This window comes from Dothidotthia symphoricarpi (genome assembly GCF_010015815.1).
Source record: "Dothidotthia symphoricarpi CBS 119687 unplaced genomic scaffold P153scaffold_4, whole genome shotgun sequence".
Classification (NCBI taxonomy): domain Eukaryota; kingdom Fungi; phylum Ascomycota; class Dothideomycetes; order Pleosporales; family Dothidotthiaceae; genus Dothidotthia; species Dothidotthia symphoricarpi.
This window is the reverse complement of record NW_022985011.1, coordinates 105333-358755: the sequence shown is the minus strand read 5'-3', so window position 1 is coordinate 358755 and position 253423 is coordinate 105333. Positions and strand designations below refer to the sequence as shown.

The window sequence follows — 253423 nt, the reverse complement described above, 5'->3', positions numbered from 1 at the left end:
AATTCGACGGATCCGAACAGTCCGTTTTATGACCCGGACCTGGGGGGAGCGCGGGTGTATGGGCTGGATGAGGGAGCCGAAACGCAGAGGTTGATGGATGTGGCGGTTGGTGTGCACAGGGCGTTTGCGGAGAGCGAGGCGTTTGGGTTTGGGAGGATGGTTAGGGGCGAGCGCGTGAGAGGGCTGATGAAGAATGTAGGGAGGGGGTTGTGAGTGGTCATGGATGCTTTGATGTGACATATGTTGACTTGCGGCATCATGGATGGTTGTCTTTTTTTACATTTGTCTCTGATATCCTTGCTATATTAGACGTGTAGCCACTTCTACCATTTTTGGCAACGCGAAAAATACCTACCAAAATTCAGTCTAGAACCATCAAAATCATGGCAACAAGATGTCATAGCAAAACGAGATCAAGCAAACAAGAACAGAAAACACATCTCAACACATTATTCATCCAACTAGAGACTATGATACACGAAAGTCCACGTACACACAACTCCACGAAAACGCCACAAACCCCAATTTTACGACACATCAACCCGTTCTCCAATAACCTATTCTTCCTCCTCATCTTCCTCCTCACTATCCTCCTCCATACCCTCCGCAGCAACAACCTTGAAGCTCGGCGCCTGATCAACGCCCAGATAACTATCGCTAACCAGCGAAAGCGTAAGCTCATGCTCGCCAGGCCTCTCGAGTGTAAACTCCAACACCGTCTCCAATTTCCGCGCAATAGTAACCTTCTTGATGGCCAGTAGCGTGTGCTCCTTCTGGTCGCCTACGACCAGCCACCAGCTCTCCGTCTTTTCGCTCGGGTAAAACGGCGCGTGGACCTCTGTCTTGAGCTCCTCATCCTCGTCGATGTTGCGAGTGACACGGACCTTGATCTGCGCGGGGGAGTTGGACGCAATATTCTCTGGGTCGACGAGCTCATGCTCAAGCTCGATGTTGGGGTAGTAGTTGTTTGTGAAGTTTGCAATGTCTGCGAGTTGGCGTTGGTCGACGTCGAGCGCAGCGATGAGCTTCTTGTAGTCTGGGTTTTCGTCTTCGTCCATGGCGTTGATGAAGTCGTCGACGTCGTTGATGCCGAATTTCTGACTCGCTTTGATGGTGTCGGCATCGAAGTGCGGGATCTGCTTGAGTGCTGAGTCCTTTTGCCACATCGCTTGGACGACCATCTGGGAAAGCTCCATGGCGGACATGGCGTTAAGGTGCGCCTCCGAAGAGAGGACGTCGACACTCGCACTAAGGATGTTGAGGACCTTGCGGATAACAATTTCTTGGTCTTTGGCGAGATCGATGGGTAGCTGCATGCGGGAGAAGTGGGCTTGAAGCAAAATGAAGGCCTTAAAGTGGGGAGTTTCGAAGTTCGCGTCTTGCATCTTGAAGGGGACGCGGTCGTAGATGCGCGACAGGATGTGGTTCTCGTGTCGACGGATCTGGATATCTTCGAACTCTGTGGCAGCTGTGATAATCTCCAGTACACCCTTCAGGCTGGTTCGGCCATTGAGCGACATCATGAGTGTTTGCATCGTGATGAAGGAAATGTTGTAGTATGCTGCAATCATGCATGGGTTGAGAGGCGTGATGGCGTCCTCTTCTTCATCGTGCTCAATGAGATTGGCGTCCGACAGCTCCTTCAGTGTCTGCTCTACAAGCTCAGACAAATGTGCGCTGAGACCTTCATGTGATGTGTCGTGAAGGTTGTAGTAGCTAGGGTTGGCAAGGAGACGACGGTAGAAGTAGGTGTAGGTAGACCAGTCGACAGCTTCCTGCGTAGACTCGATCGTCTTCGCGCTGATCTCTGCAACGAAGGCATCATGCAGGTAGTCGTGAAGGTAGCTTTCGATTGGCAGCGCTTCGTTCAAGAACTTCTTGTAGAAGTCACGCTTGACCGCAGGCAACATAAGAACACCCTTCGCCGACTTGTCTTGTCCCACCCTACCTGCCTTGCCGAACATCTGTAGGATTTCGCTGGCCGGGTAATCGACGTAACGGTGTTCACGACCCTCGAAGAACTGTGTACCCTGAACGATGACCAGATGAGCACTGCTGTCGATCTCCCAGCAAGCATCACGAGACACTATCAACACTTGAATAGCGCCAACCTTGAACAGATGCTGAACAGCTTTCTTGTCGAATGGGTTCAAGGCCTCGTGGAAGTATCCAATACCGTGTGAGAGTGATTCAGAAAGCGCGCGCTCATTGACTTTCTCAAGGATAGGCTGAATCTCATCTAGTGATGCGTTGAGGAAACGATCGTCGTCATCGTCGGCAACACAAGCAGCATACAGGTCAACAGCAGACGAACGAGCTTGCTTTCTGCTTGGCACAAAGATCATCGCTGGCTTATCGGGCGAAGTCTGGGTGATGGCAGAGTAAGTAGGCCTAGCCATTGCCATCATCATTGAGGGGAAATGAGGAATGCTGAATGCCTGGATTTTCAATTCCAGCGGTACTGCGCGAACACCAGGGCTGAAGTTGTAGATGGTGTGCTTGCTCGCGCCAATCCATTCGCCGATGTCTCGTGCGTTCGAGAGGGAAACGCTGAGACCGACAATACGCAATTTGGATTCGAGTTGAGCTGCCATAGCCTGCATACGAGAGACAACAATCTCGTAGACATGACCACCGGCACCGCCGAGCATGTGCAGCTCATCAGCAACCAGCAGCGCTACAGATTGAACGTTCTTTCGTCGTTGCCATTGACGGGAGAGAGAGTCCCACTGGGATGGTGTAGCAAGAATAAGGTCGCCCTTCTCGAGCAATCGCAGATCTGCCGTGGTCTCGCCAGTGAGCTTGACAACATCTTTGCCTCCACCAAGGCCAGACAAGCGCGCATTCCAGTTCTTGAACTGGTTGTTTACGAGTTCCTGGAAGGGAGCCAAGTATACAATCCGACCTTCGTTGCCGCTAGACCAGTGTCGTAGAATGGCAAACTCGGCACACAAGGTCTTGCCAATACCTGCCGAAGCACCAACAAAGACGTTGTCGTCCGTAGTGTAGAGAGAGTTGAACACCTGAGTCTGTACCTTGTTGAAGCGGTTGATATCTTCATACAAGTTCATGTATTCCTTCTTCTTTAAGGCAGAGACAGGCAATGACTGGAGGTCCAAAACAGGGGTGTGAGCTGGGAACTTGGCTGGCAGGATGAGCTTCTGGAAAGAAACGGCTAGCTTAGTCTCAGACGCCATCCATCGGTCGGAGAGGACAGTAATGAAATAGTTCGGTGGCATTGGCTCGTCGATAGGCACAGTCAACTCGACCAGATGCTCGTTCATATCCCCCTCAGCATAATCCTTACGAAGGATAAACTGGTCATGGAACAAAATCTGCTCGCCATCGCAGTCTTCAACAAGAATCCAGAATGCCTCAGAAGCACCATGCACTGAAGAGTCCCAGACAAAGTTCGGCCTGATTGTGAGCTCCATCTTGAGAAGAGACCTCGTAATTGGTCTAGGAGTTGCCTCAATCTCAAGACGTGGGAACTTCTCAACAAGCTGGCAAACAGTCCTGCCCGCCTTTGGCATACCCAGAAGTTCACCCATGCTGGGTGGGTCGAGACCGAAGTAGCTGGACCAAGGCACATCAATTCGTTCAGCCTTCTGCAGGACATCTCTAGGGCATAGAGGGAACTGTCGAAGTGGTGTCATGGTCGGCCACATTCGCTTCTCCGCCATCTTGCACATGTCGAGAGCTAACTTTGCGACCTGAGACCAGCCCTTCTTCAGACAAATCTCGAAGATCGCACGCAGAATACGTCCAGCAGACTGAGTGACATACACCAGATCGGCCATGAGCGCCAGGCCATCCAATTTGAGTCGAGAGATGTAGGCTTGGAGGAGGACATTGATCTTGGCTTGAGCTTCTTCGACGCCCTCTTTGACAGGTATTGGTACGCGACCGAGAAGTTTCGCGAGTTCCAGCTTCTCATCTTGTCGCACAGGAATGTACTTGAACTCCTCGCTGAGGGCGAAGACTCGGAACAGCTCGATAGCAGTGATACCGGGCTGGATATGCATGTTGTAGGTCTTCATAGAGTTGTGGGTGATGTAGTAGTGAGATGCCACTCTGCCCAGTTCCGTTGGCTGTAAAGATCCCGTCTTCTTGTCGTATTTAATAAGACTGCATTTTTCCAGTTCGTGTGCTGCCGCGTGAATAAGGTCTACACGTCTCTGTTCCAAGACCGTGTCGTTTTCGTACTCAGGACCAACTCGGTAGAGCCCTGGGGAACGAAGCATGCGCACGTACAGATAACTGTACCCGAGCCAGTCAACACCTTCGTCTCTGGTGCGGACATTGCCCAAAACAATCTCGGCATTGAGATTGTCTGAAAGTTTGCTGATAAACTGAGACTCGATAGGTAGCTGTTGATTCAAGAGAGACAAGTAGTACTGAATCTCGGCCTGAGTGGTAATGATGATACCTTCTCCGTAAGTATCGTACTGGGGTCGACCAGCTCGACCAAGCATCTGCAGGACATCTTGCGGACTAAGTTCGACCCAGCTACCCTTTTCAGGAGAATATACCTGGGTGCCCTTGATGATGACGGTATGCGCCGGCAAGTTGACACCCCACGCGAGTGTTGCTGTGCAGACCAGGACTTGAATCGAGCCATCGGCGAAGAGATCTTCTACCGAAGAACGGTCCGCTCGTGACATACCAGCATGATGGATACCGAAACCATATGGCATGAGATCCTTGAGATCAGCATTCTGAACAGACTCGGCTTCCTCCCTCAAAATTTCGCGACTGGCAGCATCCGATCGCAAGATTTTGCCTATTGACTCTTCTTCAAGAGCCTTGTCACGAATGTATTTCGCCGTCTTTGCCGTCTCCTTTCGCGAATGTACGAAGATCAACATCTGGTTACGATGTTCGCCGACCTGTTCGAGGACTTTCGTATAGCAGACATCGTTCATCGTCTTGAGCTGCTTGATGGCCTTCTTGTCTGACACACCAATGAACTCTTGCTTCAGCGGACACGGTCGGAAAGTCGCATCGAAGTGGAAAAGACCCTTGTCAGGGTCTATGCGGAGGAAGCTTGCCACATCGCGGTAGTTAGGTAGTGTGGCACTCAGACCTACGATACGGACTTGGTCGCCAGTCTGCTCGCTGCGTCGAAGCGTCCTGCTCACGATGCTCTCAATGACAGGGCCACGGTCGTCGTGCAGAAGATGGATTTCGTCGATACAAATGAGGCGAACGAGGTTGATGTAGCTGGTGTCCGTAGCCTTGCGGGTGATGACATCGTACTTCTCGGGAGTGGTGACAATGATCTGTGTTTCCATGATTTGCTGCTTGGTGAGTTGGCGATCACCCGTGAGCTCAGCAACCTTGATTCCGTAGGGTTCGAGACGCTTGCCAAAGTTACCGACCTGCTCGGCTACCAGGGCCTTCAATGGAGCGATATAGATGATCTTGAAGTCATCGAGGGCAATCTCTCCAGTCCGCGCGTCTCGATGCTTTCCAATCTCGCGAAGCATGGCCAACATGGCAACGTTGGTTTTACCGGAACCAGTAGGAGCACAAATGAGCATGTTGCCGTCGTCGTTGAACGCTGTGGGGAAGCACTTCGTCTGGACACGGTTGAGTGCTTTTGAGTTGCCGAAACCTGCTCGCGCCCAGTCGGGTAGCTCAGAGGTAGGCATATTTGGCGGTTCATTCGCATCGCGTTTCGCTTTCGGTGCGGGCACATGAATCTCTTCGTAGCCCTTGAATTGGCGACGTGTGGACCCCTGCGGCAGCTTGACACTTGGGTTTGTCATGAGATGGTTGCCCTGGTCAAAGACGATGTTCTCGAGGTTGACCATCCGACTAGATGGCTGCAGTCCACCGACCACGCCGTCGGGCCTTGGAGCGTCAGACATGTCAACGTCTTTCGAGTCTGGGAGGTTGATGTTCTCCAGGTTGAACTTCATTTTTCCAGATCCAGAGCCTTCCTCAGCCTTGACACCTGTCTCTCTTGCGCGCAGCTCTTGCAGAATCTGTTGCTGACCTGCAGCCCTCATTTCCCGCTCGACAGCCGTCCGCTCATCGTTGTCTTCGGCTGCCCGTCTCCATCTCGTGACCCAGACAACTCTGTCACGGTTGAGGACGAGTTTCGCGACGAGCTCGTGATGTTCATAGTCGAAGAGTTCCATAAGGTCGTTCTCAATCTCACGCAGGGGCTTCTCTTCGCCGTCTTCCGAGATCCCTGCGAGCATGTTCAAGGCATCCTGTGTCTTCTCCTGTTGTGTGTGCGCATCTTCATAGACCTGTCCTATCTGCCGTTGCAACCAGTAGGCGTCGATTTCATGTGCGGGTATGAGTTGGTCGGCGCCGTCCTTGCGGTCTGCTGAGACAGTTGTGTCGCCCTGGATGATCATTTCCTCCGTGTCTGCAATACCTCCGTCTGCGGCGTCATCTCCTCCTATTTGCTCCACGGCCGTTTCTTCCTCGTCCTCTTCGTCAGAAGTATCGGCGTCGCGCACCTCGAAGGTCTGGGCGCCTTCTTCATCGTCCTCCTCCTCGTCGAATACCACAGCTACACCCTGATTGTCGCCATTCTCAGCACCATCAGCGTCCGCCATGCCTTCGTCGCCCTCATCGTCGTCGTCCTGCGCGTCGAAGTCGGTGATCTTCTTGCCCAGGTTGACCAGCTCGTTGAACTCTTTCGCACCCATTGAGCTGCCCAGAAGGTCGTCGACCTCCTTCTTCTTGTCAAAGTCCTTCAGGCCGTCGTCCTTTAGGTATTCGAGCACCGCATCGGCGGCACTTCGGGTGGTCGCCACGGGCACGTCCCCGAGAGCCTTGCTCACGATGGTCGTGATGAGCTCGAAGGTGGCGCGCGTTGCAGGCGTCCTTGGCCTGTACCGCAGACCCTCGATGTTGAAGTCGACGGCGGCGGTGGCCCCAAAGGCGCTGGTGCCGTCGTCCCGCTTCCGCTTGCGCTGCTCCCGCTCCAACACATCGCCGCCCTCAGTCAGGCTCCCCCGCTCGAACCCGAGTCCCTTGGGCTTCTTCTGCTGTGTGGGCGCATCGTCTCGCGCTGTCCGCCCTCCCATGTCGCGGATGTTTATGCGGCCTGCCAGCGACTCGGGATCGCCAGTGTGCTCGTCCGGGCGGCGCGTCGTAAACCGACGATCCGCCTGCAGGACCAAATTGGACATGGCCGCATATTTGAACTGCGCGAGGTTGTTCTCCTTGTTCGCCATGATTGCGGTTGATGTCGCGTTGTCGTGCGCCGCGCGCGATTATGTCGAGGCGAAAGGCACGGCTCCCGCTACAGTTCGAAATATGAGCGAACGAATGTGAACTGAATGAATTTTGCGTGTAATTAGGGGGGAAGTGTCGAGGGGCAAGTAAGGATTGGGCTGCGGACGCGGCCTGCAGACAGTGAAGGAGATGGACACTGGTCGCCGCACTCGAACTTTTAGAAGCTTTGACGATCCGTGCAGGCAGCTATGGCACGTGATCTCGAACCACCACTTGAAAATCTCGTGGATCAACTTGAAATAAATTCTTGCTATCTACAGTGTATGCTTCATCTGGTTGAACAGAATGCGGATCTTGGGCTCCATCCGCACCTCGACCCAATACCCGCGCAGCACCTGGTTTCTCAGCAGCCCTTCCAAGTAATGCCAGGCCTTTGCAACCTCTGAGGTCCAGTCCTCGCCCATCCTCACCCGTCTGCTATCATCACCATACAGTGGCTCAACTGGCGAGCCACTCTCCTGCCCAGGCTTCAGCAACTTTACTCCCCCAAACCCGTACACAACGTGGGCTACTTCCCAACTCCCTATAACCGTTTCCGGGCTCTCCGCGAGGACATAGTCAAATTTGGTCCAGAACATTGGATCCAGGAGGGCCGACGGGTCTTCAGTCTTGTCATACACCCAGGTCCTCTTCTGAATAGTAGACTGTGCTTCTAACACATCAAGCACTGTTTGCGATCCCCTGTGGCTCTCGAGGAAACGTGTAACACCTGTCTGACATGCGAGGTTGCCAAAATGGACGTTGAATTGCTGGTTTGATGGGTGGTAGAACCCATGATGGAGCACACCAAGTGCCTCGCCTCCGGGGTAGTTCAAACTAGAGATGGCAAGGATTGCGGTGGAGGCGGCAAAAGAGACCAAGACTGATCCTACAAGGGCAAGACTGAGAACAGCGTAGACGAGCGACTTCCCTCTTCTAGTCCAGATCCAGGATGCTCCAGCCGCGGCGATACCTGTAAAGCCAGGAATCACATAGATGATGAAGCGCCATTCCTTGTGTGGAAGGAAGCTGTACAGTCCAATGAAGGTCAGCATAGGGACGAGCAGATCTAGGCTTCGTCTTCGAGTTGCTACATTGAGAAGAGCAACTGGTATACAGAGTAGATATGTTGCCGGGTTCAGAAGTAGTCGCGGCAGTGCGTTCAGGAAGTAGTAATGCCATGGTGACACACCCCAGTCCGCCGAATGTCCTAGAACGGTGTTGTAATAGAACCCAGTCCATTCAGGCCATAGTGGAAAAGACTGCCAGAAGAAGGAGTCCAGTGGTACGGTACAAAGCAACCCGATGACCACACCTCCAAGTCCTGCTGGAATGATGATCCTTGTAATGGAGATTCCCCGCGTCAGAAATAGGTAAGTTGTAATGGTGCCGACTAGAATAGCAAGCTCAGAGCGAAAAACGATGCCGGCAATGGTTAGTAGATATAGACCCAAACGGTACCCTTTCCGGTCATTCCAGGGAAGCGCATACGCGTTGAGGAGACTCCGTAACGCAAGATTACCTCCTCACAGTCAACATTTGATGAGTTTCCTTACACAATCTCTTCTACTTACTGAAGATAAAAGCAAACATATTTGGCAGCGTTCGTGATGCGTAGTAAATGACATGAAACTGGCTCGCCTGGAACAGAGCATACCAAATGCCCGCACTCGTCCCGAAGGCCGTCTGTACGCTTCTGCCAAAGGCAATGAGGGCCGCTGCGTTGAGTAGACCAAGCACACCTCGAACTAGTTTTACATCATTAGTACCAAACTCGGATTCCTTCATCTTCGTGCTACCTACCTAGTAGCTGCAATTGAGCAGTGGAACTGAACAGGCCAACCCAAGGTCTCGACAGTCCACTCAAAACCAAGGCTCCAGCAAACGTTCTCGGCACGCTTCCAGGAAACGAGACATGATCATAGTTTGCGGTAAGAAATTGATCATAGTTCTCTGTCGGAATGCCGTGGATCAAGATATCGTGAATTGCCTGAATATTGAACGATTCCTCGACTTTCGTGTACGGCGAGACGAAAAGATGGACGAGAATGAATGTTGGGATGAGGAGGTAGAAAGGCCACGCAAGGAAAGGCATAGCTTTTACAGTTTCAACGGACTTTGGAGCCCTAAACCACTGAGATGGTGGGATGACGGTGTTGTCGACGATGAAACAACAGTTGAGAGAAGTCCCCGTGTGGAGCTCCCATACGTCAGTCAGCCAATCACGTGTCCTCTGCTCCGACCCATCTGCCATCTCAACCCCATCACCCTTCCCTCCCAAATCACATCTCTGCAACATGGAGATTTCGGAATTAGCCGTCCCCTTCGTTTACGCTTTGATACTTTTCCTCGGCTACCCGTCACAATGGATGTTGATGTACCTCGAGCCTGGACCCTTGAGCAAGAACGAGCTCATCATCTCCAATGTACTCCTAGTGTTGATCTTCATCACATACACGAAATCGGTTTTCGTAGATCCTGGCACTATACCAAAAGACTGGGCTAAAGAGGAAGAGAATGGGAAGCAGAGTAAGAGCGGAGAGGGTGTTGGAAAGAGTAAGAAATGGTGTCGGAGATGCGATGCTGCGAAGCCTCCGAGGGCGCATCATTGTAAAGAGTGCAAAAGGTGTGATGGGTTTTCTTCCTATCCATTATATTTGGGCTTTGTTGAATCTCATGCTGATGAAGATGTACAGATGCATCCCAAAAATGGATCACCATTGTCCCTGGACCGCCAATTGCGTTTCCCACACTACTTTTCCGCATTTCCTACGCTTTCTCTTATACACCACTCTTGGTCTTTCGCTACTCGAATACTTCCTCTTCGTCCGAATTTCATACGTTTGGAGCGCCCGGGATCTACCCTCTTATCTGGGTCCCAATATATTCCAAGTTGCGCACCTTTTTGTCACCTTGATGGCAAATTCCATCACGTTATTTGCAATCGCCGTCCTGCTGATCAGGAATATATGGGCTCTAGCCGTCAACACAACGACAATTGAGGGTTGGGAGATCGAACGACACCGCACCCTTGTACGCCGCGCCCGGCATTTCGGGGGGTTTCTGGAGGGACCAGATGGCGCGCAAGTGTACATCAAGAAACAAGAATTTCCCTACGACGTCGGTATACTAAGTAACATAGTACAAGGCATGGGGACTGCAAACGTAAGCTCGTTTCCTCAGCTCCTTTGCTATATTTCTCCTACGAATGTTGTTAATAGCCATAAATCTAACCAAAGCAGCCGATTATGTGGTTGAACCCTCTCTGCCCCACACCTACCATCTCATCCGCCCTCTCCTTCCCAGTAAACGGGTTTGAAGACGCATCTACTACCTGGCCGCCCCCAGATCCTGACCGCTCCTACCGCCGCCACGCTACAGCAGTCAATGCCGACGCGTTCACGTACCAGGACTCCAGTCTCTCAGCTGCTGACACCGTCGCGGCTTTCAAAGCACGGCAAGCAGACGACGTAGTGAGGAGACGAAAACCTTTCGTGGAACGCATAGAAGCAACGCTATCTAGGGAGAAGAGCAATGATGTAGACGAGTACTACGGCGTTGATGAATACGCGGACGATAGCGAAGTCGAAGATGAAGTGAGGAAGAAGTACGTCGACGGCGAAGGCGAGGAAGGATGGCGCAATTCCGAGGGTGAGCGATTGAAAGATTTCGGTGTCGACGAGGATGTGGAGTTTTACGATGAGCAGGAGGATGAGATTCCGCTCAGCGAGTTGATTGCTAGGAGGAAACTGGCATCAACGTCCACGCCAGCGTATGGCTATTCATAGTGCAAAGCGAGTGGTTGTATGGGGAACAACTCAAACGTCTCGAGGACGCAAGATTGCTGGAGAATTCAAAATTCGGGATACCTATGTCTGTTGTCGTGGCTAGATCTTCAGAACAACTTGCAATTGCTCAGGCGGAAACGGCTACCGATTGATGCGCATGGAATGGAGTCGTCTTACAGCATCGCTCCGACAGCCCATTCTCGACGTCATTCCACCGCACAATCCGATGACAAGCCGTTTTGATGCACAACAAGGGGGATGGTGATCGCACTGACAGTGGACAAAAGTACACATTGAAATTAGACAGGATAGTAAAGGCAGAGTTGTCAAAAGCAGCAATGTAGACGACGAAAATATACATATAGCAATACAATCCAAGTCTATACTATCAAAAGCCATAGTACCTACGTACGTTCATATCCAACCAAGTATCATCAACACTCAAGGTTGTACGTTGGGGAGGGGGGCTGTGCGGCTCTCCACCCCCCTCATGCAAGGGGAGCACCGAAACGCTCATAGCATGCACGCATTCTAAAAACACTGCCCCCCACCATCAAAAATGGGGCTGAATAAACGTTCCAGCATTCCGTTTCCAATCACTCATGACCTCCAAGCAATACCCAAGCCAGAAATGTCGTACTAGAATGTCGTACTAGAATGTCGTACTGCTTGGGGACGTTTTACAACCCTGCCTGACCAACTATTGACCAAGGGCCCATGCCGGTTAGTTAGTCTAAGCCACGCGACCTATTCTTCTTTGTTGGGGACTTGGGTATGCGGAAATACACTGCCGCGATGCTGTATTCGGTGCTGGAAACCGCATGCCTGGGCTGCTGCCATGGGGACAAAGAAACATGTGCGTGTGTATGTGTACTTCATCACGTCTACCTCTCTCCGGCGAGCCACCGAGTCGTTTATACTTGGGACTTTGCAACAAATTTTCATGGTCGATAGTCAAGATGGAGTGCAAGGCGGAAGACTACTATGATATACCCTACGAACTTCTCCCGACGCCAAACTTTGCAGGTCGACCGACGAGCGAAATTAGTGATATCGGCGGAGTGTTGGACGGGTTTTGGACGTTCCCGAGCAGCGAATCTTCGTCTTCTGGTGGCGATGACGATTCAGGTTTGACTCCGACGGCACAAAGCCCAGCGAAGTCGTTGCCGTTACGGATCCATGTGGAGCAAGAAGCGGCAGAAAAACTGGGTATCAAAGCCATATCACCCTCGAGCAATCGCGTACAACGGCATACAAGATACTGGAGCGATCTGGGACCGACGAGCGAGATCCCCCGGCCAGGAAAGAAGGCAGCCACGGCTCCACCAGGTGCACCATGTCTGCTGGACTTTGCAGCGCAACCACCGCGACGAGCCCTCAGTGCGGGACTAGGCCGATCAAAAACTGTCAGGAGGAGGACCACACATCGGCAGAGCGATGTGGAGAGTTTCTTGGTGGCCAATGGTGCTCTTGAGGGAATGAAGTCCGAACCACAGAAGCCATTGCCCCAACCGCCACACACAAGCGAGTGTGAGACCACTGCTCAGATGTGGAGTACCTTACAACCGTTGAGCTCAATCTCTGAAAAAGACAGGGTGCGAAAAGCGCTCAGACGTAAGAAGTTAACGATGTTGGATACGAGTTTTGTGGATTTCCAAGCGAGGAGATATTTCGAGTCGCCAATCTCGATGACGAATACACCGCGAGAGCTGTATGGTGTGTCTGCGCCGGGTTTCCCAGGCATACCTCCTTGTCCGCGGTCTAGTGGAAGTTTGTCGATACAAAGTTTACCACAGACGTCGTTGCACCCTAAGCAACCTGATACACTACATCCCGAAACGTTACAATGCAATGACGATGTAGTCGGCGCATATACAGGGGAGCAGAGCAGACTCTATCTACCTGGCCCTGTCGTTCTTGAGAAGCACTCTATGTTGCTTCGGAAGGATTCTGTCGCAACGATGGACGTGTTTGACAGCGGTCCGGAGCCCAAAGCGAAACGCTTCTCCGACTTGATGACAGCCGATGGGATCGTGACGTTTTTTGCGGACTTGGGGGTGATTGACGAAACATCAGACGATTCCCTGGACAAATACTGGGTAGACGAAGAAAGTAAACAGCGATCGTCTGCATGGTCCAAATGTACCAGCATCGTGAGCATCATGGAGCCAGTGCTTCGAAGTCCCTTGAGTCCTCCGAGTCCTCCAAGTCCTCGGAGTGCTCAAAGCGGTTGTGAGATGACAGGTCTCACGCGCATACCCTCCAGGTTCTCTTTCTCATCGGCATCGTCCAGCGCTTCGCTGCCCCGTGCTGGGACGCCAATAGGCAAGCGCCTAAAGTGGATAAGGTTGTTGACGCCGGGTATTCCTGGCTCAGCCTTTCTCAAAAGCGCTGGAAGCTAGGCAGGATAGACGAGATTGTTGTGATAGACTGGGAAATATCTTGGGTGAAACTCGGAGAAACGAGAGCTTCGTAAGACGTCATTTCCATAGTAGAGGTCCGACCAGAGCCGGAAATTACCATTTTAGGCAATCTGCGATACACCAGAAGTTGTTCGACTGTGATGTGACTCCTCCGGTGGAAAGCAATTGGACGTGTGCGATATTGTAACGGCAGGAGGGCGTTGTTCGATTGCGATCGTGGTCTAGAACACGTTGATCTCTTGCCTGCTTTCTGCCTTGCGGAGAGCCACTGGGGATGAATGACGAAAAACAAGTGGACGCCAACACCGTGCCGCTGACAGCAAATTGTGCCAGATCCAGGAGGGTGCAGAAACTTGTTGCCCTCTGTCGAGGTGTGAGCTGACGATAGGGTCGATCGTTGCCAAGAATAGTGAGCTAGACGCATGCACTTCCGAACAAAAGTGAGGCAGCGAATCACAGCCACACGCGCCACGCGCCATCCAATCAAATATCGGACGAAAGACAACGATCAACAACGTGGATTGCCCTGTTCACCTCGTCTTGGCCCCCTTGCCCTGTCGCTCAACGCGGGCCGCAGTCGTCAGAGGTCCTCCGAAACGCCAGCGCATCGTCCATCATCAAAAGCCAGACTCTCCCCATCTTGACCCGCCCCTTTCTCACCTATTGCTTGCCTTGACATTCCAAACGTCTTCCATTCGTCTTCTTCCCCACACTCTTGACAATCCTGACAATCCTGACAATCATCCACATATCATTGTAAGATCTCCCTACCACAACAGGCAGATCTCTCGACCATCGTTGCTAATCACCATCATCGTGCAGTTAGCCACCTTGAGCATCACTATTCTTACTCTCAAACCACACAATACCATGGATATGGCTTTACCCTATGGTGATAATGCCTATCCCTACACGCTCGAACAGGCCCAGCAGGACCTCTGGAGTGGCAATGTTCATCTCTCCGGGGAGCAACAAGACTTCAGCTTCCAGGCCGCATCTGCAACCGACAATGCATACAACAACGCACAAGCTTCGTTGGCATGCCAAATACCACGGTCAATGCCCTACAACGCGTCGAGTTTAACGCAGTTCCCAGTATGGACTCCAAGTTTGGTACGCGTCTATCCGTTCTAACTCTAGCTAGATGTCCAACATCGGTACCATGGATCGCACCCGTTCCGCCCCCACTATGGGAGTCTCCGCCTCAACCGCTTCTTGGGATGACAGCAACCTCCAGCGATCAGCGACGTCGTTCCCTGCCTGGCAACAGGAGCCTGTAACCGACTACGCTCTCTTCTCGGGATCCTCGATGCGGAGAATGTCGAACCTCCAGCCCATCGCCGACGTCACAGCCTTCCCTACTGGCAGCATGGTTGAGTACAGTCCTGCTGAATACATCGACAACTGCATCGAGCAGAGAAGCTCACCTCTCCTTCCCCTTGCCCTTCCCCAGCAGTCACAACAGCTTCAAGTTCAACTGACACCCGGATGGGGCACATCTTCGGATGGCTCCATCTCCCCCAGCACACCGTCAACTGCTCTGACGACGCCTGTTACTCAGACAAGTAACCCTATGAGTCGTCAGGGTAGTTACACCCCCAATTTCTCAGCTGTTTCCATGTTACGTGCTCAGTCTTCATCTTCAATGTTACCTATCCTCTCTGAGGATAGCTCTCTTTCTTTTCCTTGCGAGTCAGAAACCATCAGCGCCTGCGTTGATGGTTCTTCTTTCTTTCCTTTCACTGGCCCTGCCAGTGAAATTTTCCTTTCCACTGTACCATCTGTTTCTGCAAGTGCGCAAGGACTTGCCTCTTCTCAGAACGAGCTGTACCTGGCGGAGGATATGCGGAGGTCAGCTTCGACAACATCGAGCGAGGGCAACGCGAGCGACGTTTCAGTACCGTCCTCGAGTTGCTCCCGCCAATCGCAACGCGAACGAGAGATCAACGCGCAAGCAGCCTCTCGCAAGATTGCCCCAAAGGCAATCCCAAGTAACAACGACGAGACCACGTTCGCGTCATCCAATGCTCAGATGGCGCGGATACAGTCCTCGGACGGATCGTCCAAGACTGTCGGTATCCTCACTAAGACGGCGTACGTCCGACCCAGCCATCCCAAAATCAAGTGCGTGTATTGCGACGAACGGCCCAACGGCTTTCGCGGAACGCATGAGCTCGACCGCCACATTGCGCGCGCCCATAGCTCTAGACGCAAGGGCTACATCTGTGTCGACTTCTCCTCGGACAAGAAGTTCCTTGCCAACTGTAAACACTGCCGCGGCAAGAAGGTATACGGCGCGTACTACAACGCAGCCGCGCACTTGCGCCGTGCGCACTTCCACCCCCGCAAGCGCGGAAGGAAGGGCAAGAACGACGAGAAGCGCGGGGGCATCGGTGGCGGAGACCACCCCCCCATGGAATACCTCAAGCAAAACTGGATCAAAGAGGTGGAAGTCGACAACAAGCGCACCCCTCAATCGCCCGAGAGCGCATCAGACAGCGCTCCCGAGCCCTCCTCTTATGACATGCACTCGTACGCTTCGTCGTCGTCGCAGCAGCAGCAACAACAAGCGCCCGACGTGATGGAGATTCAACCCCCCATCAACCAGCCGTACATCGACTTCGGCCTAGACTTAAATGCGAGTGAAATGATGTACGACGCCAATGCGTTCGCCGCCTACGAGCTGAACGACGCCAACAACTTTCAATTCGACGCTTCGTATATGCCGCAATGAAGGCATATATATTCATTCCTTTCGTTTCTTATCTTGTATACTCGTCGGTTAGGGAATGGGGTTTCGATGATCGTGACCACCAACCATGCTTGGTTGAGGTAGGACCGCATCGTGGTGTTTTTGTGCTTTTTTGGCTTTATTGGTTTGGCGTTGGGTTTGGCGGACGTGTCCTATGGGCAGGCAGTCAAGGCGTTTCTTACCGTACATCATCGTCGTCATCATCATGTATCATCGCTTTTACTTCTGCGACGCACCGTCACTGTGATGGGGTATGCTTTTCCTTGCATCGACACTAGATGTAGTCATCCTTGTCTACGTACAACGTTAGTATATGCATTATGAATATTACTATCCATTGTTTACTTTCTTGCTCTTGCTGGTTTCATGTGATCATTCCTTCGCGTCATTACATCTACCCTTGCCTAGCTTGTTCATCAGTTACATGGACTACGCTCACCATCACCGCGGTCTGCCTTGTATGTAAAGGCTTGGTCCATCGAGCCAGTTTGGCACAACATAGGACAAGACGCTCTCCCCTTTTTCTCTCTTCTCTTTTCTTTTTCTGTGCTTGGTTTGTTCTATAGTGGAGCATGGCATGGCACGGTATGGTACACTGGTGGGTGGGATACATACACACACATACAGGTATAGATATACAGACAGCTTGTGAGTTGGTACGTGAGTGAGCGCCGTGTCGATGTGATATGATATAGCTTTGCACATACGTACACGGAGAAGACAAGTCTAGGCAATTCAGTTCAGTCCGGGCACCGAGTGGGAAGAGAATGAGTGAGTGGCAGACTGCAGCAGATAGAAGCCATCAACAAGCATCCTTGTTCTTCCCTGCGATTTATCAACTTCATCCATTCTTATTTTGCGGATCGTCTCACAGCTGCCGAGTATACACATGTATATGTGTGTATTTGCGTGATTCAACCAAGTATGTATACATCCTCCTCCACCTCACAGCTTGTAGGATCCTACTTAGAGTAGCCATCATCCTGCGCATTACCAATAAGATGCGCAGGACCACCCTGCTGTCCCAACGCCCCACCATCCTGCGCATCACTCCTCGACTGCTTAACCGCCTCTCTAGCCTCCGCCTGCTCAGCCTTCTTCCTGTAAAACATTAGCACCTATCACCACACCCCCCCATACCCAGTCATAAAGACCACTCACCTATCCAAATCACTAGCCAAATCCGGCTCAGCACCACCCCCGCCCATCCCCTTCCCCCCCTTCGCAACCGCGTCCGCCACCCGTCCCTCCCCGGGGGCAGCCATCTGCTCGCCGTCGAGCTCGTTGTGGCGGCCTACATCTTCGTGCGTCTTGCCCTTTGCCTCCTCGCCTGCGGGCGCGCCGTGGATGCCGCCGCCGGGCGCTTTGGAGTTTGCCTCGCCTTGCGCGTCGCTGGCTTGCTTGGTGGGGACGCGCTTGTCGACTATGGCGCTGTTGTCGCTGGCGTTGAACTCGGATTCGGATTTTTCCGTGGGGTCTTTGCTCGCGGGGTTGCCGGGCGTGGTGTAGGCTTGGTTGAGGGTGGGTTGGGAGGGGCCTTGGGGGTCGAGGCCGGACATTGTGGGTGGTGGTTGGGGTGTTTTGGTGGTGGGGTTGTGTGGGTAAGGGATGGTCGAGGCGATTGGGTTGTGTAGTGGTTGGAAGAGGGCGAGGGAAAGTCGTGAGATGTGTGGAGTTGAGTTTCCTCGTCGGCGTGCTATGGGATATTTCGATGGGATGACGTAGGTGGGGTATGGCCGTCATGTTTATTCGACTTGCCCCACCTTTGCTCTCTCATCATGTGAGAACGCGACTAGCTAGTCCTGACGATGTGGAATGTAGATGGACAAGATAGGTGACGACGTGGAGTGAGTAAAAGACAAAAGCAACCTGCCTCGTGTATTCAAGTATCTCATAAGCCGGGTGCTTCCCTACACTCAGCTAGATACCGAAAAGCCTGGAATTGATTCGTTGATTGATAGTAAAAATGCTAGATTCGTTGGCCTTGAAGTTGGACCGCGACGCCTAAAAATGACCACGACCATGACCAGAACGCCTTCGCTATGCTTTGACAAATGCACACTGGGTATTACTCCGTCTCCATGACTATGTCTTCTGTAGATTCTTTCGTTTTGACGTGGTTCGTCGCGTCGTTCTCTCGTTTTGATTCGGCGGCTTTGGCTGCTTGTTCGCGTGTTTTGCGACACCATTCTTCAATCGAGTCTGGGCCGCCTCCTTCGATCTTGATCGTTTTGGGCTCTGCGGGGACACCGAGCACAGTTCCCTGGAAGCGAGACTCGACGCCGGTCTTGCTGTGCTTCTTCATCAGGGCTGGACGAGTGTTAGTGCGTGGTTTCGAGACATGGTGCGAAAGACGTACTGTTCAGGTAGTCCTCCATCTCCAGCTGGTCGAGCTGCTCGGTGGGGTTTATGGCCACAGGCTTGTATGTGCCTGCGATGCGCCTGATGTCCTTGTTCTGCTCGCCCTCGACCCAGGCGATGAATTCGTTGACATCAGCCGTGTCCTCGGCGTCGCGTCGCTTCTCCTCGTCTGCGCGCGCGCCTGTTTCTGCATTGTAGTCTTCCAGCGGCTTGCGCAGTATCTCCTTCCACAGCTCTTCTCCGGCCGTCATGGTGGGCACAAGCAGGCCGCAGTCCTGCATGGCCATGCGCACGTCGGTCACGTCGGGGGTGAGGTCGTTGTGGTTGGAAAAGGCATTGTAGGCGGTGCGCTCGGCCAGCAGAGACAGGTAGCGGGCAGTCAGATCGACGACGGTGTCGACGGCCGAGGGCTTGCCATAGTGGAAGCCCGTCGCGCGCAGGATGTGGAGGACGGCCGGGCGCAGGAGGTTGAGGAACAGGTCGTGCTGGGACATGGCGGTGCGGTCGTATGCTGGGCTGGCTGCAGAGGCCCGGTGGTTGTCGCGTGGTCAGGGTGAGCGCAGACAGCGCATCGTCGAGTGGAGTGAGAGAAGCCAGCCGTCGAGGAAGCGACAGAAAGCAGTTGAGGAGCTCGGGGCGCGTTCACCACGGAACGCCAAGGCCGCTCACTCATTCGCAGCTTCCCTTACTCACGCCAGCTCTCTCACATCGCCCGCGCAGCTCGACGGATGCAGCGCCTGGAGGCGCATACCCAGCACCGTCCACCGCCAACCGCCGTCTGTTTCCCTGCCACCGTCTATCCTCACCCGTCGCGTGCACAATGAAGATCAAGCTCAAAGCCCCCGGCGCCGCCGTCGACGCGCCTGCCCAGTCCCCGCCGAACGACGCCCCCAGGCTGCCTGGCCTGAAGCTGAAGCTGAAGCCCTCGGGGCCGTCGCCAGTCGACTCGGCCGAGAGCCAGAACGGCGATGCGCTCAAGCAGAAGCGCAAATACATCAAGAAGCCCAGGCTCGACGACGGCGGGAACGCACCGCCCGCAGCCAAACTCGGCCCGAAGAAGAGGGCGCGTGAGGATGGCGAGGAAGGCGACCCGCCAGCAAAGCGCAAGCCGAAGCCCACGGCAAAGAGCCTGGCCATGGTGGACGAGGACGAGGACGAGGACGACGTCGTTGAGCCCAAGCAGCCAGCCCCGCGACTGCCCCCTGTGCGTACCCAGTCCATCAAGCTGTCCATCAAGCCCAAAACACCCCAGAGATCGGGCACCGCACTGCTCAAGGTCAAGGGCGCGGGGAGAAAGCCCGTCAGGCCGTTCGGCGTGGGGTACGACAGCGAGGCCGAAGACGCAGAGGACGACCCAGCCATCGAGTCGCAGTTCGTTCTGCGCATGCTGCCAGGCCCGGACTGCGATGTGCTGCGCAAGTCCATCGAGGAGAAGACGATCGGCAAGAGCATGACACAGGGCGGCCCAGGCGTCTACTTCCGCTTCTTCGACCGCGAGGGCCGCCGCGCCATGGTCACCATACAGGGTCGCAGCTACGCGGCTTCCATGGTCGAGCTGCCCAGCGTCATTGAGTCGATGAAGAGCTGGAACAAAAAGGACTGGGTCAAGACAGCAGACGTGTGCCAGATGCTTCTGGTTCTGGGCCCAGTCCAGAGCGAGGACGAAGCGAAAAAGTACCCTCGTCCATCCTACGTCGACCCAGATTCCCACCGCTTTCCTCACGGCCTGACGCCGCCCATGCGCTGGGCTCGCAAGCGACGCTTCAGACCCCGCAAATCCTATCTCGATGTGGAACGAGCTGAGACGCAGATGAACGAACTGCTAGCAGCTGACGAGAATGCCGAGTCTTCGAAATATGATCTCGTTGATAGTGACCACGAGTCGAGTGAAGCAGAGTCCAGCGAAGAAGACGAGGAAGACGAGGAGATGGCAAACGCTTCACAGATAGCACAGACGCCTGTCGAAGAAGTCGACGCCGTCGATCTCGAGCAGATGTTCATGGAAGATGACGACATGGAGATACAAGGCAATCCCGAGGACTTGAATGCTCTGTTCGGTGGCAGCGACAACAATGCCTTGTTTGGTGATGGCGGTAGTGTTACTATCAACGTCGGGACAGCAGCCACCGCCCACGATGTCGCCATGCACGCTCTCAGTCACAACAGCAACATTGTAATTGAGACAGATACTGCAGCATCTACCCCAGCAGCAGCTACATCCGCAGAGGACGACGACGACGATGACGATGCCGACTCAGAGGATGACGAAGTCGACGAAGCTGCAGCAGCTGAAGAAGCACGTAAAGAGCAGCTGCGAGCCGAGATTGTCGAGTTGGACAGGGCCATCCAGCAGAGCATTGAAGCACGCGACCGGCAGAACAACCACATCTTCAAGAAGCGTATGCAGATCACCATCGACAAGCAGGTAGTGGATCGCGACATCAAGCGCAAGCAGCTGGGTGAGGATCCCGACGATTAGGCATTACGTCTTCCATGTGTTTTCCTCGGGCTTGAGAGACACGCATATCCTGTCTGCGCGATTTCAGGAGTCAGTCTACTATCATAATGGAGTTCTTGCATTGCGTGGAGTTTAGGCTATGGACATCGGAAACTGAGGGGACCAGCAACTGGTGTTTTGGTAGGCGTTACTTTCTAGTCGAGTTATTCTATCAATCATAGTCTTGTAGATGTACAGTCTTCCCAAGGTTCTGTCCACATGTTTTTCGGCTGTCTACATGTTATAATGGGTATCGAGTCTTGCTCCTAGCAGCCTGGCATAGTGAATGATATCGGCAGCCCAACTTTCACCACTGTACCTTGTTGTGTCCCAATCACGTGTCGACGCGCACGGTTGATAATCAATAGGATTCTTTGTGTCCCCGCGATCTTGACTACGCTCATTTTTCCACTTGCGCGCTGCACCAACAAAGGTCGCCTCCTTCAGACAAAACTAACCCTGACTCACTAGACGAGTAGTTCTTAGATTCCGGCTCAAAACTACCCCAAACATGGCGCCACCGGGTCCACCGCCTTACACACTGGAGCAGATCAACACGATGACTTCGCCCGAAGAGCGACTACGAGCCCGCGCAGAGTTGTCCAGTATGTGGAAGAGGAGGTCTAACACAAGGAAGATGTTGACGACGTACACTCAGGCTACATTGCACGCATGAAGAAGGAGCAGGAGTTGCGACTGGCCGGCGAGACACAATCGAATACTTACTCTGGCCACGGTCCTGCCTTTGGATTCAATGCCTCCCAGCGTCCTGTTGTTGTTTCCAAGCGTGGCGGGGCCAACTACAGTGGCGGCGGGCACTCTTACCATCCGTATCAACGTGCGCCGCCTCCACACGTCGCCCAGAAGTTCAAGAACAGATCCGTCACCTTCAACAAACCCGATCCTTCTGCTGTACCTTCCAAAGAAGGAGAACCGTCCAGGCTCGTTCCTGGAGCCGTGGCCAACACTCACTTACAACAGAGCAGCCAGCAGCAGACCGAGACCAAAACCCTCTGCCCGGCTCTCACATCTACAGGTATCCTCGACGCAACACCGAAACCAACAGTCCCCCTCCCTCATACATGTCTAACGCTTGTGTAGGCGTGTGCTCTCGTCATGGATGCCGACACCTCCACGATCCGAACAAACAAGCTCTCTGCAAGCGGTGGCTTTACAAGGGCAGTTGTCCAAAGGGGAACTTTTGCGCGCTGTCCCATGAACCCTCACCACACAACATGCCAACATGTCTCCATTTTCAAGACGGACACTGCAACAACGATGACTGCCGCTTTGCTCACATTCGTATCAATCCAGCTGCTTCGGTTTGCGAGGCTTTTGGGCGTCTGGGCTATTGCGAGAAAGGCGACCAGTGCGCCAACTTTCATGCATATGAGTGTCCTGATTTCTCAAACAAAGGCGTCTGCCGTTTTGGAGACAAGTGCCAGTTGCGCCACGTTCACCGTGCCGCTCGGATGAGGAAAACTAGTCGCCGCTCCTCTGAAGGCCCATCTTCTCCGTCGGATGATGCCGAAAAGGATGTGGTTGACATTCCAGAAACTGAGGAATGGTTCCTGAACTCCAAGAATAGTGCCTCGCACACCCCCCATCAGTTTACTCAACAGATGGACTTTGTTCCACTTGACGCTGACGAATAAGTACCACCTCGGTGCTGCGTATGTATGTTCTCCTACCCCAGTCTTCGTCGTGCTCTGTACCTAATCATCGGCTGGCGTTCAAGTTCCGGTTTTCACAGTGTTACAACCTGGTAGGTCCTTTGTTTGTTCTGCAAGAATGTGTCTTGACTGCAAAAGGTTTCGGAGTTCACGGCAGGGTCATGGTGCGTATTGGGATCTTTTTGGTGATACCCTTTTGATGCTCTCCTGTCAAAACTTTCTCTCCATATTTTGTCCTGTGAAGCATTGCTGGTACATACAGCTCTTGAGCTTAGAAAGAACACACAAGCATGTACCAAAGAATGAAAAGAATAATTATGAATACGAGCTTCTCCTTGAATAAATGTGATGATCACGCTACCCGACAAGTACATCTTGGGCACGCGCAGTTGTCAGTTCTCAGCTTTGCTAATTCCGACGGCGCGGTGGGCTGGGGCTGAGGCAGAGTTGAGGCTGTGTGCCCTGGACCTTGTCTCTTGTGCCTCTCACTGGCACGATCTACAAACCGCGCCAGGGTAGCTATTCTTGATGCATCCAGACACCTTTGCTGAGTGTGTTCGAAGATATAAGACGACGCTCAGAATTCAATAGCACAAGCAGCGCAGCAATTAATCGTGCTGTGTGTGTAGTAGAGTTGTCGCGACGTTTCCTCAGCCACAAGTCCCCCTGGACACACACGCGCGCGCAACGCGACGCCCAATTGCCCAAGATGCCCAACTTCTCGCACCTGTTGAAAAAGAAGGATAAGATTAGGGATGAGGGCGCCGTGCCCACTTCTCCAAGGGGCGCCACGCTGGCTCCTCCTGCCCCCGAATTCACTTTCCTCCGCACCACGACCTCGACACAGGAGGCTATCGAGCCCCCCAGCTTCCCCGGCGACCCCACGCGCGAGGCGCCCCCTCTCCTCTCCCCAGAGCCACAAGGCGTGTTTGGCAGGTTCAGGCGACATAGCAATGCATCCACTCACTCGCACTCGGGCGCAGACGATGGGAAGCAGAAGAAGGCGGAGCGCATACACTTTGGTCGCACCAGATCGAGCACCTCGGTCAACGTGCCGGATAATCTGCCAGAGGTTGGGGGCGACGGGGTTGCAAGGACGCTCGAAGATGAGGAAAAGTGGGAAAAGAGGGCTACGGCTTTGGTTACGGGCGGTGCTTTGAATCAAGGGACGAGTGCGCCGCCGACTCCTGGGCTTGAGATTACGAATCCGATGTCTACAGCAGGGAGGAGACCTAGTAGCAGTGCTCCTGCGGATGAGGTATGTGGACTGTAGGGGAAGAGTTGGATAGGTGCTGAAGTGTGAATAGGAGAACATCCAGGAGGCTATTCGACTGCACGAAAAAGGGAGTAAGTTTGTCTACTGGGTGAGTTTGGGGATGAGGCTGATCGTTGCCATCAGATCTCGAGGCTTCTACGGCATTGTTTGGAAGACTAGCAGATCCCAACGGTGCAAACAACGCTCTGGCACAAGTCCTCTACGGCCTCGCATTGCGGTAATGCTTCCCGTCCCCCCAACACCACCACCCCCTCCTCGATTCATACCTTCGCCGTTTGCCACGTCCAACACATCATCACTAACATGTATGCCAGACACGCCTGGGGATGCGAGCCCCACCAAGAACAAGCCGTGCACTACCTTTCGCTGGCAGCCTCCAACAGCGCCGAGGTTGAGAAGCTGGCCCTTGGAGCCGGCATGAAGAAAGGCGGCGCGGCGAAAGGCGAGCTCGTCCTAGCCATGTATGAGTTGGCAAACTGCTTTAGAAACGGCTGGGGTATCAAGAAAGATCCCGCTGCCGCGAAGCAGTATTACGAAACTGCTGCTAATTTAGGAGACACGGATGCCATGAACGAGGTCGCTTGGTGCTATCTCGAGGGCTTCGGCACGAAGAAGGACAAGGTACGTCAGCCGTGTACTTTCTTTCTTGCTTTTCTTTTGCTGTCCAGTGAACGTGTGCGCGCACCTCCGTTATTTTGCAAACTCATCGGTAGGGGAGAGGGAGAGAGAGCCCTGGTAATAAGCATTTCATGCAATGGTTACGCAAACGGTGAACTCGGGAGGTTCGAGACCGACGACCTATCATGCGGAATGCGTTCTGAGACAAGGAATACCCCCTCTACCGCCTCATTGTTTGGGCAGCATTTTTCTCTCACGTACGGGTTCGGCTGCTGATGCGGGATGCTTACGCCTCGCAGTTCAAAGCGGCGCAGTTCTTGCGCCTCGCAGAGTCAAAGGGTAATAAGACGCTAGGCAACACTTGGTAAGTCTACCGATTTCCCTTCCATCTTGCATTCCATCTTTTGCCAGTATGGAGATCCTCTCGATTTCCGTGGGATACAAGTGCAACGCACACGCACACACGCACGAAGCTTGCTTTCACGTTTAACGAAATTATCCGCGCCATGCCCATGCCATGCCATATGCCCATCGCATCCCTCGGCACATGATTCCACAATACACACACACCAAAGCAAGGCAAACACCGAACCAAACCAAACCAAGCTCAGAAGAGTCGTCCGACAAACGAGAAGAAAAAACTTCTGCTCCTCTCAGCCAACCAGTTTTTCGACGCGCATACGCCAAGCGCGATCGATTGGCTCTCCGCGCTCGGTTTTGAATGTTGGTCGCTTACCCGGGTGCGGCCCTCGCCCTCACCCGCAGCAGGACTCGTCACGTTTTCCTGCGCGTTCCCCCCCCCTCCCCCCCACCGCACCATGCTTTCTCTCTCTCGCTCGCTCGTTCTCGTGCAGCTGGCCTAATCTGGCGCTGGGCCGGATCGTGTTTGGACTTGCGGTCATGCCGTCCCGTTGCGCCGGGATTTTCATTAGCTCCTTCCACGCACACCATACACATTCCCCCCCCTCCATCCCCCCAAGCCGGTTTACAGGCGTACACGTGGCGCGCTGTTGCTGGTCTCTGTTTCGGAGACGCGATAGTAGCGTGCGAGTGAGGTTGTTTACCGATGACGGAGCTGAAGTGTCAGATGGGCTGATTGATTGCTTGCTTGCTTGATTGTGTGAAGGAGGGGGGAGGGGTGGAGGGGGGGGAGCCGTTGTTTGGACGCGCTCAGATTCAACCGGCTACGGCGCCGATTGCAAGTGCATGAGAACGTTCCCCAACTCGCCAAACGCAGAAGCCGACAGCATTGCGTCCCGTGGGAGGGGTTTTTTTTTGAAACCGCATCTGGGATCTTCCCTATCTCTCCCGGACTGGACTGGACTGAACTGGACTGGACTGAACTGGACTGGACTGGATTGACTGGATATCCACCCCACACCCTCTCTTTCCATTGTAAAATCCCGTCGCGTGCTGACTTTTACCGCGTGGTAGGATCTGGAAAGACAAATATAACCCGAAATAGCCACACACTAGCCTACACCCACACGACACGATCTAACCTATCCCCATGCTTATCCCAGACGGGGTGTGGCTCGTTGTTGCTTGGCTGCAGCGAACTAACGCGAGCGCGGCATGCCTTACACAGTAGGTACACGGGAACGAGATGGTGTATTGTATTGTATTGCGTATGTGTAGTGTAGTGTAGTGTAGTGTAGTGTGTTTACTTTTTTCCCTTCACGGAGAGTTTCTTTCGCGCGGATGGCTTGAGCCCTTACCCCCCTCGTCGTCATCATCGTTGTCAGCGTCATACATTCCCCTCTGCCCACCCCCACCACTATCCTGGCTATTATCACTACGTACGTTGCTTTCCTAGTATGTCTGTGTTCGCCAGTGAGGTGGAAATGTACGCGCCGCTGAGGCTTGGACCGACATGGCGCCGTCTGTCTGTCTATACGTGTGCACATGGGGGCATTACCTAGCAAGAACAAGCCACTCTTCCCCCCGATAGGCGGCGGATCTCGGATCGAGGCTGTCATGTTTTCTTTCTTTCTCGCTGAACGCTATGGATGGATGGCTGGGTGGTACGACAGCAGTGCTCTGGGATTAGTTTGGTTCGGTTGGGAAATGGGGTGTGGTAGCACAACAACGGACGCATTAACCCCATTTAATTCCCTACCCTGGGTAATCTATGCGTCTTTTTCGTTTTATGCGCCCAATTACAAGGCCCCGTGTGCAGGATTAAAAGTACCCGTGCAGATGGGCATGCGTTTTGCATGTTCAGCCACAAGGTGTGGTTTTCCGGTGGGTTGGCCGGTCGGTTACTTCGGATCGCGATGGGGTGCTTGTTGCGTATCTTGTTCTCTTTGATGTCTTGTCGTGCGGTGTAGTGTGGTGTCTGGTCTGTCCTGTAATGCCATGTCATGTCATGTTGATGCTTCTACTACTGCTTCCCCACTGCACACTCTTCACAAACACACCCTATCACGCACACACATACAAGCATGGACAGATGGAGATCAATAAGCACAGCCAGCCAGATAGTAAGACGCGATAAACTGTTTCACAACGCCGGTCCGTCCGTCGACTTGCGCATGCAGCATGCAGGCAAGACATGTGCATGCTATCCACTCCACACCAGCCAGCCAGTCCAGTCCAGCGAACCGGGGTTAGGGCTGAGGCCATCCGCTCCACCACGGCAGGTAGGTATGATGTGACATGATCAGATATGGTATGATGTGATGACCTGGCGAGTAGGGGTCCTGCCAGGCCGGCGCAGGGTAGTCGGCGCCGACAAGGTCGCTAGCTAGTTGCCAGTCCTACGAGGGAGTGAGGTGGTGATTGTTGAGGAGCTGGAGGTGTGGATTCGCATGTCAAATACAAACACCAACACCAGCATCGTGCGCATATGCATGGCATGGCATGACAGGACATAGCATGGCATGCTGTGCATCGATGTATGTACTTTACCCACCTAACCCACCATGTCAGCTATTTTTCAACATGCCGACTCGTCGGATGGGCTATGCATGGCGTGTAGCGAGTCGGCACGAGGCATTGTGGCGTCGCGCGTGGGGATTGCGAGTCCGAGGGCGATCGTGTCGCGTCGCGTCGCGTCGGAAGGAACGAAACGGTTGGTATGCGAGGTACGCGATGGGCGATGGGCGAGCGATCCGCAGTGCAGTGCCGTGCAGTTGCAGCAGGGTCAAGATGAGATGCAGAGAAGGGTGGCGTGAGCGGGTAGGACAAAGGGACTATTTCGGCGGGAATAATCATGGGAATTGGAATAGCAGGTGCAACGGGAAGCGGGATAAGCGCTGGCAGGTAAATGGATAGATGGGTTTGATAGATAGATAGAAACTACTACTACTGAGAAAACGCAAGCTTAGATACAAAACCGGCTATCCAAGAAAGCCGGGGACGGTAACCAAAAAAACGGTGGGGGAATCATTAAATGCAAAGTCGTGAGAAACGTGAATGTAACAAAACGTGAATAATCGTGATCGTAAGAGGGGAAGCCTCAAGAACTCGTAAGTCTTTCTGAATAGAACTCGCTCGCTCACCAAGAGCAAATCAATGTACTCATCCTAAGAAGATAAAACATGATCCAAATTTGCGCGTCATCTCGTTGCCGTCATTTACAGTTTCGTCGTAGCAAGGTTTACATGTCCTTCATCATCGTCGTGTGTAAAAGACAAAAGAAATCCAACGCTCGCTCGCTGTAAATACAGAAGGAAACAAAAGCGGATATCCATCCTGATGTGCTCGCTGGGATAACATCTCCAAAACAAAGGAAACAAGTGAAAGCAGATAAAGTGTACCTCGGGACAAACAATATCTTCCAAAGCGAAATCCAAACCGCCATATAATGCTCATCGACGTTGCCGTCCGAAAAGTGTAGAAGATGGCAAATCTCGAGCCAGAGCGATGAAAGAAAAACAATGATGGATGCATTGCTCGTGACGAGCGTGCAAGGGAAACGCGTGAATAACGTGATTCCAACCCATGATGCAAATTGTCCCTAGAGGTGCCCCGGCAGTGGGGTAGAAGTGAAGCGCTATGCTGAAGAACAATCGATGCAACTTAAAAGCGACGGGCAGTTAACAAAAGAAATTGGTTTTGGTGATGAAGATCAGAGTTCGGTCTTAAGACCGTCAGATGTAGTGGGTCGTGACATGGCGGCAGATTCCTCGACGATACGCTTGAACTCGTGGACGACCTCAGGTGCGATCTTGTCCCAGAGCAGGCTTCGTGTGTAGATCTCGGCAGCCGAGTCGCCCTTGTTCTGCTCACGCATGGCAGCGAGAGTCTCGGCAAGATTGCGACGGTGCGAAGGTTGTTGTTGAGAGCCAGGTGACAGTGGGTCGGTGAGGTCATCACTTGTCATGCTGTATCGTCCACGAGTGAAGTCAAGAGAAGTCATGCTGTTGTACTGTGCAGGTGTGATGGAGAACAACTGCTCGTGCTCCTGTTCCTTTGTTGGTCCAGTGAGTTGAGAGTGCAGTTGGTCGAAGTGTGATCCAGAGATGCCAGCGAGTTCAGAGCCAGAGAGGGTGGTCTTGGGCCAAGCGATGCCAGATGGAGTGGGCTCCATGCCGGTTACGTGGCTGGCGATGACACCCTGCTCAGTGAAAGCAGACGAGACACCAGCATCCTTGAGGATGCTGTCGAGCACCGTAGCGGATGCAGCACGGACCTCATCAGGCATGCGAGGAATAGGTGGGGCGGCAGAGCCAGACTTGCTTGCGACGAACGCACCGCAGAGAAGCAGCATAAGCAGGAGACCAGAAGCGACAGGCTTGTCCTCTTCCTTTGCACGGGGAACGACGGCGACGGTCTGTTCTTGGGGAGTCTGCTCGTCAGAGGCAAAGTCGTTGACGAAGATGTAGTTGTCCCAGTCGTTGTGACCCATGTTGAGGTTGTCCATCTCAGACGCGAAGTCAGTGTAGGTGGAGCTGGGGGCGACGGCCATTCCGTTGCCAGTGGCGTTCTCGAGCCTCTCGGTGAGGACAGACACCTTCTTGCGAAGGTCACCCGTCTCCAGAGTGTGGTTGCGGACGAGCTCTTCCTTGTCGAACTGCAACTGGTTGATCATGTGGTGCATGTCCATGGACTCACGGTGCCAGTTCTCCTTCTCGATGACGAGGGAGTCGTATTCGATCCGGATCTGGCCAAACTCCTCTTGCATGGCACACATCTTCTCGATCCAGATTTTCTTTTCTTCCTCAAGCTCCTCGGTATGTTTCTTTTTGCGTTGGCGGGAATCGAGACTGCGGTGAGGTTAGCACGTGAAGACGGGAAGGACAAACCAAAAGGCAGATTGGACCAAACGATGAACGCCAGACCAAGAACCAAATGGGATTACGTACGCGGCCTGTCTGTTGCGGAGGAGCCGTTTTTGTTGCTTGAGCTCCTTCAGCTCGTCGTCGTTGGTGGAGCTGGCGATGAGCTGGTCGATGTTGAACAGGTTGCGTTCGGCGGGGATGTCGAAGCGGGCGTTCTTCTTCCTGATGCCACCGTCCCGGCGAGGGGAGAAGGAGCGGGGAGGGGTGTTGGGCCTCATACGCTTGGGTCCAGGGCGTTGGTCCATCTCTTGTTGGTTGAAGGCCATCCAATCCGAGTGTGACTGTGGCGACATGGGCTGCTCTGGGGCAGTGAAGACGGCACTTGGTCGGACGTTTGTGTTCATGGGGAGTCCATGGTACTGCATCTGCTGGGGCTCTGGCACAAAGGATGCTGCACCAAAGTCACCAGGACCAAAGGGGTTCAGAGGCTTGGGGGCCGTGGGCGTCCTGGATCCGGATGTGTCCATGGGCCATGACTGCTGGCCGTATGTGGCGGCCTGGTTGGGTGGTAGACGGGCGAAGGGGTTGTTGCTCTGCTCGGTGAAGAAGGGGTTGTTGCCGTTTGTGTTGACGACGGAACTGGTGGCGGTCCTGTCGACGAACTGGCCCTGGGAGAAGTCCTCCCAGATGGATGTGTCGGGCGAGAAGATGCCCTGGGTGCTGGTGGTGGGCGACATCAGGACGGGCGTGTCCAGGATGTTGGCGTCGAGGGTGTGGTTGTCGTCGAAGGAGAAGATGGAGGGTTTCCGGTCAAGATGGCTCAGTGTGGACGAGGGCCTGTGGAAATCCATGTGGCTTGTGTTGGACGAGAAGTCCATCTTGTAGCGAAGTGACGGTGTGGGAGCGGGACTAGCGGTGTGGCTCGGTAATCTCTACTCTTTCCGATCCCAGCGGGAAAACAGCTTAGCTACACAGATGGAGCGTTAAGAATGGGCCAAAAACAACAGAGAGTCGAAGTGCGTCCCAACGAGGAGCGGGTGCAAAGTGCTATGAGGCTACGCAGCGGCGGCGTAGAGGGAGTGCAGGGAGGTGGTGGTGCTGAGGTGGGGAGGGCTAGCAAGTAGATATGGCTGGGGCCAGAATCAGAGTCAATCAAGGTTATGGCGAGGGGGTCGCCGCTGCACCGTGGGATTGGACGCCCCAGAGGTCGGGTAGACGTGCATCACAGCAGCACGCTTCCCAGCAATGATAGGCCCTGGCGCACTGTCAAGCCAGCCATGCGCCATTCACTCCTCCACACTACTCTTCACCCACTGCCACTGCCACTACTGGCCTGCCCACTCCCACTGCCCACTATCCACGATCCACTGCCCACTGCCCACTACCCACTGTTTGCCCTGCGAGCCGTCTGCCGTTTGTGGCCCAGCGCCTTTGTCACGGCTCGCGCGCGCTGCACTTCACAGCCAGGTCACTCTCGCCTGCGCTGCACTCGCCTGCACTCACGCGCCGTGAGGGCACTCTGGTACGACAGCCGGCCGGTGCTCCCGTGCCGCCATAGGCCCTATCGACACGCTCTCCGTGACTGGCCTAGATCCATGCGCGGCCCGGCCCTTTCTAGCCAGCTTCTGCCGCCATGGAGTCGTGATTCGTCTTTGCCCGTGCTTGGCCGGCCGCGGTGAAAAACTCTGCTCGAAACAGTAACGAGGCATGGATTCAGTCATCCGCGATGAGCGACGGCTCGTGATTGCTTCCATGGGCAGGCTGGGTAATCATGAGCACGAAACGCACCTGCTGAGTACGGCGGGCCGCCTGCCTCCGACCTCACTTCACCCTCAACACAACACAACACCATTCACAGCCTGCTGCGGGCAATAGCCTGGCAATAGCCGCGTTGCAAGTCCCGTCAGCCGACTCCCATCCAACTTTCCCACTTTCCGCACCCCCAAGGCGAGTCTTTTTGCTGTTCTCACCATGGTGTCATCTGTCCAACTTCCGGCTCCTCTTAGGCGAGCACGAGTCATTTCACCGCTCAACCTCGCGCATCGAGCTTCCTGGTCTATTTTGGACACTTGATAGTCATTTCTGTGTCTCTGTGTGCTCTCTTGTTATCGTGAGGAGCGAGCCTGGTGTAAGGTACCAAGCCGCCGTCGCTCCATCTAGCCGGTGCATGCCTGTTGCAGCGATCAAAGGCAAACACCGCAGCCACCGTGCTGCCGTTTTGTGCTACGCTCGCCCATCCGACAGCATTACCGATACGATGGGATTCTCCTATGCGTCATTGGTCGTCTTTTGCATATTTCAAAACTCTTAGCTTGTTTATTTTTCCTCCCGTCTGCAGCAAGATCGGAGGTTTGTGTCAGGTCTCGCTTGACTGCCGTAGCCGTCAAAGCAAAGTGACAAAGCGTCAACCTCTCCAACCGCCAGCTCCACGCTCGTATCATGTCTCTGTTTGTGGTCGCTACCCGCGATTGTGCAACACATACTGCCGCGACCTAAGACCATGCACCCCAGACCGAAAAAGCCTCCAGATCGCGTATCACAAAATTGCGCACTGTTGCTTTTCCGCAAGTCATGCTTAGTCTGCATCCGAATTCGATCGACCGTTACATGTTGATCTTCCTTCTGCTTCGGCAGGCGCGTACACATACGCGTAACTCCATCATGGTCCGAGCCAAAGAAAAGAGTTGAGCAAATCACAACAACCACCATGGATGCATAGCAACAAGCCTGAGAATGGCTCGATTCCACTCAACACAACAACCGCTCCTGCCTCCGAAACGCAGGGCTTTTTTCTGACCGGAAATCTCCCCATCAATAGCATTGCATTGCTGAGGATTCCAGCCCAACTTGTAAGGCGCAGAAACTTCTTCAGCCTCTTAGATGCTGTCGGTCGATGCAGTCGACACACGCGCCATCTGTGGCTGGATGGACTACCTTCCCTAGAATCGTGAGGCTGTAGCGGTGAATGATCGTGGCCCACTATCCGACATCCGCGTCTACCTACCCAAGTATTCTCACTACTATACCCTTGTCTCCACTACGTCTTGCCTATTCCAGTCGCAGCCTCGCATCGTGACGGCTGTGAAAAAGATTTGACGACTGGGCTTTTACTTGGGGTGTGAGTCACATCGGCAACTCTTGCTCGTTGATTCTAGGTATCCAATTCCAACGTCTAGTTTCGTATCCAGCCTTGCGTACCAAAAAAACCAAGAACTACGACAAAAGAAACCACAGCAAAAAAGAAACATCCAAGTAGTCAAAAACTTGACTATAAAATGTAGAAAATTAAACGGTAGGGCTGAAAGAATTTCAACCACCTATGACATGACGTACATTCTACCATTCCACCAGCCTTCCATTTACCTTCTTCTTCTTCAATCAATCAATCAATCAACCCACTTTCCTGTCCTCTCGTTCCCTCCCCTCCCCCCCATCAGAATCGAAATCAAGACCAAGACCAAGACCAAGTCCAAGATCAAGATCAAGATCACGCACAAAGTGGGTAAAACACCAAGACCCCACACCACACCACACCGCACCACACAAGCGGTGAGTCCCAAACCGCAAAATCAGCACTCCCGTTCCCGTAACTCGAAACACCACCCCATCCCATTACCATCCCATCCCATCCCATACTATACCATACCATTCCATACCATTCCATACCATTCCGTCACCACATCTCTCCATCCCATCCCCGATCCCCCAAAAGCGGTGAACAAGGCGAAACACGGCCGGACACGCATTCCTAAACGCTCTAGCTATGCATGTATGCGTGTATGCATGTATGCGGGTTGGCTTGATCCTTCCTTCCTTCGATTCTTCCCTGATCGTCGTATGGCATGGAATGAGACGGGATGGGATGGGATGGGATAGGGTTGTATGTAGGGAAGGGAAGGAGGTGTGTTTGATCATCCTTCCATCCTTCCTTCCTGCTGCTGCTGTGGTGGATGGATGGGGAAGTTAGGCCGTTGGGGGTGTGTTTCGGCGCTGCGTGTGGGTGGGTATGTATGTGTGTGTGAGGCACGGCGGTATGGTATGGTATGGTATGGTGCGACGAGGCAGGGCAAGTTTGATGGGCGCAGGGAAGGGAGTGGGTACCTATGTGCATGTACATGTGCATGTGCATGTGAAGGTTAGGGACGTAGTGTGGATAGAAACTTGCATGTTGAGTGATGAGTGAAGATTGTTGAGTGAGTGCGAGGTGAAGGCGCGGTAAACGCAAACGCAAATGCAAACGCGGGTAGGTGTATGTGAAGTGTTAGAATCGAAGCTGGTGATGCGTTGCCGTGAAAAGTCCATTCAGTGCAGTCGTTCGAATTTTTCAGTCACAGACGCAGACGCAGACAAACGCACAAAGCAGACAAAGAAGGAAGGAAAGGAGGTAGGTAAGCGAAGCATACTGGTCCCCATACATTGGAGGCCAAGTGCATGTGAAGTATGAACATTGATGAGGGACCGTAAAGGAAAAGTCAATTCAAACACGGTGGTGTCACTCGATTCTTTTCTTCACAGACACAGACGAGCGAATAAAGCAGGCAAAGAAGGTAGGTAGGTGAAGTATACCGGTCTCCACGACAAGAAGGTTATGCAATGGGTATTCTCTTGCGGATCTATGGACCAGATGGATGCGTTGTGTACGTCGTCCGTGTTGTGTTATGTGCGGTGGGAGTTAAGTTTAGTTTAGGGGGGAGAGTACGGATTTTCCATGTACACTCATACACGCTCCCTTGCACGGCGAAGGCGAAGGCCAACCTCTGTCCACCCCCCTATTTGACACCCTAAATTCCACCCCATCCCAACCCATCTCCTCCAAAGAAGAAGAAAACGAAGAACCGCCCACCCCTCATATCCCCTCACCATCCTCCCTAGCCCACAACTTCACCGTACGATCCTTCCCCCCGCTAACAATCCACGCCGCATCACTCGTCACATCCGTACTAAACACCGGCCCAGAATGACCCTGCAACGTCTTACAATGCGCCCAGTCATCCGCAGAGAAGATCTGAACATTCCTATCGAACCCACACGACACCACAAACGAGGAGGATTTCTTCGGTATCAGGTCCCCCTCCGCAGTCTCCTGTAGGGGAACACCACTCGTCGGCCCATCGGTGCCTTTAAACCAGCGCAAGTCCGTGACGCCGCCGGTGTTTGCGGCGATGGAGTTAGTTTCGCGCATGGCGCGCACGTCCCAGCACTTCATGAAGCCGTCGCCGGAGCCCGAGAGCAGGCGGTGGCCGTCGGCGGCCCAGTCCAGGCCGTAGATGGGCTTGATGTGGCTTTCGAGCATGTAGATGACGCGGCCTGTGCGGACGTCCCAGACGCGACCTATGCTGTCGAGGCCGGCGCTTGCGACGAGGGAGCCGTCCGTGTTGAAGGCTACGGTGTAGACTTCCTTGGAGTGGCCCTCCTGCATGAGGAGCTCTTGGCCTGTGGCGACGTCCCAGAGGCGCCAGGTTGTGTCGTCTGAGGCGGAGGCGAGGTAGCGGCCTGAGGGGTGGAAGGCGAGGCGGCAGACGCGGTCGGTGTGGCCTTCGAGGGTTCGTAGTGGCTTGTCGTCGTCGAGAGACCATAGTTGGACTTTTCCTCCTGCGCCGCCTGAGGCGAAGTTTACGCTTGAGGAGGAGACGTTGCTGCCTGGTAGGGTGGAGCCGGGCATCCAGTCTATACCTGTAGCGCGCTCTGTGTGACCACCGCGATATGTCTTTTTTGGCTCGAGGGTGGGGATTTCCAGCAGCGCAACCTTCCCCCCCCATGTACCGTATGCGACGTACTGTCCATTTGGTGATACCCTGACGACGCTCACGGGGCGATCTGCCGTTTGCGACCCGTACAGTTCGAAGCCTTTCAGACGGTCCTTTATTTTGTTGCGGAACTCGACGTGTGTCTTGAGCGGTATTGTGGCTTCGCGGCGCTGGTAGGCGACTCGCTCCTTTGCGCGCGGGAGCGAGTACTTGGCCATGTCGCGTCGGGCGTCCAGCAAGGCGTGTATGCCCTGCGAATAGAACTCCTCCTGCTCGTCTCCCGGCGCCTCGCCTGCCTCCTGCATTTCGACATCGGGCAGGTCCTCGCCGGCTTCTGCAGCGTTCGCGAGCAGTGCTCGAAGTCGGTCGCGTCGCTCGGCGGGCCCCTCACCAAAGAGGGTGACGGGCTCCTTCAGCGAGCGCAGTCGCAGCTTGACGTCGCGGTTGGCCGTGGGCACAATCAGCTGGGCGGCGCGTCGTTTGCGGTCAAACTCTGCGTAGACATCCGAGGCCTTCTCGTCGCCTCCGCCGGGCATGGCGTGGTCGCGGTCGAGCGGGACATTGGCGAAATCAATGCCGTCCATGGCATCGTCCTAGACAGGCAAATCAGCTTGAGCAGGCAGCTTCGGGAGCTACACAGGCCCGTTGTTAGACAGTGTCTCGACGTGCAGCAGGAGCCTCGGGGACTTACTGCGCCATGCTCCTCCTCGACGTAGGCCTGTCGCGCCGGGTGCATGCTCATGTTGGCTGGGTTGGTTGATCCCGCGACGGCGCAGGGATTGCTCTGGGAGTGTTGATCTGGAGAAGAAGTTCCCAAGATGCGTCCGTAGGGCTGCTAGCGTGGATTATGTCATATTTCCATGCATGAAACGCGTTCGCGCATGGCCTCTGGCTTGGACGGCCGAGGGAGACGAGATGGCCAGATCATCCCCTCCGAGACCCCTCCAAGGTGCGTGACGACCGTCTGATAGTGTATAGCACCGCAATGCTCGCGATAGTTGTAAGTACACAGCCAGAGCTAGCCGCATCGGCGTGACGCGGGCCAATGCATGAATCTCATCCCTACCACAGTAGTCGACCAAAAGTCATTTTCCACCTCTCTCCCGTCGCAAAGGTAGTGCACCGCCGCCCGTCTCCTTCACCTGCTGACTCCCCTCCTGCAGGCCTGGGCTGCGGCCATGTCACTTGCCATCACCAGCATGGGAGGGCTGGGTCGGCTTCAACCCACCTCAGGTCGCGCCGGGCTCTTCCTCTTTGCCCTGTCTGCATCCTCTCTAGTCGCCCCCGCGCACGCTTCACGAACCGCCGGCTTCCACTCGCTCCGCGCCCCAACATGTCCACTGCACAGAGACACTTCGCCGGCGCCGCTAGGCCTCCGATCCTTCCACGCGACCTCGCACAGTGCGAGCACCACGCCGCACTTCTCGTACCATGTCGCCGCCTCGTACTCCGCCAAGCAGGATCGCTTCAACGCAGACGCCAATCTGTTCACGCGGCCGCTGTACGACCCCGCCAAGAGCAAGACGACCGATCTGAAGACATGCAAGCAATCTATAGACCAGCGAAAGCGAGTACGAAGCGGGCAGGACGCCCTGTTTTTCAGCCAGGTCGGGAACACAGAGGCCACGACATTCGGCGTCGCAGATGGCGTAGGGGGGTGGGTCGAGTCTGGCTTGGACCCCGCCGACTTCTCCCACGGCCTCTGCGAGTACATGGCTTGTTTTGCGCGATCGTGGCCGCACGGATCCAATGCAACGTCGTTACACCCGAGAGACCTGCTTCAGGTAGCGTACGACCAGGTCACCGATGACGAGACCATCGAAGGCGGGGGCAGCACGGCATGTTTGGCTGTAGCCGAGCCCGATGGGAACGTCGAGGTAGCCAATCTGGGCGACTCGGGATTCATGCATCTGGGCTTGAACGCCGTACGACATTTCACGCAGCCCCAGACGCACGCCTTCAACACGCCCTACCAGCTCTCCAAAACACCCCAACGCATGCTCGTTCAGATGGCTATATTTGGAGGCTCCGCCAGCCTTTCCGACATGCCCAAGGAGTCCAGTGTAACGCACCACCGAGTGCGCCATGGTGACGTCCTTGTCTTTGCAACCGACGGCGTGTGGGATAATCTGAGTCCACAAGACGCGCTCGGCATCGTAAGTCGACAGATGGTGGATCTTGGTGCGTGGGTGGAGAAGGACGGCACGATCGAAGTCGGTCAGGATCTGGCAAAGCTCGTACAGTCTGGTTCAGGTCGCAGGGCCGACAGCTCGTCTCTCCAAGCCAAGGTCGCCACTGCCATCGCAAAGCAGGCCAAGGTCACGGGGCTTAATACTCGCCGCGATGGACCGTTTGCCAGAGAGGTGCAGAAGCACTACCCTGGAGAGAACTGGCATGGCGGCAAGCCAGACGACATTGCCGCTGTGGTTGCTATCGTGCTTGAGGGGTCAGCTTAGGGGCGCTGTCCGTGACGGGTTGTTTGGCTGCATGGACGGGGCGTTTGGAGAGGGATATTTCTGCAGATCGGACGGCGTACTTGCATAGACGTGGTGATCGAACGCTTGGTTAGAAGTTTTCGCATATCCTGATCTTACTGCCCTATGAATGGACATTTTTGGGGCTTTAGTTGGTAGAATTTGAAGATACGTTATGCATTTATGATATCAATATTCAGACAGCAATTAACGCATTCATATTTCCACATCAATCGATGAGTATGTATATGTATGGTTAGCTTCGACAAAACTCGCACGTCGTATTCATTTGATATCCTAAACCAGTAATTGACAACGCTCTTCCCTGAGGTTGATCGGATGTCGGGGATTTCTTTGTTGTCCATGCTCAGCCGTTGCCATGGCGACGGCGGACGCGAGAAACCAGGGATTGGCGGCACGACTCCAGAACCTCGACCACGACCAACATCCCTACAGCGAACAGCCGCCCACCCTCCGGGCCTTATGTATGCGCAACTAACACTACAGTCGACATTCGCTAGCCCGCCAGCCTTCCCACCGACGATATAGCGACGCGCCCACTCCTCGCGACGCAATGGCTACCGCATCTCCCACGCCCATGGGCGGCTCCTCGTACGGGCGCATGCGTTCGCACTCGATGCTCCGACCGCGACGCGACTCGCCGCTGTCGGTGCTGGGCCAGTCGCAGGGCTTCTCGGCCGACGCGCCCATGATGCAAAACATCAACATCGGCGACAGCTCTGATGATGAGATCCCCCAGCCCATGAAGCTCAGCGCCCTCACCACCGCCCTGCTCGCACAGAACGACAACGACGTCTACTCGCCTGAGAAACGCAAGCCCAAGCTCAAGATATCGCGCAGTGGCTCAGGCTCAAACACACCTGTGCAGGACACGGTTACGCCTGCGCCTAGCCTGCGCATCAAGAGGGTGCCGCTGAGGGGCGCCCCTATGCGCAGGTTCCGCAGGACGCCGCAGAGCGATGAGGAGCATCCGCCCAGCCAGGACCAGGAGAACATGCCTGCGTCCGTCGTCAAGGTGGATCCGCTGAAGGTCACGGGGTCCGTCATGAAAGTGGCAGAGGACCGCCATGTGCGCTCCCCGCCGCAGACCCAGTCGCCTATCCAGAGGCAGCAGCAGCACCAGGAGAGGCCAATGCCCCTGCAGGCAATGGACGCGAACACACCGCGCAGACCAGCACCGCCGCCGCCGCCAAAAATGTCTGTGCTTGAGACTGCCACTGCTGCTGCTGGCGCCGCCACGACAAAAACAAGAGAACGCAAGAAGAGGAGCACTCTGGCGGTGAACGGGAAACACTACTCGCAGATGGACAGGATAGGGAGAGGAGGCAGCTCCGCCGTGTACCGCGTCATGGCTGAAAATTTCAAACTACTCGCACTGAAGCGGGTGAAGCTCGAGGACGCAGATGAAGCCGCCGTCCGAGGATACAAGGGCGAGATCGACCTCCTACAGAAGCTGAAAGATGTAGACCGAGTAGTCCGTCTCTACGACTGGGAAGTAGACGAGCAACGGCAAGTCCTCAGCGTAGTAAGTCCCCATCATTTCCCCCCTCCCATCTCCCACACCCACACAAGCCTAACAACCCCCCAGCTCATGGAAATCGGCGAATCAGACCTCGCGCGCATAATCCGCATGAAACTCGACCCAGCCGACATCTCCGGAAAACTCGACCTCTCCTTCACGCGCTACTACTGGAAAGAAATGCTCGAATGCGTCGCCGCCGTCCACGCCCACGAGATCGTGCACTCGGACCTCAAACCCGCAAACTTCCTCCTCGTCTCCGGCCGCCTCAAGCTCATCGACTTCGGCATCGCAAACGCTATCGAGGTAGATCATACCGTGAACGTGCACCGCGACGCGCACATCGGAACCCCGAATTACATGTCCCCCGAGTCTCTGGAGGATTCGTCTGGTGCGGGCGCGCAGGGCTTGCTGTCGAATGGTAACGGGGTGAAGGACATGGCGCTGGGGAAACCGTCGGATGTTTGGAGTCTGGGGTGTATTCTGTATCAGATGGTTTATGGGCGTCCGCCGTTTGCGCATATTCCGAATCAAATGGCGCGCGTACTGGCGATTGTGAATCGCGACTACGCTATTTCGTTCCCCGACCTCGGCGTCGGCGATGTGCGTGTACCCCCCGGCTTGAAAACTACGCTCCGTCACTGTTTGGAGCGCGATGCTAGGCGCAGACCCACGGTTGCGCAGCTGTTGGATGAGAGGGATGCGTTTTTGTATCCTGATGGCGGGGAGGATTTAAGGATACCGCAGGAACTGTTGGGTCAGATTATTCAGCGCGTTGCGGATCGGTTTCGCGATGGGAGTAAACCTGTTCCCACCGATGAGGAGATTAGACAGTATCCGGCGAGCTTTTATGAGAAGATTAGGCAGCTTTTGGAGAGCGATTGAATGGGGTTTTTTCTTTTGTAAGGTTTGGGTTGAGGGTTTTTTTGACGGGTTGATGAGGGTACGATGGTAATGACTGGCGTCTTTTTTTTGCGATGGTGTTTCGTGGGAAAATTGCGGAGTTTTCTTTTTCTTTTTTTGGATTGTTTGCAGAGTACCCCCTTTTTGCGCTTCAGCGATTGCTTGGTTACTGTAGTATGGCGCTTCTTCTTCTTTCTCTTTTCTCTTTTCGTTGGATGGCGGTTTATGCGGATATGACGGCGTTTTTTGTTGTTGGTATATATCCATCCCTTCCTATCCCATTCGATTCGCCGTTCTGGCTGGAATAAAAATTCTCTTGCTGCTTGAGTTATCGGGTTATATATGTTGGGTGATTTGTGGTGGAGAGAAGTGAAGTGTTCTATGCACTGTGATTTTTTACCTGTGTGGAGAAGTGTGCTGATGTGTTGTGTCGTTGCCTTACTTTGCCATGCCTTGTCTTGTCTTGCATGATGAGGAATCAGTGCGTGTTTTGCAATGTTGGGATGGAGGGTGGAGGGTGTTGGAGGGGGGGTTCACGGTGGGATGAGATGGGTTGTTATGGGAAGAAGGGGTTGGAGAGTGGTTCCTCCTGTTGTGCTGGGTATGTACTAGAGAAGGGGGTGAGAGTCTGGCGTGGTGGGGTTTCAGAGTGGAGCTATTTGGGCGAGATATCTTATGGACTGGTGTTGGGCATGGTTGAGCCGTGTTGTATGGATAAGGTGGGCTTTTGGTACTGATTGGTACTGCGTGTGAAAGAAAGGTGTTGGCTGGGTTGGGATATTGCATGTGTTGGTTTCCATATCAGCTGCTTTTGTGTTTTGCGTCTGTTGATTCATATGTTGAGCGTGCATGAGTTGGGATGGAAAGTAAAATGGTGGATGGGGCGAGATTGGAGATTGTATTCATAGACGTTTATGGTGGTTTCGAGCACTATTCAGCATTGTGGTATGCGACGAATTACCTGCGAGTGTTCTCGTTGATTTTGGGAATAATGATATCGACTCTCTGATTAGTTGTACAGCTTCGTCTTATAGCTTATTTGCCGTTCCGCATGATTCAAAGTCTTCCTCTACTCCTTCTTGAACGCGCCGCTAAAGTCCCAGTTGTTCAGGTGTCCTGATCCAACCTGTCCACACAGTTAGCCTTGAACTCTCAGAACAAGTACCATGTATTTACGTACACAGAGATAAGTGGCAAAGCTCAACCATCCCAGGTATGGGGCGAGCAGCCATCCACAGGCAGGATCGACCTGTCCCCAGGTGTAGGCGAGATAGCTTACGACACCACCGAGAGCGAGAATGTCAGCCGTTGCAGCCTTGGGGCGGCCCATGCCGAAGTAGAGAGGCGTCCAGATGAGGTTCAGAGCGAGCTGGATAGTGTAGAGGGTTGCTCCTTGCTGGGTGGTGTTAGATCAGGTGACACATGATACGTTGAGAATAGTTGGTACCTTTGTCAGAGCAACGGTTTCAGGGTTCAGAGAAGACGTGCCAATTGTCCAGGCACGGTACGCGGCGTAGCCCATTGTGGCGTAGAGAGTTGTCCATGCTGGTCCAAACACCCAGCCCGGTGGGTGGTAAGGTGGTTGCTTCAACTTGCTGTATGTGCTTTTCGTCATGCTTGCTGATGGAGTGTTAGCAGACATATTGCATGTTTTTTGTTGGACATGCGGCTCACGGCTGATGGAAAACCCAATTGCTGTACCACAGGCCACAGGCAGCAGGATGGAGACGGCGGGATTCTCAAAGATGAAGGTGGGAAGGGTCAGGGTGGGGATGTAGGTCGTCATGGCTGCGGCAGATGGTGTCAACGGGTACCTGCGTCAGAGCACGTAGAGATGGAAGAATCAACGGCAAAGCCAATCGAACGAAGCAGACATGTGCTGGAGTTGTGCATCTCACGATGCCCTGCCCTACGTAATCGCGTGCCCTCCAATCACGTCCCAGCATCCGACGAGTGCGCGTTCGGCGAGTCGATCCACTTGCCGCGACTCCGTTCACTCCGTTGCAGGTCGCGCTAGGAAGCACTGACCTCGTTTCACTGCACGGTAGAGGTCGGGGTTTGTGCCAGCCGCCGTGAGCCTCACCCTTCTCCCTCTCACCAGCTGGTGTCTGCCACCAGGAATACATTCCAGCACATCGTGAGTGCAGCCGCTTTTTCCACTTCTACAAGCCCCTTGTTCGTGCCCCCCATCCTCTTGTACAGCTATCTTCATAGCTCCAGCAGCTTTGTTCGCGCAGCCCAGCGCCGCGCCTTGCTTCAGCTACCTCTCCACGCTTCCCTTCTCGCGGCGCTGCTCGACTGCGATCAATCGCATCGGGCGCTGTCGTCGCCTTGTCTACTTCTTCTTGACCCGCACCCTCCTGCCTCCTCGTCGCTTTTGCTACTTGTTGTTTATTTGTCGTCTGTCTAACCGAAGCCATCATGGCAAACAGTTACCCGCGTCGATTACCTGTCGACTCCAACACGTCGCGTCCACCAGACAGGATTGCGCCTTGTAGCAAGCACCCTCGCTGCCACCCTGCGTCGATGAGCGGTTCATTGCGCCCTCTCCGACCCTGTTGAAACGCGCCGGCCTTGGCTCTCTGACCGTGCCATCCTACACCGTAAACAAGGGACTGTTCATCACCTCCGTTCGCGATAATGGACTCCTACACGTAGGTTCTGCTGTGTTGCGCGACACAGGACTATGCTGACAGCTTGCAGTGCCCGCGAGGAATCGAGGCCACCTGCGGATTCGTACAGACGGCGCTCGCCAGGTAAGATACATCATCTTTCCTCCATCACTCGAGATCGCTTTACCATGTTGCGCCTCTTCATATTAGCACCGTCTGTCTCTGGCTCGAGCGTTCGCACTCGTCCTTCGCTCGTCTTACTCTAGCGCAACCCAACTGACCGTGTCTTCCTAGCCTCTGGAGACCGTAGACCTCGACGACGCTCGCGATCACCCCAGAACATCGACAGATACCAGCCCGACCGAGCTCGCGATTACGACCACCCGCGTCGCGATGGGAACCGGAGACGCTCCTCTCCTCCACCCGTCCAGGGTGGCATCGATCGTTACGTACCCGGTCAGGACAACTTCACACCGACTTTCACAACCAACCCAGTCCCCAACCCTATGAACCTCGAATACCAAGTCGGCTTCAACTACTTCGCCGAGTGGTGGCGCGTCGAACAGACTATGAAGGAGGAGAAGGAGCGCGCAAAGAACGGCGCCAGGAAGCCTGTGCTCCGGGGAGAGCGCGAAGCTCGCGAGGAACGAGGCAAGGAGCGTGAGCTCATCCAAACCGCATACGACGAGTACAAGGAGAAGCTTCAGGTGCAAATGGCCAAGACCTTTGTTGACAAGCACAAGGGCGAAGAATGGTTCAAGGAGCGCTACGATCCGGACTACTATGTGGCTTTCAAAGACAAACTGAGGGAATACCGTCATGGAAGCTATGCCGACTGGGAGCGACAGTTGGATGAAGGATACTTTGACGAGTTCACCCTCGAAGGTATCTACAAGAATGATTCCAACGGTGCTGGTGGCATTGTGGAGAAGGAAGAGGGTGAAACTACAGCTGCTAACGAGGTTTTGGGTGTAGGGGATCTTCTACCCTGCAAAGGCGGCGAGCTACGTGACGAAGCTACTTTCCAACCCACGCTCCTCATCAAGACTATTGCGCCCACTGTCAACCGCGTAAAGGTTGAGGAGTTCTGCCAGGAGCACCTAGGCGAAGGACCTGGTGGATTCAAGTGGCTCAGCATGAGTGATCCCAATCCACTCAAGAAGTGCCATCGTATCGGCTGGGTCATCCTGCACCCCAGCGATGATCAGCCCATGGTCGTTGACGATCGCGGTGACGCGCGTGATGATGATGATGATGATGCTGAAGATGGCGCAGTCGACGAGAAACCCCAGATTGGCCTCCAAGGCACCGCCCAGAAAGCTCTCGAGTCTATCAACGGCAAGACTGTCAATGACGAGGTCCGCGGCAACTTCACATGCCACGTTGGCGTTCATGAGCCACCCGCGGCCCCCCGGAAGAAAGCGCTGTGGGATCTCTTCTCTACTCCTGAGAGGATTGAGCGTGACTTGGAGCTGGCTGAGCGATTGGTCAGGAAGATGGACAACGAAATGAAAGACGGTCACGAAATCGACTTCGCAGAGGTTGATGGTGTTGGCAAGATTGAGCAGCGAGTCGAGGACCTTCGCTCGAAGGGTTGGCTTCAACCTCCCGCAAACGCGCCAGCTCCCCCCAAGAAAGAGAAGGATCCTGAAGACCTGGAGGAAGGCGAAGACGAAACCATGGAGGACGATGAAGGTGCATACGATGATGAGGTCGATGACGAAGAGCTGCTGGCCAAGAAGAAGAAGCTCGATCTGCTGATTGAGTACTTGCGACGTGTCTACAACTTCTGCTTCTTCTGTGTGTTTGAGAGCGACTCGGTTCACGAGTTGATTCGCAAGTGTGCAGGCGGGCATCTTCGCCGTCCTCGTGCTAGTTTGACGACCGCTGCAAAAACGACAGCTAGGGCTACAGCCTCTGGCCAACCTTTCCCCTACAGGAAGCAGGAGTCATCAGGCGATGGCGAGAACATTGAAGAGGGCGTTGTAGAGGAGAAGAAGCCTCTGAGGTTGAGTGGCAAGACCCAGCAGCAACTTCAGCGAGCATACAACTGGGTGAAGACTTATGAAGAGAAGATACTGCAGCTGCTCGAGCCTGAGAATGTCGACGTCAGGAAGCTTGGCGGTAAGCCCTTGGAAGAGGCTATGGAAGACGAGCTTGCCAAGTTCGTCAAACAAGAAGACGAGTCCAAGTGGCGCTGCAAAGTCCCGGAGTGCACGAAGTTATTCAAGGGACAGCATTTCTGGCGCAAGCACATTGAGAAGCGTCATCCGGAATGGCTCGAGAAGTTGGAGAAAGACGTGAGTATCATTATGTGCAATCTACTATGTACCTTGCTAATCCCGATGTAGCTCCGACTTGTCAACAGCTACGTTGTTGATCCTGCGCACATTGCCCCGTCGCGAAGTGATGCCAATAGTAATGGCCACTTCCCCATGGGCAATCACATCCAGGCCACTGGCACACCGCGAGGCTTCAACCTGGCCAACATGAACATGACCATCAATGGGATGCAGAGTGGTATGAATGCTCAGGCTCTCTTCAATCCTGCTATGGCAGGCAACTGGGACCCAACCCTCGGCAACGATGACCGTCACCAATCCGGAGCAGCTCGACGAGGTGGTCACCGTTTTAACAACAGAGCTGCTGGACCCTACGATAGACCACCTCGTGACGGTCGCAGTCGTCCCAACGGTGGTGTTGGACGCTTGACACCTCCGCCACGAGGTGGCCGGCCTGGCGTCCAGCGCTTCGGTGATGGCGGGCCAGGTCCTGTCCAGTCTACCCAAGGCCGTTCCATCAAGAGCTACGAGGATTTGGATGCTGTGGGCGGTGGCAGCAGCGGAGAGCTCAACTACTGAGCGCAGCTACTGGGTGTTGGTTGCTCAGATATATATCTGGGGTGTTAAGTAGCATTTGATTTAGTACTGAAGCTGGCGTTAGGATGGGTGGTTATTAATTTGCTTCATCACGGATCGTCACTCACTGCCTTGGCAATGTGTCCGGGAGGATCCCAAGGCTAAGTGGGTTGGCGTTCTTGTCAATTTTACTCATACTTCGGCTCATCAGTTTCTGTGTTTGTAGTGTGCATATTTTCTCAAAACTAGGTCCTCTCCCAGAATACAAAATTAAAATGAACTATTTGCCTTTTGTGGAATTGTTATCTTGTCCTGTGTTCAAGTATTGGTAAGCTCTCTGAAGAGCAACTCACATCATGAATTCCAATTATACTCGAGTCGGAATCCGGAAAAAGGTAAATACTGGTGTTAAATGTTGGCCTTGGCTGTTGGTCAGAACGCATTCTGACCAACAGCCAAGGCCTAGGTGAATATTAGTCAATATGCTTGCCAAGAAGTAAAGCCTAGTCGAAGTATCAAAACTTCAGAACATAGACTGTTCGCGTTTCGTAACAGCTTTTTTGTCATCCTCAAAGAGTGTTCCGAGTGGTGAGCACGAGCCATGCCTCAACCTGTAGGGTGCGGTTGCGGTTCTTTTCGCCGTAACCCCAGCACAGGGCTGAGAACAAAGCAAAATTATGGTACCAGCTACATCTGCAGCCAAGTGGCTGAGTCTGCCGCGTGTTCCTTCTTTGCCTGCTCTTGTTCGTGGAGCTGTGGTGGAGCGCAGATACGCTTGCTGACTGCGCTATTGAGTGACGCAACCGAACTCAACTGACGCAACAAGCCACACTTTGCTCCACGCGCTGCGCCTGCTTTATGGCTGACAGGCGTCAAGTATCCCGTTTAAGGAGACGACAAGGGACTTCGCCTTTTTCCATTTGTATTCAACCATCTTCAACCTCAACGTCTTGATCCTTTTTTTGGGTGTGGGGTCGCAGTAGAACCTCAGCACGTCCTCCCACCGTCATACTATACGCGTTCAACGCTATTTGCGGTCCGAAGGGTGGGAGCATTAATCGATATAACCCACATCCTGCGTCTTCCGGATCGCGGCTTCTAGCTTTACCCCTCCCTCACATTATTTTATCATGCAACCGAATCGGTATCCTCCCTACCAGCCCAAGGGTTCTGGGATGCCTGCGACCATGGACAACCAGCCCTCAGTTGTCAACTTCGGCGAGCCATATGCCTCGAGCGCGGGGCGACCGTCCACAGCACGACAAGATACGACTTATTCCAAATACTCCATGATGTCGATGCCGCCCGAGGGTTCCATTCTGACGGGGAAACAAGAGCATTGTGAGCGGGGCAGCAATACCCAGTGCCCAGCACGGTACTAACCAGCGGGACAGATCTGAAGCGCGAACTCATCTCCCAGCAGACCAACTTTGAGATCGCCGAGCTCTCGACTCCCACGGCTCTGAAGCGCTTCGGCGCACCCTTCCACTCAGATGCGGGCGAGGTTGCGCCAGAGGACTCAGAGCTCCCCCTCCTCCGCTACATATTCGTACACCATGTTCGGAACTTTCCCTTCCTGGACAAGGCCAAGGAGAAGGAGTTTTGGCAGGATAAGCTGCAAGTGGTATGTTGGTGACATCAAGTTGCTTGGGGTCCGCGGCTGACTCGGGCTGGCACAGTTCCTCGAATCCTTCGCGAGCAAAGATATTTCTTCCTCGGAAGATCGCCTCGAAGAAACAAAGAGAAAGAAACTGGCGCAAAAGGCAGAGAAGCTGGTCGAGCTCATGATGGTTTCAGGCATCCCTACCGCGTCGGGCTATGAGGAGAGGATACGCTTCGCGGAAATGGAGATAGTGGACACAAAGGCAAACGAAGATGGTCTTACCATGAATGCGCCTAGTGGGCATTTTATCAATGGCTGGGATGTCAACGTTGCGGGCGTCAGGACTACGTCAGTGAAGAAGCACCTCCGTTACCACACACATGCGGTAAGTACAATGTATGAGAGATATGTCAATATATGCTAATCGGTATATGTGTAGGAATACCTCATCCGAGTCAAGCAAAGCGGTGGTCGAGATTTCTACGTTGGGCGACGGTACGCGGACTTCGTCCAGCTGCACAAGCGAATACGTTTGGAGCTGCCGGGCAAGGTGCTACCTCCACTTCCTCGCAAGAACACGAAAGACTCGCTACTTTCATCGAGTAAAGCCGACGATGACGATGTCAGCTCCATCTCGTCGGGGTCTACACAAGGTCCGCCAGCGGCACCGCCGGAACCACATGAGACCAGCGGAGGTGGAGGTATACGGAACTACCTCTTTGGCGGCGGCCACAAGAGAAATGCCTCGCAACCTTCCTTAGCACGGTCGCGCTCTCCCAGAGCGTCGGGAGAGCATCATGCATATCACCCACCAGCACGAACGCTCTACCGTGAAGAGCAACGTGTGTCTCTGCGAGCCTTCCTTCGATCGTTCTTAAATAACGAAAGAATCGCGCGGTCAAATGCAATGACCACTTTCCTAACGGGGAATCATGTCGATGTAAACGAAGAGGAGTCGGAAGATATCGAGAGACGAGAATACATGGACGCGAAGCGCATAGAAGAACAGAGAAAATTCTACGAAGTGGCGCGGCAACGAGCGGCAGAGCTTGACATACACATGGAAAAGTTCCGAAGAGAGATTGTGGAAAGTAACGGCCTATCATCCCTTTTCCAGGAGATCAGGGTCAAGCGAACCATTGCAGAGCTCAAGCCCGAGTACCAGAGGTTCTGCGAGTGGCTACGCATAGAAGTAGCAGCTACCATCTACCATCTCTTCCTCGCCGAGGACAACTCGCCAGAACTCTTTGCGCAAGCCAAGCGTATACATTCGCTGGTGCCGTATGGTATGCTCAAGAACGTTATCAGGATTGCCAATCCTGCTGCTGTCATGAGCGGAGTACTGGATCTTTTCCTCGCTCAGCCTTTTGGTTCTCGGTCGCTGCTTCAGCGGATCTTTGGCATGGCCATCAATGACGGTGTCAATTCTGTACAAAAGACCATCGACACGCTTGGAACAACGAAAATCCAGGACGACGTTCTCTGTGCCAAAATCAAGGCCTTTGTCCAGGCAGATGAGAACGTAAAAAACTTGATACGGCGGGAAGCGAGAGACGAAAATATGGATGTGGTCATCACAATATTGCGCTCCGAGTATTTCGCGCCCCAACTCGACAGTAAACGAGTGGAGAAAGTGTTCAATGCTTACGTTGCCTGGAACAACGCTGTCGAAAATGTGAGACCAAGTCGCTTGAGCAGAAATTCCAGCAGTCGCAGCAACGTCAATGCACAGACTAATGCCTTTGCTCAGATTGATAAAGAACTACGGCAAGGTGCCGAGCTCTTCGCACATCTGAAGCAGTACCTTAAGCTCTGTCTGAGACAACGGGACAAGCAGATGATGCTTCAGATCATCGAGGAGGTAAGCACACAATTATTCTGTACTATGGGATAGCGATAACTGACTATATGCCAGCCTACAACCCTCCAGCTCTTCAGAGATCTCTTCACCATCTTCTACGAGCCTCTTGTCCGTGTCTACAAATCGGCAAGTGTCTACAACAGTATCACCGACTTCGCCATGTTCGTTGATGACACCATCAAAGTAGTCGAAGCCTGCCAACGGCAAGAGGTCTCGGCAGATCCCAACCAAACAGTGCAAGCCTTCATTGACCTGTGTGCTCGCCATGAAGACAACCTCTACAAATTTGTTCATGAAGTACATACCCACGACAATGGGCTCTTTGACCAGCTCATGGGCTGGCTCGAGGGTATCCTTGAGTTCTTGCGCCATGGACCCCGGAATGGTAGTAAGCTGGATATGAACGCGCTGTTCCAAGGCGGTATGGACTCGAACATAGTAGACAGAAATAAGGCGATTAGAGAAATCAACAGCTTAATCAGATGGCAAGCGGCGAGGAAGAGGTGGCACCAGGACAAAACAAGGCAGAAGATGGCGAGTGCCGGGGATGAGCCTGATACGATACCTAACGGGATGGCTGGATTCAAGTCGAGTGACTTTGGGCTTAATGCGGTATGTCTATCATTCATTCATCCTCGACCATACAAACGCTAATATTATGTCAGCTTGATCTTCAAGACCTTGAACTCGATGACGACGGCTCTGACTCGACAGACTCGGAAGAGTACGATGACGACGATCTTGACCCTATCGAAGCAGAACGCAAGAGCCGGGCCCGTGCTGCAGAGAAGCTGCGAAGGAAGGCCGGCGAGCCGATCAAACCGCCGGTCGTGGAGTTACAGAAACTGGCGCCTGGGTTCGTGACTATGCTGAGGAGTGTTCTTGCAGAGTAGGATGAAAATAAGGTCATAGTTTGGGGGTGTGAACGCTGGGGTTGTAGGATTGGGTGAAGTAGACGTATAGAGGCTCTTCAGCCGGCTTATTGATATCGAATACATAATTATTTCCACTTCATCAATTCGCATTCTTCATCAAACTGCCTGAGATGGATTCGCAGATGTGGTGACCCTGTGGGCGTTCGAGGACCTATTTCCGTATGCAGCCTTAACCCCCATGCGGGCTAGCGTCCTGCAACGGCCCATGCTGGAGGTCCGATCGCATAGCTGTCCTTTATGCAAGGCCGAGATTCGAGCGTCGTAACGCAACGTCGACGCGCCTGTCTTCTCTTCCCCGAGACTGGATTCCCTTTTTCTTTCTTGTGTGCAATGATCGTACGGATTTCACAGACTTAGTCATTCTTTTGGAGCCAGTGAAAGAGTAGGAATTACATTCCAGCAAGAGACAGACCCTGGATTGCCGGTCACAAGTTCTCGACCACACACTTGCTACGCACACCGACGACTCCCCACTTCAACCCCTCGAACCCCTCTCACCAACTCAACTACCCAGCAGCGGTAGATCGCCAACATGCCTGCGAAATCCCGCTTCACGCGCTTGGACGCGTTCACAAAGACGGTCGAAGATGCGCGCATCCGCACCACATCCGGCGGCATTGTCACGCTTGTCAGCTTGGTGGTGATTCTATGGTTGACATGGGGCGAGTGGCAAGATTACCGGAGAGTGACGGTGCGGCCGGAGCTGGTGGTGGACAAGGGGAGAGGCGAGCGCATGGAGATTAGCTTGAACGTGACGTTCCCGCGGCTGCCCTGCGAGCTGCTCACGCTCGATGTCATGGATGTGTCGGGAGAGTTGCAGATGGGCGTCTCGCATGGAGTTAACAAGGTGCGACTGACCGCCGAGGCTGAGGGGAGCAAGATGATCGATGTCAAGGCGCTGGATCTGTGAGTACATCCGCATGTCAATTGCTGGGCGGAAGAGGACAATGAGTGCTGACGCATGTTCAAGACACGGTGATGAAGCCTCGCATCTCGCCCCCGATTACTGCGGCCAATGCTACGGCGCACCCGCCCCCACCAACGCTATCAGATCCGGCTGCTGCAACACCTGCGACGAAGTCCGCGACGCATACGCATCGATCTCATGGTCCTTTGGCCGCGGCGAGGGTGTCGAGCAGTGCGAGCGTGAGCATTACGCCGAGAAGCTCGACTCCCAGCGCCAGGAAGGATGCCGTCTTGAGGGCAGCATCCGCGTCAACAAGGTGGTTGGAAACTTCCACATTGCGCCTGGAAAATCCTTCTCGAACGGCAACCTACACGTGCACGACTTGGAGAACTACTTCAAGGACGAGTACGCGCATACCTTCACCCACACCATTCACGACCTACGCTTTGGGCCCCAATTGAGCGAAGCTGTCGTTCAGGATATGCAGAAGAAACACCTCGTTACTGGCCCTGGTGGATGGACAAGCCACCATATCAACCCCCTCGACAACACGAGCCAGCACACCGATGAGAAGGCGTTCAACTACATGTACTTCGTCAAGGTCGTGTCGACGGCTTATCTGCCGCTCGGCTGGGAAAAGGAAGCCGCGCGGCCCAGTAAGCAAGACGAGGTCCTCGGCGGTACCATCGACGGCAGCTACAAGGGCAGCATCGAGACACACCAGTACTCCGTCACGAGCCACAAGAGGAGTCTCGCAGGCGGCACGGATGAGTCGGAGGGACACAAGGAACGTGTCCACGCGCGTGGTGGTATCCCCGGCGTCTTCTTCTCCTACGTAAGTCCATCCCCAACCCGTCCTACCTCGTACGATTCAGAAACTAACACCCATCCCAGGACATCTCACCCATGAAGGTCATCAACCGTGAAACACGCGACAAATCCTTCTCTGGCTTCCTCGTCGGCCTGTGCGCCGTCATTGGCGGCACGCTGACGGTCGCTGCGGCTGTTGATCGCGCGCTGTACGAGGGCGTCAACCAGATCAAGAAGATCCACTCGAACTAGATGGGTGTTTCGGATGGTTTGGTTAGGCAAATTTACCGAAGATGCGGAGTCGCGCTGTGCTGCATTGCTGGGGTTTCGCATGGGGAATTGGAGTCTGGGCGTATCTGTGGGTTGGTGATCTAGGGATGGGATGGGATGGGAGGGGGATTTAGGACTTTTCTTAGGGGGGGTGTAGGTATTGTGCTGGGGTTTTTGGAAGAGGGGCGTGTGTATGTGCTATATCGAGGTGAGGTAGAGGGAAATGAAATTTATCAAGTTTAAAACTGTTGTGCTTATTATTGCTTGTCTTTGCAAGGGAATTTTCCTTCTGGATCATGAACTATCGGGCGAGTCAAGTTTAAATGTCAATACTAGGCTTCTGTTTGCATTGCTGCCTAGATGCCCGGAACGGGAGCCTTCCAGCAGTAAATATTAAAGTCTGCTTTTTGAGTGACACGTAAACAAGAACAAAAATTAGTGCATTGAATTGAGCCACTCATGTCCGCATAGTTTGAAAGAGTGGTTACAGATGGAGTACTTTGGCTGCAGTCCAATTCCAGCGTCCACCAGCCAATCAGCGCCCATAGGAGAAAGTGGGCGCGCACGGACGTCCACGATTAGTACTCATGCTTATATAAAAAGAGTAGATCCCTACAAAGCTTGACTCTGGTTCACATGACAACTTCAATCCACATCACATACCCCTTCGTTTTCGAAACACCTTGACCCACTTACCGAATAACGCTGAAAACATCCGCCAAGGCACCTCCACACATTCAACTCCGACATCACATTTGCAAAGACACTCTCTACACCGCTCGAACAATCACTCAGTCAACTAAACTCGGAACCCCCAGCCCCGAAACACCACAATGTCCGCCCCAAGAGGCAATCGAGGCCGGGGCCGAGGGCGCGGCCGCGGCCGAGGAGGAGGAGGACGCGGCGACCAACCCGCAGCAGCCTCCCCCCCAACCGAAGACCGCACAGCAGCAACAAACAACACAGTCCAACTCCTCAAAGACTTCCTAACCCGGCGCTACGACGCACCCAACAAGCTCCTAAACCTCTCCCACATCGCCACCGACGACGAGATCCGCAAATCAGGCATGTTCGACCGCGAATCCACACAGCTGAAGTTCTTCCCCGCGCTCATGATCATCTGCGCCGACCTGCTGCCCACGCGTGAGGAGAAAGAGGCTGCTATCCACAGCGTTACGTTGGCGGGGAATAATCTGCCGTCTATTCGTGTGATAAGAGATCTGGCTGCTACGCTGCCGCATATTAGGAATCTGGATTTGACGGGGAATGCGTTTGAGAGTGTGGGCGTGCTGAAGCCGTGGAAGGGGCGGTTTAGGCAGCTGGAGCAGTTGCTGGTTGATCCGTTTGCGGGCGAGGCGTGGGAGGAGGAGCTGGTGTCGTGGTTTCCTAAGTTGGGTGTGCTGAATGGGAGGGTGGTGCGTGGTGGTGCGGACGCAATGAATGCAGGTGTGGATGGAAATGCTGCGTTGCCGCCTGTGATGCAGGCGCCGGCGCAAGGGATGGGGCAACCGGTGACGGATGAGCAGAGGCAAAAGGAGGAAATGGTTGCGTATGTGCAGCAGGCGACAAATCTCAAGCGGGATTATGCCGTGCAGTGCTTGGAGGCGGGCGGTTGGGATCTGAATAAGGCGGGTGAGCTGTTCACGCAGTCGCGGGAAACTCTACCACCCGACGCGTTCAACTAGGACTGGCGCGCCATGGAGAAGCTGATGGAAGTATGCTCGGGATGAGATTTGACACTTTTGCGGCATCTACCTACTCCAGGCACAGGCGTTGGGTCACACACGGGGTTGGGTTGTCTGATTTGATGATTTCCATGCGGCGGTAGTACATATACCCATTCACGAACGAGCACATTAAGCTTGAAGTTCAGAAATACGAGTTCTTGATTTCTCAAGTTACCATATATACAAAAAATAGAGATGCTCATTACATGTGTATGTGCTCATAGTAACCATTACAAACGCCAGACATAAAATTCCCCTCAGTCCCCTCTAGGACATGCAGCCGTAGCTATCAATGACTCTTGCGCGACGAATTCGCCAACGCGCTCTCCAATGCAGAAGTAATATCGATGTGGAACAGCGGTCTGTTCAGGCCCTGCACCACGGCAATACCTCTGGCCTTGACACTTGCGCCCTCGTACGCCTTGCTCGTTTCAAGGTTCTTATTGAAAGAGCCCGCATCCGACGAGCTAGAAGAATGGTGCGCCTCGATGTCGTTGCTTCTCGCTTGAGAGAGGTCTTTGCGCTGGGCTCGTGCCTGTGCTTCTGCAGCAGAGGAGTTTGCGCCGGCGAGTTCGGCAACGGAGAAGATGGGCTTCCAGCGTGTCGGGTTGTTTGCATCGTGCTCAGGGGTGTAGTAGCCGAAGCCGGAGGCGGCGAGAGCGCGCTTGGTCCAGCGGTTGCTGACGTGGGCAAAGTGCCAGTCGACGGTGTCGGGAGCGGCGTACTTGTCGAGTTGATTGCGGACATCGATAAGATTCTGGATCGATGTAATGTCGATATTGTTTACGGCAGAGAAATCGAGGATGATGGCTTTCAGGGTAGGGCGATTGTCGTGTTCTTCCTTCTGGCCGCTTCGTGGGCCGGGATCATTCCATGGTCGATCACCGGGTCTGCCGTAGGCAGCTGGGTTTGTGCGACGTGTCTTCCTGAAGACAGTCTCCGTCAATTGATCCAGATAGTGATTGGCGTTGGGGTAGTTGAAAGCCTCGCTGAATCGGTAAATGAAGATGCCAGGATAGGGATCTTCGAGTTCGATTGAAGGGTTTGTACCATCGTTATGATCGATAGGCAAGAAGATGTTGCGAACGGACTTCTCGCCTTCAGTAGGGCTCTTGCGAGTTGCAACCTCCTCCTTGCTGTTGTTTGATCGGTCGAGCAAATGGTCACCAACGACGGAGTGAATCTTGGCTTTCCCGAGGAACTTACCATCAGCCTTGAACAGACGGAAGAGGTACAGTACAAAGGAGCAAACGACTGTGGTGTAAATGCCATTTTCGATGGTGGAGAACACGGTAACCAGCACACCCGCGAAGAATATTGGGACTTCTATGGGAGACACTCTCCAGAACTGATAAACAACGTTTGGTGGTGTGATCAAGTCACCCACTGCGTGAATAATGACAGCTGCGAGGGAGGCGTTCGGAATGTAGAAGAACATGGCTGGGAGCGCATAGATGGCGAGCAAGACAATGATGCCAGTAATGACACCTGCGAAAGGAGTACGGACACCGGCTTTCGATTTGATGGCAGTACGCGAGAAAGAACCAGTTGCAGGATAAGCTCCGAGGAACGGGCCAATACAGTTGGTCACACCGATAGCTACCAACTCTTGCGAAGGATTGATGATGTAGTTATTGACTCTACCGAAGGATTTGGCGATGGAGATGTGCTCAATGAGGAGGACGATAACAGTCGAAGGTAATTCGGACGCGAAAGCCGAGATAATGTCCGTAGTGATGTGAGGAACCCGAGCATGTTTGAAACCTCTGGGGACAACCCCCAGAACGGAAACCTTAGGCTTCGATCTGTGGTTACGGTTCACCAAGTAGCTGATGAGAATGTACAATAGCAGAACAAAGGCCGTTCGCAAGGTGCTCAAGAAGAAGAACAACTTGGACTTCTTGGGAAACCTTCTCGCGCAGAAGCTGCAAATATATCGAATGAAGTATAGGAGGAACAAAGCGGTCAAGCCAAAAGCTGCGTTGAGGTTCGACCGTCCAAGGTGCTTGAGAATATTGATGAACACCCTGTAGGTTGGATCGCGTGTGGAGAAACCAGTGATCCCCATCATGGTTGGAATTTGCCCAACAGCGATACTCAGTGCGGATCCGGTCATGAAGGCCGAGATGGCAGCAAGTGAGATGACATCGACGATGAATCCGAGCCTTGTCAGACCCATGAAGACAACGATTGAGCCAGCGACGATGGCCAATGAGGATGCAATGACATCTCTGGAAACTACGCCTTTACCGAGTTTCGCTTCTGCGCTCAACACAACGTTGCCGGTGACAGTAGACAAGACGGCAACCGGGCCGATAGTGATATCCTTGGAAGTCGCGAAGAACCAGTAGATGAGGACTCCCATGAAAGAGGAATAGAGTCCGAATTCAGGGCTGAGGTTGGCCAACTTGGCGTAAGCCATACTCTGAGGGATAACGACACAGCCGACAGTGATACCTAGAAAGTCAGCAAGATCTTTATGGTGTGAGATGTATACATACCAGCAACCAAATCTCCAGTTAACCATTGCACGTTGTATCGTGTGATCCACTGGAGAAACGGAAACAGCGAGGAAAAGTAGCGGGCGATATCTCGCCCATTGGGAGCGTACTCGCGAAGCCATTCGAGGGTAGTTGGCTCATGCTCGACATACGTATCCGCAGAGTCGATGGAGAACAAACTTTCTCCTCGCGTTACACGGTCAGATCCAGTTTCGTTTCGGTAGTTGAGGTCGATCCCTAAAACTTTCGCGAGGCCGTGACCGATCTTGGTCGATGTGGACGCCATATTGTTGTGTTCGATGGTGAAGTACAACGGTTATTGGCAAGTTCGCCCACAAGGAGGGGGTGTTTCAACACCAACAAGACGCAGCGTGTTTAGGTTTTCGCCCAGTTCGATAAGATGTGACAAGACTGAACAAGCTCCGCAAAATGTTTACCAAGAACAAGGGACAGGAGCCTGGGGGCTTATGTACCACTACCAAAGCGGGGCGAGTATGCAGGAGACCCGTGCGGCAGATCCGATCCTCTGCTGCAACAATGAGATTTTGCAGCTCTGTGAATGACGGAGAAACCTCCGAGACCCTTGAAGACCCAGACTAGAGAACTGGTCTCCGAGAAGGGAACTCGATCTTCAGGAAGTTGTGTCTAGGCCGAGATGATTTCAGTTTGAAATGGTGGGAGCGGTAATGGGCGTCGTCGTGTGGTGCAGAAGACGTGCTGAATATGGAAAGGTCTAATGCTTGCACGACGCCTCAAAATTGCTCGAACTGGCGGTGGAATTGCGTGACTGAAGCTGTTTAACCGAGACGAACCAGAGGGATTGTAATTCGAAAAGAAAAAAACAACGCGAAGTCTGGGCTTCTGTCAAGGCTCATGAAGAGTAGACAAGTAAAGCATCTTTCCGGAACCACGGACACTTGTGACTAGGTTTTGACAAGTGACATAATCGTGGATACGCATACCGGTCAACGGTTTTTTTTGACCTGGGCAGCGATCTGGGTGACGATGTTCGCCGTGTCGGGGTCCGTTTAATGGGAGATAGTTTAGAGCTTGCAGGGGTCCCGGCTGTGGCGACAGGGATGTCTGCATGCAGGATGTGATGGTCGGTCGTGGTTCGGCCTAGCATCCAATAGTAGATGACGAACTCTCAATTGCGTGCTCCCAGGGCAAGATGTCGTTTTGCTTGGTTGCGGATACCTTGGAACGCCCTAGGCACATTCGCGATTCGATCGCAATGTTGCCACCACAGGCAAAGCATCCGCGCTCTGGGCACACAATATCGATCGAAATCTTGCAATGCCGCGGAGTCCAATCGCAATGCAGCTGTGCTCACACGTTCAGGAAAGCGTAGATGATGCAACGCTCCGACCAGATGGTGTTACCGTGACCCCACGTGTGGGGCCCAACAGAACTCGCCATTTTTTTCTGGAGCCGCTTTTGGCGAGGAGGTTGGGGAATCCAGACGATGGTATGACATCTCGACCCTCTTTGGAAGACTGCATGAGTGTTGCGGGTTGAGTTAAGCTTCGGGCAAGAGCACTGCAAGGAAGATCCTTGGCGCTCCGGACCAGAGTCTAATTGGTCGGTCTATAGTACCATATATATAAAATGGAGTGAGTAAATTACACTGCTGTTTACACTGTTTTGGTATGTCCGCTAGACATTGACACGAGAGATCATAAGCTACCTAGCAGGCTTAGACGAAATCTAGAATTGCCCAAATGCACAAGAGGAACATAGATACTGCTTGGGCTGAAAGACAATATTGCGTTTGTTCAAGAACAGAATTTACCTTTTGCAATATACATCAAGAAGACGAAAATCAGTTCGAATGATGGTGTCCGTTCTGACTTGTCTATCCTGCCAGCAAAATCAATTGCCAGTCTTTGTCTTCACACCAGTAATAGTACAACTGAAGCAAGGTTTCGCAGGACAAATACAAACTGATAGAGACTTGAGGCTAAAGAGTAACTCCTACAATACACAAGGATGTATGTATTCTAATCGTGGTAACGAAGGAGCGATAATGAAGTTAAAGTAGGGGTACCCGCTGCAACCTAAAGTGAGAGAACCCGCAGTGCACTTAACCTGGCTCAGAGTACCAGTAATAGTTCGTCGTCTTCCACGTGGCTGGGACAGCCCAGTATCTGGTAGCTATGCAGATACAGGAACGATGATTGGTATTGGTCACTATTACAGGCCAATCAAAAGCGAGGACTCTCGAGGCTGGACGACCTGGATGAGATAGTACTTCAAATGTATCACTAAGTAACTGAAGATCTCTGGTCTTATATTCAAAAGTAACAAATTGAAGACTTGACTGCTTGAGGTAATACGAAAGATATTTAGTTCGCTTACTAAATTTCGAGGCTGATATTCTGTGGTGTATGAGGTTTACTTTCCTGTCTGCTCGTTGAACTCGTCCAGGATGTGCTCTTGGAATTGGCGATGGAACGATCTCGTATGGAAGACCCAGTTTCCGGTATGATGGAAAATCGGAAATATACTACATGCGATGTAATCCCTGATGATGTTAGACCCAAAGAGCGCTCACGACGGGTGCACTAATATCCCCGCATCCGTATTACTCACACGCCATATGACTCACTCTGCGCAGCGGTCACAAAGTGGCCTATACATTCCGATGTTGAGAGATTCTACAAGCATTCGGACCATCCATGTACTGTGGCGTATATGTTTTTGTAAGCAGTCTTTTTGACGATGACGTCCGATGCGCTCACTGCGGGGTCTCGGTACATCAACGCGTATCTCGACACAACTCGAGACAAAATAGTTATCTGGCCAACACCGGCAACTATGTCGCTCAACCATCCTCCAATTACAATAACATGTGTACCGTAAGCGTTGAATGGGCACGCGAGTGACTTCCCAACATGCAATTGAAGGCCTGCAGCCTACGGGTTTAAGCTGTCATAACTACCGGTAATCGGATGTAGGTCTGCAGGTGATACTGAGTCTCTTTGGCTGACCCTTCCTCTCATCTCCCATCCACCTCTTCTCTCCATATACCCGTAGATAGCGTTGAGATCACGTCTGTCTTCTGGAAGCAGGTGTTTCAATCGGCTCCATCAATCTATTTGCGCGCCGCCCACCATGCCACCATCTATCCTATCTCGCCTCTCCAGCTTCCTCGGGATCACATCTTTAAACGCCGTCGGGAAAGATGCATACATCATCATCACACTGCGCTCCCTACGCATGTTCACTGCCGGTATCCCGTCTTTGGTCCTCGCGCTCTTCTTCGCCTCGCTCGACTTTCCAGACTCGCGCATCGGAGTCTTCATGACTTTGACTCTGCTTGGCGATGTCCTTCTATCGCTACTGCTTACGCTTGTTGCGGACAAACTTGGACGACGTCGGATCTTGTTCGGCGGGAGCGTGATGATGGCCTTCTCGGGAGTTGTGTTCGCCTTGTCGGAGAGTTTTTGGGTCCTTCTTGTTGCAGCGGTGATTGGCATTATCAGTGTCACCGGTGCGGATTGTGGGCCATTCAGAGCAGTCGAAGAGAGCATTTTGAGCGGGTTGACCGACGACAAGACCAGGAGTGATGTTCTCACGTGGTATGTTACAGCAACAACCATGGCGGGTGCAGTGGGCGCTGAAGTGGCAGGGAGAATGGTACACGCGCTGGAGAAGAGTAGTGGGAATGTTACCAAAGCGTATCATGCGCTGTTTTGGGCATATGCTGCGTTCGGTATCATCGGGAGCATATTGTGCCTCGGATTGAGCAAGAGATGCGAAGCTGCTGGCGAGAAGCACTCGGAGATGGTCGAAAGAGGACGAGGTGGAGGAAGCGGCGAAGAAGAAGAGGTCCTGCTGGAACCTATGACACCAAGCACTACCGACAGCTTCGACCAGGACCAGGAGCGCGAACGTAGGCAGGCGGACATCCGGGTCCAGCCGCAAAAGAAGCAAAGCTACTTCAGCCAGATTTCCCAATCCACCCGCTCCATCATGTTCAAACTCTGGATTCTCTTAGCTATTGATTCGCTCGCAGACGGAATGACTCCTTACTCGCTGATGAACTACTATGTCGACCAAAAGTTCCATCTGTCAAAATCTACTCTTGGCGATATAACTTCTGCATCGCAATTCCTGTGCGCCGTCAGCGCTGTCTTCGCAGGTCCGCTTGCAAAGCGCATCGGACTTATCAACACGATGGTCTTCACTCACCTCCCGTCATCAATCGCCAGCATGTTCATTCCCTTACCGAGTAGCGTGGGTTGGACAGTGGGCATACTCCTGTTCCGTGCGGCGCTCAACAGCATGGACCAAGCTCCTCGTACCGCTTTCATCGCTGCAGTCGTGAAGCCTGAGGAGCGGACAGGCGTAATGGGCATTACAAGCATGGTGCGTACACTAGCGATGAGCGTTGGTCCTTCGATTACCGGCGTGTTGTCTGGCAATGGCGTGTTTTGGATCGCGTTCTTGGCGACAGGAATGTGCAGAATAATCTACGACTTGGGACTATGGGTTTTGTTCGTCAACGTCAACGTCAACAAGGACGTTCCAAAAGAAGATGATGTAGACAGTGTGGACGATGAGGCTTGGAATGGGTTGCTGAGCGATTCTGAGAGTGAAGAGAGTGAAGAGAGTAGCGAAGGGAGAAAGAGTAAGGATCTTGACCGAGGTGAAGCAAGAGTATGAGCCATATAGATTCGTGAATATCACGAACTCTGAAAGTTGAGTTATACTGAGGTCCAGAGCTTTTAGTAAAGTCTGAAATCAACAGCGACTTCCAAACAATCTTTCTACAGGTGTTCGTCGTGGTCCGGAACTTTACTTATGTAGGTATTGCTCGGACACCAGCGCATGTTTCCCTCAATCTGAACGATTCACAACGTTGTCTTGGAGAAAAACCTCAAGATCCTTTCCCGCTCGTTTCTCAACGATTGTTTTGATGTGAGCGTATGCTGTCTCTTCTGTTTCCACCCCCATCCATGAAGCTACAACTGTGACCCGCTTGAGGCCTTGGAAGTTTTCAAGGGCAGCATCTACCGAGTCTAGAAGGCATTCAAAATGACATGCATCTATAACGACATGCTGGATGAGGTTGCGCTGGGAAGCACCAAGAATATTCGCGAATGTGACGGACTTGGGTTCAGGATCGTTATCCAAGGTGAACTTGTTGAGAAAGAAGACCATGGGCGCAGATTCGGATCGCGTTTGGCGACACACCTCAGTCAGACCAAGAAGTTCGCATGCGGGCTGGACATTGTCGGGACAGAGTACTGCCGTGGCTTTGGGCACCGATACGTCAGGTTGATCAAGGATGAAGCGATTTCCTCCAAGAACATAACCGTATATGTAGTTTCTGATTTCGCCGGGAAGCTGTAGGAAGGCCGACTCCTGTTCGTTCCGACTACTGCTGTGGCAAGTGTAAGCTCAAGGAAACATCTCGTAGTAAAGACTCCATGGACTCACATAGCGTCCGCCTGCTGTTGTGACGATTCCTTCAACTTGCTATGCACCTCGACGCTAGTGTCCTGCATCTTGATGTGTAGTTGCGAAGAGATTTTGTATATGCGCTTAGTGTTGTTACGATGGTATGCTGTGATCGTGTACTACGAACAGACTAGTCAGTCCTGCTCAACAATATAGGCCCCAAATACAATACTATAAATCTGCTCGCGGAGGCTGGATTGACACCAATGATGACGAGATGTTGACCACACGGTAGATGCGGTTGCCGTTGAGTAATAGCGGTGATTGAGAGCGAGGGTCTATATGCTGTGTGTTTTTGTTTGCGAGATTAGGGACCTTACTGCTGTGTAAAGCTGTGACGTCACGCGAAGCGTAGGTGAAGGGAAAGGGAAAGCGCGACAAGGCTCCTGAAAAGTTTAAGTTGAGCAAGACCTACGTCAGGCAGACGGCGAGAATAGAGACTCATAACAATAAATGCAAGGACAACGGTTTGAATTGGAAATAAAGAAAACAAGCCGTCCTTGACTAAATCTACAAGACTGAACTCCACCCATGCACTACTGCTTTCGACTTTTACGCAACATCTACAAACGCCCTCTTCCTCCTAGTCTTACTCTCTTCATCCAACCTATCCACATCCTCCAACCTCACCAACTTCGCATCGTCAACTCTCTCACCCACAAACCGCAGTGCTGCAACGTTGAATCCGATCAGGTCCTTGTTGCCCGTCAACGATGTTCTCAGGTCGGCGCGCATACTTTCCAGCACAGTCTTTAACTCCCTGCTCGAAACGATCTGCTTCTGGTGCGTCTTCAACATGAAGAAGAGGACACGGCAGGTGAGATTTATGTTCCACTGTTTCTGCACCCAGATAGATATGAATGTGAACAACGCAGGCAAGGATGAAAAAGGCAGGACCAAAAGCGCATCGTGAAGTTGTGCAGCGGGGATCTTGGACAACGTATTGAGGACGTGACGTTCAGCGGAGATGTTGCCAAGAGCTAGGTAAAGGGGGTTACGTTGCGGAGGAGCAATCTTCGGGTTTGCTTTCCGCTGAACTTCCCACTCGCGGACGACCTCCAGGTCGTCGACACCTAGGTCGAGGGCTTCTTGGATACGTTCTCCTGCTGTGAGAGTGCTAATTGTCTGCTTGGAAGCGTCTACCGCCTCAGCGCGTTCGCCGTTGAGGGGCTCCTCATCTTCCAAGGATGTTGCCAGAGTTTTCTCGTAGAGGTCTTCAAGTTCACGCTCACGCTCTTCTTCGAGGAAGATAGGCTCATCGGACTTGGTCCAGATTCGTATACTCTTGTCGTGGCTGGCTGAGACTATAAAGTCACCTGTACGCGCCACGGTCATTGCCCAGATCTCGCCATGGTGACCTTTGAACTTCTGGATCTGCTCGAATTTGTCACCGTCCCACGTCTTAATTGTCTTGTCTTTGCTAGCGCTGAAGAAGATATGCTTCTCATCACCATCGACAGGATGCGGGATGAAGGCTATCTGCATGATGCTGTCTTCGTGCCCAAAGAGAGCTTTGTGACAGTCACCAAAATCGAGACCCCAAATGCGTACGTTCTTGTCGGCGGAACATGTTGCGATCAGCTTGCTGTCGCTTGATATCGACATGTTTAGTACTGGTAGCTTGTGTCCGTATAGATTGAGGAAGAGTTTTAGTGAGTCGACAAAGAAGACTTTGACGGTGTTGTCGAGAGTAGAGACGGCAAGTAGCCTTGAGTCTGGCGAGAATTCAACACTAAGAACGTCGTCGTTGAGTTTTAGGATGCGAGACTGAACAAGCTTGAGTCGAGGCATTGTCCGCTTCGTTCCAGGTATCTCTTCCTGGACGATCTCAAAATTCCAAAATTTGACTGACTTGTCTGCGCTACCTGTAATGAGTGACTTGCCGTCAGGATGAACCTGCATAGTCCATACTGCTCCCTCATGTGCTGATATCTTGTCAAGCAATGACGAAGCAGCTATATCATACAGCTCGATATCGCCCTCTTTTGTTCCTACAACAACGATCTTGTCTCCTGGTAGGAACGCGCAGCAAAGTGCATACCCACATTCCAACGTTCGCAGGCAATTTTGGGTCTTTACATTCCAGATTTTGAGGCCTCCGCTTGATGCTGACGCCAGCATCCGATCGTCGGAGCTAAGAGCTAGTGCGCGGATATCATTCCTGTGGCCTGAAAGCTCCACGGAGAGTGTCCGACTGTAGTCAGGTGCTTCGTCTGTCTTCGTTTTGCTTTTCTGTGGGATCTCGTAGACGTCGATGAGATTGTTGTTCGTGCCAATCAGTAACTGCAGTTTCTTGCTTCCTCTGGTGTGCATCCATGAGACAGACCTGACCTTTCCTGCTGTCCGGACCGTGACGTATGGTACGATGACTTCGCCAATTTCAGCATCCGCAATGTTCACCTTCTCTTCTGCGTTGGCTTCATCCTGTTCCTCGCTGTTTGCCTCGTTCTTGGCCTTCTCTCGCTTTCTCTTCCTCTTTCTGACCAGACTTTTCCTTACTTCTTCCTCGGTCCGTATCCGCCAAATCTCCACAGCTTTTTCTGCACCGTGGACTGCAATGTAATCCGACTTCGCGTAGAAAGAGATACCCTGAGTCCTGTCCTTGCCTTGCCGGTAGAGTATACCTCTTGTGGTAAGGTAGCTCTGCTCTGTTCGTTCACCGATGGACGAACCTGCTTGTCGAAGGCCAATTAAATCGATAGCCCACACTTTGAGTTCTCCATCGTTGCCCGCAGTCATGCATCCGCTGCCATCCGGTGATACGCCCAATGCCCAACATTCTCCATTCGTTTGCGCAACGTGCGTTTCGATGCAGTGTTGTGTGCTCACATCCCAAATCTTGATCAGGGCGTCTTTACTGGTGGAGAGAAGAAATGCTTGATCTGTGTCCATATCGACCTCTTCGCCATTTACGTCTTCCTCTTGAGTCGCATTGCCAGGATGAAGGAAGCGCAGGCCAGTGATTTGTCCCTTGTGTCCTCTGAGTTTGTACAAGCCGACTTCCGAAACCAGGTCCCATATAACGATGTCTGTGTCTTTTGATCCACTTGCTAACCGCACTCCAGTCTGGTCGAAAGCTAGTGTCGTGACGGCAGATTTGTGGCCATTGAAACTTATGATGGCGGTCGATGTTCGCGCATCCCAGATGCGGATGCTACCGTCTGCGTAGCCAACGGCAAAAACATCCTGATCTACTTCGCTTCGGCATATGACTGTGACTTCTTCGGTGCAGGTGGAGTCGCGCCACCTGCTCAGAAGCTCGCCTTTCTTCACATCCCAACATAGAACTTCTTCGTTTGCGGCGGCGTATGCGCGTCCAGCTCCAGCAGCTCGGGTCGATCCAGGCTGGGTGGCGCCTTCCGATGTCCAGACGATGTTCGAGGTGGCAGTCGCGACCACGCCAAAGGCATCGGTCTGTTCGAATTTGCTGTCCTGACATCAGCAAGAGCTCTGCTTCATTGGTGCTTGGAGCTTACCTGTATTGCCTAACCATCTTGCGCCGCGAGAATGGGTATCAAAGATGGAAGAAAAATGCAGATGTGGTATTCTCAAGCAACAATCACACCATAGCAATGTTCTCTGGACGTGTGGAAGTGTGCGCCGCCATTGATGGAGGACTGGTGAACTCTGCGCGGCAAGATCTCGAAACTTTTTTGGGCAGTCGCGACCAACCCCACAGCGCACAGACCCACTGCCAACATCACTCCCGACTTCCCTCCGCAGCAGTCAACAGCTGTCTCATACCACGCCACTTTCACTGGCAGAAACTAAACCGCCGCCATGCTCCTACTCGACTACCAGAATGTCTTAATTGAGTCTCTGCTCAGGGACCGTTTCAATGGGTGCGCATTACCCCGCTGCCGCCCGCCCACCAGCAGCCAGGTAGCTGACAGGTCACAGAGGAGCTCCAGCAAACATCGACCAGGTTGTGTCCGACTTTGATGGCGTCACATTCCACATCTCGACACCCGAGAGCAAAACAAAGATACTAGTCTCTCTGCACATCAAGTGTTACCACGAATTGGTGCAGTACGGTGCACAGGCGATACTGGAGCGCGAGTATGGACCGTACATTGTGGAGCCTGAGTCTGGGTACGATTTCTCGGTGCTGGTAGATCTGGAAAACCTCCCAGAAGATCAGGGTACAGTCAGCTGTAATGCAGCCTGTGAGAGGATGCTAACGACTGCACAGAGGGCAAAGATGACCTGGTCCGACGTATATCCCTCCTCAAGCGTAACGCCATGGCTGCACCCTTCGAGCAAGCCTTTGACGAGTTCCAGCAACTGCAGGAAGAAGCCTCTAAGTACACCTCAGAGTCGGCGCCCCAGGGTATGAAGGAAGGTGGTGAAGTGCGTGCAATCCACTACCGGGAGGAGGAAGCGATATACGTCAAGGCCAGCTACGACCGCGTCACAGTCATTTTCTCCACCATCTTCCGAGAGGAGACGGACAGAATATTCGGCAAGGTTTTCCTTCAGGTAACCCTCATCAGTGCCCCGTTGCGAGGTAGAATACTAAATCTGCTTGCAGGAATTCGTGGACGCCAGACGGAGAGCTATCCAGAACGCACCACAAGTCCTCTTCCGAAACGACCCGCCTCTAGAGCTGCAGGGTGTTCCAGGAGTCGACACATCTGGCTCTGCTGACATTGGCTACATTACATTTGGTATGATCTTCAAAGTTCTTTCTTCCACACTTACTGACAGACGTAGTTCTCTTTCCGCGTCATTTGGCAAACCAACGACGGGCAGATGTCATCTCTCACATCCAGACCTTCCGCGACTACTTCCACTACCACATTAAAGCATCCAAGGCATACATCCACTCAAGGATGCGTAAGCGCACAGCTGATTTCCTGCAAGGTACGTTGATGGACAAACCCAACATGGTTTTTCGGATGCTAACGATAGTGTAGTCCTTCGCCGCGCGAGACCTGAGGCTGAAGAGAAGGAGCGTAAGACGGCCAGTGGCCGAACATTCAGGGTCCAGGCATAAGATGCATAATCTTGGAAATGCGCTCATCAGAATATAAATCACCTTGCACTCACAAGAGGAGAGGCTGTAAAGCTTGGTTGAAGTGTGAAGATATGTAGCTTGAATGTACCGGAGACCAAGTGACTTGTGAATTGAGAAATACACTTGGCCGAGATACCTACTCCACCCCGCATGGCTTGAATTCGTGACGGTGCACGGACCCACAGTCGCGACTTCCAGTTTGGACGCGTTCCCCAAGATGCCTCTTCTACTCCACTTTCCGCCAACCAACCCATTCGACTACCCCCACGTCAATTTCACACTCGAAACTCACATCACCATGGCTGAAGGTTCAAGACCCAAGTTCGACAACCTCCCGGGCATTGACACGGCTCCCGATGTCTACGAGACGCCCGACCTTGCCGAGGACGTCTCGACAATCCAAGCTTCGACAGCTGTGTCCGAGTCAGACGGTGACGACTCAGACCACGAGCGCGATGGAGTTCACCACCAAAGATTCCAGACCGCCCAAGCCCGCAGTCGCTTCCAGCCTTCGCGAATAGATGCCCATGGCGTAGACTTCTCGGACAATGTCGCACAGCGCCAGTCATACCGCACGTCCACAAGAGGCCAGCGACGGCGAGGCGAAATAATAGGAGACGACAGCGACGAGGAAAAAGAAAGCTTTTCGAGAAAGCTCTTGAGGGTGAAGAGAGAATTGCTAGAGCTGGAAAATGAGTATGAGAGCAGGATGCAGTCGGGGGATAAGACGAAGATTGAGGAGCGGGATGCGAAGGAGGCAATGGAGTTTATATCAGACAAAGTTGACATCATATATGCTATGCGACGCGGCGGCGTACGGGGCGTAGAACCACAACTTGACCGCACAATACAGAAGTTCAACAACTACGAGCCATTTGGGCCGAGCCCTAGGCTTACCAAGGCTATCGCAAACCAACCGCCGTTGCCAGGATCACAGGTCCAGAGGAATCAGTTGGAGTGGGTGTTGAATCAGGCAGCAGAGTTTGATAAGAGGATAACACAACTGGAGAACAATCTGGGGCTGAACGGGAATACTATGCCGGAGATGAGTGACAAGGCGACATTTCCTGTTTTCACAACGTTACAAAAACTGGAATTGCAACTAGGGCTTATTGGAGATGCTTCAACAAACAACATGGACGTGGCTACACAACAGATCAAGAAACTCATTGCAGAGGCTGAACAGCTCAAAGAAATACGGCAAGACGCTTCACGCAGCGACTCGAGCTATTCTGACGATAAGTCGGTTGCGAACCCAGAACAAGAGGCCAAGATCAATGCTCTCTACGGCACACTGCCCTCAATCGACAAGCTCGCGCCTATCCTACCAATCGTTCTGGAGCGCCTCCGCACACTGCGTCTCGTACATACAAGTGCCTGGCAAGCAGACGAGGTCTTGTCTGAATTGGAGCGCCGGCAGTCACAGCAAGAAGATGAGATCAAGAAGTGGGAGCGACAACTGGAGATTGTAGATGGAGAGATGAAGGCTTGCGAGAAGACCATGCACAAGAATATGAAAGTTGTGGGCGATGATGTCAAAATGTTGGAAGATAAGCTAGAGAAGTTGCTTGCGGAAGGTCGGGAGGATTGAGGCCGGGAAGGCAATTAGTAGCCTCTTCATAGAGATGAGGTGATGTGTGCATAACTACGATCATACAAGGTCGAGGACTCAGGCGAGATGTTGGACATGCAGCCTTTGCTTGCTCAAACAAGTAGGCAAACTATGCAGATCTGGGGGACTGGTGCAGTTGAAGCTGAACACGATGCCATGATCCGCTGCACATATACCCTTCCAGTACTAGACTATGATAAAGCATTTCAAATGATAGCAAGTGACCAGTCCTGCGCAACGTCTCTTCTCGCCATAAAGCCAATATGTGTAATCGCTAGGCGATCGTTCTCCGAGGAGCTCGAGTAGCTTTAAACTTCAAGCCATGAACGCACCCTCCCAGAGTGAACGTGAGGGAAGTATCCTTCCGACCAACCGGAGCAGTCCCTCTTCCGTGTAAGCGATGTGGCGCAATTGATTCCTTGATTCGTAAACATCTTGGGAATCTGACAATCGAAGTCTATCAAGTTCGGTTCGTAGCCTAGAACAGCAAGTATCCACGGGGTGTGACCAGATGGCAGCGATGACGGACGTAGTTCGATGGTGGTGTGAGGCATGGTAAGTGGCGTCAAAGCTTTGGCCGGCATACAAAATATTTCTGGGCAAGCTCTTGAATAACTGCACAGAGCCAGCGCCGTCAAACCACCCCAATCTCTTCCGGTTTTTATCCATTATGCCTAAGCGCAAGAGCGACGCGCCTGCGACTGGCAAGGCGAAAAAAAGAGCCATCCCCGACGACGAGGCGCAAAACAACTTCCGCAAAGGCCTTTTTGATAGCAAGGTGCTCGAGGGCTACACAAATTACTACGCTGAATCGCAGCCGTACGTGCACAAAAATATTTAAGCATTGGTTTTTGTATCTAACTTGCCCCCAGATATCAGCATGCTGTCATCCAGAACCTCGTCAACGACACCCTCCTTCGCAATGTCCGCAACGAGATCCGCGAGCACATTTCCTTCACGCCCAAGGAAACAGACATTTACAAGATCCACCAGTCTGGCGACTTGGCGAATCTTGATGGTCTCGACGACAAGGCACTGAAGAGGCTGCCCTCGCTTCTCACGCTGCGCGACTCGCTCTACTCGTCTGCCTTTCGCAAATACTTGTCTTCGATCACGGGGTCGGGGCCGCTGAGTGGGAAGAAGACGGATATGGCAGTCAATGTGTACACGCCGGGATGTCATTTGCTATGCCACGACGACGTCATTGGGAGTAGACGCGTCAGCTGGATTCTGTACTTGTTGTATCCCGACACGCCCTGGAAGCCAGAGTGGGGAGGTGCTCTGCGACTGTATCCCACCGAGCATTTGAAGACGCCGGAAGGCGACCAGGTCAAAGTCCCGCAGCCAGAATTTTCGCTCACAATACCGCCAGCGTGGAACCAGCTGTCGTTTTTCACTGTGCAGCCTGGAGAGAGCTTCCATGATGTCGAAGAAGTGTACAAGAGAGGTGTGGGGGAGATGGAGGAGGATGATGCAGGGCGCGTCCGCATGGCTATTAGTGGCTGGTTCCATATCCCTCAGGAAGGCGAGGACGGCTTCGAAGAGGGGCTCGAGGAGAAGCTGGCAGAAAAAAGCTCCCTGGCGCAACTGCAGGGAGGAAAAGCCGACATCTTCGACGAGCCACAAGCCCAATGGGTCGACAACCCAGACTGGGAAGAGCAGGCGAAGCAAGAAGAAGACGAAGAGCTGACCGAGAACGAAATCGACTTCCTAATCAAGTACATGAACCCAAACTACCTCACGCCCGACACCGTCGAGGAGCTATCCAAGATGTTCTCCGACGAATCCTCCCTCCGCCTCGCCGAATTCCTCTCCGCGAAATTCTCCGCCCGTCTACGCACATACCTCGAATCAAAGGACCACGAGCCCACCCCCAGCCTCCCCGCAAACCCCTACGTCGAGTCCAAAGTCGGTGTCGCCCGCCCACCCCACAAGCACCGCTATCTCTACCGCCAAGCCGTGCAGCCCATCCCGCGAGCCCTGTACCCGGAGAACGACGGCATGACACCTTACGACGACCTCGTCGATATCCTCTTCCCCCACCCCGCGTTCATGAAGTGGATCTCCCTCGTCACCGGCATCACGCTGACAAAGAGCAATATCTTCGCGCGCCGCTTCCGCCGTGGCCTGGACTACACGCTCGCGACTGCGTACGAGGAGGAAGACCCACAGCTAGAAGTCTGTCTCGGCATCACGCCGTCGAAGGGCTGGGGCGACGAGGACGAAGAAGCAGAGGAAGATGCCGAAGCCGAAACAGAGCAGAACGGCAGTAGCAGCAAGAAGCAAAAGAACACCAAGTCCAAAGACAAAGGTAAAGGCAAGGCCAAAGCACCCGTCGCAGCCCCTACACCCGCCCCCGAAGAAGAAGTCGGCGGCTACGAAATGTACATGGCCGGCGAAGACGACGAAGGCGAAGCCGTCGTCTCTACATCCGCACCCAGCACAGCGACAGGCGCGGGCCAGCGCCGCAAAGCGAAAGCCGACCCGGCCATCTACAAGTCTGCGGCTGATGACGAGGACGACGGTATCCTGTTCAGTCAGCCTGCTGCGTGGAATAATCTGGCTATTGTGCTGAGGGATCGCGGCGTGTTGCGGTTTACTAAGTATGTTAGTAAGAGTGCGAGGGGGGATCGGTGGGATGTTTGTGCGGAGTATGGGGTGGAGTTTGGGGAGGATGAGGAGGATGAGGAGGATGAGTGAGGATGGGGATGGGGATGAGCAAAACTTGATTAGTATGTGAGGATGTGATATGATATAAGATGATATGAACCTACGGATGGATGCTATGTTTGACCAACACCCACCGCTCCGTAGTATAATGCATTACTCAGGACAAAACAAAACAATTCCGAGCCCACACTCCCCAAGAAAAAAACACCACATATCCCTTGGCGCTCAAGCCGTGTTCCAAGATCCCTCGAGACGAAGGAACCACAAATAATCTGCCAGACCCGCAGAGCCTCCACACTCCCAACTCGAATCATCCCCATGTTCCCACGTCATAGCACGACATGGGGTTACGACAGGTACCCGCACGGGGAATGAACGTTGGGCGTCGATCAATCAATCAATCGATGACGAAAGCCGCGAGCAAGGACATGGACCATGCGTGTGTATTGTGTTGTAATTGCGTCTACCGCGACGAGAGTGTGAATCTAAAGAAACCCCAACCAGTATATCATCCATCCATCCCTTTGTACAGCCCTATGCCAGGCAGAATCCATAAAACATAAGAAAACACGCGTTCATGCATATGATGCGCGATGTGATGTGCAAATCCAACTTCAGGCGTCCCCCAACAAACATACAGTTACAATTGCGCGGCTCAAACCTCGGGCTGCTTTCCTTGCCCGACGCTGCCCAAGCGCTTCCGCAGCGACGATCCCGTGTTCCTGCCCGTCGTGTTTCGTCGCCCAACGCCCGATGCTTCCGCCTCGAAGCTCTCGACTGGGATTGCGCCTGGCGCGTCACGACCGTTGCTGTGGCGGCGGCGCGAGGCCATCTCGATGCCGGAGTCGCCGGTCTTCTTGTGGCCTTTCAGTTGCTTCTCGATGGTGTATGAGGGCTCGCCCTTGCCCTTGAGGTCATCTGGGTGGTAGTCCTACGCGCTGTTAGAAACTGCAAATCAAGCAAGGCTGAAGTTCGTAGACGTACCACTCCGGGCCATCGTTTATAGGCGTCGACGCCAGGCTCTCGCTGCAGGTCGGTGCCTTCTTTGTAGTGGAGAACTCGGCCGAATTGGTCGGGTATGCCAGACGGAACGGTAGCGACGCCTTCTAAAGGACGGTGCCTTCTCACTGCATCAGTAATGTTTTCTCTCGGAGTAGCCCTCAAAGCCTCTCGGTTCGAATCTCGAACAGCGGCAATGGGGCTATACTTCTTGCTAGTGTTGCGGGAGATGTTGGCCGCATCATAAGGACCCTCATGGTGGTAACTGGGGATGCCCAGCCCGGACATGTCGAGCCGGTCGATGATATCGGCGCCTGCGAAGTTCTTTTTCCTGAGGTGGTGAGCACGGTTCGCAGTTCTGGTGTCTTTACGAATCGTGTCAAGAGGCCTGTGGGATGTGTCGCCGGGGAAACGTTCGCTCAGCGAGCCTCCGCGGGAGCGTGCGGCTGTGGGGAGTGGGCTGGAGGGTGTAGAGTGAGTCGATCGTCGTGGCCGACCCTCGTTCAAGGCTCCAAAGGTTTCGGTGCGGTAGCTGGGAAACTGCTGGCGCCCGGGGCTGGCCGAGTTTGGCGGGGAAGGGTAATCATGCCTCCTCCTGCCAGGGCTGCTCAGCTCTTGCTCAGCGATAAAAGGATTCTTCACCTCAGACGAGGCCCTCGAGCGACGGTAGGGGTTTGTCTCCACCGAGCTGCCCGTGTGTTGTGGCTGGACGTGGACGGTAGATTGCGCCTTGGAGGTGCCGGTAGATTGTTGTCGAATATGAGTTGGTACCTGCTGCTTGACAAGGGGAGCAGGTCCAGGCGGAGTAATTGGTTCTTGCGGAGCAAACGTCGAGCGGAAATGTGTGTTGAGTCCCGTCTCGTCGCTTGGGTCTGGCTCGATCAGAGGAGCTATGAGGGCATGGTGTGCCTGAGAAGTCAGCATCAAGTAGGAATAATCACTTTCTAACGACAGCTTCCAATGGACGAAGTCGAGTGACTTCGAACCAAACCCCGAACATTCCAGACGCAAGGCCATGTCAAGCATGTCCCTGTCGTACGGAACCGCAGACGGTACTCACGAAACCGCGTGAGCACCATGGAGACAAGAAACCCAAAAACCACATACCTGATCAAGACTGGCCATAATGAATGATTCGATCAGAGTAATTCCTCAGCAGAAAAAAGCGTCGCTATAAATCCTCAATGGGTTAAACACAAAAGCCCTTAGATGGAAACAAAGTCAGGTGGTTTGGTTTGGTTTGGTTTGGATTGGACTGGCAAGGCTCTGCGGGAGAAGAGAAAGCAGGTGACTGTCCAGATAAAGGGCCTGGCCTAGGACCAGGACCAGGGCCACGCAACACGGAAGCCATGCATGACGTTTTCCTCCCCATTCGCACGGCTGGGTCGCTGCTGCTGGCCCTGCCCTGCCCCCGTACATCGCACTTGCGCTGACTCTGCCAATCGCAGCATACGTCATGCGAGTGGCCGGGTGCGCTAGGAAAGCCCCCCAGCTCCAAGTCGAAAGTGGAGTCCCTGGGCGCAGCGAATAGAATCGGGCCGCGAATAAGCTGAGTTGGAGCTGAGCTGAGCTGAGCATGCCCGATCGCCAGGGCACGACGCCCAAAAATAATGTCCCTGGTACAGTATTCTGATTCAGACTCCGAGGACGCCGGCGATAAGGAATTATGTCTGCCTACGCCTACGACTGCGACTGCGCCTACGGCAGCCAAGCGCAAACGCGCCGCTAGTATCGACCTCCCTCCGCTTCCCGCAGCCTTCCACGACCTCTACGCGGTCGGCGCACGTGTCGGCACCACCGACGACCCCAGTCTACACGGCGGCCGTAAGCGGGCCATTCCTCACATCGAGGGCAATTGGCCAAGCCATGTATATATAGAGTGTACGCACATCCCATCACATCACATGACCTCCCACCCCCCAACCCATTCACCCCAACTCAACTAACACCACCCCCCTAGGGCAACCCACCCCCCACGAATCCACAGCCCTCCTCTCCCTCCTAACCCACATCCGCACCCTCCTCGTCCAACACTCCCCCAACAACCCCCCAAATCTAACCCCCCTCCTCCACACCCCCCTCTCCACCCCCCTCCCCCTCCACATCTCCCTCTCCCGCACCCTGCACCTAAAAACGCCAACCCGCACCCCTTTCCTCGCCTCCCTAACCGCGCATATAACCAGCGCCCGCGTGCCCCCCTTCCGCCTCGCCTTCCACAGCTTGAAATGGGTCCCGAACGCCCTGCGCAATCGCTGGTTCCTCGTCCTGCGCCTCGCGCGCCCGGAGGGGGATGCGCTGAATAGGCTGCTGGGGGCGTGTAATGCGGCGGTGGGGGGGAGTGGGTTTTCCGGGCTGTATGAGGGGGGGGAGGGGGATGGGCCGCAGGACGCTGGTTCTGGGGGTGACGGCTCGGAGGGGCAAGACGGGGCTGGGAAGACGGATTATTCGGACTTTTTCCATGTGAGTATTGCGTGGAATCTGGAAGAGCCGCGGCCGGAGTGGATTGCGCTTGTTGAAAGTGTGGATTTTAGGACGCTGGTGAGGGACCCGGAGGCGAGGGTTGAGGCTGTTAAGGTGAGGATTGGGAATGTGGTGCATTGTATTGGACTTGATGCGCGGGGGGGTGGGGTGGGAAGGGGAAGGGGACGGGGTCGTGGACGGGGACGGGGAGGGTTGGGATTGAGGTGATGGTCTCGGAGTGCTTCTTATGAGACAGGTCGTTCGTGTCTGCGAATCATCTTATTTGTATGCCGTGCAGATAAATCGACTGCTTGAATGGAGCTCTTGGACAGCCAGGTTGAAGAGTGACGGGATGTTTGGTACGGAAAGGAAAATATCACATCAATTACCAAGAAGAACGATTTAAGAACAAAAACAGAAACCATACGCGAACCATGTACATTGAACTAACGACAAACAAGTACATGTTCCAACCCCACCAAGGATAGGGCAGAACAAAGAGACAAAAACAACCCAATGAGGTATCATACACGCATTCCAACCATAATCAAGACATACCCAGCCCAATCAAACCAAACCATATCATGCCATCCATCCATCCAAAACACACAACCGAAATTTTTGCAATCTTAACCCACACAATCTCTTCTGTCTAGTAATGACTTTCACCACTACGCTCTCCGTTCCTCGCATCAGTAGTGCCATACGTCCTCTTAGAGCGGCCCGTAATGTCCTGCCAAGTAGCGTTGAACCTACGGCCCGTGCTTGCCAGCAGACCCTCCTCCTCTTCCTCCTCCAAGTCGCGATCAAGCTGTTCCTGGTCCAATTTGGGTGTCTTGAACAGGGTAGTGACGAACACGACAATGTACACGCCCAAGAAGGCGAATTGCGCCCAGAAGAGCACGACACCGAAGAAGGGGAAGTTGATGGTGATGCGGTTGATGAAAGTACTGAGAACACTGGGGGTGCAGACATCCTTAGCGGCAGGGTTCTTGGCGAGTTCAGTGCAAGATCTGACGGCGTCCTTGTGCTCGGAGCAATCGGGCACGGCGCCTAGCTCGTTGACAGGAAGGTCGCAGTATGTTTGAGGACCCCAAGTGGCGTATTGGGGAGCTACAACCATGGCGACGGAGTAGTTGATTGCAAGGACGATGAGGGTGAGGAGGACGGTAGCCATGAGGAGGGCCTGGGGAGAGGATTTGCCCTTGCGGATCTTCCAGATGGTGATCCAGAGGAAGCGGATACCGGCGGTCGCAATGCCAACAACAGAGGCGGAGAAGAGGAAGATGACAAGGAGCAAGAACAGGATGTAGTCGATTGGGAAAACCTTGGAAGACCTGACGAGGACCCAGTTCAATGGTTGGAAGATGTTAATGTGGCCGAGAATGTAGCCGCAGTGAGCTCCGCAGATGGAGTTCTTGGCCTTGTCAATGGCGGTGATGAGCATGCTGGCGAAGATGACCAAGGCGAAAACCATCAGGAGGAGCCCGCCGATGAGCTTGAGCGGGCGGAAGATGGCCTCGATCTTAATCCAGGTCTTGACGACCCAATGGCGGTCCTCTCCGCTGGACTCGGCGACAAGACGTTCGCGGCGGATGAGGGTGCGTTCTTCCCGGTTGAGAGCCTCGAGTTCACGCCTGTCCCTAGCATCGAGTCCACCCTCTCGGCCCTCGCTGCGGCCTTCAAGCTGCCTCTGGCGCTCGCGGTTGTGCTCGAGCTGCGACGCGGTGTTGGCGGCTAGCGTGGGGGCCGAGATGGAGGGCGCAGACTTGATCATGGCGACCGGGAGCAGGGCCATTCCCGCGCCCGTGTAGAGGACGAACAGGACGGTCCCGATGGTGATGAGGAGGCCAAGGCAGAAGGAGAGAGCTCGTTCGCCATCTGGTGGAGTCAGCAGGGGTTTTGGGTGTGGGCAGTGGGCAATACGTACGGTTCTCTGCCAAGAGATGCTTGAAGAAGTCGAGGTCGAGGCGCTTGTCGTCCTTGGCCTGCTTCGCGAAGGGGACGAAGAAGCCAGTCAGGAAGATGGCGATGACGAAGAAGAGGAAGGCGAGGGTCCACTTCAGGGCGCCCCCGAAGCGCTGTCCGGCCGACTGCTCTCCGTGCTCGGCCGCGTCCTCGTCGTACTCCTCGTGCCAGAAGTAGGTAAAGGGCACGACGAGCAGGCAGAGGACGGCATCGAGCGTGTAGAGGGCGTAGTAGATGGCCGTCAGGCTGTGCACGATGGCGTCGACCTTTGCGGGCGTGGCCCAGTCCTTCTTGCAGCCCAGGCTGGAGCGCGACGTCGACGAGACGAGGGCGACGTCGACGGGGATGAGCAGCACCGTCGCGAGCAGCGAGAGGGTGGTGAAGATGCACACGATGGTGACCGAGGCGGAGCGGTCGCGCGGCGTCTGGTACATGTAGACGAAGACGGCGGCGATGACAAAGAGCACGGCGATGGCGACGGCGTAGGCGACCCAGATCAGGCTGGTTTGGATGAGCGCCATGGTGGGCGATGCCGTGGACGTGGATGTCGTCTGGCGAGGATTAGACGGTGGTGCGCGACGCTGTGACAATCGCTTACCCTTTACACTCGATGTCTTCTGGCGAGGAGCGAGCGGGGAGATGTTGTGCAGCTGCCTTGGAAGGTTCGCATGACGTTCTTCTTGCGCTGATCGACGGATGTGCAGGGGTAGCTACAGATGCGCTAGCGAGCTTTCAGACGCGTAGCTGTTTCAACGCGACACGCAGCAGCGCCGCGACACTGCCCGACACTGCCCTCCCACTCCCGGCTGACGCAGCACCGCAATGAGCAGCGGCCGAGTCGACGCAGCCCAGTAATCCCAGACGATGCAGTGCTACACGGAAATAGCCCCGCCGACGGCCGTCAGCCATGCCCTCTGCCTGCCCTTTGTGTCGCCGCGCGCCAACAACCTCGTCGTGGCCAAGAACTCGCTGCTCCAGGTCTTCGAGCTCAAGTCGACCATAACCGAGGTGACGCCGGGCGGCGGCAACGAGGCGGAGAATGCGGCAGCCAACCTCGACACCGAGGCGGCCGACGTGCCCCTGCAGCGCACTGAGAACACGGCCAAGCTGGTGCTGGTCGCCGAGTTCCCGCTCGCCGGCACCGTCATCTCGCTGGCGCGGGTCAAGGCGCTCAACACCAGGTCGAAGGCGGAGGCGCTGCTGGTGGCGTTTCGGGACGCGAAGCTGAGCTTGGTGGAGTGGGATCCGGAGACGTACAAGCTGCATACAATATCAATACACTACTATGAGAACCCAGACTTGCCCGGCCTTGCTCCCTGGTCTGCTGACCTGAAAGACAGCCACAGCTTCCTGACGGCCGACCCCACCAGCCGATGCGCCGCCCTCAAGTTTGGCTCCCACAACCTCGCCATCCTGCCCTTCCGCCAGCGTGACCACGTCGACGACGAGTACGACTCGGATATTGAGGGTGCGAAGGATGGCAAGACCGTGGCTGGCAACGGTGCAGACGGCGAGCATGCACACAAGACGGCCTACGCCTCCTCGTTTGTGCTGCCCCTCACCAACCTCGACCCGACCCTCACCCACCCCGTCCACCTCGCCTTTCTGCACGAGTACCGCGAGCCCACTTTTGGCATCATCGCCGCCTCCCAAGCTACTGCCCCCTCGCTGCTCGCCCACCGAAAAGACATCCTCACCTATACCGTCTTCACCCTAGATCTCGAACAGAAGGCCTCCACCACGCTGCTGTCGGTGCCAGGGCTGCCATACGACATCTCGCGCGTCGTCCCACTGCCCCATCCCATTGGAGGGGCTTTGTTGATCGGGGGCAACGAGCTCGTGCACATCGACCAGGCTGGAAAGACCAATGGCGTGGCAGTCAACGAGTTTGCCAAGGCATGCTCCTCGTTCCCCCTCAGCGACCAGTCAGACCTGGCTTTACATCTTGAGGGTTGCAATGTCGAGCTCCTCTCTCAAGACACGGGCGACGTTCTCATTGTCCTCAATGACGGGCGACTCCTCATTCTCACATTCACCTTGGACGGCCGATCGGTATCCGGCATGACCATCCAGACGGTCGCCACAGACCACGGAGGCTACGTCTTCAAAGCCCGCGCTTCGTGCACCAGCAGTCTCGGACGGAACAGGTTGTTCGTTGGAAGTGAAGATGGCGAGTCGGTTCTCATCGGCTGGACTAGCACATCCAACGTACTGCGGCGGAAGCAGGCCAATGTCGATGTCTCCGACGATGAAGATCTCGACGACGACGATGTAGTTGACGACATGGATGACGATCTATACAATGACACCGGACCAGCCGTCAAGAAGATCACCTCTGCCGCCGCAGAACCCACAGCCCCTGGCAGCTACACCTTCAGAATACACGACGTCTTACCAAGCATTGCACCCATAAGAGACGCCATTCTACACCCAGGCAAGGACACCGAATCTCTAAACCGGGGCGACATAATGCTTTCCACTGGGCGGGGAGCTGCGGGGGCTGTCACTGCCCTGAGTCGTGAACTGCACCCCACACACCTGGCACAAAAGGAGCTATCCAACGCAAGAGGACTTTGGGCTGTTCATGCCAGGAAGCAAGGTATGGAAGGTATCGTCACGGAAGTTGGTCAAGATGAAGAAGCCAATCTTGCCTCTGACGCTGACTACGATCAATACTTGGTGGTCTGCAAAACAGGCCAAGATGGTAGCGAAAGCACAGTCGTGTACGAAGTCAAGGGTAATGAGCTGTCTGAGACAGACAAGGGTGATTTTGAACGTGAAGAAGGCTCGACGCTCAGCGTAGGTGTCTTGGCTGGAGGCACAAAGGTTGTTCAAATCATGCGCACCGAGATCCGAACATACGATTCTGAACTTAATATGGATCAGATCATAACCATGGAAGATGAGGAGGGCGAGTCAGAGCTCCGCATCATCAACGCCAGCTTTGCTGACCCATACTTGCTGGTCTTGCGAGACGACTCCAGTGTCAAGATCTTTAAAGCGAGTAATGATGGCGAAGTAGAAGACGTCGAAGCCAGCGGGCTGTCCTCGACAAAATGGCTCTCTGCGTCACTCTTCAAGTCTGCGACTTTCACAGAAGTCTTTGCGTTCCTCTTGACGCCCGAGGGCGGCCTTCATGTCTTCGCAATGTCCCAGCTAGAGAAACCTAGCTATGTTGCTGAGGGTCTGGGCTTTCTCCCACCTTTGCTATCAGTCGACTATGTACCAAGAAGAAGCACAGCGAAAGCAGCCATTACCGAGATCCTGGCCGCTGACATTGGCGATGTCACCACAAAGTCACCGCATCTAGTTGTAAGTCCTCGTCACTTTTGGTCAACGTGCTCACGTGCTAACTTGCACCTAGATTCGCACCTCGACAGACGACCTCGTCATCTACAAAGCCTTCCACGCACCGTCTCGCTCAACTTCAGATCTTTGGACCAAGAACTTGAAATGGGTCAAGTTGTCGCAGCAACACGTCCCAAGGTATATGGAAGACGCGAATATGGGAACGGAAGACGCTGGCCTTGAGAGCACCCTGGTAGCACTGGACAATATCTGCGGCTACAGCACCGTCTTTCAACAAGGAACATCGCCAGCTTTTATCTTCAAAGAGTCATCAAGTGCACCGCGTGTGATCGGGTTAAGTGGCAGGCCGGTGAAAGGACTTACACGATTCCATACGTCAACTTGCCAACGCGGCTTTGCCTACTTGGACACCACAGACACTCTTCGCATATCTCAGCTGCCCGTTCAGACACATTACGGGCATCTGGGTTGGGCAGCTCGACGGATGCCAATGGACGCCGAAATTCATGCTTTCGCCTATCATTCAAACGGCCTGTATGTGGTGGGCACAGGGCAATCAGAAGAGTACACTCTGAACCCGGAAGAGACGTTCCATTACGATCTGCCCAAAGAAGACATGACGTTCAAGCCGCATGTCGAGCGAGGTGTCGTCAAACTGGTGGACGAGAAGACTTGGACTATCGTCGACACACATGTCTTGGACCCGCAGGAAGTCGTCCTGTGCATAAAGACGTTCAACCTCGAAGTCTCAGAGACTACTCACCAACGTAAAGACCTCATCGCAGTCGGCACCTCGGTCGTGCACGGTGAGGATCTAGCGACAAAAGGCTGCATACGCATTTTTGAGGTCATCACCGTCGTCCCAGAGCCGGATCGTCCTGAAACGGGTAAGCGGCTGAAACTTGTCGTGAAAGACGAGGTGAAAGGCGCAGTATCCGCCATCTCTGAGATCGGAACGCAGGGCTTCATGATCATGGCGCAGGGTCAGAAGTCCATGGTGCGAGGTTTGAAAGAGGATGGTACACTATTGCCAGTTGCATTCATGGACATGCAATGCTACGTCACCACACTCAAGAACCTGCCCAACACAGGCATGATGCTGATGGGCGATGCGTTTAAGGGTGTATGGTTCACCGGATATACGGTTAGTAGATATTTGGAGAGCAGACGAGTGCACTACTAACAAACACTACAGGAAGAGCCTTACAAAATGATGCTCTTCGGCCGCAGCAAACACAACCTCGAATGCATAGCCGCCGACTTCCTCCCTTTTGAGCAGCAACTCCACATCATCGTCGCCGACGCGGACATGAACATCCAAGTCCTGCAATTCGACCCCGAGAGTACGTTTCCATCCCTCTTCTCAACCTACACATGTACACAAACTAACAACGAACACCCCAGACCCAAAAAGTATGGCCGGCACCCGCCTCCTCCACAAATCATCCTTCCACACCGGCCACTTCCCCGCAACAATGCACCTCCTACCCTCCTCGCTCCAACCCCCAAACTCCCCCACATCAACCACCCCCCTCTACCAAATCCTCACAACCTCCCAATCAGGCACCCTTGCCCTCCTCACTCCCCTCTCAGAACCATCCTACCGCCGCCTCTCCTCCCTTACAGACTTCCTCGCTACGAACCTCGACAACGCGTGTGCGCTCAACCCCAAGATGTGGCGCGTCGGCCAGGGCGCAGATGGAGGGTGGGATACGGGGGTTGCGGGGCGGAGCGTGCTGGATGGTGATTTGCTGATGCGGTGGGGTGAGCTTGGGGAGCAGAGACGGCGCGAGGGGCTGGGGAAGGTTGGCGGGGATGAGTGGGGGGTTTGGGGGGATCGAGAGGTTTTGGGGGGGTGGGGCGTGTTTGGGAGGAGGGCGTAGATGTTGTGGGTTGTAGGAGTGTAGAAGAATGAATCGTTATGCTGTTTCCTTCCTTTTTTGACATGCATGGCAATCAATCTAGGTAACGAGTGGGGTTTGTTCTGCACATGGAGTTGATATTCCAGAGATTGTCTTGACCTCACATCGCTATACATACATACTCGGACCCCTCCCCGTCCAAAACACGCACTCTCCACTACCCATCAATCCACATCACTTCCCCCCAATCTAAACATCATCCACAACCCGCCACCCCCTCCCCATCAACCCATTACTTTCCCCCGCCCCCTCATCCCCCAGTTTCCTCGCCCCCTCCCCCCCCACAACCGGCACCCTAACCTCAAACCTCTTCCCCTCAGGCGCATCCTCCCCCGCAATCCTATACGGAAACGCCACCCACTCCGGCAGCAGCCCCAGTTGCATTAGTACAGTCCCCTGATCCCAGCTAATATGCTCATGGCAAAGTCTGTCCCCGCGCATCGCCACTACGGACGTGAATGGGATTTCTAACCGCCTCCCGGTGGGCGGTATGCTAGGGAGGAGCCAGGGGACTTCGGTGGTGTGGGTTAGGCTGAAGATGAATTCGTCGATTACGCGGTCTGGGCCGACGGAGCGGGAGATTAGGGTGAGGGTTGTGGACGGGGGGTTGCTGAAGATGAAGTGGTGGGTGTAGAATGAGGTTAGGGGGGCGTGGCCTATCCCTCCACTGGTACATTTCCATCTACGCGTCAGCTTTGCCCACACACATCAACTACCCGAACATAAAGTAAAAAGGGAAGGAACAACATACGTCATAGTCGGAACATGATTAACATACGGCTCCGCAACCATCGTCCCCATCGTCCGCCCCACATCCCGCTCCGCAAACTCAAACCGACAGTGCTCCTCCCACACAGCTTCGAGGTCGAAATACGGACCCCCCAGCGCGCGCTTGAGGAAGGCTAGACTGCGTGCATGTGCGATACCCGCGCTGAGCTTGTGGTATGCTGGGTCGGCGGGGAGTGTCCAGGGGGAGTCTGGGGGCGCGTCGGGGTAGCGGTGTGTGGTTGTTGGGCTGGGGGTTTTGGTTGGAGTTTGGGGGCGGGAGGGGCAGGGGGATGTGGAGATGGGGGGTTCGGTACAAGGTTGTCGGTCTTGGGGCGGGGGGCCGGCGGCGTGGAGGAGTTGTGGGGGCAGGGTGGAGGAGGGGGTTAGTGTTGTGAAGGGGGTGGGGGTGTGGGAGACTATGGCGCGGACTTTGGGGTGGAGGAGCGTTGCTGAGGCGATGTAGAAGGGGATTCGCGTTAGGTATGCTAAGGGGGGAGGGTGTTAGCTTGTGGTTCATATATCATGCCTTTCTCCCAACTCCTCATTATCCCAACTTATCCAACAGACTAGGAAATCACATACAAACCACGCCCACGCCCCCCTTCTCACCTATATCCACACACTCCCCACAACTCCCCAGTACATCAATAGCCCTCTGCAGCGGAAACTCGCCCCCATCCTCCGTCTTCCCCGGCACAAGGATCTGCACGACGCAAAACCCCTCCTCGGCCCATTTCTGCAGCGGCGGCGGGTCGAGGTGTCTCTCGCTCTTCTCGATGTGCGCGTAGTAGTCCAGGATGAGGATTAGACCTGGGCCGTGGCCGCGGCGGGTGAGGGGGGGTTGGAGGGTGAGGGAGGGGGATATGGAGATGGGGGGTGGGTAGTGGGGCGTTGGAGGGGCGGGGGTGTTGGTGTCGGTGGAGGGATTGGGGTTGGGGGGTTTGGAGGACATGGCGTTGTGGTTGACTGTTTAGAGGAGGGGATTGCAAGACGGGATGGGCAAGGCGGCAAAGCGAGGAGGTAGGCGAGGAAGGCGATGTGGGGTAAATAGAGGAATTGATAGCAGCGTTACGTTACTAGATGTTTATCTCCTTTCGTCCTAGAATGTAGTAAGTATGAGCTGGGGAATGATCACACATAAAGCTTGTCAAGTACCGGGGTGTGATGTTCAACGGATTGTGGAGACGCTATGCCATGTATGTAGGTGTGGGGCTGCTGCAACAGGTGACCTTATTTATGGACATGAAAATGAAGCGGATGTTGACGTATGCGGCAGGATAGGCGTTGAGAAGCCGTGCTTGAAAGTTGTGTCTTGTCATGTGAACACGACCACATGCGGGATTACCAGGGTGTGTGAGGTGAGGTGAGGGGTTGTCTATGCGGGCGTTGAGCTCCAGAAGACATGTTGAACACGACATTCGTAGTTTGTGAAGATGTTTAACGCTTGGCTATAAGGACACTAGGTTGGGATCTGTGAGAATCAGTTCAAAGCAATTGAATTTTCGATTGTTGCACTCGCCCATTTGCAAGAGTCGGGGGTCTGAGAAGCCATAGACTGAACATCACCACCCTTTTCGAACACCACGTCAACGCCAGAAATCCAGGCACTGTTGACATACTCAATATAGGCATGAGAACTATCTATAGAACGACCGCTCATGTACACACTGACTCAATCCGTCAAGAAACCACATATTGAAAACCCACTATCCCCTCCTCTCAAACAGCATCATACGGCGGCGGCGGATCTTCAGACAATTCGTGATATGGTGGAGGAGGCGATGGCGTGCGCCGTCTCAGAGCCAAAGCTATCATGGATTCGCTCACGGTAATGTTGAAGATAGGGTCCTCCCTTTCATGCCTGTCTTCCTAAGAAAAGCGTCCGATTGGAGTTAGATACGAGTACGTAGGCCGGCGAATTCTTGGGCGATTGATAACACTCTCACCCCTGGCTGAAGTTGAAATGTAAAGGACGGGTCCAGTTCGAGTTTGAGAAGTCGGGTCGCTGTGAGAGGACGATGTGAACGCGTTGGTATCCGGCTGAAGCTGAGAGGTTGTAGATGAGTCGATTGATTCGTTGATCGAAGGGCGTATTTCCTGAGCTCCAGATGCCTCCGTTATGAGCTCGTTAGAAGCCCGCATAAACTGAGGGTCAGATTCAGAGGAATCCATTGCATCTGCCCGTGTCTATACTGGCAGTACACTGCTTCCGTCGTCCAAGGCAGGGAGGGAGTTAGGCTTTGGGCCGGCGTCGTCGGTAGAAGCTTGCGAATTCGATGGTTGGTTCTGAGCCCCGATGTCGTCAAGCTCAACTGGAGGCTGATGCGAGTCCGTACGGGTGTGACTCGAGTTGGTATGGATGGGGCCTGTACCGGTATGACTTGAGTTGGTATGGATGGGGCCTGTTCCTGTAGGGGCAGGGGTTGTGTCGGCCGGTGTGGGATCTGAGCTGGTACGGGCACTATCACCGTCTCGACGCGCCTGATGTAGTGCCATGCGCTCAGAAATCTTGGCAGGGACCTCAACAAAAAGGAATGTGAACAGCCAAATAATACAGTCCCTCACATCGAGGATGATGCTGCGACAGTAATCCACAAACCCGAGAAGCACAACGAGAAGATAGATGAAGATGATGCGAATGATGGCGATAACCGTCTGCATCGCACAGTTATAAAGACGAGAAAAGAGGTAGCCTGGAAGAGACAAAAGTGGCGACGACTGGCGTAAGCGATTGAGGAGAGAGTAGCCGGAAGGTTGCGGTGATGACGAGTATCATACAGATGCAAGCGAATGGTGGAGATAGAAAATGATAATGGGTATCGTATTGCAAGCAATGGAAGCGAATTGTGATAGCTGTCGCCGTAATGGTATGTACGACTGTAGTATGAAGAGATACGAAGGTTAAGCAGTAGAAGTGCTTCGTCGTACTCGCACTTTCGCAGCTTCCACCCGTCCTTTAGCAGCAGCTTGTGGTTGATGGCTAGAAGAGGAAGGTTTGAGCTGCTTAAGGACCTGAACTGCAACTGCGATGGCGTCTTCGGGAAGACCTGATACGAGTCAGCACGTGTAGACGGAAAGAAGACCCGACTATGGGCCAGTATCAACTTACCCGCAACTCTCGCAACCTTCAGGGCATGGCTCTCCCGATTTACTCCCTTCCTTAATCGATGTACATACGAAAACTTGCCGTCTGGGTCCTCACGCACATCATTACAATAGCATCCCAGCTTCTCGAAGTCCTGCGTCATGTCGGTCAGTGTGTGGAAGTGAGTCGCAAACAATGTTCGACACTGATTGACGTGATACAGATGATGTAGACAGGCATAGCCCACTGCGATGCCATCTTCGGGTGTTGTTCCTCTGCCCACTTCATCCATGATGACGAAAGAACGAGGCGTGGCTTCCTTGAGGATTTGCGCTGTCTCGAGCATCTCCACCATGAACGTAGATTGGTCTTGGTAGAGATTATCTGCCGAACCCACTCGACTGAAGACTTTGTCTACCAGCCCGATTTCTGCATATTCAGCTGGGACAAAAGAACCAGTTTGCGCGAGGATCGAGATGAGTGCGTTCTGTCGGAGATAGGTACTTTTGCCCGCCATGTTTGGGCCGGTGATCAGCCATATGCGTTCCTCGTCGCCAAGAAGACAGTCGTTTGGTGCAAACTGTCGTCCTTGGTCGTTGAGACCGGCCTCCACAACTGGATGGCGACCGCCAACAATCTTGTGTGAAGATTCGGAGCTGAGGATAGGTCGTATGAAGTTCTTTTCGATGGCAAGGTTAGCAAAGGCGCATGCAACATCCAACTCATCTAGTATGGCAGCATTCCGGCGCAGTTTCACCAGATTCCGAACGACGCCTTCACGTAGTTCACCCAACACACGTTGCTCTTCATTGCGGATACGAAATCGGGTCTCGTCCATTTGCGCCCCTAGCTGCGTCCATTCAGGAACTTGGAAAGAGCGGGTAGATCTGCTACTACTCAAACTCTTCGGATAGAGAGCCGTCACACGGGAAACGTCTTTCCCCTTTACAAAGGCAATGTGCGCGAGATTGGGTGTCCACTTGAGCGTTAGTGCTTCAGCGTTTGTTTGTTGGCGCAGCTGCGTTTCCAGTTTCGCTTTCTTCGATTCCATGGAGTCCAACGACTTGTGCAACTTCACTAAAAGCGCGCTAGCCTTTCGTTTCATGATGTACACATCCGCTCGCCCGTCCGTTGCTCTCTTGACACTTGGAGCAATCATATGGGGTTTCGGTTGAACTCGCTTCGGCAAGTCTTTGAGATCTTCTTCTCCAGCTTCGCGTCCTAGTACGTCTTGGGCCAAGTCGGACATTTCCTCCGCCTCTTCCTCTTCGATGCGATGGTACTCGGAGAGTCCTTCTTCGTCAATGGCATCCTGGATGCGTTTTGCCAGCTCTATTGGGAGCTCCAGATCGAAACGATGCTCTAGCGCGGGCAAACACTGCTTTCTTCGACTCTCTGACGCATCGTTTGCGGGATCGGAAGGAATGGCGTTCCTCAATGTTGTATGCTCACGAAGGTTGTTGACGATTCCAGAGGTAGTGACAATCGTTTTGGAGAGTTCCATGAGGTCATCCGCATCTCCGCGACCATAGGTGAATTTTGTCACCAGGCGAAGCGCATCGAAGGTTTGCTCGAGAAGTGAAATTATGTCTTGCCGGAGTTGCGGATACTCAATCATCTCCTCGACTAGATCTAGTCTATCATTTATTGTCGACAACGACATGGAAGGGGCAGCTGAACAAATTAGTCATGACTTCAAAGATCGCAAGTGCTATTTGCCTACATAAACGTTGAGTGAGCAAGCGGGTTCCGCTGTTGGTAACCGTCTTCTTCAAGGAGTGTAGCAAACTACCTTCGTAAATACCGTCGCGAATAGTAGTCCTAATCTCGAGCGCCCTTAGACTGTTCTTATCGATACTCATGTGGTTGTCAGCCTGGTGCCTCACAGGAGCTTGCAGTCGGGTCCGGGAACCAAGCAACTGATGCTTGACGTAGTGCAATAGGGAGCCACCAGCAGCCACTTCGCTTGGCGAGAAGTTGGCCGTGTCAAAGTCATCGACCGCATCCTCCAGCATCGATGTCCACTCCTCCAGGATGAGTGGATTGTGAGACGGTTCCTGGAAAGTGATGACATGTCCATCTTCTTGCAAAATCGAGACCAAACGCGAGTGTTTTTCTTCCTGGAAAACGCTATCGAGAACTATCTCCCTTGGCCTAATACGAGCCACTGCCGAGGGTAGGGATGCAATATCCGTGGACTGAGTGAGAAAGTCTCCACTTGACAAGTCCATCCAAGCCAGCCCAATTTCGGTACGAGGTAGGTTGAGGACTGAAGATACACTCGAGCTGCCTGGGCTCTCCTTCAACGCATTCTCTTTCTTGAGTGCCTCTGGGTCGACGTGAATGCTGAGTAGGTAGTTGTTCTCCCAAGGATCCATGAAGTGTTCGTCGATGAGCGTACCTGGCGTGATGACACGGGAAACTTTCCGAGTATATTGAGCGTCACCCTTGGCTCTCTCCGGCGCATCGTTAGGGAATTCGTCACTGATGGCGACGTGTTTGTTGAGGTCCTGGACTAAGATCTTGAGGTAACGGTCTAGTTGATACGCAGGGAACCCGGCCTGAAGCTATTCAATACAATAAAAGATGAGTAACAATAAGGACTACTGACCATTGATACTCTGGGCTTCTTGCTCGCCTTGCTTGTCTTCCTACTGGTCTTCTTTATGTTAAGAAGTGGAGCATACTCATCTGCATGTTCGAAGTATAGCTACTTGAGTCAGCTAGGGTGCGAGGCTAAGAACCGCGCACATACCTCGTAGAAGCCACCAACCCGTGTGAGTACTACGCAGTGTTTGAATTTTAGCATGTTGTTTTGTACTTGCTGCAAGAGTGGAGGGTAATCCGGCTCGGCATCGTTCTGTGGTGGCAGTGCATTTGACACAATGGAGCCTTGTGGCATATCGTCAAGGTCCACAACGGCTATCGTCTTTGCACCCCGACATTGAGATGATTGATACCATGCTGCCTTCAACGCACGTGGGTTCGCGCATGGTCGCGTCAAGTTTGGAAGGGGGAATCTGGGAACTGTACTATATGCTCCCCGAGCAACCTTCAGGGATTGTCGTGAGCGAGCCCAGGCAATACGCGTCGTACATTGAACATGCTGAAAAATCATGATAGGAGAAACGAGGAATTGCTGGATCGGCGTTCAAGGTGGTGGAAAACGCGATGCAGGAACGCGTCTCGATATGGTTAGCACCAAAGTGATGCGGGCACGGCGGGGTACCGACTGGAGTTCATCTCGAAATCCTGAGCATATGCGCATCCGCAGTTCCTTGCTCATCTCACAGTAAAAATGGCACCCCAATTCGAGCCCATGAAGAATGATCTCATCCTACGGACAGCGAGAGGTAAACGAGCTCACCTCGATTGTCCAGAGATCATGCACTAACGATTGGCAGGCGAGAAAGTCGAGCGTCCGCCCATATGGGTAATGCGTCAAGGTACAGAGCTTCAGTCCGCTTCTGGTGCGCGTCAAGGCTAACAAACCTACAGCTGGACGCTATCTTCCTGAATACCATGAGGCGAAGGGCAAGAACGATTTCTTCGAGTGCTGCCGTAGCCCCGAAATCGCCTCAACCCTCACCCTCCAGCCCATCGAGCGCTACGAAGGTCTGATTGATGCTGCCATCATCTTCTCCGATATTCTCGTCATACCACAAGCAATGGGAATGGAGGTGATAATGGTGGACAAGAAGGGTCCTCACTTCCCCGACCCACTCCAGACACCGGACGACCAGCAGTACAAGGAAGTCCTCGAGAGAGATGTAGACGTAAAGGAGTCGCTGGACTACGTGTACAAAGCTATCACCTTGACAAGGCAAAAGTTGGCTGGAAGGGTACCGCTGATTGGGTTCTGTGGCGCGCCTTGGACGCTCCTGTGCTATATGGTAGAAGGAGGTGGCAGCAAGATGTTTATTCAAACCAAAACCTGGATATACAAGTACCCAGAAGAGAGCAGGGCGATGCTGCAGAAGATTGCAGAGCTATGCGTAGAGTACTTGGCCCTTCAAGTGCAGGCTGGAGCACAAGTAGGCAACCCGACAGTTTACCTGAACCCGATGCTGACAGTTGGTAGATGATCCAAGTCTTCGACTCGTGGGCCGGCGAGCTATCGCCATCCTCATTCAAGACTTTTGCCCTCCCGTACCTGAACTACATTGCCGATAACCTACCTGCGCGCCTGGAGTCTAAGGGTCTTGAACCTGTTCCAATGACCGTGTTCGCGAAAGGGGCGTGGTACGCGTTGTCTGACCTGTGCGACTCGAATTATAACACTATTGGTTTGGACTGGTTACATGCTCCAGCTGAGGCCTACAAGGTCGCTCGGGCGAAGGGGAAGACGCTGCAAGGCAACGCTGATCCTGGTGTACTCTACGGCACTAGGGAGTCTATTACCAAGGTAGTGGAGGATATGGTTGCAGGATTCGGTGGAGGCAAACAGGGCTGGATCGCCAATCTGGGTCATGGTATGTGTATCCGTGCAAATGTTTGACTGGGTGCTAACGATCTTTAGGAATAACACCATTCGTAAAGCCAGACGACCTGAAGTTCTACTTTGAGGAGATACACCGACTAACGTCTTCATAAAGAAATGATTTAAATTTTACGGGGGATATTTCCCACAAGTGACCTCATTTGTCTTCTTCGCCAATGTCTTCGTACCAATCCTCTGGCTTCTCCTTGATAAATTTCTTCATTAGGTCCTGACATTCGTCGTTCTGCAGAACAACAACCTCAATACCCTTGCTCTTTAGATACTCCTCACCACCCACAAAGGTCTTGTTCTCCCCGATTACCACCCTCTTTACCTTGTACATGACACACGCCCCTGTGCACATGTCACAAGGACTAAGCGTAGTGTACATTGTGGCGCCACGGTAAGACGATGCTGGGAGGCGCCCCGCATTTTCCAGGCAGGATATCTCTGCCTTGTTGTGTCAACACCGCTTGCGATTGCCTGAGACAGGCTGAGGCCAACATACATGGAGTGTCGCGCTTTTGTTCTGAATGCGCATGTTGTGTCCTTGGCCGAGTAGCTTGCCTTCTGCTGACACTAAGGCTGCTCCGATAGGCACGCCCCCTTCGTGGCTGCCTTGACGTGCTTCATGCAGTGCAGCCTTGAAACCAATATCTTCGGTGGACATGGTCGAAATTGTGGAGGTCTGTGTGAAAGGTGTGGCATGCCTCACTCAGGGTCTGGTGTCGCCAATCTTCTCGATAAGCTCCCTCGATCCGCTCTTGCCTGATTGGGCAGCGCATAGTTCATCAAATGCGAAGCTGCAAACAAGTGCAACGACGACTGTTTTGCGCATTTTCACCTGTTCATAGTGAGAATTTTGAGTTTTCAGGGCTCCCCTTATTGTGCAGGGACATGTCTGTTGTCTGAGCAGGCAGACGGGCGTTTTCAGCTGTGCAGGGGCGAAGTCGAAGCCGTGGAAGGGCGTCGAAACGCTTGGAAACTTCTGTTCGGCGCATTTGCAACAGTACCCCGGTTGGGCTACTTTTAAATACACAAAGCCGCAGCCTTTGTCCTTGACACTACTTACGACTCCCACATGCACACTGTGCCTCCACTACCTCTCACGAATTGCCGAGCCGAGTTCTCAGCGAGCACCTGTAAGCGCTTCTTGCTCGAACCCAAGGCGGCGACGATGTGCACCGTTTCTTTTTGGAGCCAAACGCAGACGTATTTTGCAGATGTCAGTTCGTAGTCTAGCCACTGACAGTACAAGAATCGCAGGATACAGTGAAACTACAGCGCTCTCCAGAAATCACCCACATACCTTCACCGAGAGCCCCACGACAGCGCTCGCAACCCCGCTAGCCCCTCGTCTCCACCACCACACAAGCAGCAGCAGCCGCAATCATGGTCAAAGAGACCAAGTTCTACGAGATTCTAGGCGTATGTAAAGCTTTTTCAAAGCAAAGAAGCGCAGTATTAATAGCAGCAGGTAGCGCCAGATGCCACAGAGGCGCAACTAAAGTCTGCGTACAAGAAGGGAGCGCTCAAGTGGCACCCCGATAAGAACGCGCACAACCCAGACGCCGCCGACAAGTTCAAGGACCTCTCACACGCATACGAAGTGCTCTCGGACGGGCAGAGACGACAGATCTACGACCAGTATGGCGAGGAGGGTCTCGAGCAGGGTGGCGCAGGCGGCGGTGGCGGCATGGCAGCAGAAGACCTGTTCGCGCAGTTTTTCGGCGGCGGCGGCGGCCCATTCGGAGGCATGTTTGGCGGCGGTGGCCAGCGGGAACAGGGCCCAAAGAAGGCGCGCACCATCTCGCACGTCCACAAAGTGTCGCTCGAGGATATCTACCGCGGCAAGGTCTCGAAGCTGGCTCTGCAGAAGTCAGTCATCTGCCCCAAGTGCCACGGCGTTGGCGGCAAAGAGGGCGCTGTCAAGAAGTGTGCCGGCTGCGATGGACGCGGTATGAAGCACATGATGAGGCAAATGGGCCCTATGATCCAGCGCTTCCAGACCGTCTGCCCCGACTGCCAGGGAGAGGGAGAAATCATCCGCGACAAGGACAGGTGCAAACAGTGCAACGGCAAGAAGACCATTATCGAGCGCAAGGTCCTCCACGTCCACGTCGACCGCGGTGTCAAGTCTGGCCACAAGATCGAGTTCCGTGGCGAGGGCGACCAGCTTCCTGGCGTGGAGCCGGGTGATGTCGTCTTCGAGATTGAGCAGAAGCCCCACACCCGTTTCCAGCGCAAGGACGACGACCTCTTCTACCAGTGCGAGATTGACTTGCTGACTGCTCTCGCGGGCGGCCAAATTCACATTGAGCACCTGGATGAGCGATGGTTGACCGTCGACATCATCCCAGGCGAGTGCATCAGCCCCGGCGAGGTCAAGGTCATCCGCGGGCAGGGTATGCCCTCGTACCGACACCACGACTTCGGCAACCTGTACATCCAGTTCGACGTCAAGTTCCCCGACAAGCTGGGCAACGCTGAGGGCGGCCCATTGACACCCGAGCAGATCCGTGCCCTCGAGTCTGTTCTGCCGCCGCGCAAGGTCTCCGACTCCATGCCGCCCGCAGACGCCATGACTGATGACTTCACGCTCGAAGACGTCGACCCCACACGGGAGAACCAGCGCGCCCGAGGCATGGGAGCCATGGATGACGACGATGACGAGATGCACCCAGGTGCTGAGCGCGTACAGTGCGCGTCGCAGTAAACGCATACAGAACATCGAGGTTGGGGCATGATTGATGATACACATGGGGTACGAAGGCACGAAGACACGCATGGATACCAAAAGTGGTTGTGGGCGTCGTAGCTTCTGGAGACGTTTGCGTTTGCATTGGGGATATGTGTTCCAAACAGCTCGGCTCGCGTGAAGCCTGGACCCGAGGATTCTCGCGGCATCGAAGCATTCATTGTCTTTTCGATTTTTCATCTAGATCGGCAGCGGTGGGTTTCCTTCGATTCTCGCGCTGAGGAACGTCATCTCTATGCTTTCTTGTTTTTTTCCAGTGCGAGTCAAGGGAGGGGAGGGGCGTTCTTTTAGAAAGGGTAGTCTTCTGTCTGCTATTGGGGATGGTTAGTAGAAAATGGCATGTGGTAATTTCTTGCTCCTGCTTGCATTATATTCCGCATATGTGGTACTTGAACAAATTGTGTCATTCACGCGAGATCCTACGGTTGGTGTCTCGAGTCACGACTAAACTGATAACTGATGAAGCGAAAGTCTCATTTAGGAACTTCACCAAGGCTTATATCAATACATGCAACTGCCCACCCCAGCCCTCCCAAGTTCAAAGAATAATATCCGTATCTTCGTCAACACGCACCCCCAAACCCATCTCCAGCTCCTCACTCATCACCTCCTGCCCTGTGCATCTCCGTACGTGGCCCACTCAGTCGAAGTCCAATGACTCTCCTGTTAGGAGGCTATATCTGGATAGACGAGGAGTAGTGGATCTGCGGTATCGACCGGCGTGACGAGGATGTTTGACTGTGTGATCATGATTGTGGTTCGTAAGTGTTGAATTGTGATTGTTGTTCCCATGCTCCGTTCCCATGCATGTGCAGTCTGCATAAAATGAAGACCTCAGGTCGAACTAAAGGTCCTTTTAATGGATATTGAACCTTTCGAGTTGGCCAGTCTGGAGGAAGTCTTTCCAGTCTGTTCCGGGTTCTGCGTTCTCGATGAAGTCATGACCCAAGCGATGGCCTGGTAAATATGCGACTCCCACCATTCGGTATTCGTCGCCGCCCAGATGATCCAGTATGAAAGGTATATTGATACCAAAGAGTCCTGCGACACGATATGAGGTTACGTTTGTGACGGTTGTGATCCCAACCATGCCGGTATCTGTCAAGAAGAATGTATACCGAAGGGAATAAAACTCATGACCAAACTTATCCTCGGCGGTAGTTGTGTCTTGCAGACACAGCCGTAAGTATGAAAGCACTTCGTCTGAGGTGGTAGATGTCGAGAGAATGAACTGATGTGTGAGAGCTGCAAGCATTCGATCAGTATAGTCTTGATCCGTCTCCTGATGGAAACTTCTATGTACTTCTTTGAGAGTGAAGGACATATTCGCGACATCCAAGGCTCCAGACCTCGCAATATTTCCAAGATGATGGCCTGCAGTATACAAAATCATGGAGTCGCTCGAGAAGCTTGCTACTGGTGCTATGCCGTGCGCCATATTTATTGTGACTCGAAGATCTTCTGAGGTATACACGTGTATGCCTTTTGTGGGATTACCTCCTGTAAATGATGCCGTGTTTGACGTCCAAGAAGGCATTGTCTGAAAATGCTTGTATGGTTTTGTGTTTCGGAGATTCCAAAACACCATATAAGGGTAGAAGCTTTCTGTTATTATGACTGACGTCGCCTGCGCAAATACTTGCTCGTTGGTCTTTGTGTAGTCGGGAGATATTGGCGTACCGTGAAAGCGGCAAATTCCCAGCAGACCAAACACTCGATCTCGAGGATCTGTCGATCTGAGAAAGATTGTGGATAATAATATGTGGGCAAGTGAGCGTTCACGACTGTATTGTCGTATCTGGGCTAGCCAATGCACTCGTATTGCCTTAAGGAACCCTATGTTTCTTGTTCTGTCCTTGTCGATCAGACTAGCGAGATATAGAGGCTGGGGTAATTTGAAGCCGTCCACCCATTCGTCTAACTCTTGGGGCTGTGTGAGCTGGACAGTAAACGTAAATGCCAACCAGTTTATCCGGCGCAGGCCGCAGTAGACAAGTGGATCTAAACGTGCGAGTGCGAGCTCCTGGGCCACCCAGATTCTTGTGAACCAATCTCTTTCTATTATGTCCTCGAGAGAACCGATGAACCTTGAGACATCATGCTTTTCAAGATCGCCTGTGGAGATAGTTTCCATAACAAAATCACTGTCTTTTCTTGCAGGCCCTAGCCAGATGATGACACGCTCCGCCGACGAGAAGATCGTGCCCATAAATCCAACTTGATGGTTCTTTTCTCGGGTGTCCTCTTGGTGAATAGAAACAGCATCGATCCACATGGTACGACTAGTGTTTTCATATCGAAGATGGCGCATCGCTGCGTCAAGATTGGCGCCAATTCGCATATGTGCCGTGATGTTTGAAGTGGATTCGATTGAAAATGTAAGATTATGTTCTGTCCCATTTTCCACAGTGCCGTCGGTGGGATTCCAAACGTAGGATAAAGCTTCATATTGTGGCTCGTTTTGAAAGTCCACGACTCGAATGATGGCAATGAGAGGATTGTCGAACCTTCCAGGCAGAATCTCCACCAGACGGATCTCTTTCGGCCCTAACGTGTTGAATCCCTCCCTGCGCTGCTCTTGTGACATGTTGGAGCATGCCTCAAGCCATGGGAGGCCTCGACAGTATTACTTCGAGTGATGATAAGAATGTCCACGATGCAGCGACGAGAGACTGACAGGATTTGATATGATGTCTAGATGTAAAATATAGGGTGATCTGACTTCATAAGAAAGCGGCAAAAAGGTTGTGCGGGGTGCTGCCTGGAGCGAGCTGAGCTGCGCCCCAAACCAAAGCTGCATGTAAGGGAGGTGTCAATCAACCATTAATGAGCCTTATTGACCAGTTTTCGCCTATTTAGGCACGCCACTCATCAGCCCCTCAGTATGTGTAGTCAAAGGCTATTGGCTCGACATGCCTAGCAAAACGCCACAAGTCAATACAATTCAACATTTGGCCCCTTCAGGCTCTTTCAGCCTTCCACTACCTTCGATTTCCTCTCATTTGTTTGTCTTGAAGTTCTGCAATACTTCTCAGAGCCATATACTATAGATCTTGATGGCATCGTCATCTGGGCAAGAACATGCGCCTCTGATTCCCGATTTACCAACGACCGGCCCTTTCACAATTGAAATGGGACGGCTAGGAACAAAACCTGGTTTACTTCAGCGTCAGTATGTACAGTAACAGGAACTTGGCCCAGCTGACACAACATTGTTAGTCGAAGAGGAGGGCTTTGATACTATTACCTTCCAGTACGTCACAAAATACTCCTAGATCTTTTTTTTGGCTAATCTATCCGCATATCGGGAGCCAACCTTGCCAACGACTTATCGCGCACAGCGTCTGCCGCAACCTCCAGATCGACGTCTCAGACGCGACAAAAGCCCAAGTTTATCAAAGGCTTTTCGCAAAAGATATCAGATGTCACACAATCCATGAACGCAAAGGCTACCTTTCAGATACGACATAGTCGTAATTAGGGGTGGCGTATGGGTGGCGTATGGGTGTCTTATTGGGGAGCTGCGCTTCTGCCTTCGTCCTTTGTTGCAATATCTGCCTTGTTATCGCGGGTGCCGTCAATCATCTTGGATACGGCAACAACGGGGTCGCTAACTTGATAGAAGATGGCGAGGAAGCGATTGAACGATGGAATACCGTCTTCCACGTTTTCATCAACGCTCTTAGCACCATCTTATTGGCTGGCAGTAATTACACCATGCAGGTCATGAGCTCACCGACGCGTGCAGAAATTGACAAGGCCCATGCCACAGGTATAGTGCTTTTCGAAATACCTTGATACCCCGTGACTTCGTTAGTAGCCTATCGGTTAATTCTCCGGACCTCTGGATTCGCAGAACTATTTAACGTAGCAAAGATATCTAATTAACCTACAAATCCTGTATACCTCTGCTGAATTGGAAGATTATTCCTATTGTTAAGTTGCTAACTTAAGTGGTTACAACTTTCTTAGAAATTCTTTTGTCTCAGAGATACGTTACTCTAGCTCCGATATGACGTACGTAGGATTGATATACACTTGAGTCATGAATTGTACTACTGATATACTAGGCACGTTGTGATCAGTCAATCAACCAATCGGCAAATACACAAGTCACGGGGTATCAAGGTATTTCGAAAAGCACCCATAAATGGCTCGACATCGGGCTTCTTAGCCCTCGGAACTTACGATTCATATCTCAAAGCGTGCAGCCTTGTGCATTGTATTAGCCCTATCGTCGATTCCACTCCATTTGTTATAAGTAATATGCAGTTCGCCTGGATGCAGTTCGCCTGGATGGTGTCTGAGCTCACAGAAACTATTACAATGCTTCTGTATTCAAGATCATCGCAGTCAAAAAATATCAAATTATACCCGTCGATATTTGGTCTGACGACTACGAACGGCGGCATTTCAATGACTCAAGCCGAAGTTGGCCGCAGAATACGTACTTAAACCTGAGCAACACAAGATGGAGGCAGGACTACAGATCACGATATGTCTCCCAATATGGGGACCTGTACCTCGCAATTGATCAAATCGCGTTCGACACACGACAGAGCACTGGAATGTTTTCGACACCTTACTATTTATCTGGAAACTTCTCTGCTAATATCACCGCTCGAAATCTTTCATCTCTATCTCAAGACTGGGTACCGTATTCTTTCGTTGGCCGTGCTACGTCAAACTTAACCACGACGAACCTAACGTCTCCTGCATCTATGCGTGTTGTCAATGGTTTCACGACTATAAACGGGATGAAAAGTCGTAGACAGTTAAGCCTCTACTTCATGGTAATAGTCATTATATTCGATTGTCTCAAGCTTGTCGTTATGATCAACGTTCTCTTCACAGATCCATCAGAATATATCGTCACCCTGGGAGACGCTGCAGCATCATTCCTGGCACGTTCAGGTCTTACCACTAACGGGAACTGTTTGCTAAAAACAGATAAATTATTACTGGATCGCTGATGCCCACCAATCTTTGAAAGTCTGGGCATGGGAGACGAGGAATTTACCTCTCAGTATCTAAAACATGCATGGCAGCCGTGGCCACAACATTACAACTCTTCGGTGCGCATAGACAAGGGTATCCACGCTATTTTGTCATAAGAATCCGTATTCTTCTCTTGAATTCTCACTGACATCAAGCAGAGCCCTGGTCTTGGCCACCGTCATTGTACTGGTTCCTCTACTCTTGAGTAATTACACGAATCCCTGGGCATGGGGAGCTGCATCTGACAATGTTCTCAATTTTGGCTCTGTCAACACCACAATCAAAGGAACACTGTTCAATGCCTGGCTAGCTAACATGCCCCAAGTGCTATTGTCTTTCTGCTATTTAAATCTGAACACGATGTGTACATCCATATCTTGTGCATGAGAATGGAATAACTTTGGGGTTTCTAGAAAAGGTCTTCGAGTTACGAAACCGGCGGGGGAACAACGCAGCACCTATTTTCTGCAACTTCCATACAAGTGGGCGATTCCAGTGATAACAATCAGTGGCATTTTGCATTGGCTATTGTCTCAGACATTCTTCTTGGTTCGTTTCGACTCTTTCGATCGGTTCGGGGAGCTCAAAGATAACAAGTCCAAGTCCGCTTGTGGAACTTCCCTTTCGAGTCTCATCGTCATTGCGTTAGCCCTAGTTGTTGGGTTTAGATGGGTGGAGCGCCGTCCAAAGTTTTCCATCACTACCAACTGCAAATTCCTGCAGTCTATTCATCAGCGCCATGTGCCATCCTCCATCTGGCGAGGTAGATCCACATTTAGGTAGGGTAAAGTGGGGAATATTCAGTAAGGAGCTGGTAGAAGGATATGAACATTGTTCACTTTCTTCTAGATCGGACCGGAAACCGGAGCCAGGCATGGTGTACTATTGATTTAAGATACAATCCCAATAGACAGGCTTGTGGGATATCTTGTGTCGGGAATATTTCCCCTAGATATCTAAACGCAAAGACGCGAGTTGTATGTTATTGATCCGTAAAGATACGAGAAAAGTTACACAAAAGAGATGACTTTGCTCACACTACACCCACTTTCCAACTACATGTCTTCTCAAGAGACTCGTGAATGCTGTTGCTTCGTCAATTACCTAGGGGAAACGATTGCACTTACAATTTAGGTTCAAAAGAGCATCTCTACTGGGTTGATCGTCTATGGAAAACGTTCAATTCTACATATACGATAGCATATGAACATAGGTAGTGACGGATCTGAAGGGCAGCCGTCACAAGTCTTACCCTTTCGATAATCCAAGCATGGTGGTGCTTGTAGTATGAAAATAAATGAAACGCACTGCTTTAGTAAGTAGCTACTCGGTAGGTAGGCTTGATTCTGAAAGCGGTGTGCATGATTGTAACGCATGTTTGTCGGACCACTCTCGCATTGGAGGAGGTGTGCTCATGATATGATAGTAATCCTAGACATCAAAGCATTCAAGAAGAACCCGGAAGCTTAATGTTCCACTGTGATTGTACAGGCGGCGCGTAGCTTAGTGAAGGCGCGTCGCGTTGACGTCACGCGCTGCGATATGAGATATGAGTGCTACCTATCTTCGTTTGTCAAGAACGAGCAACCGCGCTTGCACCGACACATCTGACTGGTGGCTGCGATGTTTTGACCTTCATGTCACTCTCATCAGCGTGGTTCGGCATCTCCTCTATCTAGCCCCACGCAACACTTCGCTGACAAGAACAGTATTACTCACACTTCGCTCCAGCATGGCGGCTGCTCGCAGCATCCCGATTGCGAGGACTATGTCTAGCCCCGCAGATCCAGGCGCGCCTTCACTTATCACCACGATTCCACCAGAGCTCCGAAATAACATCTACGACTTGCTCTTCAAATACAACTCCCATGTACTCCTCCACGATGTGAAGGAATACCGTGCACGTATCGTCTATCTCGCTACGGAAGTCTATACAGATGATGAGGATGACGAGTTTCAACAAAAGGTTGAACTACGCAAGGAGCTGGAGGAGACCGGCGTGGAGCACCTCGCTGAAGACGAGGATTTCCACCATGATCTCAATATCTCGCTACTTCTATCTTGCCGACTAATATACCATGAAGCAACGAGCATACTTTATGGCTCTAACACCTTCCTCTTTTCGAGGGTTCTCAACCAAGAAGACTCGCATTGGTACGACCAGTTTATGTATGCTCCGAAGTGGTTGTCGAATATCGGTTCCCAAATCCGTCTACTAAGGAGGGTTTCCATCGACTTCGACGCGGTATGCCCTGTTATTTGCGCACATAGCGATGCACACCGGAATATCAACTGGCTGCCTTTGCTTAGGATCATCTGGGCCAATCTGGACGCAGAATGGAAAATCAGTTTTGCTCATACTGGACGGCTCGTAGATAACGAACATTCAGTTGTATATGACGAGCATGAGAGGACGCCTACCTTCGTCTTGAACAACATCTTGGATGCTTTGGGTAGAAGAGATGTGCTCAACATCAAACGGTATGCTAAATTCGAGCGACTCATGCCGGTGGTCGTTATTCGAAATCGTTCTGGTTCTGTTGATGGTTATGCTAGCCATCCGTCGACAGGCCAACCGGCGGACCTCGACACTAGTTATCGGTTTGCGAACTATGACTGCGTTTTTCCTGATAACCAAATGTTCCTTTTCTTCCATGCAGATGACGGTGGCCACATCGTCCGAGCAAGACTTGAAGAGAAACATCTGTTACAATTACCAGATGACGTCCTTCGTTCCATCTACCGGTACACTTGTTTTTCAAAAACCGGCGTGACCTTTGATCTCACGTCGCATGTCGCACGCGGTCTTGAGATGGCCCTTCTTGGGGTGAGCCGACGCCATCGTTACGAGGCAGAGTACGATACAAGCTGGAGCAATCCATGGATGAACAATAAGTTCACAGTCAGTATGACCACTGAGACTGCCAAAACCGATTTTGGTGAGTTCGTTTTGTTACACGAGTGGTTGAAAATCGAAAATTTCAAACGCATGGTATTCGCGAGGCGCCCAAACCCGGATCATTTGCCTCGCATCGTGTTAGAATTCAACCTTGACACTCGAAAGACGTTTCTCGATATTCGCATCAACATCAAGAGTCTGCTGCATCCCATTCATGAGCTCGACAATCGATCTACCATACTCATCTCGCTCAAACATGTCATCGACAATGCCACGCACCGACAAGATACCCGCATCACTTTAGGCAAGCTTCGACGAGACATTTTCATTCTTCTCTCCGAGATGATCGCGTTTGGATGGACTCTCGACGATTCTCTTCCAGAACTCTGGTTCAATGGAGAGGGAACCCTGCTTTGTGCCAACTGCCCTGCCACTGTTACCACGCCAGCAAGTAACCTGAAGTATCACCACGCTGGTCTTGACACAACAAACATCATCAGTCGAGGATACCGGGAAATCGAAAATATAACTGCGGAATTTCCCGAGGTGAGAAACATGCGAGCTAGTAATGGGAACGCTATGACAGGCACTTTTCCTGCATGTTCTGTAATGGGTACATGGATAGCTTTACGCGACGTTGGCTGGGAGGACTGGTGGTACCAAAAACGTATCTGTGAGTGATACCAAAGGCTTACTTACAACTCCTGAGTTCACTAACAACTCCAGGAAAGGAGAATTGGAGGGTTTCGGTGATGGTCCAGGTACACATATTCAACCATCATTTACTTCAGCGAGTATTTTGAAAAGGGGACATACATCTTTCGTCACAGTCAGCGCGCATGAGCGTTACCGCTACCAATAAAATTCCGTTGAAGATGGCCTCAGTTTCTGTACATCACTTGATAGTCATGGGTACATCAAGGCATGGAAGATATAGGATGCTTTACTGTTATGACTAGTGTGTTTAAATGGTCTCATCCACTCGACCACGTGCATTGTGTCAACATGTGTATGTATAATCAATAGTTTGCTAGATGTCAGTAATAGATTTCAGCACAAACTTTCATGTGTTCGCTATATATCCACTGATGTATGTTGGTTTCTACGCAGACAGCACCCTCCTCTAGTCATCAATTTTGGCACGCTTTGACCGACTCCAGTGTTGAATTCCAAGTTTATAAAGCACAGTTTTTAGTCTCCAGATTGAAGTTTGACATAAGGTTGAGAAAATAACGTGAATATCACAAAGGTGTAGAACAAGACAAACATGAAGGTACAATGACACATTACTACCTATCAACTAACTAATCATACACTGAACAAAAGCTATTCAAAAGTCTCCAGACGCCACGGCTAAGTATTCAAAAACCGGCGAAATTTTGCGCGTACACATCCTCCCCATTGGATCGGTCCAAGTGACCAAGACCCTCGAGACAGAAACCTTCCAGCCCCCCGACCGTCCAGCTCGTTTCAAAGAGTCTCAGACACCCAGACCGTGGTATCATATCACATTATGCAACAGTCTTAGCCAAAAAGAAACATCGTCATCATCCGCTCACGCATCCTCAAGAGGAGGCGTTTACTTCTTGCCGAGCAGACCGCCGACAAGCGGGATGTTGCTCGCACCTCCACCCTTCTTCTCGCCCTTCTTCTTGCCTCCACCGAGCATGTCGGAGATGGAGCCCAGACCAAGGCCGCCGAGCAGCTTGTTGATACCAAGACCACCCAGCAGACCGTTGACAAGGCCACCGAGACCAAGGCCGTTCAGCAGCTTGCCAACCAAGTTGAGTACACCTGTGAGTAGCAGACCAACAGCGGCGATGATCTGGAACAGGGGCTCGGTGAGCAGGGACCAGAGCGGGTTGAGCTTCTTCTTGGCGTGGGGCATGTCGGAGATCTTCTTCTTCGCGTTGTCGATGGTGGTGACAACAGATGTTGTGAGCTCCTTGAGGAGATCGGCGAGCTTGTACTCCTCGGGTGAGGCTTCGCCGGTCTGCTGGCGGCCCTTGGCCTGTGCGGCGATGCGGCCATCGGGATCGAGACCACGGAGCGAGCCGTTGCACTCGTTCAGGATACGACCACCCTCTTCGATGAGGGGCTTGACGTTGTTGACAAGTTCCTCTTCGTCGAGCTCGTCGCGGGGCGTGCGGTCAGCTTGCTCAATGTACTGTGTAGATGTTAGAAAATGATATCGATGAGAAGTGAAGAAGAAAACATACCTCAGTGATCTGCTTCATGACAGGCTGGACACGCTCAAGTGTCTGCTGGCAGATACCGGCCATCTTCTCGGCAAGCTTAGCGTCCTCACGCCTCTGCTTCTCCTCCTCGGTCTCATCCTCAGGAATCTCCTCTTCCTCTTCTTGGATGTTCTCGAGGAGAGTGACCTCGCCGACCTTGTTGCCGTCGTTGTCAATAACGTAGCCATTGTCGTCGATCTCAAGGCCAGAGCAGTGACCGAGGTCACCAGCAGTGAGACGACCAAGAACGTCACCGTTCTCGTCTCGCACCTCACCCTCCTTGTTGACACGCATGCCAGACATGGGGTTGACACGGCGCTCCTTCTCCTCGGGCTCCCAGCGTTCGGCCTTACCGATCACGTTGCCGTTCTTGTCGTTAATGTCGCCTTCCTCATCGACCTTGTGGCCGGTGAGTTTCCTGACGTCACCTTCGATGACACGACCAATGATGGAACCATCGGCAGTCTGAACGGTACCGTCTTTGACAACGGTGTTGTTATCAAATCCAGCGAAGGGACCCTCGGGTCCGGAGGGAGCGCCGTGGACCAACTCAGCACGTCCGATGACATTGCCTTCGTTGTCCCAGATCTGGCCCTTACCGTCAACTTTCTTGCCAATCATGGTGGATGGGTCACCTTCAGCGACACGACCAAGAACTGTTCCGGCGGAGTCAACGACGTTGCCGGCCTTGTTAACAGTGCAGCCAGCAAGAGCGCTGACGTCGGCCTCCACAGGTGCCTCTGGCTCCTCCTCGGTGTAGGGCTCGGCGTGACCCTTCACGTTACCGTACTTGTCGATAATATCACCGTCTTCGTCAACCTGGTGGCCGACAAGCTTCTTCTCGTCACCTTCGGTGATTTGACCAACGCGGTTGCCTTGGGCATCATCAACGAAACCGTCCTTGACGACGCGCAGACCTTCGTAGCCTGCAAACGGTCCTTCCTTGCGGTTGACACGCTCGTTGTCGGGGATAAGCTCGCAGCGACCAACGACCTTGCCGGTATCACCATGGATGAGACCCTCGCCGTCAGACTTACGACCAGCCAGCTCCTTGAGGTTGCCCTCAACAAGCTTGCCGACAGGGATGCCCTCATTATTGACAAGGTAACCCTGCTTGTTCAGAGTAAGACCATCGAGGCTGGACAGATCCAAAGGCTCCTCTACGACCTCCTCCTCGTCCTCGAGCGGCTCAGCATGGCCCTTAACGTTGCCGTACTTGTCGAGGATGTCACCATCCTCATCGACAGCCATACCGACGAGACGCTTAGGGTTACCTTCAACGATATGGCCAACAACATTGCCATCTTCGTCAGCAACCTGACCATCAGCGATCACACGGAGATCCTCAAGACCGGCGAAAGGTCCTTCGGGCTTGGCCTCGCGCTGCTCGGCGGGAATGAGCTCGCAACGACCGATAACCTTACCGGAGTCGTTCCAGATCTGGCCGTTCTCGTCAATCTTCCTTCCAGCGACCTCCTTGGGGTTGCCCTCGACGAGACGGCCGATAGGAACGCCCTCATCTCCGATGACGTTACCGGCCTTGTTGACCTTCTTGCCAGTAAGAATCGAGAGATCCTCAGGCTCCTCGGGCTCGGCCTCTGGCTCAGCCTCCTCCTCAGGCTCTTCGTAGCGCTCGGCGTGGCCAACAACTGAGCCTTTCTTGTCAAGGATGTCACCGTCCTCATCAACGGCACGTCCAACGAGCTTCTTCGCATCGCCTTCGACAACTTGGCCAACACGGTTGCCGTTCTGGTCCTCGACGAAGCCGTCCTTAACAACGATGAGACCTTCCAGACCAGCGAAAGGAGATTCCTCCTCTCCTTCCTCAGGAGCGATGGTCTCGGCGCGGCCGATGACCTTACCCTTGTTGTCCCAGAATTGACCTTCGGCGTCGCTGGTGGTGCCGGCCTTGGAGAGCTTCTTGGCGTCACCCTCTACGAGCTCACCAACAATGTTGCCATTGGCGTCGATAAGCTTGCCGGACTTGTTGACCTTGAGGCCTTCGAGGATTGAGAGAGGCGGGCGGCCATCTTCGGCTGCTTCCTCGGCGTCTGCCTCTGCGTCTTCGGCGCCCTCCTGAGCATCCTCAGCTGCTGCCTCGGCATCTTCAGCGTCCTCGGCCTTGTCAGCCGCCTCTGCCTTTTCGCCTTCGGCATCTTCAGCCAAGTCAGCTGCTTCAGCCTTCTCGCCTTCAGCACCTTCGACAGCATCCTGGGCGTCTTCAGCGGCGTCTTGAGCATCGTCGGCGGCATCGCCAGCATCGCTGGCGGCATCCTCAGCCTCCTCAACCTTCTGCTCGACGATCTGGGGGAGAGCCTTGACCTTTCCAAGGACGTTTCCATCCTTGTCAACGACTTCACCCTTCTCGTTGATCTTCTTACCGGCGCACTCAGAGGCTTCGCCTTCAGTAAGTTCAGCAATGGGCTCACCGTCCTCGTTCAGGACTTGTCCCTTCTTGTTGACCTTCAAGCCTTCAAGAGTGTTGAGTTCAGGGGTGATCTCAACCTCCCTGACTTCAGGCTCCTTCTCCTCCTCATCCTCGACTGGCTGTTCAACCATCTGGGGCAGGGTCTTGACCTTTCCGAGAACGTTTCCGTCCTTGTCGACAACCTCTCCCTTCTCGTTGATCTTTTTGCCGGCGCACTCGGATGCCTCGCCCTCGGTGAGTTCTCCGATAGGCTCGCCATCCTCGTTCAGGACTTGACCCTTCTTGTTGACCTTCAGGCCATCAAGAGTATGGATTTCGGGGATGACCTCGACCTCCTTGACTTCGGGTTCCTTGTCTTCCTCGTCTTCGGCATCCTCGGGCTTGTCTTCCTCAGTCTCCTCGGGCTCTTCGGTCTCGCCAAGGCGCTCCTTGAGTTCCTTGATGGCGTCGAAGGCAGCCTCGCCAGCAACAACGTCAACCTTGCCGATGACGTTGCCATCCTTGTCGAGGACTTCGCCCTTCTCGTTGACGGTCTTGCCGGCGCAGTCTGCGACCTCGCCATCCTTGAGCTCGCCAATCTCCTCGCCTTCCGCATCGAGAACCTTGCCCTTCTTGTTGACTTTCAGGCCGTCCAGGATGCGGGTGTCAAGAGCGCCGGACGCAGCCTCCTTGAGCTTGTCGGCAGCGCCCTCAGCAAGTTCAACCTTGCCAAGCACATTGCCCTCGGAGTCAACAACTTCGCCCTGGTCGTTGACAGTAAGACCCTTGAGGTCTTTCATGTCGCCTTCAGCGTCTGCGACATGGCCAACGACATCACCGTCATCGTTGAGGATGTCGCCTTCAGAGTTGATTTCCATGCCTTGTAGGGCCTCGACGCCGGGAAGTTCGTCCTCGACGTCAGCGGCAGCATCCTCAACATCATCCTTTGCGTCTTCGGCCGTGTCCTTGACATCGTCCTTGGCGTCTTCAGCGTTCTCCTCAACGTCCTTCTTAGCCTCCTCGGCCTTGTCAGCGACGCCATCGACGGCTTCGTCTGCCTTGTCGTCCTGGTCCTCGTCGTCCTGGTCGACCAACTCGGCAGCGTCGGGGTGGATCTCGGCGCGAGCGATGACATTGCCGTCCTTGTCGAGGATCTCGCCCTTCTCGTTGAATTCCATACCCTCAATCTCGGATGGATCACCCTCGACGAGGTGGCCAATAAAGTCACCATCCTCGTTCAGGATCTGGCCAGACTTGTCGGCAGTGAGACCCTTGAGAACGCTGATATCGGGCAGCTTGGGACCATCAGCGGCGTCTTCGGTCTTCTTCTTTTGCTCCTCTACAGCGTCGGGGAGAAGCTCGCAACGACCGACAAGATCGCCATCGTCGTCGAGAATCTCACCGTTGTCGCCAATGGGGTATCCAGCAAGATCTTCAGCATCGCCTTCGACGAGACGGCCAATCGGTTTGCCGTCTTTGTCGTTAACGAGTCCCTCCTCGTTGACCTCGAGGTCCTTCAAAACGCTGAGATCGGGGCCGTCTGGGATATCTTGGCCAGTAGCGTCTTCAGCAGAGTCTTTAGCGTCGTCGGCTGAATCCTTTGCGTCACCAGCCTTGCCTTTGGCGCTTTCGACAGCATCTTCAGTGGTGTCCTCAGCGTCTTCTGTTGCATCGTCTGTCGCATCATCTGCAACGTCCTCGACATCATCCGCTGCATCGTCGGCGGTGTCCTTGGTGGATGTCGCTGCGTCGTCGGTGGTGTCTTTTGCGGTTTCCGCCTTGTCGTCTGCTGTGTCCTTCACGTCCTCAGCAGCATCCTCAGCGGTGTCCTTTGCGTCTTCACCAGCGTCCTCGACAGTGTCTTTTGCGTCTTCGCCAGCATCTTCGACAGTGTCTTTGGCGCTTTCGGCGGTATCCTGAGCGGTGTCTTTAGTGCTCTCAGCAGCATCCTCGACGTCGTCGCCGGCTTCCTTGGCAGCACCCTGTGGGTCCTTGGACGCCTTACCAGCGAGGTTTGACGCTCGGCCAGCAAGTCCGCGAGCACCACTCAGGGCACCCTCGGTCTTTTGCTGACTCTCGTCGGTTGCCTTACTAGCAGTGTCTGTGGCGTCATCCTCGGTGTTGTCGTTTGTCTCATCTTCATCCTGGTCTTCGTCACCAGCCTTCTGAGTGGCGTCATCGTCGTCGTCAGCCTCATCCTCAGCACCAGTCTCCTCGTCGTCGTCGAGTGGCTTTGGCTCAGCCTGCTCGAGCTCATCGCCCGCTTGTGAGACCTTGCCTGTTGTGTCTTCGGCGGCATCTTCTGCCTGCTCCTTTGTGTCTTCGGCAGTGTCTTTTGCCTGGCTCTTGGTGTCCTCGGCCTTCTCCTTTGTGTCTTCTGCCGTATCCTCACCGGCCTTCTTGGTCTCGTCTACCTTCTCAGACACATCGGGGGCGGGGGACTCCTCCGGCTTTGCCTGGGGCTTGTTGAGCTTAGGGGCGGGTGGTTGTGGCTTTCGTCCGAGCTTAGTGGGAGTGCGGGGGACTTCACTCTTTCCTGCAGCTGGGGAAGGCATGTTGGGTGGTTGTTGTCGTATTTCGTAAGGAGATGTGATTGTTCGTTGACTCGTACCAGACACGTTACTTGAAATAGATTGTGAACGTCTAGAACGGGGAGAGTTTCTATTAGGTGTAGGGGGGAAGGAGTAATAGGTGTAGGAGTTGGAGGAGTTTTCTGTCATGTATGGATAGACGATCGGCTCGTCTTTGTAGCTGGAGGAAAGCTGCCAGGGGGCCAAGGCAGGCAAGCATTTATGAGATCAGAATGGACACGATGGATTGATTTCGCATAATGACGTAGAATTCTAGAGTTCAATGAGGCAAATAGCAGGGGAAGCTTGCGCCGCAATGCTGCTCATTGGGTAGCAGAAACTTGTTTTGGGGGCTCGATGGTGTAGTGTGTACGACGAAAGGCGACGAACCAGAGGAGCATTGCGTCACTTGCTTGGGATTCGAGCGGGGCGAGGGCTCCATACCTTGACGAGCTCCACCCGTGAGGTGAGACAAGGGCGGGTAACAGCTGTTACAGGGGTGGAGGAACTGTGCCTAGAACTGGGATAGAAGCATCGTCGATGACAGCGGGGGGGTCGGCTTCCCACTTTGGTTCAGTAATACGCGTCTGGAGTTGCCCTGCCACAGAAAGTGGAGCTCATATGCTTGGTTCACATGTCTGAGTTTGTCAGTTCGAAGGATATCTCAGCAGTTGCGAAAGAAACACATTTGATCTGACAATACATACACGAGCATTGAACTCATCTCATGTCAGACGACATCCCAAAGACGCGTGAGCACGAGGGGGAGCTACTCGCTAAGGCATACTGCGAGCAGGAAGATGCATCCAGACTCGATCAACGCCACAGTTCTCGCAAAGTCCACCCGAGGCGCCCATCGCAGCGGTTATCCCTGACAGTACGCAAGCCAGTGTCGTATCGTCGCCCTATCAAAACTATCGGAGACCCTAGAAAAGAGCAATTGTTGCCGTGTCGCGTTCCAAACAGGTTGGCGCACCTTGCAGTGAGAACGACCTAAATGACGTAGTGCGCTGGGGAGTACCCATGTTCAGGATTCTGAAACCTGGCATCTAGACAACCCTTCTAGGAAGTAAGACGATCGCCGCATGCCGCAAGTGGGAACGTTTATCGTGAAATTAATGGAGTCCTTATCAACCATGGAACACACATGTCGGCGAGCGGAGCCCCTGCATTGCCGTCGTGGTGATCAGGAACAGTGAGAATACTGGAGAGTGGTGACTTGAGAGAACAGACGTTGTTCCCGCTTTCGCCTGCGAGATCCGCTAGCTGGACCACTGGCAGAATCGTGCCGCTACCGCCCGTTACACGATGCACTAAAGGAAATCGCCAACGTCGCCTGAACCTTATGTCACTGACCTGTCACTTTTGTCGCCTCATGAGACATTGCCATCTCGCTTGCGGAGATTTCGGTGCGAGACGCACAGTAAGTGCCTCAGGGCATCCCGCCTCACGGGACACCAATCCTGTTCCTGAAGCCAATAGCGGCGCACGATACAGGACTTTGGAAAGCTAAAGGCTCATCTTTCCGTCATGCTAATTCACCAATGCCCATTTTCCGTCATACCACAATTTCAAGCTGACTCGACGAGAAGACACATATACCTTGGTCGAAAAAGGGAGAACTCGAATACTGGGTCATGACGTCGAACCATCTCCGTCTGCGGGAAGACGCATGGACTTCGGATGTACGTTCCTACTTTCAGGTACCTGGAAGGTCATCATGACTCAAGCATCACGATCGAGCGGGATGCTTAGCCGAGCACTCTTTCGGTTATTGTACGCCAAGAACTGGCTAGAGCTTCTCGCCTATGTTTTGTGTCTGGTCGCTATTCATGAAAAATTGAATGTATAACGGCTATTCTGACAAGTTCTTGAACAAGGAGTCGATAAGCACAAAACATTACTTTGTATATTAGTTTCCAAGACGAACGCATTACTGGTTGCATTTGCAATGCAGACTTGCAAGAGGATATCACACTAAGCAACGCACAGCACTACAATACCCAATCCGCAACTATGCATGTGTATATGCAGGAACACTCAGATGTGCTCATAGCGCAGGGCCCACCACATCTCGCGTCCCTCCAGGCGGTATTCCGCTCTCCACGTCTTCCCCCGGCCTGCTCAGCCACTTCTTCCTCTTCTGCTCCTTAGCTTCTTTGCGTTCCTCATGCGTCAACCCGTCCTTCTCACCGCTGCCAACACTAAGTCTCTTCCAGATCCTACGTTTCCAGCTCTTGTCTTTCTTCTCTGCTTCCTCTTTCTCTGCTTTCTGAGCAAGCAGCTGCCTCTCTTTCTCCGCGCTCTCACTTTTGTCTTTCTGCTGCTCTTTCTTCTGCTCATATACTTCAGGATGCACAACTTTCGTCTCGGCGTCTTTGACGTGTCCGACGCCGTGTTTGAACTTCCTACGAGTCTTGACGTATGCTTCGAGCCCGACGAGAACGGCGTAAGAGCGCGAAATGGAGACGCGCGACATGTCAACGCCGTTTTCTTTCATGGAATGGACGAAAGCGCGGAAGTTCTTAGTTGGAGGACGATAGTGGCCAGATAGAGGGGAAAGGCGGCGAAGCTGGCCGTCCTTGATCCTAATAAGTCCGGCGGAAGAAATGCGTGCGCCATGGAGAAAGGAGCTGTGTTGAAAGGCGCCTGATTGCTTGATGCCAATGTAGAGTCGAAACGATGTGTCCGCAACCTGTCTCTGGATGAGTGACACTCTTTGAGTATCCAAAAACGAATGGACTTACGAAGATCCAGGAGTTTGGTTTTACTGAACTCCGCAACAGATGGTTCAAAACGGTAGCTGCGGACACGTGCTTGAGTTTCGAAATGCCCTTCGCTTGGTCCAAATCGTCATTAACATAGTGCTCCCCTTCAACGTCGCTGTGTTCCACGGAAGAGTCGGAACTTGATATGGATGATGATCTCGTGAGGACCTTACTCTGTCCGTCGTGAAGGAGTGAGCCATTAGGACCGTAGGCTGGTGTATCATCGTCCACTGGAACCACGCCGTTCACACTGTCCTTGTAATCTGGCGTCGTGCTGATTCGTTGTCCGTTCTTTGCCCAACAGAGTCGCCCATCACTGTCTATCGTGACCAGGTAGCTCAAACGCTCCTCTCGTGACAGATATCGCACTTGTTCCTTGTCTAGTCTCTCTCTCGAGACAGTAGGGTGTTCGAAGCGCCTGCCTTCCCCCTTATCGAGCCAATAGAAGAAATTCTCATTTGTGTCGGCCTTCTTCCACTGCTCATGGTATGCACGGAGGTTGCTACCGTACCGGTGCTTCTGATCCACCATCTCGAGGAAGTACTGCAAATCCATCATCTTGGCTGTCTTCTCGCGCTCAGACTTCGCATGGCCAGTCTTCTTCCGCTGTTCTGTCCGCTCCTCTGATGTAAGCTCGCCATCGGAATGTGAGCCGTCTACGGGGTCGTCTGCGCCTGCGCGTCTCGCGATCTCCCCTACACGTTTCCAGTTCTGTCGTGCCGCTTGCGAATTCGCTCGGGCGTGTTGTTCGGGTGTGGTAAGAGACTCCCGTCTCTGGGCCTGTAGGGCTCGGGACTCTGGTTTGGTTGTACTGCGCCATTTCGCTTGTACGTTTAGCATAGGCGTACTTGTAGACTTGTCACGGGTGGAAGCTAACCATCTCGCACAACCTATATCATATTAGTATGCTGTTAGAGGCTTGGAACTGGCAGCGCAGGGCGTCAGACCTCTGCCCAGCGTGCGTTAGCATCCAGCCCTATGCCTTGGAGCTGCCGCCGTTCCCTATACCCGCGATAGTTACGCTGTATCATCTGTGCGGCGTCCTCTTGCTGCTTGTCTTGGATTGGCCCCGCATTGCCCGCCGTGTGAACAGGCGCAACATCCTGGGCTTCCATATCGATAATCGCGACCGGTGTGGGTAGTAATAACTTCGAACCCTCACGACTTACGATACGCCAGTAGAGTTGGCCTCGATGATGACAAGCAGCGGAACGTTGCGCGAAGTGGTTAGCGGACTACTGATCCCTGGACAAGTTCACTCGAGTCAAAGGTGAGTTTGCCAGTTGCCGGAGAATCGTACGATTGGCTCGGCTTCCGGCCAATATTGACGTCATTTTGCAGTACAACACCAACGAACATCACCGACCTCAGACATCGACGCGTGTACATGCATTATTTGGCATAGGTGTAGACTTGTAGCACTCATAACCTTCCACAGAAATCACAAGTATGAACGTTAATATGATATTGCTAAATTGGCTGCTCGGATTGAAACACGATATAGATTTAACACGGTATCACTATCGCAATGTAACGTAAAGACAGCTTTGTTGCATAATATCGCCCGACTCTTAGCTGACTGCCTGCAGAATCAGCCCGTCCTCCATTGATTGATCGTATCGCGGAGATAAGCGAGAGTAACGAACATCACCTTCTGCACAGAAGCCAACTCTTGGAAGTCTATGAGTCTTAGTCGAACATGTTCATCGGGATCACTTGAAACAACTGGCGCTCGTACTTAGTATACCGTTGACTCAACAAAGACAGAAGTAAAGAGGCCATTCCGAACAACACAAATACACTGGCGCTTCACACACAAACCACAGTTCTGCAACTACTTCACGAATAATACTACGGCATTTTGACGAAGCACGTCGCAACTCCCAACGACGCATTTACTTTCCTTTTTCAGCAACGCGTCTCACTTCTCGAAAACGTGAACCCTTAATCCATAGCAAAGAACGATGTTACTTCATCAGCGCGACGATATTCCTTGCCTACGCCCAAAACTCGAAATACAAATACCATTAGGGGATTTTCAATTATTACACTGTTTTTCGAAGAATGTGTCCCATCCTTCACTTGCAGATAGTCAATGTTGATTCAACACTCGCTCGATTGGATGGGTTTCAAATGATCGTGCTTCCTTTAGGTTTGCTTCTCCTAAAAAAAGAAGTGTGCCCAAAAAGCGAGCAGGTTCGCCTGAATCAACAAGGATAGGAACCAGCCCATCGAAAAAGGCAGCCTAGGAATTGAAGTCAAGACAGAACGCTCTAATACCCAGGATCCACATGAGACAACAATCTTCACGGTTCCTAGAGGGAGTTCAAGCCAAGTTGGGGCGTTGGGGGTGGTGTAGGTGTTATGAGAACTATGTAGCCCAAAATAGTTGAGGTAAGGCTAGAACACTAACGCATTCTGCAGAGTGTTTCAGATTGGACAGGTCTTTGAAGCCAGCGAATGACAAGTACCCACTCTAGGTCGCTCGTTCCGTATCAGGAAATGGCTACCTCATCTCGACCGACAATGGGAGCTGTCTTTGAGTCCTCAACCGAGTAGTATATCGTGTACGCTGGTCCATCAGATTTGGTCTCGTATATTCCACATTCTCGAACTCGACATGTGGATTATGTTACGCTTTCTTCGTTGTTTATTTGCGCACGCACGATCCTTAGCGTCACGACAACTCATCCGTCGGCCTAGGGATGATTACCCTCAGCGCAACTCAACCCCAAACCTCGACCGCCCGCCACAATCACGCCCGACCATGGTTCCGCTGTCAATTTTTGCGCCCTTACAGCAGCTGGGGTCTGCCTACGAAACTTCGATGGTCACGCCTCCACCTAAAATCATAAACGAGACGCCCAAGGATACCACCACCGACGCCTTTCACGCTACACGCTTAAAGATGTGAGTTTGTCTGATGAAACTACGCACCAAAGTGTACTAATCGTCACATTAGCGCGCAACGAAACCAACATGATTCTCCACTCCTTGGTCTCCCTGCCGAGCTCAGGAACAAGATATACGGATATGTCCTATGTGGAAAAACCATCGCATTCGAACTCTTCCGAACAGTGCCAGGATTTGACGAAAACAACTTCAATCTCCTTCGGACCTGTCGCCAGATACATGCTGAAGCCCAGCTTCTCCCATACGCCAAGAACACATTCTTGATCGGCGACAGATCTCAGTTCAAACAATGGCTTCAACAGCGTACTGCCCTTCAGATTGATGCCATCTCTACAATCCACCTTCGTTTCACGCTTGGAATCAACAATTCGTCGGCCGACTATCGGTGGCGACTCAACCGCACACACATATTCACGAAAACCGATAAGCTCGAAATGGCTTTCCTCGAGATCCCTAACCTGAGGAAGATAATGATTGTTGCAAGGATGATGGTTGACCCTGATTGGAAGAGAATGAACCCCATCACATCCAGGCCAGACGCCGAAGATGTACTTAGGTGCATAGAGGTCCAAAGCAAGCCTGTGGAAGCGGCTAACCCTGGAGTTCGCATTGTTGTGGAGTACGAGTTTCTTTATCACGCTTGCTCTATATTGTTCTGATATATGGCGCACAGAAAGACGGAGCATCGCGAAGAAGTTGAGTTTGGATCGAGCTACGAGAATGTCAGGGATAGGTGGGCCTATACCAAGGCAAATTGACACGTTAATACCCTCGAAGGGTAGAGTTAGATATACATGTCGTGCTCTCCCGATATTACTTTACAGGCTTCACCATCGGCATTATCGATCATGAGCTCCTAATCCTAATTCTATTACCTTCTTTTTCAAACGCCAATATCATCTTCTAAAACTGCACTACCCACTCAAACATGGAGTAGCTGAATAAATTCATTAAGTCTATATAACTTTGGCTGAGAGATGATTGTGATATAATAGTCGCATGTGGTTGAAGCGTCTAATTTAAACTTACATCTTCCGAGAGTTATTTAAACACTCGTAGCCCTGGAAAATGAGATGTATATATTTATCTATGTTTTGACTGTAAGGTTGTTCAGTCGGCTACTCGTGCGTCATCCTTTTGCGTTTGTTCACATTCTCCAACCTCCTTCCCAGCCTCCTCTTTTAGCAAATATTCTTTCTGAGTTACGCCACCCGATTTAGAATCCATGGTCACTTCAACCACATCATCAGACTTTTCCGCCGTATTTACGAATCATCAACAACACTATTCATCCGTGTGTCGACGAGCACACGACCTCACAACTATCAACCCACCCATAGTGTCCATAAACCTACCACCGAAACCATGGCAACAAGCCTCCACTACGTGCTGGCTACTGTGGGCCTCGTCCTACTCCTCCTTAGCGTAACGGCAATAATGTTCTGGCTCCTGGGCATCGACCAAGTAATCAAAGATTTGATGCGAAACAAGAAGCGCCGCACACGATCAACGCGTGCAGAAGAGATCGAGCTCGAACAATACACGGATGTACAGAAGCGAGCGAAGGAACGGAGGAGGAAAGAAGCAGCGAAGAGGTGGGAGGAAAGCAGGGCTAGGAGAGAAGGTGGGTACTTTGCTGGTATGGGGAAGGCATATCATGAATCGTAAGCTGAGGCGGGAGTGTATGAGGAAGAGTACGAGGTTCTTAGTGTTATCTGTCGTGTAGGTTGAGGGTTGAACGTAATTGTTACCGCTTGACGAGTTTGTTTTGAGTCGTATGTACTGCAAAGTCGATATGCAGCATAGTCTTGACCGAAGTTGATGATGAATCGGTGTCGACACATTCCCAGATTCGATGGAGGTTGAACGAGATGATGAGAGTGAAGATGCTGTACTCCATACCCCTCTTCACTTTCACTCCAGCAATCCATTCACTTATGACGCGGTGTTTGCATCTTCCTCTCTCACGCGTATGCCCTATTCCACCACCCCCACAACCTCACACTTTCTTCTTGCTTCAACTACAAGTCCACTAACATGCCTGTTCTGAATCCGTCCACACAAAACACGAAAGACTTCCCTCTCGACTTCGAACTCATATGGGTTCTCACTGCAGTCGCCGGTATCCTCGTCCTCGAAGCGTTCGCTACAATCGCGTATCTCCGATGGCACGATCGGTCGAGTAAGGCTAAATGGAAGCGTTTGCGAGAGCGAGGCGTTGTCGTCGTCGACGGACCGGTCCTGATGTGGACTGATAACTTGCCGCCTCGCCCAACAAACTCGACTTTCAATCTGCATCAGACTTTGCAAACGCCCGCGCACTCGAGGCACGACTTGCGCCTGGCTACATCGGTTCCACCTAATATTTGGATAGTATAGGGAGATGGACGTATGCCTGTGTTACTTTTAGGAGCGGCTTGATTGGCATATTGATCTGGCTTACTTCTTTCCATTGCAGGAGTGAAGGAAAGGTCTAGAGGAAGTCGTACCACGTGTACAACTCGAAAGAACCACAATTTGTGTCTACTGCGATCACGAAACCGACCGGCGCTTGCCAGTTTGACTTCAGTCAAGCACTCATTGTTCACATGAGTTGTAGCAAGCCTCTCCTCAGTATTTCAACGACTGAGAAGATTTCCTTCCAGTCCTTCTTCACCCCACCTCACTCTGTTCTTCCAAATCAACATCCCACATTCCAACATGTCAAGCAACAACGCGTCCAACCCTTCCGGCTCCGACTCTTCCTCTGGCGGTAAGGGTAGCTACGAAGTCACGAGCTCTGGCACCAACGATCAGGGCAATCACTACTGTCATCGCAATCATGGCTCCGATGCTTCAAACCAGAACTCATACCACTACTCCAATACGTGAGTCTCCATGATCCCAGGGATTGTTTGTGCTGATTGTGACTAGCGACGGTTCATACTACTACTCGAATGCCGATGGATCGACGTACCATAATGATGGGAAGGGTGATGCCACCTACACGCCGTCCGATGGGAAGAAGTAGTATCTGGGCTGCTGGAAGAAGATGGGATTTCACTGCAGTATGTTTAGGGAAGGAGGACTTGTCGTCTGTTTGATAGCTCTTGAATACCAAGCATGTCTTGAGACTCATATCTTCCTACGGCTTTTAGGAAATGATCGATGAACTCAAAAGCTGGCGTGTGATTATCGCAGACTACGCCGTGGCCATGTTTTGGTCCTTGCACGCCACGTCATCCGGATCCTTTTCCGTCTGTCTCTTTTGGAGGGTTCTCGATACTGCAAATGATTAATATGAGGAAGTCGAACAAGAAGGCGGCCTGCCTGCTCTTCAGAATTGATAGAAGAAACGCAAGAAAGCTGGTCGTTTCTTCCGTGAGCCGTGAGGACACTTGTGTCTAGCATCAGGATGCTCCATCGCGAAACCTCGTGATATCGCGACAAGTGCCATCCCTGCTTATCGCATGCATAACAACACGCCTAGGAACTAAAGAGGGGAAAGTGCAGCCTCGGGACCGAAGTCTGGAGAGGGGTCTAAGAAGGGCCGTTCCTCTCCTCCCATTCTCATTCTCCTCTTGTCCATCCGAAGTGCCTCAAGCCATTCAAAACGTCAAAGAGTAAAACACCACAATGAACCAGGGATCCTCCAACTCCAACTCCAACCCCAGTTCGGGCTCCGGTAACGCGGGATCCGGCAACTCTGGCAGCGGAGGCTACACGACTACTAGTTCTGGCACGAACAGCCAGGTAATACTCTCCGAGGACCATTCTCATCACTTACTAACACGGTTGCAAAAGGGCAACCACTACTGCAGCCGTGACTACGGTTCAAGCGCCGAGAATCAGAACTCGTACCACTACTCCAACAATGATGGCTCGTATTACTACAGCAATCCTAACGTGCGTACCACTCTATGTTTATACGTGGAGGAGTTAAACTGAGTATCTCTATAGGGCTCGACATACTACAACGATGGCAACGGAAACGCCAGCTACAATTCTGGCAAATAAGCCGTTGATATGACCTGGAGGAGGACTGTTAACGGAGGGCTACTAGGGAATGGATACAAGGAAGGATACATTGATACAATAAATGGGTTTCATCCATAAGCCCGAATACAGGTTTCTCCGAATGTTTGTAAAAATTGATGATGCCACTTAACAAACGCAGATTAATTCACATGTGCTCCCTGCGAAGGGCGCTCTCAGCCTCGTCGTTTAGTGTGGTACTTCCGGAGCTTGGAGCTACCTTTGGTACACGCCGCTTTACGCGACAATGTCCGGCCCCGCAAGGCTGAATCGACATGTATGCGCGCAACTCCTGATTTGTCCATCGCCGTGTTTACGAGGCTATCGGGTGTCAGCGAGAGAAGCATGCAGAGCGAGAGCGAATGAGTCTTCCCGTGAGCTAGGTTGCTCCGTAATCCCCAGACCATTGCATGTTGGTGTTGTTGAAACGCCTGTACCTTTTGGCAGTGACAGCTTGTATCTCGCGTAAATTCTACGTTAGTTACACATTAGGCTTCTACATCTGGGGCTAATCTAGCAGGGTAGTCATCTTCTTGGCTGGTGGAGAATGCAGAAAAAGCATCGGAAATAGCAAATGCACAATTCTACAATGTCATTATGACAGGAACGTCTGATTGGCGGATAAGGCATCCTACAACATGCAAGGCGTAGAATCAGCAGGTCACATGCAAAAAGACTAGCGTGCGGATGACAGGATGCAAGAATCCGCGAGGCCCAACTGTGGCTTGAAGCTAAAAGTAAGTTCAAGGCAGCCAGGCGGCCTGAACCCTGTAAACATATTGACACCGTCCGCGGCGCAATCGTCTGGTGGCGTCGTCTAAACATAGTGACGATGAGTTACAGGCTTCGCAACATGCATTTCTCCCATTTAACGACGGAAAGATGAAGCTCTGTGAATACTGTGTTGAACACGTTCTGGAGAAGAACGATTGCTGGGACTACCATCACGCGTCTTATGCTTCGCTCGAAGCTTCGTCTGGGGACGGGTTGGAACATGGCAAGGATATCTCAAGGCTCCCCGTGCAGCAGAAACAGCATTGCTTGTTTTGCTGGACGCTGCACAATGATATCAAGAATATCGCACCAGGGCTGAAAAAGCTGGAACGGGCTGGCGCTTGGCCTGTCTATCGCTGGAACATCAGGAGTTTGGCGAGGATACGGGAGAGCTTCGAGACTGTTGTTGTGACATTTCGATATGTGCCCCCGGCTGATGAGGCGAAGGAGGACGACGTGGAGGAGGTCGAACTGCCTACTAGGACGTTTTTCTTGTTTCCTGAAGATGGTAAGGATCAATCCCGTAATTCGTACCATGCACTACATTATACTACTGGTTCAAGTGTATATATAATCTTGAACAAAGCTAATACATGTACAGATCTCAGTCCGCTGCTATCTCCACATCAACTTGGGATTTCAACCGACCCAAAGATCAACGGCGGATATCAAATACGTTCTTGGGTTGAGACTTGCGATACAACGCATATAGACTGTATGAAGCGAAGAAAGTCTACACCTAAGGCACACCGTTTTGTTCCAACCCGTCTCCTCGACATCAGCGGCCTACCAGATACCCCAATCCGTTTGATCGAGACCGCGACAACTTCCGTACATGGCCCGTACTGCTCGCTCTCGCATTGCTGGGGCCTCATCAAGTTCGTCGAGCTGCGTGATGAGAATAGGACGAAGTTTATGCAGGAAGGTATACCGTGGTATCGGTTCACTAAGAACTTCCAAGATGCTATTGAGGTTGCGAGGTTCCTGGAGGTTGGATATATTTGGATTGACAGCCTATGTGAGCCGGCCTCTAAATATCAAGATTCGTGTAACATGTGAGCTGACATCGTATCTTCATCGTAGGTATCATCCAGCGTAGCGAAGAAGATTGGAAACATGAGGCGAGTCGGATGCATCTTGTCTATCGAAATAGCTATTGCAACATAGCCATTGCAGATTCGGCGGACAGCACGGGAGGTGCGTTTCGTGTACGCAACCCCGACGCCGTTATGCCAGCGAGATACCAGCCTAGAGAGAACTCTCCTTTATTCGGTAAGAAAGCTTGGAGGGTCGTACCAGAGAACCTATGGGACAGTGGACTGCTTCAGACCTTCCTTTATGCTCGTGGATGGGTGTTTCAAGGTAATTTGCTTCGAGTTCGAGAGTAGGCGTTTGCTAAAAGCGAAATAGAACGTATGCTGTCGCCGCGTATCTTGCACTTCGCTAACAATCAGGTGTTCTGGGATTGTCCTTCGCTGAGCGCATGCGAAACGCTCCCTGCGGGGTTGCCACAACCAACTGATAATGCTGCGGGACCTGACAGGCACTGGCGAGGACGCCTGCAAGAGCCAGAAGGGAGGCATGAGCCGCTGGCTGGTGCGAACGATCAGTCATTGGCGTCCTTTTGGAAGGTGGCCGTTCTAAAGTATACCAGTTGCAATCTAACGATGGGCAAAGACAAGCTCATCGCCATGTGGGGTATCGCCAAGTTGATACGGGATGAACTAGGAGTTGAGTACGGCGAAGGGTTGTGGGAGGAGAACCTCGAAGATCAGTTAGCCTGGCGTGTCGAGGAGTGCAAGCTTACAGTACGACCAAGCGAATCGACCGAGTGGAATCTAGAGCGCAAAATCCCCTCGTGGAGTTGGGCCTCTATGGACGGTGTCATCCTCACACCTGACAGGTTGACCGATCAGAAGCATTTTACAGTCAAGGATCACTACGGTCAGCGTTTGACTTTCGATCTAGTTGGAGTGAAACGATCTTTTCGACCAGGAGTCAGGCCCATCGAAGCACCGCCGCCGTTACAAAGCCGTGGGATGAGTGATAGTGGCGCAGAACTCCAACGGCGAAACAAAGAGTTACGTAGAGACCCAATTGATACCCACGACAACAGAGTGGACATACGGATTCATAGCCCAGAGAAGGTTGATCGAGATGCGGAGCCTAGGTTTCACAGCAAATCTATTCGGATACAAGGTCATGTAGGCCGCGGACGGCTTGAGTGGGAGGAGCTGAAAAAAGGATGGGTTGTCCAGCTCGATGATGAAACGGTCAATGTAGGACTCGAAGCATTCCCGGATACAATTCCCGATCTTGACAATCCAACCGACCATTTTCCTTACTTCGTCGTGTTGGCGGCAAAGCAAGTTATTGGCGCGCAACATGCCGACTTTACTTTCAAGCCAACGACACACAAGCACCCCCAGATCAGCGATGACGCTAGTACTGCAGAAAACGATCACGCTGGCGAATACTTCGAAGTCTCGGGGCATGGGATAATGTTGAAAGACGTGGGGAACCATCATTTTCACAGAACTGGGGCGTTTCGTTTTGAGAACGTGAGTAACGAAACTTTTGTGAACTTGCAGAGGACGCACGATTGGGAACTTTTCTCATCTGATATATATCACTCAAAGCGAGGTCGGAAAATCTGGCTAGACTGAACGATAATCATTGTTCCTGATTAGAACACTGAAGATAGCAAACGCGCTGTGTAAACAATTCGTCGAAATCGAATTATGATCATTTGTTCACTCACTCTTGCTGACATATCATCATTGCCATGCCTGGGTGCCTTTACGGAATATAATGGCCCGAGCTGGGGTCTCGTCAATCGTCTGCATGATGGTCGTTGTTCTGGAGAGTTTGTAAGGCGTGACCTTGGTTGGTTGTTCGGATACAGTCTGAGGCTCGAACCGAACCTTGTTCGCAGCGTCGGAAATCTCTGGAGCAGGCGAGGTTGGCGATGAGAAAACACTGGCATCGACCTGCATCGATGCACGGTGTATCGCGCGATGATATCTCTGTTCGACATAATAGAGGAAGCTCTGATGGAAGACGGTAAGCCTCTGTGGATCATCCCGTGTTGTGGCAAGAAGAAAGCCACGCGCTGCTTCCACGATTTCCTCACCGCTGCGAGTTCTTTCTGTACCTAACATGTGAAGCAGCTCACGTAGTTCGGGTATGGATATCCCGTCGTCGGAACGTGCTGCAGCAGCCAATGCTTTCACGGCAACATCCCGTTGGGTAGCAGTTTGAGCTTCAATCCGCTTGAGGCCCAGATCGAACAAGGTGACGATGTTTGCCGGCAGCTGGTCTCTTCTCATCTCTAGACCATCAAGTGACCCTGCTTCGTGTATGAGGTCGAGTCTGGCTTTGGCCAAGCCAATGTGTCCGTATGAGTAATCTAGAACGTTATCAACGTGCTTCTGAATTGAGTTGGATGTCGTTGAACGTATAGATTTCCCGAACGTGGATAGAGGAGGCTTGTGAGCGGAGCTTCCAAGTCCAAGATCACCATGCTCACGCTCCAAGTTCCACGCGATGTATTCCTTCATGCTTGGGTCTGGGACTGACACTCTGATATTGACATGATCGTAAGGTTCGTAGAGCTGCGAGTTGTCATCACTGCGCCAAGGATGAGTATGGAGTTCTAACACGAGCACCAGAACATATACTCACCAGTCTTCACAGAGTCTATCGACAGCCTCGCATCCGAAACAAAGAACTGAGTCACAGGCGCGGCAGACTAAAAACACGTCCAAGATCTCTCTATCAGCTTGAGAAAGAACGTCGGCGTCTGGTGCCTGCCCATGGTCTCGATGATCGCAACGAGCTTCTCGTTGCTCAAAAACAGCCAGACGTGAAGTGGAGAAGACGTGTACTCCTAGACCCCGGATATTAGATAGTTCTGTTCCCAACATATAGCGCAGAGTTGGACCACAACGATCGATGCCATCTATCAACAAGAAGGTTCGGCAACTCTGGAGAGAGACGAGGCGGGAGTGAAGCGCAGTTCGGATGAGTTTAAGTCGATCTCGAATACGGCTACCTTCAGCATTCGAATACCGTTCTTGCGCATATTCCTCATAGAGGTCTTCTGAGTCATCATCCTGAGGTAGGGTTGAGTTTTCCAGGTTACGATATAGTGCTACTAAAATATCTTCGATAAGTTCGATCTCGTGATCCGGTACATCATAGTCAACAAAGATCGTTGTGATTGAGTGGTCATTGTTGGGGAAGTGAGTTTCCAGTTGTTGAGCTACCAAGGCTGTCAATGTCGTCTGTTGTTCATGGTTAACCCAGTCTGTTGATCAAGATACACTGACCTACCTTGCCTACACCGGGACCACCGATGCAGTGTAACTGCCAGGCACCGTCCCCTTCACACCATCTTTTGAATACGTCGTGACTGAACAACCAATTATAGACACTAGGCAAGATATCGGACGAGATGCCATGCGAGAGCTGCAACGCTGGATGCATCGTTGCTTGGTTGAAACCGACGGTATTGAAAACGCCTCTCAATCATCCGCAATTTAGAATCTTGTACTCAAAATATCGTAACCGGTGAGTGTCGATCGGTGTGGCTCAGAGTGACCATTGTCCCAAGGCAGCTATACCTAGACCGAATGGCTGCGCGCTTTATGCAGGTTCAATTCCTAGCTTTGGGGCGGAAATGTCCACACGGAACTCATATGCAGCCAAAACAGCCCCATCTGAATTAGGCGTCCAGCATTAACGCCAGAGGCGTGAACTGCGGCTTGAAAGCTTATACAAAGGTGCTGCATGAGTCCACGATGTGAAAGTAGCTTGTCTCGCACATCAACTCGCACCGTTTTCTAGTGCATTACTACAGCATGTTGCTTGTTCAAGTCCTCGCAGGGCTTTCCGTCGCAACCTGCGGCCTAGCCCGGTCGCTACCACGGAAACTCAACGCGCGACAAGACCCATCGACAACAACCAGCGCCCCTGATGCTCAGTCTACGATATGCGGCGACGTCATTGCTGCCGTTGATGAAGGTAGGTCAAATCCTCGAACGGTGGTGGATGCAGAGAGTGAGGTGGGAACTTTGACGAGTCGAGACAACCGAGCGCGCCAATCATTTCTCGCCGTTCCTCATCTCGGTCGACATCGTTTTCTACCTCACCCTCAGTGTCGTCCTTCTTCTTGTCTTCCTCAAGAACGTACTGACATTGAAAGGCTTTTCTGTCTTCTGGGCAAGCGATGCCTACAACTGCCTCATTAGTGTCCCGTTCAATGACGCTGTGGCTTCACGCTTCCTAAAGTACTGGAATGAGACTATCCAATTTCAGAGTACGCTTGCATACGTCAAGGACCCACCTCAAGGATACCAGCAACCCGCGAGTGATGTCCAGGCGGGACTCGCGCAAATACAACAGCGAATCGACGATGGCTCGTACAAGAACCAGTACGACTTCGAGGCAGACTTTCAGCTCCTGACTTATGGCTTGCACGATGGTCACGTATCCCTGACTGCAGGCGCGTTGTCGGCATTCTCATTTGCGAGTCCTTATGAAATTGCTTCAGTATCTATTGATGGCGTACAAGCTCCGCGGATATACATTACAGGTTCGTGCTTATTCCCGCGAATCTTCAAACTGCCAGAACGACGTGTCTAACATCTGGTAGATGACATTATCCAAAGTCAGAATGAAGCATGGACTCCGTCGCCTATCACGACAATTGACGGGATTGAAACTGTCGAGTTCCTCACAAAGTATGCCGCGCTAAACTCGTGGGGTTATGTCGAACCGCATGCTGAGTGGAATTCGTTGATGTCACATCCTACTCTTGATATCCAAGGTGGCCTTACAACATTTGCTGGCGCAGGGACTTTCTACCCTGGTGAGAACCTGACCTTCACTTTCGAGAACGGAACGGAACCCTTGGAGACGGTTTGGATAGCAATCTACAACGAGCTGGCAAACTATACAGGCCCCCTTACTACCGGCGGCGACTTCTACAACTACTTCGTTCTTGGTCTGCTCCCAGAATCTTTCGACCCTACAAAGGTCGTGCCTCCCTCCTTTTCGGGTGACCTTACAGAGGCACCGACCAACTGGACTTCAGACAGCTATGGAGCTTTCCCTGACAACCCATCCGTCGCACAATCCGATCTTGGTGTACTCCGTGGCGGGCTTGTGACGGGCTACTTTTACGAGGACATCTCTACCGGCGTGCTAAGTCTTCCTAGTTTCGACGCGATTCCTGATACCATCGGCAACTACTCTGATGCTGTGACCGAGTTCATAAACAATGCCTCTGCCGCAGGCCTGGAACGGATTGTCATCGATCTCCAGCGCAACTCGGGTGGCGCCACGTTACTCGCGTATACCACTTTCAAGTCATTCTTCCCAGATCTCATGCCATTTGGCGGGAGTCGAAGGCGCAGCTTCGAGCTTGCAAATGTTCTTGGTTCCACTGTGTCGGATTATTGGACGAGTTTAGATGAGAACAACCCAGACGACAGCATCTTCAAGGATGAACTTGCGGCGGATGAGTGGGTCATCACAACTCGAATCAACGCGGCAACTGGACGAAACTTCACGAACTGGACTGAATATCAAGGACCGATCAACGACCATGGCGACACCTTCTCGCTCACGGAGCGATACGATCTCGCAAACGAAATCTTCGACACGGTATGCATGAAGATTACATTCTATATTCACTGCTAACACAAACACGTAGGCTGCCTTTGACCAGTGGATACCGACCATGTACCTACCAAACAAAACCGAATGGGGCGTCCAGGAGCGGTCCTGGAACCCCGAGCAGATCGTCCTCCTAACAGACGGCCTCTGCGCCTCAGCCTGCTCCCTCTTCGTCGAAATGATGACCCACGCCGGAGCGAAGACCATCGTAGCAGGTGGCCGTCCCACCACAGGACCAATGCAAGCAGCGAGCGGCAACCGCGGCGCAGCCCTCTACTCAGCCTTCGACCTCGACGATGACTTCACCTTCGCGCGCAGTCTCGACGAGCCCGTCACCCCCGCCACAAACGCCACGATCCCCGAAATCCGCGACCCAGGAATGTACATCAAATACGCCAGCTTCAACCTGCGCGACCAGATCCGCGCAAACGAAACCTCGCCCCTGCAGTTCAAATACGAAGCCGCAGACTGCAGGATCTACTACACCCTCGCCAACCTCTACAACATTACGCGTCTCTGGTACGATGCCGTAGACGCTGCTTTCACCACGCCCTCCCTCTGCGTACAAGGCTCGACTGGCTTCACAAAAACAAACAGCACATCAACGCCCCCCCTCCCCTCCGCAACCCCTCCCTCCCTCTCCCCCGCAACCCTCCAACATTCCTCCTCGACAGACGCCACACCCCCAGACGGCCTCCGAAACGGCTACGGCAAGCCCATCGGCGGCAACGAAATCACGCTCTGCCCCTCGTCCGGCGTGTGCCAGGACGGAAAATCACAATGCAAGCCCATCACCATCACGTGCGCGGGCGAGGGCCAGCGCGCCGTGCACGCCTGTCTGCCGCCGTGCACGAACCGCAAGGGCAGCGCTACGTGCCCTGGTAAATGCAATATCTTGCAGACGCAGGAGAGTAAGAAGGTGGGGTTGGAGCGGACGGTGAATTTTGGGGAGGCGCTGTATTCGGGGCTTTGTGTGCCGAGTGTTGGGACGCGGAAACTGGGGTGTGCGAGGAATGCTTCGCCGTGAGGGGGAGGGGAGGTGGTGATGTGTAAATATGTGGAAATCTATTCTCTAAATTCGATCTTATTGAACGCCCGTTTCGTGTCCCCAAATAAGCAACAACGCCAGGCCATGCAGTTCAACACGATTCAATGTAAAAGTATAACGTAGGTTCTCTCAACAAACGAACTCAAAGCTCATCCGCCCTGGGAATATGGAACTCCCAGCTGCGCGGCCCAGGGACAAGGCCAATCCACCAGTTGTACAACCGCCTCATCTCGAAGATGAAGATCTTTGCACTGCGGAGCAGTATGTTAACAATGAACAGCGCACGCATCAGATGCATAAGGGATAGAACTTACAAGCGCCCCGGGAGCAGTGTCCACTGATACAGCACGTACCAAAAGGTGCGTCTGACGAGGTTGAACTCGTACTTTGTGCTTTCCCAAGCTGTAGGTTGTCTCCTAGGTGTGCGCGTGGGTTTCGCGTCTGGAAGGCCGTCGTCTTTGGGCTCGGATTTCTCACTGTCATCTGGTTCGGCCTCGGTGAGAGCGAGGCGTGTTTTCAAGGCGCCCTCGTCTGTGGCGGAGGTGTCGATTCGAGCGACGCCCTCGCGCTCGTCGACCATGCGGCGGAACTCCTTGATGGCGGAGAGCGAGTGCGAGAGGCGATCCATAGTGTTGATGAGGGCGACGAGTTCAGTGCGACGCAGCGGTGGGTCATTGGAGGAGTCGTACTCGTCGAATTCGAAGAGGATTTTCAACGCGGTGCCGTAACCGTTTGTCTGCAGCTTGCCCCAGAGACGGCACTTGTCGCAGCCGACGCAGTCCATGATGCGGCTCACGTTGCGGAAGCGGTTGCGGAAGTCTTCCTTCAGGACGACCGTGTCCGGGTCCTGGAACATGACTGTTTCGTCGAAGATCTCCGGGCCCGAGGGGAGCGCCGAGGCGAGGCGCAGGACGGAGCTCTTCGTGCGCTGGTCTTGCTCCGGGTCTTCGGAGCAGAAGGAGTAGTCCTGGATGTGCTGCTTGAGCTTGCCGACGGCGCGCATGATGAGGGCGTAGTTGAAGTAGATGTTGGAGATGCGCTCGGGGAAGTTGTGAAGGCGCTGTTCGTAGCACGTCAGGTTGGGGCTCCATTTGCCCGTTGTCTGGTTCAGGTAGTCCCAGCACAAGTGCGTCGAGATGGACGCGTGCATGCCCGAGATGACGCGGTGAAAGACGCGCTTCTCCAGACACGTGTCGTCGAACTCGACGGGGTTGAGGCGGGCGGCGGCGGTTCCTTGGGCGATGGCGGACTGGACTTTCTGCTGTGCGCCGCGCTCCTTGATGACGTTGCGTAGCTGGTTCGCCGCGAGCATCTGCTGCTGGTTGCCGAAGCCTCCGAACGGCGAGGATCCGCCCAGGGGCGCCGACTGGCCTGTTGTCTGCGCCTTCTTGGACGGCTTGCTAAAGCAGTTCTCGTGGTAAATAGCCTCCCACACCTGCTGGGCGCCCACGCCCGCGTATCCGGTGAAGCGCTCGGGATTGTCCACCAGCGACACGTAGTCGCCCTTGACCAGGGCCGACTCGTCGTCAGGCACGCAGTAGTCGCGGTCGTCGCACTCGTCATCGTACTCGACCACGCAGCTCTCATCCACATCCTCGCCCAGGCTTCCATGCAGCGGCCGCTTCGGTGCCTCCTTCTGCTGCTTCTTCCCAGGGTGTTGCGCCGTGGGGCCCTCCAGCTTGCCCAGCTCCTTTGCGCGCCACACAGACGGTATGTCCTCCTCGTTGTCCAGCGTGTTGACGGCGCAGGCCACGTTCCCGCACATGCCATTCTCGTCGTCCCAGAAGGGGCATCTCTTGCTGTACAGGCTCAGGCGGTAGTGCGAGAAGAAGTCGGTGTCCTGGGTGATGGAGTGGAGGTAAGGGTGCACGGCTTCGTTGAGCTGCTCGAGGGTGCTGTAGCTCGCGCATGCGTCCGACACAATGGCGCCGGGCTCCAACTGGACGGGCGTCTTAGTACTCTGGTGCTGGGTGGGTGAAGGGGGACAAGACGATGCGTTGCTTACATCGCAGACGTTGGCCGGCGGACTCTTTGCCTTTGCGGCCGTAGCAGGGCTCACAGCATGCGAGCTACCCAGCAGCGAGAAGACTGCCAGGTAGAAGACCTGCGCTGCTGTGCGCATCTTCACTTGTGATATGCTATCACTTTGCTATATGCTGTGCTACAAGAGTCCTTTGTCAGCGAAACGTCTGCGGTGAGCGCGAACACGGTGAAACTCACTCTCTTTCTCGCAAACACGCTCACTATATAAGGCGCGGGATCCTGAGACCCGTGTATATTGCAGTGGGGTAGGATAAGCACTGAGGCCAGAGTGGTGCAAGGGTATTGAATTGAAACCCCGTCCGTCGGCACAATTTCAGACCACCACCGCGTTGGAGCCAGCCGTTGAGATGGCCGCAATGACGATCGTCGAAGTTTTAGTTAGAAAACTAAAATCCCGAAGACGAGAAACAAGGGCCCAAAAAACAAAGTAATGGCGAGAAACAAAGACCGTTAACAAAGCGAGTGGCTACATTCAAGTATATCTATGTAAAAAAGTCTCCAGGCAAAGTGGTGCCTGTTCCGGACCACCACCATCGTAATCACACGTTCATCGGCCCACACAAACCCACGCGCAATGTGGCCACTACTACGCCCAGTGGCGTGGAAAGGGGAAGGCGCGCCCGAGAGACCCTGACAGCCATCCGCAGACTAGCGTGTTTCCCATTCAGCCTCAACCCAATCATCCCAATGACGACACCCTCAACCCACCCCGCAAAAAGCAATCCTTACATACATCCTCTCTACACATAAACGTACAAACCATGTCTGAACCCGCAGTAGCCTTCCCTCCCCCCCGCACCACAGCGCAAACTATCCCCCGCGACTCTGTCTTGTCCGACATCTCGTCGCCAGACCTCCTGCTTGTGGATGTGCGACGTACGGATTACGAGGGCGGGACTATAGCGGGCAGCATCAATCTGCCTGCGCAGAGTTTCTGCATGAATAGAGCTGTGCTGTATGGGTTGTGCGAGCGGGCTGGTGTGAAGCGGGTTGCGTTTTATTGCGGTGAGTCTAGCAGAGTCAATGTTGCATGGTAATGAGTGGTGTGAGATGGTGTGAGATGTTAGGCCGATTGATTGATTAAATGATGGATGTCATGTGTGTACGTGTGTGCTGTGCGCTGAGACCGCGATAGGATCTTCTTCTGGTCGGGGGCCGCGGTGCGCGGGCTGGTTTGCGGATTACATTGCTGAGAAGGGGGGCGAGGGAGTGCAGGCGTTGACGCTGGAGGGTGGAATCAAGGGGTGGATTAAAGCGGGAGAACCATATACACAACACGTGGATGGTTTTGAGCCGGAGTATTGGAAGCAGTTTGAGTAGGCTTGCGAGAGAACATGTCATGGGAGGGAAAAGTCAAAGCTACAACTAGACCACTAGCTTGCAATTGTCAAGTGACCCTTCTAATTCAATGCCTGGCTCTCCAAACCTTCAGATCATTCGTGTCTTTACTCATCTTCGTCTTCGTCATCGTCGACTACCCATCGCCCCTTTTTCCTAGACACAACAGGCGCATCGTCGTCCTCTGAGGCCGAGTCTACAACAACCGCCGCCCTCTTATTTGCACCCACACCCACACACGTTCTGACAAGCGGCGCATCTTCGTCGCTGTCACTACTCACAATAGCATCATTATCTGTAACATCGCTAGTAAACAGCTTCTCAGCCACTGGGCGCCGTCCCGGCCTAGCAGCCATGACGACAGCCTGCGTTCCCCTCCCAAGGCCAGAAAGATCGAGATTCGGAAGACTGGATGGTGGAATGTCATCATCATCCTCATCTTCCACGATAAAGCTCGCGAGTTCTGAATCCAGTTTGTACGCCTGAGTGTCTTGTATTTCGTCATCCCCGAATGTGTCGTCGGAGCCTATGGTGTCGGCTTGGGAAGCTATCCGGAACCGTGGATCTGTAGGTGGTGGAGACGACGAGGCACCTTCTCCTGCGAGCGCCGAGACTCGCCAGTTTGGTGTTTTCGTCACGGGTGTCTGGCTCTGTACGCTCGATGGACGTACTGGGGTTTCTACAATAGACACATCTTTGCGTGGACGACCTCGAGGAGCCGGAGTCTTTGGAGCTTCTTTTGGAGCTACTTGTGGAGCTGCTTTTGAAACTGCCTTTGGAACTGCCTTTGGAGCGGTCTTTGGAGCTGCTTTTGCTTTTGGCTTTGGCTTGGGACCAGGTTTGGCTCTCGCCTTGGATTTTGGAAGCGACTGCGACGCGGGATCGTCGTCAGCCCACATGTCTTCGTTTATCACCGGTAATGACTCTGCCTCAGATACAAGCATGTCGTTTCCTCCTTCTGACTCGCAATCCGAGTAGTGCAAGTTTCGCTGGAAGCTGCTGAGCCGATCGTCGTCCATGTCATGTATGCGCTGCATCATCTTGACGAATCTCCGTGTCACACGTCCAGGTCCAGAGAGATGTATTGTGTCGGATAAGATTCGTTGTTGGTCAGAATGCCGGCTCAAATCAAGCCCAGTGACCACCGGAGCATCGTCATCGTCGTATACAGTTTGAAATCGCTGCTCCAAGTCTTTGGTTGACTTGTCGTCTAATAAAACTGACTCTAATGGTGGCAAGTCTAGAAGCTCTTCACTGGGATATACGAGCGCGACCGCCTTCTTCCCACGACCTTTTGGTACAATTTCCTCATCCATGCGACCTGCAGTGACGAAACCAGTAAGAACACCATCTGGCATGTGGAACTTCTTAGGCGGTTTCTTGAGTCGACGACCCTTCTTTGGCTCTGGCAGCCAATCTTGTTGAGAATTTTCCGGTGGAATGTCGATCACGCGCCGGTCCACTGTGGGCCTTACATCTGGAGGCAGAATACGACGGGAGATCTCGTCATGAAATGTGAAATGCGATCCGTTCGCGATGAGCTCCTGCATCTTCTCATAGCTATCTTTAGCTTTGTTTGCGTCATTCTCCTCTTTTCCCTGCATCTGAAGCATAACAATCTTTCCCTCTCGTTTACGTCCAGTTCGGCCCATCCGCTGCAACATACGGATCGGAGATGCCTTCGAATCGTAACAGATGATGAGGTCGACTTCGCCAATATCGAGACCCTCTTCACCAATAGACGTCGCGATAAGCGTATTGTATGTGCCTGCTTTGAACTTTTCGATAACCTCCAGCTGCTCCTTCTGATTCATGCCTTCTGAGTTCTTTGCTGTCGACTGTCCGACAAATACACGAGGGCGAATCATCGGGTCATGTCTCTTCAGCACACGAGCAATCTCCTCAGCACTATCGCGGAAGTGAGCGAACACCATGATCCTCGTCTGTGTATTTGGGTTTTCACCATCTTCTGCGTTCGCAAAGTGATTCAAGATGACCTCCTGTAGAAACTCTAGCTTCGGATGACCAATGAATTCCTTGTCGGTCACCCACGCATCGAGTCGCACCATTAGCTTTTTGAAGGCCTCGCTGTCCAGGACTTGCTTCTTGTACTTTGATTTGGTCTTCTCGCTGTCTTGCTTGAATTCTTTCATCTTACTATGGAAGGGACCTATGCCGTGAAACTTGAGTAAGTCCATCCCGTGAGAAATAGATGCCAGGATCGAGAACACAGTTCGAACTATAGACTTCACGCCTTGGTTGGCATTCCGACCCGCGTCCTGCATCCATTTACTGGATGCTTGCGTGCAACCATACGGCGTCAAACTGCGCGGATCTGGGTTGTAGTATGCATTCAGTCCAGTAACAGTCTTGACCAAGGGCTGCAAAGCCTCGCTGTACAGGTCCATACACATCTCCATCTCGGAGCTGTTTGTGAAGACGTGCTTTTCTATCTTGCGCTGATGGACATAGCTGCAGATGTCCATGGAATTTTCGGTTCGAATTTCAACCTTCGAGATGTCTAACCCATCAATGACCTTCTGAACCGATTCGACATCCGCACCAGGAGTCGCCGTGAGAGCCAACACGCGGAAACTTTGGTTGAAACGTCGCAAGAAGCTGACCACTTCGACATATGCATAAGCGCCTGTCGCACGGTGCGCCTCGTCGACTACTAGAAGAACAATGTTCTTGGGGTCTGCGTATCCAGCCTTGAGATCGTTCAAAAGTGTCTGAGGTGTCATGAAGAACACTCTCTTGCTCTTCCACTCCTCTGCTCTTAGAGCTTGTGAAACGCCTCCTGTAAGCATGGTGGTGGACGAACGTGGAATACCAGCAATACCAAAGCAAGCTCCGACTTGCTGGGAGACGAGTGGTTTGGTTGGCGCGACAAACACTATCTGTGCATCCATCGTCCATCTGAACCAATTCAGCATAATAGTCGCTGCGATAAAGGTCTTTCCAAGACCGGTTGGCAACGCAACAAGCAGGTTGTTAAAAAGACCTCTTTGCACAATGTTGAACTGATAATCTCGGATTGTGCCCAGATTGGTCGGATAGACCCAGGTTTTCATTGCCTCATGGTCCAGTTTGTGGTGCGTAGGTGGCTCTTGCTTCTGGTCGACGACAAAACTGTAGCGCTTGTTCACCTGCGATGGCTGAACTTCGCCATTTACCCCCGCACGTCCGAAGAGTGTCGTTTGTCGTAGGCCAGTCTGTGGAGCCATTACCCGCTTAAGAGACGCTGAATTTGCAGCAACATCACCGTTATGCTTCTGTGGCGAAGATGATGAGGACGCAAATGCATCGGAAGGCAGGTCTGCTAAATCCTGCGTAAAGTCGTAGGCACCCACCACACCACTCGTCGTGGGCAGTCTGGGTGAGTCGTCGATCTCTATGGGTGAGTCAAACTCTGGAGAATCCATCTTCTGAAACTTGGGTCTCGCTGATGTCAGCTGTCTACCGGAAAGAGGTATGGTTTTTGTAGCGTCTGATCCTGGCCGTTTCGAGGGCTCTGACGGTCGATGCACTCCAGTGGTCATAGCAGGCTTTGCCCATATTGCTCCTCGTGGTTTCCAAGGCGGGGAGTGCTCTTGCGGGGGTTGGGTGAAGAACATGTCTGCCATATCAAGATTCGTAGTCGGGACATGAATGCGCTCCTTTCTCTTTTGCGCAACAGTCCCTCTCGCGGGGGAGATTTCTTCGATATCCTCCTCATCATAATCTTTCTGTCTTGACTTGGATCTCTTCGCGCGGCCCGCGGCTCGCTCTTCCGATAACGATTCACAGCTTGGAGGGGAGACTGCCTTACTGCTTTCGCGAGAAATGACAGGATCAAACGAATCAGAGTCATCGTCATCAGAGGAAATGAATGGCCCTCGTCGACCACTTGGTTTTTGCTTCGACGAAATGGATGAAGTCCTGCCTTTTGTTGGGCCGGTCTTTCGTCGCTTGCTGGGCCTAGGTGACGGCTGGAAAGCGGGCGTGTTTTTTCTCTCCACTTGGGTAGCGGCCTCGAAAATTTCAGTATCATCGAATTCATTCCCATAGTCGTCGCTGTCAGACATCGCGTCGGAAGCTGATGATGTGCGGTAAAGTTTGATGGGTGGCGTAAAGTGCACGACGCGTTTGGCAACAACGCGTCGATCAGGTGACAGGGCGATTGGGCTAGTGCAAATGCAGGTCGGATGCAATAATATCAAACGCTTGAACGATCTCTTACAGTGCGATGTATGTTTCAGTGTTGTTATGCACGGTACACGGGAAAATCGGTCCCGGCGCAAAGCGAATAAGGTTCATCGATCGATGTGCAGGCAATAAAACCGTTTCGAGAAGAGGTGTTCTACTTTGAAACAAGCGTACATCCATTCGGAGCGACCCCTAATAACGAGCACTTGTTAAAGCCTAGCTGGTCGCTCCGACTTGTATTTTAGAATTCACTGCTTTCCCCGTACTCGTCAGTTCCTACTCAGTCGCTCTTTTGCACATTCGTTCAAGTCTATCTTTAATAATTCTAATACCCGTTTCTGATCACCAATACCCCACTTTCAGTCTACACGTAGCCAATCATCGCGTCTTGCATCAAAATGAAGTACACTGTTGCTATTCTCACCTTCGTCATCGGCGCATTCGCTATTCCTCAGCAGGCCTCATCCATTACTAGCGCTCCTGCAACCACTGCAGCGCCTAGCAACTATACTTCCCAGCTGAGTTGCGCTTCCGCATGCGACGCAACTGATGTGGACTGTCGCGCAGCATGCCTCGGTGTCGCCCATCCCAATGCGTCCCAAGCCATTGAAACCACCGAATGTGCGGCCAGTTGCGACCAGGGAGATGGATCTACCGAGGACACTCAGAAGTTCTCCGATTGCGTCCAGGGTTGTATCTACAGCCTCTACCCCAGCAGCCAGACGTTCTCTCTTGCCAATGCTGCCATTGTTTCCTCCGCTGCGAGTGCTGTAGGCTCGGTGACCAATTCTGCCTCTGCCACTGCCACTGGCTCAGCCAGTAAGTCTGATTGGGGTTCCTTCTAGAACAACGTTGCAGGGGTTCTATTTTTCTAATTCATCACAGCTACTGGAAGTTCTTCTGGCACTGGCTCTAATGCTCAAGCGACTGGTGCTGCCAACTCTAACTCTGCGCACTTTGCGGGCGCTGGCCTCGCTGGTCTTATGGCGGTCTTTGCTTTGTAGATTTGTCATTCGCGATTATGCCCAGCAATGATATGTTCGATGATGGATGGAACCACCGACCAGCCAAGTCAACAACATTATGCCGAGATGCGGGGTCCCAGGTTGCGATTATCGACCGCTACAGATATCCTGAGATAAGGCACTTAGCAGTTAATGCGTCTTAAAGGGTCTCGCAGATGTAAAAACCGTAGGGTGTTGGGGAATACAATTCAATTCCAAGGATAACTTTTGTTAAATTCCATGCTAGTGCTCGGTTGCCAAGTGCCTCATTGGGGTGTAATACCCAGAATAGTCCTCGCGAACTGTTAAATGAGATGCTTGTTTAGTCAAGTACTCAAATATGAAGTCGAATTGATCCACTTGCATGCACTCGTTCTCAAATATCTGTCGCGTGGCTATCACAATTTAAGGCTGCAATCAACATGCATGGAGTTCCTTCCGCGAGTCCAAACCGGCACTAGAGCAGCTAATAAGGTCGCGTGAGTTCGTACTTGAGTGTGTCGCAGGTCAGAAATGACCTCATCGAACGGGCCGATGATGAAAATAACGCGGGTCGGCGAGCCTCTGTTATGAAACGGGCGCCGATAAAAGCGTCGATAACTGGAACCAACGATTCGAGTGATGCAGACCCCTTGTCATACACAGCTGTCGCCCATCATTACACCAGCATGACAAGCAATCCAGAGACACCGTCATTCTGGTGGTCGCGATTGTGTTGCATAAACTTGGATGAGTGAGGGAGTTGCTGAGCGAGGGTTCATGACATGTCGCTAGTCATACATTGCCGACACCAAGTCCAGAACTGCCGGCTGTTCTCACAATCAGCAGTTGATTCCGACGCTGCTCAACCACAAATTCTGATTGTGGATAAGACGTCGAGGAAAGAGTATGCTCAATATTTTTCTGCTCGAGATTTCAAATGCACCTACGGCTAGGTCTGGAACGAATTGTTGCGGAATCGCTACACTGATCTGCAAGGTTGACGTTATGTCCGCTTCTGTCGCAAGTGCTGGGGAGAGGGTCTCGAAACCCTTGTTCTCCTCCGAGAAGGATCAACCATAGAATACTCGCTCGTTCTACTCGCCAGCCTGTACAGATTGTCATTTGCAAACTAAATGCTAGGAGTTGATGTGTGCGCACGGCGCGGAGCGATGTGAAGTGAGGTTTCGCGCCAAGGCTTGAGCTTATTCAGCGCAGCCACACCTCAGCGAATCTTGGCTTCTCATTGGAATGAAAAACAAGCGAGACATGCATGGTGGGAAGATGCGTTGTTGTCCCCGAGTTAACATCGTATGCTGACCCAGTCCGGTTAGACTGCTGACATCTCCAGCGATCCAGACATCGCCTCCTTTGACATTCTTTGCTAGAGCCGCCTTCTCATCCAACAGACAATGTCTGATTGAAAGCCTGATGTAATTACAATGCGTAACTTTCCTATGGGACTTTCTATGATTCGTTATGTCTGCAGTCCATGTGAGCTGCTGTCCACCCACGACGTCGGCTGATTTCGATCTCCATATGAAACTTGTTTTTCTATAGACACTATAGCCTCGAAATCAAAACAACAGCGCTTTGTTGTGTGTATGTATGCATGAAGTGTACTTTCTAACAGGGGTTGGTCGATGCCTCCGTCTTGTATATAGAGTCAACGGATGAGGAATGGTGTTCCTGAACACGAAGAAAATACTCACGTTACAGAAAGAGCGCAACTCTATTCAATACCCCTCCGATGTTGTCAAGCCGGTGCATCCGCAGAGCAGCAGGACGAGTTACAGCGATACCGAGTTCCACCAGGCGGGTCAAAGGAGATGCGCGCCAGATATGAGGAACTCGAAATCTCCCAGCTCTGCGGCCGCTAACCGGTGGATGGGGAAAAAACGCTTGGCAAACGTTTTGACCCATGCCCATTCGCTCTATCCCGTCGCCCTCGTCTTCTTCTGCACAAATCCTCCATCACCTCTTACTCTTCCATCGAATCCTCGCGCTACGCGTTTCTTTGCCTAAACTCAGCCCACTCACTATCTTCGCCACTAGCTGCAACAACCAGACAATATCTCAAGATTGGTGATTCCAACCTTTCTCATCGACATTGCAGTGTGTATGCGCTGCTGGACTCGTCCATGTTACCTTGACTATTGCACTTGGCGGGCTTTCTCAACAACCGCCCTGGAGACGACCTGCGTCTTTCGCAAAAGGTCTTCTGCCGTGTTTCTGACCTGTACATTTAATCAAAACCGTTGTTAGTAGTAGGACTTTAACATCATGGACACGAGGGACAGTGGAGACGAGGCCATGTCTCCTACAGCAGTCACCCAGTCTCATGCAGACTTAACGCGCAGCGAACATGCCACGATAGAGGGCTCTCCAGATCACATGGTTGGCGCAGAAGATATGGCGCTTTCTAAAGGAACCAGCAAGGCATCGTCAACCAGAAACTCGACCCCTGCAGCAACTTCCTCAAACATCGGTCAACCTGTGCAGAATGCGCAAGATTCGCCCTCCACCACGGATTTGATTCAGCCAACGCATGAAATTGCTCAGAATGCGTCAAACTCCGAACATCCTTCTGGTAAAGAGGATGAGATTATTGCCGCGCCATATGGCACACGGTCGCGCAACCGACCGGGCAGATCACGGCCGAATTATGCTGAAGATGCGGAGATGGATTTCGAAATGTCGGCGGCGCCCACGAATGGAAACACGTCTGATCTGCCGTCGCGTAATTCTGCAGCCACCGAAAATGGACACTCCTCTGGTGCGAGTGGAAAGAAAGGTACAGGCGTCGGTCAGGGCAATGCATCGTGGGGTATCTCCGGATCCAGCCCGAAGGACGACCCAGCAACCATCAGTACTCCCAGCACATCAGCAATCAGTGCAGCAGCACCTCCGGCGAAAACAGTCCAGCCACCAACCAAACGACGAAAAAACGCTGCGACTCAAGCCACAAATGGGGGTCACGCTAAAGCCGCCGCGCCAAGCCAGACAGGACCGAAGCGTGGCAATGGGAATCATGCCACACTAGCTGTCCCCAGCGCACGCGAGTCCAACATGCTCACTTTCGAAAACAGTGGCGCGTTTTTGCATGACGGCCGCTTGGTCGCAGACGATGGCCAAACCGTGTCTGTCAATGGTAAGTTCTGGTCTCCTTTCGTTGCAGCCGCCTGTCGTTAGGTTGGACCAGCCAAGTTCTACGGCCACATGTGCGAATTCTAATTGGGCGTCTAGACCATGTGTACCTTGTGTGCGAGCCGCCCGGGGAGCCCTACTACCTGTGCAGGGTCATGGATTTTATCCACGTCGACAACGATCCGCAGCAACGCGTAGAGTCAATGAGAGTTAATTGGTTCTATCGACCACGAGACGTGCAGCGCTACAACAATGACAGTCGTCTCGTCTACGCAACGATGCACTCGGATCTGTGTCCCATCGCGTCATTGCGAGGGAAATGCCAAATTCTGCACAGAAGTGAAATCGGCAATCTGGACGAATACCGTAAAACGAAAGACAGTTTTTGGTTCAACCAGGTTTTCGATCGTTTCATCCACCGGTGGTACGATGTCATCCCCACCTCGCAAGTTATCAACGTACCCGACAAAGTCAAGAAAGCTCTGGACGAGCGATGGAAATACATCTGTCTCGAAACAAGTCGAGTGAAAGAGTTGACTAGCGCGGTGAAGAGCTGCAAACGTTGCGTTGGGTATTGTGCTTCGTAAGTCTACAGCTTTGAAGTTTCACGTGACCTCGACTTACCCATCCAGGAATGACTCGGTTGAATGTGCCGTCTGCCACAATACGTATCACATGAATTGTGTGCGACCACCATTGTTGAAGAAGCCATCACGCGGGTTTGCCTGGGCTTGCGGGCCATGTAGCAGGGCACAGGAGAAGAAGTTGGAGGCGCGACGAACTCCGCTTGTGGGTGTAAACGAGGAAGGGGACGAGGAAGAGATGCTTGATGAGGAAGAGGAGGAGGTCAGTGGTGACACCAATGCCACGACACCCGATCCTGAGACTCAGGTCGATCTTCACCCCGGGACCCAGGCTGAGATAGCTCTGGCAAAGATGTGGCCGATGAGATACTTGGGCATTCACTGTCGAGTGGAAGACGCGTTACAATACGATGACAGGGCCATATATCCGCGGGCCAGTTCTCGACTCGGGCCGCGACATCAAGCAAACGTCAACGTCTGGCACGACCATCCCGTGCAATATGTCAAATCTGCAGAGATCAAGAAACGCTATGTCAAGTCGGCCGGAAACAAGAAAGAGAGTAAGTTGACCAAGGAGACTGTTGCTGCGATCGAAGCAGACAAGGCAGAAAAGGCCAAACGTCCCAAATGGCTCATGGACGAACCGCCGGGTTTTGTTCGCCGCGGTGAAGACTTGCCCAACAAAGACTCCAAGTGCACAGCGGAGCTCATGTTCAAGATGCCGCCCTTAGGTGTACACTCAACCCGTGGCGGTGACGACAGTCCACCCGTCACTGAAGAGGACGTCAAGGCTTACATGGAACGTGCTAAAGCTCTTGCGAAACAGCACGTTGGCGTGGAGCCGTACAACACTGATTTTCTCGATAAATGCCTGGCTCTTTTCGCGAAGCATCAGTATGATGCCACTGCGGCATTGAAACAGGTCAAGAAACTCGACAAGCGAAAGGACCTGAAAGAGCCATTGCTTACCAAAGAAGAGGAGAAAAAGTGGAATGAGGGAGTTGCGAAATATGGCTCGGAAATCAGAAGTGTGCGCCTTCATACCAGCAAGACCATGCTCTACGGAGATGCCGTTCGATACTACTACATGTGGAAAAAGACGCCCAAAGGCAAGGAAATCTGGGGCTCATACAGCAACCGCAAGGGTCGGAGTAAGAAGGTTGAACCTGACGCTCAATCCCGACTTCTAGACGATGTCGCCGACAATCAGGACGACTCAGCTTTCGATAATGACAAGGCCATCCAGCGCAAGCGCAGCTTTCAGTGCAAGTTTTGCAATGTCCGAACTTCTCGACAGTGGAGACGTGCTCCTGGTGTTGCGCCTGGTCAAATGTTGCCCGCAGATGGTCGATCGAAAGACAAATCTGGCTTTGTCGTTGCCCTTTGTCTACGATGCGCAAGTCTATGGCGCAAATACGCTGTGAAATGGGAAAACGTCGACGAGATTGCTAAGAAGGTCGCTCAAGGCGGGGGCAAGGCTTGGAAGAGGAGGATCGACGAAGAGCTTCTACGTGAAGTGTATGCCGCACAAAGTGATCCCAATGCGACAAATGGTGTACTGGACCACACAGAGTTGCTTGATGCCACTGCGCAAGCTGCTACTGAGCCTGTGAAAAAGAAGCAGAAGACGGCTGCCATCGCGAATGGAGACAGCGAGACATCCACCCCTGAACCTGCATCCAAAAAGAAGGAGAAGGAGAAGCCTGTCCCAGTCCCCAAAGCGCCAACGCCTCCACCTGTCCCAGCTCAGCCGAAACTCAAGAAACTGGCGTGTGCTGTTTGTCGATCGGCAGAAGGGGAACGCCTGGAATGTGCAGCTTGTCGGATGACTGTTCACAAATCTTGCTACGGCGTCGAGGAAACTCGACAGACTAACAAGTGGTACTGTGACACGTGCAAAAATGACAGGAAGGAGAGCGTGTCATATGTGAGTATTGTGCATTCTTGGACTGCTGTGCTTTTCTAACATCCCTAGACGTATGAATGCGTACTCTGCCCACGCAAGGTCACAGAGCTGGACTTCTTCGAGCAGCCCAAGGTTTCTCATAAAAAGAAAACCGACAGAGACAGGGAGAAAGAGCGGATGGAGAAAGAACTCGTCGATAAGGCCAAAGAAGACTACCGTTCTCGGCAACAAGAGAAAGGCCGGCCTTTGGTTCCGCGAGAGCCTCTCAAGCGTACTGCCGACAATAACTGGGTTCACGTTTACTGCGCGCTCTGGCATCCTGAGGTGAAATTCAGCAATGCTACTCGTTTCGACATGGTTGAAGGCATCGGAGCACGAACACTACGATATGACCTAGTTTGCAAGTTGTGTAAGACAGCCAACGGGGCTTGCGTCTCATGCTTGCAGTGCCATGCCAACTTTCACGTTGGCTGTGCGCATGGTAGTGGCTACACTTTTGGATTCGATATCACTCCGGTCAAATCCACTCGAAGAGACGTTGTGACTACTGTTAGCTTGAATGGAGATACTGGCTCCATGATCGCTGGGATCTGGTGTAAGGAGCACACGCCACCAAAATTGGGGTTCCATTCGATAGACGAGGAGGTCAAGGATACAGATATGGCCGCCTTGCAGCTATTCGCGCGGGAGTGTAAGCAGGCAGATCTTACACTTACGGGTACAGCACGCAAAGCCAACTTGGTCGATCAATCGACACGGGTCGCTCCACAGGTCGTGCCAACACAGACGAGCCGTCGAGCATCCGCTATCGCCACACAAACACCTACGTCTGTGAGGGGCCGGCCATCAAATGCCGGCTTGTTAGTAGAGGAAGCCCCGAGCGAGCCTACATTGCCTAAGGTCGAGCGTGAATGCGTCCGGTGCAGTATTGATGTCAGCCCTCGCTGGTGGAAAGTACAGCATGCTCCTCATGTTGAACATGCTCTGTCGGCTCCCAATGGCACAGAGACGAACGGACATCCCGCTCCCGATCAGAAACCGCTTCTCGAAAACGGTCAGATTGTCAATGGATCTGTGGATGTTGCGATGGCTGACGCGCCGCCTGCCACATTGCACAACCAACTACGGATAGATACAGATGTGGCAGATGCTGACTCTGCCGATTATCTGTGTCAAAAGTGCCATTGGAGGAAGCTCAATGGCGCCGATGAGGAAGAAGAGCGCGAGAGGTCAGCTTCTGTCGTCCCTGAGCCACAGCTATTGCCTCTTCGATCCCCTCCGATACAGTCTTACGCAGCACCATCACTTTCTCAATCTGTACTGCCCTCCTGGGGAACCCAAGGCGGTCTTCCTCCTCTGCCTCCAAATCAACCTCCACCGTTACCAGCCTGGCATAGTGTTGGACCTCCTCCAGGACCTCCTCACCCTCCACCACATCATCCTCACAATGGTATTGCACATGCACCGCTACATGGCCCCCCTGTGAGCCATCATCCATCGTTCCATTCTCCATATCACCCATCAAATGGATATCCAGCATACTCGGGCCCATCAGTGCACCCACAAATGCCACTAGCTCCTCTTCGTGGTTCCTACCCGCCATCTTCGGTTAGCGGCCCTCCACCGCTCCATCTCAACAACGGATCAATCATGATCAACGGCATGCATTCGCCACGAGATATACCATATTCACCTACGCATCCCTACGGGCGCTCAAGCGAGAGCCCCTTCACTGCTCCTCCACCAGCCGTCCCGCAGTATGCGCCCCTCCATCATGGCAGCCCTGCACCCGGTCGGCCAGAAACTCCCAGGGACACACTGATGAGAGACGCTCCGCCAGTTACTTCAGCGCCAACAGAGCGAATAAGCACGGGAGCCAGTGCCAGTCCCTCGCTTCGCAACTTGCTACACTAGAGTTCCTTTTCTTCTTTTCCATTTGTACTTTTTGCAACGGCTTATCTTTGGGGCATATTGGATCGGAATCAGCAATGCCGTGGGGCGGGGTGAGCCATGTTGAAGAAGGGGTTGCCGTGGTGCAGAGACAACGTTACAGACGCGTTTCTGGGGATTCAACATGTCGCAGGTCACCTGGCGTGCTATTGGGTATGCGAATGGGGAGTTTGGTGGCATGATACCACAGTTTTTCTTTTCTTCTTCCTCACTACGGCGAATTTTGGCCGATACGAACCACTCTCGTGTACGGCGTGTTGGAGAGCGGGCAGGGGTCCACGAATCTTGGTGGTTGGTGGTTGATTATCTGCAAGTAGGAATAATCATACGTCCTATTTCAATACCGCATCGCCACCGTCTCACACTCTTCAGACTATTTTTCACGTGGTGATCAACTTCTCGGTTGCTGACAAACAGTTGCTGTGACGATGTAAGGATTGCGCGTGCGTTCGTGCGTGCGTGGCAGGGTAGCGCGTGGCATAGCAGGGCACGGCTAGGTGCTAAGCTTTTCAATAGCCCCACGGCTAAGCAGCCTCCGCGCGCCCCGATCTACGCGTTCCTTGCATGATATGATTTACCGCATGTGGGTTTCCCGACCTCGCTGCCCTGCTTCATTCCAGCCTCTGAAACCTGTCGTCAGCGTCCAGCCACACCCACTCCACTTGACGCGCACGCACCACAACACTCTCCTCCTCTTCTTGTTCCTCTTCCTTTTGTATATCATCTACTCCGCTACGCTTGCGCATCTTATCGCTTTTCGTTTTTTACTTTTCTGTTTCGAATTGCTCGTTTAGTAGATTGGTAATCTCGGTGCTCTGCTCAAAGGACTATTGGTATCGCTGCCGCTGCTATTACTACTACTACTACGGGTACTACGTGCAGTATAGCAAGGCACAATATCTGCGACTTTTTTATCTGCCATACTACTATATACCTATCATCTCCGCGCATCCTCAACCCATCACTCGCCGTCTCCTGACTACTTCCGAAACTCGCCACCCCGGAAAGAGAGACGCAGCCGAAACGACGTACGTGCGAGGCTTTCAGTCCGCGACACACGGATCTTGAACAAGCCGGTATTTGCAGGGCGCTGCGCCACACTGTTGGATTACTTTTTGAGTGTCGGGAGGGGTTGCTGAGGTTTACTTTACCTTACCTTCCTGCATCGCATCTCAGTCTGAGATATATTTTTGTTGGACGAAGAAAGATCGTCGGAGAGAAAGATACACGGAAAGACGTCAATATGGGTGTACAACTACGCAAGAGAGATTGCATTCAGTATGATGCTTGGACGTATGAGTGTGATGGCGACGGCGGGTTTTGGTACAGCGATGTAAGTCACCCCCTCCTCCCTCTCTGTGGCGAAGTGGCGAGATAGATGGAGAGAGCACGAAGCTAACACGCCTCTTTCTAGACAGGTGTAATGGTCAAATGGATAATCCTAGCCGTCCTCTTCCTAGTCTTCACACTCTGGTTTGTCGGCGGATACATGCACGCAAAGCGGCGGCTGAACAAGGGGTTACCCGTGTTGAGATACCATCGCGTGAGTCCATCCCTCTTTCCATCCCATCCCAACCAACCCAAACTCCATACTAACCCATAACGAATAGTTCCTCGTCCCCTACAACCTGCGCTACAAATACACCCAACCCCCCCAAAACCACTTCACCTTCTACCAGCAACAACAACAGCAATCACAACCATACGGCTACCCACAAGCATACCCCTACCAACAACGCCACGACGAGCCGCCGCCACTGTACGCACACGATGCGCCGCCGGGCTACTTTGCGCCGCAGGGGGCGAGCAAGATGAACCCGGATCAGCGGGCGGGCGGGGCGGTGGAGATGGGCCAGTTTAGTGGTGAAATGGCTGCTGGGGCACAGGGCGCACAGCAGAGCGGGGTGGTGGGGAGTAGTGCGGGGAACGCGGATTTGGAGGCGCAGGGTCAAGCGTTGCCGCCGAGGCCGCAGCCGGCGAAGGTTGCGGTGAGGGGGTTTATGGATAGGTTTAGACGGTGAGATTGGTGGGGGGATGTTGAGAAGGGGGAGAGGATGATGTGTGTGAGCTTGTTGTATTATCTGTTAATTGATATGGATCGATTCTGTCTATCGAGCACCTGGTTCTGTCTTCCAAGTGCATGGAACCAGTCAGTCGATGTCCATGGCGTCGTAATCATTGTCCATCTGGGACGCCTCATCCTGACGCGTCTCCAGCGGTACATGCACCTCATCCACCGCACTCCCCTGCCTCTCCCTAATCCTACGCCGCGTCTCAACAATAGCCTTCCGCACACTATCCTGCTCCGCCGGCACAGTCAAGCTAGCAGGCACATTGTACAGCACGACCTGGTTGTGCTCGGTGGGCTTGGGCGTCGGGCCGGCCAAGACGTGCAAGGGGATCTTGGACAGATGCTTCTCGATGTCGGACAGGAAGATGGGGTGTTCGTCGTCCGAGGGGATGTCGCTGAGCTCAGCGGCCAGGTCGGCGATGTAGATGCGGTGCGGCGTGTCTTCGATGTGCATTGCTTCTTCGGGGGGTGATTGGGGGCGCGGCTTGGGGGTTATGGCGGGCGGGGGTGCAGTGGTAGGAGTAGAGCCAGAGCCAGAGCCAGAGACGGGGATGTAGAGGCGTGTGCCATTGCTGTTGACTGGCGCGTCGCATCGTCAGCCTTGGGGTTGATAGATGGGGTGGGTGAGGTATGGGTAAGCAGGGTCTCACCTAGATTCAGCAGATCAAAGCGCTTGCTCAGGCGCTGCTCATGCTCCAGCGAGTTGTCGCCCGCGCGCTTCTTGCCGTGTGGTGCGCTCTGCAATGGCTGTGCCACGACGTCCGCCATCCATGACACCCGTCCGCTGTCACTAATTACTAATAAAGGTACGTGGTAGTCTTCTCAAAGCCGGCAATAGGCGCGTATCAGTAGTAGTAGTAAGGAGATTGGCGTGTGATGAAGCTTGCGCGGGTCATTGTCCGAGTTATATGGCGCGACACAAGCTGAAGCTTCTCGAAGGCGTTGGAACTAGCTGGCAAGGGGTGGGACGGACGGACGATCGGTTCGCAGCAGAGAGCCCACTAACCCCCACCTTCCCACCTTGAGCTCGGCGCGCACCAGACTTTCGTACCGGCAGTCGATGCAGTTGCTGTGCAGAACAAAAGCCCCGACGAGCCTACGTCTGACTCACCCATGGCGTAGAGCCGCCTTGTCACACTCCACCACCATCTGCACTCTTCTGAATACACGTCGACGCCAACAACACCAGCAGCAGCAGCACGCCCGTCTTCTGCCCGCTCGTGCCTTTACTGCTGCGCCGATACCCCTCCACCGTACTGCCACCGCCAACGCGCAGGCCGCAGATATGGCCCTCGTCGACGAGACACACGAGTGGAGTGCTGCTCGTGTGCGCCAGACCTTCTTGGACTACTTTCAGGAGCGGGGACACAAGTTTGGTATGTTCGCGTTCTTTATTCTGCCCTTCTATATGTGACTTTCCCTACATTGTCACTTTCCTATACGTGACTGCTCCAGAAGAATAATGCATAGAACACCAATTGACCTCCCCAGTCCCCTCGTCCTCGGTCGTCCCCCTCTCCGATCCCACCCTCCTCTTTACCAATGCCGGCATGAACCAGTACAAGTCCATCTTCCTCGGCACCGTCGACCCGTCCTCTGACTTCGCAACCCTCAAGCGCGCCGCCAACTCGCAAAAGTGCATTCGCGCCGGTGGAAAGCACAACGACCTCGACGATGTGGGCAAGGACAGCTACCACCACACCTTCTTCGAGATGCTGGGCAACTGGAGTTTCGGCGACTACTTCAAGGAGGAGGCCATTGGCTTCACCTGGGAGCTGCTCACAAAAGTCTACGGCATTGATCCCCAGAGACTCTACGTCACGTACTTTGAGGGCTCCGACACCCTCGACCCGGATCTCGAGGCCAAGGAGCTGTGGAAGAAGAACGGTGTGCCCGAAGATCATATCCTGCCTGGAGACATGAAGGACAACTTCTGGGAGATGGGCGACCAGGGGCCGTGTGGACCTTGCTCTGAGGTGCACTACGATCTGAGGGCGCCCGTCGACGGCAAGTACAGGAATGCTGCTGATCTGGTCAATAAGGACGACGCTGAGGTCATCGAAATCTGGAACAACGTCTTCATGCAGTACAACCGCGAGCCTGACAGGTCGTTGCGATCGCTCCCCAACAAACACATTGACACGGGTATGGGCTACGAGCGGTTGGTCTCGGTGCTGCAGCATAAGATGTCCAACTACGACACTGACGTCTTCACACCGCTGTTCAAGAGGATACAAGAGATCACAGGCGCGCGGGAATACAAGGGCAAGTTCGGCAAGGATGACCCAGATGGCATCGATACCGCGTACCGAGTTGTCGCCGACCACGCTCGAATGATGAGCTTCGCCATTGCCGACGGCGGTGTACCCAACAACGTCGGGCGAGGATACGTTGTGCGTCGTGTGCTGCGACGAGGCGCCCGATATGCGCGCAAGTACTTCGAGGTGGAAATTGGCAACTTCTTTGGAAAGATCATTCCTACGCTCGTCGACCAGATGGGCGACATGTTCCCCGAGATCAAGAAGAAGCAGCTGGACATTATTGAGATTCTCGACGAGGAGGAAAAGGCCTTTGCCAAGTCGTTGGACCGCGGTGAGGGCATCTTTGAAAAGTATGCGCAAAAGGCAAAGGCAAAGGGGTCGAATGATCTGGCTGGAGACGACGTTTGGCGGTTGTACGACACCTACGGTTTCCCTGTCGACCTTACCAAGCTCATGGCTGAAGAGCGCGGACTCAACATCAACGACAAGGAGGTCGAGGAGGCGCAGGAGAAGGCTCGCGAGGCCAGCAAGGGCGACAAGAAGGCTGCTGGTGTGGTTGTGAAGTTCGATGTGCACGATCTGGGCGCGCTGGACAATATGAGCGAAGTCCCCAAGACGGACGACTTTGCAAAGTACGGCCGCGAGAACATCACGGCGACTATCAAGGCCATCTACCACAACAAGAACTTCTTGAAGAGCACAAAGGAGGTACCCGAAGGCGAACAGTTTGGTGTTCTACTCGACAAGACAAATTTCTACGCTGAGCAGGGTGGTCAAGAGTTCGATACTGGACGGCTTCTTGTTGATGGTGAGGCGGAGATCAGCATCGAGAATGTGCAGGTCTACGCTGGCTATGTTCTGCACACCGGCTACATCAAGTACGGCGAGTTGAGCGTGGGCAGCGAAGTTCTTGCCGAATTTGACGAGCTGCGACGAAACCCCATCCGCAACAATCACACCGGCACACACGTCCTCAACTACGCCCTCCGCGAAGTCCTCGGCAACGAAGTCGACCAAAAGGGCTCCCTCGTCGCGCCAGAGAAGCTGCGCTTCGACTTCTCGCACAAGGCGGGCTTGTCGGACGCCGAGCTCGAAAAAGTCGAGAAGATATCCAGCGAGTACATCAAGCAAAACTCCGAAGTCTACGCAAAAGACGTCCCCCTCGCAACCGCCAAGCAGATCCGCGGCGTACGCGCCGTCTTCGGCGAGACATATCCCGACCCCGTCCGCGTCGTCTCCGTCGGCACTTCCGTCGACGACCTGCTCGCCAACCCATCAGACGCGAAATGGGAAAAACTCTCCATCGAGTTCTGCGGCGGGACACACGTCAAGAACACATCTGAGATCAAGGAGCTCGTCATCCTGGAGGAGTCGGGCATCGCAAAGGGCATCCGCCGCATCGTCGCCGTCACAGGCCAGGAGGCATACAACGTGCAGCGTCTCGGCGCAGACTTCGCCGCTACCCTCGACGCGCTCGAGAAAATGGCTTTCGGCGCGCAGAAGGAGGCCGAGGCCAAGAAAATCGGCGTAGAGCTCAACCAGCTGTCTGCTTCTGCGCTCACGAAATCAGCGCTCAAAGACCGCTTTGCGAAGATTCAGAAGGGCATCCTAGATGAGCAGAAGGCTGCTGCTAAGGCAGAGAATAAACGCGTTCTGGATGCTGTGACGCAGCACTTTAGCGACGGGAAGCAGACGTTCCTCGTGCAGAAGGTCGCGTGGAGCAGTAATGTTAACAAGGCGATTAGCGACGTGCTGAAGACTGTTGGTGGGCCCAAGAGCGCGCTGAAGGGGAAGAGCGTGTATCTTTTCGCGGCGAGTGAGGACGAGAAGAAGGTTGTTCATGGGTGTTTTGTTGGAGAGGTATGTTCATCTTCCTTTTTTTCGTTCTTTTCACACATGCCCTGTCTTGTCTGGGGGTGGATGAACGCTGTGTGTATGGATTCTGGCTAACAATTCCCCAGGATCTCAAGGCAAAGGGCGCAGATGGACCGAAGTGGGCGGCGGCCGTTACGCCCATTATCGGCGGTAAGGCGGGGGGTAAGCCTGGTGCGCCGACGGCGATCGGGCAGGGCACGAATGCGGAGAAGGTTGATGATGGGGTTGAGGAGGCGCGGAAATGGATTGAGGGGCTTAGTTTGTAGGTTGTAGCCATATGTAAGGCAGTATGAATAGATGAACAAGAAATATTTTCAAATACTTGATCAGGTGGGAGGGGCACTCTGGCTGGCTGGCTGGCTGGCTGGCTGGCTGGCGATGTGATGTTGTAGATGTTAGTTTGATATTCCTACACACACCTCATAGTACAGTATACAGTACACCATAACCCCCCCTCTTTTTTTTTCCCTCTCTCCCCTTCATACCCTCACACAAAAACACAACATCACAACTACCCCCAAACCACCAACCCCCCATACGCCGCAAACCCCCACAAACACACCGTACCCAGTCCCACACGTACCTCGTACCAAAACAGCGCAGCCCCTTTTCTCCTCTTCACTGGCTTACTCTCCCTTCCCCCATCCCCATGTCCATCCCTACTCCTATCTCTCTGCGCATGTGTGTGGCCGTAGATCTTCACGTGTTTCTCATCAACATCGGTATTGGTATTAGTATCGATGTTAATGTCCAGAGCAGGATTGTACCCAGCGTGTTGGACGAGGGGGTAAGTGTACGCATGCGTCTGCTGCTGCTGTTGTTGTGTAAACGTAGCAGCGCGAGACGAGCGACTCTGCAGTATAGTCTTCGCCGTATCTGCGGAAGAATTCGCCGACGAGGAAGTATGTAGATCCACATCCTGCGCAGGCCTAGCAGTCACAGGAAGTAACGGCGCACTTATCGCCTTCGACAAAACGCCCCCTGCCACCAGCGCAGCACGACACACGAGCGCAACAAGCGTAATGCCAAACAACACCCCATACCGAATAAACGTGCCAATCTGATCCGGCAGCAGACATAACTTCGTTTGTACAGTTTTGCGCGCGGGATCGGCGGCAACGCTCTTCCCCTGCTCATCAACAGGATTCCACAGACTGGCCAGCACGACGCCAGGGAGCCGCACGCCCATAGCCCAGCTCACGCTCTTGACGGTGATTTCGCGAATACCGGTCCCGGGGCTAGCGTACCCGCGGTGCACAAGCTCGCAGTAGTCGTGGTCGTCGCCGGAGAACGCATAGCGCACGTCGCCGATTTTCTGCGCAATCTCGGCTGTCAGCTCGCGGTTCAGCACGTTCTGGTACTGGTAGCCGCCGCGCACGGCGATGGCGTTGCGGTCGTCCGTGTCCGGGTTTCCGGGGGAGGGGGGGTGGCGCTCGCGGAGGGGGCCGCAGGGGGTGCCTGGTGGGCGGTAGAGGGGCACGTGAGAGAGGAGGATGGTGGGGAAGTCGTGGACGTCTGCGTTGGAGTGGGGGAGGGTTGCTTTGGGGAGGTCTTGTGCGGGGATGACGGTGTGTGGGAAGGCCGGGTAGGGTTTCAGGCCCATCTGCGTGCGGAGTTCGCGCTGCACGAGGCGGTGTTTCTGGACTTTTGCGTTCTCGAGGAAGGTTTTTGTCGGGCGCCAGAGGTCTTCTACTTGGTTTGGCGAGTCTTGGCCTAGCGCGGAGAGCGAGACGCTGTCGATGGAGACGAATGTGTGGTTCCCGAGGATGTCGATGCGGTTCCCGTCGCCGAAGTAGGCGTTGAAGCGATTGCGCACGCCGACTTGCACGCCCCGCGCGAATCCCAGGTCGTGGTTCCCAGGCAGACTGCTTATGATTTTCCGGCCTGGCTGGCCTGGACGCGATTGCATGCCCCCATCGCCCCAGTGATTCAGGAAGATCTTGCCAAAGCGATTGTACTCTTTCAGCCAGTAGTCGTCGCCGTACTGCCGGTATTCCTTCTCAGGGGAGCGAGTCGTGCGCGTCGACCACTCGCGGCCGCCATCGAACAGATCCCCCAGAAACATGACCGTGTCGGGGTACAGCACAGTCTGCAGGCGCGAATACACGCGGCGCATATAAAGGTCGGTGTACTCCATGGCGAGCGGGTTGAGGGGCCACGGACGGCCCGGGTAGGTATGCGGGTCGACGAGCTGCGGGTCGGCGATGAAGATGAGGCGGTGGGGATTTGCTCCTGCTTCCTATATATCCAGTCAGCCCGCATATTCCAAGTACATCAACACCAGAATACAACACACCCAGTCCTCCCACCCCTCCCAGCTGCACTTCCCCACAGCACCCTCAAACACACCCCTCTCCCCCCAGTACAACACCACCCACCAAACCAGCACCAGCGCGTTGACAAGCGTAAACAGCTGGCGGGGACTCCAATTCCTCCTCCTCAGCGCATGGTACCGCCTCACCACCGCAGGCTTCATTCTGTACACAACATAGGCCCTGACCAGACTCAACATCTGCGCGGGCAGGTTGTCCGGGTCCTGGTATGCGCCGACGGGAACGCCCCAGTCGTCGACCTCGTCGTGCGCCGTCATCGTGGCTATTGTGCGTCAAAAGAGTGGCGGCGATGCTGGCGCTGCATTTTTCTCAACGCCGGTCAAGTGTACGCGTTTGGTTGAACGAGTGATTGCGTAGGTCGTGACCAAAGGGGGTTACGGCATGTCATTTTTGTGGGGTGAGAAAGGGCCAGGGTCCAGCGTTTGTGATCTGCAGCTAAAGCCTCACACGCGTGTTTGCGTTCCAATAATTCAGATCTAAATCGTGCGAGTTTCTGGAACTGGTATAGAAGTAATGAGGTATATTATTCCAAGAAAAGGCTAAATGTACAAAACGTCAAGATATAAATATTTTAATACTCAAGCGTCACCTCCTGCCCCTTGACCCTTCCGATGACAATCTCGGGCGCGTACTTGGGGATCACTTCATCGTCGTGCAGCATCTCAAACTCCTCCGACGCGTCCTTGCCCATGTGGCTGAACAGCGCCTGAGGACCACCTGGGTGTTCGTCTGTCCAGTTGGTCACGTCCATGACAATGCCCTTTACTGCGATCCATAGATCGTCCTTCTTGTTGTGCTTCGCAATCTCCTCGAGCGAAAACTCCTTGTCTGGGATGGAGAACTTGGCCGGCTCGTTGGGCTTTGTCACCTTACCGGGGTCGCTTGAGTCGGAGCCGCTCTTCATGACCGGTGCCGCCGATAGCTGTGATTGCTGTGCGACCTTGTCTTGGCCCTCAGACCCCGAAGCACCACTGCTGGTGCCGTTGCCCCACTCGACTGAGATCTTGCCGGGTGTTGATGGGTCGATGTGCAGGGAGATCTGGCCGAGACGGTTGACAGCCGAGCCGCCAGTCGAGTTCAGCGCTTGCTGGAAGAGGTACTTGGACGCAGAGTCACCAGCTACACGACCGTAGACGACGCAGCCAAGTAGTGATGAGCCACCGAGACGGTTGGCACCGTGGACGCCACCTGCAAGCTCACCGCAGACGTACAGGCCATCGAATGGCTTGCCATCGTTGTTCAAGCACTGTGCCTGGTCGTTGATTTCAATACCACCCATGGTGAAGTGGAGCACGGGCTCCATATGTGCGACGTGGAAAGTATCGTCGATGTCAAGGGGCAGGTTGTGGAAGTACTTCTTGCCCCAGACATCCTTCTTCTCGCCCTTAGCGATAGCGTTGTAGCTCTGGAACTCCTCCTGAAGCTCCTTGTCGCTGACACCAATCTCCTTGGCGAGCTCTGCGCCGGTCATCTTCTTCATCAGGCCACGGCCAGAGTAATGCCTGGTGTGGAAGTCGAGAACGTTGGAGGCCTTGGAGTTGAGGATGAGGCGGATGGGCCATGTGCCCTTCTCCTTCTCCTCCCACATCTTGCCGGAAACGTAGTCGCGGTGACCGAGATCGTCGCAGAAGCGCTTGCCCTTGCCGTTGAGGAGAATACCGCCCTCACCACGGAGAGCTAGGCGATGTCAGCTGACGAGTTTGGAAGGAATAGCATGTTGACGCACCTTCAGCAGCCAAGAACTTTGTCTTGGCCGTAGGGTCCTTGGGGTCTACGAGACCAGTTGGGTGAACCTGGACCTTGTCCATGTCGATGCCGTTGGCACCGATCTTCATCAACATCTTGTGCCCGTCACCAGTGGCATGGGCACCGTTGGTGGTTGACAGGTCAAAGGTGTCTGGCCTGTGCTTCTTCAGGAGCGAGTCCTCTGTGAAATCGGCAGCGTAGCCACCAGTCGCCAGAATAACCGGGCCCTCGACTGTTGTCTCCTCACCGCCAAATGTGTATGTGACACCGGTAGCGCGGTTGTTCTCAATATTGACGCTGGTGACCTTGGCCTTCTTGACAAGCTGAACGCGGTCTGGCTCTGCCGTAGCCAACTCCTCGAATCGCTGCATCAGGGCATATGTGATGGCCATACCGGGGAACTTGGCATCGTGACCACGGTGAGTTCGGGGCTGGGAGTGGCCACTGTTCCGGTCAGCAAGCCGTTTTCATCCAAACGCGACAGTTTCAAACATACCCCAATCGCGAAACGAGAGTCAGGTCCAGGTTGAAGACATCCATCAACCACTCGACAGCAGCGGCGGACTTGTACGTCAAGACCTTGATCAGGTCTGGTCGCGCCTTGTCTCGCGCAGACTTGAGTGTGTCGTCGTAAAACTGCTTGACGCTATCGCCAATCTGGTGGTCAACTTGCGTCCTTGTCAGGGCACCGTTGATTCCAGATGTGGCCTTGGTGGAGTTGCCTCCCATGAAGTCTGGCGCATATCAGCCTTCGCATTCCTTAGCACAGCAAACTTTGAAACTCACTGTTCTTGTCGAGGAGAACAACATTGCCACCGGCAAGGTAGATAGTGTGAGCAGCGCTCAAGCCGGACACTGTCAACCTCGTTAGCATCCGACACCGCGTAGCATCATCCGGCAGATGGCTTCACTCACAGCCAGCACCAACAACAATAACGCGTGGAGACATCGCGACGTGTGTAAATGTGGAGACGAAAGAAAGTGCAAACAAAGTCTCGTGAGTGCAAATGCGGGAGAGAAGTGCGGAGAATGGGGCCTTTGTACGCGGAGGATTAAGCTTCCCTTACATTCTCCACTCGACGCTAGTTACCAGCCTCGGCTGTAAGGGAACGTCTTCCACACTGCCCCCCAGCGAATGACGAGCTAGTTGTTATACACCGGCGAACGCAGGCCGATGGAGATGGCTGCTCCGAGCCTGTGATGCATTGATGTTTACTTCTTTCAGTACGGCTGCGCGTCGCATGTGAAGGCGCCGAGCCCCGTCGTTGTACACATGACAGGACATCTGGGATGGGCGCGGTGCTGACTGCTGGCCAGTGACCTCGGACTTGGAATCTGGGGCAAAAGGTCACGCGTCAACATGAGCGAGTTGCAGCTGGCATGTGAAGACAGGTGCATAAACTAAATCCAGTTTCAACAACCATTATATCACAGCGGATTTCTCTTATTTTGATTTCGACTTCTTTGCCTTTAGTTGTCGATACTCATTTAAGATGTTCACGACTCACGATGCCAACTTCGGCAATTCCCTCCGCGCAACGCACGCAGAGGCCGATCGGCCTTTGGTCCAGCTTTTGCCCTGCCCTGGCACGAGCGCAACGCTCATCGAGCGGGCTGCATTGCCTTGTTTGACCTTGGATCAAGTCACAGCATGTACTTTTCTCATCTCAACATGAAGTTATCAAACTGTGGGTTCAAGATCTTGAACAATTGATCACTATGAATATGGTGACAGTATCGAAAATTGATAAGCATCAAATTGTTCGGAGCAAGCGCTACCGACATATCTGATCTCTTCGGCCCTCCTTGACGCGAGCTCGAGCAAACGCGGTATCAAGGTCCTCACATAGGCTCTTGCACGCCTTGCTGACCGACTCTTGCGAGCCAGAACGATTGCTTAGGAACACGAACGGTTACGAAATCACAAACACTAACAGACATGCACTACGCTAGAGCCACCTCCATCTTTCGAGGCTCCGGATATTGCAGGAAACAGCCAACTTTGCCTCGAGAAACGGCCCTTAAGAAATGTGGAGAACTCGGAGCGTTGTTAGGCTACATGCAGCAGGCTTAGTCCCCAGACCCTGCATGTGCATCTGCTGCCCCAGATTTCCCATCAGAGGCGCAAAGTCGATGTCGCCCAACCGCTGTGGTCGTATCTAACCATCTCAGTGACAAGCAGCCGACTTGGTCGGCGATGAATTGCTGAACATCAAGTAGCCGACAAAAGCTCCCACAGCAACAGCCAGCATGATCCAACCGTTGTATGTCATGAACAACAACCTGCACTCGTTAACTTGGAATTCTACAACGAGTCCATGCCGGCGGAAACTTACATGATAAAGAACGAGTAGAACACCTGCACCGCATACAAGATCGCTTTCACAATCTTCATCTGCTGCTCCGAGTCCCTTCCTACGTTTCTCCCTGGGCCAAGTAATGAGCTCGATTCATCTGCAGCATCTTCGCGCGCTGGGTTCAGCTTCTGTTCCAGAAGACGACATGGCAAGAAAATATGGCCTGTCTGCATCTCATGTCTTTCTCTCGCATTGATGGGGTGCAGAAATTCAAACATGCGCCTTCGAAGAACTAGCCATGTGGTCGTCTTTTCGTAACAAGTTGGAACCTCTGCATAGACCCATACAAGATGCTTTATATGCTTCCTACCACCTCTTCCCACACGAAACGAAATGCATAAACTCACCTCTCAAGTCTTCTGCGCCTCTCCTGCCCTCTGCCACCCTACTCGCGTACAGCTCATACCGTCTCGACGCCTCGCGAATCGCCTCGTAGCCCGCCGTGAGCATAACAATCGCGAGAAGAGAGAAGATAAGGGAGCCGGTGCCGTCAATGCGCCAGCCACGAAAGACGATGCAGAGATTCGTGGTGTCCCACGTGAAGAGCATCTGTGACCATAATCAGCGCAAGTTCAAACACGCATACGGTGATACATGGGATGTTCGAGGTGAATACATACGTTCATGTTGCATTGGTTGCCGTGGTCCATGCCAGGCATGCTATGGTCGCCGTGGTCCATATGGCCGTGATCCATGTGTGAGTGATCCATATCGAATTACTGCTGAAGTGTCAAGTTTGAGAAAGGGAGTAGAGTTGTAGATGTAGATGAGCAAGTTATCACGCAACCAGTTGTCGCGTGTCACACTATGGACTCGCACGGGCCGCGCGCGTTGCGGGATTGCGGGGAGCTGTCGCGGGTCGAGAACTTGTGGATGACATGCACAACTCGACAACGTCACGACTGGGTTTAGAGATTTATATGTGTTGGTTTCGCGCATAGAAAAAGTCCTCAAATATGTCAACAACAATGCGGTGCTTACGACCCGCCACTCGACTCCTGCAAAGCTCAGTGTCGCGACCACTCGTGCGCACCTCCGGAGCCCTCTCACAACGCGAATTCTCGCATACAACGCCACGCAGGTTACTTGGCCCACCGTTGAATATCCCAAAATGGTATGTACACTCAACAAACCCACAGATACTTCCAACACCCTACGCGACAACCGTATCGCCTGCTAACCTGCCGCGCACAGGATCTCCGAGAACTCCCACATGCTCAAGCCGCCCATAAACAACTACTGCGTCTACAACTCCTCCGTAACCGTCATGATAGTCGGCGGTCCCAACGAACGCACAGACTACCATATCAATGAAACGGCTGAGTGGTTCTACCAACACAAAGGCTCCATGCTGCTCAAAGTCGTCGACACATCCCAACCGCCCGACTCCCAGTTCCAAGACATCCATATCCACGAGGGTGACATGTTCCTTCTGCCGCCCAATACGCCGCACAATCCAGTGCGCTTCAAGGATACGGTGGGCATTGTGCTAGAGCAGAAGAGGCCCGAGGGCAGTCTGGATCGGTTACGGTGGTATTGCCAAAACTGTGGGGAGAAGGTGCATGAGAAGAGTTTCCATTGCACAGATTTAGGGACGCAGATCAAGGACGCGGTGAACACATTCAAGGCCGATACAGGAGCGAGGAAGTGTAAGAGTTGTGGGACGATTTGCGATACTGCGCCGCAACCAAAGGCGTGAAAGTGACAGATGAGGTGTAGAGTTTGTACGAAAATAGGTGTATTATACGAAGTCGCAGGAGAAGAAAAACGGTCTACAGCCCTTTCCACATCATCTTGGCGATGTGGTCAGTCTTCTTTCTGCTGGGTTTAACGAGACCCAGGTACTTGAGCTCGGCGAGCGCGCGTTGGAATAAAGCCCTATAGACATTAGTAAACAAAGACGACGTAAACTTTATAGCATGACCTACATTGTCCTGGACTCATTTTCGTCATCTCCATCTCCAGCAATCGCGTTGAAAGCTGCCCACAAATCAGTCACATTGATCAGGGTACCAGACTCGAGGTACATCTGATAGACAATAGCAGCGGCAGGTTGGGTTGCCGACAAGGCCGCTCCTGTACCATCGTCTCCGCCGCAACAGTCACAGCCCAGATAGTCATGCGGAGATGCCAAAGCGCGTTCGATTGCAAAGCGTGGCTTAGGCTGGAAGACCTCGGTGTGTGGCGACTTGAGATCGTACATCAGGATTTCCGAGAGGAAAAGTGTTCGTGGGTCGAGGAAGGCTGAAGTGAAGTACTCATCAAGCTGATCATGGAAACGTCCAACCAAGTCTGAGTAGGCTTTGTCCTGTTCTGAAAGTGCTGCCTTGTGCTTGCTTAGTAGCACCTTTTGCGCCACGACCGTAGTTCTGAGACTGTCATTGCGGACGTCGTGTTGAGTGCGCAGAGGTGCAGCAGTGTCGTTCTTTTCGATCAAGGCATCTAGCTCTTGATAGAAAGAGCTGATGTCCAGTGGGAAGTAGTCGCCTTTGTGAGTCTCCATAGAAGACAAAAGTTGAGACAGCTTGTCTGATGGCATTTTCCTGATGGACAACATTGTTTCGCGTAGAAGCGGTGAGCCTGATATTTCTCCTGATGCTGCTCGAGTCCAGATTGATGAGAGGCGAACAGAAGGTGACATTTGCAGACAATCCCGTAGGCTGGCAAGGACCTTGGCTGCGTGGCTCATAGTGGAGAGAGCATGCTGGCCGGAACCAACATGATTTGTAACCTCATCAAACAGGTACTGGTTCGAGGTAAGCAGCTTGCAAACTTCTTGCGCTTGTCCATTGTCCAGCTTGTCTTCTATCCACCGACGAAAAGACGGCAAGTTGCGTACAGCTTCAAACATATCCGCAGACAGGTTCTCGAAAGCAATTCCGTCCTTGAGAAAGATACTAGGGCAACTGGCGTAGAAATGTGACATATAAGCGTACTTCAACCCGTCGCAAAAGTCCTGAACGTTCTGGACATGATCTTTCTGCCGATCCAGCATACGGCGACAAAGGTTTGGTCCGATACGCAAGAAGCCATCCGTACTGGCGACTGTTGCGCTGAACAGCGTCTCAACGATCTCGTCAGATTGGGTGACATCGAATTTCTCACCCTCGAGATAACGTAGTGACTTTCCTGACAGGCGTTCTTCAAAGCTCTCAGCAGAAGTAGCGATGCCAAAAAGTAGTACAAAAGGTAGACGGTCAAGCCACGAGCTGGAGAGGGGTTAGCACAACCGAAACAAACATTCAGAGATAGACTTACTGAAAAAGATCAACCATATCCACAAGTAGTCCAGCATCAAAAGCTTCACTGTCCTGGATCGCAACAATAATACTCATGACACGGTTCTTCTTGCGCCATTCCTGAACGTGGCCAAGATCGTAGTTGAGCAACTTCGGTCCATGCCTCGAAGACGTCGCTGAGCGCTCCAGGTCTTCATCGTCGTCGTCTTCTGCACGCGATGTCACCTTCTTGATAAGATTTTTCAGAAGCGTCTTCAGATTGGGACATTCTCCGGACGTTAGCACTACATAGGCTCCATCTGTGTCTTCTGTGATCTTTTCGCCCAGACGCTGAAAGAAAGGTCCATGAGATGCGATACTAGGGCCTGCGACAATAAGACCTGTAGGGATGGCAAATCTTTGTTCGTCTGAAGAGGCCCCAGCTGCTGTGATAAAGTTGACAATCTTCTCCTGAGTCGCGCCATCAGCTTGTTCGAGCGTACTCTGCCGTTGTTAGCAACTCCCAATTAGTGATGATTGACAAACTTTACTTCGATTAGCTCCTCTTGTTGCGCCCATATCTCGCGGTAGGCTTGGAGCCGTTCTGGTAGTTGTGCTTGCGGATTGAATTCGCCTACACGCTGGCGCTTGGGCGCTCGCTCTTCCGTCGCAGATGGTTCGTAAACATAGCACCTTTGATGCTCCATTGTGAGTTAGCAGATTGGTACGAAGTATTGGGACGGGGTTGTTGATGATTGAAACCATGAAGTCGATGTCTCGACGCGACCAGCAAACACGCCAACACGTGCTACCGTGAGTCGTGAGCTGGTCAAAGCGTCGACGCGCTTTGGACGAGTATATACAGAAAATGTTCGCAGATTCATTTATAAAGTGTGTGAACAGAAAACAAGGGTTTTAAGTAAATTTTATCTCTAAGACTATTTCAATGTCACTGAAAGTCCGGTCGATATCTCAGAATCGTTATTGTTATTCTATCGATCATGCTCAACTCGCCAGGCCGTTCGTTTGCAGAGTGCCTCGAATGCAACCCTTTCTGGGGAGGCAGACGAACACGTTTATACTTGAAAGAACTTTATCAGATTCTCTGATCACCGACTACCCAGTCAGTGATCTCCAGTTCAGCTTTGTGCACAACGCTCTGCCTGCTGATGGAGTAAGTCGATGCGGGATGCATAGAACGTCGTGGTGGTTAGAATAAGGCGAGGCTGTGACTAGAGCTTCAAAACTATATGGTTGATTTGGGTTCTTCGCCCTACATGACAAGGCTCTCAGTCATGATCCTCTTCGGTCACTCCTGGGCAGCCTTCCATCTCTGCGTCGGGGTATTGATGACCACAATATAGACAGTAGTGGAACTCTCCCCGTAGATGTAGAAGGACCTTTTCAAGTCTCTCCGTCACTGGTAGAGCGTCAAACTCCGCCAACTCAGGATCTTCGTCTTCGAGATCATGCTCAAGAGAGGTGTAAAAGGGCGTCAAGTCATGGCCTAACGCTACCTTTGAATCGTTGTCCTCGTCCTCATCAGCCAGAGTAGGCAGCCGAGAAGCAAGGCTGTTATCAAGCTCGCGGCGCTGCTGTTTGTCATGCTGTATCTCGACCCTCCGTCGCGCGCGGCTGCGCCACAAGACGTTGATATCTTTCAGCGGCTTGTCGAATGGCTCGGTGGTACCTTTGTCCTCGGCTTCCTTCTCAGTCAATCGTTCCGCTGTCCTTTGTGCACTGTCTAGGTCCCTCTCCAGCTTTTTGTCCTTTTGCTCCTGTCGACGTATCTCGAGATAGTCGCCTTCTTCCTCTTTGGAGCGCTTGGCCTCTCGCTCCGCTTCTGCCCATTGCTCTCTGATTTTGCGTTTCTTGTCGGATTCCAGTCCAATGCCTCCTCTGTCTTCCTTGACACTGACTTGTATAGGCTCCTTGCGCGCATTCTCGGATTTGCCTAGCGCATCACCCTGCTTGAAGCCAAACTTAGCCATCATCTTGAAGCCTTTGTTAGTCTCGGGCAAGGCAGTCGCCAGTGATGCTTCCCGAGCTGCCTCTGCTTCTGCTTCACGTTCGGATTTAGTTTTCTGTCGCGCTTTGGCCTCGCCCTGGAGCTTCATATCAGCTCCACCAAATCCATAAACATGCTCACACACGAACCTCCTTGCGTTTGCGCGCGGCGCGCTGGAGTGACGTCTCGAATTTTGGTCCTTTTGGCGCATCTTCAAAGATCATGTTCATGTAGTCATCTTCGTCGTCCGATTCCGCCATGATGTCTGTGTAGTCGATGCTGCAGTGCAATGCCCAGTCGCGAGTTTGCGACATTCAAATTACGTCGACGAAGCCTATGTAAGCGTATCTTAGCGCGTTTAGCAGCGACCCTGCATTCTCCACACTCCCCACGACCTCTCTTTCGCCTACGCTCAACATCAACACTAAATCATTCTGTTTGACGGCTTGCCACATTTCTGCGACGATTGGTCTATTCTTAGTTGGTGCAAACCCTCGGCTGCTTCCTGATATGTCATTTCCATACACTCCCAGGGTACCGATGCTTTGAAACTCGAGACGTAAAGTTCTGTCCATGTCACTCGTGCATTGCACCGCCCGGAAACCTCAACACATTAAATACGGAATTGTCACTAATCCTGCGACCCACAGTGTGTTTGCGCATTATTCAGAATTATGAGGCGTCAACCTCATCGCAGTTTAGCAATACATACGTGAGGGGTACAAAATGCGAGGTATCTTCTCAGCACGTGTAGGCAACACCATTCAAGAGCATCTAAACAGCGGTTACCACACAGGATATGTGATTTCTTCAGGCTCGATCATCAAGCGGCCGGCCGGTTCGGCACAGGTGTCACATTTTCACGTGAAAGCGGTCGAGTGGCGATCCCCCTGGCTCGATATACACGTTCATTGGGTGGAAGCTCACCTGCTCCCTTTGAAGATCGCGTGCCTGCAAATAAGCCAGACACTTTCCGGAGAGGATGTTGCACTCTGTCACGCATAATATCGGATTGGTTGACTGTGTCACTGCAGTTGCAGTGGGTCTAACCCTAACGATCCCCGTTGCCGACGCCTAGTCTGGGGAAGTATAATCTAATGTGCGGGTGTGGCTACTCATTGAGTCCGAGCTTAACTTCTTTCATCTGTCTTTTTTCCATTCGTCTTTGGGAACTTACACCTGTCGGGGCCGCCGGCTTTGACATCTGACAACATGGACTAATCACTTGTATGTAGCCACTCACATTTTGCAATTGCTAGGTGAGCTGTCTGCCCCTTTCAAGGTACAACAAATATATCTACCAGTCGACTCTCTGTTCCAGTATGCCTCCATGATGGATTTCTTAACTGGGCGGCAATCATCTCGGAATTTTGCCATGTTGAGCGAATGTGATGAATCACAGTTGAACCGTATGACCCTGTCAGCGATCGCGCCTCTATATTACAGCGACCCTTGAACTTTGTCTGTCGGTGAACAGCCCAATACGACTTAGTTTTGTAGAGTTCCCGTCTCCGCCTGCGTTTTACTCTTCCCCGGTCATCATATGTAAAGCTTGGTTCCCCACAAGATCACCTCTCCCCGCAGACACCATCAGCCGTGCCGAGGCGTTGCAATACACATAGTCGACTACGAACGAAATTGAATACGATCATATATTTCGACGCTATCGTGCTGCGGTCATCAGTAGGACTTCCAATTTGTCTACTACTTCGATCACGATCAGTCAGAGTCTTGGTTAGATCTCTTGTTTTTGCTCTCAAATGGACTACAAAGGGGAGCAACATGTAGCGGAGGTGAATACGAATTCAACGCATCAGCGAAAACGGGGGGGCATTCTCAATACCCTGTATCCTCCAGGGCCGAAGCCAGGCGCCAAGGGACGAGTGAAGAACCACTGCAGAAAGTTCTGGTGGTGTGGTAAGTACTTGTCCTCTAGAGCAAACTGCCTTCGGGTGTAGGCTTACCCGTCATAGATCTACTTGTTCTCGCCGTCCTCGTCCTGGTCATCGTACTCCCCTTGATTTATGCCGCCGTTCCCAAGATAGCCCAGGACCAAATCAATGGCTCGACCCTGGAGGTTACAGCCCAGGACGTCACAGGCCCACGACCTGACAGTATACATCTGAAGCTTGAAAGCACAATCAAGAGTGACAGCAAATACCATCCCACACTTGACAGGTTCGATGCCTCTTTATCGCTAGAAGACAAGAAGCCATTCCTCAACATTGTCATCCCCACTACCAAGTCTAAGGAAGAAGTTTTCGTTACGGTCGATCAAGACATCAAGATTACGGACATGGCTGCATTTACTGAATACGCTATGGTGGCCCTTGCCAGCGAGACATTCGACGTGTATCTAGATGGAAAGCCGACTATTCATCTGTCAGGTCTGCCAGCCATGAATGTCGACTACAATAAGAAAATTTCCATGAAGGGTAAGTTACTCCAACGTGGCCTATCTATCACAACCAAGCTGACTAGAACTTCAGGTCTGAACGCGCTGAAGGGTCTTAACATTACCGATTTTGAGATTCTCCTCGACTTGGACAAAGTGCTAGCAGACGGTTCCAACGCGAAAGGCACCGTCTTCATCCCAAATCCCTCAGTCATGACCTTGGATCTCGGTAACGTCACCATGAACCTCGCCGTCGGAGATGAATCGCTCGGTTTCTCACTGCTTCCCAATCTTATTCTGAAGCCTGGTGACAACTACATTCCCATGCAGGCTACCACCGATCAAGCCAAAGTCATCACCCTGATCACAAGCAAGTACAAGAATGCCGTTCTTCCCCTTGATATCACTGGCAATTCGAGTATGGTCGGGGATCAGCATCTGTCGTACTTTGAGACAGCACTACAGCACAGCAAGATACGCGTGGACCTGAATGTCGGACCGGCGCTGGCGGCTGTTGGCTTGAACCTCACCGGATCCTAGTTTGCAGGGTTTGTGATATATATATACGGTGGAATACTGGGATGGTCATTGTTTGGAAGGCGCACTTGTTGTGCATGATACCTGTTGCACATTTGCACACGCGCTCATTTGTTTAGGAAGGCCAGTCTCACTCGCCTGTGCTATCTGTTGGTCTCTTGAATTGAAATATTGGTCCTACCACATCATTGTCTCTTAAGCAAGGTGTTATGCCGTACTTGGTCGATGGTTCCACATTTACATCGTTCGTTGATAGCACTAAAACCCGCATCGCTCACGGATGAAGGCCCAGAAGCGCCACGAGCATCAGGAAAAAGACGCCAGGTATTCATGACTCAAAATTAAGAAATTTAGAAGAGCTTGATCGTCTGGCCGAGAAACGGGTGGTCAGAACTGGTCACCATTACCAATAAACGAAAACTCAAACTTCGACGTGTGCTCGGTACAAGTTTCAAAACTTGCGTTTATGATTGTGTTAGGTTTCAAAACAAGTTCTGAACTAAATCCCCATCTTAGCGGCGCCAGAGGTTACTCAAATATGCCGCGACACTAGAAATCTGTCTGTATATTTGATTTCATTATGCCAGGTAGCGTTGTCTCTGTCGGGGAATTGTAGCTATAACGGTAAAGGGATATAGTTACAACTGTATATATCACGTATACCCCATACTAGCTAGATAGGTGAACGGTGATAGTTTAGTGAAGTATACGTTGAAAAGTCAATCTCTCCAAACTCCAGCCGGAGTTCCGACATCCACGTCCGATCCAGACTCTTCATTCTAAACCCTCAGCCCTTCCATGGCCCTTGATAGCAAATTCCCAATTTCTACTCCACCTCCCACTCGCCATCGAAGAACTCTGCGACACCCACTGCAGCCTCGCCTCCTACAGCCCGGTTCAACTTGTCTACGGATTCTGAATGTCCGCTTGCAGCGCTCAATGCGAGTATGACAAGCTCCTTGAGGTTGCCAACAACGTCAGTCAAGGCGATGACCTGCTCCTGACGCATTGGTGCTCCATTAGTACAGTACGGCAAGAGACTGCTGACTGCGTTTTCTGGGAGACAAACATCTTGGCGAACAGGTATTTGCGTAGATGCAATGTTGCGCGCTTGATGATGATGTTGGGGTTGGTGTCGATGATGAATTTGATGTTGGTAACGAGACTGAGGCTGTTGGGAGCCCAGATGTCGCATGGTCGTAGGGACAATCTGCGGGCGGTAGTCGGATGGTCCGTCGAGGTGTGGGATAGACGCATTACGAACAGATTTCACTTTGAGGCCCAAAGTATGTTCACCGGACGGAGGTGCTTGGACGAGTTTGTCGGCCCACACTTCGTTGCTAGGATACTGAGAGCAGACCATCACTCTTGCCGATCAAGGTGAGCAAGATAAGATGGGTCAAACTAGAGTTGGGTTGGCCGTCAGCTCAACCTTGATCCACCCAAAGTGATAAATGTAAGGATATCTTACCGAGCGACACCAAAGTGGCAAGCCGTGATTTGGTGAAGCACACTCAAACTAGTAGAGTTATTTAAGAAAAGACACGTTATTGTGATCCCTTTTGTGTTTTTCCGATAGGCTTGACAAGTCCTGGTAAGCGTTCGACGACGATGTTAGCGGGAAGTCTTCCAGGCTGCACTGCAGGCGCGCCTGCCAGAAACGGAAGCGACGACCATGACATGATAGCTGGCGGCCCGAAGCATACCTAGAGGCAGATTGTTCTGCTGCGATTCGAGAAAACTCTCGCACAAAATGCACTCTTGATTGCTTAGCCTGTCAATCTCTCAGCAGGCTTTACAGCTTCACACTGCAATACATACTCAGCAAGCACGCATAAAGAGACCGATCATGCAGTCTTGAGACGAAAGCGGTGAGCCAAGAAGCGTTTGAGTTGAATATCTTGATGTTTTTTATTGATCTTATACCATGTATGGTAGATGTACAGCGTCAACAGAAGACATAACCAGACCGTCCAGTGACCTGTCATGCACACGGTGTAGCGAGGTACCAAGACATGAGTCCATGATGCAACTATTTATGTGCCAGAGATGGGTATCATGAGAGGAGAATACGTGCACGACGTGCTGTGTTGATTTACAAGAGAGGGGCAGTGGTATGCGAGTACAGCTGGAATACCATAAACCGTTTGATGACAAGAGCAGCGAGCATGGATAGGAAGATACTTGAGCTACGCGAAACTCTATTCCCCAGATGGTGGCTCGCTAGTCGGTTGTAGCTTATTCGCAGACCCTGAAACATTCGCGGTCGGTATAGGTTTTGTAGGCGCAGCTTTGGTGTCTGTTCGCTCTTTTACTGTCTTCTTTTGTTCATTGTTGCTTTCCTCGGTCTTCTTCTCCTCCGCCCTCTTTTCTTCTGTCTTGCCGTTCCCTCGCCAGAAGCCTAGCAGCTTCCCTGACGGCGTAGGTTCAGGATGCTTCACCTTGAACTCCTCCAACTCTGCCTTGACAGCTTTCAACTCATTTTGCATCTCGTCCAAGTCTTCTCGAATGTCGTCTCGCGCATTCCTCGCTTTCCTTCTTTGCCGCCATTGCTCGACCAGAATGACACCTATCCCAACAGCGAAAATAAACGTTTCGGCCACGAAGTTTGCGCCCGTCTCGATCGCCTTCTGTTCCGATAGAGGCCGTATCCGCGGCCTCGTTCTTTCTTCCGCCTTTTTCTTGATATCTGCTCTCTCTTTCTCCGTCATGGCCTCTTCTGCCTTCATCTCTGCCTCCGTTTTGACTGTGGGTGTTGCAGCTAGTCTTCGTGCTGCTTCTGCCGCTGCAACTTCTTTCTTGATTTGGCGGTCGATAACGGCGGGGTCTTGGAGCAGGCCGAGACGCATGTGCATATCTATTCGATGCAGTCTTTGCGCGAAGCTAACGCATATTTTTCGGAATCGCTCGTGTTCGTGGGCATTGCGTTTGATGGCATTCTGCGAATTTCATAAGAAGCAGTCTGGGAGTATTGAATGCAGCATCGCATACAGCCATTGGCTTGGCCAGTGTCCTGACGAAGAGAGAGGTAACCTTAAGCGTGAGAGACATGTTGGACTGTAGTGGAGTAGCTCCGGAATGGTTTGGGAGTTTATATCAAGCAATTGAGTTGGGATTTGCGGATCATCGCAGTTCCTATCAAAGCAGGGACATCTGAAGAGTCATGCGACAGCTTGTGGAGACGTCAAAAAGAGCAGTAGAGGTGCTGAAGATAGATCATGGTTTGAATCGAAGTTGCCTTGAGATCGCATTTCGGCGGATCCATGACACCGACGTCACCCGCGCCTTCCCAAATCAAGCGTGTTGTCAACAAGGCCAAATGAGTCTGAATTATCGCGCAACCAGGACCCAGACATATCCTCAGCCGTATTCCTCGAGTCGAGAATCCTTACCAGTGGTGGAGCGACACATCACTCACCGGCATCGATCGGGACAAGCGCACAATTGGGTCCGTGCTTCACCTAGCAACCATCTAGTGCAAAACAAACACAGCCAGAACTCCAACACCAGCTCTCACGTCACTTTCGACACTCCACCACGAAATGTCTGCCCCATCCATCCACGCAGACGCGCCGCCCGACCTTGTGTGCGATCCAGAGGGTCTGCAGTATGAAACAGGCCCGCAGCTGGGCAAAGGCGGCTTCGCCATCTGCCACCGCGCGAAGTTGTTGGGGCATGAGCATCTCGGCAGCAGCACAGTCGCTTTGAAGATCGTCAAGAGCAAAATGGAGCCGCCCAAACTGGCACAAAAGGTGCAGCGATCCCAGCAGAGAACATGGAGTTCATACTGACGCGCTGCAGTTTGTGACCGAACTACAGATACATTCGAAACTGTCGCATCCCAACATTGTCGAATTCTTCCGCGCCTTCTCCTTCCACTCGAGTACCTACGTCGTCCTGGAACTGTGCGAGAATGGCTCCCTTGCCGATGCGATCAAGAAGCGAAAATACTTCACCATGCCCGAGATTCGACGATTCATGATCCAGACATGCGGCGCTATCAAGTACCTGCACCAGCGCAACATCGTACATCGCGACCTCAAGACTGGCAATCTTTTCTTGGATCGCGACATGAACGTTAAGGTCGGCGACTTTGGCCTTGCCGCTCTCCTCGTCTCACAAAACGACTATGGTGCCATTCGCCGCACAACGATGTGCGGGACGCCCAACTATCTGGCACCAGAAGTACTGGAAAAGACAGGAAAGGGTCATGACGAGAAGGTTGACCTCTGGGCTATTGGTATCATGATGTAAGCGCAATCAGCAGAGAACTTGCAACATACACTTACAAGACTAGGTACACACTCGCTGTAGGCAGGGCACCTTTTCATGCTGCGAAGCGCGAGGACATTTACCGAAAGCTGAAGGCGCGAGAATACACCTGGCCAGATCTTGCGAAGTTCGCGAACGAGATCACCGACGACCTGCGCGATATTGTATCGATGCTGTTAGTGCACGAGGACGACCGGCCGACTCCCGACCAGATCGTTGCCCATCCCTTTTTCAAGCTAGGATACATTCCGTTGGAGCTAGACAGTGGATGCACCTCGCGGATACCCAAGTGGGCAAAAAATAAGCCTCCCACAGCCACGGTTGTGAAGCGCGGATATACTGAGGAGTGGTGGACAATGTGCAAGGCCTCTGCTGTTGGCGAATACGAACCCGGGAAGTCTTTCGGGGCATACGGCAGCCGAAGAAACAAGACAGTAGCTCGCGACTGCCAAAAAGAGATCGAGGCGGGCAAGCAACCGAACATACCATTTGGCAAAGACACCGTCTATGTGCCTTTCCCCGTACGCGTTCAATGGCCACACCAAGTTGCTGGTGGCTTGAGTGAGATCTCAGAGGAGAAGGAATCGTCTGCTGAGGGGCTGGCCCTCGCAGAGACGACTGGGAACGACCGCATAAAAGCCCGCGTCCCCCGCATCACAAGAAAAGAACAGGCGCCATTGCCTGCATTGAAGGAGAACACGGAACCAGTACAAGAACCTGAAGGGGCGCGGAGGATAATGGACAAGGGGCCTACACGTCTGAGGGCTACTCGCAAGATTTCAAACCCTGGTCGAGTGACCGCGACAACAGCTGCAGCGCCTGCCCCATTGCGCGCACCGCGAGCCAACACACGAGCGCGAACCACCAAAGAAGTTGCTCAAGAGGCACCAAAACAGACGGAAAACGGCCTCCAAGATTTGCCGCCACTGAAGATCGCCAAAACAAGTACCCGAACAATCGAGGTACCGGAGCCAGTAGCCTCTCAGCCATCCAGATCGCGGAGTGGGCCACAATTTCGCACAATCAGCGCTGAGATGCCTACTACCGATCCTGTAGCCGTCCTGGCGCGTTTGTATACATTCCGGGATAATCTGGCACGAGCCCTTGACAAGAAGCCATCTAGGTCACGAAGGGACCAACCCGCAAAATTGCCATACGTGGCGAAGTGGGTCGACTACTCTCGTAGATATGGCGTGGGCTATGTTCTCGACGATGGCAGCATCGGCACACTATTGACGGCGGATGGGCATTGTCCAGTCACTGCTGCGATTGCCACAGACGGATATAACCACCTGAAGATGGCTGGAAAGGACCGAGACCTAGCACGAAACGTACCGCTTGATTTTTACGCGACTGCAAAGAAGAACGGGGGTCTCTCCCGCGTCGAGGTGCTAGAGCGTCGACGCGTCGAAGAGATACGGACAGTATGGCACAAGTTTGGGAAATACATGTGTGCGACCTTTGGGGACGAGGAGTTGCCTTTCAAGAAAGACGCCAAACAAGGGAATTTCGTCAAGTTCTACCAGCGACTTGGTAACGTTGGCATTTGGGGTTTTGACGACGGGTCCTTCCAGGTAAGCACTGCGACTGTGAGTGCGGTAGCATTTCTGACTTTATTTAGTTCAACTTCCCTGACCACACCAAGCTTGTGTTGTCGTCAGACGCCGGGCACTGCCACTTCTTATGTCTTCCGCTTGATGCCACATCGCTTCTGGAGGCCACTGGAAACGTACCATGGAAGCATGTGAGAGCACGCGCGAACCTGCGAGGGTCTCTACAGCAGCTCTTGTACGGTTCTGCCAACAAGGAAGACGGGTACAAGGAGATCACTGAAGCCAACCACCTTCGACTAAAGATCGAGTTCATGCTCTCTGTGGTCGAAGAATGGGTTCAGAATGGCGGCCTGGGCTGTCTCGTGGAACCGAAAGATTATTCTTGGACAGGGCCGCAGCTGGAAGAGACGAAACGCCTGGACTGGGCGAGCGTTGGGCGGTTTGGCGGTGACGTCTTCTCATGAATTTACGAGCATTTTTTGGGCGTTTGGGCGGCAAGCGAAGGCGTTTTGATTACGGGAATATTTCTACCCACGGGTCGCATTTCCACGGTGTCTGCTTGTCCCTTCTGGACAGTGTTGTTGAGTACGGTGTTTCTTCATTTTCGGACGCTCCTTCATGACGGTGTGAGTCAGGGGCGTTTGATTCGTAGCACTGCGTTTGCAGGAGAATTGAACTTGGTCGCAGCTACCAATCTCGGGTTCTTCAATGTTGATGCCTGGTCGAGTGCCGCGTAATTGATGTACGAATGTTTGTGCCCAGGGATGCTGGGCGTCTTGTCTTGTTGCACTTGGTTGTTAATCGCCGTGGCAGATTGCGCGTCGAACGGTTCAGTTGGTGGCTGTGCCTGGTGGCCTAGTAGTGGGGCGCGTTGTCCCGACATGACCGACCCCGTCATCGCAGGTGGCAGCGTTTCGAGGGCTGGCAACGTAGCCCACTCTCTTGCGTATCAGGAATCGCTGAGGCACCACACCCCTCAAATACTCTGCACCCGCGCTGCCTTTCGTTATATCCTCCGACGTGGATCCATTCCAATCCCATCACGCGACGGTTCCCCAACGCAGGTCACAAGCTTGAGCTCGCTGTTGGGCAGCAATCATGGTAGAACACGCCACAACGGTTGATTTGCCTACGCTGACAGATATGTGCAGGCAGTTTCAAAGCGCGCTGGGCGCAAGAAGGAAGGCGGTGGAGCAGCGCCGAAGCAGTTTGCAGCGAAGGCTGTCTTTGAGACAACTAAGAAGAAGGAAGTGGGAGTCTCAGATCTGACCTTGATCAGCAAGGTGTCGAACGAGGCCATCAACGAAAACTTGCAGAAACGTTTTGAGAATGGCGAAATCTACGTGCGTCGACCCGGCTGCGCCGACCCCCGCGCCATACCGCGATACAGCAAGATAGTTGAGGACGGCGACTGACGCAGGCGCAGACATACATTGGACATGTGCTGGTGTCCGTCAACCCATTTCGCGACTGTATGTGGGAGCATTCGCGTTATATGGGAAGCTGCTGACGTGGAACAGTGGGCATATACACAGACCAAGTGTTAGACAGCTACAAGGGCAAGAATCGGCTGGAGGTACGGCGCATGACTGTCACTGAGTGCTCAGAGCTGACAGAACCAGGTCCCCCCGCATGTCTTCGCAATCGCCGAGTCTTCATACTACAACATGAACGCATACAAGGAGAACCAATGCGTGATCATTTCCGGCGAATCCGGAGCAGGAAAGACAGAAGCTGCAAAGCGATTGATGCAGTACATCGCGAGCGTTTCAGGCGAGGGCAGTTCTCAGATTCAGGAAATCAAGGACATGGTGTTGGCCACGAATCCTCTGCTCGAATCCTTCGGAAACGCGAAAACGCTGAGGAACAACAACTCTTCGCGATTCGGAAAGTATCTCGAGATCCACTTTAACGCGCAGGGTGAGCCGGTGGGAGCCAACATCAACAACTATCTACTGGAAAAATCACGAGTAGTAGGCCAAATCATGAATGAGCGGAATTTCCACATCTTTTACCAGTTTGCGAAGGCAGCGTCGCCGCAATACAGAGGTATGGCCTGCTCAGTATAATTGACACGAACATGCGCTAACAATGGCAGAATTGTTCGGCCTACAGCAACCTCAATCTTATCTCTACACGAGCCGATCCAAATGCTTCGATGTCGACGGCATCGACGATCACGCAGAGTTCAAGGATACTCTAAATGCCATGAAGGTTATCGGTCTGGAACAAGCGGAGCAAGACAACATCTTCCGCATGCTCGCGACAATTTTATGGCTAGGCAATGCGTCTTTCAAAGAAGACGACTCGGGGAATGCTGCAATTGTGGATCAATCGGTAGTTGATTTCGTGGCATATCTCCTGGAAGTAGATGCTGAGCACGTCAACAAAGCCCTCACAATCCGAGTCATGGAGACGAGTCGCGGTGGACGGAGAGGCTCTGTGTATGATGTGCCATTGAATTGCGCCCAGGCAATTTCAGTACGAGATGCGCTTGCAAAGGGCATTTATTTCAACCTGTTCGACTGGATCGTACAGCGTGTCAATGTATCACTGAAAGCTCGAGGTGAAACAGCTCACTCTATCGGTATCCTAGACATTTACGGGTTTGAAATTTTCGAGCGCAACAGCTTCGAGCAGCTGTGCATCAACTACGTCAATGAGAAGCTGCAGCAGATTTTCATTCAGTTGACTCTGAAAGCAGAACAAGAAGAATATGAACGGGAACAGATTAAGTGGACACCGATCAAGTACTTCGACAACAAGGTCGTGTGTGAGCTCATCGAGGAAAAGCGCCCGCCAGGCGTCTTCGCTGCGTTGAACGATGCTTGTGCTACAGCACACGCCGATCCCACTGCTGCAGATGGAACCTTTGTTCAAAGACTGGATGCGTTATCATCAAACCCTAACTTTCAGCCTCGCCAGGGACAATTTGTTATCAAGCATTACGCTGGTGATGTCGCGTACGCGGTGGAGGGCATGACAGACAAGAACAAGGATCAGCTTCTGAAGGATTTGCTGAACCTCCTAGGCCAGAGCGCAAACCCCTTTGTCCACACTCTCTTCCCACATCAAGTCAACCAAGACGATAGGCGACGACCGCCGACGGCTGGAGACAAGATCAAAGCTTCAGCGAACGACCTCGTTACAACTTTGATGCAGGCTCGACCATCGTACATCCGAACTATCAAACCAAACGAGAACAAATCACCAAAGGAATACACCGTATCAAGCGTATTGCATCAAGTCAAATATCTTGGTTTGCAAGAAAATGTTCGCATTCGGCGAGCTGGTTTTGCGTCTCGTCAGACATTTGATAAGTTCGTGGAAAGGTTCTTCTTGTTGTCTCCCAAGTGCTCGTATGCTGGCGAGTACACTTGGACAGGCTCCTACGAGTCTGGTACCAAACAGATCTTGAAGGACACCAACATGCCGGCCGAGGAGTTCCAGATGGGCGTAACGAAGGTTTTCATCAAGACGCCCGAGACGCTCTTTGCGCTCGAAACAATGCGCGATCGATACTGGCACAACATGGCAATTCGGATCCAGCGTGCTTGGAGAAACTACCTGCGATACCGGGCTGAATCCGCAACCCGGATACAGCGTTTCTGGCGAAAGCTAAACGGCGGTAAGGAGTTTATTGACCTTCGTGATCAGGGCCACAAGGTTCTCCAGGGCCGCAAGGAAAGACGAAGATACAGTCTGGTCGGGTACCGAAGATTCATGGGCGATTATCTCGGCATTGGCAATAAGGGTGGCCCGGGCGAGGTGATTGCTAATGCTATCGGACTGTCGCCCAACGAGGAGGTGCCTTTCTCGTGCAGGGCCGAGACACTTGTTTCGAAGCTTGGTCGCTCGAGTAAGCCTGAGCCTCGAATGCTTATCCTCACCAACAAGAACGTATATTTGGTCAAGCAAGTGATGGTCAACAGGCAGGTCCAGATCCAAGCTGAGAGAACAATACCTGTAGGCGCAATCAAGTTCATCAGCGCTTCGACCTTGAAGGATGACTGGTTCTCCATCGGGGCAGCCTCACCCACAGAGCCTGATCCGCTCGTTAACTGTGTGTTCAAGACGGAGTTCTTTACGCATTTGGCAAATGTTTTGAGAGGAACATCAAACCTCAAGATTGGTGACACGTAAGTTGTGGCCTATACGCGAACATTTGTGTATGCTTACACATTATAGAATCGAATATAACAAGAAGCCTGGCAAGCTAGCCCAGGTGAAGGTAGTCAAAGATCCTGCAGTCGCGAGAGACGATCTGTACAAGAGTAGCACCATCCACACCGGTCCAGGAGAACCTCCTAATTCACACTCAAAGCCCACTCCTAAAGGAAAACAAGTTGCAGCAAAGCCCATCACGAAAGGCAAGCTCCTACGGCCCGGCGGTCCAGGAGGAGGCCCCTCGAAGCTTGCCAGTCGTCCTGCGCAACCGAGAACAGTACCGATACCTGTTGCGGCGCAATCACGGATACCACCCGCGCCGGAACTACATCCAGCCTTCACTCCTGCCGCACCGCAGGCGCGAGCCATTCCTGCCGCTCCACCGATGAATATGGGTGCGCCCCAGCCCAAACCCGCCGTTCATCCAGTCGCAGCGCTCTTCCATAACACGAATCACGAACGTGGTGCATCGACAGCATCATCGCGGGTACCGCCTCCGCCTCCGCCCCCGCCGCATCATCCTTCTGCGCCACCACCTGCGCCTAAGGAACCTACATACAAAGCGTTGTACGACTTTGCTGGACAGTCAGCTGGTGAACTGAGTATCATGAAAGATGAGATCATCCTGGTTGAACAGAAAGGGGATACTGGTTTGTACTATCCTTCCCTTCCCCCAAAATACCTTATTAATTCAATGTGTAGGATGGTGGCTCGCCTCTCGCCTTGATAAATCTGCCTCGGGCTGGGCACCTTCCGCTTACCTTGAAGAACACGTCAGTAAACCAGCGCCGCCTCCTCCTGGTCGACCCAAGCCTCCTGCTCCGCCTGCCAAGCGCCCTGCGGCGAGGAAACCGGCTGGGGAGGCGGCAAGGGATAGTGGGTACTCTGGAAGTGGATCGGAGACGGGTGCGAGGGATAGCAGTGGAAGTATTGCGGGGGGACTGGCGGAAGCGTTGAGACAGAGACAGGCTGCTATGCAAGGGAAGACTAAGACTCAGGAGGACTGGTAGGGTGGATAGGAAATGAGGAGTATGTTGGTAGAGGACAATAGAGAGTTGTTTCAACGTTTCTTAGGGGGTCATGTAGAGGGGTTCATCTGTGGGGATTGGTTTGATTGTGTTGGTTGAGAGGTTTACTATGGAAAACGCAGTGCGGTGCTGATGGAGAGGCCCAAATTGCAAATAACCACACACTGGGACGACAGTTGCGCTTGTCTTCATCGAATGTGTCTGAGGCTAACTTAACATCGCTTTGGTCTGGCTGTATGTGGAGTGTTATTGATAAAATGAAATGTGACCGTTGAAAGGATGATCGCTGTACTGTAGAAGCCTGCCCAATTGCAGCACCGTTAGCAGGGACCGTGGCTCAGTCACTGCGTTGCGGTCTAGCGATACTGCAAGTGAGCAGATTTTACAGTATCTGTCTCACATGAATGGGGTCTGGAGATGGCACTCTAGAGAAAACCCCATGATCTCGAGACTCAATATGCAGGTACTCAAAGGTGTTGTTAAAGGCACCGTGGCAATCTAAGGTTTTAAGCAACACCTGATTCTCGGTAGATGTGTGATGGGAGGATCAGATATTACTTGGAAAGACCACGGGACTGTGACAGTTTGCTTTGATGAAGGGAAATTTGGTGAGGAGAGTGTTAGTACGATCGATACTCGAAATGTGAGGGATGTTTGTATTGGATATATATTTGATTTGGCATAGATGTTTGGTGTATCAGATTTAATCGATATACAATAACTTGGGTTCGTATATTTGATCTAACACCGACTGAAAATATGGATGCAATAAATAGTAAAGACGTCTGTCCGTTGCCCAGACATAGCATCTCCACAGGACAGGGGCACGACGCAAAGATTTCTCTTTCATCAATCAAGACAAAACGGGCGATCCAACCCGGTTAGCGGGCCGATACAGAGCTTATCGAGGCGAAAATAGACGGTTCGCGGGCCTGTCGTCCGCCACACTCCCGAGCTTCCGGACGCCAACAACGCCATCACCACCTCACACTACAGTTTCTCCACCACTCGACCGCGCAATTAACCCCCGGAAGCTGCCCTAATGCGTTCCAGACTAGGTTCGGAGCATCCACTTCCGGCTCGCAGTTCAGGACCGCCATCACCGTGTGGATGTACACATTAGCCATCGAATCAGAGACCTGACAACTTACAGCGGCGTGGGATGGATTGGCATCGAAGCCTGCGCTGACTGCTTCAAACTGTATCCTGTTTGTGCTCCTTTGCAGCAATTTTGACCGTAGAAATGAGTGAAACATTGAGGAGGAGAAATGCGAACGACTGCTCGCATGCACTCTTGGAAATCGCCACAGTTCAGCCCTCGACAGGGTCCAATCTGGATTGACATAATCGAAGAGGCTCTTTCATCTGCAATGAGGACAAGTCCGCGTATGCTTCGGAATATTGCCGTCCCGCCGTCCAATAACCCCCGTGTTGTAGATCGAAGGCGAGCCTGCGAGCCGTCGCTGGGATACCAGGATATACCTTAATACGTGCGCAGATTCCAACGTATCCATCTGGGGTCACGTTGCGGATGGCCTATGCGTTCGATTTGATGGTCGTAGTCCCAACGACGCGCGGGTACTAAAAGATGACAATCTACTGCGAATATTCTTTATTCTTGTCAATTAAGCCTCTCATTCTGCTTCCTCACTTCTCAGCTTGTTTACTGAAAGAGTGGTAACGGCGGAAAGTGCGGCTCTTTGCCCAGATCTTTTCAATTATTTTTGTTCTTTAGTTCGGTACAAGAAACCATGGCTACTGTCGATATGGGCCACTCTCATTCTGTGGAACGAGACATCAAACACGTGGATGTCAAACAACCGACTATTCAAGTACAACCGGTGACAATCGATCCCCCGTATCTAACACCTGCAACGACACCGGATCAGAATTCTCCACTGGACGACGCGATGGCGGGGGAAAAGCTTTTTTCTCTAGAGAAGCCAAGTGACAGGGCGAGGGAGTTGGCTGCTAAGTTGACGCTGGAGGAGCAGGTATGTGCTTTTGATTACTCAAGAACACACCCCTGGGGTACTCAAAAGACGCTCGGGAATGAACCGTTTCGGGTCGTCACAAGATATTGCCAGCGGAGAATTTCAAAGCAAGACTATGGCTTGGATCTGTTCACGGAACAGTGACTCCAAAGTTGCATGACTGAGATCTCCTTCTCGAAAAGCTCTTCCCATCTTACTTGAACACAAAATCTACTCTCTCATTCTGGCCTACCCAAATTAGGATTGTGGAAGATGGTAGGCTGATGCTTCGCAGATCTCGTTACTGGCAGGAGCAGACTTTTGGCGGACTATGCCTATCCCAGCCAAAGGCATACCATCAATCAAAACGACAGATGGACCGAACGGTGCCCGAGGAGAATTCTTTACCAACGGTACACCTGTAAGTTTTGTGTCACTGCTCAGTGCTGGGTTTCGTCTGACCTTGGAAGGCTGCGTTATTCCCTTGCGGTATTTCCATGGCATCTACATGGAATGTGGATATGATGGAAGAGATCGGCCGTCACCTTGGAGAAGAGTGCAAAGCCCGCGGTGCTCATATGCTACTCGCTCCTACAGTGTGCATGCACCGCTCACCTCTCGGTGGACGAAACTTCGAGTCTTATTCGGAGGATCCCTATCTCACTGGAAAGCTTGCAGCATCCTATATCCGGGGCTTGCAGAGTAAAGGGATTGCCGCCACAATCAAGCATTTCGTTGGGAATGAGCAGGAGACTGAACGACAGGCGTATGATGCCATCATTGCCGAGCGACCGCTCAGAGAAATCTATCTCAAGCCATTCGAGATTGCTGTCCGTGAAGCGTCACCATGGGCACTCATGAGCTCATATAACATGGTGAACGGCATCCATGCCGATGAACATGAGCATACGATCAAAGATATTCTTCGAGCCGAGTGGGGGTGGGATGGAACAATCATCTCTGACTGGACTGGAACATATGCTACCGCTCCCTCGATAAAAGCCGGTGTTGATGTTGAGATGCCTGGACCGTCAAAATGGCGGAAACCCGACCAGGTCAAGGCTGCACTTGACAAAGGAGAACTTCTCTTCAAAGATATCGAGGAGGCGGCTGCAAGAGTACTCTACCTCGTCGATCGAACAAAAGGACTCGACAATCAATCCCCGGAGCAACCTGAACAATCGGTTGACAATGTCGAAACACGGAACTTGATTCTTCAAGCTGGTATCGAAGGACTGACACTTTTGAAGAATGATAACAACGTGCTGCCGATCAAAAATGCTAAGAAAATCGCAATGATTGGACCCAACGTCAAGCGAGCAATTGCCAACGGTGGAGGAAGCGCAGGTCTAAATCCTTACTATAGGGTCAGCCCCTGGGACGGCATGCAAAATCGGTTCGACGGCGAGGTGACCTTTGCTCAGGGCTGCGATAGCTCAAAATGGCTGCCCCTTGCTACTCCATACTGTGCAGCTCCAGATGGCCAACGTGGCGTGCGATTAGAATATTACCGTGGTGACAGGTTCAAAGGCGAGCCGGTAGTGGTACAGAACAAAGTTAGCACAGATCTCTGGCTTTGGGATTCTGCGCCGATGGAGCTCCTTCCAGATTTCTCGTTTAAGGTCAAGACAACGTTGACGCCTAAATCGACAGGGAATCATAGTTTCAGCTTTGCTTCAGTAGGTCCTGGTCGGATGTTTTTGGACGGAGAGCTCTTCATCGACAACTGGGACTGGACTGAAGAAGGCGAGGCAATGTTCTCCGCTTCTGAGGATGTGCTGAAATCGATCCAACTCAAGGAGGGCAAGCCGGTCGAGATTCTCGTAGAAAGCACCAGCGAGGTTCGCCCAGCGTCAAAGGTCTCCATTATCGGCCGTCGTTATGACTACGGCGGGTGCCGCATCGGCTACCAAGAAGAAGACAAGATCGATCGCTTACAAGAAGCTGCGGACATAGCATGTGAAGCCGACGTCGCCGTGTTAGTAGTTGGCCTTGACGCGGAGTGGGAGTCAGAAGGCTACGATAGACAGACCATGGATCTTCCCAAGAACGGTTCACAAGACCGTCTCGTCGAAGCTGTTCTAGCCGCCAACCCGCGTACCGTCGTTGTCAATCAGTCTGGGACACCCATCACCATGCCCTGGGTGCACAAGGCCCCTGCGATTTTGCAGGCTTGGTATCAGGGTCAGGAAGCTGGGAATGCTCTTGCAGACGTACTCCTTGGTAATCAAAGTCCTAGCGGCAAGTTGCCAACAACGTTCCCGGTCCGCATCGAGGACAACCCAGCTTTCCACAACTGGCCGGGTGAGAACCTGAAAACTGTTTATGGCGAAGGCATCTATGTCGGCTATAGGCATTACGACCGCTCCAAAATCACCCCCCTCTTCCCATTCGGTCATGGGTTGACATACACAACTTTCGAATACGGAACACCAACAGCGGACAATCTCATCCTCTCGGAGTCTGAAGAAGTCGTCATCACCGTCCCAATCACCAACACCGGATCAGTAGCCGCCCACGAGATCGTGCAGGCTTACGTGAAGGACGTAAGGTCCACACTTCCGCGTCCTGAAAAAGAACTCCAAGCCTTCGGCAAGGTGTTCTTGCAGCCTGGTGAGACTAGAGACGTTGTGTTGAAGCTAAACAAGTACTCTGTTGGGTACTTTGACACAAGTCTGGGGCAGACAGGCGCGTGGATTGCGGAGGAGGGGAGTTTTGAGGTTCTGATCGGGGCGAGTAGCGCGGATATCAGGTAAGTGCTGTCCTTCATCGAAGGTTCAAGCAGTATGCTAATGAGATGCGCAGGACGAAGATTAAATTTGAGGTCGAGGAGTCCCTTCAGTGGATCTTCTGAGCGTGGGATGAATGTTCTTGGGCAGTGAATGGGTGCCGGACTGAACTGGATGGAAGACAGTGGGCGTTGGGGTGTTGGAATCCTGACCCGAGCTTAATTCACGTAGAATCTTTAGGGTAGTATACTTGGGTTGCGTGCCAGAAATGAGGTGAATACGATGCTTCTTGTATGTTCAGAATGACGTGTCTCGCGGATTGGCTCTGTCTTTGTCTAGTGGCGATGGAGAGAAGAGTATTCTGGCCCCAATCCTTGGCCAGGTTTTCACTTCTTGGTTTGGAATTTAAGGGTTTCTTCGTGCAACTCCTGTTGCGAATCTCTCTTTGTGGTCTTTTACAGCATATCTCGAAGTCAGGTTAAATACGATAATGATACCCCATTATAGGTGGTGGTTCAACCTCGTCAATTTATGGGGAGCACTAAAAATCTCTTTGTTCTGGGGAGGAGGAGAACAGCGCTCTCGGTCAAGTGCAAAAGCCGAAGGTAAGCTGCGCATCCTTCTTGGGACCAACACGCAGCGACAATACAAGAACGAATTCTTTCAACAAAAGCAGATTAGGCATATAAATGTCGTATTCAAGATAATCGAGTTTACCAGGACTTTGTATGAGGTTGTAAAGCTGTTGCAAGATTTCGCTGCAGCTTACTTGCAGCTTTTACACTTGACCAAGAGGAGCGATAGCGCACCGATGGAAATCAGGTGGATGACGTTTGCTCCCTGTTGGGTTTAGCTCTCGGAGCGGAACAACATCGGTCAATCTCAGGGTTCAGGCGCTTTTGAACTCCTCAACCATCGCTATTTACCGCCCTGAATATCTGCTTTCTAAGCTCCGCTAGAGTCGCATCACATGGCCGTATAGACTGGTCGCTTTGTTTTGCCCTCTTTTGGCGGCATCTTTGCGCAAAACCGACTTTGCGCCAGCTTGAGCTCCTCCTAACCCTCGGCGACTGGTCTAGCTCCAGCTTTCGGACCACCACGACCCCAAACACGTAACCATCTCACCTGCAATCCGAGCTTCGATGAGCCGCGGCAGCCTTTAATACCACTTTTCCATCGCAAACGCGTCCACGGCTCCGAGTTCGCAACCATCTTAACGCCGACGGATCGGTAAAGCCGAAATGAATCCAGCGCACCGCGACGGGTGGCCGCCGTCACAGGCCGCCGCGCCTGGCCAACAACAAACGGAACACAACCAGGGACAGGGTCCGCGTCCACTTGGGTCATACGGGTGTGTAGCTTCCTCCCACTGGTCATCTTGCGTTGCGCCAGCAGTCATGGACCGCCCAGGCGTCGCGCGAGCACGCACGCCACTCTCTGATGGCCTGTATGCTGACGACGAGAGAAACAACAGACAGAACAACGCGAACCCACAAGCCCCGCCACATGCGTCGCCTGCTCAAGGCCCGGGGTCGGTGCTCCCTCCGCCATCTGGTACGTCACGTCTGCGAGCGACGCGTTTGTTTACGATGCTGACTTGGACGCAGCGCCCTCTTTCTACTCGTCAAACGCCGCGACAGCCCATAATCAGAACCTCCCTGCGCTGTCAGGACTGACGGGACAGCCCCCTCACACTTCGCCCCACATGTCTGCCCAGAGACCGCCCTCGTCGGAGGCGGGGACCATGGCGCAAAGCCACCAGGGCCCTCCCCCGGGCCCACAATACTCGCTACCTGGTATTTCTCAAGCGCTACAACAGCCACACATGCAGCCTCAAGAACAGACCAATGCAGACCGAGATCGAGAACTGCGCGAGGCGCGAGAACGCGATATCATGGAATCGCATGCTGCACAGCAAGATGAGATCGTGAAGCGTGAGGCAGAGCTGCACGAGCGTCAACAGCGTGAGCAGGCAGCACACCAGAACCACTCTGCGCCCATACAGATTCACCAGCCCGTAGCAGTAGCACCATCGACGCGGACGATCCATGGACCCAATGGCCTACTTGGGCAATCGGGGCCTCTGGGCGGACCAAATCCACTCACAGGACCAAGTGGCTCTGGACTCATATTTGGAAATGCGCCTGTCCAGCATGACCAAACTACACCCAGGATGCAGCATGCTGTGCAACCACCAACCCAGGCTCAGATGCTCATGCCATTTGCAGGCCCACCAGGTGCGATGGGCATGGGCCAGGGCCAACAGCCCATCCTGAACGACGCACTGAGCTATCTCGACCAAGTCAAGGTTCAGTTCGCCGACCACCCTGATGTCTACAACAGATTCCTCGACATCATGAAGGATTTCAAGAGTGGCGCAATCGATACTCCAGGCGTCATTGAGCGAGTTAGTACCTTGTTCGCAGGTAATCCGAATCTAATCCAGGGGTTCAACACATTTCTCCCGCCAGGATATAAGATTGAATGCGGCACCAATGGCGACCCGAATGCGATTCGAGTGACGACGCCTATGGGAACGATGGTTTCCACAATGCCTGCCCCAAGACCTCTTTCACCACCGCGTGGCAATCTTGTCAATGGTAACGCTGCGCCTCAGCATGAAACCACCTACTACGAAACGGCTCAGGGTCGACCTTGGCCTCCACAGCCAAGAGCTCAAGGTCCTGAGGGGCAGGATACGATGTTCTCTCCAAACAATCGTAACCTAGGACAGTCGTTACTGTATGGCGTACAGCAAGGTCAGCAAGGTCCAGCGCCAATTTCACCAGAAGTCACCGTACGCCCTCTTCCCGACGCCGTCAGCACCGCTGCTGCTCTCGCGCACCAACAAGAGCAAAGGGGAGTATCACAGCTTCAGAATGCTGTCACCGCTGCCACTGGTGGCTCTATTCTCTCGCCGAGTGCGGGCAACGCTACGCCTCTTCCGGTTCAGGCAATGAACGGTGCAGTTCAGGTTGCACAGATGGGGAGCCTTGGAGCTGAGAAACGAGGTCCTGTCGAGTTCAACCATGCCATTAGCTATGTCAACAAGATCAAGAATCGCTTCGCCTCGCAGCCCGACATCTACAAGCAATTTCTGGAAATACTGCAGACGTATCAACGCGAGTCAAAGCCAATCCAGGATGTATACGCTCAAGTCACCGGCCTGTTCAGTTCTGCACCAGATCTTTTGGAGGACTTCAAGCAGTTTCTCCCAGAGTCAGCTGCTCAGCACCGGGCACAACAACAAGCGGCGAGGAATGCTGCTGAAGATGCAGTGATGCTGACTAACGTTCGAGGTGACGCTGGCTACGGTCAGACGCCAAACCTCCAGCAAACCCCACGCGCAGACACTTCTCGACTACCTCCTATGGGTAATTTTGCGCCTACGCCAACAGCAAACCGTGATAACAAGCGGAAGCGCGAGCGTCAGGGCCCTGTGGCGGCAGCCATGCCTGCGCCGATGACCCAGGAACCGCCGACTTCGAACATGCGTGGCTCATACGGACAAAGTACCGTGAACAAGGTATGCGACTAATTTCATTTCGTCTGGGTGTTTTCTTTTGCGTGGGTTGGGTTTGTGCACGTGCCTTCACTCCCATCAATCTTTCCTTTTTATACCCCCACGTGTTGTCCTGACAACATTGACTATCTTGCACGTCTTGTCTTCGCCTGTCTTCACTTTGTACGAGATGCCGTCTACGCCTCGCGTGACGGCGAACATATCCTACAGAAGGAAGCTATCTTTAGCGAACAACAACAAGAACTACGATGCGGATACTGACACCTCTAAGCGTACGAAAACAGGCCATGCTGCCAAACAAGCAGTACCTGATGGTCCACCAGTTTCTCCTACACTCACTCCCGCGCTGCCAGAGCCCATGCCGCCAACGAACACCACGACCCCGAACCAAGACGAGCTGGCTTTCTTCGATCGCGTTAAGAAGTTTATTGGAAATAAGAACACTATGAACGAATTCTTGAAGCTGTGCAACCTCTTCTCCCAAGATTTGATCGACAAGCAGCTGCTGATCTACCGAGCACAAGCTTTCATTGGTGGAAATCAAGAGCTGTTTGCGTGGTTCAAAAAGTTCATGGGCGAGGACGAAGAGCAACAAAAGACAAGACCCAAGACTGTCAACTCGCGAGTTTCGTTATCGAATTGCCGCAGTCTTGGACCTAGTTATAGGTTGCTTCCCAAGCGTGAGCGCGAGCGGGTTTGCAGCGGGCGCGATGAGCTTTGCCGATCTGTCTTGAACGACCAATGGGCGTCTCATCCGACCTGGGCTTCAGAAGATTCTGGATTCGTCGCCCATCGCAAGAACGGGTTCGAAGAGAACCTGCATCGAATCGAGGAAGAGCGACACGACTACGATTTCAATATCGAAGCATGCAACCGCACTATCCAACAGCTGGAACCGATTGCCAATCAACTGCTCACCATGAAGAGCGATGACCGAGCGACCTTCACACTACCTCCTGGTCTTGGTGGACAGAGCGAGACCATCTACAAACGCGTTATCATGAAGATATACGGCCGTGATAAGGGACGGGACGTTATCAAAGAACTCTTCGAGATGCCATGGAGTGTGGTTCCTGTCTTGCTGCACAGATTAAAGGTCAAGCTAGAGGATTGGAAAGCCGCCCAGCGTGAATGGGAGAAGGTCTGGCGTGATCAGACTCAAAAGGTCTTCTGGAAGTCTCTCGATCATCAGAGCATCACAGTCAAGCAGACAGACAAGCGACAATTTCAACCGAAGTCGCTCACCAACGAGATCCAAGTCCGGTACGAGGAGCAAAAGCGACTTCAGACGATTCAAGAGATCCCTCAGCCTGATTATCAGTTTGTGTTTTCGTTCAAGGACGAGGAGGTTCTCTTTGATGTGGCTCGCATGATGCTTACGTTCGCGGACAACAACAGTGGTGCCGATTTTGCCAAGGTCGTTCCATTCATCAGAGAATTCGTACCATTGTTCTTTGGGCTTGACACCGAAAAGTTTCAGCAACGGGTGCAGCTGTCGGGTCGCAACACTCCCAACGAGTCTGGCGAAGACACTCCTAGTCCTGACGATGACGTTTCCCAGCGATCCCAGAAGCCAAAGAAGGGCGATCTCCGTCGCGACGTCCTTGATCCCCGTGGTAAGTCACGAAAGGACAAAGATGATGGCGTTGCGTCAGCAAGCAGGGACACCACGCCAGAAATTCCATCTGGCGCTGAAGACGAGACCACCGCCGAGAGCTCGAATTCAAACCGCAGTGAGCGACCATCTGGCCACTGGGTGGACTATTCGGCTGGTCCTACGGCGCTCGGCGACAAGGAGTTTGAGCATGACGAGCACTATCAACGCACAGAGTACAACATGTACGCCAACGCCTCGATCTACTGCTTCTTCCGCATGTTTGTATACCTGTACGAAAGGCTGCTCAAGCTTAAAGAGAGCGAGGAGGAAGTTCGAAAAGTCGTCAATCGCGCCAAGGAATCCAAACCTGCGCAGAGGCTCAAGATGCTCGACAAGCAGCCTGAAGATTTCTTCAAGGATACGTCTGCGTCGGCAAACTACTATCAGCAGGTCCTCGACCTCTTCCAGGATCAAATTCTTGGCGAGACGGATATGAACTTCATTGAAGAAACGTTACGCCGGTACTACTTGCAAATAGGGTGGCAATTGTACTCGTTTGACAGACTGCTCAGCTCGCTGGTGCGATCCGCGCTGGCAGTTGTAAGCCAAGACAGCAAGGACAGGAGCCTTGATATTTACAATCTCTTCAGGAAGGACCGTATCAACGACACCACGGCGCACAAGACCGAGATCAACTACAGGAAAGCTGTTGAGAAGTTTGCCAAGGATGCCGATACTTACCGCATCACTTACGTGAGTTGTTTTCATTCTTCATGGAGTAACGTTTCGCTAATACCTCAGCAGGACCCCGCCAAGATGGAAGCATATGTCCGGTTATTCAAGAAGGACGACCCAACCTTCGAGTTCAATTCTGTCGACCGCGTCAAGCGGTGGAGAGCATATGTAGCATCATATACGGCCGTCGAGCCTACCGAAGAGGTCGACATTGCTCGCGTCCACTATCCATACCTCAAGAAGCGCCTTGCGAGGAACCAAGATATTTCGGACGCAAACCGGTTGGACCATGTCAAGCACAGTGACAAGATCACGGTATCCATCAACCCGGCCGCCTATGTCATGACATTCATTCACAGCGAACCTTCCGGTACCGGTGGTGTTCAGTACTTCCTCCAGCCTGATGTTGTCCGTGCAGGTGTCAACGAGGTCTTCCCTAATCCTACCGAGGAGTTCAAGATCCTCAACGACTCGAGGCGTGATCTCACCCAAGAGAAGCTGGTCCGGAACAACACATGGATGAAGGACCTCAGTCGGGATGATGTGGACACGCAGAAAGCGGCTTTCAAGAAAGATCTCGAGCAGGCGAGGAGTGTTGAGGACGATGAGGATGTTGAGATGGCGGAGGTGTAGTTGGTTTTTTTGGTTCAAATGTTTCTTCTTTCTTCGACGCACACATATATACCTTTTCTTGTTTGACGGCTTAGGGATGTCCGGCGCACAAGGTGGGTATGCGAGATGAGGTTGGATGTGTTGGGTTTTTGACGATGGGGTAGGTTCAAGGGGGGTTGCATTGTGGGGTGCATGAGCGAGCAGCGATGCGGTGCGATTCATGGATTTGTATATGCTTCTCGCATGGCGTTTGGTCTGATGCACCCGACTCAAATTTATATCCACGTTCTAGTCTCTCAATCAAAAAATAGTACTATTCTAATCATGTTCTCGAGTGATATAAGAGCGTAGATGCTAACTACAGAGGTATTATTGTTCTCTCCAGCCATAACCTATCTCATCCCATCTCAAAGCTTCTCCTTCTGTTTCCTCCCGCCATCCAGTCACACAACGTTCTTCTCCAACCACTCCTCCCACTGCTCCACTGTCCACGAACTACTGATATCATTATTCACCACGCCGTCAAACACCACCGTCGGCGTGACATGCACCCCCGTCAGTCGGTTCGTCTTAACCTGCACCTTAACATCGACCGTCACGCCATTGCCCGCATTCAAGCTCCCATCCTCTCCCGGCTTATCGCCAATCTCCAACAAGCCATACACCTTCGCCTCGTCGACGCCCACCGACCCCGCAATGGCCGCGAGACGCTTGTACGTCGCATTCCGCGTCTCATTCACGACATTCTCATCAAAGAAGTCCTTCTGCTGCGCGAACAGCGCGGCACTGAAGGGGTAGAATTTTTCCGGCGAGGTGCGGAGGACGGCGAAGGCGGCTTCGTGGACGAGCGTCGAGGAGGGGTGCCAGGGCTGGATTTGCTGGCGGAAGATTGTTACGACGGATTTGCTGTGCTTTTCTAGGAGGGTGGTGCGTAGGGGCGTGTTGTAGAGCGTGTTGAAGAGCTTCGCGCTGAAGGGGCAGACGTAGTCGAGGTCTGGGGGTGTTAGTTTTGAGGGGGGAGGTGGTGGGGAGGGGAGGTGTACAGAGTTCGATGGTGTGAACGGCTTTAGGTTGGATGGCGGCTGAGGATAGCTTTTGGCCGGCGAATTTGGGTGCGAGGGCCATTGTTGCTGTTGGTTGGGCTGTTGAGGGTGGTGAGGTTTTGGGTTGATGGGTTATGGTGGAGGGGTTACGTTGGGAGCAATGGTCGATTGATAAAACGTCTAGAAGTGGAATCTATTGGAGCTTTATGCTAGCTGAGCACATGTTCTCATAGCACGCAATCTTAATATCGGATACTACTAAAGAGTTACCTTCCTCATGAGCTCGACGTATGACATCATTGCTTTCCATGTGAGTGTTCCAGCTCCAAACTGCTGACAGCACGATCTCGATGGGCTTCTGATAATCAAACAGCCAGGGAACAACAGGCGGAATAAATGATGTTGATCCCTCGAGCAAGTGGATTGATGCTACCCCACACCCCCACCATGCTTGAATCAAGCTCCATGTTTCAACCAAGCTAAACTCCGCACACCTCCGGGTTCCATGCTACGTCGCGCGTCAACCCATTCAACACACAACAGTGCTCTAAGAAACACACGATAGGGTTGATGTGATACAACCCACAACCTCTCACACAAACCATCATGACCTCGCCTGCTTCCGGCTCATCCGATGACACGCTGCTCGCCCGTCTCAACGCGCTCAAGAAGTCCTCCGTCAGTTTCGACACGACATTCAAATCGCCTGTAGCTCCCGCAAGCTCTCCAAAGCCTACAAACGACCTCGCTGCTCGCTTTGCGCGCCTCGGCTCTCCGTCTCCCTCGAGCTCTCCACAGCCGTCTCGAACAACGTCTACGAACGATGCCCGAGCCCCGATAGTAGCACCAGGCGCGCCTAGCTATCTCGAAGGCATAGCGCAGGGTATTGGTGGGGGGACTGTTGAGTTCAATGAGGAGGATGAGAAGAGTTTGGAGGAGTTGTTGGGGGAGCTGAATGGGGCTGTTGGGGAAAGGAAGGACTGGGATGTTAGTAGGAAGGAGCAGCAGGATGTTGGGAAGCTGTTGAAAGAGATGAGGGGGATATTGCCGGAGGTTCAGAAGGGTCGCGCACAAGATTTGAAGAAAGCAGGACAGAAAGGAGGTGAAGAGCTTACGGATTGGGAGAATGTGGAGGTGGATGTTGGGAATGGGAGTGTAAAGGGAAAGCGAGATGAGTCGACAGACGACGAGGAAGATGAAGGCGACGAAGGCAAGAAGAAAACAGAGGACGACGAGGCAGATGATGTGATTGCGAGAGCCATGGCAGAGTTGGAAATACATCGCAAGTACGATGCTCCCTCGCCGCCTCCAGAGGACGAGAAAGATACGGACTCGGGAGACCACAAGCAAGGACAGACTTCTACGAAAGAAGACAACACAGATGATGGCGCTCTATCTCTCCCATCTGCACCGACATCCCTCCCTGAAGACGACCTCGTCCGCGCCCAAGCCTTTGAGGATATCTTCACCGCGCGTCTAGCCGCTCTATCCGCCCCATCAACACCACAGACCGACGCCCTAGGTCTCCCCTCTGCGCCCTCCTTCCACCCCACCAACAAACCACCCATCCAGTCAAATCTCCAGGCCAAACTGGATGAGGAGATTGACACGTGGTGTATCATATGTCAAGACGACGCCACACTAAGATGCATGGGCTGTGACGACGACTTGTATTGCCAGAATTGCTGGATGGAGGGACATAAGGGTGAGTCAGCGGGGTTTGAAGAGAGGAGTCATAAAGCGGTGCTGTTTGTGAGGAAGAAGAAACAGGCTGCGGCTGCGTAACCCCCGCTTTTTCAGGCAACAACAATAAAGCCTCGAACATGTCATATCATCGATATAATCTCGATCTCGTACCCTCGACACACATATTGCACCTCGACAATCAACAGGTTAGCGACTAAAGTCTAGCATCGTAGTGCACAGTTCTTTCTAGAAAAGACAAGCCACAATTACATCGTCATGGAAGATCCCGACGAAGAAGTACGTGCTGCTGCTATGTGAGTAAAATTATCCGATCAAACCAACCACGGCCTTACTAACCATATACCTCCAGCACTAAACGCAACGAGCAAGAGTCTCCGCTTCTCCGTCTCCCCGGTGAACTGAGGAATGCAATCTACCGCCACGTTCTGCCCGGAAACATCGACATCAAGTACGGCGGCAAAGCGCGAGACAAGGTCGACATGGTAGCTCTTAGCACCGCGTGCCGCACATTACATCAAGAGACTGCTCTCCTGCTCTTCTCACAGAGCACTTTCCGCTTCGATTCCGTCATGCAGATATACCCCTTCAGTGGCTCTTTGACCGCACGCCAACGGGAGGAGGTCCGCAGCATTGCTCTACCGGGCTGGTTGCTTGTCGACGAGATTTTGAAGAACAGGCTCTTCCCGAACAGGCTACCTCGCGTGAGAGAAGTGAGTGTGTATCCCATAGGTGGCGGGAAAGACGAGAACTTGGAGGAGCGTCTTATGGCTATTGCAAAGGACGCTGGTCTTGTGAAGGGGAAAATCGACCAATTGGACGCGTGGCTGTGTGGTAACAGGCTGGAAGTGGAGGGCGATGTTCAAGAGGGCGAGCAGAGATGGAAGGCTATACGGTGGTCTAAGATGCGAGTCCTTGGTCTGAGTAGGCTGAGCCCGAGATGGTAGATTGATACATTAACAGGTACTCAGACAATTGTTTAATATAGCAAGGTGGAAGTCGGGTTGTTGATAGAGTTAGCACGCAATTGCAGTTTTTTTAATAGGGTGGCGCGCTTGTAAGTAGGGGTTTATCTTTGGTTTCTGCGTGCTGAGGTAGGGGATGACTTGAAACGCTTTCTTCTCGACTCACGGAAGAATTTCCCACTTTGTCAGGGATTTTTGGTATGTACCAGGTCTTGCGTGTCCGATGACAACGTAGCATAGAAATTCAGTAACGAAGTTGGTCAGCATAGAGTTGGTTTCTCCAATGCGAAAAGTGTGTGAGACGTCAGTACAGAATCCATATATTTCACGCATCCACCCGCTCCTCCTCCCACGCCAGCATACTCGCCATAGCCCGCTCATAAGTCCACATGGTAACCGCACTCGCCGGCGCAGCCTTAAGCAAACTAACCGTCAACCCCCTATACAACCCCCTCCTCCCCTCATGTCTCCAAATACTCGTCACCGTACTAACAACGCCCTTATACGCCGGAATCCTCCCATCCACATACCGATCCCGCATGGGGCCCTGAACCTGCAAGCGCTTCCTCGTCGTATCGAGCGGGTAAACAGCCGTCTTGGACAACACGCTCGCGACAACCCCCGCAGCAGCATCCGACGTGCCGAACGGCAGCGGCACGGGAGACTCAGCAACAACCGGCTTCAGCGCCTCGTAGCTCGCGAAGAATAGCCCCATGTACGGCACAATCTGGCTCACGCCCGCGCCGAGCCCGCGGAAGAAGCCCCCCGCCCCTTCGTGCTGCGCGATGTGCGCCACGCACGCGCGGATCGACGGGTAGACGCGCGCCCTGCCCTGGGCGGCGAAGCGCGTGCGCAGCAGGTCGAGCGGGTAGGTGGCCGTGGTGGCTGCTGCGCCTGCTGCGGCGCCGCTGAGGAAGGAGACGCCGGAGTTGGGGAGTGTGTAGGGCGGTGGCAGGCTCTCTAATATGTGGGACATGGATGTGTAGGCGGAGAATTGCACGCTGCCGTATGCGAGGTACATCAGCTCGGCGGGGATGTTGCCTTTCCATAGCCCGGGGAGGCCCTCCTCGTGCAGGATCTGGCGCAGGGTGCCCAGCGTGCTGTGGGTGAGGCGGCCATGGGGGTTGGTGGGGTCGGAGAGGGAGTGGATTTGCAGTTGTAGGCGGATCTTTATGACGTCGAGGGGGGCGATGACGAAGCTGGAGTGGTTGCGACGTGTCAGTGGAGATATTGTGGTGTGATATTTTGTGGATGTGGAGAGGGAGAGACGAGATAAAAAGCGTACCGCGAGACGAGGCCTGCGATTGCGCCCGCGACGACAACCTGGCGCTGCGAGCCCTAAAGCAAAGCAAAACCCACAAATTAGCCAGTCTGCTTCCCCCACACGGTCCACGTGGAGACGCAGTAGGATGCCTATTCACCTCATGCCTGAGCTGAGCGACGCCCTCCGACATGCGCAAGCGTGATCGCTAGGTTGGTTACCTGGCTGGCCCCAACTAACTGCCGCCCGACGTAAAATGAAGAGGGAGATGTCCGGAGAAATAGAGTCGTCCGCGCGAGAGTGAATGCCTCGGGGCTCGGGCCAATGCTGTCCCTCGCAGGTTGTCGGCTTTTGAAAAGGAAGCTGGACCCCGCGACCAGGAAAAGGTGCCTGCGACTGACTACTGGTGCAAAGAGCTGCCCATTTCCCATTCGACCATGTCCCTGAACGCCAACATCAACAACATCACCGCCAGACTGCCCCTGCGCACCGCCTCGTCCTGTGCTGTGCGCCCCCGCTCCCACACCCACGCTCACGCTCACGCATCCAGGACGCAGCGCCGCGCTTTCTTCCTCAAGTCGTTTTGGAGCAGGGCGCCCCGCGCCGCTGAGCACGCAGAATGGAACTGGAACCCCGCCATCAGCGGCCCGTTCCGGCAGACGAAGCAGCAGCTCAAGGAGCAGGAAGAGCAGGAGCAGAAACAGCGCGCAGAGCAGGAGAGTCTGGCTGAAGCGGCGGAGCAAGTTGGCGCCTTGGACGGCGAGCCCGCGCAGCACGTTGCGCTTGAAATCGACGGGCGGCTCAGGACGTTCGACACGGCGTTCCTGCGCGACAGCTGCGCGTGTCCGCTATGCAGGGACCCCCACAGCAAGCAGAAGCTGTTCCAGACGTCGGACATTCCGGAACATCTCGAGGGGAGCGGCAGGGCGGTAGTTGACGAAGAGAAGGGGCCAATGGTGGAATTCACGTGGAAGAATGACATCGAGGGATATGGGCCAGAGCACCACACACGACACTCGATCGACTGGCTGCGGCGCGCGCTGACCATGGAAGTCGACCTGCGAGGCGGCGTGCGCCACGACGAGCGCGTGCTGTGGAACAGAGACCGCATCACGCGCGACAACAAATGGGTCGACTACAAGTCCTACATGACGCAGGACGACGTGCTCTTCGACGCCCTCTCCCACCTCAACAACTACGGCCTGCTGTTCGTCAAGAACGTGCCCGACTCCGAGACCTCCGTCGTCGACCTCGCCTCGCGCATCGGCACGCTCAAAGACACCTTCTACGGCCGCACCTGGGACGTTCGATCAAAACCCCAGGCCGAAAACATCGCCTACACGCCGCACTTCCTCGGCCTGCACATGGACCTGCTCTACACCTCCAACCCCCCGCACCTCCAACTCCTACACTCGCTCCGCGCACGCACCCCCGGCGGCGCCTCTTTCTTCAGCGACTCCTTCCACGCCGCACACCAGCTCCTCCGCCACTCAGCCTCGCACTTCCGCGCCCTCGCCACCTTCCCAGTCACATACCACTACCACCACAAAACCCACCACTACCACTTCACCCGCCCCGTCCTCGAACTCTCCCCCTACCCCAAATACGCCGACCCCGGCTCTCCCGCTATAAAACGCGTCAACTGGTCGCCCCCCTTCCAGGCCCCCTTCGAATCCCGCATTGGGTCGAATTCTTCCACCGCGCTGCGCTCGTTTATCGCCGCGTCGCATGCGTATGAGAAGGTGCTGGCTGCGCCGGAGAATCTGTTTGAGTATCGGCTTGAGGAGGGGGAGTGCGTGCTTTTTGATAATAGGCGCGTGCTGCATGCGAGACGGGCGTTTGATGCAAGCAAAGGGGAGAGGTGGCTGAAGGGCGCGTATGTGGATGATGATGTGTTTTTTAGTAGGTTGAGGGTTCTGGAGGAGGGGGTGAGGGGGCAGTGGGTTGCTGAGGGGACGGTGAGATGTGCTGTTCCTTAGGGAGATGCGTGGGGTTGGTGGTTGCATAGCGTTTTTTTGTTTGTCTCGATGGATGGGTAGGAGGTGATGGTCTAGCATTTATAGCGTCCTTGGTACAGAACAGCATTATCATTTTGATCAACTTTCAGCGCATTCAGCCGTGTTGTAAAAGTAACTTGACACAACACAGCGAAATCCCAATATCCTACTGAAGTCTGGAAGCTAAAAACCAACCCCTTCACGCACAGTGCCTATTAGTAATATTGCATAGGAAGAGTAACAGAGAAGCACAGCCACTCAACCATCTCCTGACGACTGCATGGCTGCTCAATGTGCCGATGCGAGTATGTGTGTGCGTTCGAGAGCCTAGGCCGTCGTTGACCGAACTTTGATTCCTCAACTTTGGGTCGTGAGACTTTTCGTACGGGCGCTATGTATGTATATTTGTATATATACTTCTACCTTGTGTTTCTACGAGATGCTTCTTAGAGATCTTGAATATGGCATCGCATTCTTCTGCTTGATAGACCTACTGTGCTTACCCTTAGCTGAAGCCAAGTGAAACATGAGGGTATGCGTGATAGACGCAGTGCATACAAACGAGCAATCTGGAGGTAATCCACATATATGATCAAGCATATGAGTAATATACATTTACCAAGTTCAGTAAAGAGTCTTAAGATGATATGGTAGTAACACCTTACTTACGACGACGCTTTCATCGTCCTTGGCCCATCCGATTCCTCCTAAGTGAAAGACGGATCAGACTTAGGATCTACAACTTACGTTGGAGACAATTGCAGAGTTTGCCGCCTAGGATTAATGCGATTCCACTGACACGCCCTTTTCAGAGTACGCGATGCGCCCGAAATTCTCTGGCAACGTACTGTTTGCAAACACCCGGTGGGGCGGTGAATCAACACTGTCCTTCACCATCAGCAATTCGACCTTCCCATTGGCCAGCATCGTTCTTTCCCCATGCTCCGACATAACAAACGCAACGGGAAACCGTTCACGGTGAGGAAATGACTCACGCGTGAACAGTCAGCCGCGTCTTTGCAGCGCTTGCCTTTCCTAGTTGCTGGATTTGTGGTTCTTTCCTGCTTACACCACACTCGCTCGTCCTCAACTGTGTTCAAATATCGCGATAGTCCCTCCCACTCTGGTTGTTATCATTGTACGATTTCAGACATTGCCTCCTTGTACGATTTCACACATCATGGACTCGACGACCTTGACTCCGCTGCGGAAGCGTGTCGCCTCAGATCCGTCGGAATCGCCGAGCCCGGTGAAGCACCGTCGTTATATCATCTCAACTCCGCTCGATGCCTGCATGATCGACACGCCTCTTGGTAGTTCAGAGTTCCATACTATGATCGTGCAGAATTCAAGAAGTCCACCACTCTGCCTCGATGACCTCCCTGACGAGATACTCCTCCTCATATGCCAGAATCTGTCCGAAGACCTCAAAGGACCTGGGTATCGAAAGAACACACTGGCAAGTTTGTGCCGTACCAACAAGCATCTAAACCGGATTGCGACCGAGTTGATGTACGCGTGTGTGGACTATCGTCTGCCCGGAAATGCTGGTATGGTACAGACTCTGACCAAAAGCCCGAGACTGGCCGAGCTTGTGAAGAAGATTAAGTTTCGTCTCCATGACGACGGGTTTGTGTTCAATACACCCATAATGGATCGACAGTACAGTCGTGTCCTTCAGTTAGCTACGAATCTCCAACATCTCTTAATCTCCGACCACTGCAACGTTAGGCAAGATCACGATCCTGTTACAAGCCAGCCGCAATGGCTAAATATGTTCAATCAAGCTGCACGCGGCATTCCCAACCCGTGTGTGAGTAGGTTCACAAACCTCCAGTCCCTCAATCTCGCTGTCGATTGTGGATTTATGGCCGCAGACGTCTCTTTCGTATTTCGCCTGCCATCACTTCGGGCCTTGTCATTGAGGCTACTTCTTGGACCAGACAAGATTGACGACTGGAGCGTACCAGAAGCAAGCTCCAACATCCGATATCTTCAGCTAAGTTCATGTTTCCTGGACAGCGCAGTGGTTGCACAACTACTTTCGTCCATCAAAGCACTTGAATCCTTCGACTACGAATACACCACTAGCAACTGGCAGCCGCTGGGTCAAGGAAACAACCCGCACACGCATTGGGCAGAGAGCGTTTGGGACGAGATCGGTGACGGACTGCGCAAACACCAAGATTCCCTGGTCTTGCTGAAACTTCAGGCACACATGGACAGTGACATCTTAAAGATGGTCTACCCTGATGGTCGGGACATCCGGACGCTGGGCTCTCTCAAGGAATTTCATCAGTTGAAAGTTCTGGCTTGTCAGCTCGAGGCTTTGATCCATGTACAACACGAAACCGACTTGGCACAGAAGCTTCCCGATGGCCTCGAAAAGCTCCTCTTGGAGATCGAGCCGTCAGAAGAGGATTGCCACCTCCATCGTCGTGCTCTGATATCCCTCAAAGATGGAATCTTCACTAAACCCAAGAAGGAATTCAACGCATCTTTGTACACCAACATTTCCGTCGGCCGCTTCCATTTCTCCGATACTTTTGACATCCTGACACAAGCCGGTATTGGTATCAATATACTTGTAGAGACGGATGAAGAGTTAAAAGTCTTGACGTTGGAGGATTTGCGAGAGATGGAAGATGAAGAGGATAACGGTGAGATTGATGCCCAAGACGAGCACGACGACTCTGACGAAGAATGAGACGGCTGTATGACGAAGATAATCTGGAGGAGTTCGAAGAGACGAACAATAGCGAAATGAAACACAAAGCACAAGGTCTCGAGACTGATGATGGTGGTGGAGGAGTTTTCGCAAAGCAATTCTGGCATTTATCATGGACCACGGAGTCTCATGTGTAGTGTGCTTTCAGGACAGGCATAGCAGTTGTTTGATGTGGTACCGGCGGTAGTTGTTTGTGGAAAGCGGTTCGGTAGGTTTTGGTGGTGATCTGTATCTGCTTGTTTGTTTGTGTTATAAAGAGTAGGAGTGGCTAGGCGGGTCGGAGATGATAGGAAATATGTTTCTGCAGAGTCTCCATACTCAGATTTGTCTCCTCACTGCTCGGGAATCTTGTCACAGAGTCGGATGTGCAAGTAATGCATAGTACAGTTGTTACCATTTGTGTATTGCAAGCAGCTCCGTGAGAACAGGATCGACCATCGAGTGTGACGGCAGAACAATCGACGTAGGGCCAGGTCGTCGAGAAATTCGATCAAAGAATAATAATTCCCGCCTTGGTGCAGACTCGTGGCGCGCATATGTCTCAATCTGGAGGTCTGGGGTACGACGCGCTGTCATCACTCCTATGAGATCGACTGATGGTTTGGTGCAAATGACGTCAATGCATGCAGTAATGAATTGCCAGGCATCCTGCCTCACCTGCGCACGACAGGATTCAGTGTAATGAAGAGTAACTTTTCAAATTGTACCGGAGAAGCTCGTGGTTATGTGGTCCCGGGTGGGAGAATTGTCTTAGAGACAAATGAGATGGTGATCATCCACGCTAGTACTTATGGGGAGTTGCACCTTCCCATTGCCCTCCTCCTTCTATCTCACCTCTTTCCATCGTCTTCGCATCTCAAGCCTGCTCTTTGGAATGAATCATTCCTGATCTCTTCGAAGTGAAATCGCAATGTGGTTGGTAATGAGGTTTAATGCCGTCGTGCCATCCGTCAGTGATCAGCAACTACTCTGTCAATATCAAGGATGGTCTCTAGCTATGACAATGGCGTAAGCCGACTGTTGTACATCCACGTTCTTCTACCGCACTCTCGTCATTCCAGGATCTTCACCCACCCAAATCGCGGGTGGTAGCAGTGACATGACACGACCGCGTGCTTCTCGCTTTGCAGAGGCTTTGCCACATGTCCCCACACATCAGATCTGTTGTATCACAGAACAATATTTGCCAAGATGCAAGTCCATATGTGGCTCCTGCCTAAACTGGTCTTTTCCAACATTTGCATCATTTGTTGACCAGATGTCGAAACTCCGGCTCGGTTCCGGGAGGCATAATAACGACTACGAGCTCCGAAGTCCGCGGCCCCAACAGTGCTACTTTTGCTCTATCTCGCTCGCGTTCTGGCAAAAGGTAGATGCATAGCCATGCTCTTCATTTCGGAATTCAGTTCTGGCGGTCATACAATACGATTATCCTCTTCATTTGACCGCTTCGGCTTCTGGCTGCAAGGCCTCTAAACGTCACAAGGTTTGGCGCCGTTCATTCTCTATCGCGTATCCAAAATAGCTTGAGTGCCAAGTTATCATAAAAGAGTTTAGGACGCTTCGGCCGGATCCTTCCAAGCCTTTCCTGACCAACCGCGATCGTGAACGGAAATCAGCCAAGCTTCTCCGCCAGGGGTTCCGTAGCCCAATGCAACGATCACCGTCGTTTTCATGGGGCAGATGTATGTCATTTAAGTCCTGAAGTGCTCACCTTCCTGGAAAAGCTAGAACTCCAAGACATTTGACCTTCCCAAAGAAGCCTAAACGCTAAGCATCGCCCAGTACGTATAGACAACTTCCAAGACCAAGAAAGCAGCCGAACGATTGAACGAAGATGTAGTAGTTGGCGAGAAGACTATGGTAAAGCAAGGGTGGGTATACAAGTTGTATAAGTACCACTTACGGGTCACACCTTAACTTGCGCATACCAGCTCAATCCTTCTCCACCGCATTCGCTAGGCAAGATGAAGTTCTCTCTGGTGGCATTGGCCTTGCCTATCGCAACTCAGGCTGCTTTGTTCTCCGCCGAGCAGTACAGGTCGGGTGCGGTTCACCAACAGCTTATGAAGCTTAAGAATGTAAGATCCAGCTATCATATCTACGATAGACCAAGTCATACTGACTATATGGCAGGATCAATGGGATCTTGATGAAGCAGAGGGTCGACATGACCTTACTCAATGGCCGTCTATGAAGAACTGGAAGGGTGATTCGGCAAAGAAGGATCGCATCCAATGCAAAAAGGGTCTCGCTGTCGTTGAGGCTGGTAACTCCAACCAGACCTTCCGATGCGACAACATGGATCTTTACGACTTCGTAAACCACGCCGATCTAGGTGGGCCCGAAGCCGCTGGATCTTCCAGCTGGGGATGGGTATCGCGCAACGGCCGAGAATTCGGTATTGTTGGTCAATTCAGCGGTGCTGCTTTCGTTGAGATTCTCGGCAATGGCAAGATTCAGTACCTGGGTCGTCTCCCAGCCCAAAGCATAGGTTCACGCTGGCGAGAAATCCGTGTGCTCAAGGACTGGGTCATTATCGGAAGTGAGGCTGTTGGACACAACGTTCAAAGTAAGTGACATCCCGCATACCAAGAATTCCTCGCTCTGTAGTACTAAGAACTGCCCAGTCTTCGATTTGAACAAGCTCCTGCAGATCGATCCCAAGAGCCCGGTGACCTTTGATGTCAACAAGGATCTCGTCGGTCTGTTCAAGGACACACTTCCTATTGGACGTACTCACAACATCGTTATCGACTGGGACAACGAGTACGCTATTGCGGTCGGTGCCCAACCTCGTAACCAGACCTGCGCGAGTGGCCTCCAATACATCGACCTGTCCAACCCTAGTCTGCCAACCTCCCCGGGTTGTGCTAGCCAGGACGGTTACGTGCATGATGCTCAGTGCGTGACATACAACGGCCCTGACCGCAGGTTCCGTGGCCGCAACATCTGCGTGGGCTTCAACGAGGATACCGTCACCATCTACGACTCAACCAAGAAGAACGGCAACCCCGCTTCCGAGGTTCTCTCCCGTCTCAACTACACCGGTGCTTCATACGGTAAGTCTACTTGCAATGTCTGTTGACGAAACTTGAGCTGACAACTACACAGTTCACCAGGGATGGTGGACCGAAAAGAACTGGCACCAATTCATCTTGGTGGACGACGAACTTGATGAGCAGAGAGCGCAAGGCCCAGCGGCTTCCGGTCGCCCAGTCACTCACATCATGGACCTTACCAATCTCCGCAACCCCAAGTACACCGGATTCTTCTACGCCACTGACCACAAGGCCATCGATCACAACCTTTACATCGTCGACGGTCTCGCCTACCAGAGCAACTATGGTGCTGGTCTGTGGGTTCACGATATCCGTTCCATCAGCAAGGACCCCACCGGAAAGAGTGTCACAGTTGAGGGCTTCTTCGACATCTACCCTGAGGATGATGCTGTTGGTGGCACGTCTGCGTTCGTCGGCACATGGTCGCACTTCCTTTTCCCCTCGGGCTACATCATGGTCAACACCATTGAACGTGGTGTCTTCGTTGTCAAGCTCGCTAAGGGTCGCGGCGCTGGAAAGGGTCCTGGGCATGGTGGCAAATCTCGTGGCGGCAGCAGGTAAAAATCGTGTTCTGAATGTCACGATGTAGATGATGGTAAAAAGTAGCTCCTAATCAATAATTGAGACGCAAATACAATGATGTGTCCCAACCTCCAAGATTGATGATGCGTAAAAGCCTTTCAGCTTGGTTTCAACTACGTTCATGTAGTCAGTTGTTAAGACCAAGTCCAGATATGTATTTGCACAAGCTTTGTGATAACATCGCTATGTCTATATGGTAGCCCACACTCAATATTGTGATCACAGAACATATCATACTCAACAACGATGGTTGAACGACAGATCACGACAGGGAAGAGAGGGCGGTGTTTGTCCTGGAGGAATCACGTAGACATGATAAAGTGATGTGTGGCTGAAATGTTAGTGAGAAGGTGAAGAGTAAAAGATTGAAATTCAAGTGATAAATTGGATGAGATTACGTGCTCTGTAAAATACGATGAACCCTGACTCGGACGAGCATTCGTCAACAAACGTTGCGCCAGAGCAAATAGAGCGATGATGTTACAACAAGATATCCAACTCCGCTGTTGTCGAATATTCCAAGGAAAGTCCAATAATCTCGTCTCGATGATCCTGAAAGAAACCCATATTCGAAAGGCAGAGTGACTTTTAGCCAACCTACTCTTCAGTATAAAGAAACACAATCCGTAAACGAAACGAAAATCAAACTACCGCCCAAAAGATGACGCCATATGAATGCATCAAGAGCGTTCAAAGCCAAAACACTTTTCAAAACGCTGACTATAACGACTGAACTTTCTCGTGGACAAGCACTCAGAGTGAGTTCTCAACTTGAACGAGCTCATCGAAGGCATCGCGCCACTTCCGTGTATCCTCCTTAGACGGCCTGGGAAGTGGTTTGCGAGCATATCCCCCATAACCAAAATGCGCCATGAGGCCTGCCTTGGTGCCGATGATTCCACCTTGAATCGCTGCCCAGTCGCCTCGAGCTACAATGGCTTGCATCTTACGGGCTTCCTTCAACTGGCCAGCCTCGAATAGCTCGACAATCTTGACGCAGACTTTTGGCGCGATGTTGGCCATCCCTCCGATGATGCCAGATCCGCCGCCCACAAGTGTTTGCAGAGTGAAGTCAACAGAGCCACCCATGCACATAAACCCTGATCCAGGATCAGAGACAGTTGCAGCTCGTGTGGCGGCTGCAATGCGGTTGAGCTTTCCAGTGTTGCCACAAGTCAACTTGCAACCGACGATATTCGGGTGCTGGGCCAGTTCAATGATGACATCTGAGTTGAGGTCGAGACCGGAGACAGCACCAGGGTAGTTGTAGATGAGTATCGGAATTGGCGAAGCCGTAGCAACATCGCGGAAAAACTCTCTGACTGTGTCCTTGGAGAACAAGCCTTGATAATATGCAGGTGGCAGTACCAGCGCGAAGTCTCCGCCTGCGGAGGCAGCTTCTTCGCAAAGTTCAATGGCTTCATGTGTAGACTGGGCTCCACATCCAACAATTATGGGCACGTACCCGAAGCCAGCGTTGTCCAGAGCTTTTCGAGTGGTGTTGGTAATGAGGTTGCGTTCTCTGTGCGACAGGTGAACAGCCTCGCCATTGGATCCTTGGGTAGCAATGCCGGCGACACCAGCTTTTGCCAGGCGAACGGCATGGTTGGATATGGTTTCGACATCTACAGCTTCTGTTACGTGGTCGAAAAAAGCTACAGTAGGTACGTAAATGCCTGGGACTAGCGTTCGGCGAAGGCCTACATCGCCCGACTCCATGGAACTAGTTTCGTAGTCATTGTAGGAATCCATAGAATAAACAGATTGAACAGGCTGGTGGAACTCTGGAGAGGGTGCGTCGTTGTGCGGTGACATAATAACAAGAGGCTGTAGGTAGCAGATGGAAGAGCTTTTATAAAATATTTGAAAGCCGATGATTGAAAACAAAGTGGAGGCGCTAGACAAACAAATTCTCGAGCGTTGGACAACGAACGGGACAAATACGTCAATGATAATAGTTCAGTTACTGACTGAGGATAGTCCAGATACTTAAATGATTCGAATACTAGGGCAAGGAAGTGTCATGGCGGAGGGCGTGGGGGTCCAGCTGACATTCCTGCACAAATGATTACAATGGGTCAGAACCATACAGGACACGAAAGTGTCCGTTCGTGAGGGGTGAGCCTGGGGTAGATGCTCAGGGAGCGGTGACTTCCGGAACACACGAGAGGCGTTCTGGGCAGGCGATGTCAGGCGTCAGGCACAGCTATTTGCTCCGAGCTTGGCATGGTAAACGTAACCAATAGACTGAGTACGTATTACTGATTGAAGCAGCGTTTGTTTTTCGCTCATGTCGCACCAGAACTAGTCAACAGGGGCTAGGGGATTGCGAGTAATAATGTAGCATCGGATCTCGACCAGACGTGGACAAGTCGAAGACGCGCCTGGTGTCGATCTGGAAACGCTCTGAACGCTGATAGGACGATCGTTGCCACAGCTGCCCCATGCGAAGGGTTGGCGGGCTCGCAGGAGCGTTTTTGGATGCCGTTCGGGGATCTTGGTGTGGGGGTGGGGAAGATGTAGCGCCACGACGTGGAACGACCGGCTCAGCACGCCCGCTCTTCTGATCATCTGATCTCGCTCATCAACCCTGGCAAGTTGTCGCGCATCGTGGTCCCAGTCGCTATGCATTTCATGCCTCGGCGACTTTTTACGGCTGTGCAGTAGAACGATCCAGAGGTAAGAGAACCAGGGACGTCTCAAAACGTGGCAAATCCATCACAAGACCATGCAACCTCAGTACGATGGGGGATATTTGGTAGGTAGGTGACCGCCGTAAGGGCGAATCACAGAGAAATCGAACCAAACGGGATAGTCTGAGTGGTGGCAAAGGGGTAGCCAGCGGATCCAAGGGATACCTCATCATGAAGGTTGTGACGATCTTGACGCGGTGTAGACCCCCACGCTAATGTAGCTGAACCCAGGCCCGTGAGGCTCTTCCAACATCATACCTCCCAGACAAGGTTTGATATCCTAGTTACCAGCGTGGCTTCGTTAACACCTCACAAAGGTGATCCAGCGAAGCTTGATCGCCGGTCCGCATCACTGTCATACGACGACCGAAAGAGCATCGATGCCGAAGCCGAACGTTGACAATAACGTGCATCGGTCCAGAATTGTAGAATCCTGGTCGCCAACTCCACATCAGAATTGGACGTTTGAACCAAGTCCTTTGCGGTGCCTGGTTATCGGCAAGCCTTGCTTTTCTTTCCCCACGTCGTCGGCAGTGGCGACCGGGAAGACGGAAAATTTCGACACAGGGCAGTCTTCCGATACCAAGGGGAACACCAGGAGCCCATTCTATGTTACATGAGATCCTCCCTTGTTCCATGTTTGACTGTTGAATCTTACAGGGTAGCGCTTTTGTCGACAGCCTAGGCTCACTAGAGAAAATTTTACCTGCGAAAGCTGCAACCACATGCAGACGTCGCGTAATGGCAACCTATACACGAGTTGTTGACGTTGAAGGATATGTGTAATTTCGTTGTTGGCTCGCACAAAACGGAGCCAGATATGGTCCGAATACGCATGTTTGTCGAGGCTGCATGACTACTTCCCCACAATTGAAATCAACAGTAGCGCACCCCCTCCCCCGCTTCTTGGCCAGACTCAACTTTGGATCACTGGTTTCAATCGTGTGTTGCTTTGATATGCACGGGGCGTTTTATCATTCTGGCAAGGCCAGGATAAAGAGTCCACCCCGATAAGCAAGCCATGAAGATGTTTCTAGACAAAACCGGGAAAAGACAGCGCGATTCCAGTATACTGTTCTTTGTGGGAAACATGATAGGTTGAGGGTACCTAACCCTGAAGTATACCGTTTTGCAATCTCACAATACAGAAGATGTACATTGATCTCATCCGTCACTGGCTCATCAACCGAAGCTCGCGAAGAATATTTGAGTAATCGCGGCAATTTGTGTCGTTCGTTGCTTTCATGGAGCTCCACCATTTTACATGGAGGTACCCTGAATCATTCCAGAGCCCCAAACGGTGGGATTAACAATTGCACGGGATAGGATCCACATCTGTATTCCCAAAATAGTTCACAGCGTGGGATGCCAAATAGGTATACCCGGTCTTCCCCAGCTCAACATCAGAGTAGCTGTTTAACCGCTCACCACTCATCCTTTCCTCAACACTTCTGGACGAGGAACAATCGGAGCATCAAGCCGCGAGGCCACTTCACTACTCTCAACATCCCACGCGAGTCTGCATATGAAGTTCTGCGAAACGACAGCACAGATGAAACCTGTTTTCAGATAATACGCAAAGTAGTATGTTGGGCAGCTACACTGAAAGGTTGCATCCATCTCGATTCAATCGACGTAGCATTTATAGGATCTACGGTCTCACCTGCATATATTCGCGAAAGCTTACTATGAACGACACGCTCCGCTTGGGTGGGAAACGTCAAGTATTGCTAAGAGAAAGAGCCGGAAAACGCATCGTTGCTCCAATACGAGAACAATGGCAGCTCACCAGCGCATACATCCAGCTAGCTGAAGCTCTGCGATCCACCATGACGCGTATCGTGCCAAAGGGATACCGTCTTACAACACACATGTGGTTGATATGCGTCTCACCCTGACGGGCAAATATCCCTAGACCAAATTCGCCAGTGTCAGCGGCGCCTGCCCCGCATATCTCCAAAACCTTCTGGGGGGCGAACCTTCAGCCAATGGTCGCAGTATTTCGGAGGGAACACGACATTGCGCCGCATCGATGCATAAGTACCTAAACTCCGAGCAATGTTCAGAGGGGATAGAACTGCGTCATCCGCGGCCACGGAACTTCTTCTAGACACCTGCTAATCACTCGATCTATCCATTGCTCGAGAAGCTTTGGTTCACGATCAGTCCGACTTCAGTGTACAGTAGTTTCTTTCGCGAAGCACCACATTGAGAGACAGAAATTGGTAATATGACAGCCATCACCCCTAAAAACAGCGCTGTAACACATCAAGTTCACAGTTAGACACAAATCGGCATCTGACTATCTGAATTCTTACTGGTTGTTAGTCGAACCCAACATTGCCGCTTGTTAGCTCTATCGAAGCCACTGCTACGTATCTGGGCCTCCTCAGGCAAGGTGGTTCGGACGAAGGGAACTTGTACGAGTCCGTTTCATGCGGTCACATACATTCGAAACTCTTGTTGTCACAACACAGATGGTGTACACAAGCTGCATATTGTACGTAAGTACGGAGTACGAAGGCTCAGATGTTGGCATTTTCACATGCCGAACCGGCAACGATCCATCGGCGCCACCACCGACTCGCATTCAATTTCCCACCAATTCGCGGAACTCGGAACGCTTACCGACACCAACCTCGCTTGCTGCAACCCTGACAAACAACCCCGGTTGTTTTTACAAATCGTGGGGTACACATGGCTTTCTCCTGGTTTACCCGCTTCCCCATATCGACAATATCGATGTTGGTTCATTCATTTTTTATGCCGCGACTCATTTGTCTTTTCTTGGCGTCCTGTTGCTTATGTGTTTCTCCGGAACCTCCGAACAGCTGGTAGGTGAATAGCGATGGGATGAAGACGTCATGATGATAAGGTGAGCGTGGTCGCCAATTGTTGACTCGGTGTCGGAGTTGGCGAGATTCGAAAGTCAGCTTACTGTGCCTCTGTTAAGTTCTTGTGATTGGTCAAATGCATTTCTTTTGAGAGTTGCTCGATAGATAGGTTGTTCTTGTTGCTCGCTTTTAATCGTTGGTCGTTCGATTTCCATGAGTGCTTTACTATCTGGCAGACAATGAGGCATGGAAGCACATTACCCTCTACACCGCTTTCTCAAACACTAAATCTCTCTTTGGCCTGGTAGCGAACCTGTTACATGTTGTCATCTAGACCTCCTTCCCTCAAATCGGATTCCTTGCGTATCTCTGTCCTTCTATCTTTTACAATCTCGACCGTGGAGGTACCAACCTGTCATACCGCGTATAGTCTTGTCTCTGCGGTAAGGTTCTTATCAGTTCGTTCTTATTCGACAGGCTTTCCCTGTACTGAAGTTCCCTGCGCACGATCAAATGCAAACCCCGAGTTTTCGGCCCCTGACTTGAAGGTGATATTGGCTGCGCTAGCCTTCTACGCAATCAACCAAGACATCCCACCCGGATAGCAAATATATTAGCTTTGGGACAAAGCCACTGGATTAGCATAGCCTACTTGAGAAGGTGGCTTCCCACGTGCTCAGATCTATCAAAGCTCAAGAGTCGGTGAACTCGGTTTTCAAGAGAACCCCCATCCACCTATCCACTCAAAGAAAGCCGTGGGCATTACGTCTTTGCCGGTAGAATGCACAGGGCGAGCATCTACATTAAGTAGCTGATCTCACAACACCTGAACTTCCAACAGATTGCGGGTCATGACATCAACTCGATTGGAACATACGTTACAGGCGTATAGTTCATCTCGCAAATTGTCTTCACTATCTCCACCATATGACTTTAGGTGCAACAAAGATTCTACCCAGCCTGTAAGCGTATTTTAGTTACATGTCTTGTTATCAACTTCATTCAGACCTCTATTGGACATCGAGAACAAAGATGTTAAACATCGCAAAAACGCTACAAGACGTGGGACTTGCCGAGATGAGACCGCACATGACGTTCACCAGAGAGCCTTGCTTATCGCAATCTCACGCGACGTTGAACTGGAATACGAAGGATAACCCCACGCAGTAGATCATACGAGACTTTGGTACAAACAACAAAAGCAGTTCATTGGAGGAACCCCCATCGAATAAACAACAACAGGCCACGGTTTGAGATAGTATACAAGTCATGATGAAAGAAAAGTCCGTCATAATTACCAAGTTGCATGTTTCGCCTCTTCACTAATACTCGCCAGATTCATCCTCGCCAGCAAGACCAAACCTTGGAGGCCACGCATGCGCCGAGCGTTTTCTTCCATCCCGACTTCCACTCGGTGTGCGAGTTGCTGAATCGACCCGAGGACGCGACCGCGGTGGAGTTTTGGATCTGGATGGGGGCGGCGTAACGACAAGGTTATTGAAGTGGGAGGTTATATCTTCGACTGGAGCAAATAGTCAGCGCTGAATGTTTGAAATGCAAGGCAACTTACCCTTTTCTTCTTTCTCGGCACTTTCACCTCTTTGTGACATGTATTTACGAGGCTGGGCATGTATTCTACTCGGTCGTGAGTCCTTCGCTCGGATGGATGGGTTCATGGCTACACCAAAGTCAGTTCCTTTGTGTGTCTGCAAACTATCAAGACTGCTTACCGATGTGCTCGTATAGAACAGATTTACCGCCTTCAAGAGCACTCAATTTCTGTCTGAGCGAGTCACGATCGTGGCGTATCTCGCTTGACTCTGAGGCAATAGCATGCAGCTTGTCGTCGTCCAAGTTGGCGATGAGTGTTGGAGAGAAGATCGAAGAAAGGTCTTTGATGAGACAATTCTCTATGGCTAGCACAGCAATGTTGTTGATGAAAACTGAGATAGCTCTCTGAAAAGGAAAAGTCAGTATTGCCCGGAATTGTGCACTTGGAGGGTGAGTAAGTATTACTGACCTTGTAGTATGTTTGCATGAGGTCGAGAATCTCTGAGTTGGTGAAGTCATCCATGGATTCTGTCAAAAGATGACCACCAAAACCTCGAGACATTGACGCCATGTTGGACTGTCCGTGTGTACCAGCAGTGCCCTCTGCTTGAGAACTAGATCGAATGTGTCGTGCCATCCTTGTTTCTTCAATCTCGAGAATAAAACTGGGATCGTAAGTTACAGGATCCTGTTCGGTGTAGGGCACTAGCAATTCCTCGAATTTGGACTCGACGCTTCGCCATCGCTGATCGAGCTCAGGCTGGATGTGCTTGAGCATCAACATGTTGCAAGTCCTTGTATCCATCAGGGAACCAACGGTCTCCTCGATGTAGTCTTTTACTGCCTGAAATATGCGTTTCAGGTGATGTTGAGCAATCTCTTTCCATGGTTGGGACTGCTGGCGGAAAACTTCTCCAATGACCCATGGATTCACAAGTGAGGGTAGGCCTGATGGTCGACTATGTCGGACATAATCGCCTACATGCTTCTCGAGGAACTCGGTCCGGCTTATCCAGGTAGGTTCCTCAAACCAAGCGTCGTATTCTTGGACAGCGAGAGGTGAAACAGCTTCAGTATTTGACAGTAGCGGACTGATAGTCCGCTCGTTAGAAATGTTCCAAGTGTGGCCTTTTTGATACATAGCACGGGCAAAAGCGATGTTGAGGTTTTGAATCTCAGTGCGCAGTCGCGTAGGTGTCTGTTCGTTGGGACAAGACAACGCGAAGAAACGGTTGTTGTATATTCCCCTCAACGCATCGCGAGTGAGCATCTGGAAGTTTTCGGCGTGTCCGGTTAGATATCCGCGTTGTTGCCTGCTCGTTTCCCGAGCGTTGCCCAAGGCTTTCAACCCAGATTCAGTCGAAGTGATTGCATTCTGAACAGCAGCCACAAGCGAAGGGAGCTCTTTGCCGATGTGCTCCAGTAGCATGCGTGATAGCTTGGTTCGAAGGGTAGTAATTCCAACGTCATCCTTGGGTATAATTGCCCATTGTCCGGTGGCGAAAAAGTCTCGTTCCGTTGCATCACGCTCGATGTCCGACTGCTTTCTCGTTGTAAAGTCTCGGTTTTTCACGGCATGCCAGCCGTGCTTGAGTGGATATTTGTCGTTCTTCACTAACCGTATCATATCTTGTTCTCTCTCGCCTCCACTTGCAGCCCTGTCAGGTTTGGTAATGATGCCCAAGGTCCGGATTCCCTTTGGGTCGAACTCTTTGAGGTACCTGAATACTCTCTGCAACTCCGCATCATAATCGGCAGATATGACAGCCATGATTATGGACGCCTCGTTGCGTACATAGCTTGTAACAAGTTCAGCGACTTTCTCAGCACCATTGCCGCCATTGAGCTGAGTGTCGATGAGACCCGGGAGATCGACAATGGTGAGGGAAGGCAAATCGGGACCAGAGTACTTGATTCGCAACACATCTTCAAAGAAGTTGTTTGGGTTCGCTGTCACACCAAATCCCATATGGTCTTTTGCTTCGTTGACAATGGAAAGAAAGGGAAACTCCTCGCATGAGGAGAAAATTCGTTTGAACTTGGCGAGTTCGCGTCGCTGAGGCTGTGATCTAGACTTGCTAGGCGTGATCGTACACGATATTTCGACATTCGGTTCTTTCCTCAAAACAACTTCCGTGGCGAAGGTGGTACAAAGTCCCTCCTGGGTCGGAAAGCGAAGCCTTGTCAGTCCTTCGAGTAGGGAACTCTTCCCAGACGATTGGTCGCCACACACAACCAGTTGTGGAAGGCTAATACCGTGATATCCCAATCCTTGATTGCGTAGTTCGTCGATTTTGTCCAGCAATTCGACTTGTTGTGGTGTTTGTAATTGGTCAAGCGAGTCAAGCTCAGGTGCTGGTTGAGCCATTGGAGTAGTTGGAGAATTGGTCTCAAAGAAGACAGTAGAAGTGGGAGAACTTGAGTGCATGACTCGAGGTATAAGCGGAGTGTAGAAAGTGTTGACAGGTCAAGAATGTTTTGTCCATCTACACATCACCGCACCTTGGACTTATATATCTGTGGCATCCCTATCTGTCTCGTGGCATCCTATTTTTGGGTTGGTTCTGCTATTACCATAAATTTGAGACGTGAGACCGCTCTTGCCGGAGATTTGGAACAAGACTTCCCTTGCCCTGCCAGGCTTGTACTGGAAAGTATTTTGGTGCAGGTACACTCGTCCAGAATGGCCCATTGCCAGTCGATCTACATCGATGTACGCGGCTGTACGCATAACCGCCCTCAGCATCCATGAACTCTATCAGACAAGCGATGCCATATGCCTGTCGAAGCCATGCACGAGTGAATGGCCTGAAGCGTTTCAATGAAACCCGGCTAATTATGAAGTCTTCTCGGAGGAGATAAGCTTAGCGGTTGAAACAGCCTTGGAGTGTTATACTATGTTGCTCCATTGATTCCCCATCCGTGGACGTCTCAAGCGATTGTATGTGAAAACACATATTGGCGAAGCTCTAACTATGCAATCTTCAAAAATCCCATAATCGCAAGCACTAACAGACCATAACATTACAATAGAACCTGCTATGGTTACGAACCGGTGTTCATTGCTACGGCCCGAACCATGCGGCCGTAGACGCTGTCCTGACGAAGTGGAAACATGTGGCGCATGCATGAGTGCGGCACAGCAGCCACATGCTTTACACCCATGAACGTTCAGAGGACCAACCGCGTTGGATTTTGAATGATACTCCGCAAGCGCCGCATTAATAGAAACGAATCATCTGGCGCGAGAATGATGGCGGGACAGCGTCATGCAACGGCTGCTTCAGCAGCTGGTCTCTCGTATCTTTCAGAGCAAGGTGCAGTCGTTCATGTACCTCGACCCTGTATGATCAGGATTAACAACGAAAGACACGAACCTTCTTGGCTAGTGCTTGTTATTCTCCTGGATTACCATTGCTCTCTCCAAGCGCTCCTGCTCTTTTCTGAGTTTGCCGATTCTTTACATGCTTTTTCCTTTTCTTTACAATAGTAGCGCGTGTGGCTTCCAATTTCTCATCGAAATACATCTACCTTGAGAGTCTAGTTGTTTGGCTTTGCTGGTTGCGCCTGATGGACGTTGTTCATTTTTGAGCTCGTCAGTGTGGCTATTAATCGCATACCAAGCTTGTGTGAATGAGACTAAAGATCGTAGCCGTTGAACACAACCATACTATGTAGCAATATTACTCTGTCCAAAATCCCTTTGGTCTAGCGATCGATTTGATATGGACGTAATGTTGGTGAAGGTGTGAGAGAAGGGCATACTGTAGTCCCCCTAAGTATAAGCCATTCGCCACCTCAGGGTCCTTTCAGCGCGCTCACCGATTGGTCACTATTGTTTTGATCAAATCTGACGAATTAGAGACTAGAACGTAAGGTGAACAATGGCTTATACTAAGGGAACCACAGTAGTCTCGAATTGCTGTCTGCCTCGGAGCGCTCTCAACCCACTCCGACAAGCCGGGCGACGGTCCGATAGCTCTCCATAGGCAAACAAAAGCCAGCACCACGATAGCAGCATTCACTGACTCTGCGATTATGGTATCCACGTCACCTTCGTCCTGCGATATGGCTATCACACCGCCATCGAAGTCTCTAACAACTCCACTGCCGGACCCATGAACGACCGTGTCCGACCAACCCTTCCACTCGAACTCCTACCTGCTGCCTTCTATGCGCATACGAAAAACGAATTCCATCCAGACTCTGAAGAATCTACTCGGCATGAAAGGCGACGTGTGTCGCGAGAGCTAGAGTCGCTTCATTTGTACAGCGCGTCTACATCAAATCATCCTACCATACGATCGCGCAATGCGCCTCTTCGGAGCGGTACCACTTCGCGAGAGCACCTGCAGCAACGCGTTTCTACCACAAGTGATGTAAGCACGCAGTCGAACGTCGATGGTTCCCGAGGGGAAGACGATGCTTCGCGAAAAGAAGGAAGAAAAGAGCACTGGTACAACCCTATCGTCAAGTTCTGGACTACACACGTCACTCTCACAATTGACGAGGGGGCGCATAGGGATCACCTGGGTACATATCCGTCAACCCCCCAAGTATAGACGTTGACTCTGACTCTGACCCCGCGTAGCGCTCGAACGCACCTTTCTAGGCTATCTACGCACGTCTCTCGTGCTCGTTATGACTGGCGTCACAACCACACAGCTCTATCGACTCCAGCATACTGCGAATACAGACTCGGATATAGGATTTTATGTCATAGGTCTTCCACTCAACATGGTTTTTATTGGTATGGCTATTGTAGTCATACTGATTGGGGCATTTAGATTTTGGAAGCTGCAGCTGGCAATGTCTAGAGGAAAGACATATTCTGGGGGCTGGGAGGTGATGACGATTATGGGGTTGATCATGCTGGTACGTTAGTGGGTGTTCGAAGGATAGCAGGTGAAGCTCCGAAGTGATTGCTAACAGCTTGCGTAGATTCTTGTTGCAACGTTTGCGCTTGTTTTGGCGGTCAACATTGACAAGAGCTTGGATGCCAGTTAGGCCTGTCGAAGTTGATTGATTGAGTTTGGGAACTGCGACTCAAAACGCGATCTTCTCCGCCATCATGCATGTTCCGTAAGCCCAAGTCTGTCCTCAATTCGCTCAGGTGGCAAGTCACATCTGAGTGCACCAATCAATGTCTCCATCACAAGTGGTGAGAGTCTAGTGGTGAGTCTTGGATCGAAGATTCTGTCGCTGCAGTATTCTCCAAGCAAGTGGTTTGTAATCACATGTATGTATCGAGTATAGCAAATAGCGTTAAAATCAAAACCCTCGCGCGAGTCAGAGTGGCATCATCGCTGCATAGAAAAGATGTTTGTCAAAAGAACAAATTCTCGTGAGCTTTGGGAACAGACAAACAGTTGAGTTGCTCGTCTCGATTAGGCAACGTGTCTGCCATTCTGGGCGACAGGCTTGACGTAATCGGCCGGTGGTCGGAAGTGGCGCTCTCCTTGGCTTCTAGTCGCGACTCCCAGGTTCGTGGCAGGCGCATTTCTTATTCTCATCTCAGGACCCTGTACTTCTCCCCAACAACACGCTGAACGCTCTGCGACTGAGGTGCTTGCAGCGTCTCACTTGCACGACCGGCCTTCAAGGCCTCACAACCTCACTCGTTTTCCGTCTCAGCAAAGTGTCGCGCACACATCGCAGTCATGGGGCTCTCCAAGTCGACGCGCATTATGATCCTTCTAGGGATCGACTCAGCCTTTTTCCTGCTGGAGCTGATTGTCGGATACTCGGTGCACTCTCTGGCTCTCGTTGCTGACTCGTTCCACATGGTAAGCTCACCCCGCCGCGCTCCTGCTATTGCCACTGACATGAGGCGTAGCTCAACGATGTCATCTCTCTCCTCGTCGGGCTGTGGGCAGTCAAGGTCGCAAACCAGAAGACAAACTCGAAGACGTACACATACGGGTGGCAGCGCGCAGAGACACTCGGTGCCCTTGTCAACGGCGTGTTCCTCGTCGCGCTCTGCCTCTCCATCTTCCTCGAAGCAATCCAGCGATTCGTCGAGCCGCAAGAAGTTTCAAACCCCAAGCTGGTCCTTATCGTCGGTTGCTTCGGTCTAGCGTCGAACATTCTTGGGCTCGTCCTGTTCCACGACGTCGGACACAGCCATGGCGGACATTCACATGGCCACGATGAGCATTCGACCGCCGAGGAGGGACATGCACACGGGACCGACGTGCACGACCACGCTATTACGGATGAGACATCTGCGTCGACTCAATCTGCACGTCGCAAGTCTGTATCTGGAAAGCGTGGCAAACGTCACGCACACTCGCGTTCGCAAGGCTACTCCACGCTGGACGAGATCTATGTGCACCCTTCGTCTTTTAGGAATAGCATAATCGAGTCATCGCGCCAGAATGACGAGGACGAGGCGGACGACGAACATGACACTAATGCGTCTGACGTTGAAGAGCCTTCAGAGCAGTCTCCACTACTGTCTGTACCTAAGGGCAAAAACTCGCACGAGCATCATCACGAAGCATCTAAGAGCAAGGACAATAAGCACACAGGCCACAAACACAATCAACCCAAGGATCAGAAATCTGGCGGCCATGGACACTCACATGGCGATCTGAACATGCGCGGCGTCTTCCTCCACGTTCTGGGCGACGCGTTGGGCAACGTAGGCGTCATTGCGACTGCGCTGTTTATCTGGCTTACAGACTACTCCTGGAGGTTTTATGCGGATCCTTTGGTCTCCCTCATCATCACCGTTATCATCCTCCTCTCCGCCATTCCTCTCTGCAAGGCCGCATCGCGCATTCTGCTTCAAGCAGTCCCAGAAAACCTCTCTATCGACGATATCACGGCCGATATCACCGATCTCGATGGTATTATCTCCTGCCACCACCTGCACGTTTGGCAGCTTTCGGACACTAAACTCATCGCCTCGCTTCACGTCCAGGTCGACTTTGACTTCAAGGGTGAAGGTTCGGCGCGCTACATGGATCTTGCCCGCCAGATTCGCGAGTGCCTTCACGAGTATGGTATCCACTCTTCTACTATCCAGCCTGAATTTTGCCTCGACGCGACACACGATCATTCAGCTGCTGGGTCGGATTTGAGTGGCGATGAGGTCGCGCATCCGGATGGCCACGGAAGTAAGGTGCCTAGCGTGAAGGGCGAGCCTGATGCGTGTCTGTTGGAGTGTCCGGATAGCTGTGGGAGCGCAACGCAGTGCTGCGACCCCGTTGTCAAAGGTGCTAACGGCTCGTCTTCTTAGCTGTTCTCTTGACTATCCTGTTGCTTGATATCGGTTCTTTTCTTCGACCTTTATTGTACCATATTAAGTTTTTCATTGCTTTGCTCGGGTATCCCAATCGCGCGTATTAGCGTGCGCATCTCTTATGTTTGTAGGCTTTTTGTGGAATGGAGGCTGGGCAGTCTCTTGTTGAGCATGAACAATTGTTGAGTTTAATAGATCACGTCTCATGTATAGACATGGGGTATTCGATATCAAAAGCAGATCCAGAACGGCGGGAACGATTGACATACCCACATACCTATCTAGTTTCTCACTCGTATTCGCTGCAAGCAACTTGTTCAGGCGTACCCTGTTTCTTGGCCGACTAATTTCGTTCCAGAAGGTGGCCATGAGGCGAGGGAATGTTGAGTTTGCTGCTCTTTCCTCCTCGAGTATACACCTTCCAGTTCTAGCCCGCCAACCTTAATTCCATAACTGATCTTGTGATCAGTATACACGATGATCGGTTGCCGAGGATGACCATCCAGCGAAGCGCTTTGGTATGGGGAACTCGGCGAAGACAGGCCTAAGTCTGGAGAGCCGTTGTAAGAACATATGATTCTTGAACATACAGATAACACTGATGCAGGGTGACAAGTCTTTTTTGTGCGGTCTGGCAAAAAGCAAAAAGCGTGAAGCACTCTGCGATGTTCCAGCGCACGTCCTTCTTTTCAGGTTCTCGCAGGGTGGTCATCCTCTGTAACCGATCAGATACCATACCGCCATTGACGTGCGGCAAGGATTTAATTGCAGGTCGGTGAGTAGCGGCTGTTATCGTGCTTGCATGCGGCACAGAAAGATTGTACGAGTGGGTCCAATGTCAGCCGAGGTGTTGGAGTGGGTGGCACGACTGCAAAGCGAACCTTACAGGCGCGTGTACACACCCTACATCTGCGGCGCTGACCGAATCACACGATGGCAACTCCATTCCAGTAATCTGGCACGGGTGATAGGCTGCGCATGAAAACCCTCTCGAAATCATGCACGTAAGATCGCCCGAAGAAGTGGCTGCTTGCGGAAGGTGGTTCAGGCGGATAGTCTTCTAGTGTATCTGGAGGCGCGCCTAACACGCCAAGATAATGCTTCGGCAGGCTTTGTAGCGGACGTTTGCACCGATAAGGCTAAAGGTGGCGCTATCAAAACGTTACATCGGCCATGGCAAGAAGCTTGTGCATGCTTGACTGCTTTTGGTGGAAGTGGTTGGTAATGAAGGGTCACGGTTAAAATGGAGGGATGTTCCACTTGCTGGAATGCAGGTGCTTGGATCTCTACGCTTCAATTGTCCTTTCTCTCGTTGACTTGGACGGATCGCGACTTGATCCAAATTCGTCTGTAGCAGCCATGGCGCACATCCAGGAGCAGTCCCCGTAGGTCTACTAAGCTTTGAACGTGTGGGGATGTGATACTGATTAGACGTCAGGGCGCTTAAATTGCAGCATCAGCAAGAGGAGGCAGACCACAAGCCCCATCTCTTTGGCGCTTCGCTAAACAACGACAATGTTGGCGCCAACGTCGTGACCCATGAAGATGGCCACGACATCCCCACTCACTACGACGAGAAGACCGTGGTTACCCCACACAACCTGGAAGAGGATGACGGCATGGGAGGTGTCAGACCGACTCCAGAGGAACTCAAAACCTTGAGAAAGGTGGGAGAACCACTGCCCAAGTCTGCTTTCTTGGTCGCCATTGTCGAGCTATGCGAGCGTTTCACCTACTACGGCGCCTCCGGAATCTTCCAGAACTACATTCAGCGTCCGCTTGATGGTAGCGAGGGTCGTGGTGCTCTCGGTATGGGTCACAAGGGAGCTACTGGTCTCTCTACCTTCTTCCAGTTCTGGTGCTATGGTATGTTTTCGCGCAATTCGAGATTCGTGTAGCAGTCACTAACGAGCGCAGTTACGCCAATTCTCGGTGCTATCATTGCTGATCAGTACCTGGGCAAATACAACACCATCGTCATTTTCTGCGGTGTCTACATCCTCGGTTTACTCATCTTGACCTGCACTTCAATTCCCGGCGCTCTTGAGCATGGTGCTGGTCTTGGAGGCTTCGTCGCCGCTCTCATCGTTATCGGTCTCGGAACGGGAGGCATCAAATCGAACGTTGCTCCGCTCATCGCGGATCAGTACAAGAGGCGGCAAATGGTTATTGGCACGGATAAGAAGACTGGCGAGCGCGTCATCATCGATCCTGCCATCACCATCCAGCGGATTTACATGATCTTCTACTGGTGCATCAACATTGGTTCCCTGTCTCTGATTGCAACTCCGTACATGGAGCGCGACGTTGGTTTCTGGTCCGCGTACCTCATGTGTCTCTGCGTCTTCCTGGTCGGTACTCTTGTCCTCGTTCTCGGCAAGAAAGTCTACGTCGTTCGACCTCCTCAGGGTTCCGTCATCACAAACGCTTTCCGTGTCATCTTCATGATGATCAAGAACCGCAACATGGACGGCCCCAAGCCCTCGTTCCAGGCAGGTCTTGGAAGACCCTCCAACCTCCGCTGGGACGACCACTTTGTCGACGAGGTCAAGCGCGCTTTGATCGCCTGCCAGGTCTTCTGCTTCTACCCCGTCTACTGGGTCGTGTACGGAAATTTCTCCAACAACTTCGTCACCCAGGCCGGCCAGATGGCAGGTCACGGTATCCCCAACGATCTGATGCAGAACTTCGACGCCATCTCCATTATCGTCTTCCTGCCCATTATGGACCAACTCGTTTTCCCCATGCTCCGCAAGGCGAGGATCCCCTTCCCGCCCATCAACCGCATCATGCTTGGGTTCTGGATCGGTTCCCTCGCCATGGTCTACGCCGCCGTGATCCAGAACAACATCTACAAAGCCGGCCCCTGCTTCGGACAGCCCTTGTGCGATGCCAGCAAAGACGCCGACGGTGTTGCCCAGGGCAACAACATTCACATTGCCACGCAAACCGGTGCCTACATGCTCATTGGTATTTCTGAGATCTTCGCCTCGGTCACGGGTCTCGAATACGCCTACACCAAGGCCCCGCCCACGATGAAGTCCTTCGTGCAGGCCATGTATCTGCTCACCAACGCTTTCGGATCTGCCATTTCTGAGGCATTGAACCCGCTTCTGTACGACCCGGCGATCGAGTGGATGTTTGTCGGTCTGGCTGTTGCCAGTTTCATCGCTGGATGCCTTATCTGGGTTCTGTTCCACCACTTGAACGCCGAGGAGGATGCGCTGAACTCGCTGGATCAGGATGTCGACCAGGAGGCTATGATGAGGCGGAGCAGTGTGGAGAAGGCTTGAGTGTTCTGGAGAGGATGTGTAATGGATGAATGAGGGTTTAAATGTTGATAATTAGATGACTGTAGTGACTGAATGTATCTCTAAATTCTGATTTGACCGGCTTTGTGATAAACCTTTGTTTCGTTCTCGTTGTCCAGTTTTATATCCGCATCTACACACAGTGCCTTGGCATACTTTCATGTTGATTTCCATACGTCCCCCTAGCAGTACGCCTGCGCACAAGCGCAAGACAAGTGGTCACAGCATCCGCAGCTCCTAGGGCAAGTACGCCTTTCTAAGCCGACGTTAGCCAATATCGGCTTTTACGCGATACCGAACTTACTAAGGCCTTCCATCTCACTAAACCCCATAGTTATGCCTGCCGAGCTAGCGATTACCGCTAAAGAAAGGATTGCAATGAGCAGGGCGAAAACGGTAAAGAGTTCACATTTTCGTAGTGAAGAGATTTTAATTTCTACGAGAATTAGGGATGTAATCTACGAGGTTTGGTTTGTTTGGTGAACTGATTTGAATGTTTGATGGTGATAAATGATATTTGGTGTGACATTTTATATCACTGACGGTATTCTTCACAACCCGATACTTTATCTTGTTAATGGTTCATTACGAGTAATGTGTCTCGGTAATCAAGTTTTGTAAGCGCAGTAGGGAGTAGTTGGGAGATGCGTTCTTAGATTGTGAGTGAGGCTGTTCTTTCTTGGGGCGTATGGTGACGGATTACAATGTGATAGGACAAAAGAACAATATCTGTTCACACGGGACCGATGAAAGATATTTGGTATGGTACTGAAATGATCTACTCACTTTCTACTGTGGCATTTCAGTTGATGGTCAAGAGTTAAAGACGCTGCAAGGTTTCGTTATACGTTTTGTTTACCAAGCGTTTCTTGTCACCCACCAGATGCCACTTCGAGGTCGCTCAAGAGGTGAAAAGTCAAGCACCCATACCATCAGTATAGACATGACGCCATAGGTGTTTGGTTTTATTTGTCTTACTATCGACTTTCCCCATGAAATTACATAATGACATAGCGAACCTAGTCGAAGTGAAAGCGACTCGTCACCGCCCATCTGCCTAGGCAACGGCGCACTTTCCTATATAAAGGTCACCCTCACCTAAACACTTATTTTCTCATTACATTCAACCTTCTGGTACACTCAAGTCGGCTACTCTCCATCGCACAATGTCCGCCAACGATCCGCCTGAAGAGCCTCCAGCTCCCGTTGAACATGTGCACACTGTCCATTTTCATGAAAACGGTCTCGTGAATGTCAGGAAGACGCCTGAACACCTGGTTCCCATGTGAGTATCGATGTCAATATTATGGTGCACATCTTACTAATTACCATGTAGTATGCATCGGAACATCACAGAATCGTCTCTTCTTCGCCTTCCACCTGAGCTGCGCAACCGGATCTACGAGTATGCACTCGGAGGAATGAACATCAATATTGACTATGGCTATCTTGACTGGGTAGTGATAGATAAGCTCCATAATTATGACATCTATCCTATGGATAACGCCATCATCTGGAACACCAACTACAGTCTTTTTCATGTGTGCCGTCAGGTCTACAGCGAAACTTGTCTCCTCGCGTACAAGCTCAACACTTTCATCGTTTCAGATGACCTTGGTCTCAGCATGTGGGTCCATATGCGCAAACAGGCGCAGCTAGACGCAATTCGGACGGTTCGAGTCTCTTCTTGTGTTTTGAACACTGGTTGGGGGCCTTGGGAGGACTTCGTTGATATGTTCAGCAGACTAGAGACACTTGTCTTAGAATGCCATGATCGCCATTACTTAAAGGCAGGGCCTGGAGATATCCAGGCTGGAGTCAATAAGAGGCAAGGTGGCGACCTTGAGGTGATAGTCTTGACTGACGAAAGCAAACACTACGGGCCCACCTGGAGGCGATTTTGCTATCTATGTGTGTAGTCAACCAGGCTGTTATGGGATCTCGATTACACGCTTCAACACTGTAGATTCAGATAGCTTAAAAATTTCATGTCTTTGCGAAAGACATACAGTCACCTATAAGCAAGCGTTAGGTTTCGTTCGACTCTGATCTGTGGTAGTCCATCACTTTAGCGTGCCTTAGAACAGACTTATATTCACAATAAAGATTCCCGGTCACCCATCTCCAACATGAGTCGCCCACATTTCGTCAATGTCGACGCAAATACTAACACGAAGACTTACAGTGTACAGCTTAGCGTCGACTTGCGTGTTTCAGAATTCTCCCCAGACATTTAAGCATGCCAAATCTCTCGACGCAGATCTGGTCTGGAACTGCGTCCGGTAAGTGTTCACGTCAAGCTTTCTGGGCACTCAGATTGTTGTAAAGTGGTTAGTTGCTAAACATCACAATCACCTCCATTCACACCCTTTCTTACCTTTCACCACCAACACAAACACATAACAAAGTCGAAATCACACCTCCCCTTCCCGCATCAAAGCAAAAGCGCGGCGCAAGACCACCAACCCATAAAGTACTAATTCGATAAATGGGTATGTGACAAACACTAGCAACTAAAGAAGCAACAGATCTATATGCCCTAAACAGACCCGATCCAATCCAATCCCTCGGAAAGGAAAAGACCGAGCCGTAACAAACGGAGGAATAAGCGCTGCGAGTTTGCCGACCACCACCGAGATACCTGCGAAAAAACAGACAGAACAGATGCAAAAAGCGGGGATATAGTACAAAGCGGTGAACAAAGCTCCGAGTAAATGCAGGGGTATGTGTGTGTATGTGTGAGTGAGTCCAGTGGGGCCGTCAAAGTAAAGTGGATTTTGCGAGAGAGTTGTGGGGAGTGGGTTCGGGAAGGTAGAGTCATTCGGCATGGTGTGAGAGCGTCGTGATGTCGAGAATAGGCGCTGTTTGAGTCACTGGTTGGACTGGTTATGGCCACCAGCCCATCCTCTTGTAACTGTCAATGACCTTCTCGACTTCTTCTTTTGTGATGTGGTCGCGAGTGTATCTGTCTCTCATTAGCTCGATTCTACATGGCATGTCCTTCCTCTCTTAAGCGCAAGACTTACGTAAACCCTGTTTCCCTCTCGAATGCGCTCCCATCCAGATTCAGCGACTCGTCTCTGAGCAACTCCTTCTCCATAAAGGGACTCAGCGGGGTCGAATGGCTTATGCCAGCTGCATTTTGTAGGTCTGCCCACGGATCGAGAGTTTCGTCGTTTACTTCGTCGACTACGTGGTCGAGATTTAGGCGTGCGAAGGCAGAGATCAGGGTTCCATGGAAACCTGTTTCGATTTTGAAGATTTCGGCTGCGAGGCGGGCGGAAGTTCCTTGGGCTATATGAAAGTCAGCTTTTGTCCAAGCGCAGCGAGATGAACGGCCAAGGGGACGCAGAACTTACAGGTATTTCCGTGATCCGCAAGATTGAACACAGGCGCCGGTCTCCTCCCCTGTGGTCCCTTCATATACCACTCTGCAGCATGCCACATAGCCCTCACCATGTCGTCCACATGCACTGTGTTCGTCTTCATATCCTCTTTCCACAGCCACTTCATTTCCTTTCCCTTGCTTTGATACACCCTCGCCATGCAAAGCAACGTGGCAATGAACTTGTTCGCATATGGCCCATACACATGCGCCGCCCTCAGAACCACGAGATTCAGCCCATCGATCTTAGCCAGATCTTCCTCAGCCTTGAGTTTCCATTTCGCGAAGGCGGTTGTAGGTTTCAGCTTGTCTGTTTCTTTGCGGGCCACGCTGTCGGACTTGTACACCATGCCTGTGCTCTTCTCGACGAAGCATTTAATTTTTCGTTTCGCGGCTTCGCGGCCCACGGCCATGGACAGGCCGTACGTGCGGAGTTCGTAGACTTTTTCCTCTTGGGAGTAGCGCTTCTCACCGCCGCAGTTGAAGACGTAGTCAAACTCCTTGCCGTTTGCGCGGTCGAATATGCGGGGGAGGGATCCTGACATGACAGGTTAGCTCTTGCCCCAGACCAACACCGCTCCTTCCCAATGCGTGGTGCAGAAATATCGGGTACGCACGTTCTTGCGACGCATCTGCCTGTATGAAGCGCTCTCTCGAGCAGGCTTCCTTGAACTCTGGTGCGAGCCATGCGAGCTCCGGGAGCTGTTTATCGACGATGCGAATTTCGGATGTGAGTTTGTTGTCGTACAGATATTTTGTGAGGTGTCGTCCCGTGTAGCCTGGGACTCGTCAGCTGGTTCGTCTCCACGTGCGTTGGGCTCATGCGCACCCAATCCACCTATGATCAAGACGGCGGGCTTGTCGCCAGACGCGGGGTTCCCGCCTTCAGATGCCATGCTGAGAATAGCGCAACTTTGCCCTGGTGGTTTCCGGTTCGCGAGAGGTTCGTACGTGTGCGTTTGCGGGTGCTGTGGGTTGGCGCTATCTTGTAATCTCAAATCCAAGGTGGGAGATGAGCGTTGCCTGATCGTCAGACCCTGATCCTGAAGAGGCCGGGCACCGGACCTAAAGATGCAAGAGCAGAGGCGAGCTGGTCTAGCGGTCACAACAGCTCTGCGAATGAGAAAAGCGCAAAGTTCAAAAAAATAGACATGCGCGGTGGGGTGCAAAGGAATGGTGGGGCGTGGAGAAAAGGAAGATATTTTGCTCAAGGTCAATATGGCATGAAAGCTGCGGCAGGCAATACGAAGTAATGCCGTAGGTACAAGTTGCACGACTCGTCGACGGGCAATAGCGGCACGGCCTCGAACCAATACAACATTGAGCGTAGCATCGATACGGCGGACAAAGAGACAATGTCCACGCTTGTAGTCACACACAATGATGCACATGCGCACCGTCAAAGGGCCGCGCCGTAAGCCGACCAGACTTGAGCACCATAATTACCTTTCGTCTCTGCACAACCAACCGGGATCCCCTCAGGATGTGGCACCCCTGACATGCTGATGCAGGTACGGCTGGTTGAAGCACTTCGCGGCCCGGCCAACTTTGCCTGTCACCCAGCACGCATGTGCGTCTTTTCACTTCCAACCCGCTTCGGCGCCTAGCCGAGAACGACGGCACGCTCCCGCTTTCCTAGACCTTGATGGCGGGTTTGAATTGGCAAAGTTTGGGTCGGCTGACGGCTTAGGCGGGGGCCTGGTTCTGGTTCACTTCAGGGGCAGTTTGTAAGCCACGAGCGAAGTTTCTGATCAGCGCTTTCTTGTCTGCAACAGTCTGGGAGTAGCAAACATGCTTGCGACATTGGTGGCTGGGGCCGTGTGTGGCATCGGTTGAGCTTCCGTGTGAGGTTCACCTACACTCCCCACAGTCGATCGTCTATCTACCACCAATAATATCTTCCTCAACAAAACCTGGAGGAGAAGGGTTGAACCTCACAACAAGTTTTGTCTCCCGATCCTGCACCTTGAAACTCTATCGCCATCGATCCTGCACCTAGAAGGTTACAGGCAGCATCAAACCATGAATGGCCCGTAGTTTACCCACCTCCCAGACCCGGTGTTGAGCACAAAACACCAAGACACTGCAATGCGGGTGACTAGCTCGTCGTTCAGCAGACCCCCTCAAACAATATGTCTCAGACACAGCCCCCCGGCACAAACACAGATGGAATGATTCATACGCTCCGTTCAACGCAAATCTTCAAGCCTCATTCCCAATCGATGAAACGACCCTGAGTCTTGTGTAGCCACTCCTTCCGTGTAACCACTCCTTCCGTGCCGACCTCCACATTCCGCATCCTTTGATATACCCAGCCCACATCCCGAGTACCAAATCTCGCACACTTTTTCCCAGCCTATAAGCAAGTTACAAGCCACCATTCAAACTCTACAGCTCCTTCAATCCTCTACATATCTATGCACTCATAACTTATGCCATCCCCCGTATTAGATCCTGCCTTAATATCAATAATCCAAAGCAGTGCCTACCCGTAAACAACTACTTACAACAACATTTCTCCCAGAAAGAAGTAAAGAAACCTAATCCAAAAGCCTACATACTGCACGTAAACAAAAGACCCTAATCCATCAATACCATTCACCCTACCATATCCCACACCCATACACCACCCTGTTTCAAGATATCACATCACCCAGCCCACAACGAACAAAAGCCCTAACCCACCAGCCATCCCAACTAAACCCAAATCCCAACCCAGCATATCCCACACGCAACATCCCGCGCCCTACACCTTAGCCCCAGCACACCAAACAATCCCATAGCTAACTTCCCTATCCTATCCCAGCCCACTACTAAGCTAACACTTACTAAACTAAACTACCTACCCCTCCAGAAAGCGCCTGTGCACTTTAGGTTCAAAGTACATAGCTCCGTACGTACGTGCGTACTAAGTTACTAATATAGACAGACAGCAAGGCAAGACAAGCCTATTTAGAAATACGTTATATGCACTAGACAGCAATAGGGGTATATACACCTAGGTAGGTAGGTACACAGACGTATACAGTAGGGTAGACGCGATTTACGCCTGTTATCCTGCAACGTACCCTACTAGATTAGCTACTAAGCGAGATTTCTGCATCTACATCTGCGTTTTTTAATCTTAGGTATAGTAGGCAAGGGAGGGGCAGATTAGGCGGGTTTTATTTGCGTAGGAGGTAGTAGGGCTAGGGCGTTAATTAACTAAGTAAGTAAGTAAGTTCTACGTTAGGGGGTAAAGTAGGTAAGATTACTTCTTATTCTCTGTTGTTATTGTTATGCAATATGTAGTGCAGTAATATGCAGAAAAAACCACTTCTATATATACTAGATACCGCATAAACTAGTAGAATTTTGCTAAGCTAGGCCTAATTAGGCAGAAGGTTAATACTAATTAGATAGCAAGGAATTACTCCTAAGATAAATATAATATAGCTTAGCAGTAGTTTTAAACTCTAGAATATTATTAAAATACCCCTATTATATAAATTTATTAGACTATAATATCTACAATACCTCTAAAGGGTAAAGAGCTACTTTTATTTAATATTTATTATAATTAGGCTAAAAATTATTAAAATACTACTTATTATTATATTCTAATAGTATTACTACTACTATTACCTATAATACTACCTCTATTTATATAGTAAGCTAATACTAGCAGAGAAGCTATATATTAAGAAAACAGTAGTAGTAGTTTACTACCTATATAAGACCTTAAATTATAAGGTTAGTATTATATTAAGGCTATTAAATTAGCTATACTGTCCTAAGTACTACCTAATAATACTCTACTAGTATAGTAATAATTATTTAATACCCTAAATAAGTAGTACTTTATTACCCTAAAGGATCTTTTTACTAGTAAGCCTCTAACTATACTACCTAAATTAATAAAATATAAGTTTAGGACTAAGTTAGATTTAAATATTAAGTTTCTACTAAAATAGAGAAGAATAGAGCTATAGATAAAGATACTAGCTAAAAGAAGTAATTAGTATATAAAGCTATTAAAAGTATATAAAATAGTGTCTTAGAAGAAGAAGATTAATATATATAAATTAATTAATAATTATAGTATATAGATTATTAATTACTTATATATACTAATTATATATAAGAGATATTAGCTAAAGGGGAATTACTAACTATTAAATAATTATAAGGTTAAAGCTATTTAGGAGATCTATTATAGACTAGCCTTAGATTTAAGCTGTAATAAGTATTAATAATAGTATTATATTCTCTAAGGAGTAGAGAAGGATCCTATATATATATATATATCTCTCTAGTCCTACTAAGCTAAGACTAAGGTATAGGCAAAGCCTAAGCCTATTATATACCTCTCTACTCTACCTCTATTTTTTTTTTATATCTTGTTATACCTATTAGGTAGGCTTATTATTTTAGTGCTGTTCTTTCTGTACTATACTAAGCCTTATAACTACTAGTAGCTTATTATATATTAGCGCTATAGCTACTTATACTTATTTTTATTTTTATACTAACTCTATACCTTCTTTTTATTATAACTATTATACCTATAAAGTACTACCTTAACTTCTTTACTATGCCCTTTCTTACCTTTTTCTATTATACCCCTTTAGCCTCTTTATATAGCTAATTGCTCTTTATTATAGTTAATATTACTTTTAATAGTACTTCTAGTATAGTAAGTACTAGAGCTCTTAGTAGAAGGCTACCTAATAATAACTAGAGTAGTCCTTTAGGCTATAATAATTCTATATATCTAGTTATTATCTCTTTATATATTTACTAATTATTAAGTAGAAGAAGCCTTACTATTATACTAGTAATTTTAGTATATAGAGAGATTCTAAAAATAAGGCCTATAATATAGCTCTATATTATAACTAATTTTATTATAAATATATTTCCTTAATATACCTCTTTAGTTATACTAAGTATATACCTAGTTATAGCTCTACTACCTATAAGGCTTACTATAAGAGTAAAAAGACCTATATTTTTAATAATAACCTCTTTTCTATAAACTTTACTTTTTAATATATATTTTATGCTTAGCGTAACTTCTATAATATAAATTAGGCTAATAATAAGTACTATATTAAGACTCTTAGTATCTATAGTACTAATTAGAAGAAGCTAATAACTAGTATATATTATATTTTTACTTAAGAGTTTTATACTCTAATACGTACCTTTAATAATATATTTAAGTATACTATTTAGAAGTAGAACTTTATAGTTTTATTTAATTCTATTACTAAGACTTATTATAAAGAGGTATAGTTTCTTACTACTAAAGAGGAGTTTAAGTCTTTACTCTTTCTTTAGCTTTCTATAACTCTATTATATTTTTATAATAGGCCTAGTAACTAGATAACCTACTAGATTATATATACTGCTAGAAAGTAGTTCTAGTACTAGAACTAATATATTATAGGTTTAGAGAATACTTTAGGTATAGTAACTAATAGCTAGACTATAATTATAGTAAGTTCTTTTCTTTTTTAATATAGTACTATTACTAACCTTAATCTAAACTACTTTTAAGGCTCTTACCTACTATATTAAGGCTCTACTCTTATACTGCTGTATTAAGTACGTACCTTATATCTCTACTTATTATTATTACTTCTTAGAGTATAATAATACACTATCTTTATACTATTACTATACTAGCTACTATAGGTCTAGCTCTAGTAGTAGAGTATCCTTCTAAAGGGCTAGTAGTAATTTTAGTTTATTACTTCTTAGAAGTAGTTATATACTGTCTTATTATCTCTTTCTATTTATACTTTATCCCTTTTAAGCTTCTTATATACCTACTTTACTTCTTTACTATTTTATAGTAGGTAGTTATACTAAGGACCCTATTATTATAAAGAGTATAGGTAAAACTAAGAAGAATACTAATATAGAGAAAGAAAAGGCCTATAATACCTATATTTAGTACTATAATAGTAAAGATAGTAGCTTCTAGTAGAACTTAGACCTCTTTTATTATTATAAGTTAGGTTACTATTAGGAGTTACCTTAGTATTAAGTAGGTAGGTAACTTTTTCTAAGTTTAAATTAGGCTAGCCTTCTTTAAGGTTATAGTAAAGTACTTAGCTAAAACCTTTTATTTATAGTTCTATATATTAGAGCTATCCTTAGCAGTTCTAATATAACTCTAATATAACTATATTATATTAATTTATTCTTTATTCTAGGCTATTATAGTATTTTATATCCTCCTATTTAGCCTTAAACTTTACTAGTACCTCTATATTCTATATATTACCTAATAAAGTCTATATTAAAGTAGCCTAACCTTTCTATTTTACTAGAGCTTGTCTTCTTCTCTTTCTCCTTATATTTTTAATATATAGAATTTCCTCTACTATCTATTTATTTAGGTCTTTATTTTCTTTTTAGGAGACTAAGGTAGGTCTTAGATAAGTATTCTTTAGAGCTTATAATAGGAGGGAGTTATTAGCTACTCTTTCTACTAGGTCTATATATACTATTTTATATAGGTTTCCTAGTAGATCTAACGTAACTATAAGTAAGCTTAGTATATATATAACTATATACTTAACCTATAGCTAATTAAGTTTTCTACTAGAATAATTTGTTTTTATATTTTATATTAAAAACTAAACTCTATTACCTACTTTAAATTATTTTATAGGTCTTTAGGCCCTATTTATAAATTTCTGCTAGTATTACTATATAAAAGCTATAGCTACCTAGGCTAGGTCTACTTTCTATTTTAAGTATTTTAGAAACTATATAGCTCTACCTTTTAAAGTTCTTATAGAAACTTTAAGTAGTATAGTTTATTAAAGTAGGTTTATAGTATATCTATTTAGAAGTAGGTTTAAACTTACTTCTATTATACTTAAGTCTTTATTATTTAATACTAACTAGTAGGCTAGGAGGTAGTCTAGCTAGTTTATTTATTTAAAGTATACTATTACTTATAAGACTACTTAGACTTTTTAGTTTAATCTTTCTATACCTTTATTAGTCTAGAGGTAATAGGCTGTTAAGAGTAGCTAGTTAATTTTTACTAAAGAGTATAGTATAGTCTAAAAGGTACCTAGCTAGTCTAAGCCTTAATCTAATATAATTAAGGAGGAAAATCTTTAAAAATACTACTATATATTATAGAAGACCTTTATATAGTATTTAGTAGTTATTAATATTATTACTTCTAGCTAGATGTATTTAGATAGTTAATTAGTAATTATAAAGAAGTATTATAGTACCTCTACTAAGGCAGCTAGTAGGTTAACTATAAAATTTATTAAAATCTAGAACTAGTACTAATCTACTACTAGAATAGGCTATAATAATCCTTAGCGCTTCCTACGTTAGATATATATACTATAGCAGTAATAATTTTAAATATATTATATAATGTCTTAGGATATTCTATCTTAATAATAGTTATACCTTAGAATCTAGAATATTATATTCTTACTAGAATAGCCTATAAGTCCTAATTTATACCTATATTAGATTATTATTATTATAAGAGGTTCTTAGAATAGTAGCTATATTACTCTATACTAAAGTAGTATTTTATAGGTACTAATTAAGTAATCTTTAATCTACTATACTATTTTAGCTTTTTATAAGAACTTTTATAACTCTTACTAAATAGTACTTAGCTAGATTTTATATTATAAGTCTTCTGCTACTACTATTTTTTATAACTTTTATATATATATATCTATAAATACCTAAGTTCTCTATAGTACTACTATAAGATATTCTATCTAAGTAGTTTTAAGCGTAGCTATACTTAATAGTATTATTATATATAACTATTATCTTTGCCTTAGCTTCTTATTCTATTTACAGTAACTTAGTATATTAGGTTATAATACTAGTTAGCCTAGGTAGAACTTTAAGTAAAAACTAAACTTTAAGAGTATTTTAGCCTAGTAGTATTACTACTTACTAAGTTCTTTCTTAGTAGTAAAGTATTTAAGGTTTTTATAGTTTATTAGAATTATAAATAGTTAATATATACTTTAGAGTTTTAATAACTATACTTTAAGATATTTTACTATAGCTATAAGCTTCTTATTATAAATAGTATAAACCCTTTACTCTACTATTAAGGCTACTAAGTAGTATACTACTAGGTATAATACTTCTTTAACCTTCTATAATAGGTAACTTTTAAGGGTAATTTCTAAACAGTCTAGCTTTACTACTATTTCCTACGCTAAGTCTTATTATACTAGAATTAGACCTAATATAAATACTATCTTAAGAGATAGAAATAATTATTTCTTCTTCTTCTACTACTAGAAGGGTATATTCTTTCTAGTTAATTAGTTTAGTAGGGCTATAACTTTAGAGAACTTTAGAATAAAATCTTTATAAAAGTTAGTAAATCCTAAGAAACTCCTTACTTCTTAAATATTTAATAGTAGTTTCTATTCCTAAATAGCTTATAACTTCTTTAGGTCTAGTTAAACTACTTTTTCTACCTTAATTATATAGCTAAGGTATTTTACCTCCTTAACTATAAATATATATTTCTTAATATTAAGGCTTAGTCCTGCTTTCTTTATTAGAGTTAGAACCTAGTGTATCTTTTTTATATAGTCTTTTTAAAACTCTAATAAATATACTAGTATATTATTAAGGTATACTATTAATATACTACTAAGTATTTCCTTTAGCGCCCTATTAATATACTATTAAAATAACGCTAGCGCCCTAGATAGTCTTATAGAGTAAACTATCTACTTAAAGAGTCTAAACCTTATTTAAAATACTATAAGGGCCTTATTTCCTTTAGCTATATAAAGTCTATAAAAGGCTACCTATATATCTACCTTTATAAATTAGTAAGTACTTGTTAGTATCTATAAGGTTTTCTTTATTAAAAGAAGTAGGTATTAGTTTAGAGCTATAATCTTATTTAGCCCTTAGTAGTTAACGTATAGCCTCTATCCTCCTAATAGTTTCTTAATAAGTAGTATAAGTACCTTTATAAAGAATAAGCTTACCTAAATCTATCTCTTATTTATAAGTTCTATTACCTACCTATAAAGTTCTAGTAGCTAGTTATATAATATAGAGTATAGTAGACTTTATAGTAATTCTAGTTCCTATCTATCTTTATCTTATTAAAGTTATATATAATAATCTAGCTAGCCTTTATATAGAGGTAGTTTTAATGCTTTATCTTTATTAAAGAGGTCTATATAGTCTATTAGTTCTAGAGGTAGTGTTAGTATTATAGTTCTATTTAATTCTATAGTACTCTACTTTATTCTTATAGTATTAATAGTATAAGTTATATCCTATAGGCTAAAGGAGTAGATCTAAGTTAGTACTACTTCTAATACTATATTCTTATAAGTTAGGTCTTTTATTCTTCTAACCTCTATATAATTCTTTAAGGATACCTAAGGTCTACTACTATATTTCTTAATAGTTATATTACTTACCTATTTAATTACTAACTAGTTTTAAGCTACGTCTAATATAACCTATTCTTATCTTATCTATAGTTTTCCTAGAATTATATTATATACTAGGCCTAGTACTACGTAGGCTACTATATACCTTAACTAGCTATCTAAGTTATAGTTTAGGATAGCTAACTAGGTAATCTAAGTATTAGAAAGTAGGCCTACTGCCTATTATAGTACTTATAGTAGAATATCTACTAGCTCTAGCCTTATCCTCTTTATAACCCTCTTACTAATTACCCTAAAATACTTATACCCTAAATTAACTAATACTTTTATATATTTAGTATACTTAAGAAAGAGAGGTATTAAAAATAGTAACTTATCTATTTAATTACTAATATTTACTATAATTTTATCTCTTTTCTAATAGAGTAGCTGCTTCTCTACTATAGTATTTTTATAAAGCTTCTAATTAGGGTTTTAACTAAAGGCCCTTAGTTTCTTAAATACTTATCTACCTAAAGAGACTATACTATATAAATTCTTACTAACTTAGTAGATATAGCGTTAGTATAATCCTAGAGATAGTATCTACTTCCTTTATATTATATATATAAGCCTATAGCTTTACGTTAGTAGAAAAGATCTTTAGAAACCTAATTAGCCTATTTTAGTTCTACCTTAGTATTCTAACTACGTAGAACCTACTAGTTTATATTATTTTTAGTTCTTACTACTCTAATATAGATTATTTAGATATTACTATTCTAATCTTGCTTTAGTAGAGCTAGTTTCTGTAAAGTTAATTATATCTATACCTTAATAGCTATAGTCTTAATATCTACTATAATTACTTTATATTTTTTAATAGTAAGATTATAGTTTATACGTAAAACTCCTTAATAAAGTGCTACTATTTATATATTACTATTTAGAGCCTACTATATTTTGCTAAGCTTCTGCTTATAGTCCTAGCTACTACTACTACTTTATACTAGAAGCTACTTAAACTAAATAAAGAACTTAGAAAATAGCTCTACCTTTTCTTAGTAAATTTTCTTAAGTTTAGCCTAGGCCTATTCTTTACTATAATTATTACTATAGTAGAACTTAAGATATTCTATAAAGTATATAGGGTTCTATAGTCTATTCTTACCTTTAGCCTTATAGTATACTATAACCTTCTTCTAAACAGTAGTACTAAAGTTAGCCTAGATAAATATAAACTAGTTTTATAAGTTTCTAATAAACTTACTATTAGTATATAGCTTATATATAATAGTAACTTTTTATACTTTAAAGTATATCTTATTACCTAAAAAGAGTTCTTCTATAGGGAGTAGCTTCTGCTAGAGTATTTATTAGTCTATACTCCTACTAGCCTTATTCTAAAGGGGTCCTAGAGTTAGTAGTATAGATACTAATACTAGAGCTCTACCTAGAGAGGCTAGTTAGAGTTCTAGAATAGTAATATAGAGGTTTTATAAATCCTTTAGCTATTATTATAATATAGCTATTATAGCCTAATTCTTTTCCTATTACTTCTATAATTCCTAAAGTCTATTCTAGATATCCTATATTATAATATTATTAGTAGGGAGAGGATAATTTTAAGTAATACTATCTATCCTATTTTTTATAAAAGAGTATTTTTTAGAAGAGAGAATATAAATATTATAAACTAGCTTTAGAGTTAAGCTATAATAAGTATTAATAATAGTATTATATTCTCTAAGGAGTAGAGAAGAATCCTATATATATATATATATCTCTCTAGTCCTACTAAGCTAAGACTAAGGTATAGGTAAAGCCTAAGCCTATTACAGAATCCTATATTAGATAATAGGAAATTAGTAGTACTAATAAGCTACTATTATATAAGCTTTAAAGACTAGTTATTAGGTAGTATCTCTAATTTCTACCTTATATTAGCTAGCCCTAGAGAAGGCGTTATATTAGAGCTTTATTAAATAATGTTTAAGTAATTAACTTATTTCTAGTAGCTAGTTCTAGTGTATAGCCTAATAGTTATTCTATAAGATATATAAAGTTAAGCTTAAGTTTTCCTTTACTATTAGTTAGTTCTTAGGCTTTAAAAAATAATAGAGTATCTCCTATAGAAGGCTTACTAATTAAGCTTAAAAACTTTCTAAGAATTAGGTTAGTATTATTAATTTATTCTTAAGGTTTATTTAATAGTATTTATAGGTTAAAATAGGTAGTAATTAGTACCTAGCTACTTATATTCTAAATATAGATAAGATACTAATTCCCTTTAAGTATTTAGATAGTTATACTTATACTTATACTAGTAATTATATAATCTCTAGACGTAGTATTAAATTAGGCTAAGGTAAGTGCTAAGCTATATTAATACTATATATCTTTACTAACAGCTCTAAGCCTATAAAGCTAAAGATAATCTTCTATAGCTCTACTAAGAAAGACCTTAAAAGTTAAGAAGATTTTATATATAGTAACGTAGTAATAGTAGAGTTTAATAATAAGGTATATAATAATAAAAAAAGTCTCCTAAACTAGTTAAAGGAGGAGTTTATACCTCTCTAGTCTACTAATAGGTATAATTTCTTACTTATATTAAACTAGGTAAGCTTTTATTAAACTAATAAGGTACTTAACTTACTTTATATAAATTAGATATTACTTACTATTATTTTTTCTAGCTATATATCTCTTATTTAGCTACTTAATACTATAGTTAATTAAGCCTTTAAAGTAGTACTTTAGTATTAGACTAAAGCTCTTACTACTATTAAGAAGAGCCTTAGTAAAATAAAGTTAATTAAGGACTAGCCTTCTTAGTAGTAATAGAGGCTTACTATATATACTATTAGTAAAGCTTAAAAGGCTCTTAAGCCTAAGCTTATAATATAATTATTTTAATAATATAGAATCTTATTACCTATTAATAGCTTATATAATTATAAGCTTAAAATTAAGAATCTTAAGTAGGTAAGCTTTAATAGCTAGTAAACTAAAATAAATAATTATTTAGTAAAGCTTACAGCGCTAAAGGCCTTATAGATAGTAGCTAAGTAGAATATTAATAATATAAAAAGTAAGTTTATATTAGATAAGAAGGTTAAATAGAAGTTTTTAAAAGGTAAAGGTAGTTAGTATATACTATATAAGTTAAGTTTATAAAGTACTAATAAAATTACACAGCCTAAAAGAAAGCCTATAATAAAAAGGCTAAAATACCTAATAAATATAGAAGTATAGACTATAGTAGACTTATAAGAAAACCTTAAATAGTATAGCTTAAGAGGCCTACTAATATAAAAGGCTAAGCTTATTAAGCTATTAGAGTTATATAATACTAAAAAGTAAGCTTAGTAGAGTAGGTAAAGTAAAGTAAGGCTTAAAGCTAGTTAGACTTATAGAGTTACTATAAGGTTTTAAAGCTTTTAACTATATAAAAATCTAGCTAAATTAGTATAAATTTATATTACTCTAGAGTAATTTACTAAGAGTATAGGCTTTACTAACTTATCTTACTACTATATAGATAATAGCTCTAAGTTTAAGTTTATATAAGCTAAGTTTAGGTATAAGGTTAAGTATTAATTAGTATTATAAATAAAGTTAAGATAGCTATTTAAAATTATTAAATTCTAACTCTAGTACTAAGGCTTATAATAGAACTCTAAAGTACTTAGTCTTATATTAAAACTCCTAAATCTTTATATCCTAATTAAAAAGGTAGCTTACTTAATAGTAATTTTTTTACTATAAGTTTATAATAGTTTACACCTTACCTAAAAGCCTTAGCTATAATAAGGATAGTAGTAAAGTATAGTATTATAATAAAGATAGATAAAATAGATATAAGGATATATTTGCTAGTTAAGCTACTAGCTAAACTTATAAAACCTTATAAAGTAGTTAATAAAATAGTAGAGCTTAATACCTAGATAAGTAGTAGTTACTATAATTTAAACTATCTTAACTTCTTTAAATTCTACCTAAAAACGCCTATAATGTTACTAAAACTGCAGCTATATACTTAAGAGTACTTAAATAGTAGTAGAGTTATAGGATAGTATTTAAATAGTAGTAATTTTAGCCTATATAGATGTATAACTGTGTATTAATAGATTAACGTTACTTAGTAGTTTAGGTTCTGCTATCTAATTAGTATTAACCTCCTGCCTGATCAGGCCTAGCTTAGCAAAATTCTACCAGTTTATGCGGTATTGCAATTGAATCGCAAAGCCATTCGGAGACGCAGAAGAAGAAGAAGAGCAAAGAGTACAGAAAAGCCAAAGCCATCCGAACCCGACCGACCGACCGACCCAAACAGTTGTTGTACAAAGGTTGCATGTTTTTATACGCCGAAGATCACCATCCCCTCCTTCCCCATGCCTGTTCCCATTCCCATTCCCATCCACGCCTTGATCTGATCTGATACGATGAAAGCACCCCCGAGCGTGCAGAATAACAATGATCTAAAATTCCCAGTCCTCGTCGACGGACTTGATGGCCCAATCGAATTTCTCACGTAGCGTCTTGGAGAAGAACTTCTCAATCGGGACGTCAAATTTCTTGGAGAAGACGACGGTGAGACGGGGGTCGATGTAGTTCTACCATCCAGTTAGTTGCTTTCCTCTCAAACTGCCCATATATTTCAAGCAAACTTACGATCTTCGATGTGCCCAGGGCAACCTCCTTGTTGCCCTCCTTGTCCTCCATCTGGATCTTCATGTTCTCAATACGCTGGTTCAGCTTCTCCACAGCCGTTTCAAGCTTGTCAACCGTTGGACCCTTGCCCTCAGCCTCGACCTTGCCGGTCTTGTTCTCCTTCTTGTACTTGTCGGCGAGCTCGGTGGCCTTTTCAAGACGTTCTTGAAGTTCCTTGGGCTTCATCTCCTTCTCGTTCTCAGCGGCAAGCTTCTCGTTATCCTTTTCGAATTTCTTCGTGATCTTCTGGCGAAGCTCTTCGACTTCTGCCTCTTGGTGTTGTTTCATCCACTCCGTGTCAAGGTCCTCAGGTCGCTCAAAGTACTCAGCGCCCTTCTTCTTCTTGACCTTCGTGTCCACATCAATCATCATCATTTTGGTTCTCCAGACTTGATAGCGAAGACCGTTAATCTGGGGGAGATCAGTATGTGTTGCACACAATGCATAGGACTCAACAAACCTTCTCGATCATCTTTTCCATAGATCCAGCGTGGCCTGCAGCAACAGTACGCTTATGATTACACAAGATAGCAACCTCACGGTTGGCGTCGTTGTATGCTTTGACCTTTTCTTGAATCGTGCCCTTGGCTTTCATTTCCTTGAGTAACCTGGCCATGGTGTAGGAAGCGTTGTAGGTACGGAAGACTTTGGCAGTCAGACCGGCCATGTAGTTGGTCAGGTGCTTGTTCAGCGCAGAGGTCTGATGAATGTCAGTTGGGATTCATGAGGGATTGAGTTACTACTCACAGTCAGACGATCGAAGATGTCATCTCCAGTCGTCTTGGGTTCCTTCTTGAAGATCTTGAGGTTCTTGAAGACCTGCTGGTCCACCTCCACCTCATCGTAGAAACGGATACTGTCTTTACCCAAGAAGTCGAAGATGACCGTGTTCGGAGGCTTCAATGTAACGTGCTGGAACTTGAGGGAACAGCAGCCAACGGTGTCTGCCTCGTCCTCGCCCTTCTCGTTACCCGCACGGAGCGCAAACTGATCGATCAAGTAGATGGCGGTAGCCCGCTGACGATCAACCATCTTCTCGGACTTGAGTTCTTTTCTGTAATCTTTTCGAATGTGATCAATGTGCTTCTTCAGCTCTCGCGCTTTTTCGAACTTCTTGAAATCGCTCTGGCCCTTGATGTCCGAGTTTGCAGCAAGCATGACATACTTGTAAGCGCCGTTGATGTTCTCTTGCCACATAGCAAGCCAAGTGCCTTCGTGATCGTGCTTGATTTCTTTCCAACGATGGCCTGCCGGCGGCTCTGGAACCTTGGCCTTCTCGCCAATGTTGATGGTGATCTGTTCCGGCGTGACACGCTTCTTCACACGACCAGTCTTGGGGTGCTCACCACGGCCACGGAAGAGACTAGGAGGTTCGACGCGGAAGTTACCGACCTTCTGCTTGCGACCGTCCCACATGCAGTGCATGAAAGCTGCCTCCTCTGTTTCCTTTTCAGCCTTGAGAGCTTTCTTCTCGGCCGCTGGAAGAGCCTTCTTCTTAGCACGTTCCGATTCGAACCATTCGAAGATGGGCTTGAAGTCGCACTTCTCAAACGTCTTGATCTTGACGGTTTTGCCATCCTTATCTTTGGCGTGTCCAGTCTTGTCCAGAACAGTTGTGAAGTCTTCGAAGAAATTCTTGTTGAACGTGGGATTCTCAACGTTATGTGCCGAGTTTAGCATACTTCCGTAGAAACTCGCAATCTCTTCAGCTTCCGGATGCAGGGTAACAGGCACACCATCATAGATGAACTTGACATGTTTGGGCATAGGTTCATACTCTGGCGGGAATACAACGCCGGCATGTTCGAGTGTATCCCATTTTTTGGTTCCATCGCTCTTACCCGCATCCTCCCACCAACGGTATTCCTCCTCCTCCTCTTCAGCCAAGCGGTCCTCCTCGGTCTGCTCGGCCTTCACTTTGCCCTTGCCTTTCTTTGCGGGTGTCGTCACGACGGGCTTGGCTTTGGCCTTCTTCGCAGCAGGCTTCTTCGCAAGAGGCGCGTCCGAGTCGGATTCTTCCTTCTTGACCTGCTTGCCTTTTTTGACCGGCGCTTTCTTCTTCGCGAGAGGGATGTCGTCGTCACTGTCGCTGGCGATCTTTGACTTGCGCTTGGCTGTGGCCTTCTCCTTGCCTCGTATCGCCTTGGCTTCTTTGTCGGCGGCCTTTTCGATCGACTCCTTCTTCCTCAGGAGTTTTGTGGTCAAAGGCGTGTCAGAATCCGAGGATTGCCCAATCTGTTCGGCGCTGGCTTTGGGGAGAGTCCTGGCCTTCAGAGGGACGTCACTAAGCTCCGACGATGAGTCGTCTTTGGGTGGTTTTGCTTGCTGCGATGTTCGTCGTCGCTTACTCTATAGAGAGTTAGCGCATAGGGCATACAGAGGGGCCAGGAATAACACGCACCAGTGGTTTGTCATCATCCTCCGAATTGCTTGCGTCCTTATATGTCTTCCCGTTTGTGGTGCTGACCCGGGCCTTGCGCTTCCCGTTGGTGTTGCCATTGGTGGCCGGTTCGTCGACGTCCATTTTGTCGACCGGCCCCATTCGGATGGATATGCCGGGCTCGACATGGCCGTTGGAAGGAGCCTGTTTGTCCATGGCTTTGTCCAAAGCTTTGGGGATGCGATCTTGTGAGACGGCTGCAGCGAGTGGAGGGTTAGCCATGCTGAGATGTGTGTGGGTATGGAGGAGTTGCGCGAGATGAGTGAGATGGGAAGTGATGGCGTCGGGCTTGAGGGGTGCGCTCGACGCGTGAGTGAGATAGACGTGGAGACTAGCGCTAAGTTGGTGAGAGACTCACCTCCTGTCTTTGCCTTTACGAGAGGCGTGTCATCATCTGAAGAAGACATTTTGGGAGCAATTCGTACGCGCTGAAATCGGTGAAAACTGAAAATCGAGCGGTTGACGTGTCCAACTTTGTCTGGCGCAGTCCTCAAAGATCTCGCAGAAGTGAGTGGGTGAGCGCAAAAGACGCGCTGTGATAGTGGCAGGGCGCGACTTTGGCTCACGCAGACACTCTGCAAGGCCCGCGAGAGAGCGGTGGTGGTGGAGAGAGAAGGAAAGAAAATGATGGATGGCGAAGCAAGAGAATGCTGAGTTTAAGTGAAGGGAGGACCGCGAACCAAGCAGATCGCTCGAGTCGCTTGCGCACGGGTCTCGCGGCCTTGTTAAAATCGGGCAAGTGATTCTCGTAACGGAGGCTGCGTTGCACGATCAGACTCTGCGGCAGTGATACGAGACGCGCTATTCTGGGTAAATGCACAGCTATCAGTTTTTGTAGAAGGTCGTTGCCTGTGGTCAAGGCCTCGTTTGTGTAGTAACTCATTGTTCGACATGATAAATTCATCGTATGGGACGTTCGTCACTGTGGAGCGTTTTTGGACCGAGAAATTCATTGGATTAGATTTGCTGGGGACAGATCTGCAGCAGATACAACAATAGATATGGTAGGTACAGTGATGTGGAAAGGCATGAGACGTGTGTCGAGATGACAGTGCTCGTTCTCTCAATCCATGTCGACTCTGCAAACGGTCCGTCGGAGGAATCTGGCATGTCAAACACATGTTTGACGTTGATATGGTACTTAGAAATATAATTATGACGTATACAAGTATCCGAGCATACAATCTCCATCTTCACTCTTACGATAGTGAGCGTGGGTGCATTCGAGAGACATCACGTGACGCCAAGCACAGCAACTTTCGACTCGACGCTCCCGCACGCCCGCCGGAAGAAGCTCTGCAGCAACAGCAGAACCACCACACTCCGGCTGTCGCCATCTCCACTCATCTCAATTCCTCGCCATGATGCTGTCTCGAGCTGCGCGCCCGGCTCTGAAGGCTGGCATGGCCGCCGCCGCCCGGTACGCTGCACCCGGCCCATGGCTTTGCCCGCGTTATTCGCACCGCACCCGCCATGTCCATTGCACCTCGAACTGCATCAAGTGCTGACTAGACTGTGCATCACCAGGCCCGCCACCCTCACTGCCACCAACGCCGCCGGCTATGCCACTCTCCGTGAAATCGAGGGTCGCCTCAAGTCGATTCGCAACATTGAGAAGATCACCAAGACGATGAAGGTTGTCGCCTCGACCAAGCTCACGCGCGCCCAGAAGGCCATGCACACGTCGCGTACCTACGGCCAGACGTCCAACACGCTCTTCGACAGCGCCGAGACCAAGCCGATTGAGGGCGAGGGCAAGAAGACGCTGATTGTCGTGTGCAGCTCCGACAAGGGTCTCTGCGGTGGTATCCACTCGGGTATGTCGAGGAGGGTCAGGAAGATGCTTCTCGAAGCCCCCGAGGCCGACCTTGCCATTGTTGGCGAGAAGTGCAAGGCGCAGTTGGGCCGTTCCAACTCAAAGAACGTCGTTGTCAGCTTCGCTGGTGCCGGAAAGGACGTTCCTACTTTCGCCGACGCCTCGGCCATTGCCGACCAGATCTCTCTGCTCCCCACCGATTACGCCTCGATCCAGATTGTGTACAACAAGTTCATCAACGCTTCGTCGTATGAGGCTACCGTTCAGGAGGCTTTCTCCGAGGAGGCCATCTCGCAGTCCCGTATGTTTGGAATATCACTAATCTGAGTTCACGTCTGACCTGTGTACAGCTCAATTCTCTGCCTTTGAGATCGAGGACGAGGTTCTCCCCAACCTCCGCGAGTACGCTTTCGCCAACTCTCTCTTCTGGGTATGCAATGTGATTGATCTGATTTGATTAAAATACTGACTGGAGTACAGGCACTTGCCGAGGGTCACGCTTGTGAGCAGTCTGCGCGTCAAAACGCCATGGACGTGAGTTTATCTTTACCGCCCATGATATTCAAGTTACTAACAATATCAGAACGCATCCAAGAACGCAGGTGACATGATCAACAAGTTCCAGATCCTGTACAACCGTACCCGTCAAGCCGTCATTACGGGCGAACTTGTCGAGATTATCACCGGTGCGGCTGCTTCGGAGGGTTGAGCGTGGTTAGAAATAGACATATTCCCCCCTCGAAATCTCTGGTACCAATTTCACTCGTGATTTTGGGGCCTGTGTAGAAATAAAACATCTTCTCACCCGTGCAATGTCTCTTGATTATCCCGGCTTTTTTGTCGTACTGGTAGTATTTTTTTCGGACTCGTGGTATTCTAGCTCTAAGTATGGATTGTTTGATGGATGGACTTGATTTGTGTGTTGATTCAATTCATTTCAATTCATCCCCCTATACTAGATGGATGGATACACCTCATGATATATCGTGACTGGACTTTTATCCCCAGTACCTGCCATCCCCTCCAAAAAAAAAAGAGACAGAGAAAAACGCCATGCAATGCAATGCTCATCGAAACCCCTCGCCCCACCACACCCCACCCTCTCCAAAAGAAAAGTAAAGTAGTTCACTTCACTTCATCATCTCATCCAACCCCCTCTTAATCCTCTGACACTTAACCCTCAACAACTTCACACTCTCCAAAAACAGCTCATCGCTATCCCACTGACCCGTGCTCTCCACCTGAAAGATAAAGTGATCGCGCACACGGCCCAGACGGACTTTATCCTTGAACTCCGGGTGGCGCAGACACTCCCTGCTGACGCTGTCATTCATGGGGTTATTCACAACAGCTTTAAGCTGGCCTTCTTGGCCGGCGAGTTCGACGTCCTTCTCGGTGTCCTGCGGGGTGATGGCGTCGAGGCGGATGACGTCGCGGGGGAAGCAGCGGGCGAATTTCTTTGCGTCAGCGCCGACGATGGGGCGCAGGATGTCGATTGTGGGGAGGAGGCGGTAGGATGCGGTGGCGACGGGGGAGAATTTTGCGTGGTCCTGCCCGATGCCTTTGACGGCGTGCATCATCAGGTTTATCTGCTGGCCCGGGCGCATCTTGACGATGAGGATGTCGGGGTTTGTGGAGCGGACGGGTTCCGAGGCGAACATGTCGTGCTGCTTGCCGATGGGGCTCCAGACTATGTCACGCGCGTAGACGGAGTGGTTGGTGTAGAGCTTGTCCGGGTCTGTTTCGCCGGCTGCGGCGCGCTGCAGGCCGCCGTCCTGCCAGGTGCATTCGACCTGCAGGTTCAGCATGATGCAGTTGTAGTCGCTGGGGGTGCCGCTGCCCTCGTCGTCGTCGGTCGGTTTGCTGTACCACTTCATCCAGTTGAGGCCGGCGTGCGAGCCGCAGAGCGGGATCAGGCCCAGGCGGTGGGCCAGCACTTCGTCCTGCACAATGGACGTGTTCTGGTAGATGAAGACATCCTCGATGGCGAGCGTGGGGATCTCCGAGAGCAGGATGCGGCGGAAGGCGTTGGCGACGGACGTGTCGAGGCCGACGAGCGAGAACTGCGTGTCGTGGGTTGAGTGCGAGTGGAAGGTGACGCTGAAGTTCTGGGAGAGAGGGTCAGACCATGATCATGTATGGCGGGGTGAAGAGAGAGAACGCGCACCTCCTTGAAGAGGTCCAGGTCCCACTCGTGGTTCTCGCCCGGCCAGTGTCCTGGGAAGTCGGTCGAGGCCTGGTTGCCCACCGTCTCAGGCCCGATTTGCAGCTTCTACGCGCACAGTCAGCACCTCCCAATCATGTGACTGCAGTTGCGGACTGACCTTCCGCCGCGCCAGCTCGTCAGCGCTCGGTACAGGCATGGTTGCGGTGGTGAGGGTGGTTTGGGTGGCTTTGCTTGGGGAAGTTGCGCGGGCCCGTGTTCCTCGAACTTTTTTGACCCGCCGGCCGCCGCCAAGGCCGTCGACCAGCAGACTAACAGCCAATGGCGGCCATGTCGAAAGTGATGATGTCTCCAACCACGACCGATCCCCCCCGACGCCACGACGCGCATATCTCCCCTCCACACGCCCATTGAGGCCTCCACCCGGGCAATCCGCCAGAGCCAGCCACGACCACCATGCCCGTCTCCCTTGCGCGCCTGGCCGCCTCCCGCCTGGGCCTGAGCGCCGCCCGCCAGACCCTCAGCGCCGCCCGCCCACAGCTCCGCACACACACACGGCAGCCCGCCGCCCGCCTGCTGTCGACGACGCTGCCCCGCCATGCCGAAGTCGACCCCAACCTGCGCACGCGCATGACCCAGACGGACGACTCGTTTGCCAGCCCCGTCGAGCCCGAAACCGCCAAAGCCATTGCCGGCGGCGAGGAGGAGGACCTGGCCAACAACAGGCGGATCCGCCACTACACGGTCAACTTCGGGCCCCAGCACCCGGCCGCCCACGGGGTGCTGCGTCTGATCCTCGAGCTCAACGGCGAGGAGATTGTGCGCGCCGACCCCCACGTCGGCCTGCTGCACCGCGGCACCGAGAAGCTGATCGAGTACCGCACCTATCTGCAGGCCCTGCCCTACTTCGACCGCCTCGACTACGTCTCCATGATGACCAACGAGCAGTGCTTCTCCCTGGCCGTCGAGAAGCTGCTGAACATTGAGATCCCCGACCGAGCAAAGTACATCCGCACCCTGTTTGGCGAGATCACGCGCATCTTGAACCATCTCATGTCGGTCCTGTCCCACGCCATGGACGTCGGTGCCCTGACACCTTTCCTGTGGGGCTTCGAGGAGCGTGAGAAACTGATGGTACGTCACATGATTTGGGGTATGCTATCTGCACCTACTGACACGAGCAGGAATTCTACGAGCGTGTCTCGGGCGCCCGCCTCCACGCCGCCTACGTCCGCCCCGGCGGCGTGTCCCAGGACCTGCCCCTCGGCCTGCTCGACGACATCTACCAGTGGGCCACGCAGTTCGGCGACCGCATCGACGAGACCGAGGAGATGCTAACGGACAACCGCATCTGGATCGGGCGCACCAAGGGCGTTGGCACCGTCTCCGCCGCCGACGCCATCAACTACTCCTTCTCAGGCGTCATGCTGCGCGGCTCCGGCGTCCCCTGGGACATCCGCAAGTCGCAGCCCTACGACGCCTACGACAAGGTCGACTTCGACGTGCCCGTCGGCGTCAACGGCGACTGCTACGACCGCTACCTCTGCCGCATGGAGGAGTTCCGCCAGTCCCTCCGCATCATCCACCAGTGCCTCAACGATATGCCCGCCGGCCCTATCAAAGTCGAAGACTACAAGATTGCGCCCCCGCCCCGCGCAGCCATGAAGGAAAATATGGAGGCCCTCATCCACCACTTCCTGCTCTTCAGCAAGGGATACACTGTCCCTCCTGGAGAGACGTACAGCGCTATAGAGGCCCCCAAGGGCGAGATGGGCGTCTTTCTCGTCTCGGATGGAAGTGAGAGGCCGTATAGGTGCAAGATTCGCGCCCCTGGGTTTGCCCATCTCGCTTGCATGGATCAGATCTCCAGAGGCCATATGCTGGCTGATGCTGTCGCTATCATCGGCACAATGGATCTAGTTTTTGGAGAAGTAGACAGGTGATGCTTTTTGCCATTGCTCTCTTTCGTGTATTGAGTCGCTTTGCTGGCCTGGCATGCACGTTGTCCAAATATACATATAAATCTCAAACTTCAATGCCAAGGCGAAAATGTGTTCTGTGGTTTTCGGAGAAGTTGACCGGTAGATAGGTAGTTGTTGGTGATGGCAATTCAAGGACTGAACTGTATATATTATTTTGTGCCTTGTGGGAGGGTTTTGAAGAAGTCAATTCATGGTCGCGTATAAAACTTGTGGTTCTTAGAACCCTTGTGTCTGTCACTCTCTTCTTTTCTTTCCTGTTTTTGTCTGCTCTGAAAGTCTGGTTATCGTTCTTTTGTTTCTTGAGTTGATCATATTTTCTCCCCCTTTACCCATGTCTACTGTTGTGACGAGGGTGTGAATGACGTCTTATCCCCTTTTTTTTATACTAACTCACTATCGACTTAGACTGCGGTCTTGGATCCGAGTAATGTATACTCATTACACAACAACAGTGCTTCTGGGTATACTATGCACCGAAATGCATCACGAATTCCTATTATACCACAGGATGCCCATCTCACTCCCAAACAAGAAAACATGGCTCAAAGCAATAATACATTACGTTAGCAGGCCGGGCAACTACATCACTAATCTAGCTTGTGAATAGTTACTTGCTGCCAGGCCTGTAGTCTCCTGCTGATACATGGTATATGCAAGTCCCCACTCTACCAAGCAGTACCACACCGCCAGACCCCGACCTTCTTGCACTGGAATTGATCGTTGGCTGGTGGAATAGCTAGTATTTCGTGAGTTTGTTGTGGGGAGAAGACGGTCGTGGTGGTGCTTGATGCTACTAACTTTGTTAGGAATATAGTGAGTTGAGGAATTCAATACTTGCTTAGGCTCCGGATACGCATGTCTGCTCGCATCGGTGTGTGTGTTACAACAAGCATTCCGTCGTTCTCTGCTACTCGACTGTTTTATGCAGCAAGTAACGCAATAGGTTGTTTTGGACCTTAGTAGAGATGAAGGATTTGCGATTTTCTAACTCTTTGCTAGGAGATGCATACCGTAGAATTCTGCTTGATAGGTTATACCACTAGTAGAGGTTCGGTCCAATTGAATACACAGAATTAACCAAGCCGATATGGCTCAGTCACTGCGCCGTGGCTCAAAGCTAACTACTGGTTAACCTATTAAGCAAAACTCTACGGTATATATCTCGATGTAAGATGAGGTGACGTTCCGCTAAGACTTGCTAGCGGTAAACTTACTAGGTACGCAGACTCTCGGTCAACTGCAAAAGCAGGAAGTAAGTTACATTCTTTGTATCTCCTACAAGCCGCAAAACTACACAGTTGTAATCTGTTAAAGTGTACGCAAGGCGTATACAGCTTAGAATTCAGGCACAGAATTCCTATACTAAATTTAGTTGTAGTTGTCAAGCTGCGATTAGCTGAGAGGGTACCAATCTATCCCTTTCAGGCAGAAGCCAGTGCATGAACGCCGCATCGGCCCCCACGTCCCATCTCCAGAACCCTCCACTAGGCGACCTGGTGATCTTCATAGCGCTGACATGCAGACTGCTCAGATTAGTTCTTGGCGACTCCGCGAGCTGCCTGGAATGCCACTGGGATGATCTTGCCTATGTATTCGCGGGCCTGAGCAGCGCATCCAGGAAGTGATAACTGGAGAGATGGCGCCGAAAAGCTTCGCGCGAGACAAAGTAGTGATCCTTGGGCAGTTTGGCAGCTGGGGAAGTTGCAAAGAGTGTCCTTTGGCCAGTTGGCATCGTGGTGAAGAGCACGGTGATTCTTGAGCAAGTGGTCGGTTGCGAACTCCTTCTCAACATGGCACTTGTCGCTGTCCGGACAACGCTTTAGGAAGCCCTCGCTGGCCTTGTTGATATCTTTACGCTTACGCTTGCGCTGCGATTCAGTAGTAGTCGTGATGGACGGCGTTAGTGTGTCGTCTCCTTCTACGTTGTCCAAAGGTAGAGAAGGTGGCTCGGCGCGACAGTTGACCTGGTGCTGATCACGACGGAGCGAAGAATTGAATGCTCTCGGGCAACGCTCAGTCTTACAATGATGAAGAAACCTCGTGGGAGGATCCCGGGAGTTACCAGATGCAAGGCCTGTTGGAAGAGTTTCCGTTGCAACGCTGGCGAGATTGATCGTCGAGAAATACCTGATGAATTGTTCCGCCGTTGCCGTCAAAACAGCAGGCTCGTTAGAGGCCTCAGATGAATCCCAGAGAGCGATACATCCATCCGTCATTAGTTCAACACTGTTGTCTTTTGTGGTATTGCTAGTCGTATCCGTCTGGACAGTAAGCACATTGTCGGCAAACCCGCGAAGCCTAGGGTCCAAGTTCTCTAGGACGAACCCGCGAAGCGCAGCGTCGGTGTCTTTCTGAAGGAGGTCCTGGTCGGTGTTTTCGTCGATGCTTCCAGCAGGGGCACGCACAGTATCGCCCTCAAGTGACTTGTTGCACAAGGGTTCCCGGGTAGTTGACGTCTTTGAGGTGGACGATTGAACAGTGTCAGCCATACTTCGTTGGTGAGCCGACCATTAACCATGTTGCTCTTTTGCCAGGTTGATCCTAGCAGTATCACGACCGTTTCGTGTTGTCCTATCCAGGCCGTTGGTGTTGCAGTACTTGTCGATGTCTGTAGTCGCTACCTTACGCTTCTTGAACGGCGTGGGAGCCATCTCAACGCCGAATGGGTCGATAGGTGTATTTGAGTCCAGCCGCGCAGCCTACGAGTCGCCTTTGTCACGCCCAATATATGTATCGGTGTGGCCTTTGTTCATGGCCGCCATTGTGTGGCCCAACGAGCGCCGAACTCTATCAGTATCGCCAGTATCAGACTTGAGCCCGAAGATATCCGCGGCAGCTCCCTTGCGAATGTCGTGCGAGACGGGAATCTTCAGCATACCAACCAGCTGAGCAGCGTGACAAAGAAAACGCCTCTGCTGGTCGACCGGGGCAGGTTGAGAATAGTCAGTACAGTAATAGAGGCACAAGGGTAGAAAACAATGACTGCTTTCCCTGCGACTGGTGTGAAAGGGTACAACAATATTGTCTTGACGACTGAACTGTATATATTGTGCCTTGTGGGAGGTTTTTGAGAAAGTCAATTCATGATCGCGTATTGAAGTTTGTGGGTCGTGTTTACGCTTGTCTTACGCACACACACACTTTCTATGTGTCTTTCTCTCTCTCTTAGGTCACTTTTCTTCGTGTCATTGTTAGTTGATGATCTACAGATGTAGGTAGATGGAAGGTGAGGTGACGTTCCGCCAAGACTCGTTAGCGGGAGATCTATCCTATTAAGCAGAGTAGAAGTCTACGGCATCTCTCGGTCAACTGCAGAAGCGGGAAGTAAGCTACACTGTTTGTGGCTCCTACAAGCCGCAAAACTACATAGATAAAAATTAAAAATAGGTACATAAGGAGCATACAGTTAACTAATTAGGTATATAGGTTTTCTACTAAATACAGTTGTAATTGTTAAGCTGTTGCCTGACTATGCCGCCCTTTGGTTCCTGGTATGTTAATTAACCGAGAGGGTACCAATCAATCCCTTTCAGGCAAGAGTCTGCATGAACGCCGCATCGGCCCCCACGTTCCATCTCCAGCACCCTCTACCAACCGCTAGGTGATCTCTATAGCGCTGACGTGCAGACTACTCAAATAGTTGTATGCTTGGGAAACATCGCGATCCAATCAACACTCTCACGAGATGCAGGTCGAGGAGTGCTAGCCGCAGATGGCTTGGGCTAATGCGTGCTCTTACTTCAGCACCAGGCTGAGAACTGCTCTCGATTCTACTTCACATTTCTTCTCTCTGTTTTCGACCCTTTCAACTTGATATGGCGGACGAGATCGATGGCCCCAGTACCTCAACCACACCTGTACCCGAACCAACGTTGAACACCTTAAAGTACACGCCGCTGGCGGGCAACCATGAGTTCCGCCTCCTACGCATACTGCCCAAACTGACGGACACGCCGCCTATACTGTGCGAGCTCGTCACTGCTTCGGTTGCAGATTCAGCGGGGAAGTATATTGCAGGCTCCTACGTATGGGGTGCCCCCGAGCTAGCGTCATCTATCATCTTGAACGGCATCAGCTTTGGCATACGAGCGAATCTAGCGTACTTCCTGAGAGCGTGTCGAAGCAAGTACAAGACACGTGTTATATGGATCGATGCTATTTGTATCAGTGCGTGAGCCCCTATCACACACACACTTTTACGCAGTGTGAACAGACCCACCGCTGGGTAAACTGACTGACTGGACTGGACTGGACTAACTGTACATCAACACCGTCAGACCAAGATGACATGGCCGAACGAAGCAGCCAAGTCCGTATCATGAGCCAGATCTACACGGGCGCCGCATCCGTCTACTGCTGGTTAGGCCTCGACGAAACCATCGCCAATGCCCTGAACATCTGCGCGCAAGCCCGACTCGGCGACACCGTGCGCCCTCTTCTCGGCAAAGACGATGGCAAAATTCTCACGGCGCTGCGCTGGATCGCCGGCTCCGAGTACTTCACCCGCATGTGGATCGTGCAGGAGTTTCTGCTGGGCAAGGACAAGCACCTGCTCGCGGGGCTGAACAAGGTGCCATACGCAAACTTTGATCGCCTGCTGGACATGCGCGCTGCATCCAAAGCAAGCTTTGGCATACATCTCCAGACGGCGCACACGTGGCCGGCCATCACGTCGGCAAAGGGATCGCGCATGTTGCAGATGCGCAATTTCTGCGCGGATAAACGAAGGCCCCGTAGCTTCGAAGCGCTGTTCGAAGCCTTCGGCGCTATGCCGTGCTCAGTACCTTTGGATAGGGTATTTGCACTCCTTGGACTTGTTACAGACGCGGGGGCAGGACGAGTCACTTCGCTCGTCGACTACAATGTCACTGTTTGGCAATTACTCCATCGCATACTGATGCCCGCTGTATACGGCATGGCCAAAAAAGACCTGCCCATACTCTCCCCCATCTCCTTCACCAACCGATACGCCGCGAACGTGATCCTAGACGCGCACGACGAACACATGACCCTCCCCGTTACTCTCGACATCGACACATGCGTCCGCCTCCCGCACCACGAGGAGAGCAACTGTCTGGACACGGCGCCGCAAATGCCCCAACCACACATCTGCGTGCAAAGTTTTCGCCTGCGCGACTCAACCGGTGTGCGAGACATCATCCAGTACGCGTGGCCCACATGGCCGCCGCGACCATACGTGCTCATCCAGCTATCCTCCGCAGGATCCTGGGGTCTATGCGCGCTATTCGAGCCCTGCGACGAGCTTTGCGCCACTCTAGACTCGCGTAGCGGGACATGTAAAGGCCACCCTATACTCGGCTTCGCTGAAACATCACCGCCCTTGAGACCATCACATACCTCAGCATTCGCATCGGCATTACGCCCAACAATCTACGCTTACTCCCCGCTCCGACAAAACTCCCTTCTGCATACCAAATTCCAGTTCAAAATCCTTCCCGACGTGATGAAGTTCGTCAAGCGTTATACCCGCGTGTTCGACGTCGGCGCGGGGAAGCACAGGCTGGAAGCTAGTCTGGGCATGTTTGTACGGCTGGCGATGCTGGCGGAGGAGTTGCGTGAGGCGTTTTGGTTTGAGTTTTCCATCGAGCAGAGGGGGGGTTGAAGTGGAAGTGGTAGTGAAGTGAATTGAAGTGCAGTTTTCTCTCTCGCATAGTTGAGAACTTGATGGATACGCAAGACAGGGCGGAACGGGAGAAAGAGTGTGGATAGAAATAGCATTCTTAGTATTTTTTAATATGTACTGTATAGGTTTTGGTTCAGACGTATCGATAAATTCACCATCTTGCTTGAAGTCACAACCCCTTTACTTCATGAACTTACTCGCCATGTTCAGCAGCCCACCAAGACCGCCGGAGCTGCTGTTTCCGCCACCGCCTGCTCCAGTGTTGCCCTTGAGGTAGAACTTAAGTGCCATCTGCGCCGCCTGAGAGATGGCATCTTGCTTCGTCGCGCCGGGGTCCTACACAGAACCGTTAGCTTAACATTCTATCATCATCCATCATAGAAAAACTCACAGTCTTGCCCTGCGCCTTCTGCTGATCAAACAGCTGCGCCGCCTGCCCCATGGCCAGGCCAATAAACTGATTCTGCCCGCCCTTGGCACTCTGCGCACTACCCCCGCTTCCGCCCGTGACCATCTTCAGCGCCTGCATAGCGGCCGCAGCGCCCATGTTGTTCGACGACGCCTGGCGGCTGCTGCCCTGGCCGTTGTTGCCGTACATGCTCTCGTGCTGGCGCACCGCGTCGTCCTCATCGACGTCTTCGTTCTTGAGCGAATCGGATTTGCCTGACAGCAGGCTGAGGGCGGTGCCGAACAGGTTCGAGTCTGCGGATGAGCCGCCGTTGGACTGCGCGTGGGATGCTGCGCCCGCGAACTCGTGGGTTGTGCCGCCGTAGGCTGCGTTGGAGCCGTAGCCCAGCTCGTTTTCGTTGGGGCCCGAGGGGCGTGTGCTGCTGCTTTGCTGGTGGGCGCCGTGTCCGCTGCTGCTTTGCTGGTGGTTGTTGTTACCACCGCCGTAGCCTCCACTGCTTCCTGGACGGCCGCCGCTGTTGTAGCCGCCGCTGCTCCCTGGGCGGCCACCACTGCTGCCACCGTATCCTCCACTTTCTTGACGTCCACCACCATTGCCACCGTATCCTCCGCTTTCTTGGTGTCCACTGCCGTAGCCTCCGCCTCCTTGGCGGCCTTCGTTTCCGTTTCCGCCGCCGCCGTAAAAGTCTTGCGAGGCGCTGGAGTGGCCGCCGTTGCCTCCGCTTCCGTAGCCGCCTTGTTCCTGGCGTCCTCCACCTCCACTATGGCTGCTCTGGTCTTGACGTCCTCCACCATAGCCGCCCTGCTCTTGACGTCCTCCTCCATAGCCACCCTCGTCCTGACGACCACCGCCATAGCCACCTTCTTGGCGACCACCGCCGTAGCCACCTTCTTGACGGCCACCCCCATGGCCGCCTTCCTGGCGACCTCCTCCGTAACCACCCTCTTCACGTCCGCCACCTCCATATCCGCCCTGCTCCTGACGTCCCCCTCCATATCCGCCTTCTTGATGGTTTCCACCATAACCGCCTTCCTGGCGTCCGCCTCCGTAGCCTCCCTCTTGACGTCCACCTCCGTAGCCTCCCTCTTGGCGCCCTCCTCCGTACCCGCCTTCTTGACGTCCACCACCACCACCGTATCCACCCTCCTGACGGCGGTCCTCATCGCGACCATAGCCCTCGTTCCGGCGTTCGCCGCCGCCGTAGCCGCCCTGCTGACCGTAGGAATCGTCGTTGTTGTAGGACATGATGCTTGTGCTTGTGCGTGTCAATCTGCAGTAGTGTGAGTAAAATACAGCGCTTGTTATTCAGACGTGTAGTATTGGCTTGTCATCCTGCCATGCAATAGATATGAAATGAATCAACGTACAGTTTTGTGATGAAATGTAAAAGAAAAGAACTACAATCGAGGATTTTGTGTCGTGAGAGTTAAGCTACGTAGGTTGGTTGGTTGGTATTTACCCCTCGATGATGCCTTGTCTCGTCTAGAGCTGCCCCTCTAGACTATGACGTACGGGAGAACGCCACAAGCGGCGAATCATGGAAACCACCACTGCTTCCTTCCCGCTTATATGGGCGGTGCATGTTGTGTACACGCGGATAGGGGAGGAAAAGCTTGATTTCGAGTACATGTGGATCCAGACTGTTGTTCTGGAATGTGAGCACCGGTGCCTGGATGCAGATTGGGTAGTTGTTCAGCCATTCATCCTAACACGACTGCTCGACGGTTTTCGGTCATGTCATGTCATGTCATGGAAAAGTTCTGTTGCTGACATCATAGTACCGAAGTTCAACTTCAGAGTCTCGCGTATAGCTGCAAGGAGGTAGTGAATGTTGCGTATCCCACATCGACAGAAGGATCTCGTGATCTGGAAGAGGTGCAGAAATTGGGGTTGCGAAACGCGTTTCTCGGTGCTACACGTTGATCTGCGGACTCGAGGCTCGGTAGATGTAATTACTTGAGCAGCGCGCTGAGTTAAGGAATAAAACGAGATCTGTTGCGTCATTAAGAATACGTTTATGAATAGGTTCACGACAAGCTTTCTCATCGTCAAGTGAAGCTGTTGCTGATTTTCTACCTCTTCATCGAGAACCGGTTCACAGGTACAAGGCAAACGCAAAGTCCAATTTCAATCAGTTGATCATCTTATCCAAAAGACCTTGAGGAAAGAAGTCGTAGTTATTTCCCATCAAACCAATCAGTGGTATTCATCTGAGCCCAGAACCAAAGAGTTGGCAGATAGAAAACTATGTACCTTTCTTCTTCTCTCTTCTCCTCTCCGGATACAGACCTTTTTTTCCCCTAGAAATTCCATACCAGTCCCCAGCAACTCCCTGATACAAACATGGACGGCAAACAAAAAGCTCTCTTAGCAAGACCCGCAGTCTCAACGCGTACATACAATCCTCTACAACCCACTTTTCCCCTTTCATTCACGACCAGCACCCCAACAAACCAAACCCTCCTCACCGCATCTCCTTAGCCCTTCCGGGAAATATCTACATCGCATCCAGGCTTCGAAAACTTGAGCACTACATCCCCATCCCGAACCACCAAACTTACCACCCGAGAAAACTCAGTCTTTAGTGAGCTCAGAGTTTTGACCATCTTCTCCAGTTCCATATGATCTCCCCCTCGGTCTCGAGAGCGCAAGATAGTGAATTTCCGGAAATATCTCGCACTGGTCTTGTGCTGAGGTTTGTTGATGGCGGTGGTGGTGGCGTAACGGGTGTGCGGGATGACCCTTTGTAAGGGCGAATACCTGCCTATCCGTCCTCATCCGTCAATTCTACCTGGACATACACGATAGCCAGTACACAATCGCCTAACATCGCAGTATCTGCTATTACAGATCAGATAGACAGGATTTTGAACTCGTGAGGGATCTCGAGCAGGTGATGGTTTCTTGGTCCTACGAATGAATGCAGGTAGTGCTTAATTGTAGGAGATGGAATATGTGCGAGGTGGTCGGTGCAGTGTTGTTCATCAACTTCCTTGTGGAGTGCAAGGACGCCGTCTTTCGCTGTTGTAGTTTTCCATACTTCATCAGGACCTCGCTATTATGATCGTTCTTTTGACCCAGTGAATGCCGCTGGGAATGTCGTCTAGGGGTCCACAGCTCGAAACGTTGATTAGTTGCTCTCGGCTTTGCATCCATCATGGTCACCTCTATACCAAAGTCGTACTTACGAGCAGATTTTGTAAGGTTTAGCTATCCTCATACGCACTTCACTCACATACGGGCAACACACACTACTCACACGCAAACCATCAAGCATCCCCCCTCCTCACCATTCCCGTCTTTGTCCAAACCCTCATTCCAGCGTCCTCCCGTCCCGCCACTCCCGTACCCATCCTCACCCACCCCTTTGTCCCCCAACCCCCCAGGAAATCGCCCACGCAGCCAAACCTCCCAATCATCTACTCCCCGCGCCAACCAACCAAATGCACGAAACCCACAACCGCATCCCCTCAACAGTAAAGCAGTACATCCTGCGCTCCTCACCACTCAAGGGCATGGAGCGGCCCGTCCGCTCCTTCAAATCATTCATCCGCACAGTGCCCCCAAACCCGGGGTTTGAGAGTAGTCGGACGCTGATTCCCAGACCGGCGATGGGGAAGCGGCTGTTACGCTCGCCGGCGGTGTTGCCGCCTTTACCGGATTCGCCGATGAGGGAGAGTGTGGAGTGGGAGGATGGTCGGGAGCTGAGCGCAACGCCGTCAGATGAGGGCCGGGCTTCGTCGCCGGTGATTCCCGAGGCGTTGGATGGGGGTGCTGGCGAAATGGGGGTATGGGAGTCGAGTCCCGACTGCATTCAACAGGTGCAATTACTCCCGATTCAAGAGCCAGCGTTCGACGTGCCAGGCTTTCCGAATCACGATCCGCTCAGACCCGAATTAGCGCAATTACCACCTCTCGAGAACGAGTCTGCTAACTCGTCGAGCCTACCCCATCTGGCCATTCCACTCAGAGGCGAAACTCCTATATCCTGTGTAGAAGTGGCACATGCAAAGCTGGCGCATACATCGGATGTGGTTTCTCCGATTTCCAATCTGTCGACAAAGTTGAAGGCTTTTGCGTCGGTATATATTGGTTCTCCGAGGGAGAGAAATGCAAATTGGGAGCAGGCGGCATTTGATGCAGAAGGCTCGTGTACTGGTGGCTGTGCGAGGTCGACTGCTTCGTCGCAGAGCAAACGGATACTTCCAGATGCTGGAGGGAGTAAGCTGGCGGATGATGCTATGACGAGCCACGCGATGGAACAACCCGGTCCTTCAGAGGACTACGATAGCGCGTTAGAGGATCCGCATGAGAGGTTACTTGCCGCGAAACCGCGATCGTTAGATGAGGCAGTCCTCGGAGAGTTCAATTTCGAATATGACAATGATGGCGACGAGAGTGAGTCGTCATCTCGGCCGCCATCTCCTCCACCAAAGGACGATGAACTGCTCCCCTCACCTCTGGAGTGGAAGAAGAGTTTCACCGGCTCAACTCTGGATAAAATCGTCTTAGAGCGACAAGCAAGATCATCCTCAGCGTTAGGACGAAAGAGTCCATATCCACAGGCAACCGCTTGCCCTCATTGCAGTCACTCCAAGCGGCAGGATCCTAAGACTCGACCTCACCTCTGGTCATCAAGTGACCCCGTATCTTCACCGCGAAAGAAAACGCCCCAATTTGAAGTCATCATAGACCGACCACGGAAGAAAGAAACGCTTCTAGCAAACCTTTTGCACCACGCGGGGCTGAAGTCGAGTAAGAAACGCACGCAGGCTGCTCAAGCTGTGACGATAGCGAGACGCTCACCTCCCCCACCGCTTCACCCACCTCGCCCGCCCCCACCGCCTGCAATTTCAGCTCGCCAGTCACCGACGTCCTTGTCGCGGCTACCCGGACGCTTGGCCTTGGTACGGCGGTCGGAGTCGTCATCGCCACAA

General features: G+C 51.4%; 95 protein-coding genes across 95 annotated transcripts in view; 55 read left to right on the top strand and 40 right to left on the bottom strand.

Moving 5' to 3' along the window:
- P153DRAFT_393564 (uncharacterized protein) overlaps positions 1-352 on the top strand; it is a gene marked incomplete at its 5' end in the record, with an annotated part of 2502 nt that extends 2150 nt beyond the window's left edge. The window contains one exon of the mRNA XM_033671245.1: positions 1-352. This exon is cut by the window's left edge and continues 1632 nt beyond it. Coding sequence (XP_033526979.1) covers positions 1-213 — 213 coding nt within the window. The 3' untranslated portion in view covers positions 214-352.
- A 117-nt stretch (positions 353-469) lies between these two features.
- Positions 470-7372, bottom strand: P153DRAFT_363893 (pre-mRNA splicing helicase-like protein). The gene has a single exon (XM_033667474.1). It carries the CDS (start codon positions 7197-7199, stop codon positions 558-560), a length of 6642 nt encoding a protein of 2213 aa, XP_033526978.1. The 5' UTR covers positions 7200-7372; the 3' UTR covers positions 470-557.
- Positions 7373-7514: 142 nt separating this feature from the next.
- On the bottom strand, positions 7515-9477 carry P153DRAFT_332963 (glycosyltransferase family 22 protein; the record flags this gene model as incomplete). Its single annotated transcript, XM_033665536.1, has 3 exons — positions 9043-9477; positions 8814-8987; positions 7515-8764 (listed from the first exon to the last, which is right to left on the bottom strand). The coding sequence occupies exons 1-3, from the start codon at positions 9332-9334 to the stop codon at positions 7515-7517; spliced, it is 1716 nt and encodes a 571-aa protein (XP_033526977.1). The 5' UTR covers positions 9335-9477.
- Positions 9478-9536: 59 nt separating this feature from the next.
- P153DRAFT_354088 (zf-DHHC-domain-containing protein) lies at positions 9537-11027 on the top strand (the record flags this gene model as incomplete). Its single annotated transcript, XM_033666485.1, has 3 exons — positions 9537-9865; positions 9936-10404; positions 10482-11027. The coding sequence occupies 3 exons, from the start codon at positions 9537-9539 to the stop codon at positions 11025-11027; spliced, it is 1344 nt and encodes a 447-aa protein (XP_033526976.1).
- An 807-nt stretch (positions 11028-11834) lies between these two features.
- Positions 11835-13564, top strand: P153DRAFT_363890 (uncharacterized protein). Its single transcript, XM_033667473.1, has one exon. It carries the CDS (start codon positions 11987-11989, stop codon positions 13427-13429), a length of 1443 nt encoding a protein of 480 aa, XP_033526975.1. The 5' UTR covers positions 11835-11986; the 3' UTR covers positions 13430-13564.
- Positions 13565-14320: 756 nt separating this feature from the next.
- P153DRAFT_382210 (uncharacterized protein) lies at positions 14321-16184 on the top strand (the record flags this gene model as incomplete). Its single annotated transcript, XM_033670115.1, has 2 exons — positions 14321-14545; positions 14595-16184. 2 exons carry the CDS (start codon positions 14321-14323, stop codon positions 16182-16184), a joined length of 1815 nt encoding a protein of 604 aa, XP_033526974.1.
- Positions 16185-17164: 980 nt separating this feature from the next.
- P153DRAFT_283788 (uncharacterized protein) lies at positions 17165-17761 on the bottom strand (the record flags this gene model as incomplete). The annotated part of the gene is made up of 2 exons (XM_033663280.1): positions 17165-17303; positions 17364-17761. The coding sequence occupies 2 exons, from the start codon at positions 17759-17761 to the stop codon at positions 17165-17167; spliced, it is 537 nt and encodes a 178-aa protein (XP_033526973.1).
- A 509-nt stretch (positions 17762-18270) lies between these two features.
- On the bottom strand, positions 18271-19057 carry P153DRAFT_283657 (uncharacterized protein; the record flags this gene model as incomplete). The annotated part of the gene is made up of 2 exons (XM_033663275.1): positions 18271-18512; positions 18562-19057. 2 exons carry the CDS (start codon positions 19055-19057, stop codon positions 18271-18273), a joined length of 738 nt encoding a protein of 245 aa, XP_033526972.1.
- Positions 19058-19275: 218 nt separating this feature from the next.
- On the top strand, positions 19276-21391 carry P153DRAFT_363885 (uncharacterized protein). The gene has a single exon (XM_033667472.1). It carries the CDS (start codon positions 19384-19386, stop codon positions 21040-21042), a length of 1659 nt encoding a protein of 552 aa, XP_033526971.1. The 5' UTR covers positions 19276-19383; the 3' UTR covers positions 21043-21391.
- A 228-nt stretch (positions 21392-21619) lies between these two features.
- Positions 21620-22715, top strand: P153DRAFT_284284 (uncharacterized protein; the record flags this gene model as incomplete). The annotated part of the gene is made up of 3 exons (XM_033663319.1): positions 21620-21665; positions 21719-22096; positions 22162-22715. 3 exons carry the CDS (start codon positions 21620-21622, stop codon positions 22713-22715), a joined length of 978 nt encoding a protein of 325 aa, XP_033526970.1.
- A 727-nt stretch (positions 22716-23442) lies between these two features.
- Positions 23443-24995, top strand: P153DRAFT_283581 (uncharacterized protein; the record flags this gene model as incomplete). The annotated part of the gene is made up of 5 exons (XM_033663271.1): positions 23443-23991; positions 24041-24080; positions 24133-24226; positions 24324-24676; positions 24871-24995. 5 exons carry the CDS (start codon positions 23443-23445, stop codon positions 24993-24995), a joined length of 1161 nt encoding a protein of 386 aa, XP_033526969.1.
- Positions 24996-28072: 3077 nt separating this feature from the next.
- Positions 28073-28610, bottom strand: P153DRAFT_167797 (uncharacterized protein). Its single transcript, XM_033662292.1, has one exon. It carries the CDS (start codon positions 28519-28521, stop codon positions 28243-28245), a length of 279 nt encoding a protein of 92 aa, XP_033526968.1. The 5' UTR covers positions 28522-28610; the 3' UTR covers positions 28073-28242.
- Positions 28611-28699: 89 nt separating this feature from the next.
- On the bottom strand, positions 28700-30730 carry P153DRAFT_283122 (uncharacterized protein; the record flags this gene model as incomplete). The annotated part of the gene is made up of 2 exons (XM_033663243.1): positions 28700-29837; positions 29937-30730. 2 exons carry the CDS (start codon positions 30728-30730, stop codon positions 28700-28702), a joined length of 1932 nt encoding a protein of 643 aa, XP_033526967.1.
- Positions 30731-32869: 2139 nt separating this feature from the next.
- On the top strand, positions 32870-33841 carry P153DRAFT_167726 (uncharacterized protein). Its single transcript, XM_033662291.1, has one exon. The coding sequence runs from the start codon at positions 33177-33179 to the stop codon at positions 33726-33728; it is 552 nt and encodes a 183-aa protein (XP_033526966.1). The 5' UTR covers positions 32870-33176; the 3' UTR covers positions 33729-33841.
- An 826-nt stretch (positions 33842-34667) lies between these two features.
- Positions 34668-36489, bottom strand: P153DRAFT_167713 (U4/U6 small nuclear ribonucleoprotein-like protein Prp4). Its single transcript, XM_033662290.1, has 2 exons — positions 36291-36489; positions 34668-36231 (listed from the first exon to the last, which is right to left on the bottom strand). The coding sequence occupies exon 2, from the start codon at positions 36181-36183 to the stop codon at positions 34699-34701; it is 1485 nt and encodes a 494-aa protein (XP_033526965.1). The 5' UTR covers positions 36184-36231; positions 36291-36489; the 3' UTR covers positions 34668-34698.
- A 15-nt stretch (positions 36490-36504) lies between these two features.
- P153DRAFT_363878 (5-azacytidine resistance protein-like protein azr1) lies at positions 36505-38299 on the top strand. Its single transcript, XM_033667471.1, has 3 exons — positions 36505-36599; positions 36671-36713; positions 36763-38299. Exon 3 carries the CDS (start codon positions 36799-36801, stop codon positions 38053-38055), a length of 1257 nt encoding a protein of 418 aa, XP_033526964.1. The 5' UTR covers positions 36505-36599; positions 36671-36713; positions 36763-36798; the 3' UTR covers positions 38056-38299.
- A 219-nt stretch (positions 38300-38518) lies between these two features.
- Positions 38519-40875, top strand: P153DRAFT_309000 (kinase-like protein). The gene is made up of 2 exons (XM_033664728.1): positions 38519-39619; positions 39683-40875. The coding sequence occupies exons 1-2, from the start codon at positions 38648-38650 to the stop codon at positions 40496-40498; spliced, it is 1788 nt and encodes a 595-aa protein (XP_033526963.1). The 5' UTR covers positions 38519-38647; the 3' UTR covers positions 40499-40875.
- A 642-nt stretch (positions 40876-41517) lies between these two features.
- On the bottom strand, positions 41518-42302 carry P153DRAFT_420549 (TspO/MBR-related protein; the record flags this gene model as incomplete). Its single annotated transcript, XM_033672251.1, has 4 exons — positions 41518-41642; positions 41697-41912; positions 41964-42136; positions 42191-42302. 4 exons carry the CDS (start codon positions 42300-42302, stop codon positions 41586-41588), a joined length of 558 nt encoding a protein of 185 aa, XP_033526962.1. The 3' UTR covers positions 41518-41585.
- An 854-nt stretch (positions 42303-43156) lies between these two features.
- Positions 43157-45989, top strand: P153DRAFT_382197 (uncharacterized protein; the record flags this gene model as incomplete). The annotated part of the gene is made up of 4 exons (XM_033670114.1): positions 43157-43170; positions 43220-43272; positions 43423-45428; positions 45480-45989. 4 exons carry the CDS (start codon positions 43157-43159, stop codon positions 45987-45989), a joined length of 2583 nt encoding a protein of 860 aa, XP_033526961.1.
- An 849-nt stretch (positions 45990-46838) lies between these two features.
- P153DRAFT_363874 (uncharacterized protein) lies at positions 46839-50399 on the top strand. The gene is made up of 7 exons (XM_033667470.1): positions 46839-47327; positions 47381-47610; positions 47666-47974; positions 48029-49264; positions 49340-49450; positions 49505-50062; positions 50116-50399. The coding sequence occupies exons 1-7, from the start codon at positions 47117-47119 to the stop codon at positions 50341-50343; spliced, it is 2883 nt and encodes a 960-aa protein (XP_033526960.1). The 5' UTR covers positions 46839-47116; the 3' UTR covers positions 50344-50399.
- Positions 50400-50630: 231 nt separating this feature from the next.
- P153DRAFT_363873 (endoplasmic reticulum-golgi intermediate compartment protein 3) lies at positions 50631-52581 on the top strand. The gene is made up of 3 exons (XM_033667469.1): positions 50631-51291; positions 51356-52127; positions 52187-52581. Exons 1-3 carry the CDS (start codon positions 50918-50920, stop codon positions 52352-52354), a joined length of 1314 nt encoding a protein of 437 aa, XP_033526959.1. The 5' UTR covers positions 50631-50917; the 3' UTR covers positions 52355-52581.
- Positions 52582-53001: 420 nt separating this feature from the next.
- On the top strand, positions 53002-54291 carry P153DRAFT_363872 (uncharacterized protein). Its single transcript, XM_033667468.1, has one exon. The coding sequence runs from the start codon at positions 53206-53208 to the stop codon at positions 54055-54057; it is 852 nt and encodes a 283-aa protein (XP_033526958.1). The 5' UTR covers positions 53002-53205; the 3' UTR covers positions 54058-54291.
- Positions 54292-54388: 97 nt separating this feature from the next.
- Positions 54389-56886, bottom strand: P153DRAFT_283456 (sulfate permease-like protein; the record flags this gene model as incomplete). The annotated part of the gene is made up of 2 exons (XM_033663265.1): positions 54389-56556; positions 56601-56886. The coding sequence occupies 2 exons, from the start codon at positions 56884-56886 to the stop codon at positions 54389-54391; spliced, it is 2454 nt and encodes an 817-aa protein (XP_033526957.1).
- Positions 56887-59352: 2466 nt separating this feature from the next.
- On the top strand, positions 59353-61497 carry P153DRAFT_363870 (MFS transporter-like protein). Its single transcript, XM_033667467.1, has one exon. It carries the CDS (start codon positions 59715-59717, stop codon positions 61266-61268), a length of 1554 nt encoding a protein of 517 aa, XP_033526956.1. The 5' UTR covers positions 59353-59714; the 3' UTR covers positions 61269-61497.
- Positions 61443-62113, bottom strand: P153DRAFT_354070 (uncharacterized protein; the record flags this gene model as incomplete). The annotated part of the gene is made up of 2 exons (XM_033666484.1): positions 61443-61989; positions 62046-62113. The coding sequence occupies 2 exons, from the start codon at positions 62111-62113 to the stop codon at positions 61443-61445; spliced, it is 615 nt and encodes a 204-aa protein (XP_033526955.1).
- A 416-nt stretch (positions 62114-62529) lies between these two features.
- On the bottom strand, positions 62530-65677 carry P153DRAFT_332910 (WD40 repeat-like protein). Its single transcript, XM_033665535.1, has 2 exons — positions 65543-65677; positions 62530-65493 (listed from the first exon to the last, which is right to left on the bottom strand). Exons 1-2 carry the CDS (start codon positions 65557-65559, stop codon positions 62619-62621), a joined length of 2892 nt encoding a protein of 963 aa, XP_033526954.1. The 5' UTR covers positions 65560-65677; the 3' UTR covers positions 62530-62618.
- A 154-nt stretch (positions 65678-65831) lies between these two features.
- P153DRAFT_428660 (P34-Arc-domain-containing protein) lies at positions 65832-67062 on the top strand (the record flags this gene model as incomplete). Its single annotated transcript, XM_033672727.1, has 6 exons — positions 65832-65908; positions 65967-66208; positions 66259-66545; positions 66598-66733; positions 66780-66929; positions 66983-67062. Exons 1-6 carry the CDS (start codon positions 65847-65849, stop codon positions 67060-67062), a joined length of 957 nt encoding a protein of 318 aa, XP_033526953.1. The 5' UTR covers positions 65832-65846.
- Positions 67063-67325: 263 nt separating this feature from the next.
- P153DRAFT_363868 (uncharacterized protein) lies at positions 67326-68925 on the top strand. Its single transcript, XM_033667466.1, has one exon. The coding sequence runs from the start codon at positions 67382-67384 to the stop codon at positions 68672-68674; it is 1293 nt and encodes a 430-aa protein (XP_033526952.1). The 5' UTR covers positions 67326-67381; the 3' UTR covers positions 68675-68925.
- A 240-nt stretch (positions 68926-69165) lies between these two features.
- On the top strand, positions 69166-71548 carry P153DRAFT_308967 (uncharacterized protein). The gene is made up of 2 exons (XM_033664727.1): positions 69166-69514; positions 69568-71548. Exons 1-2 carry the CDS (start codon positions 69366-69368, stop codon positions 71393-71395), a joined length of 1977 nt encoding a protein of 658 aa, XP_033526951.1. The 5' UTR covers positions 69166-69365; the 3' UTR covers positions 71396-71548.
- A 255-nt stretch (positions 71549-71803) lies between these two features.
- P153DRAFT_363866 (uncharacterized protein) lies at positions 71804-73625 on the bottom strand. Its single transcript, XM_033667465.1, has 3 exons — positions 73472-73625; positions 72350-73273; positions 71804-72296 (listed from the first exon to the last, which is right to left on the bottom strand). The coding sequence occupies exons 1-3, from the start codon at positions 73487-73489 to the stop codon at positions 72021-72023; spliced, it is 1218 nt and encodes a 405-aa protein (XP_033526950.1). The 5' UTR covers positions 73490-73625; the 3' UTR covers positions 71804-72020.
- Positions 73626-73974: 349 nt separating this feature from the next.
- P153DRAFT_332895 (uncharacterized protein) lies at positions 73975-75052 on the top strand (the record flags this gene model as incomplete). Its single annotated transcript, XM_033665534.1, has 2 exons — positions 73975-74245; positions 74325-75052. 2 exons carry the CDS (start codon positions 73975-73977, stop codon positions 75050-75052), a joined length of 999 nt encoding a protein of 332 aa, XP_033526949.1.
- A 424-nt stretch (positions 75053-75476) lies between these two features.
- On the bottom strand, positions 75477-77313 carry P153DRAFT_283030 (putative lysosomal cobalamin transporter; the record flags this gene model as incomplete). Its single annotated transcript, XM_033663241.1, has 2 exons — positions 75477-76705; positions 76755-77313. The coding sequence occupies 2 exons, from the start codon at positions 77311-77313 to the stop codon at positions 75477-75479; spliced, it is 1788 nt and encodes a 595-aa protein (XP_033526948.1).
- A 238-nt stretch (positions 77314-77551) lies between these two features.
- On the top strand, positions 77552-81984 carry P153DRAFT_420534 (uncharacterized protein; the record flags this gene model as incomplete). The annotated part of the gene is made up of 4 exons (XM_033672250.1): positions 77552-80104; positions 80157-81245; positions 81297-81444; positions 81506-81984. Exons 1-4 carry the CDS (start codon positions 77657-77659, stop codon positions 81982-81984), a joined length of 4164 nt encoding a protein of 1387 aa, XP_033526947.1. The 5' UTR covers positions 77552-77656.
- A 228-nt stretch (positions 81985-82212) lies between these two features.
- Positions 82213-83743, bottom strand: P153DRAFT_283161 (NTF2-like protein; the record flags this gene model as incomplete). The annotated part of the gene is made up of 3 exons (XM_033663247.1): positions 82213-82690; positions 82775-83276; positions 83374-83743. 3 exons carry the CDS (start codon positions 83741-83743, stop codon positions 82213-82215), a joined length of 1350 nt encoding a protein of 449 aa, XP_033526946.1.
- Positions 83744-84714: 971 nt separating this feature from the next.
- On the bottom strand, positions 84715-85572 carry P153DRAFT_167412 (uncharacterized protein). Its single transcript, XM_033662289.1, has one exon. It carries the CDS (start codon positions 85450-85452, stop codon positions 84979-84981), a length of 474 nt encoding a protein of 157 aa, XP_033526945.1. The 5' UTR covers positions 85453-85572; the 3' UTR covers positions 84715-84978.
- Positions 85573-85692: 120 nt separating this feature from the next.
- On the bottom strand, positions 85693-88778 carry P153DRAFT_284326 (DNA mismatch repair protein muts; the record flags this gene model as incomplete). The annotated part of the gene is made up of 5 exons (XM_033663322.1): positions 85693-85838; positions 85901-87550; positions 87600-88437; positions 88488-88586; positions 88632-88778. 5 exons carry the CDS (start codon positions 88776-88778, stop codon positions 85693-85695), a joined length of 2880 nt encoding a protein of 959 aa, XP_033526944.1.
- A 297-nt stretch (positions 88779-89075) lies between these two features.
- P153DRAFT_363863 (uroporphyrinogen decarboxylase) lies at positions 89076-90705 on the top strand. Its single transcript, XM_033667464.1, has 5 exons — positions 89076-89229; positions 89281-89322; positions 89375-89910; positions 89958-90348; positions 90396-90705. The coding sequence occupies exons 1-5, from the start codon at positions 89175-89177 to the stop codon at positions 90467-90469; spliced, it is 1098 nt and encodes a 365-aa protein (XP_033526943.1). The 5' UTR covers positions 89076-89174; the 3' UTR covers positions 90470-90705.
- Positions 90396-91337, bottom strand: P153DRAFT_428650 (cytidine deaminase-like protein). The gene is made up of 2 exons (XM_033672726.1): positions 90865-91337; positions 90396-90810 (listed from the first exon to the last, which is right to left on the bottom strand). Exons 1-2 carry the CDS (start codon positions 91024-91026, stop codon positions 90514-90516), a joined length of 459 nt encoding a protein of 152 aa, XP_033526942.1. The 5' UTR covers positions 91027-91337; the 3' UTR covers positions 90396-90513.
- Positions 91338-91445: 108 nt separating this feature from the next.
- On the top strand, positions 91446-93451 carry P153DRAFT_332877 (DnaJ-domain-containing protein). Its single transcript, XM_033665533.1, has 3 exons — positions 91446-91498; positions 91615-91784; positions 91834-93451. The coding sequence occupies exons 2-3, from the start codon at positions 91749-91751 to the stop codon at positions 93070-93072; spliced, it is 1275 nt and encodes a 424-aa protein (XP_033526941.1). The 5' UTR covers positions 91446-91498; positions 91615-91748; the 3' UTR covers positions 93073-93451.
- Positions 93452-93976: 525 nt separating this feature from the next.
- Positions 93977-94162, bottom strand: P153DRAFT_272186 (uncharacterized protein; the record flags this gene model as incomplete). The annotated part of the gene is made up of 1 exon (XM_033662914.1): positions 93977-94162. A coding segment is annotated over one exon (186 nt), but the record flags the coding sequence as incomplete, so codon positions are not given.
- Positions 94163-94807: 645 nt separating this feature from the next.
- On the bottom strand, positions 94808-95701 carry P153DRAFT_284096 (uncharacterized protein; the record flags this gene model as incomplete). The annotated part of the gene is made up of 1 exon (XM_033663304.1): positions 94808-95701. A coding segment is annotated over one exon (894 nt), but the record flags the coding sequence as incomplete, so codon positions are not given.
- Positions 95702-99844: 4143 nt separating this feature from the next.
- On the top strand, positions 99845-101692 carry P153DRAFT_354055 (uncharacterized protein; the record flags this gene model as incomplete). Its single annotated transcript, XM_033666483.1, has 1 exon — positions 99845-101692. One exon carries the CDS (start codon positions 99845-99847, stop codon positions 101690-101692), a length of 1848 nt encoding a protein of 615 aa, XP_033526938.1.
- Positions 101693-102352: 660 nt separating this feature from the next.
- P153DRAFT_393528 (uncharacterized protein) lies at positions 102353-108582 on the bottom strand. Its single transcript, XM_033671244.1, has 2 exons — positions 103231-108582; positions 102353-103178 (listed from the first exon to the last, which is right to left on the bottom strand). Exons 1-2 carry the CDS (start codon positions 108373-108375, stop codon positions 102591-102593), a joined length of 5733 nt encoding a protein of 1910 aa, XP_033526937.1. The 5' UTR covers positions 108376-108582; the 3' UTR covers positions 102353-102590.
- Positions 108583-113760: 5178 nt separating this feature from the next.
- On the top strand, positions 113761-114664 carry P153DRAFT_382174 (uncharacterized protein; the record flags this gene model as incomplete). The annotated part of the gene is made up of 3 exons (XM_033670113.1): positions 113761-113903; positions 113956-114525; positions 114580-114664. The coding sequence occupies 3 exons, from the start codon at positions 113761-113763 to the stop codon at positions 114662-114664; spliced, it is 798 nt and encodes a 265-aa protein (XP_033526936.1).
- Positions 114665-115107: 443 nt separating this feature from the next.
- On the top strand, positions 115108-115747 carry P153DRAFT_363858 (uncharacterized protein). The gene has a single exon (XM_033667463.1). It carries the CDS (start codon positions 115272-115274, stop codon positions 115572-115574), a length of 303 nt encoding a protein of 100 aa, XP_033526935.1. The 5' UTR covers positions 115108-115271; the 3' UTR covers positions 115575-115747.
- A 262-nt stretch (positions 115748-116009) lies between these two features.
- P153DRAFT_262898 (uncharacterized protein) lies at positions 116010-116216 on the top strand (the record flags this gene model as incomplete). The annotated part of the gene is made up of 1 exon (XM_033662843.1): positions 116010-116216. A coding segment is annotated over one exon (207 nt), but the record flags the coding sequence as incomplete, so codon positions are not given.
- Positions 116217-116606: 390 nt separating this feature from the next.
- Positions 116607-116916, top strand: P153DRAFT_284245 (uncharacterized protein; the record flags this gene model as incomplete). The annotated part of the gene is made up of 2 exons (XM_033663314.1): positions 116607-116773; positions 116820-116916. The coding sequence occupies 2 exons, from the start codon at positions 116607-116609 to the stop codon at positions 116914-116916; spliced, it is 264 nt and encodes an 87-aa protein (XP_033526933.1).
- Positions 116917-117193: 277 nt separating this feature from the next.
- P153DRAFT_363855 (uncharacterized protein) lies at positions 117194-117945 on the top strand. Its single transcript, XM_033667462.1, has 3 exons — positions 117194-117638; positions 117690-117791; positions 117846-117945. The coding sequence occupies exons 1-3, from the start codon at positions 117522-117524 to the stop codon at positions 117900-117902; spliced, it is 276 nt and encodes a 91-aa protein (XP_033526932.1). The 5' UTR covers positions 117194-117521; the 3' UTR covers positions 117903-117945.
- Positions 117946-118713: 768 nt separating this feature from the next.
- On the top strand, positions 118714-121409 carry P153DRAFT_308926 (HET-domain-containing protein). Its single transcript, XM_033664726.1, has 4 exons — positions 118714-119202; positions 119296-119712; positions 119778-120056; positions 120105-121409. The coding sequence occupies exons 1-4, from the start codon at positions 118803-118805 to the stop codon at positions 121358-121360; spliced, it is 2352 nt and encodes a 783-aa protein (XP_033526931.1). The 5' UTR covers positions 118714-118802; the 3' UTR covers positions 121361-121409.
- Positions 121370-123307, bottom strand: P153DRAFT_308924 (uncharacterized protein). The gene is made up of 3 exons (XM_033664725.1): positions 123030-123307; positions 122379-122980; positions 121370-122324 (listed from the first exon to the last, which is right to left on the bottom strand). The coding sequence occupies exons 1-3, from the start codon at positions 123180-123182 to the stop codon at positions 121472-121474; spliced, it is 1608 nt and encodes a 535-aa protein (XP_033526930.1). The 5' UTR covers positions 123183-123307; the 3' UTR covers positions 121370-121471.
- A 197-nt stretch (positions 123308-123504) lies between these two features.
- On the top strand, positions 123505-126568 carry P153DRAFT_166525 (uncharacterized protein). The gene is made up of 4 exons (XM_033662288.1): positions 123505-123719; positions 123901-124290; positions 124351-125363; positions 125413-126568. The coding sequence occupies exons 1-4, from the start codon at positions 123557-123559 to the stop codon at positions 126400-126402; spliced, it is 2556 nt and encodes an 851-aa protein (XP_033526929.1). The 5' UTR covers positions 123505-123556; the 3' UTR covers positions 126403-126568.
- P153DRAFT_363851 (endoplasmic oxidoreductin) lies at positions 126415-128784 on the bottom strand. Its single transcript, XM_033667461.1, has 4 exons — positions 128644-128784; positions 128429-128584; positions 126738-128362; positions 126415-126674 (listed from the first exon to the last, which is right to left on the bottom strand). The coding sequence occupies exons 2-4, from the start codon at positions 128543-128545 to the stop codon at positions 126566-126568; spliced, it is 1851 nt and encodes a 616-aa protein (XP_033526928.1). The 5' UTR covers positions 128546-128584; positions 128644-128784; the 3' UTR covers positions 126415-126565.
- Positions 128785-129227: 443 nt separating this feature from the next.
- P153DRAFT_284089 (Rhodanese-like protein) lies at positions 129228-129786 on the top strand (the record flags this gene model as incomplete). The annotated part of the gene is made up of 2 exons (XM_033663303.1): positions 129228-129471; positions 129602-129786. The coding sequence occupies 2 exons, from the start codon at positions 129228-129230 to the stop codon at positions 129784-129786; spliced, it is 429 nt and encodes a 142-aa protein (XP_033526927.1).
- A 125-nt stretch (positions 129787-129911) lies between these two features.
- P153DRAFT_332846 (P-loop containing nucleoside triphosphate hydrolase protein) lies at positions 129912-133872 on the bottom strand (the record flags this gene model as incomplete). The annotated part of the gene is made up of 3 exons (XM_033665532.1): positions 129912-130529; positions 130575-133164; positions 133240-133872. Coding segments are annotated over 3 exons (3841 nt in total), but the record flags the coding sequence as incomplete, so codon positions are not given.
- Positions 133873-134298: 426 nt separating this feature from the next.
- On the top strand, positions 134299-135299 carry P153DRAFT_363848 (uncharacterized protein). The gene is made up of 2 exons (XM_033667460.1): positions 134299-134811; positions 134878-135299. Exons 1-2 carry the CDS (start codon positions 134391-134393, stop codon positions 134994-134996), a joined length of 540 nt encoding a protein of 179 aa, XP_033526925.1. The 5' UTR covers positions 134299-134390; the 3' UTR covers positions 134997-135299.
- A 1651-nt stretch (positions 135300-136950) lies between these two features.
- Positions 136951-142902, top strand: P153DRAFT_363847 (uncharacterized protein). The gene is made up of 4 exons (XM_033667459.1): positions 136951-138126; positions 138222-138705; positions 138755-140633; positions 140682-142902. Exons 1-4 carry the CDS (start codon positions 137259-137261, stop codon positions 142524-142526), a joined length of 5076 nt encoding a protein of 1691 aa, XP_033526924.1. The 5' UTR covers positions 136951-137258; the 3' UTR covers positions 142527-142902.
- Positions 142903-143805: 903 nt separating this feature from the next.
- P153DRAFT_284257 (uncharacterized protein) lies at positions 143806-144583 on the top strand (the record flags this gene model as incomplete). Its single annotated transcript, XM_033663316.1, has 3 exons — positions 143806-143895; positions 143977-144105; positions 144173-144583. The coding sequence occupies 3 exons, from the start codon at positions 143806-143808 to the stop codon at positions 144581-144583; spliced, it is 630 nt and encodes a 209-aa protein (XP_033526923.1).
- A 129-nt stretch (positions 144584-144712) lies between these two features.
- Positions 144713-145401, bottom strand: P153DRAFT_354044 (uncharacterized protein; the record flags this gene model as incomplete). Its single annotated transcript, XM_033666482.1, has 2 exons — positions 144713-145212; positions 145284-145401. The coding sequence occupies 2 exons, from the start codon at positions 145399-145401 to the stop codon at positions 144713-144715; spliced, it is 618 nt and encodes a 205-aa protein (XP_033526922.1).
- A 517-nt stretch (positions 145402-145918) lies between these two features.
- Positions 145919-149035, top strand: P153DRAFT_354043 (alanyl-tRNA synthetase-like protein; the record flags this gene model as incomplete). The annotated part of the gene is made up of 3 exons (XM_033666481.1): positions 145919-146009; positions 146104-148754; positions 148856-149035. The coding sequence occupies 3 exons, from the start codon at positions 145919-145921 to the stop codon at positions 149033-149035; spliced, it is 2922 nt and encodes a 973-aa protein (XP_033526921.1).
- Positions 149036-149245: 210 nt separating this feature from the next.
- On the bottom strand, positions 149246-151454 carry P153DRAFT_332833 (uncharacterized protein). The gene is made up of 2 exons (XM_033665531.1): positions 151066-151454; positions 149246-151008 (listed from the first exon to the last, which is right to left on the bottom strand). Exons 1-2 carry the CDS (start codon positions 151357-151359, stop codon positions 149281-149283), a joined length of 2022 nt encoding a protein of 673 aa, XP_033526920.1. The 5' UTR covers positions 151360-151454; the 3' UTR covers positions 149246-149280.
- A 219-nt stretch (positions 151455-151673) lies between these two features.
- P153DRAFT_308895 (fumarate reductase-like protein) lies at positions 151674-154125 on the bottom strand (the record flags this gene model as incomplete). Its single annotated transcript, XM_033664724.1, has 5 exons — positions 153764-154125; positions 153635-153703; positions 153345-153582; positions 152829-153292; positions 151674-152779 (listed from the first exon to the last, which is right to left on the bottom strand). The coding sequence occupies exons 1-5, from the start codon at positions 153795-153797 to the stop codon at positions 151674-151676; spliced, it is 1911 nt and encodes a 636-aa protein (XP_033526919.1). The 5' UTR covers positions 153798-154125.
- Positions 154126-155016: 891 nt separating this feature from the next.
- P153DRAFT_354040 (Ctr copper transporter) lies at positions 155017-155831 on the bottom strand (the record flags this gene model as incomplete). Its single annotated transcript, XM_033666480.1, has 4 exons — positions 155017-155131; positions 155185-155476; positions 155553-155754; positions 155826-155831. 4 exons carry the CDS (start codon positions 155829-155831, stop codon positions 155017-155019), a joined length of 615 nt encoding a protein of 204 aa, XP_033526918.1.
- A 342-nt stretch (positions 155832-156173) lies between these two features.
- P153DRAFT_332824 (3-hydroxyanthranilate 3,4-dioxygenase) lies at positions 156174-157130 on the top strand (the record flags this gene model as incomplete). The annotated part of the gene is made up of 2 exons (XM_033665530.1): positions 156174-156319; positions 156400-157130. The coding sequence occupies 2 exons, from the start codon at positions 156174-156176 to the stop codon at positions 156902-156904; spliced, it is 651 nt and encodes a 216-aa protein (XP_033526917.1). The 3' UTR covers positions 156905-157130.
- P153DRAFT_283830 (uncharacterized protein) lies at positions 156978-159130 on the bottom strand (the record flags this gene model as incomplete). The annotated part of the gene is made up of 4 exons (XM_033663282.1): positions 156978-157083; positions 157134-158414; positions 158464-158927; positions 158975-159130. 4 exons carry the CDS (start codon positions 159128-159130, stop codon positions 156978-156980), a joined length of 2007 nt encoding a protein of 668 aa, XP_033526916.1.
- A 205-nt stretch (positions 159131-159335) lies between these two features.
- On the bottom strand, positions 159336-160728 carry P153DRAFT_393506 (G-patch-domain-containing protein). Its single transcript, XM_033671243.1, has 2 exons — positions 160581-160728; positions 159336-160528 (listed from the first exon to the last, which is right to left on the bottom strand). The coding sequence occupies exons 1-2, from the start codon at positions 160689-160691 to the stop codon at positions 159713-159715; spliced, it is 927 nt and encodes a 308-aa protein (XP_033526915.1). The 5' UTR covers positions 160692-160728; the 3' UTR covers positions 159336-159712.
- Positions 160729-162191: 1463 nt separating this feature from the next.
- Positions 162192-163366, top strand: P153DRAFT_283411 (uncharacterized protein; the record flags this gene model as incomplete). Its single annotated transcript, XM_033663262.1, has 3 exons — positions 162192-162348; positions 162405-162866; positions 162921-163366. The coding sequence occupies 3 exons, from the start codon at positions 162192-162194 to the stop codon at positions 163364-163366; spliced, it is 1065 nt and encodes a 354-aa protein (XP_033526914.1).
- Positions 163367-164052: 686 nt separating this feature from the next.
- P153DRAFT_166439 (uncharacterized protein) lies at positions 164053-165202 on the bottom strand. The gene is made up of 3 exons (XM_033662287.1): positions 165185-165202; positions 164835-165137; positions 164053-164767 (listed from the first exon to the last, which is right to left on the bottom strand). The coding sequence occupies exon 3, from the start codon at positions 164724-164726 to the stop codon at positions 164190-164192; it is 537 nt and encodes a 178-aa protein (XP_033526913.1). The 5' UTR covers positions 164727-164767; positions 164835-165137; positions 165185-165202; the 3' UTR covers positions 164053-164189.
- Positions 165203-165720: 518 nt separating this feature from the next.
- On the bottom strand, positions 165721-166414 carry P153DRAFT_273768 (uncharacterized protein; the record flags this gene model as incomplete). The annotated part of the gene is made up of 2 exons (XM_033662923.1): positions 165721-166302; positions 166355-166414. Coding segments are annotated over 2 exons (642 nt in total), but the record flags the coding sequence as incomplete, so codon positions are not given.
- A 491-nt stretch (positions 166415-166905) lies between these two features.
- P153DRAFT_373261 (uncharacterized protein) lies at positions 166906-174365 on the top strand (the record flags this gene model as incomplete). Its single annotated transcript, XM_033669453.1, has 12 exons — positions 166906-167115; positions 167165-167613; positions 167661-169209; positions 169257-169619; positions 170340-170531; positions 170615-170660; positions 170709-170764; positions 170811-171237; positions 171287-173327; positions 173377-173750; positions 173832-174005; positions 174058-174365. 12 exons carry the CDS (start codon positions 166906-166908, stop codon positions 174363-174365), a joined length of 6189 nt encoding a protein of 2062 aa, XP_033526911.1.
- A 1769-nt stretch (positions 174366-176134) lies between these two features.
- P153DRAFT_283929 (glycoside hydrolase family 3 protein) lies at positions 176135-179210 on the top strand (the record flags this gene model as incomplete). Its single annotated transcript, XM_033663290.1, has 4 exons — positions 176135-176377; positions 176652-176777; positions 176827-179108; positions 179162-179210. 4 exons carry the CDS (start codon positions 176135-176137, stop codon positions 179208-179210), a joined length of 2700 nt encoding a protein of 899 aa, XP_033526910.1.
- An 807-nt stretch (positions 179211-180017) lies between these two features.
- On the top strand, positions 180018-185872 carry P153DRAFT_332798 (uncharacterized protein). The gene is made up of 5 exons (XM_033665529.1): positions 180018-180436; positions 180560-180639; positions 180693-182611; positions 182880-184958; positions 185010-185872. The coding sequence occupies exons 1-5, from the start codon at positions 180327-180329 to the stop codon at positions 185571-185573; spliced, it is 4752 nt and encodes a 1583-aa protein (XP_033526909.1). The 5' UTR covers positions 180018-180326; the 3' UTR covers positions 185574-185872.
- Positions 185873-185995: 123 nt separating this feature from the next.
- On the bottom strand, positions 185996-186733 carry P153DRAFT_332794 (uncharacterized protein; the record flags this gene model as incomplete). The annotated part of the gene is made up of 2 exons (XM_033665528.1): positions 186596-186733; positions 185996-186546 (listed from the first exon to the last, which is right to left on the bottom strand). Exons 1-2 carry the CDS (start codon positions 186675-186677, stop codon positions 185996-185998), a joined length of 633 nt encoding a protein of 210 aa, XP_033526908.1. The 5' UTR covers positions 186678-186733.
- A 468-nt stretch (positions 186734-187201) lies between these two features.
- On the top strand, positions 187202-188380 carry P153DRAFT_382144 (uncharacterized protein; the record flags this gene model as incomplete). The annotated part of the gene is made up of 1 exon (XM_033670112.1): positions 187202-188380. One exon carries the CDS (start codon positions 187202-187204, stop codon positions 188378-188380), a length of 1179 nt encoding a protein of 392 aa, XP_033526907.1.
- A 281-nt stretch (positions 188381-188661) lies between these two features.
- P153DRAFT_276118 (uncharacterized protein) lies at positions 188662-188940 on the top strand (the record flags this gene model as incomplete). The annotated part of the gene is made up of 1 exon (XM_033662940.1): positions 188662-188940. A coding segment is annotated over one exon (279 nt), but the record flags the coding sequence as incomplete, so codon positions are not given.
- A 649-nt stretch (positions 188941-189589) lies between these two features.
- P153DRAFT_382142 (mitochondrial thiamine pyrophosphate carrier 1) lies at positions 189590-190718 on the bottom strand (the record flags this gene model as incomplete). Its single annotated transcript, XM_033670111.1, has 3 exons — positions 189590-190463; positions 190550-190602; positions 190686-190718. The coding sequence occupies 3 exons, from the start codon at positions 190716-190718 to the stop codon at positions 189590-189592; spliced, it is 960 nt and encodes a 319-aa protein (XP_033526905.1).
- P153DRAFT_363831 (Clavaminate synthase-like protein) lies at positions 190718-192643 on the top strand. The gene has a single exon (XM_033667458.1). It carries the CDS (start codon positions 190963-190965, stop codon positions 192502-192504), a length of 1542 nt encoding a protein of 513 aa, XP_033526904.1. The 5' UTR covers positions 190718-190962; the 3' UTR covers positions 192505-192643.
- Positions 192644-193702: 1059 nt separating this feature from the next.
- P153DRAFT_393493 (uncharacterized protein) lies at positions 193703-195482 on the top strand (the record flags this gene model as incomplete). Its single annotated transcript, XM_033671242.1, has 2 exons — positions 193703-195182; positions 195231-195482. 2 exons carry the CDS (start codon positions 193703-193705, stop codon positions 195287-195289), a joined length of 1539 nt encoding a protein of 512 aa, XP_033526903.1. The 3' UTR covers positions 195290-195482.
- A 1597-nt stretch (positions 195483-197079) lies between these two features.
- P153DRAFT_428617 (uncharacterized protein) lies at positions 197080-198873 on the top strand (the record flags this gene model as incomplete). Its single annotated transcript, XM_033672725.1, has 4 exons — positions 197080-197331; positions 197387-197822; positions 197881-198312; positions 198365-198873. Exons 1-4 carry the CDS (start codon positions 197218-197220, stop codon positions 198871-198873), a joined length of 1491 nt encoding a protein of 496 aa, XP_033526902.1. The 5' UTR covers positions 197080-197217.
- A 386-nt stretch (positions 198874-199259) lies between these two features.
- On the bottom strand, positions 199260-201126 carry P153DRAFT_363830 (aldolase). The gene has a single exon (XM_033667457.1). It carries the CDS (start codon positions 200707-200709, stop codon positions 199648-199650), a length of 1062 nt encoding a protein of 353 aa, XP_033526901.1. The 5' UTR covers positions 200710-201126; the 3' UTR covers positions 199260-199647.
- Positions 201127-203726: 2600 nt separating this feature from the next.
- On the top strand, positions 203727-204587 carry P153DRAFT_166104 (uncharacterized protein). The gene is made up of 2 exons (XM_033662286.1): positions 203727-203812; positions 203868-204587. Exon 2 carries the CDS (start codon positions 204023-204025, stop codon positions 204431-204433), a length of 411 nt encoding a protein of 136 aa, XP_033526900.1. The 5' UTR covers positions 203727-203812; positions 203868-204022; the 3' UTR covers positions 204434-204587.
- Positions 204588-205588: 1001 nt separating this feature from the next.
- On the bottom strand, positions 205589-208340 carry P153DRAFT_393490 (dynamin-1; the record flags this gene model as incomplete). Its single annotated transcript, XM_033671241.1, has 4 exons — positions 205589-205943; positions 205992-206099; positions 206152-206377; positions 206442-208340. 4 exons carry the CDS (start codon positions 208338-208340, stop codon positions 205744-205746), a joined length of 2433 nt encoding a protein of 810 aa, XP_033526899.1. The 3' UTR covers positions 205589-205743.
- A 1591-nt stretch (positions 208341-209931) lies between these two features.
- P153DRAFT_393489 (uncharacterized protein) lies at positions 209932-211267 on the top strand. Its single transcript, XM_033671240.1, has 3 exons — positions 209932-210505; positions 210564-210847; positions 210914-211267. The coding sequence occupies exons 1-3, from the start codon at positions 210091-210093 to the stop codon at positions 210977-210979; spliced, it is 765 nt and encodes a 254-aa protein (XP_033526898.1). The 5' UTR covers positions 209932-210090; the 3' UTR covers positions 210980-211267.
- A 189-nt stretch (positions 211268-211456) lies between these two features.
- P153DRAFT_428613 (cation efflux protein) lies at positions 211457-213554 on the top strand. The gene is made up of 2 exons (XM_033672724.1): positions 211457-211758; positions 211809-213554. Exons 1-2 carry the CDS (start codon positions 211633-211635, stop codon positions 213213-213215), a joined length of 1533 nt encoding a protein of 510 aa, XP_033526897.1. The 5' UTR covers positions 211457-211632; the 3' UTR covers positions 213216-213554.
- An 844-nt stretch (positions 213555-214398) lies between these two features.
- On the top strand, positions 214399-216524 carry P153DRAFT_363825 (PTR2-domain-containing protein). The gene is made up of 3 exons (XM_033667456.1): positions 214399-214603; positions 214657-215084; positions 215136-216524. The coding sequence occupies exons 1-3, from the start codon at positions 214578-214580 to the stop codon at positions 216509-216511; spliced, it is 1830 nt and encodes a 609-aa protein (XP_033526896.1). The 5' UTR covers positions 214399-214577; the 3' UTR covers positions 216512-216524.
- A 1144-nt stretch (positions 216525-217668) lies between these two features.
- P153DRAFT_308829 (uncharacterized protein) lies at positions 217669-218482 on the top strand. The gene is made up of 2 exons (XM_033664723.1): positions 217669-217814; positions 217866-218482. The coding sequence occupies exons 1-2, from the start codon at positions 217696-217698 to the stop codon at positions 218446-218448; spliced, it is 702 nt and encodes a 233-aa protein (XP_033526895.1). The 5' UTR covers positions 217669-217695; the 3' UTR covers positions 218449-218482.
- Positions 218483-219415: 933 nt separating this feature from the next.
- Positions 219416-220810, bottom strand: P153DRAFT_284014 (NAD dependent epimerase/dehydratase family protein; the record flags this gene model as incomplete). The annotated part of the gene is made up of 5 exons (XM_033663298.1): positions 219416-219494; positions 219556-219823; positions 219889-220452; positions 220532-220693; positions 220744-220810. 5 exons carry the CDS (start codon positions 220808-220810, stop codon positions 219416-219418), a joined length of 1140 nt encoding a protein of 379 aa, XP_033526894.1.
- A 12989-nt stretch (positions 220811-233799) lies between these two features.
- P153DRAFT_354015 (uncharacterized protein) lies at positions 233800-236878 on the bottom strand (the record flags this gene model as incomplete). Its single annotated transcript, XM_033666479.1, has 6 exons — positions 233800-233934; positions 233993-234442; positions 234492-234731; positions 234779-236380; positions 236433-236668; positions 236830-236878. 6 exons carry the CDS (start codon positions 236876-236878, stop codon positions 233800-233802), a joined length of 2712 nt encoding a protein of 903 aa, XP_033526893.1.
- Positions 236879-237798: 920 nt separating this feature from the next.
- Positions 237799-239183, top strand: P153DRAFT_363823 (ATP synthase F1 gamma). The gene is made up of 5 exons (XM_033667455.1): positions 237799-237891; positions 237999-238588; positions 238638-238717; positions 238768-238821; positions 238871-239183. Exons 1-5 carry the CDS (start codon positions 237833-237835, stop codon positions 238994-238996), a joined length of 909 nt encoding a protein of 302 aa, XP_033526892.1. The 5' UTR covers positions 237799-237832; the 3' UTR covers positions 238997-239183.
- Positions 239184-239206: 23 nt separating this feature from the next.
- P153DRAFT_420495 (DNA-directed RNA polymeras-like proteines I and III subunit RPAC1) lies at positions 239207-240686 on the bottom strand. The gene is made up of 3 exons (XM_033672249.1): positions 240612-240686; positions 240455-240559; positions 239207-240395 (listed from the first exon to the last, which is right to left on the bottom strand). The coding sequence occupies exons 1-3, from the start codon at positions 240648-240650 to the stop codon at positions 239418-239420; spliced, it is 1122 nt and encodes a 373-aa protein (XP_033526891.1). The 5' UTR covers positions 240651-240686; the 3' UTR covers positions 239207-239417.
- Positions 240687-240809: 123 nt separating this feature from the next.
- P153DRAFT_393481 (NADH dehydrogenase I, D subunit) lies at positions 240810-242715 on the top strand. The gene is made up of 2 exons (XM_033671239.1): positions 240810-241585; positions 241636-242715. Exons 1-2 carry the CDS (start codon positions 240908-240910, stop codon positions 242392-242394), a joined length of 1437 nt encoding a protein of 478 aa, XP_033526890.1. The 5' UTR covers positions 240810-240907; the 3' UTR covers positions 242395-242715.
- A 1250-nt stretch (positions 242716-243965) lies between these two features.
- P153DRAFT_382125 (uncharacterized protein) lies at positions 243966-245309 on the bottom strand (the record flags this gene model as incomplete). Its single annotated transcript, XM_033670110.1, has 2 exons — positions 243966-244923; positions 245137-245309. 2 exons carry the CDS (start codon positions 245307-245309, stop codon positions 243966-243968), a joined length of 1131 nt encoding a protein of 376 aa, XP_033526889.1.
- Positions 245310-246248: 939 nt separating this feature from the next.
- On the top strand, positions 246249-246799 carry P153DRAFT_283021 (HET-domain-containing protein; the record flags this gene model as incomplete). Its single annotated transcript, XM_033663240.1, has 2 exons — positions 246249-246600; positions 246711-246799. Coding segments are annotated over 2 exons (441 nt in total), but the record flags the coding sequence as incomplete, so codon positions are not given.
- Positions 246800-248257: 1458 nt separating this feature from the next.
- Positions 248258-249731, bottom strand: P153DRAFT_354009 (uncharacterized protein; the record flags this gene model as incomplete). Its single annotated transcript, XM_033666478.1, has 2 exons — positions 248258-248413; positions 248469-249731. The coding sequence occupies 2 exons, from the start codon at positions 249729-249731 to the stop codon at positions 248258-248260; spliced, it is 1419 nt and encodes a 472-aa protein (XP_033526887.1).
- Positions 249732-250023: 292 nt separating this feature from the next.
- Positions 250024-250409, top strand: P153DRAFT_382122 (uncharacterized protein; the record flags this gene model as incomplete). Its single annotated transcript, XM_033670109.1, has 2 exons — positions 250024-250217; positions 250265-250409. The coding sequence occupies 2 exons, from the start codon at positions 250024-250026 to the stop codon at positions 250407-250409; spliced, it is 339 nt and encodes a 112-aa protein (XP_033526886.1).
- Positions 250410-251868: 1459 nt separating this feature from the next.
- Positions 251869-253423, top strand: part of P153DRAFT_165853 (uncharacterized protein) — a 2209-nt gene continuing 654 nt past the window's right edge. Inside the window, exon 1 of the mRNA XM_033662285.1 lies at positions 251869-253423. This exon is cut by the window's right edge and continues 654 nt beyond it. Within this exon, the coding sequence (XP_033526885.1) occupies positions 251930-253423 (1494 nt within the window). The 5' untranslated portion in view covers positions 251869-251929.

Coding starts and splice junctions, on each gene's coding strand:
- P153DRAFT_363893 (XM_033667474.1), bottom strand. CDS start 7,199: ATGGCGAACAAGGAGAACAACCTCGCGCAGTTCAAATATGCGGCCATG.
- P153DRAFT_363890 (XM_033667473.1), top strand. CDS start 11,987: ATGGAGTGCAAGGCGGAAGACTACTATGATATACCCTACGAACTTCTC.
- P153DRAFT_363885 (XM_033667472.1), top strand. CDS start 19,384: ATGAAGATCAAGCTCAAAGCCCCCGGCGCCGCCGTCGACGCGCCTGCC.
- P153DRAFT_167797 (XM_033662292.1), bottom strand. CDS start 28,521: ATGCATCCATCATTGTTTTTCTTTCATCGCTCTGGCTCGAGATTTGCC.
- P153DRAFT_167726 (XM_033662291.1), top strand. CDS start 33,177: ATGACGTACATTCTACCATTCCACCAGCCTTCCATTTACCTTCTTCTT.
- P153DRAFT_167713 (XM_033662290.1), bottom strand. CDS start 36,183: ATGGACGGCATTGATTTCGCCAATGTCCCGCTCGACCGCGACCACGCC.
- P153DRAFT_363878 (XM_033667471.1), top strand. CDS start 36,799: ATGGGAGGGCTGGGTCGGCTTCAACCCACCTCAGGTCGCGCCGGGCTC.
- P153DRAFT_309000 (XM_033664728.1), top strand. CDS start 38,648: ATGGCTACCGCATCTCCCACGCCCATGGGCGGCTCCTCGTACGGGCGC. Junction 39,620..39,682: donor AACGGCAAGTCCTCAGCGTA/GTAAGTCCCCAT, acceptor ACAACCCCCCAG/CTCATGGAAATCGGCGAATC.
- P153DRAFT_363874 (XM_033667470.1), top strand. CDS start 47,117: ATGCAACCGAATCGGTATCCTCCCTACCAGCCCAAGGGTTCTGGGATG. Junction 49,265..49,339: donor GGAACAACGCTGTCGAAAAT/GTGAGACCAAGT, acceptor GCCTTTGCTCAG/ATTGATAAAGAACTACGGCA. Junction 49,451..49,504: donor TGCTTCAGATCATCGAGGAG/GTAAGCACACAA, acceptor ACTATATGCCAG/CCTACAACCCTCCAGCTCTT.
- P153DRAFT_363873 (XM_033667469.1), top strand. CDS start 50,918: ATGCCTGCGAAATCCCGCTTCACGCGCTTGGACGCGTTCACAAAGACG. Junction 51,292..51,355: donor GATGTCAAGGCGCTGGATCT/GTGAGTACATCC, acceptor CGCATGTTCAAG/ACACGGTGATGAAGCCTCGC. Junction 52,128..52,186: donor CCGGCGTCTTCTTCTCCTAC/GTAAGTCCATCC, acceptor CACCCATCCCAG/GACATCTCACCCATGAAGGT.
- P153DRAFT_363872 (XM_033667468.1), top strand. CDS start 53,206: ATGTCCGCCCCAAGAGGCAATCGAGGCCGGGGCCGAGGGCGCGGCCGC.
- P153DRAFT_363870 (XM_033667467.1), top strand. CDS start 59,715: ATGCCACCATCTATCCTATCTCGCCTCTCCAGCTTCCTCGGGATCACA.
- P153DRAFT_363868 (XM_033667466.1), top strand. CDS start 67,382: ATGGCTGAAGGTTCAAGACCCAAGTTCGACAACCTCCCGGGCATTGAC.
- P153DRAFT_308967 (XM_033664727.1), top strand. CDS start 69,366: ATGCCTAAGCGCAAGAGCGACGCGCCTGCGACTGGCAAGGCGAAAAAA. Junction 69,515..69,567: donor TACTACGCTGAATCGCAGCC/GTACGTGCACAA, acceptor ACTTGCCCCCAG/ATATCAGCATGCTGTCATCC.
- P153DRAFT_363866 (XM_033667465.1), bottom strand. Junction 72,297..72,349: donor ATAAACGATGGCCCGGAGTG/GTACGTCTACGA, acceptor AACAGCGCGTAG/GACTACCACCCAGATGACCT.
- P153DRAFT_167412 (XM_033662289.1), bottom strand. CDS start 85,452: ATGCAGACGGTTATCGCCATCATTCGCATCATCTTCATCTATCTTCTC.
- P153DRAFT_363863 (XM_033667464.1), top strand. CDS start 89,175: ATGGCACCCCAATTCGAGCCCATGAAGAATGATCTCATCCTACGGACA. Junction 89,230..89,280: donor CATCCTACGGACAGCGAGAG/GTAAACGAGCTC, acceptor AACGATTGGCAG/GCGAGAAAGTCGAGCGTCCG. Junction 89,323..89,374: donor CATATGGGTAATGCGTCAAG/GTACAGAGCTTC, acceptor ACAAACCTACAG/CTGGACGCTATCTTCCTGAA.
- P153DRAFT_428650 (XM_033672726.1), bottom strand. CDS start 91,026: ATGTCCACCGAAGATATTGGTTTCAAGGCTGCACTGCATGAAGCACGT. Junction 90,811..90,864: donor ACAAAAGCGCGACACTCCAT/GTATGTTGGCCT, acceptor TGACACAACAAG/GCAGAGATATCCTGCCTGGA.
- P153DRAFT_332877 (XM_033665533.1), top strand. CDS start 91,749: ATGGTCAAAGAGACCAAGTTCTACGAGATTCTAGGC. Junction 91,785..91,833: donor AGTTCTACGAGATTCTAGGC/GTATGTAAAGCT, acceptor TAATAGCAGCAG/GTAGCGCCAGATGCCACAGA.
- P153DRAFT_393528 (XM_033671244.1), bottom strand. CDS start 108,375: ATGACAGAAAACTCCTCCAACTCCTACACCTATTACTCCTTCCCCCCT. Junction 103,179..103,230: donor TCATGAAGCAGATCACTGAG/GTATGTTTTCTT, acceptor ACATCTACACAG/TACATTGAGCAAGCTGACCG.
- P153DRAFT_363858 (XM_033667463.1), top strand. CDS start 115,272: ATGGCAACAAGCCTCCACTACGTGCTGGCTACTGTGGGCCTCGTCCTA.
- P153DRAFT_363855 (XM_033667462.1), top strand. CDS start 117,522: ATGAACCAGGGATCCTCCAACTCCAACTCCAACCCCAGTTCGGGCTCC. Junction 117,639..117,689: donor GTTCTGGCACGAACAGCCAG/GTAATACTCTCC, acceptor CGGTTGCAAAAG/GGCAACCACTACTGCAGCCG. Junction 117,792..117,845: donor ATTACTACAGCAATCCTAAC/GTGCGTACCACT, acceptor GTATCTCTATAG/GGCTCGACATACTACAACGA.
- P153DRAFT_308926 (XM_033664726.1), top strand. CDS start 118,803: ATGAAGCTCTGTGAATACTGTGTTGAACACGTTCTGGAGAAGAACGAT. Junction 119,713..119,777: donor TATTTGGATTGACAGCCTAT/GTGAGCCGGCCT, acceptor TCTTCATCGTAG/GTATCATCCAGCGTAGCGAA. Junction 120,057..120,104: donor TCGTGGATGGGTGTTTCAAG/GTAATTTGCTTC, acceptor AAAGCGAAATAG/AACGTATGCTGTCGCCGCGT.
- P153DRAFT_308924 (XM_033664725.1), bottom strand. CDS start 123,182: ATGCATCCAGCGTTGCAGCTCTCGCATGGCATCTCGTCCGATATCTTG. Junction 122,981..123,029: donor GTGGTCCCGGTGTAGGCAAG/GTAGGTCAGTGT, acceptor CATGAACAACAG/ACGACATTGACAGCCTTGGT. Junction 122,325..122,378: donor GATAGACTCTGTGAAGACTG/GTGAGTATATGT, acceptor TCCTTGGCGCAG/TGATGACAACTCGCAGCTCT.
- P153DRAFT_166525 (XM_033662288.1), top strand. CDS start 123,557: ATGTTGCTTGTTCAAGTCCTCGCAGGGCTTTCCGTCGCAACCTGCGGC. Junction 123,720..123,900: donor CATTGCTGCCGTTGATGAAG/GTAGGTCAAATC, acceptor TGACATTGAAAG/GCTTTTCTGTCTTCTGGGCA. Junction 124,291..124,350: donor TCCGCGGATATACATTACAG/GTTCGTGCTTAT, acceptor AACATCTGGTAG/ATGACATTATCCAAAGTCAG.
- P153DRAFT_363851 (XM_033667461.1), bottom strand. CDS start 128,545: ATGCGCACAGCAGCGCAGGTCTTCTACCTGGCAGTCTTCTCGCTGCTG. Junction 128,363..128,428: donor CGCCGGCCAACGTCTGCGAT/GTAAGCAACGCA, acceptor ACGCCCGTCCAG/TTGGAGCCCGGCGCCATTGT. Junction 126,675..126,737: donor ACACTGCTCCCGGGGCGCTT/GTAAGTTCTATC, acceptor ACTGCTCCGCAG/TGCAAAGATCTTCATCTTCG.
- P153DRAFT_363848 (XM_033667460.1), top strand. CDS start 134,391: ATGAAGTACACTGTTGCTATTCTCACCTTCGTCATCGGCGCATTCGCT. Junction 134,812..134,877: donor CACTGCCACTGGCTCAGCCA/GTAAGTCTGATT, acceptor AATTCATCACAG/CTACTGGAAGTTCTTCTGGC.
- P153DRAFT_363847 (XM_033667459.1), top strand. CDS start 137,259: ATGGACACGAGGGACAGTGGAGACGAGGCCATGTCTCCTACAGCAGTC. Junction 138,127..138,221: donor CCAAACCGTGTCTGTCAATG/GTAAGTTCTGGT, acceptor TTGGGCGTCTAG/ACCATGTGTACCTTGTGTGC. Junction 138,706..138,754: donor TGCGTTGGGTATTGTGCTTC/GTAAGTCTACAG, acceptor TTACCCATCCAG/GAATGACTCGGTTGAATGTG.
- P153DRAFT_332833 (XM_033665531.1), bottom strand. CDS start 151,359: ATGACGGCGCACGACGAGGTCGACGACTGGGGCGTTCCCGTCGGCGCA. Junction 151,009..151,065: donor GGGAGGGGTGGGAGGACTGG/GTGTGTTGTATT, acceptor CTGGATATATAG/GAAGCAGGAGCAAATCCCCA.
- P153DRAFT_393506 (XM_033671243.1), bottom strand. CDS start 160,691: ATGGCGGAATCGGACGACGAAGATGACTACATGAACATGATCTTTGAA. Junction 160,529..160,580: donor CCGCGCGCAAACGCAAGGAG/GTTCGTGTGTGA, acceptor ATGAAGCTCCAG/GGCGAGGCCAAAGCGCGACA.
- P153DRAFT_166439 (XM_033662287.1), bottom strand. CDS start 164,726: ATGGTCTGCTCTCAGTATCCTAGCAACGAAGTGTGGGCCGACAAACTC.
- P153DRAFT_332798 (XM_033665529.1), top strand. CDS start 180,327: ATGAATCCAGCGCACCGCGACGGGTGGCCGCCGTCACAGGCCGCCGCG. Junction 182,612..182,879: donor GACAAAGTACCGTGAACAAG/GTATGCGACTAA, acceptor GACACCTCTAAG/CGTACGAAAACAGGCCATGC. Junction 184,959..185,009: donor ATACTTACCGCATCACTTAC/GTGAGTTGTTTT, acceptor ATACCTCAGCAG/GACCCCGCCAAGATGGAAGC.
- P153DRAFT_363831 (XM_033667458.1), top strand. CDS start 190,963: ATGTCCCTGAACGCCAACATCAACAACATCACCGCCAGACTGCCCCTG.
- P153DRAFT_363830 (XM_033667457.1), bottom strand. CDS start 200,709: ATGTCACCGCACAACGACGCACCCTCTCCAGAGTTCCACCAGCCTGTT.
- P153DRAFT_166104 (XM_033662286.1), top strand. CDS start 204,023: ATGCGGTCACATACATTCGAAACTCTTGTTGTCACAACACAGATGGTG.
- P153DRAFT_393489 (XM_033671240.1), top strand. CDS start 210,091: ATGAACGACCGTGTCCGACCAACCCTTCCACTCGAACTCCTACCTGCT. Junction 210,506..210,563: donor GGCGCATAGGGATCACCTGG/GTACATATCCGT, acceptor GACCCCGCGTAG/CGCTCGAACGCACCTTTCTA. Junction 210,848..210,913: donor TTATGGGGTTGATCATGCTG/GTACGTTAGTGG, acceptor CAGCTTGCGTAG/ATTCTTGTTGCAACGTTTGC.
- P153DRAFT_428613 (XM_033672724.1), top strand. CDS start 211,633: ATGGGGCTCTCCAAGTCGACGCGCATTATGATCCTTCTAGGGATCGAC. Junction 211,759..211,808: donor TTGCTGACTCGTTCCACATG/GTAAGCTCACCC, acceptor CATGAGGCGTAG/CTCAACGATGTCATCTCTCT.
- P153DRAFT_363825 (XM_033667456.1), top strand. CDS start 214,578: ATGGCGCACATCCAGGAGCAGTCCCC. Junction 214,604..214,656: donor CACATCCAGGAGCAGTCCCC/GTAGGTCTACTA, acceptor ATTAGACGTCAG/GGCGCTTAAATTGCAGCATC. Junction 215,085..215,135: donor CTTCCAGTTCTGGTGCTATG/GTATGTTTTCGC, acceptor TAACGAGCGCAG/TTACGCCAATTCTCGGTGCT.
- P153DRAFT_308829 (XM_033664723.1), top strand. CDS start 217,696: ATGTCCGCCAACGATCCGCCTGAAGAGCCTCCAGCTCCCGTTGAACAT. Junction 217,815..217,865: donor CCTGAACACCTGGTTCCCAT/GTGAGTATCGAT, acceptor ATTACCATGTAG/TATGCATCGGAACATCACAG.
- P153DRAFT_363823 (XM_033667455.1), top strand. CDS start 237,833: ATGATGCTGTCTCGAGCTGCGCGCCCGGCTCTGAAGGCTGGCATGGCC. Junction 237,892..237,998: donor GGCATGGCCGCCGCCGCCCG/GTACGCTGCACC, acceptor GTGCATCACCAG/GCCCGCCACCCTCACTGCCA. Junction 238,822..238,870: donor CGCGTCAAAACGCCATGGAC/GTGAGTTTATCT, acceptor TAACAATATCAG/AACGCATCCAAGAACGCAGG.
- P153DRAFT_420495 (XM_033672249.1), bottom strand. CDS start 240,650: ATGCCTGTACCGAGCGCTGACGAGCTGGCGCGGCGGAAG. Junction 240,560..240,611: donor ACGAGCTGGCGCGGCGGAAG/GTCAGTCCGCAA, acceptor CTGTGCGCGTAG/AAGCTGCAAATCGGGCCTGA. Junction 240,396..240,454: donor ACCTGGACCTCTTCAAGGAG/GTGCGCGTTCTC, acceptor CCTCTCTCCCAG/AACTTCAGCGTCACCTTCCA.
- P153DRAFT_393481 (XM_033671239.1), top strand. CDS start 240,908: ATGCCCGTCTCCCTTGCGCGCCTGGCCGCCTCCCGCCTGGGCCTGAGC. Junction 241,586..241,635: donor AGGAGCGTGAGAAACTGATG/GTACGTCACATG, acceptor TGACACGAGCAG/GAATTCTACGAGCGTGTCTC.